This window comes from Periplaneta americana, chromosome 13 (genome assembly GCF_040183065.1).
Source record: "Periplaneta americana isolate PAMFEO1 chromosome 13, P.americana_PAMFEO1_priV1, whole genome shotgun sequence".
Taxonomy (NCBI): domain Eukaryota; kingdom Metazoa; phylum Arthropoda; class Insecta; order Blattodea; family Blattidae; genus Periplaneta; species Periplaneta americana.
In genome coordinates, this window is record NC_091129.1 from 9,533,187 (window position 1) to 9,786,702 (window position 253,516).

General features: G+C 34.8%; 4 protein-coding genes across 6 annotated transcripts; all 4 read right to left on the reverse strand.

The window, feature by feature from the left end:
* Window positions 1-5,765: 5,765 nt before the first annotated feature.
* LOC138711732 (glucose dehydrogenase [FAD, quinone]-like) lies at window positions 5,766-22,931 on the reverse strand. Of its 2 annotated transcripts, none has more exons than XM_069842896.1 (2): window positions 22,754-22,931; window positions 5,766-13,106 (listed from the first exon to the last, which is right to left on the reverse strand). In XM_069842896.1, exon 2 carries the CDS (start codon window positions 13,067-13,069, stop codon window positions 11,120-11,122), a length of 1,950 nt encoding a protein of 649 aa, XP_069698997.1. In that variant the 5' UTR covers window positions 13,070-13,106; window positions 22,754-22,931; the 3' UTR covers window positions 5,766-11,119. The 2 variants fall into 2 exon arrangements, with proteins under 2 accessions (XP_069698997.1, XP_069698998.1); XM_069842897.1 differs by having other exon boundaries at window positions 22,719-22,931.
* Window positions 22,932-43,118: 20,187 nt separating this feature from the next.
* On the reverse strand, window positions 43,119-73,607 carry LOC138711733 (glucose dehydrogenase [FAD, quinone]-like). Its single transcript, XM_069842898.1, has 4 exons — window positions 73,406-73,607; window positions 57,693-57,865; window positions 53,729-53,981; window positions 43,119-51,577 (listed from the first exon to the last, which is right to left on the reverse strand). Exons 1-4 carry the CDS (start codon window positions 73,590-73,592, stop codon window positions 50,070-50,072), a joined length of 2,121 nt encoding a protein of 706 aa, XP_069698999.1. The 5' UTR covers window positions 73,593-73,607; the 3' UTR covers window positions 43,119-50,069.
* Window positions 73,608-104,977: 31,370 nt separating this feature from the next.
* Window positions 104,978-122,976, reverse strand: LOC138712638 (glucose dehydrogenase [FAD, quinone]-like). The gene is made up of 4 exons (XM_069844604.1): window positions 119,961-122,976; window positions 110,578-110,912; window positions 107,044-107,326; window positions 104,978-105,376 (listed from the first exon to the last, which is right to left on the reverse strand). Exons 1-4 carry the CDS (start codon window positions 120,858-120,860, stop codon window positions 104,978-104,980), a joined length of 1,917 nt encoding a protein of 638 aa, XP_069700705.1. The 5' UTR covers window positions 120,861-122,976.
* A 4,376-nt stretch (window positions 122,977-127,352) lies between these two features.
* Window positions 127,353-242,768, reverse strand: LOC138711735 (glucose dehydrogenase [FAD, quinone]-like). 2 transcript variants are annotated; one of them, XM_069842900.1, is made up of 7 exons: window positions 242,530-242,768; window positions 232,878-232,977; window positions 163,328-163,563; window positions 156,904-157,074; window positions 152,165-152,462; window positions 139,623-139,947; window positions 127,353-128,862 (listed from the first exon to the last, which is right to left on the reverse strand). In XM_069842900.1, the coding sequence occupies exons 3-7, from the start codon at window positions 163,533-163,535 to the stop codon at window positions 127,993-127,995; spliced, it is 1,872 nt and encodes a 623-aa protein (XP_069699001.1). In that variant the 5' UTR covers window positions 163,536-163,563; window positions 232,878-232,977; window positions 242,530-242,768; the 3' UTR covers window positions 127,353-127,992. The 2 variants fall into 2 exon arrangements, with proteins under 2 accessions (XP_069699001.1, XP_069699000.1); XM_069842899.1 differs by lacking the exons at window positions 232,878-232,977; window positions 242,530-242,768 and adding an exon at window positions 184,376-184,548 and having other exon boundaries at window positions 127,356-128,862.
* Window positions 242,769-253,516: the final 10,748 nt, after the last annotated feature.

Genomic DNA, 253,516 nt, shown 5'->3' on the forward strand with positions numbered 1-253,516 from the left:
AAAATTATATTACTTATTTCTTGCAGGTATCTTCGAGTTTATGGTGGAATTTAATATACTTCATTAAAATAATAAATTAAGTTTATGCATTTAATATTTCAATAATGGAAGGAAGGTGTTAATTTCTCCAAAAGAACACGACAACGAAAGTGTAACATATTTTGACGTCTGCTAGGAGAGAGATCTGCGATGATGAGGCGATAGTAGCGATCCTAGTGGTGGGCAACTACCCATGTTTGCATTTTTACTACATATTGAGCTTCGCGACTGTATATAGTAGACTGTGATTATATTCCGAATATATATACGTTTCCATTCTTTCATTAACCTTTTCCTCACTAGATGGCTACAGAAGTTAGTGATATTGCTATATCTGGTGGTGTTTTTTGTACTTCTTCCTTGCGAGTGGAATTCTATGCTCATACAGCATTCACACACAGTAGTGAGTAGATGCTAGTTAGTTTTGGCGGTTTCTGTTTGTGTTTAGTGTTTTTTGTGCTGTTTTGTGTAAAGATGGATCAAGTTAGTGATTCCGAAACTTTTGATCAGGAATATATTCCTTTAGAAGATTCGGAAATGAAACATCGGTATCAGAAGACGAAGTTGTAGACCAAGAAACAAATTCAGATCAGTTGATGCCGCGTCTTTTCGACAGCGGTTTGAATAGAAGACATCTGGCACCATTTCTTCTGCACCTCCGAGGTCCCCATTCCCTGGAATTTTAACATTGTTTCTGATAACGACAATTCTCAATTTTTTAAATTATTCTTCAATAATGACCTCATCAACATTATATTCGAGGAGACGATTCGGCATGCTAATAAGTGTTCACAGAATGCTGAAAATTATTCGTGGCGGCCTACTACAGACTCTGAAATACGTGTACTTTTGGGCATAGTGATTCTAGAGAACATTATTCACAGACCTGAAGAACAGATGTACTGGTACAAATATTCAATGACTGTTACACCATTCTTCCCAAAACGCTCTCATATAGGAGAGCAGATACTACTGTCCGGAATGCAATGTACCACTGTGCGTAATACCCTGCTTTCGAGTCTATCACACGACAAGCAACATTTAACGCCTTGATAACAGCACTGGTATTGTACCTCATAAATTAATCCATAAAAAAAAGCATAAGTTGGTAAATAGTTCAGGAGAAAATCAAAGTGGGACAACTACCAGAGCTGGAATCAAGGTGCACGAGATAACTCGGGATAATAATTCAGGTATGAATTTATGTCTACTTCATAGTGATTTTTAGGTATGTAAGAAAATTAGTGATGTACAGTGATTCTGCAATATTAAATGACCTCTTTACGAAAATAAAAAATATGACACTTTTTTTCACAAAACTGGTAATATATATAGCAAGGGAAGAGGTTAAAGGCGATGTACGTAAATCCTTATTTCGTCGTTGCTCTGATAGCTTTAGTATTAGTGTTAGTATTTATTTATTTAACCTGGTAGAGATAAGGCCGTCAGGCCTTCTCTGTCCCTCTACTAGGGGATTACAACTATAACATGAACAATAATATTAAAATTACAATTACAATAAAAATTAAAGTACGACAAGAATACCTGATTAATGAAAGCTAGACATTTTATCATAGAAGTTAAGAACAAAGAATATTTTTGTATTTACTAAATTACAAATTAAACCTACAATAACAAAATTCTATAGTGATGAAATTACCGGATATTGAAATATTTTGTGATAGATTAAGAGAACTATTTACAAGAAACCATGTCTGAACGAGTCTCAATTACTGACCAAGTGCCTAGTAAGTTTGCGTTTGAATTCAGTTTTATTTCGACAGTCACTGATGCTAGCAGGTAACGAATTCCAGAGTCTTGGCAGGGCTATTGTGAAAGAGGATGAGTATGAGGAGGTGCGATTGGATGGTATTGTTAGTATTGTTTCATGACGAGAGCGTGTGTTCAGATTATGGTGGGAAGAAAGGTAAGTGAAGCGAGACGACAGGTACGAAGGAATAGAAGAGTTCAAGATTTCGAAGAGAAGGAGAAGTGAATGTAAATTTCTTTTCTTATCTAGTTTAAGCCAACCTATTGCTTCCAGGGATGGGGTAATATGATCATATTTACGAATATTGCTTACAAAACGTACACACAAGTTATGAGCACGTTGAAGTTTCGTTTTGTTGTCGCTGGAAAGGTCAGTCAGTAAAATGTCAGCATAGTCAAAATAGGGAAATACAAGGGTCTGCACAAGGGACTTTTTTAAGCAAGAGGGAAGATGAACATTTATCCTTTTTAGCACATGGATAATAGAATATATTTTTCTGCAGGTTTCTGTGATTTGCATTTCCCAGTTGAGATTATTATCCATGTGAATGCCAAGATTGTTTACCGAAGAAGTGAAAGGGATATGCACTGTACTTACTTTAACGGGGGAAATAGCTTTGTAACAGGTTACATTTTTAATAAGAACAATACCGTGTCATTGAGTCAACCATCTGGTCCAATTATTTGAACCTGTTCACTGTGGAGAAAGGAGTTGCCAGAAATTTAATACAATGCCAATGCAGGTCATTCTGACATTAATCAATCGAGATATTTATGTGAAAGAATTGGTAGTATGCCGATTTGTGAATTGTTTATAATGACCTTAAGTCTGAACCATACATTTTAAGTCCACACCTGTGTAGTAACGGTTAGCGCGTCTAGCCGGATGGTCTATGTCGAGTCCTCTGCATCAACCCCTTTGATTTGATTACCTGGTTGGGTTTTTCCGAGGTTTTCCCCAACCAAAAGGCAAATGCCGGGTAATATTTTGGCGATTCCTCGGACCTCACCTCATCTCACTGCATCTCGCCAAAATATTGTAAAAAATTGCACAAAATTGTAAAAATTATAGAAAATTACTAAATTGTAAAACTGTAAAAATTTGTAAGAATTGTAATTGTAATATTGTAAAATTTTGACTTGTTCCACATATTAAAGCTTCATTGCTCATGTAAGATCTATGGAATAAAATAAATGAATGAATGAATGACCAGGTGGCCCAGGTTCGATTCCCGGCAAGTTACCTAGTTGATTTTTTTTCCGGGGTTTTCCCTCAACCCAGTACCAGCAAATGCTGGGTAAATTTCGGTGTTGGACCCCTTACTCATTTCACCGACATTATCACCTTCATCTCATTCATCGCTAAATAACCTAAGATGTTGATAAAGCGTCGTAAAATATCGTACTAAAATAAAAAATACATTTTAATGACCAATCAAGGACGTACCCAAGGGAGATTACCGGGTTTGAACCAGAATTTAAGCTAGAAAATAAATCATTATCCGCAAAAATGCACAACTGAAAAATTATATTTGTGCAAAATGCGAAAAGCTTGTGCAATATTCTAAATAATTGTACAAAAAAAAATAAAATTAATAAGGTTTGCAGAAACAAAAATTTATGTAATTTGTTTCTTCGACTTTTATTACTTTCAATCCATATTACAACACTCTATATATGCTTATGTAAATAAAACATGAGACGTAGGTACGTTTACAATCAATTACTGTCGAAATTACTTCACATTAAAATACATTATTTTATGGGCACTCTAAACATTGAAATTCTTTACGATAGGCCCTTTAAGATTTGTTATTAGCAGAGTATACAAAATAGTTACGTATATTCTGTCATCTTCTAGACGCAGCCATAGTGAGTAGTCTTATCGATCACTCCTGTTACTAGATGTATTATTTAAACAACTACATCTTTGTGGCTGATTGAAGGTTCATTGCAGAGGTAAAATGCTTTGGGTAAGACGCTCAAGCGTGTAATATTGCAGGACATAGTTGAGGATATTTGAACTAATATTTTCACTGTCAATATAGACAAATTGTATAAAGTCATTGACAAACAACAAGACGTTTTTGATCTACAGCATGATTTGGACAGACTATAGAGATGGAGTATCGATAATTTTCTTCTGTTAAATCTTAATAAATGTTGCTTTATGACATATTCTAAAAATAAGACAGTTCCTCAAAATTCGTATGAAATTAATGGTGTGAAGTTACCTAGAGTAGAATCATTTAAGAACTTAAGTATTTATTTTACACACAACTTATGTTTTAAAATGCACTTAAATCACGTGGTAATTGATGCATATAGAAAATTAGGATTTACAATCAGAAATACAAAGGAATTAAAAAATATAAATACTATTGATACTCTCTATAAAACTATGGTTAGAAGTAAACTAGAGTATGCGTCTGTAATATGATCACCTCAGTTCCAGTCCTATCAGATGCAAATAGAAAGGATACAGAAAAGATTTTTACGTTATTTATATTTTAAAAAATATCACGTATCGTCTTATGACAAGCAAATTTCATATAATCAGTTACTTTTTGAATTTAATTATAAAACTTTAAAATCTCGACGATTAATAAATAGCCAAATTTTACTCTATAAGACTGTTAATGGTATAGTGAATAACTGTGATTTTCTTAAATTCCTTCAGTTCAATGTAAAAATAACAGAATTACGTCATAGGCAACCTTTTATTATTCCTATTCCTAGAACTGTTTTCTTCGAGAACTCTCCATTGTTTGTTATGTGTAATACTTACAACTCTCTGTCTTTAAACTGTGATTCTCAATTGGATTTCAGTTTAACAATTGAAACATTTCATACAATATTAAAAAGCATTGTATTTCCTTAGATATTTAAATTATGAAGAAGTGTATTATAATGTTTTACTCAAGTTTTTAAATAATTTTGCATCATTATATTGACATTTGGCACTATATTAACTGTAATATTATAATATTCTAGCATCTATTACCATTATGTATTTTCTTTCTTTTGTTTGTGTTGTTTGTTTTGTTTTTTTTCTCTCTCATTGTGTATTTTGTGTATACATCTGTGTAAGGCACCTGTAATTGGAAGCCTGCTTCTGTTGGTGGTGGATTTAAAATAAAAATAAAATAAAACATTACATATAAATTGTGTAAAATAAACGGAAAAGTGACAAAAACAGTGTACTGAAAGACACTACAATACCAAAAGGCACAGAAAGTGTGTTAAACGTAATCCAAACGAACCAGTACCATCACAATCTGAAAAGTACGAGTATTAAGATATTAACTCGACGTTTAGCATGGATTTGTGTAGTCTACCATGATGTTCATTGCCAACATCCCAATAATTAATAAATTAAATAACCTACATTTCAAGGAATTTCTAGAAAAGTAGGCCTACTTCGAAAATTAGTGGTTTTCAGTGATGAGCGACATATGCAATATCCTAATGAAACACGAAAAAATGTCAGACAATAGGAATATCTTGTACTACTGTACATCATGCACCAATAACGTCATGTGCTATTGAAAGAATTTCTTGCAATATAAAATCATTCACTGCAAAAATCACGACGACAATGAACATCACGGCTCAAGCATATGTTTACTAGTATAGCTTCAGAATGTCGGCAGTTGACTGTACTCCACGAACACGCAGCGACGACCTGTTTGTTTATATCCTTATCGATTGCATTACCTGTGTTCGCCGTGCTATATACCCAATGTGTCTTTAACTTCAGTCTTTAGGTAGCTGGAATACGAAGCCTACTCATGACGTTTACACGTATTGTACGCCGAAAATGTGACGGGGGATTTCTTGAAAGCCTACAATTGCGTGAATGTTCCCTGTTGGGTAATGTATTTTAGTTTTTTTAAGAATTGGTTCAATTGTATAAGGATTGTGAATAGGATTGAAAGTGAAATAAATTGAGTGCATTTTATATGTTTTATTATTAATTACTATTTTCCTTTATTTCATTATTGAATATATACCATTATACAGAATATATGTACAAATATTTACAAACTCTTTCCTCATGCTTCCACTCCTCTCTTCCCCAGTTCTGCATCCCTGGTCTAACAGCTCAGCCTTTACAGAGGGGCGAGCAGAAATGGGTGGGGGAAACCGGGATGCTACATACCACTCGGACGGACAGTATTAATGTGAAATTTGGCATCAATTTGAAAAGAAATAAATATGTTTCATTTAACGCAAAATAGTCGGTTGTGTAAATTTCCATACAACTACGTAAAATTGTTACTATTATTATTATTATTATTATTATTATTATTATTATTATTATTATTATTATTTTGTTCGAGGGCTCCGCATTTATTGTTCTTTAGACCCTCAAAGGGCCGCGGTCCCCCAGTTGAAAATCGCTCATTTAAATTATTCTAGGGCATTTTAAAAGTGATGGCAACATAGTTACTGTTTCACACTAAATTTATTTAGGTTACTTTTGGCATTACATACTTCAAATATAGCTGCCGTGTCCACATTACGTTGCAAAATCCTTGGAAGATGAGGGACTCCATTTCTGGATATTTCTCTCACTGACTGATCTAAATCTCTTTGGATGTCAACTCTTGACTGAAAGGGAATGCATCGCTACTACCCATCTAGCAATAGTTCTGTATGGTAGGACTTTCCCATAAGCTTCTTGTACTGCCCTAAAACAGTGGTTCCCAACCTTTTTTGACTGACGACACACTTTACTGAACGCCCACGATATCACGACACACTTATTTGATTTTATTAATATTAATAATAATAATAATAATAATAATAATAACCAATACTTTTCTTCTGGTGAAAAGGCGAATATTTTATAGCGAACGGTGAGATGATTAGTGTTCACTGCTCGGGAATTTTGTCGTTTTTAACCTCCTTTTCGTCCAACTAAGACTTTCAAGATCTAAGATGAATTCAAAGAAGAATTATATTAAAAACGTAGTTATTCACACATTTTTCGGTTCCATGATGAAAAATGCATCAAAAACGTGCCGGAACGCCGTTCTAGCGCGTTCCGCCAAAAAGAAAGCACCGATAACTTCTATAAGTGTCGGACATCCAGTGTTGTAGATAAGTTGATGTTAACACGCAATCGAAAATTTTAAGAGAACAAGCACCAATTCGAGTGGCATTAGAAAAAAAAACAAATGTATGTGTCAAAAATTCCAACTTATCTATGCTGGATGATAATAATAATAATAATGATCCGTGGCGCTACACCCATGAAGGGATAAGACCTACCAGCCGGCTGCTGGTCTCACGGCCACATGCCGAAGCAGAGGTGGCCGATCATCCAACCAGAATGGCGGTATCGTATGATTAGCACGATGAGCCCTCCAGCCGTTATAGCTAGTTTGCGAAACCAGATTTCGCTACCTATCATAGCTCCCCAAGTGCAGCACGATGCTCGGTGGGCACCGGTCCCATACACAGGCCGAAATTTCATGAGAAAATTTCTTCCCCCATGAGGACTCGAACCAGCGCGCATTCCGTAACGCGAGTCCTAGGCAGGATGCCTTAGACCACGACGCCACGGCGCGGGACTTATCTATGCTGGATGTGCGATATAAATTTTTATTATCGTTTCTGAAAACTCGCCTATTTAAATTAATGTGAAGTCTGCGCTTGGTGGGTTGCACAGAGTTTGTCAATACGTGGCCTTATGGAGAAAAACTGAACTGAGCAATGTTTCAGGTGTTCATGTTTCATTGGTACAGTCTCTCTCTCAAAATAAAATGTACCATATCAAAGAATTCGTTGCAAATAAAAAGTGCGTTGTAAAGAGACTTTCTGGGTGGCATACAATTTATTTTTCAATTCCAAAATTTCGCGACACAATCCATGGAGCAGCACGACAAACCCAGATTAACAGTATTCAGTTTGTTGTTGATGGAGATGGAGAATTAGCTGTCAGGTGTCTGTACCCATTCTCTCACTTGGTCCTATGTTGTCTTGTGGTAGTTGGTATTCGTGCCTTATGCCCGCAAATGCTGAACAATCCAAAGGAGAAGGTTTAATAATGATGATAACAGCACAATAGTTGTGATGATAGCAGAGATCTAGCAAAGTCATCGATAATGATGGTGATGGTGGCGACGGTAACAAGCTTGAGGGTGGTGATGGTCATGGTCATGATTGGTGGTTTATCATCTACATCCCCGACATTGGAAATGTTACATTTTCTCTTCACAACTTTATTCCAAACATTATAAGACTTGTTCCAAACCATTGTTAATAGGTCTGCGGAAAAGGGCACATAAGTAAAAAAAAGTCGATTCTTCTGTTGTACCTAAGTAATCACATAAGTCAAGCATTTTTTCTCATTTTTGAAATAATAAAGTTTCTTGTATGCTAAATTGAAAAGGGCCTTACTTTTACCAACATACATGAATTTCATTATTATGCTTATATTTAGTTACTAGCCGTACCCGTGCGCTCCGCTGCACTTGTTAGAAATAAATATAAAGTAATTACTTAACTAAAACACGACATCTGGTCCAGGGAAAATTCGTGTTTGATAGAAGGATAAATCGTTTAATATGTCACTTAATTTGAATTGTATTTAAATAATTAAAATGCGATCATTTTGGTCCAGAGATCACTCATTTAGTGCAATGATAATTCTTTTAACATGTTTCTTAATTGTTATTACATGAAAATAATTAAAATATGATCATTTGGTTCAGAGAACATCCGTTTTTGGTGTAATTTGGTCCCGTCAAAAGTTTGCTTGGAATGAAACGTATCGGAAATCATTTTTAAAGAAACTTTTGTTATGTAACATTTTTCACAAAAATCAATAATAAGCGAGATATTTCGATTTATTTAATTCAGGCCCCCTTATAACCCCCCTTTTAAATAAAGTATTTTGAATGCCATATAGCCTAAAATCTAAGTTACAACGAACTTAATTTATATTCCAATTTTCATATAAATCGGTTCAGCCATTATCGCGTGAAAAGGTAACAAACATCCAGACAGATAGACAGATATACAAACAAAATTAAAAAAAAAAAACGATTTTCGGTTTCAGGGTGGCTAATTATACATGTTAACACCAATTATTTTTGGAAAACCGTAAATTACCAGAAAAATTTTGGCTACAGATTTATTATTAGTATTACCAGAAAAATTTTGGCTACAGATTTATTATTAGTATAGAAGAGTAAATTAAAAATAAAGTCTCTCCTGAAAAATTCATTTTTTTTTACTTACTTGCCTTTTCCCACCGACCAAAGAATTATAAACAAGCTTCAGGAATATTGTTCTTTGACATAGAGGCTGTTTATCCCGTGCATTATTTTCTTGAAATGTGATTATACTGTTCAGAAAATACAGCATGTTAATGAATTCAGTGTTGTTGCGTACATTTCCTCTTCATTACGAGTGAAAATATAAATTCTCCGGTTACTAACACTTATATTTCACTGTTCACTGATCCTATTGTACTCGTAGAACCTGGCATGTAGTTATTTCTCCCACATCGCGGTACATTGAGTTATTTTGAGGTTACCGACACACTTTCTGTTTAATTGCAGTGTTGTAATTCGGAAATATCTTGATTGCTGCTTTATTAATATCTGTCTTCCGTTTCAGGTAAGGGACAGCTTTCAAGTGATTTCTGGTTCCTACAGCTCTACATTCTCGGAGCGAGCGTGTAAGTGTTACTTTACTTTATGTTTATTTAAGTTACAAAGATAATGAGTTTTAAATATTATCATCGTATTCAGCAGAATAGCCTATAATTTTAGCGCAAGTTGACGCTTGAGGGTATATCTACGTGAGCGACCAAAATTAATATCAGAAAATGCAGGCTCTGAATTACTAAAATTTTATAAGGAAATGAACTCACAATTTGACAAAAATTACAAGATACCACAAGACTTGTTAGAACTTAAATATATGATAAAAGTATAAAGAAGGGTACTAATAATATTTTTTAGAATTCACTTTTTCCTTTAAATTAAATTTGTCAAAATTGAAAATTTTCACACATATTTCATAATTCCACAACCATTAGAGATAGAATTCTGAAATTTTGTACACTGGCTTGACATGCATTTATGCAAAAGGCAGACTACAATAATGCCCATTTTTTAAAAATAGAAGTTAGGTCACAAAACATTATGTAAATTTTAATATATTTTGTATAGGACAAATAAGAATTAATTGTATTAAAATAAACAACTCTACATGTCTGAGAGTAGTCTACTTTTCAGAAATAAGTGTTTATTACATGCAGGAAAAATATTAAAGATGTCAGAGAGACCATAACGTTGTTATGGTTACCAATTGATATAACTGCAGATTTCTTTTTTCATACTTTGATAAAACTGGTTTGAAAACTATTATACTTTTATCAGATATTTAAGTTCTTGTAAGTCTTGTTGTGGTACCTTATAATTTTTGTCCAATTGTGAATTCATTTTCTTACATTTTTTTTTTTTTTAATTTAGAGCCTGCATTTTCTGATAAAATTAAATTTGTGGTCGTCCATGTACATATACCCTCAAATTGGTAGAAAATTGGCAGTTGTTTCGTCTTCCTTAAGGAGGTTCGGAACGCCTTACCCCTGAGGGGTTAAATTATATTCATTGCGTTGAAATGAAATCTAAGGAACCATCTACATCATCATCATCATCATCACGATCATTTAGTTGTGCGGGTCTAAACGACACGTGCAACATGATGCTCAGTACAAATATTACTCTAAAGAAATTGAGTGATCTCCATTTTAGAGGTTTTCTTCAGAAATTCTCTGGATACAAAAACTGTTTATGCGACAGGCGAAGACGATTCAGCTTCGACAAATTAGAGAATATATCGTCGTTTACTGCAACGCTGGTAATTACATCAATGATGACGAGGACTGAACTTGCAAGGTATGTACTACAGTACGTTATTTTTCTTTTCCTTCTGACTGTACGGAGATACAGTAGCATGTTGACGTCGTCTGTTTACGTTTAAAACCTGTTGAGCCAATGGTCTGAATGAAAACATGTAACATATACATGTGCACCTGCATTCAACGATAAGTCATCCCTCATCCACTGTCTAGTAATGTGTAATGGGAGCATATATTTTAACAAGAAAATAACACGGATAGTAACAAACGAGCGGTGGAAGAGCGTCGGTATATTGTATAGTATTTTGTGCTACTTACTCCACTTTCCTTTCAAAATATAATCTGAATGAAGTGTCTTTTACATTGTTCAGTACTGGAGGGAGACTTCACACTTATGCGTCGGGAGGTGTTCACATGTTTTGTTTTATTTTATTTTAACCAATCATCTTTAATAAAGTCCGCACCTCTCTCGCCTATCATTACTATCGGCGCATGCGTGTTGCCAGTTACAACTGCGGGCATAATAGAGCCGTCTATTACACGTAACCCTCTAACACCGTGAACTTTCAGAGTAGAATCCACCACAGCGCCGGGATCGCTTCGTGGCCCCATCTTGCACGTTCCCACATGATGGTAAATTGTCGTCGCCACTTTTCTCACAGCACATGACCAGTAGTCATCCGAACCAAATTCCTCGCTTTCACAACCGGGAATTTTTAATGTATTCAACTGTGTTTCAAATCGATCTACCATTGTCTTTGTTTGTCCTACAGATATTGCAACTTTGACTCCTTCGACTAGGGTTTGCACATCCCTGGGATCTGACAGATATCTTGGGTCTATGATTGGCGATTCAAATGGATCAGTACTTCTCAGCTTAATGAAACCACTGCTCTTTGGTCTCTGCAGCACTGTAAGAGGGATGTAAATCTCGGATTTAGAATTTGGAATTCCGAAAACAGCGTCGTATATTTCATCGGTGAATCTTGTTACATGACTAACTCTCTTCGTACCTTCTTTATCATTGAGAGGAAACTTTATATGTTGATACTGCACGTCAGGATAATCTAAGTCTTCCGTTTCTTCTAATTTTGAACCCGGAACATCAAGATGAGCATATTTAGTACTGATGAATCCTTGAAACTGTAGTATGTCTATGCTAGCAAGAGGCCCAGTTCGATGTACAAGATATTCGTATGTGTCGTCTAGAACTTTTTTATTATCCAGTGGGTAGGATCTGGATCTGTTGAACATGAAGGCAGGTCCCACGACTTGCATATGGTCTTGTAAATTCTTCCCCACTTCCAGGTCTTGTATAACTGGTATTCCCAATTCCTCGAGGTGTTCTTTGGGGCCTACACCTGATAACATAAGAAGCTGAGGAGAGTTAACAGTGCCTGCTGATAAAATTACTTCCTTCTCAGCAAGTGCAACAAATTTCTCATTGTTCTTCCGAAATTCAACTCCATAAGCTGTTTTAGTATTTGGATCAATTAAAATTTTCGTCACATGTGCGAATTTCGCTACGTTTAAATTCTTCCTGTCTTTAATCGGAGTCAAAAATGCTTTCGCTGTACTCATCCGAGTACCGTTCACAATCGTTCCGTGTTGAAGTGTAAAACCTGTCTGTTTCTCGCCGTTCACATCTCGGATCGTGTAACCCAGCTCTTGTGCTGCATCTATGAGGCCATCAACGATAGGAGAGCGATACTTGAATTGCTCAAGCAACTGGTAACCGCCTCTGCCATGATATTCCTCGGAATACGTTTCAGCTCCAGGTGTGTCAGACTCGTGGTATTTGAAGTCTTCAGTTTTCTTGAAATATGGCAACACGTCCTCGTAGCTCCAGCCTTTGTTCCCAGCCGCAGCCCAGTTGTCGTAATCACGCCTGTTGCCTCTCACCCAGAGCATAGCGTTCAATATGCTGGAACCTCCCAAAACCTTTCCTCTTGGCCAGTTGCAACGATGTTCTATCATTCCCTGACACCCAAATTCTTGCGGTTCTGTAACGTACTGCCAGTCTACATCTGTTTCCTGTAGGCTGTGGAATATGGGCGGTATTTCTGACGATATCGGGGGGTCGCCGCCCGCTTCCAAGAGAAGAACGTTCCAGTCTGAGATTTCCGAGAGTCTGTTAGCAACTACCGCTCCCGCAGATCCGCTACCGACGACGATGAAGTCGTACTTTTCGGCAAAGGCGTTCGTGTCCTTAGGATAGAGGTCGCTTCCCACGAGCTGTTGTTGTGAAGTCATAATTGCTGATAGGAGGTTTGTAATGAGAAGTGCTCCGAGCCCGGAGACCTCTGGTTGTTGAGTTAGTGAGCACGACGGCATCGTCCACGGCGAATGCGGCATCGGGCTTTGACAGGATGTTTCCATGTTTCAGCTGCTTTACTTCACGTCAGCGGTAGAGAACCTGAAGTAAAACATATTACATTTTTAATAGTACATTATGCAACGAGCCTATAATGATAGTAATTAAGAAGCGAGTATGCATGTTTATGAAACGAGCGCAAGCGAGTTTCATAATTTTCATACGAGCTTCTTAATTATCATTATAGGCGAGTTTCATACGACTTCTTATGCTCGACCATATTTCTAACTTTTATTTGTATCTAACTGACCTTGAGCAATACCTCGTAAATTGTGAGATGTGCGCAGACGCGAAAGTATTGATTTTTTCCGTGGAACAGATGTCCACATTGACCTTGGTAGCCTATAAGAACCTACAGAGCAAACTAAATATTAACTTTGATATAACATTGAAATTAAATTAGAAATTGAAAAACGAGATGACAAATTGAATTTAATAGAATATTACTTACAATTAACGCTAATTTATTATAGTAACAGAACATAACCTTCTGCGACAGTATTGGATTTCCAGCCTCCGTGACTTTTCGCTAATTGTCTGTCGATTGCATATCCGAGAATAATCGATATAACGGTACAAAGATGACTTGTCATTGGCTGAAGACCTGTACTTTAATGAGTAGGTGTACTTTAATGATATGCATTAAAGGACTGCTATCAGGTGTATAATTACTATATTTCGGCATGGTCGAGCATAAAATTGTTTACGTATATATCAATAGTTGTATGTCTGCGTGTAAAGGTGTATACCGAGGCATCTGTGAAATGATAGGTCAGTCATGTCAACTGATGCCCATAGGCGCAAGCGCGCGCTTTAGAGCTCAGAAGAGCGGAAGGGAAAGAGACAGACGAAGGAGATAATACAGGGACATAATTTTATTTTTACTTCAATTTTTATTCTACCTGCGTTACTGAATGTACTTGACTCCCACCCCTTTCACTACATTTAGTTTAACTGACAAAATTCTGGAGGCAGTAAATAAAAAATTACAAGTTGGAGGGAATTTCTGTGATTTATCCAAAGCATTTGACTGTATAAATCATAAAATGCTGCTAGATAAATTAGATTATTATGGAATTAAAGGTGTTGCACACCAATGGTTTCACTCATATCTCATAGATAGGAAACAGAAAGTTGAAAACAATACAACTATGAAATCTACATCGACATGGGGAACTATTAATAATGGAATTCCTCAAGGATCAATATTAGGTCCCCTACTTTTTCTAGTGTTTATAAATGATCTTGCCCCCCTTATAAAAGAGTAGGTCATCCCATATTATTTGCAGATGACACAAGTATAGTAATTACAGCCAATAACTCCAACACATTCCAATCTTCAACAGAGGAAATTCTCTTCAAAATATGTGACTGGTTCTCAGTCAATAAATTAGTATTAAACTGTAACAAAACTAACATAATTCAATTTAAATCCTGTCCAAATTCAGCGTCGCAAACTCCTAGCGCAATAATTAACAAAGATCCCTATTAGAAACAACAACAACCAAATTTCTTGGCTTAAAAATCGATAATGTGTTAAATTGGAAAAATCATATTAAAGAAATTACCCCCAAACTAAATTCAGCTTGTTTTGCCATTAGATCTATGCAAAAGATAGTAAATATCAATACCTTAAAAAGAATATACTTTGCATACTTCCACTCGGTAATGAGTTTTGGAATAATATTCTGGGGAAATTCCACAGATAGTAACAATATATTTCTATTACAAAAAAGAGTAATTAGAATAATAGTAGGTGCGAAATCTAGGGAGTCGTGTAGGACTATTTTCAAAAAACTACAAATAATGCCCATGGCTTGTCAGTATATCTTTTCATTAATAGTCTTCCTCGTATGTAATCGTGAAAACTTTGTAACTAATTCAACAGTTCATAGCATAAATACACGTCAAAAAATGACTTTCATACTCCATCGGCAAGTCTATCGTGCTATCAAAAAGGAGTACGTTATATTTCAGTAAAAATTTTTAATAGCCTCCCTATCGATATAAAAAATGAAATTCAAAACATAAAATTATTTAGGGCCAAATTAAAGAAGTACCTAATTTCTCACGCCTTCTATTCTGTAGGTGAATTCATGACATTCAATAACACTTCATGAAATTGATACTAAAACTTTGTGTTGTACTAGTAGACTATATTGTAAATCTCGTCTGTATATATTTCATCTAGACTGTGACTATAAATTAAGATTTTATAATAGTATTAAGTTTTTTGACTTGTTCCATATTCTAGCTGTAAGCATGTATGAATACCATGGAATGTTAATAAATACAATACAATACTAATGTCCTTGCTAACGTCAGTCACACAAACTTACGGCCGCTGTTGCTAGCAGTGAAGTAAACAGTACAGAGTACAGTGTGTTTCATAAATATGTTGCGTTTTCTATAGAAGAAAGAGCTTATATTATTGAAGTTTATTTTCACACAGGTACGGTGTGTAGCATAATTGAATTTATCTGTGTGGACTGAGCACAAGTGAAGATTAGAGTTACCGAAAGTATGGTACCCTATAATATGGTAGGGTACTTAACAACATTATTTAAACAAGAGTTTTGTTTTACTATTTGTAGGTATGAAGGGCGATTATCGAAACTGGAATTACAATGTAACCGAATGTGAACAACAGTTTTTCTTCGTTTTTTTTTCTTCACAATTTCCTGGTTATATCATTACGGAATATTTTCGTAGAAATGTCATTAATCTGGTAGATAAATTTAGAGCAACAGAGTGTACAGAAAGGAAGAAAAGTGTAAGATGGCCAATAAAAGTGACAGAAGATGCTGTAGAATATGCTAGAGAAAGGATGCAGCGAGATCGTAATAAGTCGGTCAAGAAGTTAGCTGTAGAAATTGGGGTTTCTTACGGAAATGCTCACAAAATTCTCAGGAATAAATTAGGTTAGTAATATGCTGAATAAAGTAGACACTACATAATGTATATAACCGCCTGAAGACTTGAGTTTGTGAAAAAAAAAATTGTTACTATTGTACTGTTTTTTGATAAAATACTGAAAAATAATGACCAAACTGAAAATCGTAATACTATATTTCCCCGTAACAAAAATGTATACTGCTGGGTAACTTTCGGTGCTGGACCCCGGACTCATTTCACCGGCATTATCACCTTCATTTCATTCAGACGCTAAATAACCTAGATGTTGATACAGCGTCGTAAAATAACCCAATAAAGTAAAAAAAATAACAGGATACACTACTTTTCTCTCCTCCTATAGCTAGTAAAATGATTTGTTTACATATTGCACTAGCAACTCCAAACTCCTGTAATGGAAGGGAGGGTAAGTGTGTTTCCGAGTATAGCCAGGTTAATGTTAAAAATGTTAGTAAAAATAAAGTGATGTCCCTGTACATTATACAACGAGCCTATAATGAGAGTAATTAAGAAGCGAATATGGATGTTTATGAAACGAGCGCAAGCTCGTTTCATAATTTTCATACGAGCTTCTTAATTACCATTATAGGCGAGTTTCATACGACTTTTTATGCTCAACCATATTTCTAACTTGAAATTATTCATTTTATTTGTATCTAACTGACCTTGAGCAATACCTCGTAAATTGTGAGATGTGCGCAGACGCGAAACTATTGATTTTTCCGAGGAACAGATGTCCACATTGACCTTGATAGCCTATAAGAACCTACAGAGTAAAATAAATATTAACTTTGATATAACATTGAAATTAAATTAGACATTGAAAAACGAGATGAAAAATTGAATTTATTTGAATATTATTTACAATTAACGCTAATTATTATAGTAACAGAACATAACCTTCTGCGACAGTATTGGATTTCCAGCCTCCGTGACTTTTCGCTAATTGTCTGTCGATTGCATATCCGAGAATAATCGATATAACGGTACAAAGCTGACTTGTCATTGCCTGAAGACCTGTACTTTAATGAGTAGGTGTACTTTAATGACATGCATTAAAGGACTGCTATCAGGTGTATAATTACTACATTTCGGCATGGTCGAGCATAAAATTGTTTACATATATATTAATAGTTGTATGTCTGCGTGTAAAGGTGTATACCGAGGCATCTGTGAAATGATAGGTCAGTCATGTTAACTGATGCCCATAGGCACAAGTGCGCGCTTTAGAGCTCAGAAGAGCGGAAGGGAAAGAGACACGAAAGAGATAGTACAGGGACATCATTTTATTTTTACTTCAATTTTTATTGTACCTGAGTTTTTGAATGTACTTCACTCCACCCCTTCTACTAATGAAGTTCCAACTGTCCTCCACACAGAACCAAAGCGCATATAGTAAACAGTATTGAGTTAGTGAGTATAGTACGTTTCAGAAATATGTTCGCGTTTTCCAGTGACGAAAGAACTTTCAATATTGAATCATATTTCCGTACAGATACTGTCGTCCGTTTGCCTATGTCGCACCCCGATTTCTCCCACCTGCTTCTACTCGTCCCTCTGTAAAGGCTAGTGGCTGGGCTGTCTTAGCTCTTTTCTGAAGACATTAATTTCTGTTAGGAATTGGACGTCTACGTAATATTATACAACTGTTTAAAATAACTTAAATAAAAGGGCCTCGTTAAGTAATTAACGGTCATCTGATTTCCCCCCTTTCTACGATCTTGCGACATAACCACTTGGACGGACAGTAGATAGCATGTCTGAGTAATTTTATCTTTTCGGATCGGGCAGAAGTGAAGATTGAATTTACAGTACGTAAGGTACTCTTTTATAGAGTAGGTACAGAATTATTTCAACATGAGTTAGGCCTACTAGTACGAAGGACGAAACTGGTAATTGGAATTAGATGCAATAGTCAATAGTGCGATAATATGTACAAAAGAACTGAAGCTTATACCGAAATGAACGGCCACCATTTTCAAAAATGTGTTTAAATATCCATATTATGATTATTTTTCAATTTAACTTCATTCTCTATATTGTACGCTGACAGTACAATATTCACTGCATAATGAATACGTTCGAATGGACAGCTCAGTTCGTGAGTAAAAACACTCATTGATAATACAGTACTGTATTTTGATTAAACAAAAACCTAATGAAAATTATCAAACTCAAAATCGCGATATTTCATTGTATACGTAAACGGATGAACTACTTTTCTTCCCTCCTATACCTAGTAAAATGATTTGTTTGTATTTTACGCCAGTATCATCGAACTCCAGTCGTGGAAGGGGGTAGAAAACGGTGTTTCCGCGTCTCAACCGTTAATCCAAAGGTATAGCCAGGTTAATATAATATTTAAAAATGTTAGTAAAAATGAAATGATGTCCCTGTATATGCCGCTTAGTCGAGCTATATTCAGGGATGGCCAGCCCTGATTCAATGGATAATGGGAAGAGAACTTATTAAAACTGTATCCATGTTAATTTTTAGATTTGTCTGAGAAGTTTAAGTGCATTATAAGAATGTAAGTTTTAATTTTAATGCTCATTTTTCACAAGTTTGATTTTTTATTTAAAAGGAATATATTCTCAGATTTTTTAAAGAAAAGTGAAAATTTCAGATTTGTTTATTTAGTAGCCTTACAAGTACTGAGACAATGTTTTCGTAAATCAAATATATCGTAAAAACGTAATATTTATGATAGTATATTGAACATTTTGAAAATACTCAATGGAAAATGTTTGTAAGGAAATGAATTAACAAAGCAAATACTGTTACATCATAAACAAAAGATATGTGCCCATGTCTTGTAATAACGTCATCTCTATAGCTTCAGCAGATTTCGAGATAATTTAATATTCTGATAACAGAAAGTTGCGCACCAATATCACCTAAAAGCATAATGCGGTAAGAGTTTTGTTATGGAATATTAGTTACACTTAAAACATATACCTAGGCAACTTTGCTTTGTACTGTAGGCTAATATTGTTTTGATTAGTTTATTGATTACTTTTATAAGGCTAAAGATACCTCCAATATCAATTCCAACTTACCATGTCATACTCGATCTCTTTCTTTGGGATATCACTTTCTTTATGAATGAAGTGTTTCATCCATTTAGTACAGTACAGTTGTATTACTATGGAATTTATGTGCATATTCCTTCTTAACTCTTTATTATTTTATTAAGATTTAAAACACAACTGCAATATTAAGAAATTAGTGTTAGTACTTTTGCTGTGCAGCCAATATAGAAAATATCACAGAGAAAGAAGCCATATAAAAATAACGACATGAAATTTCACGTTCCGTTTGAAGTTTGTGCACCACTGTTGTCTTAATCCAGGCCTGCATAACTCGTAAGTAGGGGAAATATGACGTCAGCCTCACTCCACTTCTATTGGGGATGCTCGACTTCCGCGTAGAATTGTTTATATTCTTTGGTCGTCAAAGGTTTATGAGTGACGGCATATAATTTTCAAAAAAGGATTGTAATAAATTCATTGTTTTTATAATGAGTTATCTGTTTCAAGGTTTACAATATTATGCTAGATTTCCTGTCGGTAGTTTCTTTGAGATTTCTTTGCACCTAACCTGCTTTAGATTTTCAAAAACTTTCCTCCTATCATCACCTACGGAAACATGAATTTATAGCATTTAAGTAATGAACCTTGAAATTCGCTGTTAATTTTAATTGAAAATGGACACAACGAGTGACGTCCTTAATTTAACAGTATATAAATAAATAAATAAATAATATACAGTTCGTAGTAATGGACTTACCCGAAAGTTTGTGCATTCCACAATTCTTAATATGGGCTTAGTTGAAATGCGGTTCAATATTGAAATGACGAGTAGAAATAAATTGGATGGGACACAGTAAACAAGCAATTCTTTCGTCTTTAACAATAAAATAATCATATTCCCATTTCCTTTGGAAGTAGCATTTCTTCACGGGTTTAGATTTTGCCATGTTCCAGTTCTCTTTAAACTGCAGTGCGTGTATTTATTTATTTATTTTATTTATTTATTTATTTATTTATTTATTTATTTATCCATTCAGCCATTCATCCGTTCATTTGGCTGGAGTGCGTTACAATGTTGAATGACAGCCTTGACATCCGGTCATATAGCAATCACTCACTTATCAACGTACAATTTATTTATCGTCCTATTGCTAGTTAAACCAGTTAAGACCACTAATACAAGTTTTGTGAAAACAGGAATTAAAACTTTATTAATGCACGAAAAATCATAATAAATTCTTCAAATAAAGTAATTGGTTTGTTGCCTGCATGCAACATTTCGGAGTTATTTCATTTTAGCAGAATACAGAGCACGGAAAGACAAGTCGGGGACTGTACTTATTTTACACAAGAAATGGACGTAATCGGATTTACTAGTAATACGATATATACATAGGTAGACCTTCTTACATTATATGCACACATACCCCTTTAAAATTTATTTTACATGTCTTTTAACTTATACACAAACACAACTATCACATGAAATGCTCAATAACTTTTTGTAGCTTTATTCTCTTCAGCTCTAATCAACAATAACAACAATCCAGGTTGCACAGGCGACGATAGAAAACAAAAGATGCGAAAACAAATGAATCAGGTGTATAAACAATTTAATATTCTTTCATATTTTTCAGTTATTAATGAAGTTAATGAGGTTAAATACTTAGGTACAATTATTGATAATCGTTTAAAATGGAATAATCATATTCATTATATAAATTACGTAAAACATCATGTTACTTTGTTATTCTAAGAAATATTTTGTCAATTAACTGTTTACGTATAATTTATTTAGCATTATTTCAATCTATATTTATGTATGGTATTATAGGTTGGGGTGGAACTTATAAATCCAACCTTTATCCGTTAATTTTAATACAGAAAAAAAGTATTAAAAATTTGTTTAAAAAAGCAGAAAGATTACCCAACTGAATTGTTGTTTAAACATTTCAAAGTTTTCAACATTAAACAAATGTATTATTTTATTTTATTAAAATATTTTCATAGAAATTTTATTAACTTTGAAAGGTATATACATAAATATAGAACTAAAAATATGAATTCTCTGCGTATGTCTGGACCAAAATGTAAAACCAATGCAGCTTTTTATCATAGCATGAGTCAAAGTTCCAGATTGTTAAACAAATTTTATTCCAATAATATTTCAACCACGAATCCTCTCCAAATTAATAAAAAAAAATAAATAAATAAATTTGTATTGGATTTATAGTTTGGGTTTTAACATATTGAACACTATTTAATCTGTGTTCACTCTCAATTTTAATTTTATTTTTGTCCGTATTGGAATCCCCTCCTGAGCACGAGTCTTACTCATTCAGGAGTGGGCTAGTTTATCTTACATTGTATTTATTAATTTGTATTCATTTCAAACTTACTAGCAATAAAAATAAATAAATAAATATTTAAGTAAAAAAATATAGGAATTATAGGGGGTGAAATCTAAAATGTAATTAAACCTGGTTTCAGACTTTCCCCTCAATATCTAAATTAACGTGTTTTTTGTTTAAGTTGAATTCAGTTTAAATAATTGGTTATTTAGACTGGGAAGTTTTGAAATGAAAGCCCTGTATAAATAATTATTCTAGCAGTTGAAATCCCGTAGGCTTATAAGGACCAAAATCCGTAAGTTCAGACTCGCGATATCAGCACCATTTAATGATTTCAATGGATAGCAAAATAAGTGCTCGTCCGGAACTCTTATCGAAATTTTAGGCCAATGCGCAAGTTGTTTGAATTATTATTAATTTTCCCACAACCTTGAGTACGTACGCTATCAAATGAAGCTTCCATGTGCTAACAATTTCGTTAAGGGAAGTGGATAGTGATGCCCGTGCGATTAAAAAACTTCAGTACTAAAGTTTAGTTCAATATTTCCAGGCTTTTAGAGCTTAGAGTTGAATAAAAATTTCCATGCTTATACAATCAATAATTCTGAATTCATTGGTATAAAAGACAAGTAATTAGTTTCTTATCCAAGTTCAAAATAAAGATCCTAAATGTTAACCTGTTTTCCCACTTTGCCAAGTCCACCTCATTCTTCACGTGCACATTACTTGCTACAATCTTCACCCATATAGGCTACTTTGTATTTTTTAAGTCATTTAGTAATGTAGATTGTAAATTCTAAAGCAAAATTTAGTTAAGTATTTCACCCCTAGCCAAACAGAAAAAATACTGAACTTTATTTCACATTTTTTGCAACTTTTTTCAGTGTATATATTTTTTTCTCGTGTTATGTGTGAGATATTCTTAAACGCGTAGGTCTACTATGTAGAATATAGGCTACAGAAAATACTGTAAAAATGTCATGTAAATTGATTAAGTGGTTTCGGAGAAAAATGCACTTAAGTTTCAAAACTGTCAACTTCTGGAAACCTGCATTTAAAAAAAGAGGGATGTATGAATTACTCGTACATGCTCCGTCAAATTTAAAGGGCTTTATTGTTTTCAAGAGGAAGGTTTTTACTTTTTTTAAAACACAAAATAAAAACATCGAATTTTTTACCTCTAATCACTACCTGGTTCCCTTAACAGGAATAGGACTGACAGAATTCAATGTATAGATGTTTGTGTTTAGTATAGGCTTACATGGACACCAAATCCTGCACCTAAATTTCTGTAAGAGTCGTGAACAAATTTGAAATGTTTAATCGCGGCTAAAGGTAATTGAAACTTTATTACTTACAATTAAAGTAGGATATTGAACGAAAATCGCATTACCTCTTCTCTTGGCAGTAACGCGGGTCTCGTACTGAGCAGGATGTGCGTCAGTTGCCCTCTGCTAGCGAGGCTGGTCGTTGGTGGCACTGACACGGCGTTGCGAGGTTAAATGATAAACAATTTATGAGTTGAGTTCATCAAATATTTGCATATGTTAATACTGGCTTATGTTTGAATTGAACATTGTAAATCGACACTAATAGCTATAGTTATGCAATGACGCCTAGACTCTAGCTTAGAGAATGGAAAACTTTGAGCAACTGTTAATATAAAAAGCGCTTATCGGCTTTATGCAAAAATCTACCTATATCTCCATTAGTTATACACTGTTGCCGAGACTCTTATCTTCTTAGAGAAATGGAAAACTTTCAGCAACTCTTAATTTAAAACAGCGCTTATCAGCTTTGTGCAAAAATCTACCTTTATCTCCATTAGTTATACACTGTTGCCGACACTCTAGCATCTTAGAGAAATGGAAAACTTTAAGCAATTGTTAATTTAAAAAGCGATTATCAACGTAGTGCAAAAATCTACCTATATCTCGAATAGTTATACATTGTTGCCGAGACTCTAGCTTCTTAGAGAAGTGGAAAAGTTTGAACAACTGTTAATATAAAAAACATTTATCGGCTTTGTGCAAAAATCTACCTATATCTCCAATAGTTATACACTGTTGCCGAGACTCTAGGTTCTTAGAGAAATGGAAAACTTTGAGCAATTGTTAATTAAAAAGCGATTATCGACGTAGTGCAAAAATATACCTATATCTCGAATAGTTATACATTGTTGCCGAGACTCTAGCTTCTTAGAGAAATGGAAAACTTTGAACAACTGTTAATATAAAAAACATTTATCGGCTTTGTGCAAAAATCTACCTTTATCTCCAATAGTTATACATTGTTGCCGAGACTCTAGCTTCTTAGAGAAATGGAAAACTTTAAGCAATTGTTAATATAAAAAGCATTTATCGTCTTTGTGCAAAAATCTACATATATCTCCAATAGTTATACACTGTTGCCGAGACTCTAGCTTCTTAGAGAAGTGGAAAACTTTGAGCAACTGTTAATTTAAAAAGCGCTTATCGGCTTTGTGCAAAAATCTACCTATATCTCCAATAGTTATACACTGTTGCCGAGACTCTAGCTTCTTAGAGAAGTGGAAAACTTTGAGCAACTGTTAATTTAAAAAGCGCTTATCGGCTTTGTGCAAAAATCTACCTATATCTCCAATAGTTATACACTGTTGCCGAGACTCTAGCTTCTTAGAGAAATGGAAAACTTTGAGCAACTGTTAATATAAAAAACATTTATCGGCTTTGTGCGAAAATCTACCTATATCTCCAATAGTTATACACTGTTGCCGAGACTCTAGCTTCTTAGGGAAATGGAAAACTTTGAACAACTGTTAATATAAAAAACATTTATCGGCTTTGTGCAAAAATCTACCTATATCTCCAATAGTTATACACTATTGCCGAGACTCTAGCTTCTTAGAGAAATGGAAAACTTTGAACAACTGTTAATATAAAAAACATTTATCGGCTTTGTGCAAAAATCTACCTATATCTCCAATAGTTATACACTGTTGCCGAGACTCTAGCTTCTTAGAGAAATGGAGAACTTTGAGCAACTGTTAATATAAAAAGCGTTTATCAGCTTTGTGCAAAAATCTACCTATATCTCCAATAGTTATACATTGTTGCCGAGACTCTAGCTTCTTAGACAAATGGAAAACTTTGAGCAATTGTTAGTTTAAAAAGCGCTTATCGGCTTTGTGCAAAAATCTACCTTTATCTCCAATAATTATACACTGTTGCCGAGACTCTAGCTTCTTAGAGAAATGGAAAACTTTGAGCAACTGTTAATTTAAAAAGCGCTTATCGACGTTGTGCAAAATTCTGTGCCTGCAGTCCTCTGTAATCTATATTAGATCACCTTAACCGCCAAGGATCCTACATTCTCTTACGATAGTTTTGTGGCTTTGAACCAAATTCAATTTTTACATAATAATCCACGACCATACCTGGCCCGGATTTCCTGCACTTTCAAACCTTCAAACATGCATGCATTTATCCACTGTTATATGGCTAAACATGGACAATGAAGCGAAAAAACCGTACAAACATTCACTATAAAAATTGAGTTCTACCTTGTTGTTGTTTAGTCAATTCTCCGAAGACAGGTCTGAACCTCACAAGTGACACAAAGAAGGCACACTTATGAGATAACTAAGCCTGGAGATAATGGGGTAGGGAGGCCAGTTCGTTTCCTCAGTATTTTCTTCTAATTTAATGCTCATTTGTTTACCGCAGCGTTCATTTTTGTGTATTCTTTATTCAAATCTCTGTTTATGACTTTATTATGTAAATCGTGTTCATTTAATACTTAATACCAGTATGCATTCCACTACAGATACTCATATATTATTATTATTATTATTATTATTATTATTATTATTATTATTATTATTATTATTATTATTGTGTACATTATATTCCCACGTATTGTGGGTCCCTATCACCACGGCATGGCGCGTCCTCAGGTTGCGGATCGAGGAGACGGCCTCCAGATATGGAGGGTAGCTGCGAATATATTGAATAAGCAGTCGTGGACAGCCGATGAGGGGTGGTCCTCCAGCTTGGGGGTTGGGCGAAGTGCTAACAACCCACCATCGTAAAAAAAACAGCTTGTTACGAATCCTCCAAATAAGCCTCGGAATGGGACTGATTCTCTGGCACGACCACAGCAAAGGAATAAGGTTTTGAGATTTGGTACTTGGAATGTTACAAGTACGAAATGGAAATATAAAAATTGGAAATTTATCTTCTGAAGAGGTAGAGAAGTTCAAATATCTTGGAGCAACAGTAACAAATACAAATGATACGCGGGAGGAAATTAAACACAGAATAAATATGGGAAATGCGTGTTATTATTCGGTTGAGAAGCTTTTATCATCCAGTCTGCTGTCAAAAAGTCTGAAAATTAGAATTTATAAAACAGTTATATTACCGGTTGTTCTTTATGCTTGTGAAACTTGGACTCTCACTTTGAGAGAGGAACATAGTTTAAGGGTGTTTGAGAATAAAGTGCTTAGGAAAATGTTTGGGGCTAAAAGGTATGAAGTTACAGGAGAATGGAGAAAGTTACACAACAGAGAACTGCACGCATTGTATTCCTCACCTGACATAATTAGGAACATTAAATCCAGACGTTTGAGATGGACAGGGCATGTAGCACGTATGGGGGAATCCAGATGTGCATATAGAGTGTTAGTTGGGATGCCGGAGGGAAAAAGACCTTTAATAATAATATATGAGTATCTGTAGTGGAATGCATACTGGTATTAAGTATTAAATGAACACGATTTACATAATAAAGTCATAAACAGAGATTTGAATAAAGAATACACAAAAATGAACGCTGCGGTAAACAAATGAGCATTAAATTAGAAGAAAATACTATTTACATAATAACATTAAAAAGACGATTGAATTAAGTGTGCACTATAAAAATAAGAAACAATCCTTTTAGACACAAGATCTCTTCTTGCAGTTCTAACAGGAGCTATTGCAACACTTCACAATTCACATTTGGAGGACTCAGAATCAAAGGCGACTAACCCACAATTGCAAAATGAGTAAATAAGAGTTTATATTAAGACCATTCTGACAAAAATGATTGGTTTCACAATTTATTTTAATTGGTCTACTTTGAATAAATACAAACAAATATCATGAATCTATAACAAGTATGTATAGTTTTGAAAAAAAAGGCTTAATAATGAGCAATACAAAATTGTGGGTTGGTTGCCTTTGGCTCTGAGCCCTTCATTTATTTCTGTCCGTTTATCTGTCTTTCTTTCCTCTGTTTTCTTCTCTGCGTTTGTCCGTCTATTTGTCTACGTTTCTTTCCTGTCTATTTTCTTCTGATGTTTGTCTATCTGTCTGTTTCGCCTGCATATTTTCTTTGGTGTCTGTCTGTCTGTTTGTTTCTTTCTTGTCTGTTTTATTCTGCTGTTTCTATATCTGTCTGTTTCTTTTCTCGTCTCTTTTCTTCTGATATGTGTATGTTTATCTGTTTCTTTCTTCATCTATTTCTATTTTCTTCTGTATGTTTGTATGTTTATCTGTTTCTTTCTTCATCTATTTCTATTTTCTTCTGTATGTTTGTATGTTTATCTGTTTCTTTCTTCATCTATTTCTATTTTCTTCTGTATGTTTGTATGTTTATCTGTTTCTTTCTTCATCTATTTCTATTTTCTTCTGTATGTTTGTATGTTTTTCTGTCTCTGTTTTTTTCCTCGTCTCCTACCTGTTTCTTTCATCGTATGTTTTCTTCTGCCGTTTGAATTTGTGTTTGTCTCTTTCTACGTCCGGTTTATTCTGCTGTTTGTATGTCTATCAATGTTTTTTTCTTTGTTTTCTTGTGATATTTGCATGTTTGTCTGTTTCTTTCCTCGTCTGTTTTCTTTTGAGTGTTTGTATGTCTGTTTTTTATGTGTCTGTTTTCTTCTATGTGTTTGTGTGTCTATCTGTATCTGCTTTATCCTTCGTCTGTTTTATTCTGTGTATTTGTATTTCTGTCTGTTTCTTTCTTCGTTTATATTCTTCTTTATGTTTCTATTCTATGTCTCTTTTTCTTTCCTCGTCCCTTTTCTTCTGTGTGTTGTCTATCTGTATCTTTTCACGTCTGTTTTCTTCTGTGTGTTTGTATTTCTATGTCTGTTTCTTTCCTCGTCTGTTTTTTTTTCGATGTTTCGATGTTCATCACTGTAGTTCTTGTCTCGTCTATATTCTTTTGATGTTTGCATGTCTGTCTATTTCCTCGTGTATAATCTTGTGTGTGTTTGTATAATTATCTACCTGTCTCTTCTGTTTCTTTCCTCGTTTGCTTTCTTCTGTATGTTTATATTTTATCTCTGTTTCTTTCTTTGTTTTGTCCTATGTGTGTCTGTCTGTCTGGCTTTGTTTCTATCTTCCTCTTTGAGATGAGTTGTCCCTTGGCCCTGTTAGCTGAGCTCACTTGCCAGTATAAAGATGCACAGTCCAAAAACAGTAAACGAAGGTAAAATTATAGTTTTGTGCCTTACATAAAATGAAATATGGCACATCAACATTATAAATAGTTTGTCATATTCTGCCTCTGCCATTCAGATGCATCAAAAATATTTTAGCCTGAATTCCTTTCCAACTCTGAAATGTGTCGCTATCTCGTGGATACTGTTGCAACTGTAGTCCCATTTGTCGACGTTGTAGCTGGAAGAGTCGATATTACAGCACGATAAGCGAAAGTGGCACAGTCAGGGTTGGGCGAGTAAATTACCTATACGTATTTTATGTGTAATTTACATGTAAAATACGTAATGTAAAAAACTTTTTTATACACGGAGTAATAAAGTAACATTTATTGATTTTCACAAGCTAAACATCAAGTACTGCATTCATTTTAAGTCCTGATAAAAATATCTGTTGCAGATTTTTTTTTGTGGTTTTATATTGTACTTTTCACATAGACTACAACATTTGTTTATACTTTCATTCATTCTAATACTTCGAAAAATAGCAATGCTTTGCTTGCTGTCAGTTTGTTTGTTGGAAAAACCCCGTAATATTCTAATTAATTTTGGGGGGGGGGACTTTATATCTACAGGATATACATAATTTGAACTGGTAATGGAAATTACGAGAAAACGGCTGAACGGATTTTAATAAATGACCCCTCATTTTGAAGCTTGGAACCCAAAGTTTTTCAGAAAAATAGTAGTTTTGAGTGAAATGTCAATTTTTCAACATAATTTTCCTATTTTCTAAAATCCATCTGTCGTCACTAACTAATTAAATTTCAGAATAAAACAAAACACACACTACAGTAAACAATATTACACGAAGGCCATGATCTGTACAACTGTGTATTGGATATTAAAAACTATAAAACTTGAGGTGGTTTGATGACATTAACATTAGAAATGAAATATTATTATAGTTAATGCCATGTTGTGATTATTTTTAATTAATTATACTATAAATGCTATGTTGATTATATGAAAGTGAAACGTTTTGGGGTTATATAGGTAGATGTAGAGAATATCTTAAATTAGATCTTGATTTATATAATTTAGTGAGTGGTGGCTATATAGTATATGTTATTGAAAACTATGACACTTACGTAAGATAATATTGTTATAAAAAATAAAATATTTTTGTAGTTATTAATCAAGTGGGGTTGGGTCTTTTTCATATATTTAATGGCGGTGTGGTGTCGATTTATATGCGTGATTCTCTTCAGTATTGGCTCGAGAGAGTGAAAAAATTACAGTTCCTCAGGAAAGATCAAAGGTATTACTTACTGATAAAGTATGAGGCCTACAAGATTTTGTAGTCTCCCGATCATTTCAGCAAGATCTCTTAGCAGGATAATATGATTTTACCCTCTACATTTCAAGGTAGTTCACGAAACATGCAGCAGATATACCAAGATGCTATGTCTATTGTTCGAAAGCATAGCAAACCTCACTTTTTTTTTAACTTCCACCTACAATCCGCAATGATCTGAAATAACTACTGCATTACTCCCACATGAAAAACCGACTGATCGTCCTGACATTATTACTTGCGTTTTCGCGTTCAAATTAAAAAACTGAAGGTGTATAGGTTCAAGAAAAAGTATTTGGCATAAGGAAACCATTCAGAGGGAGTATGTTTCATTACTATGGAAGCAAATAACTTTCAGAATGTCTGATAGGCCTATTCTTCATCTATACTAATAATAAATCTGTAGCCGAAATTTGTCTGGTAATTTTCGATTTTCCAAAAATAATTGATCCTAACATATATAATTAACCACCCTGAATCCGAAGAAAATCGCATTTTTGACATTTTTGTTTATATGTCTGTCTGTATGTTTGTTACCTTTTCACGCGATAATGGCTGAACCGATTTATATGAAAATTGGATTATAAATTAAGTTCGTTGTAACTTAGATTTTAGGCTATATGGCATTCAAAATACTTCATTTAAAAGGGAGGTTATAAGGGGGCCTGAATTAAATAAAACGAAATATCTCGCTTATTATTCATTTTTGTGAAAAATGTTACATAACAAAAGTTTCTTTAAAAATGATTTTCGATAAGCTTTATTGTTTACAAATTTTTGATAGGACTGATATTTAATGAGATAAATGAGTTTTAAAATTAAAATAACGCCATCTAAGAATTAAGAACAAATGATTTCGTCTATAAGGAGCCTTGGACAACAACAATCGAAACAGGGGCCTTGGACAGCAACAATCGAAAGCTATTAAACATAGCCTACAGAGAATGTTTCTGTGTTTGTATGAAGTAATATCAGAAGCTAAATTAACCGATTTGTATAATTAATTATTATTTCACCATTGGACAGATTAGTTTCTCTAGATGGACATAATGCTATAATGTTATTACAGTAACGTCTGAGTAAATCGAGGACAGGTAAGATTAAAATAGCTTCTTATGCACAGAAAATGTGATAGGCTATTTTGTACATTCGTTTTCTGTATTTCTTAAAATAATATTTATGTACACTCATTTTAATCTCAGAGAATTAACGAACAACGAGAGTGTATTGATTTAGTATGCAGTAATAGTACGTTAGCTTAGCAATCCATTATTTTATAATTCAAATTTTAACTATGCTCAATTGAATCGTGTTAAAATACATAAAATATACTGTATATGCAATAAATGTAATGCAAAAAAAAATTGGGTAATGAGCGAAGCAGATTATCTTGCGCTGTTGTAAAAGTTGTTCCCTGGATCAAACGTCCTATTTTAATTATGTAATTACTTTATATTTATTTATAACAGGTGCAGCGGAGCGCACGGGTACGGCTAGTTGAAAATAAATCTGAAAAATGTTTATTTGAACGTCTAATGAACTTAGTTTGCAGCATTTGCTGCACAAGCCACTAATATATTATAAAACTCAACGAATAATTAATAAACCGAACATTTAGCAACTAATATGACTTGTTAAATACATTTTGACAATTAAAATAAAATTAATTAAACTAAATAGTTTTTATTGGTTTCCCGAAAGTTTTGTTTTTATCACTTGTGGGGTTTTAAAAATAAAGGATTCTAGTGATAAAGGCATTTTTATTGTGCAACAGTTTAAGGTAAACATTATGATTTGAACATAACTCATTAAATATTATAATTTTCCAAATTTTATGTGGTTAATGACTAATCATTAACAACTTGGGAAGATGGCTGCATAGACTTTTTGTATGTCAGAACATTACTCAATTTATTTTTTAAATCTTTGCTTCCACTGGCATTACTGCCATGTGTACAGCTCTGTGTAGAAACCTTTCACTTCATCCGGTATGAATTGCAAAATCTTCTTAATGTCTCCATTTTTTAACATTAATTGCTAGCCTGGAGTTACATGCTAGATTTGTTGGCAGTTCAAACGGTAAATTTTCATCACAAACTGAACAAACGAAGACTAAAAATAAAAATTTTTGGAGGTTTTTTACACGTATTTTACATTTATTACGTTAATTACGCATTATTTACGCGTATTTTACTGTAATGTAAATAACTTTTTTTCTACGCGTAAAGTCCCAACCCAAGGCACAGCCTTCACTTGAGACAAATTTAACAATATCTTATTATACGCAGATTTTTTCCATTTTCCTTGCTCTGTCTCGTCATTCTTCTGTTATTGCCATGTTCTGTGTTCCTCTGTCTTCTTACCATCTTAAAATGAGCATTATTGAGCATAATCTTAGAAGTTTGTATCCAGGTTTTTATCAAGAGCTTCCCATACCTCCTTTACACACGTACCTTAACCCATACTTTTCACAACTTTTCAAACTGACTTGCAGTTGGGACTTACCAGATCCATAGCATTGGACAGTGCAACACTATTATTATATTAGGTCCGCTGCTTTTTCTAGTGTTCATAAATGATCTAACCCCCTAATAAAAGATGTAGGTGAATCCATATTATTTGCAGTTGACACAAGTATAGTAATTACAGCCAATAACTCCAACACATTCCAATCTTCAACAGAGGGAATTCCCCTCAAAATATGTGAATGGTTCTCGGTCAAGAAATTGGTATTAAACTGTAACAAAGGTAACTAATTCAATTTAAATCCTGTCCAAATTTAACCTCGCAAATTTCAAGCGCAGTAATTAATAATAGGGTCCTGATAGAAACAACAACAACCAAATTTCTTGGCTTACAAATCGATAATATATTAAATTGGAAAAATTATATTAAAGAAATTACCCCCAAACTAAATTCCGCATGATTTGCTATGCCTATTAGATCTATGCAAGAGATTATAAATATCAATATCTTAAAAGGAATATACTTTGCATACTTCCACTCGGTAATGAGTTTTGGAATAATATTCTAGGGAAATTCCACAGATAGTAAAAGTATATTTCTGCTACAAAAAATAGTAATTAGAATAATAGTAGGTGCCCAATCTAGGGAATCGTGTAGTACCATTTTCAGTAACCTACAAATAATGCCCATGGCTTGTCAGTATATTTTTTCATTAATAAAATCTTCCTCGTATGTAATCGTGAAAACTTTGTAACTAATTCAACAGTTCATTGCATAAATAGGGGAGAGTTGGGTAGTATCTGACATCGGATAATATCGGACAGTGAGTTTCTTTCATCTTCCACCAGATGGTAGAACCTGAATGACATGGTTACGCTTCTGTGATGTCGCATGCAGAAACGTAACCATATCATTCAGGTACTACCATCTGTTGGTATGTATGTATGTATTTATTTACACTGCAAGTGGGCATGCACCCGGTGGCAGTGGTATACACAATATAAACAATACACAATAGATGAAAGAAACACACTGTCCGATATTACTCGATGTCCGATACTACCCATCCCTTCCCTACTCGTCAAAAATGACTTTCATACTCCATCGCCAAGTCTATCATGCTATCAAAAAGGAATGCGTTAAATGGCAATAAAACTAGTTAATAGCCTCCTTATGGATATAAAAAATCAAACTCAAAACGTAAGATTATTTTGGGTCAAATTAAAGAAGTATCTAATTTCTCATGCCTTCTATTCTGTAGGTGAATTTAAGACATTCAGCAATGCTTCATGAATATTTCTGTCTTGCATTAAGTATTGATACTAACGCCTTGTGTACGAATACAAATAAATATAATACAGTCTGAATTGACTAGTGTGCCTAATTTAATATTTAGCTAGTCGGCGATGTATGCAATGGAGGAGGAAAGGAACCGGTCTCCCTACTCTATTATCTCCTGGCCTAGCTGCCTCATAAGTGACGCCTTCTTGGTATCACTTGTGAGATTCACAGATCTGTCTTCGGACATTTGACTAAACAACAATACAATACTAGATCGTAATATAATAGAAGCAATTGGAAATTACCTTAAGAACTATAAAACGTGTGAATTAAACTTTACCCCTGATTCAAAGCGTGTATTTCACTTCTTGTTTCAGATATCGTGTTTGACGATCATTACCTTGTAACTTTCGCCATACTATTTCCCGTACGCATGTTATATATCAGAATTTTCATGTTATTACATTTTTGCATTAAGAATTACAATACTGTATATTTACTGAAGATAGGGCAAAAAGCTGACAATTAGAAGAAATACAACCATACGTATTATCATTTTACACATATTAAATTACCAACACAATAAAAACCAAAATTTCATTTTTTTTTTGTCAAAATTCTGTGTACAGACTTCCCTTAAGGGTGTTCGAGAATATTGTAGGGGACAGTCGGGTAGTATCGGACATCGGGTAATATCGGACAGTGAGTTTCTTTCATCTACCACAGATGATAGTACCTGATTGACATGGTTACGTTTCTGTGATGTCGCATAGACAAACATAACCATGTGTCCGATACTACCCGACTCTCCCCTACGTAAGAAAATATTAGGGGCTAAGAGGAATTAAGTTACAGGAGAAAGGAGGAAGTTACATAACGCAGAACTGCAGGCATTATATTCTTCACCTGACATAATTAGGAACATAAAATCCAGACGTTTGAGATGAGCAGGGCATGTAGCACGTATGGGCGAATCCAGAAATGCATATAGAGTGTTAGTTGGAAGGCCTGAGGGGAAAAGACCTTTTGGGAGGCCGAGACGTAGATGGGAGAATACTATTAAAATGGATTTGTGGGCGGTGGGATATGATGGTAGGGACTGGAATAATCTTGCTCAGGATAGAGACCGATGGCGGGCTTACGTGAGGGCGGCAATGAACTTCCGGATTCCTTAAAGGCCATTTGTAATGAAGTACGTAAATATCTGTTCCATATAGCACGGCCTGAATATTTATTTAAAGGCGGAGGGATAAGATTCCATCTGCCTCGAAGTGTTTAAGAAGAATCGCAGGAAATGAAGGAGTTCCGGAATGCTGAGGTCACGGTCGAACGTCTTCTAAGTACGAGTTGGTGTTATTGGAACATAACCAACCCGTTCTCTAAGTAGGTTGCAAGCCTCGACCACGCATCGATGCCAGACAGCAGGCATGAAAATCGCGAAGTTGAGTCGCTTCAGCATTTGTAAAGTGAGGTTATACACAGCTTAAGACTTGTCACTGTCGATCTCGAGTATCGCGGCACACTACGGATCTTAGGATATAGTCGAACTGCTCGATGCGATCTGTTCTTTGTGTTTCATGTGCTTTATTGACTGGGGACACTTTCAACGACGGTGCTATTCATAGACATTTCGCAGCACGCGCTACGAGCGTACGAAGCTAGCCCCGGCTATCCACTGGTTACTAGTACAGAATTCAAATCATATCCTATCGCTAACACTGGTTTATGAATACGAAAAACGCTGATCATCCACCGGAAGCCCGCGCTAAAAATGTCTATGAATGCGGCCCTTATGGTTTAAAGCTTTTTGTGCCAAAGATGACAATTCATAATTTTTGCCGTTTCAAAGACAGTCTATTGACTTCTTCTTCTTTTCCAGGGCTTAAGACACACTAGGACTGGGTTTTTACAAAAGAAAAAATGACCAAAATATCATTTTTTTCAGTTTTTGCACGAAAATATTCCATGAGATCTTACGAAGTTCATAGTAAACGTTTTTTTTTTTTTTTTTGCCTCCAAGTCTTCTTTGAGCTTCAGGAGTGATACGCATGCACCATAATGCAGTACTGTATCTCTTTCCACAAATTTCTCTTTTTCTCAAAACTACATTTTTTATTTTGCAATTCATTTTGCGTAATTTTCAGAAAAGTCCATGAATATGTTAGAAATTTATTTTTTCAGTCGTTGACTTTACTACTTTATGTATTTTGTTAGGTGTTAACCTTTACGTAGTAAGTTGTGTGATGTATGAACGTTTTCGTTGAGCATTTCAACATCATCAGATACAAACTGTCATTTTACAATATCAATACTCTCAGTTTTATCTACACATACAATATATGTTTACTATCATATGGGGATAAAACCCTTAATTTCTTTCAGCGATCTCAGACATTCGATTTACACCATGTTAAATAAACTTCTACAATATCACTGCTGGATTGAATAATCATCCGTAAGTTTCATTTAATACATTACAAATACTAAAATTAAATCCATCAGTTTCAAAATTAGATTAACTACCTACGACTTTGATTATTTTCAGCGTAACATGAACAACAACAGAACATACGCCCATCATCTAATTAACTATAAACAATTTAAACTCAACATATTGGCATAAATAATAACACCAAGATCTGCAAAATATAGGCAGTTATAACAGGCTAGAATCTTACACCATGATATGGAAAAGTGAATACCTTGTAACAAACATCGTAATTTGCAAATCCTCACATGCATAGTAAAGCATTGAATAGAGTTAGCTCATTTTTATATTTTAATCTCACTTTTAGTCTCATATCATTACATCGCTCATAATATTGTTCACATGTGATGACTTGCAAAAAAATATATCCATGATAATATAAATATATTTTAATTTTTGACATTTGGGGTATCCACAATTGAACATTACAAAACTAATTCATATAATTTTTAATAGGTTTTATCCCCATATGATAGTAAACATGTAATGTATGTGTAGATTGTGTAGATAACACTGAGAGTATTGATACTGTAAAATGACAGTTTGTATCTGATGATGTTGAAATGCTCAACGAAAACATTCATACATCACACAACTTATTATGTAAACGTTAACACCTAACAAAATATATACTGTCATTGCAAGTTATCTTGAACCTTACATCCCCTAAGTCTGTCTTTGGAACTGCTCGGTACGGCATGTACTCATCAACGTAACGATACGGCAAGGAAGCCCCTCCCTCGGGTAACGTGACTCTTTTCAAAAAACGTTGGTTCTTTTACCTTACGGCTCTCTACTGTAAAAGAACTTGGTTCAATACAGACATCATCTTCTCTCGATACTCCGGTTTTGAGAGGAGAACATAGTTTCGTAGCAATTAACCTGTAATGAGTAAGTATTTAAATATAATCGTGTGTACACTCCTCTCTCATCCGGGCTGGGGACCGGCAATGGAGGAGTTACTACAGCTACTTCTATACATTATATAGGCCTGCATGACTTACACCTTCAGGTAATATGTACATATTCTTATAACAATATTTTACAGGCTTATTATTTGAATTTACATTAATTTACAATTATACACAATCCATATCCCTATCATTGCTGCCATCATCGCTTGTTCCAAAATTAATTATTTCGCCAATGGCATCATCCATTCGGAATTATATTCTTAATCGTAGGTACTACTTTCTGAACACGATAGAATTGTAAACATTACATACCTATTCTTTCCCGGAGTAGTGTGAGGTTCATCCGGTTGTAATTTAATATTATTTTTAATTCTCTTCACGGAACTAATACTTTTGTCAGAGTATTTAGCCGCTCTCTCATATTCCTTATCAAGAGGTTCCAACAAATATTTGTTTAATTTTTCCTCCTCGCAACGCTTAATTTTATTATATTTGCGATAATTTCTCTTTCTCGGCTATGGATAACAGCGTTACTTTTTCTCCGCGGTGGTGTGATTTCACCATAATTACTACCCTGTGGTTGCTGCTCCATGTTAACACTACTGGTACGCAGTGAAGGAAATAGCTCTATGTTTCTTGACAAGAGATTATGCTGCGGAGCATGCGCAAACAACTCAGTTGGCTCCACCCGCATTACGCGCTTCCTTCCCTCTGCCCCTGTGTCCCCGCTCAGAAGGTTCAAGATAACTTGCAATAACAGTAAAGTAGTAAAGTCAACGACTGAAAAAATAAATTTCTAACATACATTTTTTATATTGAAAAAACTCCATGCGCATGCAGTTTTCACCAAAGTCAATGAAGATATTCCTACGCGTCAGAAGTGTGGAGAAGGATGGAGCGTGTGAAATGAACAGAGTAAGAAACGAAGCTGTGTTGTAAAGAGTGGATGAAGAAACAATGATGCTGAAACTGATCAGAAAGGGGAAAAGGAATTGTCTGAGCCAACTGGTTGAGAAGAAAGTGCCTACTGCTTTAAGTAGTGTTAGGGAAACTAAAGACTGAAATTGTAGCATTGTGTATTTCAGGCCAAGATACTACTGGACTTTAATGTTTAAGTGAGTGTGTGTGAGAGAAAAAGTAGATAATCGTTCTCTCATCGTCTCGCTCACCATATGAGAAACCTTGAGTCACCCTACACTAGTAGTAGCCCTTTACCCTTCAGGGATTATCTGGGCTCATATCATCATCATACAGTTGTCTAATGAAGTAGTTCCCAACCTTTTTAGACTGACGACACACTTTATTAAACGCCCACGATATCGTGACACACTTATTTGTTTTTATTAATAACAATATAATAACAAGAACAAGTGATTTTCTTGTGGAGAAAAAGGTGGTGAAACTCTGTGCAGAATATTTTATAGCGTCCGGGGAGATGATTACTGGTGACTGCACGGGAATTTTGTCGTTTTTATCCTCCTTTTCGTCCAACTAAGACTTTCAAGTTCTAAGCGGAATTCAAAGAAAAATTAAATTGAAAATATAGTTATTCATACATATTTCGCTTGCATGATGAAAAATGGAAGAAAAAAGTGTCAGAACGCCGTTCCAGCGCGTTCCGCCAGAAGAAAAGCACTGATAACTTCTATGGAATGTCGGACAGTCAGTGTTGCAGATAGGTCGATGTTAACATGCAATCGAAAATTCTAAAAAAAAAAAACAAGCAGCAACTTGAGTGGAATTAGAAAAAAAACAAACGTAGTATGTGTCAAAAATCCCAGTTTGTCTATGCTAGATGTCCTATAAAAGATTTTTATGATCGTTTTTGAAAACTCACCTATTTAAATTAATGTAAAGTCTCCGCTTGGTGGGTTGCACAGAATTTCTCTATACGTGGCCTTATTGTTCACAGGACACGTAAATCGTCTTCAAAATGCAGCATTCTGTTACTTTGTTTAGAGTTCACTATTTTCATGGTAGAAAATGCCGATTCACACAAGTATGACGTTGAAAACGGCAGTTCTAAATGTCGTTTTAGTTTATTCGGCACCATCGACTGATTTGACAAAACATTTCCGCATATGACACTCGTGATTTTGTTTATATTCATCTCCACGCTACATAATACCATATTGCAAGTATTCATCACTATATTTACGAAACGCATAACGTTTTTGTGAACTCTGAAGGGAATTTTCGCTCACATCATTTGAATTAGCACTGTTATTATCTAATTCTAACCCTGAGCTTGATTTCGAATTAAAAATTTGTCCATGATAAAATCTAAATAAAGCACTTTTCATAAAATAGTTGCACTATCACCCATTCATACTGAAACTGATCAATGTGTTCTGACGATTCTAAACTCTAGGGCACGCCTGCACAAGGTTTGCGCTCTCCGAGCCGGCTCACAGCTCATGAGCGGAATGCAGATATTAGCTGCGCTCTGTATAAGGGTGGACTGGAAGAAGGGGTGATCTCGTACAAAATGTACACAAAAGGAAGTACTATTACGAGTGCTTATGAAATGAATTCCCGTTCAGTGTTTGCAAAACTATCTTGGACTATTATTAATTAATAAAGAAATATTTATTTTACAGAAATAATAGAAATTCTGTAGCTACTTAAATGTACAATATCATTTTGTTATATTTTTATTTATCAGTACATCAAAACGAGGTTTTATGCTGTTGGCAGCTGAAAGGAACAGTAGCCTACTGATCGTAATGAAACATCAGTTACAGATGTTCGATATCTGCCTTTGTTAAAGTTGATTACAGAAAACAGCAAAGTTGCTCACAAATATAAATGTTGAGCCAAACATAGCAATCATTTTCACAGCCAGCCTGTGTAGTCGTGGATATTATTGTTAATGTTTAGTCTTGTAAAACTCAACCAGGCTAGTAGTATTGAAAGTCACATTGAAGATCAATAAGTTCGAGCTGTAAATAGTTGAATGTTATGTTCCGTCTTTTAGATTCCTCCATACTGTACTGTAGCAGTAGGTAAGGAACATGAAACAGTTACTGAGAATAGGCCTACACACTGCACTCCACTAGATAGCTGAGTGGTCGTTTCCCTCTCCTCTACCTATAGCAAGTCTATGTCATTCTGACGTATGCTCTAGGGCCAATTTTTACTATAGTCCCGACGCTGTTATTTCCGGCGTGACTCCGCCTCTTTGCTTACGTCTTAGAAAGTGAAGGCTTTATAAAGTCTAGGTAGGTAGTATCGTTCGCCATTTTTGTTCTTAAGTTGCCGAGCTACCATACGAGGGATCTATTTGCCACACCGTTAAACATTATCATGTCGTAGCTCCTATGATAATAAATCAAACGCAATGTAATTCAGCAAATAATTGACCGGCAAATAACGTCTTCGTGTGCTTTCTGCGAACGCCAACGAAAGAGCTAAAGTGACGGGCGATTATATTAAGTATTTATCTAACCTTAAGAAATGAATCAGCGAATCACAAGACGCACACGTTTAAATGTAGCCGACCTGCAACGCAATTGGCTGCCGGAAATTAGAGCGACGGGACTATAAGTGGGAACAGTAAACGAATTACTAATTGTTGCAAGTGATCACGTTTAATTGGTAAAGTCTGTCTCAAAATAAAATGTACTGTATCAAAGACTTCGTTGTAAATAAAAAATACGCTGTAAAGAGACTTTCTGCATGGCATAAAATTTATTTTTCAATTACGAAATTTCGCGACACACTCCATGGGGCTACGCGGCACACCGGTTGTGAACCCCTGGTGTAATGTGAATAGTTAGTAACTGAGGAGGAGGTAGACGATTAGCAAAAGAAGTAGGAGGGACAAGGGAATGGGTAGTATGAAGATTGTACAGGTGGCTGTGTCCAAGATCACCATCATCCATGTATTGTAGGTCTGTGTCGTTTCGACACTACTGCAGTACTATCGATAGCTATATTTATAATTATTTATTTTGTAAGTTGATCTTCTGTAAATAAAACAGTAATAAAATTAAAGTGTTAACTTGCATAAAATGTATAATTTATTCTCTAAAAATGGGCAATGTACATACATTGTTAAAAATAAATCAGTAATAACAGTGTTTATTTTAACAAAAGAGAGTGAAAAATGGGTGCAGGTTATTGTCTACCAAGTAATTGATTTAACAGATGTAATGTTTACCATGAATCGTCTCTGTTTTTTGTCTCGTCTCGTCTCATGTGCCATTACATATTTTTTCTGATTTGTGCTTGGTTAATTCCTTTCACTAGGTGACTTGAAGAGTTCATGTACTGATACAATTTTTTGCTCTAGTATATATGAATGTTATGAATAGTATAGGTAGGATGTTCGTACCAAAACAGTAGATTTCAGTTGTTTACAGCGAGAAGTATAGATGTCACCCGCGCCTCGCCCTGCTCCCAGTCGCTACAGACGACACGCTGTTCACATAAACAACGCATAGTATCATTCTGTGTGGAGCTGTGTACAGTCGTGAAGAGTTTGAAGAATATTGTTAATTTATATTAATATTTTAGGTTCTGAACAAAGTGAGCTATTCTGTTATTATTGCATTATTTATGTATTGTTAATATCATATTTCAGATTTGCTTCAATAGCGTCTTGTGACTTAGAACGATTATTTTCAGAGTACAAATCGTCCTATTACTAGTAAAACCGACTAAGTCTACTTTTTGTGTCAAATAAATTAATTACAATCCCCGACTTGTCTTTCCGTGCTCTGTATTCTAGTAAAATCGAATAGCTCTGAAATATTGTAGGCAACAAACCAATTACTTTATTTAAAGAATTTATTATGATTTTTCGTGCATTAATAAAGTTTTAATTGCTGTTTTTACAAATTTTCACTGGTTTTACTATTAATAGGACGAAATATTGTTTGTTTTTATGATAAAATGAAAATGTTCATTATTATTTGTTATAATGAGGCTAGAATCATAATTATTGTATTTTCTTTATGTTATTTTTTATGTATTTGTGAGTAAATTACTTTAGATTTGGAGTTACGAAGTTTATAATTACAAATTATAGTTTTTTTATGTTATTCGTTTACGACAATTGGAAAACAAGTTTGGTTACTACCCGACTGCACACGTTAGTCGTTCTTGTTCATTGACATTGAGAGCTGCGCTACTACTTTTAATTCGGTGGAGATATAGTCAAAGCTCACACAACTTAACAGTTTCGGTACCAACTTCCTAGCCCTGATTATGAAGCTTACAAAATATGATTCTTCCGTTGTTTAATTTGTGCCTTACCGTAAACTGGGGTTACTTTGAACACGGAGGAAACTTTGAACATTTTTTTCAGAAAATCATATTTAGCTTTCTACATGCTGTACTTGTGTTATAAAAGGGGGTAAATTACCATAAATCATTCTCATACCAAATTTACCTCCATTTATAGTAAGTGCAGCATGTAGAAACCTACATATGATTTTCTGAAAAAATGTTCGAAGTTTCCTCTGTGTTCAAAGTAACCCCAGTTTACGATATTTAAAATATTGATTCCATTTATCTATTTAATTTCATATTAGTGAGTTTTATGTCACAACCATTTTAATTAAAGTGATATTATTAATAAAGAAATAATCATTATTATTATTAATCTAATGAGATGTCGTGTATAATGCATGAACAGTAGGAATTTCAACGTAAACGAACTGAAGAAGCATAATATTACTCAGGAATGTTTATACCCTGCACTAGTGGCCCATTTTGCACTCTCTTTACATTGTAAATAATTATCTTATTGAATAAGCAACCAATACCAGCGGGTAGCGTTTGTGTGCAGAGCATGCTGTACACATGAATAGTTATAACTGGGTATGACTTCTACTGCTCTTACCGCGGCGATGGGTTGTGAGGTATAAATATTTAAATAGCATTCACTACCCTCCCTATGAGAAATAGAATCATGACAACTGATTCACATGTAGGAACAGTGTAAAAATATATACAAAAATACAATATCATAACCATTCTGTGATACACAGGAATGGTATAAGATCTTTAACATTGCACACCCAACGAAGTTTCGATCCAGAAATTGAAGTCTCTTTTTTATCTTCTGGCTTTAAGAAATACATAACCTTGTGTTAATTTCGTAACTATCAGTAACGTTTATACCGACTGATTCCTCAAAGGTATTTTTGAAATACTAGGTGGTGAAAGACAACGTTATTTGGAATAAAGAACGTAAATAAATAAATCCATTATTTGGAATAGTTTTCGAAATAATTACAGTTGAAATACTCTAGCATATGATGTCGATTACCGTGTATAGCAAACTTTCTTTACCTGTCCATACGTCATGTATTAACAAGAGTTACAACTGTTTGAGAACGCTGCCACGTATGCTTAACTTTGGATGGAGGACACTTTGAATAGATCTGACTCTGCAGTACGATAAATGTTGTATACTGCTGGTATGAACGGGTATTTTCTAAGTAACAGTAACATAGTATATTACGATACAAGGTTTACAAAATCCAGGAAATATTTCCTCGTTTTTCAATTTCCGAGATTTTGTAATCCACTTTACAAACGTATATTGTACAAAATATTTTGCACGGTCATATTTTTAAAATTGCAAATACGATATATCGATCGTCTGGTTCAAAAGTGCGACAACTAAAAAAAAAACAAGTTTTGAGATACCTTCAGTTGAAAGTTTCAAATAAATCACTTAGAAAGAACAGAGTTCTGGTTCATAACCACGACAATTAGAAATGAGTCAGTATTCAGGACGAGATTATCACAATCTTCCAGTTCATTATTAATACGTTTCGAAATGTACTAATAATGAATTAGTAAAGTCCATAGTTATAATTACTTCTAAAGCAGTTTATTTAGTTTTTTTTCTTTTTGGTTGTAAATATGACTTACCTCAATACTGAATCGGAAAGATCTCCGATTTCAGTAGTATAAATAACTAAAAAATGGCAATTTTTGAGCTGTCGCACTTTTGAACTGGACGATTGATATTTTGCATTGAAAATTAAGGGAAGTACTATTCCAAAGCCTTCGCAAAACTGCACTGTAATGGTAACTAAGTAACAAAAGTGCACTGTAATGGGTCTATTTCAGTATAGTTTTATATTATAAAGAATGGTTTCCCTAGCAACAAGTTTCTGTGTGGGAATTATAACTTACAAGGCCTATCAACAGTAGTTGTAAATATACCAAAAAACACGATCGTGCAGAAAAGTATTTAGTGATATTTTAACATTGTTCTGATGTTATCAAGTCTTAAATTAATTGCAACCCTACGTATTGGGAATCGTATCTTAATACCACTATGTTTCCAATTGAAGCTCTAACATTCTAAATGTCCTAAGTGCCAGATTTTCAAATTTAATTGTATTCAGTCCAAGGGAGGAACATCCATATGAGAATATCATACTAAATTGTCTTTGTCGTAGCTCAATTGTAAGTGACTCATTCGTGTTGTAGGTATCTCAACTTGCATTTCGCAGTGTGTTTTTCATCAGTGTCTTAGAAAATTGTTTTTGGCACTTAGCACATTTAGGCTCGGTTTCTTCAACCTTTGTTAAATTATAACACTGTGTTATTCCATTTTAACTGTAAACTTAACAGTTGAAGCATTTCTTCAACTACTGTTAGTACTAACAGGCTGTTAAAACATATGTTAATTTAACTGTCCAATTTCATGCAGTTAAATCATTGAACTCTCTGTTAGCATAGAAGTATTCAGTATGGCTGGTGTGTTAGATGCTGAACTTATATATCTGGATTATTTAGAAAATGATATCCATGAATACATAAACAGAGAGGATGATATCTGTGATTTGACAGACCAGAAGTTCATACAAAGGTATAGGCTATTTTCTGCCAAGCCTCACTTTTCGCTTTCAACTTAGATCCGTTTGTTTGTTTATTCTCATTAATTGGTTTATACTGCGAAGTAATTTCCAGCAGAAGGTTTCTTTCGAACGAAGAGAAATTAGTCCCACGATTTCTTTTTGTTCCAGTGTTTTCCATTTCATAACAGCAATACCAATACGCCGCTCCACGCTATTGTGATACAGACGAGGAAAGAAGCAGAAATCAAACCTGAGAGAATAGAAACACTTCTATCCTCTCTGACTCAAATAATGGAAACAAGCGAGAATCGCAATTGTCAGAGTTCAGAAAAAAGAAGTGAGTCTATACTTGGTTATAGGTTATGGTTAAACTCTAGAATCTCTGGTCCTAACAGAGAGTTAACAAACAGAATGTTAAAATGCGAAATGTAAAGTTGAAGAAACGCAATATTTTTAACAGCAATTCATACTTTTAACTTACAGTTAATTAACGCTATGTTAGATGCATTTTAACAAAGGTTGAAGAAACCGGGCAATAGAATGTTAGATACTCAATTGTACTTCAAAATACTGCATATCTGGAACGTTGCCGTATTATTAAAAAAAAAAAAACTTGTGTAGTATATTTTCTGTTTCAAATGGCCATATCTTTCACCACCTCACATTTCACAAAAAAACCTCGTGAATCATCCTTCATTTCGCTTCACATTGAATTATGATGTTGCTGTAATTACTGTTTAACAATCTTGGGGTAGTCAGACCTTTTTACTCTTGTAACTTCCTAATGTCTTACAAAGTTTTCAATATCTGGACCCACGTCCCTTCGTAGAATGGCAACATAGCCTAAGGTTGTAGACGAAGACAAGAATGTACCCAGGGTCAAAATCACTTCGAATTGGGAGGTGCAAACCACTTAACCGGAGTAAGAGCCCAGAGACACAAGCTCGGGAAGGAGAGAAAACTGATATCTTCATGCACACTGTTAACTTCTTCAACAGCTTTACATGGTAAGCCATATGCTTACCACGTTTGGTAAGCACATATACTTACCATGTTCCGTTGAAGAAGTTTACAGTGTGCCTGAAAATTTCAGTCTTCACTCGGTTCACGCGCTTGTGTCTTTGTGTCCTAACTCGGTTTGGTAGTTCGCCAACCTTGTATTTATCTCCATTTTGTTTCTTGACAACCAAGAATTACTTTCCTCCCCTTCTCTTTCCATGCAGATTAATAGGAGTGGTGATTTTTCGTACGAGTGATAAAATATGAAATGACTCTAAAGGGCTGTGCTTTTGTATTTTCATTTTTTACGATTGTGTATCTCTTTTAGGCCCAGTTGTATGATCACAGAATAAATCTTGGAATAGCTATTCATGGAATAGCCTAACTATAGAATAAATGGAGTATCGTGTTGTATGACGTTAGTTTATTCCAAGGTTATCTATTCCATAGTTAGCCGAATTGGAACAGAGATTGGCAATATTTTAGATGGTGTTTTGTTTATAAAGTACATTCAGAATACCAGTAATTGTTGAAATTTATTTTCTGAACATATAATTATTTTGTGTGCAAATTTTGTTATAAAGAAATGAGTAAATCAAAATAATTTAGAAGACAAAATTAGTAGATAGAAGATTACACTTAAGCTAGTTGTGATAGTGAATGACTATAAGAACGTGCTAGAAAGCGAAAACTGACGCCATAACTTTTAAATAAAAGACAAGAGCATGGGAGTCTATAGCTAGGTTATAATAATTCAAAACGTAATACTGATATAATATTGTGCTATGAATTTGCTTAAATTTAATTTTAATTATTTAAAAAATTACAATTTCTTTATAATGATGAAATTGTGAACTATTTTTACCTGTGTGTTATATGTTCCAATAATCATCAATCAATCCCAGCACGCTTTAAGCAGCGTCCAGTTTTAGACGGAATCTGGCCAGAAATTCTTCATTGTTACACTCGTTTAATAGATAAAGTCTGTGCCTTATTTTATTTGTTTTCGCACTCTCAAAATGTAATTCATCATCACTGTCAGAGATTCATGTCTAATACTGCTGCCATTTTGTATTTTATTCTCTAGATATAAATTTAACAACTACCGAAAGCATGGAATAGCTTATTCGGAAGTTATCCTCCAAATAATGCATTATTCCAAGTTCGTACAACACATTTCTCGTATAACCGTGGAATTAATTTTAACAGGACTTTATTCCGTGTTCGTACAACTGGACCTTAATGAACTTTGAATATGCTGTAAAATGCGAAATTTACTCAAAATGCGAAATGTGAACTAAAATATTATACAGGACGATTCATTATTACGTGTAAATACTTTGTGTGTGTATTGTAGAGGTGAAACTAAGACTAAGGGTTGTATTCATAAACGAGATTTTGGCTGAAGGCTTCCCAAAGTCGACTTTCATAGTAAAGTTTAACTTTGTTAAAAGTCCTGTTCATAGACAATACTTCTGAGAATTTGACTTTCACTTTGGTAAGTCGAGATTTGACGATCTTGTTCTAATGTTGGCAATCACAATCATAGCCTTCTAAACGAATTAAATTAATGAATAGCTGAAGTAGAGTAGGCATTGCCACAATAAAAGACATCTTTTGAGTCTCAAATCAGTGAAACAATTGAACATCGGCAGACGTTAAGCGATTGTTGCAGGAGTATATAATATTATTTCAATGTAAAATCATTGTGAATACGTGAAAGATAAGATGCCACCAATGACAGATTATGAAAGAGACATGCTACTAGAACTGGTGAAGACGTATGAAGAATACAATTAAATATACAAAATCAATAGTAAACCATTAATCCTTATACCCATAGAGCAATATCGAAGTGAAATAAGAGTATTATTAATGGAACAGGTAATCCTTTTTTATTATTCTATTATTCATCAGTGCATGTTGAAGCGGATGTTATTTAATACGGTCTATTTTTCAAATCTGTATCTTGATTTGAATTCATTATCTCTATAAAATTCAACAGAGTTTTGCACATGTCTAATAATACGCCGAGAAACATGAGCAGCTTCAATAATTTCCTGGATGTTATCAATCTTCTCGGCAAATATAACAATTCCCCAAATATCAGCCATTTTTCTTATATCCAGGAATGAAAGTCAAAGTCAAAGTCTAGATTTTTGGCGACTTCGAAGTAAAGTCACGATCGAAGTTTACTTTCGTCAAAGTGTCGACTGTGAATAGGAAGATGGGAACTTTATACTTTCCAAAGTCAACTTAGGTCCAAAGTATCGTCTATGAATACGACCCTAAAACGTTCTATACAACTTTTTCTCAAAACCTTTAATTCCAGAGTTCCAGTAGATGGCACCTACGTCATAGTAACTGCATGGGCATTACTGTTCTCCCACACATTTGGAGCGGTATTGTGGGGAATCAGTTACTCGGACCTCGAGTTCACCTCTGCGGTTGACTGGGGAAGTCTACCGCGCATTCTTGGAATGCGAATTGCATGGTCTGCTACATGATATCCCTTTTCCAACGCGAGTGAACTTATGGTTTATGCACAATGGTGCTCCTGCGCATTTCTGCCGCAACGTAAGGGCGTATCTCGATGCTGCTTATCCAGGTCAATGGATAGACCGTGCAGGGCCAGCTCCTTGGCCAGCCAGATCACCGGACATGAACCCTCTGGACTTCAAGTTGAGGGACAGCACTTTGAACATGCATTACAATAAGAAATGTGCAAATGTGTAAAGTCTAGAAGAAATTGCTTTACATTCTTTACTGTGTTTGGTTTTAGTTCACAAAACGTGCATAAGTGGACTGCCGAGGATATGGGCTTAGTGACTTCGGTTGTTTTTGTATTGAAGTCCAAATGCACTGTACGAAAGTGATAATTAGGTTAAATTTGGCGTGTTACCCTTTCTTTGTTTGGGACCGCAAGTTCCACGCAAAATGGCGTTAACTCTGGAATTAAAGGTTTTGAGAAAAAGTTGTATAGAACGTTTTGGTCTTAGTTTCACCTCAACATTACGCACACAAAGTATTTACACGTAATAATGAATCACCCTGTATTAACCTAGAGTTCACGTTTTCCTTTAAACCGCTGAATGATGAATGTATAAATTCTATAAAATGGTAAATCTTAATATCAAATTGGTATATTTATAATTTCAGACAGCTAAAAATCACCACCCCTATTAATAAGTAAGTGGATACAGTTCTGAAATGTCGTCCATAACCTATATTGCTACCCGTTCTGGGATTTTTTAAACATATGTGTATGTAGACTATATGATTGTCATATTATTTATTGAAATAGTTTAATCAATATTCTTTGTTATGAAAAATGAATAAGCTTACTTGTACTTCAGAGTTATCGATTAGTATTGTAAATCAGACGTAACTCCTTAATTAAATTTTATTGGCACATATTGATTGTACCTTTACGATAACGTAAAGCTGTTAATGACAATAAAATCGGATTTCATTAAATTCCATTGCTTTATCATATTCCATATCCGTGAGTGACTTGTTTCCCTCCCCCGTATACCTCATTATTAAAAGGTATGGAATATTCTATGGTGTCCATAACTATAATTAAGTTCTTTTATCTCTGACTAATCTTAATTTTCAATCAATGTATTAAAGAAATAGGGTAAACGCGGGCGAATCGGATTGGAGGATGAATCGGATCAGTTAATATAAATTGCTGGTCCTAGAGTGCGCTAGTGAGTTCTTGCTGATACCATCCTCTGAAGTCAAAGAATGCTAGTATTTGAGTTCGATGACCATAAGAAGTTGGCGTGTGTATGACCTGCTGGTGATAAATAGACTACTTTTTATAAGTTTGAGGTACGAGATGCTCTGAATTTGCCATTTTGTTATTTTTTAGCTCTGGATTAAACAATTTTTTGAACACACATTATTAAAAGTTACGCAACAAGTTATGTAGTAGGAAAGAACAGTCTGTCTTGATTATATAACCTCACCTGATGTTCTCATTTATTTGCTGCCAGTGCTGCCAATTTGCAAATATGTATTTCTGTGCATGTGCGGGCGAAACGGATCAGTGAATGGCGGGTAGTTTGAATTGCTTATTTTATATAGAAATGGCAATATTGTATTTTTTTTTAATTCCGGATGGGTAGACTTCAGCACGAGGGAGACCCAGACAAATTGCTTGTCTTCTCACTTCAGCAGAGAATATAGCACAAATGAAGAAAAAGCAAGAATTAAAAAACGAGAAGATAAATAGTAAGAAAGGATGCAGAATGAACAGAAAAAATGTGCAAAGAGAAAGTGAGGACATGATTGAGATTAACGATAGTGATGATGATGATGATGATGATGATGATGATGAGGAGGAGGAGGAGGAGGAGTATGAGGATGTGGTTGTAGAAATAGACAATGAAGGGAGTGATATTAGCCAATTGTGTATGTTGAAATATTCTGATCTCAAATCTGTGAAGAAAGGAGAATGGATCCAGTGTCAACGTAAGGGTGAATGGTACCACGAGGTGTGTGTGGGAGCTAAGGGAAGAAAGACATTTATCTGTGGAAAATGTGTTTGAAAACAGAGAAACTAAGAAATGTGATTTTGCTATTACTGAGCTTCTAATTTTATATCTTACAGCATGAATAATAAGTTTCCACTGCTTTTTCTTTCAGTCCGATTCACCCGCAATACCAATCCTATTCACCCGACACTGGAGGATGATTCGGATCAATTTTAACAACCAATTAAATTGAAGAAAAATAAAACATAATAACTATTTCTGACAGACTGTTGCTTCAGACTTAAAGTTAATGAAATTATCTTTCAGCGGACAGTAAGAGACGCAAGAATTAACAGCGTATTACCACTTTTATTTATAATTATTTTAAAAATGATCCGATTCACCCGCGTTTACCCTATTTAAAATGATTTCAAAGAACTCTGAGATGTGAAGTGATTATGTAGTGGTGTTTCGCATTGTGTCTGAACGTGTTAATGAACCACCGAGTGGGAAGGTTTTTGTTTTAAATTCAGTTCGCATTCCCGAGAAGTGCTGGACTTCTTACATGTACTAGCTCTATATCCTGGTTGCCAATCGTTCTTTATCAAATCGGACCCTTTTTCTGCTAGCATGACAATTGAGGATATAGGATTGCTGTTCGGAACGTACGGGAAACTTGATGCATCTATAACCCGCAAGTTGGGAATTCCGTGAACTCTCAGCTGAGGATCTATGACGGCAGTAGCATCTCCCGCAGGTCCCATCTTGCATGTTCCAGCCTGATGGTTTTCTGGTCCGGTGTGTCTCTGCACGAGGCATTTCCAGTACTCGTCAGATCCAAATGGTGGCCCTTCGCATCCCTCAGCAGGCGTGGTGATTAGCTCGAAACCCCACCGTTGCAGAGCTTGTGTTTGAGTTAATTCTATTATCAGTTTAATTCCGTCGACCAATACGTCCACATCGTGCTCATCGGAGAAGTAGTTGGCGTAGATGAGTGGATAGTCCAGGGGATCTTTGCTCTTAAGGGTGAGATATCCTTTACTTCTCGGTAGTATGTTTGTGGGTCGTGCGTTGATGTAACGTTTTCCGCAGTTATCTGGGCCTAATTGGCCATTCGTGCATTCGTCGTCCAAGCCTGTCCTACTGCATCCTGCCAAAAACCCATCAAAGAAGACTTGAAGATCCGGGACGCCGTCTGTTGCGTATTTGGACAGAAGAAATCCTGTGGTCTGCGTGAGTCCAGTCCCAGACATGGGTCCCGTGTGCGTTTCTAAGAAATCGCTCAGTGTTTCTAAGGTAAGCATCTCATAACTCGTGTCGTTGATTAAGAATCCCAAGCCTGCTGATACGTGGTTATGGAGATTCTGCCCTACGGGAAGATCCTGGATCACCTCGATGCCAAGTGCCTCCAGATCCGCAGTCGGGCCTACGCCGGAAAGGAGGAGGAGCTGTGGAGAACCTATGGCACCAGCAGATAAAATGACCTCTTTTTTCGCATACACTGTCTTCTTAGCCCCATTCTTGTCTATGAATTCCAGTCCTGTGGCTAATTTCGTGTTCTGATCGATAATGATTTTGGTAACGTGAGAGTCGATGGCCACGTCCAGATTTTCTCGCTGATTTGCCTTCCGCAGGTACATTCTTGAGGTGCTGCCTCTCAAACCGTCTTCGACCATCATCTGAGCTATAGCCACCCCCGTCTGATTCAACCCGTTCAAATCTCCTGTTCTATAGCCTAATTCTACGCCGGCTTCAGCTATCGCTTCAGCCAGAAGGGGATGATGTGGAAAATACTGGACTACAAGAGGGCCTTCAAACCCGTGGTAACCTTCCTCGAGCTCGCCGGAGTCCTTATTATTTTCTGCTTTGATGAAGTAAGGCAGAACATCTTCGTAGCTCCACCCCTCATTACCTGCTTGGGCCCAGTCATTGTATATTTTCTGGTTCCCTCTGGTGTACATCATGCCTTGCATCCCTCCCGTTCCTGAGACCATTTTTCCTGTGGAAGAATACATCAAGTTTATAAAGTAACAATGCCTTCGAGTAACTCTTCTTCCTCTAATTATGTTGCAAAAACGTATAATCAAAATTTGTTTGAAAAGGCGACTGGATTATCCAACAAATTTGATCCATTCCGAATTGAATGTTTTTAGAATTGACCAAATTTATAAATACTCTTTAATGAAATGATCATAATACAAGACGAAATGAAATTCTTAATTTAGTTGAACCTAAATGTTTCACATCTGCTGCTTTACTACACAGTACAAATTATGGTCCACGTCTATATAATTCGATAATAAAATTTCATCCAGAATTGACTACTTTAAGCAATGAAATTTTCAGATCTAGAATTAAAAAAATTATATGACAGACTTCTCTGTATTATATTATGTACCATGTATTGTAAAACAAGTTCATTTCTATACTAAGTATATTTTCTCTATCTTATCTTGGTTACTATATCAACATGACCTGTACTAATTATACTACTAATAATAATTTAATATTAATCCACCAATCTCAACATCGTCCCTTTTTTCACTCAGTTATTACTAGTATTATTATTACGTACATTATTATTATTATTATTATTATTATTATCATCATCATCATCATCATCATCATCATCTTTATGTGACTTTTTTCTGAAGTATTTTGTCTACAAAGTATGTATATCTATGTAACGGAACTGTCCCCGAACACGAGCTTTGCTCTTTCGGGATACTTTAATGTAACGTTTTTATGTATATGTTATTATTAAATAAATCTAAATATGAACAGGGTCAGAAGCAAAGGGGTACAAGTGACATTTCTAAGAACATGAGTTAAGTGCATCCAGGGTAAACTAAAGCATTCGAAATTGTAATGGCAAAGGAATACATGTTTTAATCATATCACACACTAAAAGATTTCACGGAACTTAAGAAAGCATAAGTAAGTAGGCCTACATGTTTATCGTTCTGGTTCATTGACAATAACTACTTTTCATTCGGTAGAGATATAGTGCAAACTCACACATCTTAACAGTTTTGGTACCAATTTCCTAGCTCTGGTACTAATGCTAAATAAATGTAATAATTATGTCATCGTTCTTGTTACTTGTGAGCCTTGTTATGCGTAACATGGATCAGTTGTATCTCCACACACATATTGGAAATTGTACACATGTTTATAGGAACTTTTTGTTCAGAATACTCTACCACTCTCTAAAATATTTACTTTTCCTCGCGATCACCCTGTATGAATAGCGAATGACGTAATAGATCAGTTTTTAGTTGGGAAGTAAACAGCCTAAAGGCTGGTTCACAATAAACCGGGAAAGGAAACGACAACGGAAACGAGAACGGAAATAATGTTAAAATAAATGTATTCAAGTGCGAGCATTCACAATTAACTACTGGGTGTTCATTTCAAAGTGTGTCATGACGTCACTGTTGTTGGGTCACCGATATGAAGCGAGTTTCAGCTTCTATGTTAGAGAAGTTTCCTATTATTTAAGGCGTTCTTCAATCTGAACTTGAGAACGTGTACGGTATAACTTGAACGTCGTAGCAACAGATGGCGGTCTGTACGGTCTGTGTGCTACCATAACCTCTTTCGAACTGTGTTTTGCGCCGGCAAGTCGTACGCAGGGTATTTGTTATCATCGGTTGCGTACGGTAACATTCCACAACACAAAGCAAATGCTCCGTGTCCATGTTGACCGTCCAAGTTAATGTCAACAAAACGTAAGTGATCGTCTTAACCCTCTCCCCATATCCCGACAGTACGTATTTCCAAACAGTTCACATTCCTGCCACTACCGGCGTTACCGTACGTATCGGCACGTACTCTTCAGAATGAACGCCGTCCTTGCTAGGCAACTTCTCTGCCTCTTAGGTTATACACCTCTGCGGAAGTGTAGGAAGATTGAATTCTCTAAGCTCATCGGCTAGCCACATGACGGCATACAGCGAGCCATGACACATTTTGAACTGAACACCCAGTATTGTGAATGCTCACATTTAAAGACATTTATGTTAACAATATTTCCGTTCTCGATCTCGTTATCGTTTCCTTTTCCGGTTTATTGTGAATCAGCCTTTAGAAATTACTAGTGACATAGGACGAACACTCGTGTGGTGTGAAGACATCGTGCGCGTCTCACCTCTGGGCCAGTTGCAGATTCCTCCTTTGGCAAGGCAGGCGAAGTTCTCCGGCTCTGTCTTGTACTTCCAGTCGAGCTGTGTCCCCACGGCAGCCACGGCGAAGGCAGGAGGTAGCGTGCCGGTGGGCTCCTCCGGGCCGGCCTCCAGCAGCAGCACCTTCCAGTCCGGGTTCTCGCTCAGTCTCGTTGCCACCACTGGCCCTGCCACTCCGGCACCAACCACCAGAAAGTCGTACTCAGCGTTGTCTATTCCCTGCATTCAAACAAGCGTTGTCTATTTTTACGGGCAATTTATTCCACTCAGATGTGCTGGCAGGGCTTCGAGGGCCATGTGCCCTATAAACCGTGTCCGGGCTGAAGGTACTTATAAATAGGGACCGGATTTTTATGTAATTACATAGTATATTCCTTTCAACCTAACCGTATATAAATAACAAGTTTTTTTTTTATAATACGGCAATGTTCTAGAGATGCAGTATTTTGAAGTACAATTGAGTATACTGGGGACAGAACATCTAGAAGCTTGGAGACGGTTACTTTTACTGTCCGACCACCCCCTCCTCCCGCACTAGCAGGTACGGTACCATTCAGCTGCAAAACATTTTCTGAACAGACGTTATTGTATTGTGAGAGCGCGGCTGGATCAGTGAAATTAGATGGTCAACGTTTTCAGTTTGTAGTGCAACGAACAATTCTGCTGTGTGTGGGTTCTTCTGTAGTGACGTCACTGAAGTCTCTAGTTGTTCTGTCCCCGGTGTACCTAACATTCTACATGTGCTAAGTGCCAAAACCGATTTTTTAAAACTCATAAAGTGCTTCAAGGGGGGGGGGTAAATATGTAAAAATATGTAGTATCGAATTTTTATTTTAAAATTGAGTTCACTGTGGAGTGATGAAGCGTTTCCCAAATAACTAAAAAACCATCCAACATTCTGTGATGAAATTTTTTGTGTGTCTTTATGCATGTCATATCTAAAATACGATGCAAGATCACTTCTCTACCTTTGATAGATTGTCTGATAAAAAATAAATTCATTTAAAAAGTGGTCAAATATCAGTACAAAACAAAAAAAGTATATTATTTATTAAGGAATGCAGTTGAAGGAGCATGATATTGTAAACATGAGTTTAAGTAATGAAATAAAAGAGAGAGAACATGAAAAAATTAACAAATTTATGAGTTATGAGGGAAACTCTTCATCACTGCTCAGTAAACTGTCACCATTTTGAATTTTGAAAAAAAAAATAAATAAATAAATAATTTTTTTAAATCGTAAAATATTTTTTTTCATGAAGGACAGTGTTTCACACATACTAATTTTCATTATTGTACAAGATACAGTAATGGAGGAAAAAAATGTTGAATATTTGCAAAAATTTCACTGCTGTAAACTGTACCTAACCCCTTAAATAACTGTTCGTATTAGTTCTTCTTGGCATGGCAGAATTGCAGAATGTTTGAAGTGCTGTTTGCAGACTTAATGAACTGATTATGAAATTAATGGTTTTCAAGTATTTTCAAGGATAATGGGAGGACTTATTTAATTAATTGCAATTGATTAAATTTTTTTTATAAGGCCACGTTTTCTTGGTCGGCTACGGGCACTCATTATGAAAGAAGCCACTTTTCAACGTAATAAGAATCACAAAAGCCTTATCTTCACCAATAACATTCTTACACGACTCATTTCATTTAAAGTTTTCTGTCAAACGAAGGCAACAATCTCAAACGTATATCCCGTGAAACAAACGAAAGAAGAAAAAAACCCAAAAAGAAAAAAAAATATATATATATATGCCTATAACTTAACATCCAAATTTTAACCATCACGACGTTGATAGCTTTCCATTGTGACATCACACAATCTCATAGGTTTTATAAATTTCTCAAAATTTTCATGCGAAATTCAAATTAAATATATAGATGATGTAGAAATGTAGACCTACTTTCATTTGTTCATATTTAAATACACAATAGCAATACAACGTTTGACTTCGAAATTCTACATACGCCCAGCTTAAACATTCTTGCATTCTTGTATTCATTCGTGAGAAATTAAATATGTCGTATCATTTTCATAAATTTAACAGATTATAGTGTTTCCTTCTGAATTTCGTTAACAACATTGCACTAAGTATTCAGTATTGAACATATTAATACAATTTATATGCAGGGAATTTTAAAAAGAAATTAAACAAGTTCCTATTATACAGGGTGATTCACGAGGATTTACCGTCACTTACGGAGCTTATTTCCGAACACATTCTGAGCAAAAAATGTCATATAAACATGTTTCCTAATCTCAATATGTTAGACTAATTTGAATTTGTTTGTAAAATAAGTTTTTTCTTTAATTTTAAGGGCAAAAAAATATTACAGATAAAGAGAGAACTATTCAGGAGTATCATTTCTTTAATTATTTAGTATTTTGAAGCTAAAAATATGTTGTGATTTCCATAGTTGCTTCCTACAGAATTTTTTTATTTTATTTTTAACTACAAAATTACATTTTTCTTACGATTTATCACAAAAATTGTTACCAATCACACCATTCTTGTCAATTCTTCGAGACTGTACATTAAGATGTATAATTAATCAAGTTACTAAAGTCGTATGATTTGTAACAATTTTTGTGATAAGTGCGTAAGAATGATGTAATTTTTAGTTAAAAATTGAAAAACAAAATCTGTACAAAGCAACTGACATCACATTTTTAGCTTCAGAACACTAGCCAATTAAAGATATGATACTTCTGAATAGTTCATTCTCTATTTGTAATATTCTTTTACCCTTAAAACTAAAGAAGTAAGGTATTTTAATAACAACTTCAAATTAGTGTAACCCTGAAAATATTGAGGTTAGGTCAAATGTTTATATGAAATTTTTTGCTCAGAATGTCTTCGGAAATAAGCTCCGTAAGGGACGGTAAATCCTCTTGAATCACCCTGTATAATGCATTATATCTTTAATCTGAACACTTAGCCGTGAATTCATATACTTGGGTTGGATAAAAAGTAAAGGAAACAGTTCGATATTTCTGACATTGCTTTATTCACAGGAGTACAACATTTACGTACCTTCTATATAGTCGCCCCCCTTATTTATTACCTTTTGACAAATGTTTGGAAGGCATCGTACACCATCAGCGCGTCCATCTTTGTTGATGTTCCGTATTGACCGCCCTAAAACTCGGATAAGTTCATCTCTGGTATTGTACCGGGTCCCTCGCAGTGGTTCTTTCACTTTGGTGAAAAGGTCGTAATCGCATGAATCATATCGGGTGAGTACGGAGGATGTTCCAGAATCTCCCATTGCCAGCGACGCAAGAGGTCCTTGACAGCAGCAGCGGTGTGACTCCTTGCATTATCATGAAGAATGATGGGGTTCTGTACCACCAAGTGTCGTCGTTTTCTCCTGAGGGCTGGACGAAGGTGGTGCTGCAGGAACCTGCAGTAGTAGTCCGCGTTTGCCGTCTGCCTTGGAGGTACAGCGTGGTGCAGTATTACCCCATCAATGGCACACGCCACAATGAACATCACCTTCACAGCACTTCCAACAAGGCCTTCCCGAAACGCTTTAACCCATCGTGCAACTGTGCGATATGGCAACGCTGCATCGCCACATGCTTCACGCAGTCCCTGAAAACATTCTTGTGCACTACGACCTCGTGCCACTTCAATTCTGATCCAGGAACGTTGCTCTAGTTCTGTAAACATGATCTTAGGGCGCTCGCACTATCCCTATGAAAGTCAACGTTCTACACACTGCAGTAGATTGACAGAGTACTGTCGCTGCCGGCTACACTAACTCATCTAACAGTCCTTGTTCATGTCCATACAGCTGGCAACTCTCAAACGCACCATCGTCACGTGACAGCACTGTTACCATTACTTTTTATCCAACCTATGTATTTTTTCAGAAGTTAAAGCTATGCGTTGTAAGTTATAACGAAGTAACACTTACGTCAATGAATTCTTGGCCCGCACGGTTACAGGGGTCTGCGATGCTGGTTTGCGACCTGAGCAGGAATTCCACCAGCCCCATGAAGACAGTAAATGTTGCGCCACATGTCCCCGACAGGAACTCCGTGTCTTGGAATGTGCAGTTGCAGCACGACCCCGACATTGTCGCTGTCACTGTGTGTCAGACATTTTGAAAATCGTCACATTTTCATTGTTAATTAAAATACAACGTAGTATTCATAAAATTTTCAAATTTACCAAAGTCAGAAGCAATACCAGTAAGAAACAAATATAAATGAAGAAAATCATCATCCAAGAAATACAGGGTGATCCACGATTATTTGCCGTCACGTACGGAGCTTATTTCCGAAGACATATAAACATTTGTCCTGATCTCAATATTTTCAAAGTTACATTAATTTGAAGTTGTTAGTAAAAAACTTTTTTCTTTAGTTTTAGGGTGAAAAATATTACAAATAAAGAGTGAACTATTCATTAGTGAAGTTTCTTTAATTGGCTAGTGTTCTGAACCTAAAAATGTGTTATTAGTTGCTTTTTATAGATTTATTTTTCAATTTTCAACTAAAAATGACATCATTCTTACGAACTTAATCATAAAAAATTGTTACAAATCATAGGACTTTAGGAACTTGATTGTTTACACTTTAATTATGCATTCTAATGTACAGTCTTAAATAATTTAAAAGAGTGGCGTCATTTGTAACAATTGTTGTGATAAATGTGTAAGAAAATGTAATTTTGTAGTTAAAAATTGAAAAGAAAAATTTATACGAAACAACTACGGAATGCACAACACATTTTTAGCTTCAGAATACTAGCTAATTAAAGAAATGATAATCCTGAATAGTTCTTTTACTCTTAAAGCTCAAGAAGATTTTGCAAACAACTTCAAATTAGTGTAATTCTAAAAACATTGAGATTAGGATAAATGTTTATATGACTATTTTGCTCAAAATTTCTTCGGAAATAAGCTCCGTGAGGGACGGTAAATCCTCGTGAATCACTTTGTATAACTACATGAGTTAAGATGGTAAGTACAAATCATGCGAAAACGGGATAAGGAAACAATTACGGAAATATATATCTGAAACAGACACCAATGAACGTCGACCTGGTTGGCAAGTTGGTATAGCGCTGGCCTTCTATGCCCAAGGTTGCGGGTTCGATCCCGGGCCAGGTCGATGGCATTTAAGTGTGCTTAAATGTGACAGGCTCATGTCAGTAGATTTACTGGCATGTAAAAGAACTCCTGCGGGACAAAATTCCGGCACATCCGGCGACGCTGATATAACCTCTGCAGTTGCGAGCGTCGTTAAATAAAACATAACATAAGACACCAATGAATGTAATCTTCATGAAGTGCTTTCATATTGGAGGAATTTGAGAACGTGCTCTGAATGAAGACAATGTTTTGTATTGCTACCTATAGAGAAAACTAGAACAACGGTTGAGAATACGTATACTTCACAGAAGTATTGCAAATATATCGCATACTGTATAATCATACTTACTTACAAATGGCTTTTAAGGAACCCGAAGGTTCATTACCGCCCTCACATAAGCCCGCCATTGATCCCTATCCTGAGCAAGATTAATCCAGTCTCTATTATCATATCCCACCTCCCTCAAATCCATTTTAATATTATCTTCCCATCTAAGTCTCGGCCTCCCTAAAGGTCTTTTTCCCTCCGGCCTCCCAACTAACACACTATATTCTGGATTCGCTCATACGTGCTATATGCCCTGCCCATCTCAAACGTCTGGATTTAATGCTCCTAATTATGTCAGGTGAATAATACAATGCGTGCAGTTCTGTGTTGTGTAACTTTCTCCATTCTAATGTAACTTTATCCCTCTTAGTCCCAAATATTTTCCTAAGCACCTTATTCTCAAACACCCTTAATGTATGTTCCTCTCTCAAAGTGAGAGTCCAAGTTTCACAACCATAAAGAACAACCGGTAATATAATTGTTTTATAAATTCTAACTTTCAGATTTTTTGACAGCAGACTGGATGATAAAAGCTTCTCAACCGAATAATAACAGGCATTTCCCATATTTATTCTGTGTTTAATTTCCTCCCGAGTATCATTTATATTTGTTACTGTTGCTCCAAGATATTTGAATTTTTCCACCTCTTCAAATGATAAATTTCCAATTTTTGTATTTCCATTTCATTTAGAAGAGAGACTATGAGAGAAAAACTCAATATTCTTGATTTAAACAATAAAATACAACAGAATTTGGTAGACCATATATCAAGGATGTCCGATGAAAGACTAATAAAACAAAACTTTGATGATGATGATGATGATGATGATGATGATGATGACGATGACGATGACGATGACGATGACGATGACGATGACGATGACGATGACGACCACGGCGACGACAAGTTTGCTGTGAAATTTCTATTATAGATCAACTTTATCAACGAGTAGAGTAAGTACATGATACTTACGCGTATTATGTTGAGTCATTTATTGCACTTGAAACATTTGTATTCTAATTAGATTTATCCATTCTTTCACTTTCGAACACATAGATTTTAATTAATAATGCTTATATAATCACATATTAATGAGTGGTGTTAAATATTTGAAGCAACTCCGAAAGTAGCTGAAAACTCTAAAGGGGTCGCTACCGAAATGACTCCTTCTGAACCTTTGGATTGCCATTTGGTCTGATTGCGTGGAACTGCATAAGTAGATGTGTGACATAAATACTAGCAGCTGTACAGAATATTCAGTCGCATGACTTCTCTCCCTACTGCCTCAATAATTTGACGTCACCCACCTCTGAATGAGGTTGATTAATTTTCGCCACGGTTTGTGTAAGAGTTAGGCTTAAATCATTCACTATGTCAAATATATGTTAATACTCGTTAACTTAGGGTGTAAGTCTGCTATAAGTGGTAACATGAAGTCAGGAGAAGGATAGCAGTGGCTGAGGAAGAGACTGGTGAAGTGCTTTGTGTCGAGTGTAGCATTGTATGGGCCAGAAGCGTGGACATTACGACGAAGTGAAGACAAGAGACTAGAAGCATTTGAAATGTGGATATGGAGAAGGATGGAGCGTGTGAAATGGACGGACAGAATAAGAATTGAAGCTGTGCTAGAAAGAGTAGGTAAAGAAATAATAGAGGACATTCTGTGTTAAAATCAATGTTAGTTATTAAACAAAATGTGGTTTTAAAGGAGTTTGCTAAACTAAAAACTTTTCTGAAAAGAAAGTCGGACTGGTGTAGATTTAAAAAGAGAAAGACTTTTATGAGACAAGAGGTAAGCAAATTTTTACTAGCGCCTGACAGCACATTTATAATGATGACAGTTGTTTCGATAATAGTTTTAACAGAAGCTTGCCGAGATGAACTGATGGACGTGAGAACTGATGATATGATATAAAATATAAAGAATCTTACTTGATAATGAAAGTATCAGACTCAAAAACACGCAGAAATTTGCAGAAAGTGCACATCACTTGTTTCTTGTTTATATAATAATAATAATAATAATAATAATAATAATAATAATAATAATAATAAGAAGAAGAATAATAATAATTTATTTTAGCTGGCAGAGTTAAGGCCGTAAGGCCTTCTCTTCCACTCAATCAGCAGAAAAGTATACATACATATGTATGAACTTACAAAGAATTCAACAATTTGATTTAGATAAGACTTACATGTATACAAGAGTTTTACGAATTAAATAACAAAATACTATGAACTATTAATTAAACACTGAAATACAAACTGTGTAGCAGAATTAAGCTAAAATACATAGAATGTTAATATATTTCAAATAATGTTAGATAATAGGAAGATATTATTATGAGACAATTTTGAAAATACAGCACTATCAGGATGCATGTCTAAAGGAAGGAGTAACAATGTAGACAGTGATAGTTTAAGTCGGTATGATTGGAGTGAAATGCTAAAAAGGTTAGCTTTTAAGCTGTTTTTAAAAGTATTTATTGTCTTGCAGCCCCTAATACATTGTGACAGGGAATTCCATTGTCGCGTGTGGATACTGTAAAAGATAATGAATAACGAGATGTTATATGAAGAGGTATACTTAACGCGCCACAGATAAGTGATCTGGTATTTAAGTAGTGGTTAGAGTATAGATAAGAGAAACGAGACGAAAGGTAATTTGGTGTTGAAGTGTGCAGAATTCGAAAGAGTAAATACAAAGAATGTAAAGTTCTGCGTTCTTTAAGTCGGAGCCATGAAAGACTTGCGAAGGACGGTGATATGTGATCATATCGTCGGATGTTGCACACGTATCTGACGCACATATTCTGAACTTGCTGTAACTTGACTGACAGTTCAGAACTTAAGTCACTTAAAAAACGTCACAATAATCGAAGTGCGGCATTACTAGGGTTTGTACTAGGGTAAGTTTTAGTTGTTGGGGCAAGAAGTTTCTTAAGCGACTCAAACAGTGAATGGAGGAACAGATTTTTTTTATCGTTTCTTTAACTTGAAAATTCCAATTTAGATTATTATCGAAAAAGAAGCCAACTGTCTGAAGATAGTTTGAAACTCATATGTGACACCAATAAGGCATCTCTGAATATCACTTGTACCTATAAGTTTAGAACATAGACGATTCTTCATTCAATGTAGAAATGAAATATGCATTGTTAATTAGAATTAACTAGTTTACTAAATTCCAAGTTTAATAGCTGAATATTTGGAAATACCTCGTCTAGAAAGTTACAAGACTCGTATCTCGAGGAGGCTTCAGCTACTGTGTTGGTTGGTTCCGAGACAGATAATAGTCTAATAAGACTGAAACGGCTCAGAGGCTAGAAGTCGTCATGCGTGTCCGGAGGTTACGTAGAAGAAAAAATTGATAATGCTAATCAAATTATGGTAGGAAAGAAAAATGAATGTCCAGACTATATGTATCAAATATATCACATCCTGATTTGTTACCTTCAATTTATTGTGGGTATAAGTATTATTAATGTCTCTCATAATACCATAAATATTATAATTTAGTGTAAACACCGGCAATAAATGAATTGTGTACATTTTTGTTCTTCAATAAAAATTTTACAGCAGTTCTAAAGTGATATAAACATGAATTTCATTCACTTTACTGCACGGGATTTACATATGTTTTTATATTCATATGACTGGGTTCAGGTGTGCTTCACTGTGAAGTAACGGCTAGCACGTCTAACCATGAAACGAGCGGGTCCGAATTGAAATCCTGGTCGGGATAATTGAGGTTTTTTTCCGGGGTTTTTTCTCAACCCACTAAGATCAAATGCTGGGCAAATTTCGGCGCTGGACCCTGGACTCATTTCGCTGGCATTATCACCTTCATTTTACTCAGATGCTATACAACTATAGGAGTTGATAAAACGTCGTAAAATAAGCCAATTAAAGAAAAACAGGCTTCAGGAAAGACCTCTTTTACGCATTCTCATCTGTTTGAAGAAAGTCCACTTTGCGTTATGGTATTATAAAAAAAAAGTTTGCATCTTTTAAGAAAAGTATACATTAAACCCAGGGTTTGAAAAAATGAAAAATGTGTGCTCCATTCTCCAGGGAGAAAGCTTCACTGTCAGTTGCCGTGGGTACCTGCTGCAGTGGCAGCGATGAAATTTGAACCTATGACGTCATGTGCTGTTAAAACAACCTTTTCGTTCTTCAAATGTATTTTGAACGACAATAGAAAAATGTTCTCAGTCGAGAATCTTGAATAGTATTTGGTCATATCGTCGCCTGAATGCAAGAACTAGGTAACTTGATTTTTCATATTTTGTGACATCGCCTATTTACTTATTTATTGCACTAAGGAAAATGTCTCGTTTTTTTTACCTATTTGTTATATTGGAAAATAGATGTCGCTGGTATTGTTCGATCAGTTACCTAGATCCTGGATTACATTTTGTGCGATTTTTGCTATGCTATAAAAGCGGTAACTAAAAAACTCAAATTTCGAGTTACCTAGTTCTTGCATTCAGGCGACGATATATTGCAACCAGGAACAGTACCAGTAAATAATGTCTTTTTGTTTGTTTGTTTGTTTGTTTGTTACTTTATAAAATAATGTTGATCAATTTTGAACAAATTTAATTCAAAAGTTGCATGTGTACTGTACCTATTATCTATTGAAAATTGAAATTTATGTAGTTATATCAAGGCAAGTTATATTGATACTACAAATAGTGTTAAAGGGGAAGGAGCAAAAATTTGGAATTTTATAAATTTTGATAAATAGTTTGGTTCTTGAAAAGGTCAGTCTCGTGGTCCATGTTGCCGTAATAAATATATATTTTATTTTTAAGATTAACTGTAAGGATACATTTTTAATGATCTGGCAGTTTTTGCGACTCCTTTCACAGTTTGGACATAAAACCTAAAAAAAAACCTGTTTCATCTATTTCAAAAACCTAAAAATCCGGTCCCTAATAATTACCATATAATATTGTATTCGTTACCCCATGATACAGTTGGTGCAAGTGACGTATACTGTATGTTTTACGTTCATGAATGTCTTTCAAAATAATCCACAGAAAATAACTAAAATCATGATTATTGACACGATTAGAACAACGGACGTAACATGATCGACACACAAAATTATCGTTCACTTTGAGGTAAAGTGAAGGCCCGATATATTTTTTCTACTTCCTGAGAAATATACTATTTTGGAAATAACCGGTTTTGTTCGCAGCCTCCACATTTGTTCCTTTCGTAATGCCATGGTATGGGGAAGTTCTACCAGTTACGTTTTCATTTCTCAGAGACAATAAGTAGAGGTGACTGTCTTTCTTAATCACTCTTCGCTGCCTACTTTAGCGAATACGTTTTTATTTAGTAACGCTATGTGTGAATGTGTTCTGATACACTTGCAGAGTATCTGACATGATATCACATTGCTCTTTTTTTTTTTCGCTGTTCAATAGAAGTGCAATGTAAAACCTGCTTCTTGAAAATGAATATGCTCAAACGAGTTCAGTCACAGTCACTCTTGGCCACGATGCAAAACACGCTGTTCTTCCAAGAGTGTTACATATCGTTCTGTAACTTCTCGACCTGCGAAGGAATTTTACAATGTTACATTTGTTCGGATATAATGTCTGCACATTTAAACAACAATACGAAAACTCTTTCAATCATCTATCATAACGCATTGAACTTTTTTGGTTGAAATATAAAAAAATAATAAGTCCTTGACATTACTTGTATATATAATTTGAACTGGTAATGGAAATTACGGGAAAACGACTGAACGGGTTTTAATAAATGACCCCTCATTTTGAAGCTTGGAACCCAAAGTTTTTCAGAAAAATAGTACTTTTCAGTGAAATGTCCATTTTCCTACATCATTTTTCTATTTTCCAAAATCCAGCTGTCGTCAGTTTTGAGGAATAATGTTTTTTCAGAATAAAACAAAACACAAATACACTACAAAAACAATAGGCCTTGACCTGCAGGATTACTGACATATTTGGAGTCCATATTCGATTGGTTATTAAAAACTTCAAGACTTACTAAATGTAATTTACAGGTCTGACCTGCAGGATTACTGACATATTTGGAGTCCATATTCAATTGGTTATTAAAAACTTCAAGACTTACTAAATGTAATTTACAGGTCTGATTCTGCGGTGTGTAATTTTCTGAGTACAGCTGTGTATTGGATATTAAAATCTACAAAACTGGAGGTGGTTTGATGACATTTTTACCATTAGAAATGAAATATTATTATAGTTAATGCCATGATGTTTATATATATATATATATATATAACTATAAAACTTGCGTAAGATAATATTGCTATTAAAATCAAACTTTTTATATTTATTAATTAAGTGGGATTGGGTCTTATTCATATACTTAATAGCGGTGTGGTGTAGATACTTAAATGCGTCATTTTCTTCAGTATTCTCTCGAGAGAGAGCGCAAAAATTACAGTTCCTAAGGAAAGACGGTATTACCACAGTCTAGTATATACAGTCACCAAGCCCAGTGCGTAGTAAATATGTATCCATAGATAGTTGCTAACCACTAGGAACGCTACTATCGTCTCATCACAGACAATGCGAAATAGTACCTGCACAGTCTATTGTTCCTAGTACCCTCATCAACTGAAGCTTCGTGACTGTATATACTGGACTGTGGTATTACTTTCTGATATAATAAGAGGTCTACAAAATTTTGTAGTCTCCCGATCATTTCAGCAAGATCTCTTAGCAGGATAAAATGATTTTACCCTCTACATTTCAAGCTCTACATGCAGCAACTATACCAAGATGCTATGTCTATTGTTCGAAAGCACAGCAAATCTGACTTTTTTTAACTTTCACCTACAATCCACAATGACTTGAAGTAGCTATTGCTTTACTCCCACATGAAAAACCCTCTGATCATCCTGACATTGTTACTTGCGTTTTCGCGTTGAAACTCAAAAACTGAAGGTGGATAGGTTCAAGAAAAAGTATTTGGCGTTAAAAGAACAATTCAGAGGGAGTATGTTTCATTATTATGGGAACAGATAACTTTCAAAAGTCTGGTATTTTTCATTAAAAATAAATCTGAAAAAAAAATTTTTTTTGAAAGTCTAATGAACCTAGTTTGCTGCAGCATTTGCTGCACAAGCCACTAGTGTGTGTGCCTATAATTATAATTATAGTGTCTTATAAAGTTTGAGAATTTGTAACTGCATTGCCATGGTTGTAACATTATAACGGGAGTGGCAGTCAGGATCTTCTAGACTTCTAGAGGAAGTGAAATGTAAGTTAGATCATAACTAGCTGTAATTCGCTTTTGCACTTAAACTGCTATTTTATTGTTACTGCACTTGTGGCGCCAGTAGGATGGTATTTAGATCAGCAACTTAGTAGGTGAAATTTAATTTTTAGATTAGTAACATTTGAAAAGCCCTGGTATCTCCATATGTTATGAAAATACGAAGTCCTAGCAAATTGTATGTAATTTAGTAAGCGTTAATTTTATAAACAACGATATTAGAAAGCACTTCATTTTCTTCAGAAATGTTACGTGAACAGTACGTTCAAATTGTTATATTCTTGTAGTTTACAATGTAGATTTAGTAGTTTTTCCAAATATTAATTTCATAAATAACCCAATATTATTTAGATTGAAATGTTGCTAAAATTCTTAACAGGGAAACATACAGGGTGATCCGTTTGGGTACGGAAAAATAAAAACGCCGTAAAGCATTTACTACTGAACTTTATTTGTTGAAACTTTGTGCATATAACACTGAAAGATGGGAGATCCCTCAGAGCTCAACATGACCCCCATTGCACACCCTGCACAACTCATAACGGTGATGCAATTCAGCCCATGTCCGTTGTAACATAAGAGGGGTGATTTGTTGAAAATCTTGAGTAATTTTTACTTTCAGATCATCAATGTTCCTGGGTTTCTGTGAATAGACAATGTCTTTAACAAAACCCCACACGAAGAAGTCAGGAGAGGTTAGATCTGGGGAGTTTGGGGACCAAGCCAAGAGACAGCTGCTTCTCGTACTGGTTTCGCCTGCGAACTCCTGCATGTTTTTTTTTTAACACAGGACCTGTTTCTACAAATGTTCGATACCACATTATGGAATCGTATTTAGGTACATTACGCACACCATACTCACGTCGAAATTCCCTTTGAACTCTTTTAACACTCTCAAATTTAGCATACCAAAGAATACATTGTGATCGCTGTTTATTTGTCGTAGCCATTTTAATCATCTACGATTTTTATTTGTCCTTTCAGATTATGCATTGTTCATTGTCATATAAATATGTACATACTAGCCGTACCCGTGCGCTCCGCTGCACCAGGATAGAAATAAATATAAAGTAATTACATAATTAAAATTGTACATTTGATCCAGGGAACATTCGTGTTTGATATAAGGATAAATCGTTTATTATGTTACTTAATTTAAATTGTATTTGCATAATTAAAATGCGATCATTTTGATCCAGAGATCACTCATTTGGTCATTAAAATTATTTTATGCTCGACCATGCCGAAATGTAGTAATTATACACCTGGTAGCAGACCTTTAATGCATGTCATTAAAGTACACCTACTCATTAAAGGTCAGGTCTTTCAGCCAATGACGACTCAGGTTACAACTGTTCAGCCAATGACAGGTCAGCTTTCCACCGTTATAAAACCGCAAGTATCGATTATTCTCGGATATGCAATCGAAAGAGAATTAGCGAAAAGTCACGGAGGCTGGAAATCCAATACTGTCGCAGAAGGTTATGTTCTGTTACTATAATAATTAGCGTTGATTGTAAATAATATTCAAATAAATTCAATTTGTCATCTCGTTTTTCAATGTCTAATTTAATTTCAATGTTATATCAAAGTTAATATTTAGTTTACTCTGTAGGTTCTTATAGGCTATCAAGGTCAATTTGGACATCTGTTCCTCGGAAAAAATCAATACTTTCGCGTCTGCGCACATCTCACAATTTACGAGGTATTGCTCAAGGTCAGTTAGATATAAATAAAATGAATAATTTCAAGTTAGAAATATGGTCGGGCATAAAAAGTCTTATGAAACTCGCCAATAATGGTAATTAAGAAGCTCGTATGAAAATTATGAAACTCGCTTGCGCTCGTTTCATAAATATACATACTCACTTCTTAATTGCCTTCATTATAGGCTCGTTGCATAATGTACTATTAGGAAATACAGGAAACGAATGTACAGAATAGCCTATCAAGTTTTCTGTGCATAAGAAGCCATTTTAATCTTACCTGTCCTCGATTCACTCAGAAGTTACTGTAATAATATTATAGCATTATGTCCATCTAGAGAAACTACACTTTCCAATGGTGAATTAATAATTAATTATACAAATCGGTTAATTTAGCTTCCTATATTACTTCATACAAACACAGAAACATTATCTGTAGGCTATCTTTCATAGCTTTCGATTGTTGCTGTCCAAGGCCCCTTATAGACGAAGTCATTTGTTTTTTAATTCATTACACGGCCTTAGATGGCAGTTATTTTAATTTTAAAACTCATTTATCTGATTAAATATCAGTCCTATCAAAATTTTTCAAGGAATAAAACTTATCGAAAATTATTTTTAAAGAAACTTTTGTTATGTAACATTTTTCACAAAAATCAATAATAAGCGAGATATTTCGATTTATTTAGTTCAGGCCCCATTATAATCCCCCTTTTAAATAACGTATTTTGAATGCCATATAGCCTAAAATCTAAGTTACAACGAACTTAATTTATATTCCAATTTTCATCGAAATCCGTTCAGCCATTATCGCGTGAAAAGGTAACAAACATCCGGACAGGCAGACAGATAGACAGACAGACAGACAGACAGACAGACAGACAGACATACAAACAAAAATTAAAAAAAAAAAGCGATTTTCGGTTTCAGGATGGTTACCTAATTATACATGTTAACACCAATTATTTTTGGAAAATCGAAAATTACCAGAAAAATTTTGGCTACGTATTTATTATTAGTACTAGCCGTACCCGTGCGCTCCGCTGCACCTGTTGGAAATGAATATAAAGTAATTACATAATTAAAATGGGATATTTGATGCAGGGAAGATTCGTGTTTGATTGAAGGATAAATCGTTTAATATGTTACTTAATTTAATTGTATTTAAATAATTAAAATGCGATCATTTTGGTCCAGAGAGCACTCATTTGGTGCAATGACAATTCCTTTAACATGTTTCTTAATTTTTATTACATGCAACCATAGTTTAATGAAGATTGACATATTATTTAGATTTAATGTGTATACTTTATTTTACTTGCTATATGTTTCCATTGAAGTATGATAATAATAGTGAGATTTGTTTAATTATCACAGCATACTAAAAGCAGTTACAAACATGTATTAATAATAGCGCGTCCTACTTGCAGGACACGAGGGTATTACCAGCAGGGCGCAAAACTAGTGTGCTGTCGGTAGAAATACTTCCTTCTGGCAGGACAGCGAATGGAAAGTAATTTTTAAGAATCCGTTCTACCTTCTACATAGAAACTACAAGCTGCACATGGTGTTATATTTAATTAATACTTACTGGCTTTAAGGAATCCGGAGGTTCATTGCCGCCCTCACATAATCCCGCCATTGGTCCCTATCCTGAGCAAGATTAATCCAGTCTCTATCATCATATCCCACCTCCATCAAATCCATTTTAATATTATCTTCCCATCTACGTTTCGGCCTCCCCAAAGGTCTTTTTCTCTCTGGCCTCCCAACTAACACTCTATATGTATTTCTAGATTCGTCCATACGTGCTACATGCCCTGCCCATCTCAAACGTCTGGATTTAATGTTCCTAATTATGCCAGGTGAAGAATGCAATGCGTGCAGTTCTGCGTTGTGTAACTTTCTCCATTCTCCTGTAACTTCATCCCTCTTAGCCCCAAATATTTTCCTAAGCACCTTATTCTCATACAGCCTTAACCTATGTTCCTCTCTCAAAGTGAGAGTCCAAGTTTCACAACCATAAAGAACAACCGGTAATATAACTGTTTTATAAATTCTAACTTTCAGATTTTTTGACAGCAGACTGGATGATAAAAGCTTCTCAACCGAATAATAACAGGAATTTCCCGTATTTATTCTGTGTTTAATTTCCTCCCGAGTATCATTTATATTTGTTACTGTTGCTCCAAGATATTTGAATTTTTCCACCTCTTCAAAAGATAAATTTCCAATGTTTATATTTCCATTCCGTACAATATTTTCGTCACGAGTCATAATCATATACTTTGTCTTTTCGGGATTTACTTCCAAACCTGTCTCTTTACTTGCTTCAAGTAAAATATCCGTGTTTTCCCTAATCGTTTGTGGATTTTCTCCTAACATATTCACGTCATCCGCATAGACAAGCAACTGATGTAACCCGTTCAATTCTAAACCCTATCTGTTATCCTAGACTTTCCTAATGGCATACTCTAGAGCAAAGTTAAAAAGTAAAGGTGATAGTGCTTCTCCTTGCTTTAGCCCGCAATGAATTTGAAACGCATCTGACAGAAACTGACGTATACGGACTCTGCTGGACGTTTCACTGAGACACATTTTAATTAACCGAACTAGTTTCTTGGGAATACCAAATTCAATAAGAATATCATATAAAACTTCTCTTTAACCGAGTCATATCCCTTTTTGAAATCTATGAATAACTGATGTACTGTACCCTTATACTTTCATTTTTTCTCCATTATCTGTCGAATACAAAATATCTGGTCAGTAGTTGATCTATTACGCCTAAAACCGCACTGATGATCCCCAATAATTTCGTGAATAAAATAAACGTAACAAAAAAAAAAAGATGCACAGTAATGTTAACATAAAAATTATCTTCGTACACAATCAACTCTATTAATTTGGAGTGATTTATTAAAGGATGCTTTCAAGACTAATTTAGAAAAATGCTAAACGAATTATCCTTGCACCAAAAACGGATATTCAATGAACCAAATGATCATATTTTAATTATTTGAATGTGATAGCAATTAAGAAACATGTTAAAGGAATTATCATTGCACCAAATGAGTGCTCTTTGGACCAAAATGATCGCATTTTAATTATTTAAATACAATTTAAATTAAGTAACATATTAGCTGAGGGAATTTCGATGAAAATTGGAATATAAATTGAGTTCGTTGTAACTTAGATTTTGGACTATATTACATTCAAAACACTTTATTTAAAAAGGGGGAATATAAGGGGGCCTGAATTAAAAAATCGAAATATCTCGCTTATTATTGATTTTTTGTGAAAAAGTTACATAACCAAAGTTTCTTTAACAATTATTTCCGATAAGTTCTATTCCAAGCAAAATTTTGATAGGACTGATATTTAAGGATATACAAGAGTTTTAAAATAACAATGCAATACATTTTCACCGCCGCCTCAGATTATAGCGTCGTTGTTCCGTAACTCCTATGTACAAAATATAAATTTTTTCAGTAGGAAGAAAAAACATATTTATTCATACTATGACAGTGGTACATAGGAGATCGTGAATTCTTACATTTTCGAAAGAAAGAAATATAATTACATACAGGAGATTGTATTATTTGCTGTATCACTATTTAAGTTATTTAATAGAGCAAAAATCTGAAAATCTATATGTCGCGTAGGAGTTATTGCAGGAACGACGTCTATGGCTCTATAATGAAATAAAAACAAAACACTCCGTCTATTTAAGGCGACCTTGACGTTTATCGATATTAATATACAGAGCATATTTCTGTGTTTGTATGAAGTAATCTCAGAAGCTAATTTGGATAATTCCTTCACTATTTGAAATTATTTGTAGGTTCTCCAGATGGATGTAATACTACATATGAGGACTGAGGTAAGATGAAAATAGATCGTTACGCACAGAAAACTTGATATTCTGTCGAATTATTGGGTAACTTGATTATTGCAACTTTATTTGGTCCACATTAAATACTCTTAATTTTTATACACTTAAATTTCTTTTTGTTCAGAGAACATAATAGTTAAAAAGATTTGTCGTAAAGATGAGTATTTTTACTGGACCATACATTTTACCATAGAGCTCACTGGAGCTGAGTTATTTTAAAAGATGTTACGAAATGAAGTTCCTGCGCTCATAATTTACCCATATTCGTTTCCTGTGTTTCTTAAAATAATATTTATGTAGGGTACCTCATTTTTTATTTGCATCAACAATGATATGCAACCGAGCGAGTTGGCTCAGACGGTAGCGTTTGAGACATGTATTTGGGAGGTCCCGGGTACAAACCCCGTGGCCGACCAATCTGACTGGGGTTTTTTATGGTTTCCCTTAGTCATAAAGGCAAATTCCGGATTGGAAAGATACATGCTATGATTCATCACCGCCTCAATTACCAATACCAAAAACATTAATCAAAGTCTATAATCAGTTACATGAACACAAGCCATCTACAACACACAACAGTAACAGGAACTCAAGAAGATTATAAACGGCCTACTCATATACCCACACATTCTAAACGCGCGACATGACCACAGATGTTAAGGCGTGAATAAAATAGACTTAACAACAATAAAAAAGATGCACAGTAAGGTTAACATAAAAATTATCTTCGTACACAATCAACTCTATTAATTTGGAGTCATTTATTAAAGGATGCATTCAAGACTAATTTAGAAAAAAATGTTAAACGAATTATCCTTGCACCAAAAACGGATATTCTCTGAACCAAATTATCATATTTTAATTATTTGCATGTAATAACAATTAAGAAACATGTTAAAGGAATTGTCATTGCACCAAATGATTGCTCTCTGGACGAAAATGAACGCATTTTAATTATTTAAATACAATTTAAATTAAGTAACATATTAAACGATTTATCCTTCTATCAAACACGAATGTTTTTCCTTGGACCAGATGTCCTATTTGAATAAAGTAATTCTTTTATACTTATTTCTAACAAGTGCAGCGGAGCGCATGGGTACGGCTAGTTAATAATATGTTAAATATTTGTTATAACTTCATAAGCAACCTTCACTTCGTACTTCCACTTCACGATATGAATTACATTACACTTGACATTGTCTTGCATTGTTATGTACTGCAATTATTTCTTTAAAAATTAATGACAGTAATGATAAGTAATTTATTTTCGACTTGTATTAATGTCAGTGTGGAGTTGAGAGAAACCTGATTTACCTGAATTAATTGGCGAAGTCACTGCTACCAGTTTTCCTGCCTGTGCACTCTCGTAAATGTAGGTGTCTCTGACGCGGACGATCTCGTAGTGCCAGCCAATCAGAGTGAGGAGTGAGCGCCAAACACCCAGGTAAGCGTACTCATCACCACTTCTGGTCTTTCTGACGATGTTGTCTTTTTGGCTCATCCGAGCCGATTTATATACAATCTCAGACCTCTACTCCCTTGCCACTTGTATTTGTGTGCATTTTTTTCTGTACATCTTGAGATAGACTTTACGCTATCACGATGATGTCAAATAAACCCTGGCTTGGCCTACGTGTCAACACACAAGTTAACACCAAAAAACGCCAGGTGTAAGATAAAGGGAGATGCTAATAGTATGGTCCGAAAATAAGAATACATCTTATTTGTTGAGGCTGTTACATAATAAAATTACTGTTATCATATGAGGGACAAGATATAAGGACTTAACTCACAGTCAGTTTTTCTCATATCAATCTTAATGTTAATCACTGTTTTCACAGATTAGACTTCCATGGTCGTACTTTATGACAAAAATTTAAGAGGTACAGGTCCAAAGTATTAAGAAATATATTTTCCTGCATTTTTTTGTGTTTTCCTGAATCCACTCGACATGTTTCTACTGCTTCTGTAGATAGATATTAGTTTGCATATGTTAATCACTGTTTTCACAGATTAGACTTCCATGGTCGTACTTTATGACAAAAATTTAAGAGGTACAGGTCCAAAGTATTAAAAAATATATTTTCCTGCATTTTTTTGTGTTTTCCTGAATCCACTCGACATGTTTCTACTGCTTCCGTAGATAGGTATTAGTTTACATATGTTTAAAAGTCGCAATTTATTATACAACTAGCTGTACCCGTGCGCTCCGCTGCACCCGTTAGAAATAAATATAAACTAATTACATAATTAAAATAGGACGTTTGATCCAGGGAACATTCGTGTTTGGTAGAAGGATAAATCGTTTAATATGTCACTTAAATTAAATTGTATTTAAATAATTAAAATGCGATCATTTTGGTCCAGAGAGCACTCGTTTGGTGCAATCACAATTCCTTTAACATGTTTCTTATTTGTTACTAGCCGTACCCGTGCGCTCCGCTGCACCCGTTAGAAATAAATATAAAGTAATTACATAATTAAAATATTACATTTGATCCAGGGAACATTCGTGTTTCGTAGAAGGATAAATCGTTTAATATGTTACTTAATTTAAATTGTATTTAAATAATTAAAATGCGATCAGTTTGGTTCAGATACTACTCGTTTGGTGCAATGACAATTCCTTTAACATGTTTCTTATTTGTTACTAGCCGTACCCGTGCGCTCCGCTGCACCTGTTAGAAATAAATATAAATTAATTACATATTTAAAATAGGACATTTGATCCAGGGAACATTCGTGTTTCGTAGAAGGATAAATAGTTTAATATGTTACTTAACTTAAATTGTATTTAAATAATAAAAATGCGGTCATTTTGGTCCAGACAGCAATCATTTGGTGCAATGACAATTCCTTTAACATGTTTTTTAATTGTTATTACATGCAACCATAGTTTAATGAAGATTGACATATCATTTAGTTTTAATGTGTATACTTTATATTACTTGCTATATGTTTCAGAAGTTACTGTAATAACATTGTAGAATTATGTCCATCTAGAGAAACTACACTTCCCAATGGTGAAATAATAATTAAACAATTAATTAGCTTCCAATATTACTTCATACAAACACAGAAACATTCTCTTAGGCTATGTTTAATAGCTTTCGATTGTTGTTGTCCAAGGCCCTTTATAGACGAAGTCATTTGTTTTTATTTCAGTACAGCGCCTTAGATGGCGTTATTGTAATTTTAAAACTCATTTATCTCATTAAATATCAGTCCTATCAAAATTTTGTATTGAATAAAACTTATCGAAAATTATTTTTAAAGTAACTTTTGTTATGTAATATTGTTCATGAAAATCAATAATAAGCGAGATATTTCGATTTATTTAATCCAGGCCTCGTTATAACCCCTCTTTTAAGTAAAGTATTTTGAATGCCATATAGCCTAAAATCTAAGTTACAATGAACTTAATTTATATTCTAATTTTCATATAAATCGGTTCAGCCATTATCGCGTGAAAAGATAACAAACATCGAGACAGACAGACAGATAGACAGACAGACATAGAAACAAAAATGTCAAAGCGATTTTCAGTTTCAGGATGGCTAATTATACATGTTAACACCAATCATTTTTGGAAAATCGAAAATTACCAGAAAAATTTCGGCTGCAGATTTATTATTAGTATTGACGTATCTTTTAGTTTTAATGTGTATACTTCATATTACTTGCTATATGTTTCCATTGAATTATGGTAGTAACTTAATTTTAACCCTTGTTTTCTATGTCTTCAGTAAATGGCGCTTGGCCCACTATGGTTCTGAACCCTTCAAATAACTTAAATAGTGATAAAGCATATATAGTGATATGTAATTATATTTCTTTCTTTCGAAAATGTAAGACTTCACGATCTCCTATGTACCATTGCCATGGAATGAATAAATGTGTTTTTCTTCCTACTCAAAAATTTTATATTTTGCACATAGGAGTTACTGCAGGAACAACAATGCTATAATCTGAGGCGGCGGTGAAAATGTGTTGTATTATTATTTTGAAAGTCTTTTATGTCCTTAAATATCAGTCCTGTCAGAATTTTGCATAGAATAAAACTTATCGGAAATCATTTTTAAAGAAACTTTTGTTATGTAACATTTAAAAAAAAAAAGCAATAATAAGCGAGATATTTCGATTTATTTAATTCAGGCCCCTTTATAACCCCCCTTTCAATTAACATATTTTGAAAGCAATATAGCCTAAAATCTAAGTTACAACAAACTTAATTTATATTCCAATTTTCATCATTATCGCGTGAAAAGGTAACAAACATCCAGACAGACTGACATAGAAACAAAAATTTCAGAAAAGCGATTTTCGGTTTCAGGATGGTTAATTATACATGTTAACACCAGTTATTTTTGGAAAATCGAAAATTACCAGAAAAATTTTGGCTACAGATTTATTATTAGTATAGATTCAGATTTCATGCATTATTTTATCATATTATATATATTAACATTCCATGGTATTCATACATTGCTTCACAACTAGAATATTGAACAAGTAAAAAAATGTAATACTGCTATAAAGTCTTAATTTACAGTCACAGTCTAGTTGAAATACAATAATAGTACAACACAAAGTTTTAGTATCAATTTCATGAAGCGTTGTTCAATGTCATGAATTCATCTACAGAATAGAAGGCGTGAGAAATTAGGTACTTCTTTAATTTGGCCCTAAATAATCTTATGTTTTGAGTTTCATTTTTTTATATCGATAGGGAGACTATTAAAAAATATTACTACCATATAACGCTCTCCTTTTTTATAGCACGATAGACTTGCCGATGGAGTATGAAAGTCATTTTTGACGCGTATTTATGCAATAAACTGTTGAATTAGTTACAAAGTTTCCACGATTACATATGAGCCATTCAGAGCAGAAGTGGTGTAAGGCAAAATTGGGTAATGAGATTTAAAGTAAAAATTCTGTGAAATACAACACAAAGTAGCAATTAATGTGTCCTTCGTGCTATCCAATGACTACTAACAGTTTAAATAAATTGAATATTAATTGCTGTATTTACAGAATGTTTACTTTAACCCTCATTACCCATTTTTGACTTACACCACTTCTGCTCTGAACGGCTCATATGAGGAAGATTATTAATGAAAAAAAATACTGACAAGCCATGGGCATTATTTCTACTTTTTGAAAATAGTCCTACACGATTCCCTAGATTTGGCACCTACTATTATTCTAATTACTCTTTTTTGTAATAGAAATATATTGTTACTACCTGTGGAATTTCCCCAGAATATTATTCCAAAACTCATTACCGAGTGGAAGTATGCGAAGTATATTGTTTTTAAGGTATTGATATTTACTGTCTTTTCTATAGATCTAATAGCAAAACATGTTGAATTTAGTTTGGCGATAATTTCTTTAATATGATTTTTCCAATTTAACACATTATCAATTTTTAAGCCAAGAAATTTGGTTGTTGTTGTTGTTGTTTCTAATAGGGATCTATTGTTAATTATTGCGCTAGATATTTGCGAGGTTGAATTTGGACAGGATTTAAATTGAATTATGTTAGTTTTGTTACAATTTAATACTAATTATTTATTCACTGAGAACCAATCATATATTTTGAAGAGAATTTCGTCTGTTGAAGATAGGAATGTGTTGGAGTTATTGCCTGTAATTATTATACTTGTGTCATCTGCAAATGATATGGAATGACCTACATCTTTTATTAGGGGAGCAAGATCATTTATGAACACTAGAAAAGGTAGGGGACCTTATATTCATCCTTGAGGAATTCCAATGTCTAACGTGGTCGTTTTTAATTAAACATTTCCAAAATGAAATAGTCAGAATATTTCAGAAATTTCACATTCGGATCCTCGCTTTTTGTCTACACTTATTGTGGCTTTTCATAAAGATCCATAAGGGGCTTCTAATTTTAAGGAGAGAGGATGGTATTTTTTGGTGAAAAATGAGTAAATTAAAAAAAAAATTCTTTAAAATACTCTGTGATATGTGTGGAATTCATAGCATAAAATTTTGTGGATATTTGTGCCCTTATCAGATGTTGAGACGACACTTTTAAACTTCCTGCGCTATGGATTTTTAAATCACACGCCCACTTTTATCGGTTTGCAGTAACTTCAGTTTTTTTGCTACATTGCCAGACAAAAATGGATATCATTTCTGAACTATTAAAGATACATGCATTAAATTTAGAACACACATTCTTTAGACTATTTCGAAACTTTTCTCTGTAACAGAATATTGTTAATTGATTTCATTTTGAAAATACGTCCGTTTGTTTGCAAGAAAGGAAATCAGAAAGTTATCATTAAATGTAATTGTTTAGTTTACAAACGTAGGGACTAATATTAAAATTCTGTTACAGACAGTTTGTAGAACATCCTTTTACAAATACATTACAAAAAACTGTTTGAATCTATCTTTAAAAACGGTTTAGATATATCGGTTTTAGTACAATCCTACATTGGGTACATTTCTTTCAAATTTGGGCCCCCAAATATTTTTTTAAATATTTTTATTTGATTGAGTTGCCACAGCTATGAGCTCTCTACATACAAAAAATTAATATTTTACACCAAATAGGAAAAAAGTTTTAAAAAATAACATCCTCTCCCCTTAAGATTTTTTATGGTTTATTATTATGACTTTTTTTACATAATCAGAATATTATAAACCTCATAAACTAATAATTCGACATCTAACTTATGGACATTTAATTTGAATAAAATCTGTACAGCAATAAAGGGACATAGTATGACGATCACTGTCTGTGACTCAAGTGTTAACGTCTTGCTCTTCCATCCAGGAGTCCCGAGTTTGATCCCCGGCCAGCTCTTGTTGGGTTTTATGTGGACAAATCACACGTTGCAAAGGGGTTGCCCGGGAGAGGTTGGGTTGGGGTAATTTGAGTATAAAACCAGTCTTTTTTCTACGATAGTGCGTGAAGTGCCTTTTCAACACCTCGTTTCTCAAACCTACATTCCTGTCAAAATACTATCCACTTCACGAACTCATATCATAAATTATTATTTTAAGTTTACAGACCCCTAGCCTGTTACCATGACTATTACACTTTTACTAAGTCATACTTCTTTTGAGCAATAAAACGGTACGAAAGGACGTTTTTCAACTAATTATGACTCTTTATCGCTACAATTTATCATTTCCCTAGCATTAGTTTGTTCTTATCACTTCCGTAGCATTTGTTTGTTTTTATCACTTCCCTAGCATTTGTTTCTTTGTTTGCAACATTTCGTGAACCTCGTGTTGTCATTCTCTTCGTGGTAATCCTTGGTCTAATTCGACTTAAAAACCAATATTAAATGATCAGCCCTCTAGTGAGGATGACCACATTAATACTGAATGCAGAACACTTATGATTTCAAGTCTGTTAATTAAAAAAATACTAAATTTTGGATTTGGGATTCGCTTGATGCCAAAATGTCATACTGATAAAATTACCTTTATTGAAAATATAAATGACTAGTGGCTTGTGCAGCAAATGCTGCAAACTAAGTTCATTAGACTTTCAAATAAACATTTTTCAGATTTATTTTCAATGAAGAATACCAGACATTTTGAAAGTTATTTGCTTCCATAATAATGAAAGATACTCTCTCTCGAGCCAATACTGAAGAGAACCAAGCATATAAATATCTACACCACACCGCCATTAAATATATGAAAAAGACCCAACCCCACTTCATTAATAACTATAAAAATATTTGATTTTTAATAATATTATTATCTTACGTAAGTTTTATGGCTTTCAGTAACATATACTATATATACTATATAGCCGCCACTCAGTAAAATATAGAAATCAAAATCTAATATAAGTTATTCTCTATATCTACTTATATAACTCCAAAACGTTTCACTTTCATATCATCAATATAGCATTAATATGTATTATTAATGAAAAATAGTGACATCACGGCATTAACTACAATAATATTTCATTTCTAATGGTAATAATGTCATCAAACCACCTCAAGTTTTGTAGTTTTTAATATCCAATACACAGCTGTACCCAGAAAATTACACACCACAGAATCGAACCTGTAAATTATTTTTAGTAAGTTAAGTTTTTAATAACCAATTTAATTTGAGTTCTAAATATGTCAGCATTCTTGCAGATCATGGCCTTCGTGTTTTATTGTTTATTGTAGTATGTGTTTTGTTTTATTCTAAAATGCAATTAGCTAGTTCTCAAAACTGACGAGAGATGCATTTTGGAAAATAGGAGAATTATGTTGAAAAATTGACATTTCACTGAAAACTACTATTTTTCTGATAAACTTTGAGTTCCAAGCTTCAAAATGAGGGGTCATTTATTAAAATCCGTTTGGCCGTTTTCCCGTAATTTCCATTACCAGTTCAAATTATATATTGAATGATAAGAAAAAAGTCCCTAAGAATTTGTAATAAGATGTTTTGTATTTGAAAGTTTTGCAATTTAAATTTCATTAATAGTTGGTAGGTAGACTGTGGAAGGGAACCTCTCGCTCCAAATAACATACCTTTGACGACCCACTGATTAATAGGTATGTTATATTTAGAAGAAAGGAAAGGTAGGCCTGGTTCATATATTTCTTGTTTTTCCTTGTTCACCTCGTCCGCTTGTGAGAGGTTTTTCTCAAAGCGGATGGTTGGCTCTATTACCATGGCCTTACCCTTAACCCTATCGATGGCTATGATGTCCACGCGCTTGTTGGAATCTGCGGCCGAAATGCATGATCCTCCCAACCAAGGTGTCTTAGGATTTTTGCAATACTTGTCCTCACTCTATGATGTCTGTTATTCCGCAGCATGTCGCTTTTCCCGCAGAACCCCAATACGTGACCAATAGTTTGTCTCGTTGCAGTCAGTACTTCTACAACGGGTTGTATTAAAGGATCTGTCAGGAACGAATCTTACAGGAATAAGGTTACAAAAAAATATGACATTTATGCCATCTCAGTAAAACTGAAAATGTGAAATAAGTTATAATGACGTTAGGATAAATTGTGGAAAATGAATTTCAGGGATCTGTGTCCACATGCGTAGAGTACATGCCTCATGTATTTACATACGGGCTATTCCATCTCAAATCGACCGAAATAAAGAGAAAATTGACCTTGCAATTTTTAAATACAATGAAACTTTTTTTCTGTCCGTTGACAACTGTGATACAATGCTTTGTGCAAAGTTTGAGGCATCAGAACTTCATAGTGTTTAAATTAAAAATATTTAAATTTATCCTATTTTCATAAAATTATCAACTTTAAACTGTTGTGGCTCCGAAACCCTTTCACCCAATGATCAAAATCGTGGTTTATTTTGATGCTGAGAAATTAAAGTTTATATTGACATGTAAACAGTTTTTCTTACTTTTTATGGAAATGGAGAAATTTGGATTTTTCTTCATTAAGACGCCTTTGACCACGAAAAATATTTAAAAAATACATGGTTAGATTTCGCATTGAAAGTACAAATAAACACACATTTTCTACTGGTGCACCGTTGACAAGAAAGTATTGAAAATATAAAATAAAGAAAATAGTATGTGCGTGAACTAACCAGCTGACTGTGAGGCGGGAGCTAGCAAGGCCAGGAAACAAACACGTGATGTTTCGTTTAGTAGCGCATAGCTGGGCTAGCTTTATCACAAGTTTTAATAAACACAGTAGTAAAATGACGCCCAACGCTTGCTTATCTTCAGCTCTCGGCCAGTGCGTGCGGTTCAAGTCTAGGCGTGTGTAAATAATGTATTTAATACCCTCGAAACTTATTGCCGAGGCACTAAGCAAACAATGCCGAATACCTCTTAAGAATGCAAGGTTTTTTCTCAATATTTTTTACACTTTTACAAATGGGCAAAAAGCCTAAAAGTAAGTAAAATCAGATTGTCTGTCTCTCTGTATACAATAAAAATAAGGATTACTTCTTATCATAACCTACCAAATGTCAGCTTGAAAATGAACTCCGTTCGAAGTTCTGCAGTAAATGGTTCCAGAGTTCTGAGCGCTGAAAGAGGCTTGTTTTTATAAAATACGCTAAATTTGTCGCTCAATAGTACGAAAACCGTTTGACTGTCGATAGTATATTTTTGCAAATGCACTCTCCTCAGCACCTTGTACAAATAGGGAAAAAATTAGAGTATTAAAAAATGCGAGGTTTTTTACTGATCGATTTCATATGGAATAGCCCGTACGTACGTATTAAATACATACATGCATAACTTACTTCTGTAACAAATCTGAATATGTCTACGTGCATACGTGCGAAAAAGTCGATTCTCTTCAACAAATATTTCCAAAGTCATGTTAGTTCTCACGTGATAACTTCAGCATGTGTTGGCTAACCGTGTTGGAAGAAAGAGTGCACTGACTGATTGCTGTTCTTTATGTTTACTATCATGGTCTATATTGTGTGTGCTTAACAAGTTTCGTGAGAACCTAGGTCAGGGATTCAATGATACTTCTGAAAGTAAGTGGTAACAGTTGAGTTTCGTTTAATGACGCGTTCGACTTCTGAGGTTAATCAGCGTCGAAACTCAACGTAGATCGGAAATGGCCGACAGAGTCTCTTTGGGTCACTTTATCAGAATCAGGGTAATGCCGTAATTGTACGACACGGAACCCAGCACGATTTTACTTCTGTTCCGAGCGCAATAGCTGAATAGAATTTTAAATTATTAAGCGCCATATTCATAGACATTCTTAGCGCGGGCTTCCAGTGGATGATCAGCGAACTAATGTTTTTCGTATTCATAAACCAGTGTTGGCGACAGGATATGATTTGAATCCTGTACAAGTAACCAGTCGATAGCCGGGGCTAGTTTAATACACTCGTAGCGCGGGCTAGCGAAATGTCTATGAATAGCACCCTTACCTTCTTACTACAGCTGAATATAATAATAATTATTATTTATTTATTTAATCTGGCAGAGCTAAGGCCAGTAGGCCTTCTCTTCCGCCCAGCCAGACTCTAATTCCAATTAAATACATTTGCTTACATAGTTATTACATTAATATCTAGATCATAAAACAACATGAAAGTAAATACCTTAATGAAAATTGGATAACTAATGTTAGTGTGACAATAATAAACACTGGTAAGAAATAGTTATAACAATAATGATGATGATGATAATAATAATAATAGTAATAATAATAATAATAATAATAATGAGATAATTTAGATATTTATCTGTGATATATATATATATATATATATATATATATATATATATATATATATATATATAACCATTAAACATTGAGAAACCTGAAACAGCTATTACTGTTGACAATAATTGTTAGAAAAATATCTCGTTAGCCTATTCTTAAATTGATTTTATGTCTGACAGTCCCTGACATTACTCGGTAGGGAATTCCAAAGTCGAGAAACAGCCACAGTGAAAGAAGATGAATATGAGAATGTTCGGTGGGAGGGAATGGATAATATTGAGGAATATAGGGTAACTGGTAATTGAATCCTGAATTTCAGAAACTCCACAAGTCACAATTTTTCTCAAATTCAGTTTTTTTAATATAAATTATAATATTCATACATAGGTCTTTGAAGTGGTGCAGAAATCCCACACGTCCAATGCTAGTGTACATTTCACAGCAGCAAGAAATTACAGTGAATCGCAGGAAATTGTAGAAGCACCACAAATTCAGGTCATTTTATTTTTTGTGTAGGATTAAATTAATTTGAGGGATTAAATGTGCTAACCTCACGTAATTATTATATTTCTATATGTTTGTGTACTTTCTATATCTTGGCTTAAGTGGACATTTAATAGTACAATATGCAACGAGCCTATAATGGTAGTTATTAAGACGCAAGTATGATCCTTTATTTTCTTATTTTTTTCATTTTAGTAGCTTATTTTACGACGCTTTATCAACATCTAAGGTTATTTAGCGTCTGAATGAGATGAAGGTGATAATGCCGGTGAAATGAGTCCGGGGTCCAACACCGAAAGTTATCCAGCATTTGCTCATATTGGGTTGAGGGAAAACCCCGGAAAAAAACCTCAACCAGGTAACTTGCCCCGACCGTGAATCGAACCCGGGCCATCTGGTTTCGCAGCCAGACGCGCTGACCGTTACTCCACAGGTGTGGACTGATTGTTTATGAAACGAGCGCAAGCGAGTGTTTATAATTTTCATACGAGCGTCTTAATTACATTATAGGCAAGTTTCATACGACTTTTTATGCTCGACCATATTTCTAACTTGAAAGTATTGAAAATTAGGTCTTTTTTATGGTTATGTGCGAACTGACCTGAATTGTGAGATGTGCGCAGACGCGAAAGTATTGATTTTTTCCGAGGCCGAATGTAATTGACCTTGGCACAGAATAAGAATGAACATTAGTCTGATATAACCTGGAAAACGATTTAGAATTGAAAAACGAGATGACAAATTGAATTTATTTGAATATGATTTACAATTAACGCTAATTATTATAGTAACAGAACATAACCTTCTGCGACAGTATTGGATTTCCAGCCTCCGTGACTTTTCGCTAATTGTCTGTCGATTGCATATCCGAGAATAATCGATATAATGGTACAAAGCTGACTTGTGATTGGCTGAAGACCTGTACTTTAATGAGTAGGTGTACTTTAATGACATGCATTAAAGGACTGCTACCAGGTGTATAATTACTACATTTCGGCATGGTCGAGCATAATAGTACATTATGCAACGAGCCTATAATGATAGTAATTAAGAAGCGAGTATGGATGTTCATGAAACTCGCTTGCGCTCGTTTCATAATTTTCATACGAGCTTCTTAATTACCATTATAGGCGAGTTTCATACGACTTTTTGTGCTCGACCATATTTCTAATATATTCAGATGTATACATTTTATTTGTATCTCACAAGATCGGAAGTGACCTTGTTCTAGGTCGTGAATTGTGAGATGTGCGCAGACGCGAAAGTATTGATTTTTTCCGAGGAACAATAATGTCATTGACCTTGATATTATAACCTTGATTATTGAATTCGACATTGAAAACGAGATGACAAATTGAATTTATTTGAATATTATTTACAATTAACGCTAATTATTATAGTAACAGAACATAACCTTCTCCGACAGTATTGGATTTCCAGCCTCCGTGACTTTTCGCTAATTCTCTTTCGATTGCATATCCGAGAATAATCGATACTTGCGGATTTATAATGGTACAAAGCTGACTTGTCATTGGCTGAACACATGTAAGCTGAGTTATCATTGGCTGAAGACCTGTAGTTTAATGAGTAGGTGTACTTTAATGACATGCATTAAAGGACTGCTACCAGGTTTATAATTAGTAATTTCGGCATGGTCGAGCATAAAGTTCTTTATAAGATTAAATGCTCTGGAATATGTCATTAGGAAAGTTCAGGATAACAGACAGGCTTGGAATTGAACGGGTTACATCAGCTTCTTGTCTATGCGTGAATATGTTAGGAGAAAATCCACAAACGATTAGGGAAAACACGGGAATTTTACTTGAAGCAAGTAAAGAGATAGATTTGGAAAAGACGAAGTATATGATTATGCCTCGTGACCAGAATATTGTACGAAATGGAAACATAAAAAATTGGAGATTTATCCTACGAAGAAGTGGAAAAATTCAAATATCTTGGAGCAACAGTAACAAATATAAATGCCACTCCGACGGACTTTATCAAAAGGAAAGGACTTTCCTATGTGAATGTGAAGGCTATGATTGAAACATAGAATATGGTGCGCACGCACGTTAATCGCCATACTTACATAATAATGGTGTGGATGTGGCAGTTTACAATGTTCCAATAAAGGTTAAGAGCACATAAAAATTTCATATGGAAAGTATGTTTCTAAAGTATTTTTGCTTTCTGTCATACATAATAACCATCGCAAAAACGTTGTTTTCTCTTGAAGTTGTTTTTTTTTTTTTGTTTAATTGTTATGCACTTATTTTTCTACGTATTTCAATTTACTTGTCACATAGAAAACATTTTTTTACGTGTCATTGCAAATCCTGGCTACAACAGCGAGGATGTTGGTCTGTTTTTCTCGTTATACTCTCGCTTACTCTCCGCTATTGTGTATGTTCTTTAAATTGTACAGTAATCAATCACCAGAGCAGAAATAAACTGAAAATTCGCATTATGTTTCAACTCAAACGTCTCTGAATTTTATGTCGTAGAGTAGGCATAAACAATTGAGATTTGCATATTGCAGACAATTATATATCGCAGTATCGCAGTAATTCTTGAACCACTTTATTATCCCCTCACTTTTGTACGAAATACTGACTCTCAGTCAATTCCTTTAAGTACGAAACTATTAGCCTACATTCTGGAAATTCTACCTCCCTGCACTTCTTTGTACAAGGTGAGCCAATGAACGGGCGATTTTAAAACTTTAATAATTGTTACGAATCCTTCAAATAAGCCTCGGAATGGGACTGATTCTCTGGCACGACAACAGCAAAGGAACTAACTCCTTTACTTTTTAACTTTGCTCTAGAGTATGCCATTAGGAAAGTCCAAGATAACAGAGAGGGTTTGGAATAGAACGGGTTACATCAGCTGCTTGTCTATGCGGATGACGTGAATATATTAGGAGAAAATCCACAAACGATTAGGGAAAACACGGAAATTTTACTTGAAGCAAGTAAAGCGATAGGTTTGGAAGTAAATCCCGAAAAGACAAAGTATATGATTATGTCTCGTAACCAGAATATTGTACGAAATGGAAACATAAAAATTTGAGATTTATCCTTTGAAGAGGTGGAAAAATTCGAATATCTTGGAGCAACAGTAACAAATATAAATGACACTCGAGAGGAAATTAAACGCAGAATATATATGGGAAATGCCTGTTATTATTCGGTTGAGAGACTTCTATCATCCAGTCTGCTGTCAAAAATCTGAAAGTTAGAATTTATAAAACAGTTATATTACCGGTTGTTCTTTATGGTTGTGAAACTTGGACTCTCACTTTGAGAGAGGAATATAGGTTAAGGGTGTTTGAGAATAAGGTGCTTAGGAAAATATTTGGGGCTAAGAGGGATGAAGTTACAGGAGAATGGAGAAAGTTGCACAACACAGAACTGCACGCATTGTATTCTTCACCTGACATAATTAGGAATATTAAATCCAGACGTTTGAGATGGGCAGGGCATGTAGTACGTATGGGCGAATCCAGAAATGCATATAGAGTGTTAGTTGGGAGGCCGGAGGGAAAAAGACCTTTAGGGAGGCCGAGACGTAGATGGGAAGTTAATATTAAAATGGATTTGAGGGAGGTGAGATATGATAATAGAGACTGGATTAATCTTGCTCAGGATAGGGACCAATGGCGGGCTTATGTGAGGGCGGCAATGAACCTCCGGGTTCCTTAAAAGCCAGTAAGTAAATAAGTAAGGAATAATTATTGCACCGATTACTTTGAAACGAAACTTTCACTTTACATTCAAAGTGTACAGAATAGCATTTACCTGTACATCATGAAATTTTTATTTTCTGAACACTACATACCGCAGGTGGGACCCATTTCGTTTCACACATTCTTCAATTTTAAGTCTAGCCGTGTGACTGGTACCACCGTCCTGTTGAAACCACATGTCTCTAATGATAAGAGGATAATTGGCAATTTGTGGAGACAAAATTTCTTGAATCATTCGGACATATCGCTGTGATGTTACAGTAACAGATGTCCCATTATCGTTCTCAAAGAAATAAGGACCGATGATTCTAAATAACGCTACTGCAAACCAAACTGTAATTTTGACACTGTGTAATGGTTCCTCGTGCATTTCATAAGGGTTAGTTGGTGACCAGTATCGAAAGTTTTGTTTATTGAAGTATCCAAAGAGGCGAAAATGAGCTTCAGCTCTCATCAGCATATTATGGACAATGTCTTCGTTAACATTTGGATCCAAGAATTGTCGGTAAAAAGTCATACGGTTTATTTTATCAGCATCTTTTAATGTCGGCACTACTTGAATTTTGTATGGATGCATGTGTAAGTTCTTATGAAGAATTCTTCGTATACTAGTGTATAACAAGCCAAGTGAAATAAATTGCATGACGACGGGCAGAACGTTTAGGACTACGGATCATAGCAACTCTTACGGCAGGGCCGGGCATGAGAGCGGCTCCATTTAGTCGGCCAGAGCTGCTCTCGCTCCGCAAGGCACTTCAATTCCAAGCCGGAGCAGAACGCTCACGCAGTGGCGGACTCGCATTACAGCTACCTTCCCTGCATTAATGTAACAAGAGCCACGGTTGTTCTAGTCATTCAGTCTGTCAGTACATAATAGTTTATAAGGATATTACACCAATCCATTGTACAGTACAGACTTTATAACACTCGTATTAATTTAATTAAATAAACTTCGCTCTATGCACACACACAAATCATTAGGCTTATTTACATAACCCATACACACAGACTGCAATCTCCTCACCACGGTTCTACGAGACAGGCGTATGGCTTCCACTTCCCCTACTTGCTGTGGACAGAGTTCATCTGCCAATATAATTAAACATCGCTTGATGAATTCATCTTCGTTGAGTGTTTTCAATTCCTTTGCAATTTCGTGGCAAATTTTGTAGCTAATTCTCAAAGCCGATTTACTAAGTGCATTATTGTCATCCTTTTAATACATAATATAATATGATATGAAGTGATATGATATATGATATGGTCTGATATGATATGATATGATATGATATGATATGATATGATATGATATGATATGATATGATATGATATGATATGATATGATATATGATGTATCGTAAACTGTAATATACTATACTATGATATAACATAATACTTGTATAATTTAAAATTATATATTACTAAGGGCGGAATTCATAGTCGTCACTTATAAATGAGTGAACCCTTAAGTGTTTACTTATATTCATTTCTAAGTCATAGTTGTCCCTCATTCACATAATGAGTGATTACCTAAGTGAGCTGATCTGTACCCTTAAGTGACCACTCATTTTCAAAATGGATACTGAGACGATTCTTCCGACGCCGGGGTGGAATCCGGTGTGGCTTAGTTGATAAAGCGTCAGCACGTAGAGCTGAAAACCCGGGTTCAAATCCCGGTGCCGGAGAGAATTTTTCTCCGTTCCATTACTCTTTCATCGTATGATTTTGAGGATTTTGTTGAATGAAATGAGGAAAATATACGTGTCCCAAAAAGGTACATTAGAGACATGGAGAATTCTCTGGAAATATATAGTGAACTGGAATTTAAGAAGCGATATCGTTTTCAGATCAATTCGAAGTTGTTTCTCTAGCCAAATTGATCGTTATATATTTACTTATTTATTTACTTACTTACCGGTACTTATTTATTTATTCATTCATTCATTCATTCATTCATTCATTCATTCATTTCTATAACAGGGCAAAGCCCCAATTACAATAGACAGTGCAGATATTTGTTAAAGAAACATAGAATTGCATATAACACGAAAAAAGAGATAAAAAGATACAAGTGTAATTACAAATTAAAAATAAAAAAAAAACAAATAGATACTACCTAAATAAAAAACGCAGATCTAGATATAAATGAAAAATACCAAATAAAAATATTTTAAAAAGAGTTAAGTATAGATAACATACCCAAAAATGTAAAATGTAGCTGTAATTGGCAAATTACAGAGTGGATATAACACTATGTTAATACATTCAATATACATTATTATATACTAGGCCTAATAGGCTTAATTAATTTATTTAAGAAATTCACTACTACAGAACACGTGTTCCAATTAGTAGGATATCTGATTATAACTATGACTGACATGCAACTAGAATTTAACATATCATGAAACTATTGCTGCATATAACTTATTCAGTACAATAATATTGATAACTGGTTGTCATAGCAACTCCACATGCAGAGCTGCTTTCGATTAGTTCAATGAGAGTCAGCTTTTGTTATGACGTCATGTCCGGCAGCTGTAAGTGAGCACTCATTACGTGAAAATAAGTGTTGTCTATGAATTCGGAACTGACTTAAGGGTTCCCTTATTATTAGCAAACACTTATTACTTAAGGGTTCACTCATTTTATAAGTGACGACTATGAATTCCACCCTAAATGTATAATAACTTATAATCCAATGTAAATATCAAATAGATACTCTAATATAATGTACCTGAGAAACATTTTCTTTAAGTTGTATTAATTTATGGCGTTCATTACCAACATATTTGTCATATTCAGTAGCAGGTTGTGAAGAATAATGTCGTTGGATATTGAACTTCTTAATCAGTTGGAGTGTTTTATGCCAAATTAAACACGTTGCTAATCCACTGCTCTCTACCAAAAAGAACTCCTCCTCCCATGATACATTAAAAGCATTGGGAGTAGCGGGCCGCTTTAATGTGTGAGCGGAAGCTCCGTCTTCAAAGTTCGCCATCATACTGCAAAGTCACCACTGCACCGACACTGAATGACGTATAGTATGCATACGTTACAGCGCTCGGAAGAACCGCTCTTTAAAGCACACAGCGCTAATTTCTCAGAATCACGTAATGTGCCCAGCCCTGTCTTACAGCGTTGATGTTTTCCGGGGTGTGTACAGATCTTTCCTTACCTAGGGACTATTTCTTTAACGCAGAATCACTTACTTCAAAGTTCTGAATCCAGATATTTATTGCATGGGCTGATGGTATCGGATCATTGCGATGGATATTGTAATGACGTCGAAATAGCCGTTGTGCAGGAATGAAACTATCATTATTTTTGTAATATGCTTTAATAGCAAAGCACGTTGTTCACCCGTCCAACGATCCATTATAAACAAAAGATATCGAATGAAGAATAGATTGTTGCATGTAACAATTAAAACACCCGACAACATATATATTATCGGTCCTAGTAATAAAAACTCTATATACACACGTTTAACTGTCTTATACTTATACAATGAGTAGCTCGTTTATAAGTCGTGTGTAAATTCCTTACTAATAATCACTACATACGTCGTGTATAACAGTACAACTATTACACAGCTACGTCATAGTTTCGTCATTACTTCGTTACGAAAAGTAATAGAATGTCTGAGGTTCTCTATTGCATCCGATAGAGCGCTCTAGTGTTGCATGTTAAGTATCGATAGTACAACTGGCTCTAATCGATTACCACACTACATTTTGGTCAGAGAGTACAAGCTACAGCAATATTATTCTAATAATTCTATGATCTTTGGTTTGTTCTTCTTTGATTACAAGGCATCCATCATCATAAAATGACAGTCGATACGAACAGCTGTTAGAGGGGCGGCCATTTTTTCTCTATATACAACGCTTAAGCAAGGGGTTTCGTGTATATAACTACTGCAAAGTAATTCCCATTGTATAGTTACAGCCTGTTTATACGTCCATAGCTTATTCACGGTTTATTAGTAACGTTTTCTGTCTCAACTCTGCATAAGTCTCGTATAAAAACTATACACGGTTTATTAGTAAGACTGTATATATATATATATATATATATATATATATATATATATATATAATATACATGATATGCGTAAATCACTTCGTGATTTAAGACGGCGCTTATTCCGTCGGATCCCGGCCAACTAGTCACTCATTACGAGTGCACCTCAGCACATGTGTGGACTTCGGTCCTAGGTTCATAGATATCTATGACGTAGTGCAGAGGGCGGCCACTAGAGGGAACCCAAGAGTTGGAACTTAAAACTGAGACGATTCTTCCGACGCCGGGGTGGAATCCGGTGTGGCTTAGTGGATAAATCGTCAGCACGTAGAGCTGAAAACCCGGGTTCAAATCCCGGCGCCGGAGAGAATTTTTCTCCGTTCCATTACTCTTTCACCCGACAACAACCAAAAAGAGATGAATCTGAAAATCACCCATTTCATTGGCTCACCTTGTACACATGTGAATGGTGGAAGAAAATTGCGATCTCTTTTTATAAATGTCGTAAAACTATTTGAGTGGGCTGCATGTTTGCTTAAAATAGAATTGCAAACTTTAATTTTTTCAATATCCTTTCATGAAGAATTTGTGAAATGTATCTGTTGGTAATTTGTTTAACATATCCGTTGATATGTGCCTCAGCGTACAATGCAGCTACTGTTTGCACAGCTTTATCATGGGAGCAGATAAGAGTGTTTCTGTTCTGTACATTATTATCCTGTTAGGCCCGCAATCTCTCCGTTCTTCCGCACCCTAGACAACCAAAGACCGATCTGCACCTACTTCGTCTGGGAACTAACCAAATATTTTCATAGACTACTTATCGCGCACATAAAAAGCGTATTTGAGAGATTTGTCACAGAAAGAATCTATGGAGTTCTCGTATTTGAGTTAGGAAGTCTCCCCTCCCCTTATTCAATCTCTTCACTTAACTTCCTATAATCTTTTTTGATCGTTTCTCTGTACAGGGTGTCTGACTTAAGCCGTTCATTTTTTACGATGAAAGAGTAATGGAACGGAGAAAAATTCTCTCCGGCGCCGGGATTTGAACCCGGGTTTTCAGCTCTACGTGCTGATGCTTTATCCACTAAGCCACACCGGATAGAACCGCGGCGACAGATAGAATCGTCTCAGATTAAGCTCCAACTCTTGGGTTCCCTCTAGTGGCCGCCCTCTGCACTACGTCATAGATGTCGATGAGCACAGGACCGAAGTCCACACATGTGCTGAGGTGCACTCATTATGAGTGACTAGCTGGCCGGGATCCGACGGAATAAGCGCCGTCTTAAATCACGCATATCATATATATAATTATAATGTACCGAAGTACATATGATATTTCCATGCTGATATTCTGCGTCATCATACGATGAAAGAGTAATGGAACGGAGAAAAATTCTCTTCGGCGCCGGGATTTGAACCCGGGTTTTCAGCTCTACGTGCTGATGCTTTATCCACTAAGCCACACCGGATAGAACCCCGGCGTCGGATAGAATCGTCTCAGATTAAGATCCAACTCTTGAGTTCCCTCTAGTGGCCGCCCTCTGCACTACGTCATAGATGTCTATGAACACAGGACCGAAGTGCACACATGTGCTGAGGTGCACTTGTTATGAGTGACTAGTTGGCCGGGATCCGACGGAATAAGCGCCGTCTTAAATCACGAAGTGATTTACGCATATCATATATATTATTTTATTTTAATGTACCGAAGTACATATGATATTTCCATGCAGATATTCTGCGTCATCATACGATGAAAGAGTAATGGAACGGAGAGAAATTCTCTCCTGCGCCGGGATTTGAACCCGGGTTTTCAGCTCTACGTGCTGATGCTTTATACACTAAGCCACACCGGATACAACCCCTGCGTCGGATAGAATCGTCTCAGATTCGTTTTTTGTTCAGGCAGCCCAAATAGCAATCTAAAGTATATAATGGTTTCGCAGGCGGAATCAAATGTGGGTATAACGTCCACTGAAATCTTCACGTGAATGTTACGAATGTCTTCGTGTGATTTTCTTTATTTTAGTAGGTTATTTTACGACGCTTTATCAACATCTTAGGTTATTTAGCGTCTGAATGAGATGAAGGTGATAATGCCGGTGAAATGAGTCCGGGGTCCAGCACTGAAAGTTACCCAGGATTTGCTCATATTGGGTTGAGGGAAAACCCCGGAAAAAACCTCAACCAGGTAACTTGCCCCGACCGGGAATCGAACCCAGGCCACCTGGTTTCGCGGCCAGACGCGCTATCCGTTACTCCACAGGTGTGGACTTGCGTGTGATAATTCTACGGGGACATCATTTTATTTTTACTTCAATTTTTATTGTACCTGAGTTTTTTAATGTACTTCACTCACACCCCTTCTACTAATGAAGTTCAATCTTCCTCCATACAGATCCAAGACTGCATATACAGTCATAGTAAACAGTACGTTCCAAAAATATGTTCGCGTTTTCTAGTGACGAAAGAGCTTTCAATATTGAATCATTTTCGCACAGGTACTGTCGTCCATTTGCCTACGTCGTATCCCGGTTTCCCCCCACCAGCTTTTATTCGCCAGCTAGTGGCTGGGCTGTCTTTTCTGAGAACATTAATTTCTGTTAGGAATTGGACGTCTACGTAATATTATACAACTGTTTAAAATCACTTAAATAAAAGGGCCTCGTTAAGTAATTAATTGTCACGTGATTTCCTCCCTTTCTACGACGCTACGACATAACCACTTGGACGGACAGTAGATAGTATGTCTGAGTAATTTTATCTTTTCGGATCGGGCAGAAGTGAAGATTGAATTTACAGTACGTAAGGTACTCTTTTATAGAGTAGGTACAGAATTATTTCAACACGCGTTACTAGTACGAAGGACGAAACTGGTAATTGGAATTAGGTACAATAGTCTATAGTGCAATAATGTGCACATTAGAACTGAAGCCTGTATCGAAATGAACGGCCACCATTTTCAAAAATGTGTTTAAATATCCGTATTATGATTATTTTTAAATTTAACTTCATTCTCTATATTGTACGCTAATGTCTGTAGAAAGTATAATATACACTGCATAATGAATACGTCCACATGGACAGCTCAGTTCGTGAGTAAAAACACTCATTGTTAATACTGTACTGTATTTTGAATTAAACAAAAACCTAATGAAAATGATCAAACTCAAAATCGCGATATTTCCTAGTTTACGTAAATCGATTAAGTACTTTTCTTCCCTCCTATACCTAGTAAAGTGATTTGTTTGTATATTACGCCAGTATCATCGAATTCCAGTCGTGGAAAGGGATAACAAAGGGCGTTGATCCAAAGGTATAGCCAGGTTAATATTAAAAATGTTAGTAAAAATAAAATGATGTCCCTGTATGTTAAACATATTATGCAGTCAATCGGTTTTGTTAATTATTTATTTTCTTTCGGCTTTCCAATATTTCTTCTAGGCATGTTCATCGTTGGATAGTCTTTTTATCGAGTTATAGTTCATATAATATCTGTCATATCTTTTAAATGAGTTATTTTTCTAGGTTAAACCCTGAGCACCCTGCAACACTGAAGGTGTTTCTGGAGAATTTTATGGATACTTCCCTGGTTGATATTCAGTTACTAAGTACACTTGCTGTTATTCTCCTATTCTCTCGGAAAAAGTGCTTCAACATGTTCACTTAAATTTGTCGTGATAGCCTTGAGTGATTGCCCGTTGATCCAGCTTCTTCTTTTTTTTCTTTTTGTTTAATTTTGAGTGTTGGTGAATAGCTCATTTTACACTAATTTAGATTTTGTCTTATCTTGTAATCGGTACACGTGCTGATTCATGATGCTAGTCACGCAACCTTTCCTGCCTGCTATTCTGTAGGTCATGTTATCTATTAAATTGCTATGTTTGTCTCTGCAAATAGAATCCTTGAGATTAGACTACTTGCAATTGACGTAAATCAATAATAGTCACGTAGCAAATTGTGAAACCAAATGAAACTAGCTCTGATCCGTGTCACGTAGACATAGATTTATGGTCATAACTACACTATAATTAAATTTTAAAACTCTCCAGGTTATAATATTAAGCTCAATATCTTTTACGAACTTGATAATGACCATGATCTACAGGAAGGTGTTGTTGAATCAATGAATTACAAGTTTCTCTGTACAGTGAGTGACTTTGCATAATAAATAAATTGCGTATGATAAATTTATCCTTTGAAGAGGTGGAAAAATTTAAATACTTGGGAGCAACAGTAACAAATATAAATGGCACTCGGGAGGAAATTAAACACAGAATAAATATGGAAAATGCCTGGTATTATTCGGTTGAGAAGCTTTTATCATCCAGTCTGCTGTCAAAAAATCTGAAAGTTAGAATTTATAAAACATTTATATTACCGGTTGTTCTTTATGGTTGTGAAACTAGGACTCTCACTTTTAGAGAGGAACAGAGATTAAAGGTATTTGAGGATAAGCTGCTTGGGAATATATTTGGGGCTAAGAGGAATGAAGTTACAGGAGAATGGAGAAAGTTACACAACACAGAGCTGCACGCATTGTATTCTTCACCTGACAATTAGTAACATTAAATCCAGACGTTTGAGATGGGCAGGGCATGTAGCACGTATGGGCGAATCCAGAATGCATATAGAATGTTAGTTGGGAGGCCGGTGGGAAAAGACCTTTGGGGAGACCGAGACGTAGATGAGAAGATAATATTAAAATGGAATTGAGGGAGGTGGGATATGATGGCAGAGACTGGATTAATCTTGCTCAGGATAGGGACCAGTGGCGGGCTTATGTGAGGGCGGCACTGAACCTCCGGGTTCCTTAAAAGCCAGTAAGTAAGTAAGTAAATAAATAACACAATACATTCAGAAGTCGTCTTGCATATAAAACGCAATTTCATTGAAACTTTATACTGTTGACTACGTAAGTAAAAGGTATGGAACAATGCTTCCAATTTTTCTGTCTTTAATTCTATGAAGAAATTATATGCAGAAAAAGATTGTTTGGAGCATTTTTTTTTCCAAAACCTTTATTTTTTATTTATAAAAAGAGCGTAAAATAGTCTATTTTAACACTAGAACGACGAAGGTATCAAAGGGGTCATTTTGACCCCTTTTCCATATATATGAGCATATTACTCCTATACTACATATCATATCCAATTGTGGCTCTATGAAATTTCTTAATTTTTCCAAGATACTGTTCACCTGAAATTTGGTCGTTGAAACTTTTATATAGGTAGAGATAATAAAAGGAATACCTAGAAAGACTAAGGGGTCAAATGATCCAAACTTTAGTGATGCCCCACTTTGATTATTGCGATTCTCTATTCACGAATCTAAATACTGATCTTGCCCATAGACTACAGCGTGTTCACAATATCTGCGTTCGTTTCGTTTGTAACATTAGAAAATTCGATCATGTAACACCGTCACTAGAATTGTTGCCTTGGAATCCACTTAAAGAAAGAAGATTCTGAACTCCCTCTTATTACTATTTAAAATCATCCACACCTCCACACCCTCTTACCTAGCATCTTGTTTTGTTTACATTTCACTACCTGGAACCCGGAACATGTACCTTCTCTCTATTCCTCTGCACAGAACATCCTTCTACTCATCATCTTTCAGCATATCTATTCCACGCCTCTGGAATTCTCTCCCTGACCATGTCAGAGACTGTCGGACAATATCAAAATTCAAATTTAAATTAAAAAATCACATTCTAGTTCTTGGAATTGCTTGTTGAACTCATGTCAGGTTGCGCAACTTCGGCTTAACCCATGAATAGTAAATATTGTGTGTATGCTGTTGTAAAATTGACAATTAGTACGTAATGTATTTATTATTATTATTATTATTATTATTATTATTATTATTATTATTATTACTTACTTACTGGCTTTTAAGGAACCCGGAGGTTCATTGCCGCCTTCACATAAGCCCGCCATTGGTCCCTATCCTGAGCAAGATTAATCCATTCTCTATCATCATGTCCCACCTCCCTCAAATCCATTTTAATATTATCTTCCCATCTACGTCTCGGCCTTCCTAAAGGTCTTTTTCCCTCCGGCCTCCCAACTAACACTCTATATGCATTTCTGGATTCGCCCATATGTGCTACATGCCCTGCTCATCTCAAACGTTTGGATTTAATGTTCCTAATTATGTCAGGTGAAGAATACAATGCGTGCAGTTCTGTGTTGTCTAACTTTCTCCATTCTCCTGTAACTTTATCCCTCTTAGCCCCAGATATTTTCCTAAGCACCTTATTCTCAAAGACCCTTAACCTATGTTCCTCTCTCAAAGTGAGAGTCCAAGTTCCACAACCATACAGAACAACCAGTAATATAACTGTTTTATAAATTCTAACTTTCAGATTTTTGGACAACAGACTGGACGATAAAAGCTTCTCAACCGAATAATAACAGGCATTTACCATATTTATTATTATTATTATTATTATTATTATTATTATCATCATCATCATCATCATCATCAGTTATGACTATCATCATTGCTATCTTTGTTTTCCTTTCCTTTTTTTCTTGTATTAGCTCGATGAGAGCTCTATAGTGTACTTTTGACCCTGTTAACCCTCCATAGGGCTTTAATTTAATTTGTATTATTTTCAACAGTGTTTGCACTTCTTTTTTGTATTTATATGTGCTACCTGGTAGGATGGAATAGAAGGAATTATTGCCTTAATCCTGTCAGATTAAATAAATAAATAAATAAATAATAAAATGAATAAAGTCAGCAGCCCGAAGACTGATCTGAACCTCACAAGTGACACCAATAAGGCATCACTCATGATGCAACTAAGCCAGGGGATAACGGGGTATGGTGGCCAGTTCCTTCACCCCTCCATTGCATACATTGCTGACTAGATATATAGTACATTAATCAGACTTGAGATGTAATTATCAGTAATGAAGTGTAATGTTATTGAATTAGTGACTATTTGGACTCAGTCCTATGCTTTCATAAGTAAAATACATAAAATGAGAAAATTGCTGTGTTTGAGAATCATGGAGTAGCCACACATTCGTAAACACGCCGCCGATACAACCCAAACTAACATCTTTGAATGCGGCGTATTGTGTTGCAATAACAAGAAATAGAACTATCAACCTAACAGATGTTTTATTATTATTATTATTATTATTATTATTATTATTATTATTATTAACGGAAATATTACTTACTAAAAATACAATAACTTTAATCTATAACACTATAATATTTTAAATCTTACTGTTTTATGCTCTCACTCTGAGAGAGGAACATAGGTTAAGGGTGTTTGAGAATAAGGTGCTTAGGAAAATATTTGGGGCTAAGAGGGATGAAGTTACAGGAGAATGGAGAAAGTTACACAACACAGAACTGCACGCATTGTATTCTTCACCTGACATTATTAGGAACATTAAATCCAGACGTTTGCGATGGGCAGGGCATGTAGCACGTATGGGCGAATCCAGGAATGCATATAGTGTGTTAGTTGGGAGACCGGAGGAAAAAAGACCTTTAGGGAGGCCGAGACGTAGATGGGAGGATAATATTAAAATGGATTTGAGGGAGGTGGGATATGATGATAGAGACTGGATTAATCTAGCACAGGATAGGGACCGATGGCAGGCTTATGCGAGGGCGGCAATGAACCTTCGGGTTCCTTAAAAGCCATTTGTAAGTAAGTAAGTATTGCATTATATTACATATTACACAACCAAATCATTTTTCTGTGCATATAAAGGCAATATAAAACATGGAGTGAAAATGACCCCCTCAGTCATTCTAGGTACATCACCATATCCAGTCTTCCTAGTGTTAAATGACACCTTGTATTTATTTTTACATTTTTGGATTCTTATGTCTTACTCACTAATTTTGGTTAATAGCAACTCTGGTAAAAATTTCCTCAAATGTCTCTTTCTCTCTTATACCGAATTTTACACAACTCTATCCTCTATTACTTATCTGTCCGATTCCACAATCTTTCTCGCTATCATAACTTAAATACTCGGTCACAACACGATAACACGCTAGAAATCCCACTCCACACATCATCTCTGCATTCTTCGTCTTTCACTGTTGCTACTTCTCGTCATTGGAATTCTCTGCCGCCTGAAGTCAATGACTGCCGAACTTTGATTTCTTTTAAATATAAATTAGAAGAAAATCTTACGATGAGTTGCCAGACCTAATGCGTTCCAAATACTTAATGCAATGTATTCCACTGTGTTCATTTTTTATTTTTTTGTTTCTTATATTCCCATTGAAACGTAATTAAGTATTTTCCTTTTTTTTGTTGCATATTTTCCCGAATTTTAGCTTATAAGAAATAAATATCTTCCCGCTTTTATAACACCTAAAAATCTCAGCCCTACTCATAACTTCAAACCAAACAATATAAGAGACTGCACTTGTCGTTGGCGCTGAAGTGTAAGATTGCAATAATTAACAGCTTAACGAGCAGAGAGATGATAAGAAATGATGCAAGGCCTTAATTGAGGAGTTCTATGTAAGAGTGGCCTATCTGAGAATATTTATTTATTTATTTATTTATTTATTTATTTATTTATTTATTTATTTATTTATTTGTTGATTCTGGTGTAGTTAAGGCCATCAGGCCTTCTCTTCCACAACACCAGGAATATAAATACAATAATATGGAAAAACAGAGAAAAAAATACACTATATACAAAATAAAGCTACACAAAAAATAAAGAGAGAGAGAAAAAACACTATAAACAAAGAAAACCCACACAATAGTAATATACGTTACAAGAGCGGTATGTTGACGTTTTCATGTTCGAGGAAAAGATTGAAAAAGCGAAACGTAGTTGAGCTTTTTTAATTTCCGAGAACATGAAAACAAACATACCGCTCGTGTATCGTACATTATTTTGTGCGAAGATCGTTTATTACATACCTGAAAGAGGAAATTCTAATTAGTTGCAATGAAATCTCCATGTTGGTTTCTGTTTAATGACGGCAACTTCGGAAAACCAAAATATCTTTCTTCAATATTGTTGCTATAAAATGTTTTCTGTGTTTACTATACTGCAGCAGGCCGTGATATACGTCTGTCTTCCCTCCCCCCAGTCTATAAATGCGAACTTAAAACAAACGGTAAGGTTATGTAATGATTTATTTTTCATTTTAATATTTTAACAATATTATTTATATAACATATTGCAGTAATAACATCGGCATCTGGAATCTTGTTGATTTCTTTCACGGCTTCCTTAATGTTACTTGTATCAGGAATGCAATAAGTTTCGTGGAGTAGTAGACTTTACTTAATTTTTGAAAATATTTAAAAACAATAATTAACATTGCAATTTAGGTGAAATTGCAGTGGTAAGTTTCCAATTTATAATTATTATTATGTTAAACGTCTCTAAAAATAATATGTTAAAAGCCTAAAGCAGTAAAATGAATGTCGCGCTTAAGCGGTAAGAAGAGGGAAATTGTTATGTGTGTTACGTTGGGAATACTGAATGTGGTATTTCACACTTACCGCGTATTGGTTTTGTGCGGAAAACAAGCAAATAAGCACGATCTCGCACAAAAATATACACAGGTTGCAGTCACACGAACTTTAAATGAGTGATTAAGTATATTAATTAATTGTATCCTAACTAATTAACTAACATAAACAAGAAACTTGCAATTTTAATCTAGATTAAAAAAGAAAAGAAAAAAAACACAAATCAAAACTTCTAGCAATACCTAAAAACATTAACTAAGAGAAAATTTTCGAATTTAATTTTGAATTGTGATAAAGTCCGGCAGTCCCTGACGTCATTAGGTAACGAATTCCAGAGGCGAGGTATTTCTACAGTATAGAAAGATGAGTATAAAGACGTTCTATAATGAGGGATAGAAAGAAGTGCTTGATGTCGGTTTCGAAGAGTTGTAAGAAATTGAAAGCGCGATAAGAGATAATTCGGAGTAGAAGTATGCATGATTCTAAACAGAAGAGATAGTGAATGTATTGTTCTTCGTTCCTTCAGACGCCCCATGAAAGTAACTGGAGGCAAGGTGTTATATGGTCAAATTTACGAGTATTGCAGATGATTCGTATGCACACATTATGAACACGTTGTAGTCCCTCAGCTAAGAGTGAACTTACATTAGTTAGCAAGGAATCGCAATAATCAAAATGGGGCATTACAAGCGTCTGAATAAGATTCTTCTTTAGACTAAGTGGTAGAAATTCTTTCATGTGGAACAAGGAGTGAAGTTGAGAAAATATTTTTTTGCAAATGTGTGTTACTTGAGTGTTCCAATTTAGATCGCTAGCCATAAAAATGCCAGGATTTTTAACTGTTTCACTGTATTTATTTTGAGAAAATAAGGATTGGAAAATTTAATTTGGGACCCCGCTTCACATTTTGTCACTATGACGCTGAATATCATCGACAATATTAATGCACTTCTGATTTGTTGCATTAACACATTCAGCAGTGCAGAAGTATGCTTGGAGTCACAATAATAATTATAAAACTTCATAGAAAGCCCTTCTTGCATATATGAACTAATTATATGAAATTTTTACACTTTTATCTTTGTTTTGGAAATTGTAATACATCACGTACACCAATATGTACAGCTTATAGCTCATGCAGGAACAAACTTGCGTCTGTTCTAGTCCAAAACAAACACACACAACAGTTGATATATTTGCCTACAGTTCTCTCTGTAATGAATACTAGTGGCTTGTGCAGCAATTGCTGCAAACTAAGTCCATAAAAAGTTAAAAAAAAAATTGTTCAGATTTATTTTCAATGAAGAATACCAGACATGTTGATAGTTATTTGCTTCCATAGTAATGAAACATATCCCTCTGAATGTTTTTTTGCCAAATACTTTTCCTTGAACCTATCCGTCTTCAGTTCTTGAGTTTCAATGCGAAATCGCTAGTAACAATGTCAGGATGATCAGTGGGTTTTTCATGTGGGAGTAATGCAGTAGCTATTTCGGGTCATTGCTGATTGTATGTGAAAGTTAAGAAAATGTAAGGTTTGTCATGCTTTGAACAAAAGACTTAGCATTATGGTATAGCTGCTGCATGTTTCGCGGGCAGAATTACTTTTTCCCACTGAGAGATCTTGCTGAGGTGATCAAGAGACTACAAAATCTTGTAGGCCTCTTATTTTATAAGTAAGTAATACCTTTTGGTCTTTTCTTAGGAATTGTAATTTTTTGCGCTTCTTCCAGACAATACTGATCTATCAAATACTGATGGATTAATTTGTGTAACAATGAATGTTATTTCGTATATTTTATGTAATATAGGCTGTTGTGAGGAATTTATTGCTGAGATGTGGAAAATGAGGCGAATGATATGTCAGAGTTGTAGAATCTTATATGCGCCCTAAATAAAATTGTCCATCATAAATCGTTAGCATCTTCAGTGTTTCATTTGTTGCTGGTTGCGGAAAATAAACTTGCTTGTCACGGTAGCAAGAAGTGAAATGGCATGCTATTTTCCCTACAACAAAATATGCTTGGCAGCGATCACAAATCTAATCAATTAAACCAAAGGAATATGAAATTAATTTTGATGTAGTTTACGACGCAGCTAAAATAGGAAGCAAGACTCAATTACTACCAAGGAAAGTTAGAGAATCAGATATATAAATATCTATATCACACTGCCATTACATACCTATATGAAAAGGACCCACACCACTTGATTAATAATTGTAAAAGTATCTCATTTTTAATGACAATATTGTTACCTTACGTAAGTTTTATAGTTTTCAGTAACATAAGTTTACTGAGTAACGGCTATAGCCCTATATAAACTATAGAAATGAAGATCTAATATAAAATATTCTTTCTCTGCGTCTATTTACATAAAGCCCCAAATGGTTTCACTTTCATATATCAGTATAGCATTATGTGTTGCATTATAGTAATATGCGTTACAAGAGCGGTATGTTGACGTTTTCATGTTCGAGGAAAAGATTGAAAAAGCGAAACGTAGTTGAGCTTTTTTAATTTCCGAGAACATGAAAACAAACATACCGCTCGTGTATCGTACATTATTTTGTGCGAAGATCGTTTATTACGTACCTGAAAGACGAATTTCTAATAGTTGCAATGAAATCTCCATCTTGGTTTCTGTTCAATGACGGCAATTTTGGAAAACAAAAATATCTCTCTTCAACATTGTTGCTATAAAATGTTTTCTGTGTTTACTGTACTCCAGCAGGCCGTGATATACGTCTGTCTTTTTTTTCCCCCAGTCTATAAATGCGAACTTAAAACAAACGGTAAGATTATGTAATGATTTATTTTTTATTTTAATATTTTAACAATATTATTTATATAACATATTGCAGTAATAACATCGGCATCTGGAATCTTGTTGATTTTTTCACGGCTTCCTTAATGTTACTTGCATCACGAATGCAATAAGTTTCGTGGAGTAGTAGAGTTTACTTAATGTTTGCAAATATTTAAAAACAATAATTAACATTGCAATTTAGGTGAAATTGCATTGGTAAGTTTCCAATTTATAATTATTACTATGTTAAATGTCTCTAAAAATAATAAGTTAAAAGCATAAAGCAGTAAAATGAATGTTGCGCTTAAGCGGTAAGAAGAGGGAAATTGTTATGTGTGTTACGTTGGGAATACTGAATGTGGTATTTCACACTTACCGCGTATTGGTTTTGTGCGGAAAACAAGCAAATACGCACAATCTCGCACAAATTATTTTTTATACGTTATCAAAAAATTGCACAAATGAAGATCGACATATTGGCATTATGATGGGAAAGAATCTGAGCCGTCTGAACTCTATGTCAGCAATCCTGTAGGCCATGGCCTTCGTGTAATAGCCTATTGTTTATTGTAGTGTGTGTTTTGTTTTATTCTGAAATGCAACACGGCCGACTTGATGCTCGCTTCGCTCAAGGAAGCGAACATCAAGTCGGCCGTGAATGCAATTAATTAGTTCTCAAAACTGACGAAAGATGGATTTTGGAAAAAAGGAAAATGATGTAGGAAAATTGACATTTCACTGAAAACTACTATTTTTCCGAAAAACTTTGGGTTCCAAGCTTCAAAATGAGGGGTCATTTATTAAAATCCGTTCAGCCCTTTTCCCGTAATTTCCATTACCAGTTCAAATTATATATATAGATATCGAAACCAAAATTTTCAGTCACCAACAAATGTGTGGCGGATAAAAAATGCAATCCCCCTAAAAAGGGTAGATTCAGGGTAGATTGGAGAATGCTCGGTTTGCAATAAAAGACCTGCTCTTTAGCAAAAATTATAAATAAAACAAAAGAAGTGAAGTGTAATAATTAATTTTTGCAATAGAGCAAGAAAATCCTCCATGCAAACCTTCAGTTTATAATCTGTCTCTAAATGATGGCAGACAGCTAGTTATCATTGCATAATCTTCGTCAACTAGCCATAGCGAGGATAACGCTCTTGTTCACAATAAGGCAGCCAGTCTTCTTTGATCATGTCTGCGGCCTTTTCGGCTATCATGATGGTCGGGGCATTCGTGTTGCCGGACACGATGTGAGGCATGATGGACGCGTCCACCACCCGCAGGCCGCCGATGCCGTACACTCGGAGTCTGGGGTCCACCACGGCGTTCGGGTCGGTCGGAGGCCCCATCTTGCACGTTCCCACCGGGTGGTAGATGGTCATGGTGTAATGGCGTGCCGCACATTTCCAGTACTCGTCCGACAGGAAGTCCAAGTTCTTGCATCCAGCGATTTTCAGATGATTAATGCGAGCAGACAGTCTCTGCATTCTCCTGGTCTTGCTCAAAGCGAAGCCGAACTTAGCTCCTTCGATCTGTGAAGAAAAATTTAATATCTGCTTCTTTAAAAAGTAATTACTTTCCATCTCTTGCTTTATTTACAAGTAGACCTTGGAATTTAGTCACTTAAAAACTAACTTTTAGGCACCTACATGCTACATGCCCTGCCCATCTCAAACATCTGGATTTAATGTTCCTAATTATGTCAGGTGAAGAATACAATGCGTACAGTTCTGTGTTGTGTAACTTTCTCCATTCTCCTGTAACTTCATCCCTCTTAGGCCCAAATATTTTCCTAAGAACCTTATTCTCAAAGACCCTTAATCTCTGTTACTCTCTCAAAGTAATAGTCCAAGTTTCACAACCATACATAACAACCGGTAATATAACTGTTTTATAAATTCCAACTTTCAGATTTTTTGACAGCAGACTAAATGACAAAAGCTTTTCAACCGAATAATAACAGGCATTTCCCATATTTATTCTGTGTTTAATTTCCTCCCGAGTATCATTTATATTTGTAAAATTTATAATAATAATAATAATAATAATAATAATAAACCAAATTTAAAATACAGATAATGTAAATTGTAAACAATTTTAATAATGACCATCCCTTGACAAACTTCTGCGTACGCCACTGAATGTAATAATAATTGTTCAGAAACTTATTTTGTCATTTTAGAACCTATTTTGCATCGGAATAAAGCCAATGGAAGAAGAAATGTGGGCATATGGGTGTTTTGGTTGGTGACAAATATATATATATATATATATATATATACTCTACAATTTGCTGATGATCAAATTGTACTAGTAGAAGACTATGATGATATTGAATACATGAGCAGGAAACTCATTGAAGAATATGAAAATTCTGGATTAAAATTTAATTTTGAAAAATCTCATCATATGGTCATTGGGGAAAAGAAACAAAATCTCATACTTGAAAATAAAGGTGTTATTAAATATAGTAATAAATACAAATATTTAGGTGTTACAATCACAGATGATGGAAGAAACCATGTAGAAATTAAAGAACGTTTGAAAAAAAGAAAATATGCAATATCCACTCTTAGTCAAGTATTATGGGACAATAAAATCAGAATTGAAACTAAACATAAAATTTATGAATCAGTTGTGAGAAGTACAATTTTATATGGGGCAGAAACTTGGTAATTGCAAAACGCATTCAAAAATGAATTTTTGGCCTTAGAAATGGATTATTGGAGACGATCAGCAGGTATTTCAAGAAGAGATAAAATTAGAAACGATATAATCAGAGAGAAAATGCAAGTTAAGAATGATATTGTAGAGGATATTTTCACAAAACAACTAATATGGTATGAGGATATCTTGCGAGTGAATACGGAAAGATTACCAAGGTTGGCATTTCATTGGACCCCATCAAGAAGAAGAAAAAGAGGAAGACCTATGACAACATGGAAAAACGGCGTTCTGGAAGCTATGGAAAGAAGACAATTAGGAGAAGACCTATGAAGGGATAGAGGGGAGTGGTATCTTGCAGTGCGATACATTTATCAGTGACTGTAAATTAATATTTGGCTGTCAGAAAATGTCAAAAGGCATTGTAAACTGACTATAAGTTATAAACAAATTTTACCAAGTGCCGAAGTAAGATTTTTTGAACCTAAAAATCCCAGGTCTACTGTCGTTAAGATATCAAATATGATACACTTACTAGTACAGCTAAGTCCTGAGGATGGTGGAAGTAGTTGGGGTAGATTAGGGGAGGTTCCTGGGGATCCCTGCTCTTCAGACGAATCCTTCCTCGACTTCTGGGTCTGAGAAGCAGTGGTATGACGGAGTATGCGTCCTCGTATAGAATTGGTTCATACATGGCGGCGTAATACTCATCGGTCAGGCCGTTGTCTCTCTTGCCGAATATTCCGCCGTCTGTATTATCGGCATACGACGCCAGGAGCAGCTGTACGTCCGGCCAGTCTTCGGTCTCGTTCGCGTACCTGCGGAATACAGGAAGAATGGAGGAGTGGTCCCAGTGATATTGTACGCACTTGTTAATTTGTGCGTATAATTTTGGAAGGAACCAGGATTTGCAGATAAATGAAACGCAATCGTCGTACCAACTTATGAAAAATGTCGTACTTTAGCATAAAATTGCCGTACATTCATCATTTTACTATTTTATAGATAATGCGTACAAATATATTTCACTTAACACCCCCAAAAAAAGTGGTCCATAGGCCTATAAATTTATATTCATTCATTGTGTTCTGTCCAAGGGCAATTCTTTCACTGCAAACCCAGCATTCTCCAGCATTTCCTATCCATTTCTCCAATCAATCAAGAATTTTAGTACTTATAGTTGATATCCACAATGGCATTTAGCATTCAAATTACCATTTCTTCATCAACACTGTCATTTTCGGTAAAGCATGCACGATGACGCTTGGTCGGAAACAACAGCCAGCAGAAACTTTATCTTTGGCCGGCGCAACAGCAGATATTTAATATCAATCAGTGCGGCAGCTGATGATTACATCAAATTTATCCACCTGCAGTCGACTCAAATCCGACACCGCAAAAATGTCAGCGCGTCTAGATTTCTTAATCCTAGCGCGGTACTATTTCATTAATAAAAAAATACTTCCATTGCTGAACATACAGTGAAGCTAGCAGAGCTCTGAACTCGTGTTACTTTGGTATAACCGTACCGTACATGAAACCTGGAGCTCAAGATGACGAATTTATGATTTGCATGGCAAGTGTAGTCACCATATTTATTTTCAAAGCATCTTTTATCCCTTTAAAGCATATATATGTGTGATCAGGGATATTAATCAATGACATACTGAATGAAGAAAAGTTGTCTAGAAAAGGGGCAAATTAACTTATTTTTTTATTATAGTCCGACTTTGTCAGTTCCAAAATAATTTTGTCCCTTCAGTAAATTAGTCAGTAAAATAGTCGTACAAAATTGCGTACGACTTAAAGTTCGGTCGTACCTCGTACAATTAGTCAAAATAGTCGTAAGCGTACGATGGATATGAGATATGAGATTGACGACTGATGACCAATACAGAAACTAATATTAATAATAATAATAATAATAATAATAATAATAATAATAATAATAATAATAATAAAAATGGGAGTATAAGGGTACAGTGCATCAGTTATTCATAGATTTCAAAAACGCGTATGACTCAGTTAAGAGAGAAGTTTTATGATATTCTTATTGAATTTGGTATTCCCAAGAAACTAGTTCGATTAATTAAAATGTGTCTCAGTGAAACGTACAGCAGAGTCCGTATAGGTGAGTTTCTGTCTGATGCGTTTCCAATTCACTGCGGGCTAAAGCAAGGAGATGCACTATCACCTTTACTTTTTAACTTTGCTCTAGAGTATGCCGTTATGAAAGTCCAGGATAACAGGCAGGGTTTGGAATTGAATGGGTTACATCAGCTTCTTGTCTATGCTGATGATGTGAATATGTTAAGAAAAAGTCCACAAACGATTAGGGAAAACACGGGAATTTTACTTAAAGCAAGTAAAGAGATAGGTTTGGAAGTAAATCCCGAAAAGACCAAGTATATGATTATGTCTCGTGACGAGAATATTGTACGAAATAGAAATATATAAATTGGAAATTTATCTTTTGAAGAGGAGGAAAAATTCAAATACCTGGGACCAACAGTAACAAATATAAATGATACTCGGGAGGAAATTAAACACAGAATAAATATGGGAAATGCCTGTTATTATCCGGTTGAGAAGCTTTTATCATCCAGTCTGCTGTCAAAAAATCTGAAAGTTAGAATTTCTTGTTGTTCTTTATGGTTGTGAAACTTGGACTCTCACTTTGAGAGAGGAACATAGGTTAAAGGTGTTTGAGAATAAGGTGCTTAGTAAATTTTTTGGGCTAAGAGAGGTTGAAGTTACAGGAGAATGAAGAAAGTTACACAGCACAGATCTGCACGCATTGTATTCTTCACCTGACATAATTAGCAACATTCAATCCAGACGTTTGAGATGGGCAGGGCATTTAGCACGTATGGGCGAATCCTGAAATGCATATAGAGTGTTAGTTGGGAGGCCGGAGGGAAAAAGACCTTTAGGGAGGCCGAGACGTAAATGGGAAGATAATATTAAAATGGATTTGAGGGAGGTGGGATATGATGATGGAGACTGGATTAATCTTGCTCAGGATAGGGACCGATGGCGGGCTTATGTGAGGGCGGCAATGAACCTCTGTAAAATAAATAAATAAATACAGACGTGGACAAATTATTAACAAAATTGACGATTTTTATGATAATTCTGTTTACAAAATTTCTTTTCAATTCAGACTACAGTTGACAATTTTGCATATTTCTATCATTACAATAGATAGAAATTGCAAAAATGTCAACTGTAGTTTAAATTGAAGAGTCAAATTTTGTAAAAAATATGTAATAAAAATCTTCATATTTTGCTAATTATTTGTAAATATGCAAAAAAGTCAACTGCTGTTTAAATTGAAGAGTCAAATTTTGTAAAAATATAAAATTAAAATCTTCAGTTTTGCTAATAATTTGGAAATATGCAAAAATTCCAACTATAGTTTAATTTGAAGAGTCAAATTTTGTAAAAATATATAATAAAATCTTCATATTTTGCTAATAATTTGTAAATATGCAAAAATGTTTACTACAGTTTAAATTGAAGAGTAAAATTTTGTAAAAATATATAATAAAAATCTTTATATTTTGCTAATAATTTGTAAATATGCAAAAATGTCAACTACAGTTTAAGTTGAAGAGTCAAATTTTGTAAAAATATAACATAAAAATCTTCAGTTTTGCTAATAATTTGGAAATATCCCAAATGTCAACTGCAGCTTAAATTTAAGAGTAAAATTTTTTAAAATACATAATAAAAATCTTCAATTTTGCTAATAATTTGGAAATATGCAAAAATGCCAACTGTAGTCTAAACTGAAGAATCATATTTTGTAAAAATATGTAATAAAAATCTTCAATTTTGCTAATAATTTGGAAATATGCAAAAATGCCAACTGTAGTCTAAACTGAAGAATCATATTTTGTAAAAATAACTTATAAAAATCTTCAATTTTGCTAATAATTTGTCCACGTCTGTAAATAAGTAAATATATAAATAGGCTTCTTTCCTTTTGTCGAGGACCAAATTAAAATGTTTATTGATCTTATAAGACGCATGCTTTAGGAAACACTGCACTGCCAATTTCACTCACTTGGAGTTAATGAAAGCCATGACCTCTGCTTCGGGTAGAGCGTAGAGAGGTCCTCGTCTGTGCAGGGCGAAGTCGTATATAGAGGTCAACGTCAGCGCTTTCGGGAGAACGAAGCTGGCTCCCGTGTAGCCCATGTAAGCTGGACTGTCGATAAGATAGACGGTTCCTCCTATCGCGACGTGATCCTGTAAATTCTCGCCCACCGCTGGCACGTCCAAGATTGGAAGAATGCCCATTTCCTGTAGATGGCCACTTGGTCCCACTCCAGAGACCATCAGAAGTTGAGGGGACTGGATTGATCCTGCCGACAGGATGATTTCCTTGTTAGCGAACACCTGCAACATCGTGGTCTGGTGGTATTCACTCCGTGCACCGCTGTGGTAATGCAACATCAGCACTTCTACCAAATACCTTACTGTAATAATAATATACTATAGTCCCGTCGCTCTTATTTCCGGCAGCCAATCACGTTGTAGGTCGGCTACATTTAAACGTGTGCGTCTTGTGATTCGCTGCTGATTACGTAATTCACTTCCTAAGGCTCGATAAATTTTTGATACTAGCCGTACCCGTGCGCTCCGCTGCACCCGTTAGAAATTAATTACATAAAGTAATTACATAATTAAAATAAGACATTTGATCCAGGGAACATTCGTGTTTGATATAAGGATAAATCTTTTATTATGTTACTTAATTTAAATTGTATTTGCATAATTAAAATGCGATCATTTTGATCCCGAGATCACTCATTTGGTCATAAAAATTATTTTAGGAAATACAGGAAACGAATGTACAGAATAGCCTATCAAGTTTTCTGTGCATAAGAAGCTATTTTAATCTTGCCTGTCCTCGATTCACTCAGAAGTTACTGTAATAACATTATAGCATTATGTCCATCTAGAGAAACTACACTTTCCAATGGTGAATTAATAATTAATTATACAAATCGGTTAATTTAGCTTCTGATATTACTTCATACAAACACAGAAACATTATCTGTAGGCTATCTTTCATAGCTTTCGATTGTTGCTGTCCAAGGCCCCTTATAGACGAAGTCATTTGTTTTTTAATTCATTACACGGCCTTAGATGGCAGTTATTTTTATTTTAAAACTCATTTATCTCATTAAATATCAGTCCTATAAAAATTTTTCAAGGAACAAAACTTATCGCAAATTATTTTCAAAGTAACTTTTGTTATGTAACATTTTTCACAAAAATCAATAATAAGCGAGATATTTCGATCTATTTAATTCAGGCCCCCTTATAACCCCCCTTTTAAATAATGTATTTTGAATGCCATATAGCCTAAAATCTAAGTTACAACGAACTTAATTTATATTCCAATTTTCATCGAAATTCGTTCAGCCATTATCGCGTGAAAAGGTAACATACAGACAGACAGACATACAAACAAAAATGTCAAAAAAGCGATTTTCGGTTTCAGGGTGGTTAATTGTATATGTTAGGACCAATTATTTTTGGAAAATCGAAAATTACCAGAAAAATTTCGGCTACAGATTTATTATTAGTATAGACATCCGCCCGCCATTTTCACTCTTTCGTTGGCGTTCGCAGAAAGCACACTAGGACGTTATTTGCCGCTCAATTATTTGCTCAGTTACAATGTGTTTGATTTATTACCATAGGAGCTACGACATGATAAGGTTTAACAATGCGGCAAATAGATTGAGGATAGATAGATATTTATTTGTCATCAACATTAATATTAGTTATGGTGTACCACAACTTATGTATACGGGTTTCACCATAACTTTCTATTAATATAACTACAATTATCATGCAATCCCGACAGCTGTTAAACTCATAACTCATCTACTCTCGCTATTAACCCAACTCCAAACAGTCAATTTCTTCTTAATGATCTTAAATGTCCACCATCTGTTTGCTTACACACTTACGTTCCTTTCAGCATTCTAATCTTTCTAACTAAATTTATACATAATTCCGTCTTTCTACATTACATCTAACTCGTAACACTCCACCCGGTTATACTCATTGGGATCTTTTTTCTACCTAATGCACGACATTATAATCTTATTAAATCTTGACATGAGTATCTAGTTCACTTTAGATTGATCATTAATTTCTTAACCACAATCAACACTCAGAAAAAATAAACGATAGAAAATTGTAAATACTATCACTAAGATCATCTTTCATAACTTCACTACATCACTTTACAGTGCGGCAAATAGATTCCTCGTCTGGTAGCTCGGCAACGAAAGAACAAAAATGGCGAACGATACTACCTACCTAGAGTTTATAGAGCCTTCACTTCCTAAGGCGTAAGCAAAGAGGAGGAGTCACGCCGGGAATAACAGCGTCGTGACTATAGCAGCATTGGCGTGAGTGCGAAATATCGCGGACCTGACATCTAGCGGAGAGGGATGGAATTACGTCCACATATACAAATATTAACATAGCGATATTCGGACTATTGTTTAAAACGTGAGTTACTAATGTGGAATTATGTATGAAACACTTAAGAAATGTTGAATAATATTTAATGTAAAATTATTATCTTATATCAAAGGTGCATATTATGAGAAATATTGCATTACTTTCCGTAATTAATTGTTACATATTTCTTCTTTGGTTTACCGAGACAAAATCAATCTGATATTAGGAATGAATTTACAATAATGCTTTATATACGCATTGCTGACAACTGCAAATATAAAATTGTTAGCAATCTGATGCTTGTAATAATTAGTAAAGGCATGTGGACAACAATAAAACTTAATTTGATAAAACCTTAAAATCCAATACATTTTAACTCCTATTCATTTATTAGGTCTAAATAAAATTAACTAATTTGTATTTTTCTATCAACACAAAGACGAAGGAATTAGGTCTGCTAAAGAAGAATGTTGTTGACTTACGTTTTATGAACTGTCGGAAATCGAAAGTACGATTTGGAGCAATTTGTAATGCTGCAATTGTCACAATTCTAAACAGTACATATACACCCTGACATTTTAACACAGCACTGATTAATAAAACTACTAACTAGCCCAGCAACAATATACATTGCAGTTGATTACAGCTTGTTTCGCGAGTATCTCCACACCGGCAGGTAGGTAGCAGCACCAGCGTCGTTCGCACGCAAAACTGCTAGCTGTCCGGTATTATTATAGTAAGGTATTTGCTTCTATGAGACGATATTTCAAAAATAATTCTTAAGTAAAATGCTTCCCATGATGGCAGTCTTCAAAAGAGATTGTGGAAGCGAAACAGATAATAGTGTTAAAATGCGTCTTCTGAGTTCAGTACTGAAACTAAAAGAAAATTAAGTACACGAAAACACTTTAAAACAGTCATCCTAAACTACGAACAAGCTCTTGTAGATATCACTCTTCTTTTTTACCATAATACCTACATGACTGAGAAAGCATTTTAATGCACCAGACTTTAGTGCTTTATAGATTTAAACAAAATACTTCATAACAAACGTCACAATACTTGAGATACTACAGATCAAAATATTGTACGTTTGCAATGGTGTTGTCACATTTATATCAGACGCCTATTTTGAAAACGATTTCAAATATTGAAATTGTGAGCCAAGAGAAAATGTAACTACAGGTAAAGGAATCAGACATTAGGATTCAATGAAGTAATAAAGGATTTTACCGTAAAACGGTTTACAATAAACAATTTTGAAACGGTAAAATAAATTGCTTATGAAGCAACAAAGAAATCTTAGTAAGTTCTTACGAATACAACGCAACAGAATGTGGTGATAATTTTTATTTATTTTTTTTTTTCAAAAAGTTGAAACATTAACTGAGTGAAGTTCACAACGTATAGAAAATATATTAAAAACTGAGTGGACAAATGAAAATCAAGGTTACAATTTATTACTGGTAAGACATTTTGGGTATGTAGACCTATGATACAATGTACAGCTATGGCAATTAAAAAGAACGTTACATTAGAGTACCCCGAAAGAGCAAAGCTCGTGTTCGGGGACAGTTACGTTACATAATAGTAATATGCGTTATAAGAGCGGTATGTTGATGTTTTCATGTTCGAGGAAAGGATTGAAAAAGCGAAAAGTAATTTCCGAGAACATGAAAACAAACATACCGCTCGTGTATCGTACATTATTTTGTGCGAAGATCGTTTATTACATACCTGAAAGAGGAATTTCTAATTAGTTGCAATGAAATCTCCATCTTGGTTTCTGTTCAATGACGGCAACTTTTAAAAACAAAAATATCTATCTTCAACATTGTTGCTATAAAATGTTTTCTGTGTTTACTATATTCCAGCAGGCCGTGATATACGTCTGTCTTTTTTTTCCCCCCAGTCTATAAATGCGAACTTAAAACAAACGGTATGGTTATGTAATGATTTATTTTTCATTTTAATACTTTAAGAAAATTATTTATATAACATATTGCACTAATAACATCGGCATCTGGAATCTTGTTGATTTTTTTTCACGGCTTCCTTAATGTTACTTGCATTACAAATTCAGTAATTTTTGTGGTGTTGTAGAGTTTACTTAATTTTTGCAAATATTTAAAAACAATAATTAACAGTGCAATTTAGGTGAAATTGCAGTGGTAAGTTTCCAATTTATAATTATTACTATGTTAAACGTCTCTAAAATAATATGTTAAAAGTCTAAAGCAGTAAAATGAATATGGCGCTTAAGCGGTAAGAAGAGAGAAATTGTTATGTGTGTTACGTTGGGAATACTGAATGTGGTATTTCACACTTACCGCGTATTGGTTTTGTGCGGAAAGCAAGCAAATACGCACGATCTCGCACAAATATACATACTTTGTAGACAAAATACTTAAGAAAAAAGGTCACATAAAGATGATAATAAAATTAGTAAATAATAATAGTAGTAATAACTGAGTGAAAAAAGAGACGATGCTGAGATTGGGATTAATATTAAATTATTATTAGTAGTATAATTAGTACAGGTCATGTTGATATAGTAACCAAGATAATATAGAAAAAATATACTTAGGATAGATATAAACTTGTTTTACAATACATGGTACTTAATACTGTGTAAATATAGGGAAATCTGTCATATAATTTTTTTAATTCTGGATCTGAAAATTTCGTTGCTTAAAGTAGTCAATTCTTGATGAAATTTTATTATCGAATTATATAGACGTGGACCATAATTTGTATTGTGTAGTAAAGCAGCAGATGTGAAATATTTAGGTTTAACTAAATTAAGAATTTCATTTCGTCTTGTATTATGATCATGTGCTGAGCTACAAATTTCATTCTATTTTTATGATAGAATTTCATTAAAGAGTATTTACAAATTTGGTCAATTCTAAAAACATTCAATTCGGAATGGATAAAATTTGTAGGATAATCCAGTCGCCTTTTCAAACAAATTTTGATTATACTTTTTTGCAACATAATTAGAGGAAGAAGAGCAGTTCTTGTAATGCCTCCCCATCCAGTTATACCATATTGGATAAGAGATTCAACTATAGCCAAATAAACCAAACGTAATACATGAGTAGGCAAGTAATGGCGGAGGTTTACAAATTTTTAAATTGTTTTACGGATCCTGTTACATAAAAAGGTGATTTGTCTACCCCTTTTCAAGTGCTGATCAACAATAATTCCCAGGTATTTCACATCTACAGATTCTTTCAGGCAAGGGCATTTACAGGTTGTAGAGCGTTTACAAAATGAGTTGTGGATTATTAATTTTAAATGAGAAAGTGATTTCAATTTGTTCAATCCAGAGACTGTTAAAGAAAATGGCACCAAAGTAGTTTTAGTTATATTTAGAGATAGCAAATTTGCATCAAGCCAGTTTTTTATCAAATTTATACCTACATTAGCATGTTTATAAGTGTCCTTCCAAGTTAAACCACTGAAAATCACCACCGTACCATCAGCGTAAGAATAACAGGAGCCATTATGTACTTTCAAATCAATAAAATTGTTTCAATACTTTCATTCAGCATCAACTTTCGGACACCACCACGCTATCTGTTTGATCACAGTTCGAGTCTTTCAAAACACGAGTGGTACAATACTGATCAGCCGCAAGTCTGTAGTCTAAATAGCAAGCAAAGTACCAATTCGTTACAAATTGTAATTAGAAGAAATAATCGTATAATTAAAATAGTGATCTTTTCAAATATCGACGAGTAGGTGGTGAAATTACGAGTTATGGGTTTTTAATAAGAGGTGAATTAATAGGTAAACAAGTAAGTTTTTGTTTAATTTCTTAGCGCCTATATGTAGAGTGAATTATAAATACCGGTAATGTCATTAATTTAATTTTTTTTTTAGATATTTAAAATAAAAAAGTTTGATACAATTTGCTTGTTTTTGTTTCCTTTTCTAGAAATAGTAATAATAATAATAATAATAATAATAATAGTATCGGTTAATAATAATGTTGTGAAACTTGGACCCTCACTTTGAGAGAGGAACAGAGATTAAGAATGTTTGAGAATAAGGTTCTTAGGAAAATATTTGGGGCTAAAAGGGATGAAGTTACATGAGAATGCAGAAAGTTACACAATGCAGAACTGTACGCATTGTATTCTTCATCTGACATAATTAGAAACATTAAATCCAGACGTTTGAGATGGTCAGGACATGTAGCACGTATGGGCAAATCCAGAAATGCATATAGAGTGTTAGTTGGGAGGCCGGAGGGAAAAAGATCTTTGGGGAGGTCGAGACGTAGATGGGAGGATAATATCAAAATAAATTTGATGATAGAGACTGGGTTAATCTTTCACAGGATAGGGACGAATGGCGGGCTTACGTGAGGGCGCCAATGAACCTGCGGGTTCCATAAGGGTATATGTACGTAAACGACCACAAATATTATCATAAAATGCAAGCTCTAAATTTCTAAAATTTTATAAGAAAATAAACTCATAATTGGACAAAAATTACAAGGTACCATAACAAGACTTATTAGAATTTAAATATCTGATTAAAGTATAAAAAGGGTTATTAATAGTATTTTTCAAACCATTTTTATCAAAGTATAAAAAAAGAAAAATATTCTGCAGTTACATCGTTTGGTAACCATAACGTTGTTATGGTCTCTCTGGCATCTTTAATATTTTTTCTGCATGTCATAAACACTTATTTCTGAAAAGTAGACTACTCTCAGACATGTAGAGTTGTTTAATACAATTAATATTTTTATTTGTCCTATATACAATATATTTAAATTTACATAATGTTTTATGACCTATTTTTTTATTTTCAAAGAAATGGGCATTAATGTAGTCTACCTTTTGCATAAATGCATGTTAAATAAGCGTACACAATTTCAGATTTGTATCTCTAACAGTTGTGGAGTTGTGAAATAATATGTGTGAAAATTTTCAAATATTGGAAAATTTAATTTAAAGTAAAATGTGAATTCTAAAAAATATAAGAAGTAACCTTTTTCAGACTTTTATCAGATATTAAAGTTCAATAAGTCTTTTTGTGGTACCTTGTAATTTTTGTCCAATTGTGAGTTAATTTCCTTATAAAATTTTAGAAATTTAGAGCCTGCATTTTCTGACAATATTTATGGTCGTTCACGTACATATACCCTTAGAAGCCATTTCTAAATAGTAATAATAATGGTTTATTTAACCTGGCAGAGTTAAGGCCATACGGCCTTCTCTAACACTCAACCAGGGCAAAAATATTTTATATGAACCATAACGTGTTTTGGGAAAGTCATTGATTTAATTCCCGATATGCTCAGTGAATTTAAGAGTGTAGCAATAAAAATGATGGGGATGGTATTGAATACCATGTAGTTTATAAAGAAATAAATATATAAGTAGAATTTGAATATAATGAACGTTTTAAATCAAGTGCTATAGAGGTGAAAGAACAGAATATTGTTGCTACCGTAATCTGTCAACTAAGATTGGTATTACCACTGAAGCCAAAAACTTGAATCGCTTTGGGAAGAAGCTGTGCTCACACTATATTAACAAAAATACATTAAAAACTATCAGAATTGCAAGATATTGTGATAACAAGGTTTAGAAAAATATTTTAGTAACATTAATTTTTCCACAGCTTCTTAAATACGATAATAATATAAATGAGAGAGATGACATAACCTTACTATAGACGTAAGGTGTAAATGCAAACACCCTGTAGGTATATACTCGTACGTCATCATTAGTAGGACATCACTTGTACATATTTACTAATGTATGGTGTCATACATAATTTTGTGAAACAGGCAGCTGCATCTCCATAACTTTGTTGCAATTTATATTGTATCATACTATACGTTTTTGGAATAAGGCCCTGGTAGTAGGGGAGAAGTGGGTACAGTGACAAGGAGAATAGTGAGACATTTTTATTAGATGGTAAATTTTGATGTTGAGATGTTGGTAACGGTGGAGTTGTATGTTTCATGAGTAAAGTAACAGTATTTTCATACTTGATTCTAGTTATAAAGGTGAGTGATGAAAAAATAATTCGTAATTTTTCACTCTAGAAGTAAAATTTTGGCTTGTGTTTAATGAAGGTTATATTGGATATACAAATTAAATAGAAATATGAATGTTTTGTTACCTAATACTATGGGATTTGAGGTTATGTTTGGCAAAGTTTCGTCTTTCTTGTTTTGATTTTGAAGTGATGGCGCCATTTTTAAACGAACTATTCGTAAAGGGAACAGTGAGACATGCCGTTGAAGCGTACACTGAGACGTCTCACTGTTCCCATGTACCAATGATTTGCAAAAACAAACTGTAATTATATTACATTTACCAATAACTAACATTAAAAATGAACGTACAAGTAACCAATTTAGGAACTATAGCTTAAAATAATAGATACATTACATTTTAATGATTTCTTAAATAAAAAATTATTAACAAAATTTAAGAATATGTTAAAAAATAAGAAAGAATTAAATTAAATTCTTATAGTTATAAGCTTTGTTGTCACCAAAAATTCATTTCATTTTTTCGCAAAAATTTGAAATGTCATGGAAAATTCACTTTTCCAAATGTTCCAGATTTTTCAATGGTTTCGAAGTCAGACATCAAAATTACTCTAAGGCTAAGCCTATAAAGAGACAGCAAGTTTTTGTTTTCTTTTGAAATAAATGTAAATAATTTCAATGTCCGTTAATAGACATTGTGGTGTCTCACTGTACCCTCCTGAATGGGAACAGTGAGACATTTGCATTTTTTGACAAACAGGTATTGTATATTATGTTCTTTATTAATATTTTTGTTTATGTATTATTGTACTCTATGTTTTAATGTATATTTCTATTGCACTTGATTTTAAAAATACTTGAATTATCACTTGCATACATATGTCTTAATATTTTGTGTCTCACTGTACCCACTACTCGCCTGTACAGTTACTTACCACTCTGGGTCCATCTCTGTTTTTCTTGAATATGACGCCTTGAGCTTGCCTCGTCCAGGGGTTGATGACAATCTTGGTCACGTGAGATCGCACGCTGACATGAAGATTGTCTCTCTTCGACGCTGGCCGTAGGAATGCTTTTGCGGTGCTACATCGTAGTCCTTGTCTTAAAGTCCCATGTGACATCATAAACCCGGTCTGCTTCTCTCCATTCACGTCTCTAACCTCGTAACCCATCTCCTTTCCGGCTGCCAGGAAAGCCTTGGAAATGGGAGTCTTATAGGCGAATTCTTCTACAGTTAGAGGCCCCCCCAGACCGTGGAAAGGGGAGTCAATATGTTCGTCTATCCTCATATCCTCCGACTTAATAAAATATGGAAGAACCTCGTCGAAACTCCACCCATAATTTCCAAGAGCGGCCCAACGGTCGTAATCCTTAGCGTTCCCTCGAATATATAACATCGCGTTCAAGACGCTAGAGCCTCCGAGAACTTTTCCACGTGGCCAGTTACAGCGACCTTCTGTCATGCCGAGGCAGAAGGCACCCGACGCCTCTGTCTTAAATTGCCAGTCCATGGAGGACAGCTGAAGAGCTGGCATGAACAGGGGTATGTCGGAGAGCAGCGGTTCGTCTTCTCCGGCTTCCAGCAGGAGGACGGTCCAGTTGGCTATTTCGGACAGGCGGCTAGCCACTACAGCACCGGCACTTCCTGCTCCGATGACGATGAAGTCGTAATGACTGTACATGGCGTTAATGGTGCGGTCTTTTGGGCGCATCTCCTTGTCTACTATGTCTGGTCGCATGAGCTGAATGAACAGTCGAGCAAGGAGAATGAACGTGAAACCGACGCCGTATGTCAAGGCGATGCGACCCGCAGATATCAGGCCCATTATGGTCATTACAGTGCTACAGTACAACTAATCTTATCCACTTATATACCTAAGCTCCGTGTACTTTATAACATTTTGAATAAAAGCCTTCATTTTTAAGGATTTTAAATGTTGTCGTATTGCCTAGTGTCGTCACTTTCATTTCCGTCTTCCGCACTTCAAGGCATGCGCCCCGGCTTTCTGTTTTGAGTGCTTTTCCATAGAATCGTTATATCCGTGTTTTCATGTGGCACTATCACATATTGCACATCATGTTATGTCCACAATATTAATTATAATGTATCTATTATAACATCATGTCTCCAGTAGAATGTTACAACTTTAACTCATGAAATATTGCACAGAGAGTTTTGTAAACATACAGTACTTTGGTTTTTTATTTACTATGTCTTTACAAAATGAGAATTTTCTATTGAAAACAAAAATCGTAATATAAATATGTAGTTAGAAAGACAAACTAGATTGCGTTAAAGAAATGTTTCTGTTCACTAGAATTTTTATCATCACGAAAGTGAGTTTTACGGAGTATTAATGTAAACTGGTTTATTTCCATATCAGAAACTTAGTTTTAAGGAGTATTAATATAACCTAGTTTATTTGCAGATCAGAAAGTTAGTTTTACGGAGTATTAATGTAAACTAATTTATTTACAGATCAGAAAGTTAGTTTTACGGAGTATTAATGTAAACTAGTTTATTTACAGATCAGAAAGTTAGTTTTACAGAGTATTAATGTAAACTAGTTTATTTACAGATCAGAAAGTTAGTTTTACGGAGTATTAATGTAAACTAGTTTATTTACAGATCAGAAAGTTAGTTTTACGGACTATTAATGTATACTAGTTTATTTACAGATCAGAAAGTTAGTTTTACGGAGTATTAATGTAAACTAATTTATTTACAGATCAGAAAGTTAGTTTTACGGAGTATTAATGTATACTAGTTTATTTACAGATCAGAAAGTTAGTTTTACGGACTATTAATGTATACTAGTTTATTTACAGATCAGAAAGTTAGTTTTACGGAGTATTAATGTAAACTAGTTTATTTACAGATCAGAAAGTTAGTTTTACGGACTATTAATGTATACTAGTTTATTTACAGATCAGAAAGTTAGTTTTACGGAGTATTAATGTATACTAATTTATTTACAGATCAGAAAGTTAGTTTTACGGAGTACTAGTGTAAACTAGTTTATGTACAGATCACATTTAGTCATTTCAAGTGGCTTTATTTTTTCATGTCGATTACAATCGACAAGAACTAATACCCTATATGGTACACTTTCTCTTTATAACACGGTATTAAAATATCACTTAGATCGTTTTCGCATTCAAATGACACAGTTATTTAAAGAAAATCGTAAAATGTTAGTCAAATTTATATTAAAGCAGTGAATGTCTGTCGTCCTTTCGATTCATTGTTAGAGAAATATGGCACTTTTAAATCTAGCCAGCACTCCGATAGAAATACACACAGATCATCAAAATTCTTCGCCACATAACGAGATTCAAACACACGAAATAAATGCCACAAATTCGCTTATCAACATCGGTTTACATTACTGAAACAGCTGGACATTTGAAAAGCTTTTAACTTGATGTCTGAAGCAAATTGGAACACTGCACAATACGTTGTCGATAATTTTACCCCACACGGTCACACGTCCTGTATGTCACACTCGATACAAAAAAACAGTATCCTGTTGAAGTAAAGTACTTAGCTTCCTTGCTTCAGCTTGTCTACAATAGCGAGAAGGCAGACTGCTTGAAAAATTTGCCGACGTCAGTTTTAAAACTCTGAGCTTGCAAAAAGATAGGAGCAATATGCAGACCAAGACACCGTACTGAACCTGCTGAAGGTGGTTTAATTGGAGTTCACGCCTAACATTACTGAAGTAGAAGGTGTAAAGTTCTTTGGCTCCAAGGTATAATATGATATTCAGTTCTTGCAGATTTTCTGGAGCGAACATTTAAAGTTTGAACACCTGAAGGGTTAAAAGATTAAGAAGAGGGACAAGACTAACTGTAGTAACTTTCGAGGAATATCACTTTTGTTGACGCCGTACAAAATTTTGTCCAATATTCTTTTGAGAAGATTAACTCCATATATAGATGAAATTATTGGGGATCATCAGTGTAGTTTTAGGCGTAATAGATCAACTATTGATCAGATATTTTGTATTCAACAGATAATGGAGAAAAAATGGGAGTATAAGGGTACAGTGCATCAGTTATTCATAGATTTCAAAAAGGCATATGACTCGGTTAAGAGAGAAGTTTTATATGATATTCTTATTGAATTTGGTATTCCCAAGAAACTAGTTCGATTAATTAAAATGTGTCTCAGTGAAACGTACAGCAGAGTTCGTATAGGTCAGTTTCTGTCAGATGCGTTTCCAATTCACTGTGGGCTAAAGCAAGGAGATGCACTATCACCTTTACTTTTTAACTTTGCTCTAGAGTGTGCCATTAGGAAAGTCCAGGATAACAGAGAGGGTTTGGAATTGAACGGGTTACATCAGCTTCTTGTCTATGCGGATGACGTGAATATGTTGTTGTTGTCGTCAAAGCTATAAGACTGAGCAATCTGTTATGTACTGATCAGGGCTTATACATTGAATTCATGTCCTGTCTAGTTTATAGTGAAATTTCTTATTAAAAATATGCTATTAGAAAAGGCTTTATTTGTACTTCTAGTCCTCTTCTGAAATTTATTTTCACTCTTATTATTGATCGAAAAAATATTATACTTCGTAAATGATACTGTGGTAGTTAATAAAAACACATTCATCACGTATTCTCACTTTTACATTCTAAATATTTAAATGTAGAAAATTATAACGTATGCATAATACTGGGTGTTCAGTTCAAAATGTGTCATGGCTCGCTGTATGTCGTCATGTGGCTAGCCGATGAGCCTAGAGAATTCAATCTTCCTACACTTCCGCAGAGGCGTATTACCTAAATGCGAGAGAAGTTGCCTAGCAAGTACGGCGTTCATTCTGAAGATTACTTACCGATACGTACGGTAACGCCAGTAGTGGCAAGAATATGAACTGTTTGGAAACACGTACTGAAGTGAGTTTTTTTTTCTTACTGTCGAGATATGGAGAGAGGGTTAAAACGATTACTTACGTATTTGTTGACATTAACTTGGACGGTCAACATGGACACGGAGCATTTGATTTGTGTTGTGGAATGTTGCCGTACGCAATCGATGATAACAAATACCCTGCGTACGACTTGCCCGCACAGAACACAGTTCGAAAGAGGTTATGGTAGCACACAGACTTTACAGACCGCCATCTGTTGCTACGACATTCAAGTTATACCGTACACGTTCTCAAGTTCAGATTGAAGAACGCCTTGATTAATAGGCAACTTCTCTGACATAAAAGCTGAAACTCGCTTCAAATCGCTGACTCACAACAGTGACGTCATGACACACTTTGAAATAAACACCCAGTATTACAAACGATATCAATGTTGTATAGCCATTTTAAACTTCTCATTATATTCATTGCATTGTTTACCGACTATTTGTAACACGATAATGTAGATTGCTGTTGATGAAACGTGAATAAATCACAGTTTTAAAAATTCAAGTCCACAGAAACAGGAAAGGTGCGAGTATCTCTCCTCTACTCTAACTTTACGGAAAAATGTACTAATAGCAGGCCTTTTAATGCATTTTCTCCTTTCACAGAGAGTAGACCTACATATTTGCAGAACAAAGTATTAAGAATAATTCGCGAACGTTTTGTATATGATTCTACAGTATGGTAAAGTAAATACAACTGCAAACAAGAAACTCTTATTTTTCCATTATTTTGTACGGTTTTGCTATGTAAGTGTTAAGGCTCATTCACAATGAAAATTAAACATAACGTAAACATTAACATAAACACATAAACATATGCCACAAACTTAAGTAGCCAAGGCCCATTCACAGTGAAAATTAAACATAACGTAAACATAACACGTGTGTGGAAACAAACATACCGAATCAACAAAACTACAGAATCTATTACATAAAAATGGAGAATTGCACAATGACTGACGATGTAGCTATTCGATTTATGTTTCTAATAACTACAATGGAATCAGTATATGGCTTTCAATACTTGAAATCAAAGAAACGGAGATGTAAAATAATCAATTTTTCGTCATATGATTCCATGTTGCGCGCCTAGCTATCATCACGGCCAATAGATCAAAATATTGCCTGTAGGCAAAGCCCATGAGATGTTAAACAAAAAGTGAAAACACGCTTTCCGCTTGTGTACTGTTTCCAAATCGCATAAACATAAGCATGAAAGTTTGGAGTTTGCAAACTTTCATGTTAACGTCTTATGATTAAGATTAAGTTTATGCTTATGTAATTCATTGTCAATGCTTTCATTAAATAACATGGACACAAGGTTTTATGCTTACGTTATGTGTATGTTTAATTTTCATTGTGAATGGGCCTTTAGAGTGATTATTTGAAAATATTAAGGTTATGAGATATGATCTTTTCTGTACAGAAAATGCGTGTATTTCGTAAGTTTTACTATATGTTTGTGAATGTGAAAACATTATTTTTTTTCAGAAATCATTTGTTTTGCAATTTAAGTACATGCTTGTTTGTTTTAGATATACAATATCAAAAATAGTAGAGAAAGAATTATTTACTTGATCTTAAAGCTATTTTTCTTTCCAGATAGTTCCGAGAAGTTTTCATAATTTATGTCTAGAATGAATTATATCTCATAAACCAGCTCAAGTGTTCTTGGCACATTTAAAATCATTCTAAAAAGAATTGCACTCGCAATTAACGGCTTGACGAAGTTATGGCATGTCCAATAATTCTTTCTCTTCGGTGTAAGAAGGAAGTAAGCTTGTGGTTTGATTAATCATTCTTCGTGCTGCTTGGCAGTTGTACACAGTTCACATAACGGTGCGTATTACACAGTCAAGTGCACGACTTGCGGCGATTGTGATTTGGGTAATAGGTGTCGCTATGCAGTCATGCTCAGGAAATTGCTGTTTGAAGAGAGAGGGAGTAAAAGAGAGAAAAGACATTTATTTATTTAATTAATTATTTATTTAATTATTTATTTAATTATTTATTTATTTAATTATTTATTTATTTAATTCTTTATTTATTTATTTAATTATTTATTTATTTAATTATTTATTCATTTAATTATGTATTTATTTAATTATTTATTTGTTTATTTAATTATTTATTTATTTATTTAATTATTTATTTATTTAATTATTTAATTATTTGTTTATTTATTTTATTAATTATTTATTTGTTTATTTAATTATTTATTTATTTATTTAATTATTTATTTATTTATTTTAATTTAATTTATTTTGATTTTATTTGATCTTATTTTATTTATTCAAATTTACTTATTTATTCAAATTTATTTATTCATTCAAATTTATTTATTTATTTTAATTTAATTTATTTTAATTTTATTTAATCATATTTTATTTAATCCTATTTTATTTTATCTTATCTTATTTTATTTATTTATTTATTTAAATTTATTTGTTCAAATTTACTTATTTATTCAAATTTATTTATTCATTCAAATTTATTTATTTGTTCAAATTTATTTACTCATTCAAATTTATTTATTTATTTATTTTAATTTTATTTAATCTTATTTTATTTCATCTTTTATTTTATCTTATTTCATTTATTTATTTATTCAAATTTATTTATTTATCCAAATTTATTTATTTATTTATTCAAATTTATTGGTTAATTCAAATGTACTTATTTATTTATTTCAATTTTATTTATTCTTATTTTATTTTATCTTATTTTATTTATTTATTTATTGAAATTTATCTGTTTATTCAAATTTACTTATTTATTGAAATTTATTTATTTATTGAAATGTATTTATCCATTCAAATTTATTTATTTGTTCAAATTTAATTATCTATTCAAATTTATTTATTTATTTTAATTTATTTTATTTTAATTTTATTTTTCTTATATTATTTTACCTTATTTTATTGCATCCTATTCTATTTATTTATTCGTTCATTCAAATTTATTTATTTATTTTAATTTATTTTATTTTAATTTTATTTTATCGTATTTTATTTTATCTTATTTTATTGTATCGTATTTTATTTATTTATTTATTCAAATTTATTCATTTATTCAAATTTACTTATTTATTCAAATTTGTTCATTCATTCGAATTTATTTATTTATTTTAATTTTATTTAATCTTATTTAATTTTATCTTATTTTATTTATTTATTTATTCAAAATATTTATTTATTTAAATTTACTTATTTATTCAAATTTATTTATTCATTCAAATTTATTTATTTATTCAAATTTATTTCTTCATTTAAATTTATTTATTCCTTCAAATTTATTTATTTATTTAATCTTCTTTTATTTTATCTTATTTTATTTATTTATTTATTCAAATGTATTTATTTATTCATTCAAATTAATTAATTTATTCAAATTTATTTATTCATTCAAATTTATTTATTTCTTTATTTACTTATTTTAGAGAGGTTCATTGCCGCCCTTACTTAAGCCCGCCATCGGTCCCTATCCTGAGCATTATTTATCTTGTCTCTAGCATCATATCCCACCTCCCTCGAAGCCATTTTAATATTATCCTCCCATCTACGTTTCGGCCTTCCCAAAAGTCTTTTTCCCTCCAGCCTTTCAACTAACACTCTATATGCATTTCTGGATTCGCCCATACGTGCTACATGCCCAGCCCATCTCAAACGTCTGGATTTAATGTTCCTAATTATGTCAGGTGAAGAATACAATGCGTGCAGTTCTGCGTTGTGTAACTTTCTCCATTCTCCTGTAACTTCATCCCTCTTAGCCTTATTCTCAAACATCCTTAACCTCTGCTTCTCTCTCAAAGTGAGAGTCCAAGTTTCTTAACCACACAGAACAAAACTCGGTTTGACATAGTTCAACACTGATTTGTTGTTATTCTACAACATTTATTAAAAGAAACGTTTTGCATATTGAGCATCAGTCGATTTGGGTTTGTTGATAGAACACATATTTTGCGTCAGTGTTTTTTTTACAGAAAAACTCTACAAAATATTTGTACAGATCTTAATACTTAAGCAAATGCAATATATTTATCAAGTCTTTTTCATCCAGTACTCCTTTATTAAATCTGAGCCTTTTTCGGCAACCATGATGACGGGAGCGTTCGTGTTACCACTCACGAGGGTTGGCATTATTGAAGCGTCCACCACTCGCAGTCCCTGAACGCCATAAACTTTAAGTTCTGGATCAACCACAGCGTCTGCGTCCCAGTAGGGTCCCATTTTACACGTCCCTACAGGATGGTATATCGTCACGGAATATGTCCTGATCATGCATTCCCAGTAATCGTCGGTCCACATGCGGATATGGCTGCAGCCAGGGAAGGGCACCTCGTGCAGCTTGCTGCCGAACCTCTGAAAAGATCGAGTCCTACTCATCGCTATGGCGATCTTGACGCCTTCTACAAGCACATTCATGTCTTGGGGATCGAGAAAGTAGTTCGGATAAATTAGGGGATAGTCGAAAGGGTTCTTGCTTCTGAGCTTGATGACCCCGCGACTCTTCGGGCGCAAAAGCACTGGAATCACGCTCCACGTGTCCATGTTGTTGATGGGGTTGAACACTTTCTTGTAGAAGGCTTCTGTGATGCCATGAGCTTTACGAATCTGACGTCCGCCGTCGGAGTTGGTAGACCCCGAGATGAAATGGAATTCGATGTCCGGGAAATCTTCCGATGCGTTGACGTATTTTGTTCCCACGAAAGCCAGTCCCTCCACGCCCCCGAGGACGGTGAGCGGACCGTCTCCGAACATGGCGTATTTGAGGACGGAAGGCACGTTCTCGTATCTGCTCTGCACCAGCGACACTGGCTGGTTGATCATGAAGGTGAACCCGCCCAGGCCGATGTGATCCTGCAGGTTGTGTCCGACTTTCAGGTCTTGGATTACTGGAATCCTCAGCTCCTGAAATAGATCGGATAAAAATAACTAAGTTATACAGTGCGTTTCAAAAGTCACGCATGTTTTCTGCTACAGCTAAATGGAAATATCTATTCGAAAAATGTTAAATAACGGACAGTTTCAGAAATTACAAAATACTAGTAGAAATTGAGCAAACATTAGTTGAAAAAAAGAAAGAAAAATATCGGTACGAAAAATGTTAAATAGCGGACAGTTTCAGAAATTAAAAAATACGAGTAGAAATTGAGCAAACATTAGTTGAAAAAAAGAGAAAATATCTATACGAAAAATGTTAAATAATGAACACTTTCAGAAATTAAAAAATACGAGTAGAAATTGAGCAAACATTAGTTGAAAAAAAAAGAGAAAATACCTATACGATAAATGTTAAATAACGGACAGTTTCAGAAAAAAAAACATGAGTAGAAATTGAGCAAACATTAGTTGAAAAAAACAAAGAGAAAATATCTAAACGAAAAATGTTAAATAACGGACAGTTTCAGAAATTAAAAAATACAAGTACAAATTGAGCAAACATTATTTGAAAAACGAAAGAAAAAATATCTGTACGAAAAAAATTAAATAACGGACAGTTTCAGAAATTAAAAAAATACGAGTACAAATTGAGCAAACACTAGTTGAAAAAAAAGAAAGAAAAAATATCTGTACGAAAATGTTAAATAACGGACAGTTTCAGAAATTAAAAAATACGAGTAGAAATTGAGCAAACATTAGTTGAAAAACGAAAGAAAAAATATCTGTACGAAAAATGTTAAATAACGGACAGTTTCAGAAATTAAAAAATACAAGTACAAATTCAGCAAACATTAGTTGAAAAAAAAAAGAAAGAAAAAATATCTGTACGAAAAATGTTAAATAACGGACAGTTTCAGAAATTAAAAAATATGAGTAGAAATTGAGCAAACATTAGTTGAAAAAAAGAGAAAATATCTATACGAAAAATGTTAAATAATGAACACTTTCAGAAATTAAAAAATACGAGTAGAAATTGAGCAAACATTAGTTGAAAAAAAAAGAGAAAATACCTATACGATAAATGTTAAATAACGGACAGTTTCAGAAAAAAAAATATGAGTAGAAATTGAGCAAACATTAGTTGAAAAAAACAAAGAGAAAATATCTAAACGAAAAATGTTAAATAACGGACAGTTTCAGAAATTAAAAAATACAAGTACAAATTGAGCAAACATTATTTGAAAAACGAAAGAAAAAATATCTGTACGAAAAAAATTAAATAACGGACAGTTTCAGAAATTAAAAAAATACGAGTACAAATTGAGCAAACACTAGTTGAAAAAAAAGAAAGAAAAAATATCTGTACGAAAATGTTAAATAACGGACAGTTTCAGAAATTAAAAAATACGAGTAGAAATTGAGCAAACATTAGTTGAAAAACGAAAGAAAAAATATCTGTACGAAAAATGTTAAATAACGGACAGTTTCAGAAATTAAAAAATACAAGTACAAATTCAGCAAACATTAGTTGAAAAAAAAAAGAAAGAAAAAATATCTGTACGAAAAATGTTAAATAACGGACAGTTTCAGAAATTAAAAAATATGAGTAGAAATTGAGCAAACATTAGTTGAAAAAAAGAGAAAATATCTATACGAAAAACGTTAAATAAGGAACAGTTTCAGAAATTAAAAAATACGAGTAGAAATTGAGCAAACATTAGTTGAAAAAAGAGAAAATACCTATACGATAAATGTTAAATAACGGACAGTTTCAGAAATTAAAAAAAATATGAGTAGGAATTGAGCAAACATTAGTTGAAAAAAAAAAGAGAAAATATCTAAACGAAAAATGTTAAATATCGGACAGATTCAGAAATTAAAAAATACGAGTAGAAATTGAGCAAACATTAGTTGAAAAACGAAAGAAAAAATATCTGTACGAAAAATGTTAAACGACGGACAGTTTCAGAAATTAAAAAATACGAGTAGAAATTGAGCAAACATTAGTTAAAAAAAAGAGAAAATATCTCTACGAAAAATGTTAAATAAGCAATAGTTTCAGAAATTAAAAAATACGAGTAGAAATTGAGGAAACATTAGTTGAAAAAAAGAGAAAATACCTATACGATAAATGTTAAATAACGGACAGTTTCAGAAATAAAAAAAAAATATGAGTAGAAATTGAGCAAACATTAGTTGAAAAAAACAAAGAGAAAATATCTAAACGAAAAATGTTAAATAACGGACAGTTTCAGAAATTAAAAAATACGAGTACAAATTGAGCAAACATTAGTTGAAAAACGAAAGAAAAAATATCTGTACGAAAAATGTTAAATAACGGACAGTTTCAGAAATTAAAAAATACGAGTACAAATTGAGCAAACATTAGTTGAAGAAAAAGAAAGAAAAATATCTGTACGAAAAATGTTAAATAACGGACAGTTTCAGAAATTAAAAAATATGAGTAGAAATTGAGCAAACATTAGTTGAAAAAAGGAGAAAATATCTATACGAAAAATGTAAAATAAGCAATAGTTTCAGAAATTAAAAAATACGAGTAGAAATTGAGCAAACATTAGTTGAAAAAAAGAGAAAATACCTATACGATGAATGTTAAATAACGGACAGTTTCATAAATAAAAAAAGTATGAGCAGAAATTGAGCAAACATTAGTTGAAAAAAACAAAGACAAAATATCTAAACGAAAAATGTTAAATAACGGACAGTTTCAGAAATTAAAAAATACGAGTAGAAATTGAGCAAACATTATTTGAAAAACGAAAGAAAAAATATATGTACGAAAAATGTTGAATAACGGACAGTTTCAGAAATTAAAAAATACGAGTAGAAATTGAGCAAACATTAGTTGAAAAACGAAAGAAAAAATATCTGTACGAAAAACCTTAAATAACTGCAGTTTCAGTTTAAAGAAACATAATATTTAATTCCGTTGCTGAAAATAACTTATTATTGAAGTTACTTAATTCTGGATTTATTTTGATAACTTGATTGTATAATCTTCGTCCCTAATATGGAGAATTAATTTTCCCAGATTTAGTGTTTTATTTGGTTCCAGTAAAAGAGGTAACATATTTCGCGTAGTATTATGAAATCTTTCTACATAGATTTTTATGAAAGAAAGTTCGAGTTAAATTGCACGTTAATGTTAAATGTTATTAACACAAAAATAAAAAAAATGCACACCCACAGAGTGGGTCAATGGTGAGTATTAATTCCATCACTTTCCACTGTTGCAACGTTTCAGCGTGGGCTAGGGAGCGACAATTCTCGGGCTTTTCTAGCAGCTGAATCCGCAGTCATTGATCTCATCCTTACAACTAGTGAAGCGAATCAAATATGCACTTTCACTTCAAACGACAGACTGGTGGTTCCTTAGTCCATATACTGAGTTTTCAGGTTGTACACTGAAAGAAAACTCCCATCTTTTATTCGTAATATAACCAGCAAGAAATTTTTCCTACTGTCATAATAGCTTTATAATAATAAATTAATATTATCCATACCCAAACTGATGAGACTGTATTATATTATTATGTTATATTACATCACATTACATTATATTATAATATTACATCACATTACATTATATTATAATATTACATCACATTGTGTTGTGTTATAATGTGCATATTTATTTCTTTTCAGGTAAACACGTACAGACTTTCAATATAGCAGCGTCTCCGTAGCGGGAAAAGAGAAGTTACTGTTGACAAGATCGGCGTGCCCTAACTCATGTTGGTATGTCATAATTATTAATACACGAATAGTTTGAGGGCAAGTGGAAACCATATATACATTTTTTTGCAATGTCAGATAAAAATAAAACAATTAGGTTCGGAGAAATAAATAGTGACGGTATAGGATTACTATAATGCTCAAAATTATCTATAGTAATGTCACAAGATGTCTGAGATTTGCCGATATTTGGGAAATATCAGACCTCGAGTGACATTTATTAGGACTATTTCGTGAATAAAATAAAAATGTAAATAATATATCCCTAAAATTCGCTCACAAAATGTTAATAATATTGTATATTTGTGAATTCTTAACCTATTCAGACATTGTGAAGTCGAAATAGATGGATAACGATTAGGTATTGCAATAATGAAATTGAATGTTATTCAGTAATGCCAATTGAGAAAAGCGAAATACAGGTTTAAAATTGTTAATTACATGTACTGCACTTTTCTATTGTTATTACAACAGAAATACGTTTTCATTATCTGCTGAAATCATAATTTAATTTAAACATTATAATTACAAATAACCTGATTAATACATTAATTAAATGAACAATTCTTATGAAGGAGTGTCATTTTCTTTAGATACAATGGACATGGAATTAGAAGATGAAGATGTAGATGTGGAAGTAGGATTTCGCACTTTATTTAGTACAATGGATTCATGCTAATCGATTTACGTGGAAACAGTTAGCAACACTGACTAAAAAAAGAATGACCATGGGATAAATTGATAGTGATAAATCGAGCTGCAGAAATTATCGCGATGTATGACTGTGATTTGTTTGAATTCAAAATTTCATTACACTTCATTGGCCGAATGACGTCATATAAACGAAATAGTCAAATAAAATATTATTATATTGACATATCTTTGTACATACGAGTAATTCAATACTGTTCGTTAAAATTTCTCTCATTTGAAATCATGCCACTTATAACTTCTACTGATGGAGTAAAATTTAGTGCTACATCATTGTTCTATTTCAAAGACCTCTCTGACTTTACTTAAGTATGAAGCGTGAATCATTTCCAACCTGCATTGAAGTTTACTGATTTAATTCAGTATAAGTCTGTTAAATAATAACCTGAGACTTATTGAAAATCATTACTGTACAAGACCAACCATCCACTGATTGGCTTCGAATGAGGGGATTCGAGGTTTGAGACCGATTTATTAGTGAAGTACAAGGTAATACTGAAGTAGGCTTGCAGAATACCTATGAAGGAAAACGTCATCTATTTCAAGGGCTATTTCCTAAATATCCTGCCGATTCTAAGGAAACTCGCTTCGTCCCTCCATATTGCACGGCCACAATAAGGCCTGTAACACACTTGCAGAGTTTTCGCTAGCGAGAAATGTGTTGCGAGAAAATTAAAAAATTGATAACATGGATTCAAATGGACGTCCACACACTGGAAGAGATTCTCTTTCGAGGCAAAAACCTTGCGCGAGTTTCTCACTGGAATCGGTAGCTCAGCGAATTTTCTTGACACATTTATCAAAGATGTTTGACATTTATACTCTTTATGACGATTGAATGTAGAAAAAGAAAAAGAAGTAATATCACAGGTGGCGATGAATTGTATTGTTTTTATTTGAAAATGAGGAAAGATGGCTGATAATTGCAGTCAGAAACTTATCGAACTTGTACGATGTCACCCGTAAGCCTATTTATGTGATACACGGGATGAAAACTTTAAAAACACGAAACTTAAAGACGAAATCTGGAGAAAAATATCAGATTATCTGAAAATAAATAGGGTTATTTTTTATTTTGATGAGATTTAATAGTAATGATTAAACATTTGAAATAATGTATCCATATGTGTTAACAGTTTACATAATTTTAATCAGAACATAGCAAAGAATCCTCTATCATATCATGGATTGCAAAAAACTGTGGTCCATTCAACCTGAAATAACGCCTAAACGTATCATCATTCAAATCGAAACCAGTGTCCAAAACTCGCCCTGTGATTTTCAGATATTTCTGGTTTTAATTTTAGGCCTACTTTTTCTTTTCATTAACAAAATATGTTCATGTAACTCCATTTCCTCATCATCTGAATACTCAGATTCAACATAGCGTTCGTACGTAATTTGTAAAGTACGACAATATACTTACAGGTTATATATTTAAGTACGACAATATACGTAAATACATAACCTATAATATTTCCCCCAACGAGTCATTACTATAATCATGAAGGCGGTGCATAGATGATCATAGCGAGGTGTGACCTGTGATAGCGAGAACTCGCCTAGTGTGTGGAGGAAGGCTCTTCGCCTCTTTCTCGCAACACATTTCTCGCTAGCAAAAACACTTCAAGTGTGTTACGGGGCTTAATATCTGGTTTTTCACCAGGCCATTCTGCGTTTCCTATGAATCGAAAACCCGCTATCGTGCATGAGTTTTTCCTTTTGCCTTCTTATAGCATGGTCCTTTATCATGCAGAACACAAACCTCTTGAGGATCAAAGGTGTTATCAGAATCTCTAAAAAGCGGAAACACTTTGTTTTATTAAATTACATTCTTAGTGCACCTTCTTTTTTTTATAATCCACACAAGATTGCGTACTGTCCGGGAGGCAAACGGTGGGGACAGAAATATTATTGATGTGGAATATGTGTAAAAGTGGATAATTAAAGATGTTGTTTATGTGGATTTGCTTTCACGTTGGAATCCAGGCAAAATTTGTGAGAAATTCTGTACTGTACATGTACAGTAGCGTGCAAATTAATCCGAACACGACATATTTTTACATTTTCTGTCATTGTTGGCCTCACAGCTGCTCATACCGCTTTAAATGACATCTGTAGTACGTGTAATTCCATTGTTGAAGGTCTGTCGTTATTATTTTTTTTATAATATGTGACAGTTTGCCTGTCGTTTTGTACTTACAAGCATTTCAGTTGTGTTGAAGACTTAATACTGCAATCCTGTGTACATTCTGTCGTCTTCACAATTAATGGATACAACTCCACGAAAACGGTCTAAAATTATAACATTTGCAGAGCATTCTTCTATGACACAGAGGCAAATTGCTGCAGAATGTCACATCGTTTTGGCTACTGTTAATTCGATCATAAAACGATACAGGGAGACTGGATCCATCACACCCCAGAAAAAAAAAAGGAAAATGTGGCTGGAAAATGAAGACTTCATCTGCAGATGATCGTTTAATTGTCAGGAAAAGTAAATTAAATCCTAGACTAACTGCTGTCGACTTAACCCGCGAGTTAATGGCTACCACTGGGGCGAATATTCACGTCACAACAGTGCGGCGTAGGCTTTTGGAAGCTGGACGAAGGGCTCGTAAGCCTATTAAGAAGCAACTGTTAACCCCTGTTATGTGCAAAAACCGCTTAATGTGGGCAAAATTACATCAACACTGGACAGTGAATGACTGGAAGAATGTACTTTTTTCCGATGAGTCTCATTTCGAGGTCCACGGCCACCGTGTTTCTTACGTACGGAAAGGATCCGAAAAAGTAACAGCAGCTCATCTCCAACAAGCACCCAAATACCCCCCTAAAGTAATGTTTTGGGGTTGTTTTACACATGAAGGGCCTGGAGCATTAATACCTATCAAGGGAATGATGAATTCCGACAAATATATTCACTTATTGGAAACCAGAATCGTACCCCAGCTGCAAAAATCATTTCCGGATGGCAGAGGTGTGTTCCAACAAGACCTGGCACCATGCCATACGTCTCGAAAAACTACAGAATTCTTCAACAAGAAGAATATTCAGGTACTCCCCTGGCCAGACAACTCACCCGACATCAAGCCCATTGAGAACTTGTGATCAATTTGCAAAAGAAGAATGCAAAAAATGGATTGTTCTACAAAGGAGAAGATGATTTCTGCCCTCATTGGTGTATGGTTTCGCGATGAAGAAATGAAGAATATTTGTGGGAAATTAGTGGAATCCATGCCAAATCGTCTCAGAGCTGTTATTAGGAACAAGGGAGGCCACATAGATTACTGAGGTATGTATTAGATCCTTTTTTTTATCCCGTTTGAGTGTTTTTGCATAAGTAATTACGTTGTTCGGATTAATTTGCACGCTACTGTATAACTGAATTTGCCATGATCAGTCGCAAATTGTGTGAATGTATGAAGCTTCATATCTCAACAGCAGCGTTTTTCAACCATTTTCAACATGCGACACACTAAAGTGTTAGTTGGGAGACCTGAGGGAAAAGTACCTTTTTTGAGGCCGAGACGTAGCCTAGATGGGAGGATAATATTAAAATGGATTTGAGGGAGGTGGGATATGATGGCAGAGACTGGATTAATCTTGCTCAGAATAGGGACCGATTGTGGGCTTATGTGAGGGCGGCAATGAACCTCAATGTTTTCTAAAAGTCATTTGTTGTTGTTTGTTGATGTCATACTAAAGCTGTAATTTAAAATCTCGCGGCACACTCATATAACCAAAAGCTGTGGTTTTCAACCAGGGGGAAATTTTGGGGATTTTATGAGGGGATGAGGACTGTAAAATACATAAATGAGATAAATGTATGTGCATTATTATACAGGGCTTTCATTTCAAAACCTCCCAGTCTAAATAACTATTTAAATTGAATTCAATTTAAACAAAAAACACGTCAATTTAGATATTGAGGGGGAAGTCTGAAACCAGGCTTAATTGCATTTTATATTTCACCCCCCACCCTTCAGCCGCCCCCTTTAGAAATTTAAAATGCCACCCGTATATTTTTATACTTAAATACGAACATTTCTTGTATTATTATTATTATTATTATTATTATTATTATTATTATTTATTAATATTATTATTATTATAGATTTTATTAATTTCTCATACAGAATAATATATTTAATATTGATAATTAATATTTGAGGAGAAAAATTCGCTCCGGCGCCGGGGATCGGACCCGGGTCCTTGGTTCTACGTACCAAGCGCTCTGACCGCTGAGCTACGCCGAATTCAATCCACAGCACCGGATCGAATTCTCCTTCTTCAGTGTTTCCCTTTGTGGCCTCACTCCAAGTTAGACATATATGTTGACGTATATGTCCAATGTCAACTGCCATTATACAAGGAGCGCACTCAGTTGAGTGACTTGTTTGGCCGGGATTCCGCAGTCAAGTGCACAGTAATCTGTACAGACATATGCGCTGCAGCTATGAGAATATTATAGATTTTATTAATTTGACATACTGAATAATATCTATAATATTGACAATTAATATTTGAGGAGAAAAATTCGCTCCGGCGCTTGGTACGTAGAACCAAGGACCCGGGTTCGACCCCCGGCGCCAGAGCGAATTTTTCTCCTGAAGTATTAATTTCTTGTAATAGTTGTGTTCTTGTAAGTAGGCCTAATTATAATTTGATTACTAAATAAATTCAATAAAAGAATAACATCATTCCATTTTCATAATTAGTTCATTACATTTCTTACTTGAATAAATTTATGAGAAAATTGTGAATTTAATTGAAAATCAACACTTTTTTTTTTGGTGCATATTTTTCACTCTTTAGAGCAGTCTTGCGATGGTGACTAGTAATTTCGAGCGAGAGCTCTTTTATGCCCGCTGCGAGCGCGGAGCTCTTTTACCTGTAAACATTGCCAAAGGATGTACAGATCTTAGAACACAGCGCATCATGACGGAACGGAAGCGCTTAAAGCTTTCGAGGAAGAGTGGAAGATACAATATTTATGCTTCGAACATGGTGATGAAGTCCAGTGTTTGTTGTGCATAAAAAATATCATTTGCAAAAAAAAGCAACATGAAACGGCATTATGAGACGCAACATGAAAAAAAATAGGCATTATTAAGGAGAAGAGAGAGATAAATTGATTTCGGAATTGACATCGAAGGTAAATTAATTTACATTTGGGTCAGTAGATTGTATCTAGATTTCTTTTATTTCTTTATTTTAAATGTATTATTGATGTTTTATTTTTGCTTGTTTGTAGATATTTACTTTTATTAGACTACGCGTTTCTTTAATTTAGAAATAATATTTTATCTTTGATTGCACTTTAACTTATGCTATTACTAAGCTCAAAAAGCTAATTCACTTTTATTCCAATAACTATTTTCAAGATTTTGAGCAAATGTGAACTATACATTTGGAAAACTTTGATGCAAGGACCTTTTTTTAGTAACGTCATTATAAAATATACTTAAAAATATAATTTCAAAACTATTAGACCTAATTGCACCAAATTTTGTACAGATGATATTATAGATCTGTTTATATAGTTTAAATTTCACAAATTTTGGCCCAAAATTGTGGAAGTTTTAAAAATCATACACATCCCCTTAAATGACTGACCCCAAAAATTACGATGGCTCTCAATATCTTAATTTAATCAATTTGTTTTTTCGTGTTACGTGCATCTCACAAATCACTCTAAGAAAACTCATTACATAATCACGACTGGAGAGTAATGACTACATTTTCACTATCACACAATCAATATACTCTATTTCAATCAATATTGCCATCATTATTTTTTCAACAAATACTCAAAAGTACTTAGAGATCACACACGTCGAGCAGGTAGACCCTATTAGTTTCTCCTAGCCAATGAAGTGAATTATTTACACAATAAATAATTGCTTTCAACAATAAAATGGTTTACATACAATTAACTTTTCCTATTTCTCTTTTTGTTCCTAAAAAACCCTTCCCTTTGCGATTTGTTTATATATGTACATGTATATTAAACAACTGAATAATTTGCCAGAAATTTAGTAACGCAAGTTGTTGTAATAATTGTTGCCTTTATTCGCTGAATGTGCATGTAAATCCCTGTGTCTACGTTGGGACGCTATGTAGTGGATGCGCTATGCGCTCGTGATCAAGGTCGAGCGAGCTCTTCTACCATGATTGGGAGCTAATATCGTCTCATCCCTGCTTTAGAGCATATTTCCAACGTTTTTACTGCATAAATGCATGCATATATTCACTAGTTTTAGTGCCTATAAATCCGTTGTCTAGTAATAACTGTGAAGACGTAAACTGGGACGAACCTGCAAGTGCTCTCGCGGTCCTATGCCCGACAGCATGAGCAGCTGCGGGGAGTTGACCGCCCCTCCGCTCACGATGACCTCTTTCCTGGCGCGGATGACGTGCATCTTGCTGTCGCGCCGGAACTCCACTCCGAACGCCCGCTTGGTGGCCGGGTCGATGAGAATCCTCGTCACGTGGGACTCCATCGCCACGTGCAGGTTCTTCCTGAGCCGCGCCGGTCTTAGGAAGGCCTTGCCCGTGCTGCAGCGGGAGCCTCGCCGCGTGGTTCCCTGCGCGATCATGAAGCCCGTCTGGTACTCTCCGTTGATGTCCCTGTTGTCGTACCTGCGCACATACAGATGGAATGTTAGGCTTAGTCTTTAGAACTCCTACGATGAAAGAGTAATGGAAGGAAGAAAAATTCTCTCCGGCACCGAGATTTGAACCCGGATTTTCAGCTCTACGTGCTAATGATTTATCCACTAAGCCACACCGGATACCCATCCCGGTGTCGGACAGAATCGTCTCAGTTTAAGTTCCAACTCTTGGGTTCCTTCTAGTGGCCGCCCTCTGCACTACGTCATAGATATCTATGAACGTAGGACGTAAGTCCACAAATGTGCTGAGGTGCACTCGTTATGAGTGACTAGTTGGCCGGGATCCGACGGAATAAGCGCCGTCTTAAATCAGGAAGTGATTTACGCATATCATATATATTATTTTAATGTACCGAAGTACATATGATATTTTCATGCAGATATTCTGCGTCATCATACGATGAAAGAGTAATGGAACGGAGAAAAATTCTCTCCGGCACCGGGATTTGAACCCGGCCACTAGAGGGAACCCAAGAGTTGAAACTTAAACTGAGACGATTCTGTCCGACACCGGGATGGGTATCCGGTGTGGCTTAGTGGATAAAGCATCAGCATGTAGAGCTGAAAACTCGGGTTCAAATCCCGGTGCCGGAGAGAATTTTTCTCCGTTCCATTAGTCTTTCATCGTATGATGACGCAGAATATCTGCATGGAAATATCATATGTACTTCGGTACACTAAAATAATATTTAGAACTCCTGCAAAGAAATTATAATCGAGACAGAGACTATATTTTTGTCTCATTTAATTTAATCTATGAAGGTGATTTCATAAATAATGCACAGGTTGGCAGAACTGTGAAGTGGATGACACAACACCAATAAAAATTACGTCAGTTGGAATTGAAAAATTGAGGAAGAAGCACGTGTATTCGTTTCGTCCATAGTATACTCTGTGTTTAGGTAACGAGAGCTAGAAATGGAGCCTACACGTGTCTCGGGTACCTGCTGTGACTATTGAAGACCAAAGACCGAATCTTTACGTAGCAACTCCCCACACCCCACAGAAATCTACTCTTCCACAGTGCTTTGAGAGGGGATATACAGGTTTAAGGGTAAAAAATCTTTTGTTTTCAATTTATTTTAATATAAAAAATTGAACATTTATATTTATGCCAGCGAAGGAATTTTTACGATATGTGCAATATTTTGGTAGATATGATCATAAACGTCCGAGCGTGCGTTTATTTAGCTCTACACATATAAAATATGTTTAACGCTCATTTCCCACAACTTGTATTTTTCAAAACCGTTTTTGTGATAACTCGGTATGTTTTTAAGATATCGCAGTAAAATCTTGTGAACAAGGTGAACTACAATTATTGATGTAACATATTTGTAGTATATTTTTAAATAATTGCTTTTTACATAAAAAAACCATTAACAATTTTACATCTCATATGATATTTAAAAAAAAATACTTCTATTATAGACGTTTCAAACATTGTAGTTCATATTGTTCATTTAACATTCAGGAATAAATAGAAAAACCAATGGCTCTCAAATATTCATATTTTGTCAACATTATCATAAAAACGGCATATCAGTGCACAAAAACGGCCACATTTTTGTAATGATAATTACTCATAAAGCGAAACATTTAGTAACTCTGAAAATCTATATATATATAATTTGAACTGGTAATGGAAATTACGGGAAAACGGCTGAACGGATTTTAATGAGTGACCCCTCATTTTCATGCCTGGCATCCAAAGTTTTTCGGAAAAGTAGTAGTTTTAGTGAAATGTCAATTTTCCTACATAATTTTCCTATTTTCCAAAATCCATCTGTTGTCAGTTTTGAGAACTAATTTTATCGAATCACGGCCGACTTGATTGAATTTCATAACAAAACACACACTACAATAAACAATAGGCTATTACACGAAGGCCATGACCTGCAGGATTGCCGACATATTCAGACCTCAATTCAATTTGTTATTAAAAACTGATTCTGCAGTGTATAATAATTTTCTGAGTACAGCTGTGTATTGGATATTCAAATCTACGAAACTTGAGGTGGTTTGATGACATTATTACCATTGGAAATTAAATATTATTATAGTTAATATCATGATTCATCTATTTTTCATTAATTGTACATAATATTGATGATATATTGATGACATGAAAGTGAAACGTTTTGAGGTTATGTAAGTAAATGTAGAGAATATCTTAATTTAGATCTTCATTTCTATAATTTACTGAGTGGCTGCTATATAAAACTACAAAACTTAAGATAATAATATTGTTATTAAAAATCAAATATTTTTATACTTATTAACCCAGTGGGGTTGGGTCTTTTTCATATACTTAATGGCGGTGTAGTGTAGATATTGATATGTGTCATTGTCTTCAGTATTGGCTCGAGAGAGCGCAAAAATTACAGTTCCTAAGGAAAGATCAAAAGGTATTACTTACTGATAAAATAAGAGGCCTAGAAAATTTTGTAGTCTCCAGATCATTTCAGCAAGATCTCTTAGTAGCATAAAATGATTTTACGCTCTACATTTCAAGTTCTACATGCAGCAGCTATACGAAAATGCTATTGTTCGAAAACTTAGTAAACCTGACATTTTTTTAACTTTCGCCTACAATCCACAATGACCTGAAATAGCTACTGCTATCGTCCTGACATTGAAACTTGCATTTTCACGTTGAAACTCAAAAACTGAAGTTGGATAGGTTCAAGAAAAAGTATTTGGCCTAAAAAAATCCATTCAGAGGGAGTATGTTTCATTATTATGGAAGCAAATAACTATCAAAAAGACATTGAAAATAAATCTGAAAAATTTTTATTTGAACGTCTAACGAACTTAGTTTGCAGCAGCACTTGCTGCACAAGCCACTAGTAGTCTTATAATTGCAGAAAGAGTGAATACTGAGCATGTCAGATTTAAAGAAGAGTCATTAGTTGCTGAGAAAAAATATCGAATTTTCCTCATTTTTTAGTGCTCAAACCTATATATCCCCATTGAGTGGAGTTTGAACTTACAGTGGACCGTAATACAGTTACTCGTTTTCGTGATGGTCCTGTCAGTAAGTTTGCAATCTCCAAGCATTTCTGCTTCTGTTCGGCAGTTAAGTAGTGAGGGACCAATCGCGCAGGAATTTTTGTTTTCAAATTCTTTTTCAAAATACAGAATACTGAATTTGGTGAAATCCCTGTAGCTTCTGAAAATTCTTCACATGTCGCTCAATGATCTTCTTGAAGAGCATCCGCCACAAGTTTCACACTTCGTTCTTGTGTTAATATTTTCGGCCTTCTTGGTCTACACCATGGTCTAAGCTGACACGAAAAACAGTAGCCCACGAGAAACTGTTCTGTAAGCTGATCACGAACTCCGCTCCGCTGTGGATTTGTGTATGTTTTTCCACATACATATTTGAGCTTTGAGCTTCAATCGTCACAGTACCCGTGACACGTGTAGGCTCCAATTCTAGCTCTCGTTACCTAAACACAGAGTACGCTAAGGACGAAACGAACATACGTGTTTCTTCCTCAATCCTTCAACTGCAACTGACGTAATTATCATTGATGTTGCGTCATCCACTTTATAGTTATATCAACCTATTCATTATTTATGAAATAACCCTCGTATTTAACGACTTTGTATCAACTACTAGGTTATTTAGACTCCGGTAGAATTGAAGACATCCACGGAATAAAGATGTAACCAACAAAACTGTAATCCATGTTTCAGGATAAAGGGAAATAATTTCAGGGATATATTTCATTAGGCCAATGTTTACTAGTAGAACCATATTTTGATTAATCGAGGATACAGGTATATTCAGCCATTCAGTGTAATGATTTATTATTATAAATGAATACTTCAATAGTAATATACGTTACAAGAGCGGTATGTTGACGTTTTCATGGTGGAGGAAAAGATTGAAAAAGCGAAACGTAGTTGAGCTTTTTTAATTTCCGAGAACATGAAAACAAACATACCGCTCGTGTATCGTACATTATTTTGTGCGAAGATCGTTTATTACATACCTGAAAGACGAATTTCTAATTAGTTGCAATGAAATCTCCATGTTGGTTTCTGTTTAATGACGGCAACTTCGGAACACCAAAATATCTTTCTTCAACATTGTTGCTATAAAATGTTTTCTGTGTTTACTATACTCCAGCAGGCCGTGATATACGTCTGTCTTTTTTTCCCCCAGTCTATAAATGCGAACTTAAAACAAACGGTAAGGTTATGTAATGATTTATTTTTCATTTTAATATTTTAACAATATTATTTATATAACATATTGCAGTAATAACATCCGCATCTGGAATCGTGTTGATTTTTTCACGGCTTCCTTAATGTTACTTGTATCAGGAATGCAATAAGTTTCGTGGAGTAGTAGACTTTACTTAATTTTTGCAAATATTTAAAAACAATAATTAACATTGCAATTTAGGTGAAATTGCAGTGGTAAGTTTCCAATTTATAATTATTACTATGTTAAACGTCTCTAAAAATAATATGTTAAAAGCCTAAAGCAGTAAAATGAATGTCGCGCTTAAGCGGTAAGAAGAGGGAAATTGTTATGTGTGTTACGTTGGGAATACTGAATGTGGTATTTTGACACTTACCGCGTATTGGTTCTGTGCGGAAAACAAGCAAATACGCACGATCTCGCACAAAATTGTTTTTACCACCTAGTCACACATTTCAATAATTTGTTATATTGTACTTTCGTGAAATAATTCCCATGTAATCAGGCGAAGGGTGGATCAGACCGCAACCCTGATCAGCAGGCAAACGCGCTATCGTCGGATCTACGCTGGTGGCTCCAGACTATGTTGAATTTATTTTTAACACTAGTTTCCCTGGTATAAATACAAGAACACAAAGCTTCCGTCCATTTCGCTAATCAAAGGACCATACTCCTACCCTTTCAGAGCGACTGACTATGGACTGAAAATATACTGTCTGCAGGTCAGTAGAACACCCTCAGAAAGAGTGCGACCATACAGCTGCCCGTTTCCTTCGAATCTATCCGTGCCTCAGAGCCAGAGTTGGCAAGGTAAAATTTACTCGTTACATTTTTACGTAAATGACACGTATTTTTTTTTACACAGAAGTAGAAAAATTAATTTTCTTTCCTGTATTAATAATATAAAAACTACTGTAATTACATTACATTTTAAAGTTTAATTTTTTATACACAAAGTGATTCACGAGGATTTACCGTCCTTTGCGGAGCTTATTTCCGAAGACATTCTGAGCAAAAAATGTCATATAAACATTTTTCCTAATCTCAATATTTTCAGAATTACACTAATTTGAAGTTGTTTGTAAAATAGTATTAATCTTTAGTTTTAAAGGTAAAAATAATATTAGGCCTACATATAAAAATGAACTATTCAGGAGTATCATTTTTTTAATTAGCTAATATTCTGAAGTTAAAAATGTGTTGTGAATTTTTAATTACAAAATTACATTTTCTTACGCATTTATTACAACAATTGTTACAAATCACGCCACTCCTGTAAATTCTTTAAGACTGTACATTAGGAGGCATAATTAAACTGTAGAAATTCCTAAAGTCGTATGATCTGTAACAATTTTTGTCTTAAGTGCGTAAGAATAATGTCATTTTTAGTTAAAAATTGAAAATCAAAATCTGTACAAAGCAATTAACAACACATTTTTAGCTTCAGAACACTAGCCAATTAAAGAAATGACACTTCTGAATAGTTCATTCTCTATTTGTAATATTCTTTTACCCTTGAAACTAAAGAAAAAAGATAGTTTACTAACAACTTCAAATTAATGTAATTCTGAAAATATTGAGATTAGAACAAATGTTTATATGACATTTTTCGCTCTGAATATCTTCGGAAATAAGCTCCGTAGGTGACGGTAAATCCTCGTGAATCACCCTGTATTTCAACATGAAATCTTTGTTGTTTAAAGAATATTTATACAGACACTTATTAACAGATTAAGAACAGTATACCTGTTCTTTCACGTTTTTGTAAATTGACAAAACAGATTATGTCTACTTCTTGCAATGGTATTTAGGAGTATACACGTGAACCGTAAGTAATGTCATTAACTTCAAAAGGTTATTATTATTATTATTATTATTTTTTTTTTAGATATTACAAACAAAAAAGTTAAATACGAGTACAATTTTGCTCGTGTTTGCTTCTTTTTCGAGAAAAAAATGTTTTGTGTGAAATATTTCATAGCATGTTTAGGGAAAGCCATTGATTTAATTCCCAATATGCTCAGTCAGTTTAAGACAGCAGTGTATTATGATAATAAATTATTGAAAGAATTTTAGCTTTATCCTTTAAATGTGTAGAAAGTTCATCCGAACAAATATAACATTTTAAAATTCCTTTGCAGAACGAAAAGTTACATACCAATTTTTCACTTCACAGACATTGTAGTTAATATTCCCACGAAGAAATGACGCAACATTTTCGCTTGCAACAGTTTTCTTATCTTAACTGTTACCAAAAATTGTACACTTGATCCGTTTGGGTCATTGGATCAACAGGATTTATGAATCATGAGCTGATTGCAAGTCATTTCTGTACAAAGAACGATGCGGCACAGTACAAAGCTTGACATTTATAAGAGCAGTGATTGTCACTTCAAATCTCAGAGTCCTTGAGTGCTCGCCGTAGAGCTTTTTATTGTATAAAAAAGAAAATAAACGGAAAATGTGGGGATTTATCTTGCTGCCTGTTTGATTTGTTATTCACATAACGCGTTTATTGGTATGCGTGTCAATATTTATTCCGTTTAAAGACTTCTGCAAACTCTTTTATCGTTCAGCAGTTCCTGCTGCCGAACGTCACATAGTTATGACCTGCGTTTTTCGTTTTATTTTTGATGAAAATCGATGTTAATCTTTTAATAATTTAATAATTTCTAATAATTCAGCCTTATTTTCAATGTCTTAGGCTTTTTGTATGACGTCTGTGTTATTTTTACTGCTATTCGGTGATAACATGGTATATTTAAAGGAATTTGGGGTTTTTAGAGTCTTTTTCTGTTAGATTTTGTGTTGAAATATCTTCTTGCATGTAAATCCATTATCGAAAGACAATATTGAATAATAAGTTAAAGAAAACAAAAGAATAGGCCTAATGTATATAGCTAAAATACGTATAGTATAGTCAAAAAGAAACAATTGCCAGAGGAGAACGTTACCATGGTGTTTACATTATCTTCTTTCATATTACAACGTAAATCTCTCAAGACTTTTGAGTAGAAAGAAAAAAAACGTTCACTGTCAACATTAGCTCACGGAAACCAAGTTGACCGAAGATCTCTGCTACTAAATTCACGGCGACTGTCACACAAACTAGTTAGAACTTTAACAATGTTTATTTTTCTATTTAGCAACATAATTTGCTCTTGAAATTCTCTGTACGCTTTTATGATCACTGAATACTTCTGACTTCTAAAGAACGCTAAAGTCTTCACCTTTCCCACTAGTGTCGATGTATACACACACTGCTTACAAATAATTTTAAGGAACTGTGAGGTTCATTGCCGCCCTCACATAAGCCCGCCATCGGTCTCTGTCTTGAGCAATATCAAACCAGTCTCTACCATCGTATTCCACGTCCCTCTAATCCATTTTAATATTATCCTCTCATCTGCGCCTTGGCCTCCCTAAAGATATTTTCCCTCAGGTCTTCCAACTAACACTCTATATGCATTTCTGGATTCACCCATACGTGCTACATGCCCTGCCCATCTCAAACGTCTGGATTTCATGTTCCTTATTATGTTAGATGAAGAAAACAATGCGTGCAGTTCTGCATTATGTAACTTTCTCCATTCTCCTGTAACTTCATTCATCTCAGCTCCTAATATTTTTCTAAGCACCTTATTCTCGAACATCCTTAACATCTTCTCTCAAAGTGAGAGTCCAAGTTTCACAATGATACAGAACAACCGGTAATATAACTTAACTGTTTTATAAATTCTAACTTTAAGCTTTTTCTAGAGCAAACGGGATGATAAAATCTTGTCCACCGAATTTCCTCACTAGTGTCATTTATATTTGTTTTTAGTAGGTTATTTTAAGACGCTTTATCAACATCTTCGGTTATTTAGCGTCTGAATGAGATGAAGGTGATAATGCCGGCGAAATAAGTCCGGGGTCCAGCACCGAAAGTTACCCTGCATTTGCTCATATTGGGTTGAGGAAAAACCCCGGAAAAAACCTCAACCAGCTAAGTTGTCCCGACCGGGAATTGAACCCGAGCCACCTGATTTCGCGGCCAGATGCGCTGACAATTTCTATACAGGTGTGGACTATATTTTCTGCTGTTGCTACTAGGTACTTGATTTTTATTTTTTATATTGATAGGTTATTTTACGACGCTTTATCAACATCTTAGGTTATTTAGCGTCTGAATGAGATGAAATAGATAATGCCAGTGAAATGAGTCCGGGGTCCAACACCGAAAGTTACCCAGTATTTGCTCATATTGGGTTGAGGAAAAACCCCGGAAAAAAAACTCAACCAGGTAACTTGCGCCGACCGGGAATCAAGACCGGGCCACCTGGTTTCGCGGCTAGACGCGCTAACTGTTACTCCACAGGGTTGGTCTAGGTACTTGAATTTTTGCAGCTTTTCAAAGCATAAATTTCTTATTTTTTTTATTTTCATCTCTTACTATGTTCTGGTTACGAGACATAATCATATAATTGTTTTTTTTTCGGGGTTTACTTTCAAACCTATCTCCTTACGTGGTTCAAATAAAATCCCTAATCGTTTGTGGATATTATCCCAATTACTGTTAATGTAGAATCCTCGTCTGAGCACTTCAAGTGTTGAATACAACTTGTTAGTAGCCGGCTAATGATTCAGTGTTCTGCATGGCTACTCTGATATTTCCGTGAAGATCTGAATTGTTTATGCAATTTAGCCTCCTGTCTGTTTAGAAGTACAAATTCCCTTATTTTGCTATTCACAATTTGTCATTTCCTGAGATCAGTATGAAAAGTCGGACGACGAAGGAAAGATTCTTCTGTTAGTGATTTGTTCATTAAATTCTTGATCTAAGAAGACGTGTGGTAGCTTTCTTTTCGGGGGGGGAGGGTTTGCCTGCCTGGAGAGAAATAAAAAATAGGTTGCAGCCGCCAAATTACTCTTCAAGGAACGACCACTCATATAAATTGAGGGAAAGAAGGCAGAGGACGGACACTGGAAAGTTTTCTTTTCTCAATCGTACTATGAGGGACTGGAATGCTTTACCTGCAGACTTACTAAAGGCTTTACCAACAACCAAAAATGTATTTAAAAATAGGCTTAAGGACCTTACTAATAGACGGTAATTATACACAGTATTTAAAGGGTGTAAATGATATGTTGTTATTGAAGTGTTGTATCAGTGAAGAATTATGTTGTGTCAGTGAAGTGTGTTGTATCAGTGAAGAAGTATGTCGTGTCAGTGAAGTGTGCTGTGTAAGTGAAACGTGTTCCTGTCAGTGAAGCTTTATAGTTTATAGTGGCAGTGCAAAGTATTTGAACTGTGAAATGTTTTTGAAGTGTTAGTGAAATCAGGATAGAATCAGTGAAATGTGTCGTAGTTCCATTGCAGTGAGTTGACAGCGAAATGAGTGTAATTTGAAAGGTACTTGTGCAGATATGAACATATCATACTCGTGGGTTTTAGTTCGATCTTAGTTTTAAGATACAAATTAGATTTATTTCAAATGTTATTTTAAGTGATCGTTTCATTTATTTTAGTATATTCCCTGTTGTTGTTGTTGTTGTTGTTGTTGTTATTAGTATTAGTATTAATTATTAGTATTATTATTAATTGTATTTTAATTAATAAGTTTATTATTGTCATTATTGAGTGTAATTAGTTACCACTGCCACCGGGTATATACCCACTGCAGTGTGAATAAATATACATACATACATATTGTTTACACTTGGAGGTGGAAAAACCTTTGAATAATCAAAAAAAAAAAAAAAAAAAAATCAAACTTTGTGATTTCGCGCTGTTATTCACTTAAAGTTGATAATTTTGATAAATTCTCGTTATTGTTGGATTTCGCGGACACAATACACCAAAAGGGACACTAGGACAGAGTTTTGATAGTTTTACAATTTCATTCCGGTTTATTTCATGTTTGAACTGTTTGTTAGATGCATTAAGAATAAGGAGTATGCAAATTTTCAGCTCAATCGGATGCTAGTTTCGAAGTTCATTATTTTAACATTCAAATTACATTTCCTCTTCCTGATCAGTTTCAGAATTTTTCTTTCTCCACCAACTCTTTCTATTATAACTTCATTTCTTATTTTGTCTGTTCACTTTACACGCTCCATTCTTCTCCATATCTACATTTCAAATGCTTCCAGTCATTTATCTTCACTTTTTCGTAATACCCATGTTTCTGCCCCATACAGTACCATATTCCACATAAAGCACTTCACTAATTTCTTCCTTACTTGTTTTTTCGAAGGTCCACAGAAAATGCTCCTTTTTCTATTGTAAGCTTCCTTTGCTATTGCTATCCTCCTTTTGACTTCCTGGCAGCAGCTCATGTTACTGCTTATAGTAATGTACACCCCAAATATTTGAAGCTGTCCACTTGCTCTACTGCCTCATTTCAAATTCGCACTTTTATTTCTTTTATTTTTCTTCTAATAGTCATGGTCTTTATCTTCACCCCATACTTCTCACAACTATCATTTATCTCTGCCATATCATCAGCAAATCTTATGCATTTTACTCTTCTTCCTCTTAGTATCATTCCTTCCACGTTCTGAAAACAGTTCTTCACTCAGTCCTCCAAGTAGATATTGAACAGGGTACGTGTTAAAGAACATTTTTGTTGTAGTCCACATTCCTCTGACATATCTTCTTCTATCCTGACTTTTACTCTCCTTTTCATATTGCTTAACTGATGAATTGTGTATGGTGTAAATTAAATTAATCTGTTTGCTCAAAAAGATTACTTAATAGCCTCCCCTCTTTCCAGTCCACACCAATTTTTTTCAGCATCTTCATAAGTTTATTCCAGTCCACTATGTTGTCGAAAGCCTTTCCCAGGACCACAAATACCACATGCACTTCTTTATATATTTTATGCTCGACCATGCCGAAATGTAGTAATTATACACCTGGTAGCATCCCTTTAATGGACCTCATTAAAGTACACCTATTCATTAAAGTTCAGGTGTTCCACCAATCAGAAAACACCACTGTGGCAATATGAAAGCGCAAGTATCGATTATTCTCGGATATGCAATCGAAAGACAATAGCGAAACGTCACGGAGGCTGGAAATTCAATACTGTCGCAGAAGGTTATGTTCTGTTGCTATAATAATTAACGTTAATTGTAAATAATGTTCAAATAAATTCAATTTGTCATCTCGTTTTTCAATGTCTAAATCATTTTCAAGGTTATATCAAGATTAATCTTTATTTTACTCTCTAGATTATATCAAGGTCAATGACATTTGTTTCTAGGAAAAAATTGATACTTTCGCGTCTGCGCACATCTCACAATTTACGAGATATTGCACAAGGTCAGTTCTTCTCCCCAGTCAGATAAGAATAACATGAATACTTATGAATAATTTCAAGTTAGAAATTTGGTCGAGCATAAAAAGTCGTATGAAACTTGCCTATAATGGCCTGCGCTCGTTTCATAAACATACTCGCGTCTTAATTACTACCATTATAGGCTCGTTGCATAATGTACTATTACACATTAGAGATATAACAACATTAAGTAGGACTGGTGTTAGATATATCGCAGGCAATAAGATATTTGTGTGTTCAAAGACACTGCGTACAAGGCAACGTTCTTTGTTGCATGAACAACAGAAATCGTGATTTTCGCATTCCAGGAATCAAACAAGAAATAGCAAATTACAGTCACGCGTATCAGAAACAAACCATCCAAATTCATTAGCAGTGAATTTATTGAACAACAGTATTCTCCACCTAAACAGGCTTAATAGATATTCTGTTTAAGATTTAATCTACAGGCTCAAACACTAATTTTAATTTTAGAAGCGGTCTATATGCCGATGAGCTATATTTTGTTATTTAATACTGACATTGTTCAACAGATTGTAACTTTGGTAACAAGTTAATAAAAAGAAAAAGCTAATTACATAAAATAATGCACGTTTCCCGCAACATTCGAATAGACAGAGAATAATTTCTTAATAGGTATGTACCCCATTTCGACGCCAGCCTGAACGAAAGCTGCTGCCAGGGGCGTGTGCCACGGAGCCTCCTGCACGGTGAGGTACCCTCCAGTGGAGTGGTATGGGGTCCTCGCCAGATAGGGGTTGCGGTTGTCTTCAGACTTCTTGAAGTAGTAGAGCGCCTCCTCCGACCCCCAGCCCGGGTTGCCCAGCGACTCCCAGATGTCGTAGTCCTTCTTGTTGCCCCTCACATACAGCATGTAGTTGAGGACGCTGGAACCCCCGATCACCTTGCCTCTGGGCCAGTTGCATCTCTGGTTCTTCATACCTGATTCAAACAGGACATTTTATGAGTTTACGATATATTCTGTCTTATAATTTTTTTATTTAGAAGAAGGTACCGGTATATGCGTCCACTGCTTTGGAGAAATTTACCATTATACAGGGCGTTTAAAAAAAGTGTCGCATATTCTTACTGTATTGTGACCTATGATCGTCATTCGTTTAAAAACACAAAACAGTGGTGCATGTTTTGAGAATGGATAGCATCCCTCAACAGAATTAAACAGAGAATATAGTAGTAAACAAAGATCCAGGATACTACAAAGTCTGTCACTTTATTTGTATATTATTTTAATGTACCGAAGTACATATGATATTTCCATGCAGATATTCTGCGTAATCATACGGTGAAAGAGTAATGGAACGGAGAAAAATTCTCCCCGGCACCGGGATTTGAATCCGGGTTTTCAGCTCTACGTGCTGAAGCTTTATCCACTAAGCCACACCGGATATCCATCTCGGTGTAGGACAGAATCGTCTCAGTTTAAGTTCCAACTCTTGGGTTCCCTCTAGTGGCCGCCCTCTGCACTACGTCATAGATGTCTGTGAACGTAAGACTGAAGTCCACACACATGTGTTGAGGTGCACTCGTTATGAGTGACTACTTGGCCGGGATCCGACGGAATAAACGCCGTCTTAAATCAGAAAGTGATTTACGCATATCATATATATATATATATATATATATATTATTTTAATGTACCGAAGTACATATGATATTTCCATGCAGATATTCTGCGTCTTCATACGATGAAAGTGTTAGTAAGTACCTACATTTTTCAGTAGTGTAGGCTGTCTTTCTGTTTATGCACGACGGGGCACCACCCCATTTTCTACGCCTGGTGCGACAATACCTAACTCGGCGATTTAATGGGCGATGGATTGATCGAGGAGGTCCAGTAGCATGACCTCCCCGATCACCTGACCTAAATCCTTTGGATTTCTGGCTATGGGGATATTTAAAGACATTGGTGTATGCCACACCCATCAACAATATACAAACGCTACAGGAGCGTGTATCCAATGCATGTGAGCAAATTAAACAACAGCCATGTGTGGTCGCAAGAGTTCGTGATTCACTGAGAAGAAGGGCTCAAGCATGTGTAACAAAGCGTGGTAACCACATAGAGCACCTTCTGTAGTGTCTACGTAACAGACAGGTGGGTGTCGTATGCCACAATACAGCATAGTCAAACACATATTTGTTTCTGGACACACGTTTATAGGGACTTTTTTTTCTAGTTTCGACCATTGCTACTTCCTGTAAAAATGTGCGACACTTTTTTAAACACCCTGTATATGGATCATTCGAAAAGTAGTGGAAACAATTTCATTAAGAGCGAAAAACCTATTTATTCAAAACTGACATAATTACAGATATTAAAAGTAATCTCTCCCTGTATTACGTAACTGTCGCCACACCTTTGGAAGGTGACATATGCCATCCACAGAGACACTTAGCTCCAAGCTTCTGAGTGCTCTACAGCTTTTATAATGGCCTGCCTGTTTTCAATATCGTAACTCTATCAATGGTTCTTCATGTTAGGGAAAAGTACGTAGTCGCAGGAACTCATAGCCGCAGAATTACCACCTAATTAAGTAAATTAACCACTTGGGTAGCCACATCGTGGGATCAACAAAGACGAGCAGACGTCTATCACGAACTGGTTCCGATCCCAAACGCCACACTTCTACGATACAGGGATAGAAATGTTGATCTCACGGAATGACAAATGCCGCAATTACGGTGGGTAATATTGTGACAGCCGGGAAACGATCTCACGACCGGCAGAAGGAGGGCAAGGTCGGCCTTGGGCTCGGCGCAGCAAATGAATTTGCGCGCGCATCTGCTTCCTGGGGCATGTGCTGTGGCGTAGAGAGGAGAGACGGCGACCGCGTCAGTGAGGGGAGAAATCCAGAGAATTCGAGAGGTGCCATCTTCTATTTATCTGAAGATTGTTCGCGAAATCGTACGTTCCGGAAACTATGGTTTAGTTATAAACACGACACGCGAGTGAACTTTAGTTTAGTTTAGTTGTTGGTCAGCCAGTCAATGTAGCAGTGAAGCCAGCTTCGAGACCGGAGTTCGACTTGTGGAGTGTGTCCGCAAATGTGTGAGTACAGTGGACCGCAGTTGGGGGACCTGAGTTCGAAGTTCAGTGGACTGTCTCTGAAGGTCTGGGGTTGGAGATACTGTGAACTCGAGTGACTGAGCTGGGAGAACTAGCCAAGGCAAACGAACTGTGAAGTGATAACTGACAGTTCTGATTTGTAAATAGTGCTTTGTGAACATTAGTTAAAATTAGCAGTACATTGTTGTCCTCAATAATCCCAATAAATTGTCATTGTCGTCTGTGGAGTGCAATAATGAACACTGTGTTGCTGTGTGGAGTGGAAATCCCATTGTTGACGGGAGTGTTTACATTCAATTATAGAAAGTGACTATTGTTGTTTTGAATAAAATTGCATTATAATTTGAAGTAAAAAGTTACAATATGTTGAAAACGAGTTCAACAAATCCGATATCTTTTAGAATAAATCTTTTCATAAAAATTGTGGTTTCTTTCTGTAAACGGTCCCAGGGAAACTTACCTTCTGGACTGCTCTCGTAATTGCTCTCGGGTGGCCAAAATTTGTATGAGCATTTGTTTTGACATTATTAACATGGTGGATATTATTAACATCAGAAGAAATTTGACATGTTCTTGTCGCCCCGGGTAGCGCAGTCGGTATAGCGCTGGCCTTCTGTGCTCGAGGTTGTGGGTTCGATCCCGGCCCAGATTGATGGCATTTAAGTGTTTTTAAATGCGACAGACACATGTCAGTAGATTTACTAGCATGTAAAAGAACTCCTGCGGGACAAAATTCCGGCACACCGGCGACGCTAATATAACCTCGGCAGTTGCGAGCGTCGTTAAATAAACCATAATTTAATCATTTTTGATATGTCCTTTAGCTGAACCTAAATATTACACAGTCACTGGAATAAATCATAGCCAGAGTTACGGGCCAAGTTTATACAACTCTGTTTTGATAATGAATCCTGATATAGGTTATTTTTGGTTTAATAAATGTAAGAAACAAATTAAGTATAATCATGTCCTCTTACCCTTTTTTCTTTTCCTTAATTTCAATATACTACGTATTCATTCCAACTTATATTCTGTTCTAGACTTGATTCTCCTCTTTTTTCTTCGTAATTATCCCTGTTTTGTAATAACTGTATAGGTTTTGTAATTTTATTGAATCTTTGTTATGTTCTTCAGTACAAAATAGTTATTTATAGAAACCACCCCCGAACACGAGCTTGCTCAAAAGGGTGTGTACTAAGTCACTGATATGTGTTTATTTTGTATTTTATGTAGCAATAAATACATTACTTACTTACTGGCTTTTAAGGAACCCGGAAGTTCATTGCCGCCCTCACAGAAGCCCGCCATTGGTCCCTATCCTGAGCAAGATTAATCCAGTCTCCACCATCATATCCCACCTCCCTCAAATCCATTTTAATATTATCTTCCCATCTACGTCTTAGCCTCCCCAAAGGTCTTTTTCCCTCCGGCCTCCCAACTAACACTCTATATACATTTCTGGATTCGCCCATACGTGCTACATGCCCTGCCCATCTCAAACGTCTGGATTTAATGTTCGTAATTATGTCAGGTGAAGCTCTGCGTTGTGTAACTTTCTTCATTTTTCTGTAACTTCATCCCACTTAGTCCCAAATATTTTCCTAAGAACCTTATTCTCAAACACCCTTAATCTCTGTTCCTCTCTCAAAGTGAGAGTCCAAGTTTCACAGCCACACAGATCAACCGGTAATATAACTGTTTTATAAATTCTAACTTTCAGATTTTTTGACAGCAGACTAGATGACAAAAGCTTCTCAACCGAATAGTAAGAGGCATTTCCTATATTTATTCTGCGTTTAATTTCCTCCCGAGTGACATTTATGTTTTTTACTGTTGCTCCAAAATATTTGAATTTTTCCACCTCTTCGAAGGATAAATCTCCAATTTTTATATTTCCATTTCGTACAATATTCTGGTCACGAGACATAATCATATACTTGGTCTTTTCGAGATTTACTCTTAACCCTATCGCTTTACTTGCTTCAAGTAAAATTCCCGTGTTTTCCCTAATCGTTTGTTGATTTTCACCTAACATATTCACGTTATCCACATAGACAAGCAGCTGATGTAACCCGTTCAATTCCAAACCCTCTCTGTTATCCTGAACTTTCCTAATGGCATATTCTAGAGCGAAGTTAAAAAGTGAAGGTGATAGTGCATCTTCCTGCTTTAGCCCGCAGTGAATTGGAAAAGCATCAGATAAATAATAAATACAAAATATATATAGTTCATTCCCAGATGTTCATTTATAAAAATCTGAAATCTTAAATGGCCATCAATAGCAGTGTTACTAACCAAGACATGCTGTTCCTTGTGGCTCCGTCTTGTACTTCCAGTCTAATTTGCTGAGTTGCAAATAAGCTGCTAGCACGGGAACGTCTGATATTTCTGTCTCGTCACCACCGGCTTCGAGTAGCAGCACCGTCCAGTCGTCTACTTCAGTTAATCTGTTGGCCAGCACCGCACCTAAATGTATTAATATGTTAGCAGTTATTACTCTTACTGTTCCTACTAGATAATTGAACATATATTCACTCATATCTCATACATAGGAAACAGAAAGTTGAAATCAATACAACTATGAAATCAAACTCGACATGGGGAACTATTAATAATGGAATTCCTCAAGGATCAATATTAGGTCCCCTACTTTTTCTAGTGTTTATAAGTGATCTTGGCCCCCCCTAATAAAAGATGTAGGTCATCCCATATTATTTGCAGATGACACAAGTATAGTAATTACAGCCAATCACTCCAACGCATTCCAATCTTCAACAGAGGAAATTCTCTTCAAAATATGTGACTGGTTCTCAGTCAATAAATTAGTATTAAATTGTAACAAAACTAACATAATTCAATTTAAATCCTGTCCAAATTCAACCTCGCAAATTTATAGCGCAATAATTAACAACATATCCCCATTAGAAATAACAACAACATTCAAATTTCTTGGCTTAAAAATCGATAATGTGTTAAATTGGAAAAATCATATTAAAGAAATTATCCCCTAACTAAATTCAGCTTGTTTTGCTATTAGATCTATGCAAAAGATAGTAAATATCAATACCTTAAAAACAATATACTTTGCATACTTCCATTCGGTAATGAGTTTTGTAATAATATTCTGGGGAAACTCCACAGATAGTAACAGTATATTTCTAATACAAAAATGAGTAATTAGAATAATAGTAGGTGACAAATCTTGGGAATCGTGTAGGACTATTTTCGAAAAACTACAGATAATGCCCATGGCTTGTCAGTATATCTTTTCATTAATAATCTTCCTCGTATGGAAACTTTGTAACTAATTCAACAGTTCATATCATAAATACACGTCAAAAAATGACTTTCATACTCCATCGGCAAGTCTATCGTGCTATCAAAAAGGAGTGCGTTATATGGCAGTAAAATTTGTAATGGTATCCTCCCTATCGATATAAAAAATGAAACTCAAAACATAAAATTATTTAGGGCCAAATTAAAGAAGTATCTAATTTCTCACGCCTTCTATTCTGTAGGTGAATTCACGAAATTCAGTAAGACTTCATGAAAATGATACTAAAACTTTGTGTTGTACTAGTAGACTATATTGTAAATCTCTTCTGTATATATTTCATCTAGACTGTGACTATAAATTAAGACTTTATAATAGTATTAAGTTTTTAGACTTGTTCCATATTCTAGCTGTGAAGCAATGTATGAATACTATGGGATGTTAATAAATACAATACATACGTCACAATATATTACAAACTTATCACCAAGAAGCTACAAAAGTAATTATTTATTTAAAATATGATATACTCATGTATTTGTCAAAAGACACAAAATAGTTTACAATGAATAGCAATGGGTGAATTTATCAAAAGTTGAAAATACTGCTGGTGAAATGTCTTTTGGGTGAAAGTTCCGGGGTGAACTGGCCTATAATCATTTATTGCTCTATGCAAAGTTTATCTTTTTGCTGAACATATCATCTCTGTACGGACATGTCACATTTTAAGGAACGGAATTTTTTGTACAATTTGGACTGTGGTTTAAAATCTTCTATTTAAAAGATAATATTAATTTTTTTCTTTCTAATAGATTCGTATGACGGTGTACCTGTTAGAAATGCATCTCACAGTTCTCAGAGATTGTATTTCAGCCACCTTCATTTACTTCGATCAATTCTCTTCAGTACTCTGTTCTAATAACCGTATAAAATATTAGATCCGTTATTTTTATGCATAATTTTATTTGCATGCACTTTTACTTCCCAATACCTCACACAGTTTATTGTTGTAAATGCCAGCCTTAATTATATTACATTGCTCCAAAGTTATGCGGCATGTTCTCGCATGGTGCCATAAGGATAATAAAACGCATTGTGATGTGAGTGATAAGGTTACGTAGGTTTCCAGGCGTGGTTTATTTTATGTGGCTTCATGAAGATCAAAGAAAGTAGAGACTATCTCATAACTGCTATAAATTCAATTAAAGTGGTCTGAATGTCTTTCCACATAGTTAACAGTGCGCAAGAACAGAACAGAATTATTATTATTATTATTATTATTATTATTATTATTATTATTATTATTATTATTATTATTATTATTATTATTATTATTATATATTTTGCGGTCGATAATGTTCACAAATATGTAAAATTCACTTTTTTCCCAGAAACTTAACAATGATTTGCGAAATAACCCGCTGTAATAGAACGGAAATAGCTTCCATATAATTTTCACTGCTAAATTAATTTTGTGTAGTTTAAGTAACGTAAATTTATTTATTTATTTATGTATTTATTTTCTAATAATTGTAGCATAAAATATAAAATATACAGAGAAACTTAAGCTCGCCCCTGAAAGAGTAGAACTCGTGCTCATGGGCGGATTCCTGAATTGAAATTAATAATTATACAATACAATTATAATTAATAATTATACAATACAATTTTCAATTATAGTATATAAATTTAAATTTACAATTTTTCAATTTTTATAAAATCCATACATAACTTTTTAAATTCAATACTAGAACTATTCGAATTGACAAGATTAGGATATTTAAATATAAATTTGTTATATATTCTTGGGCCTAAATTACTACTATGATTAAATACTGTAACAGTGTTGAATTTTGGTTCAAACAATCTTAAATAATTCATACCTTTTGTTTCATAACTATGAGAATACAATTCAAAATTATTTCGATTTTTATGTATGGATTTTATTAATACAATATAATAAATTTGTCTTACTTACATTTCATGAGATGTTTCTTGTATTCTTGGTTGGTATGAGAAACAATAATTTTACTTATGACATCTTAATATTATTATTATTATTATTATTATTATTATTAAATTAATTAAATTGTTAACTGCCTCCCATTGGAGGTAGCCCAGAAGGACTCAGTACACTTTCCTACATGAATTTTACAATATTAAATCTTTACATAAATTTGTTGACAGAAATTAAAATAAACATATATGAATTATAAAATGAAGAAAGAGAAATTAAACAGAGTGAATATGATGACTCAGAATTTGGCAAGAGCGTTTCAAAACTGAAGTTATGATGTCAGCAGTAAGTGTCTGTGGTAGTTCAAAAGTCTTCCTGAAGCTTTCAAAGAACTTGGGAATCACACCACGAGCTCCAATAAGAAGACCAATCACCTCAATGTTGTCAAGCTTTGAAGTAATCAACTGTTGGCAGATAAATGTTGATCTTTTCTTGATTGACATCCTCCGGCTAGCTACTCCCCGTTTCAATCCTTATGGTAGGATCAATTATATATCCTTTCTTGGTAGTCTGGGAAAACGCTATGATGTCAATACGTCTAGAGGAGCCATTAGTAGCAAGGCAAAAAACTTCCTCGTCCACTATCCAAGACTTTTTTCTTAAAGCAGTTGCAATTAAGGATCGAACATGATGGTGTCTGGCATTTCGGAGGAGTAAACCTCTGTTATACTGACCTTGGACGTGGGCAAGGGTTTCAGTCTCCGGGCAGCCATGTCTGCACCGGGATCCGTCCAAAGAGCAACCAGGTACTCCTCTAGCTGCTGCTAAATTGGCATTCATTTTGAGGCAGGTTACCCATTCAGATGTAGATAGTCCAGACTTATTAAAAATCCTGGCATTGACATTATTATTATTATTATTATTATTATTATTATTATTATTATTATTATTATTATTACTACTACTACTATTACTATTATTATTATTTACTATTATTATTTTACTACTACTATTATTATTATTATTATTATTATTATTATTATTATTATTATTATTATTTACACCATCTGTTGTTTGCAGATGATCAGGTAGTGATCGCACAGGATATGGATGATGCATCGTACATGATAAGAAAACAGATTGCAGAATATGGGAAGTTGGGATTGCAGATACATTTGGAGAAAAACTGAATGTTTGACATTAGGTATGGATGAACAGTTAATATGTGACACAGAAAAAATAAAAAAAATGTTGAAAGTTTTAAATAGCTTGTCTCAATTTTAGAGAAAAACACAACTGTAGGCGATGCCACAGTGAGGTTGAAACTTTGGCTCATGTCTTGGGTTCATGCCCATTTGGCGAAACTCTTCGTAACAGCAGACATCGCAAGATCAGGTCTGTAATCGCAACATGCCTTTAATCCAATGGCTACACTACCTAAGAAGAAGTCCATGGAATAGCGGATACCGGAAGTCATCGGCGTATTGATATTATAACATTTAAACCTGGAGAGACAAAAGGTTATATTCTCGATCCGACCATCAGATTCGAGACGCATCAGAATCAACCCGAGGAGGTTAATCTAGAGAAAAGGACAATTTATGAACCAACTAGCCCTTATTACAAAACATCATATAAATTCAGGGATATAGAAGTCATCGGATTAATGGTAGGCGCTAGAGAGACCATAACAAAACAATTCTTATCATTCTGTCATAAATTTGGAGTCCCAACAATAAAAATGAAGGAAATTTCTACGATAACTTTCAAGGGTTCTCTGCAGGTTTTATGGCGACACTTGTATTTCAATTCAAATTAGTTGAATTTTCTCATTTTATTTTTTTATCTGTATTTTTTATTTTACTGCAAATTTTCATTATATGACATATTATCTACTGAAAAATTTTAGTTTATTGTATACAAATTCCTTGTAAGACTTTTTACTGTCATCTTAAATGTTACTGTTTAACATTCTTTGTCTTTGGCAACCTCACCAAGTTGAGGAAGAGTAAATATTTTTATTTCATTGGGTTATTTTACGACGCTGTATCAACATTTAGGTTATTTAGCGTCTGAATGATATGAAGGTGATAATGCCGGTGAAATGAGTCTGGGGTCCAGCACCGAAAATTACCCAGCATTTGCTCGTATTGTGTTGAGGGAAAACCCCGGAAAAAACCTCAACCAGGTAACTTGCCCCGACCGGGATTCGAATAAATCTATCTATCTATCTATCTATCTATCTATCTATCTATCTATCTATCTATCTATGTATCTATCTATCTATTTATCTATCTATCTATCTATCTATCTATCTATCTATCTATCTATCTATCTATCTGTCTATCTGTGTGTCTGTCTATCTATCTATCTGTCTGTCTATCTATCTATCTATCTATCTATCTATCTATCTGTCTGTCTGTCTGTCTGTCTGTCTGTCTGTCTATCTATCTATCTATCTATCTATCTATCTGTCTGTCTATCTATCTATCTATCTATCTATCTATCTGTCTGTCTGTCTGTCTGTCTCCCTGTCTGTCTGTCTATCTATCTGTCTGTCTGTCTATCTATCTATCTGCCTGTCTGTCTATCTATCTATCTGTCTGTTTGTCTGTCTATCTATCTGTCTGTCTGTCTATCTATCTATCTATCTGTCTGTTTGTCTGTCTGTCTGTCTATCTATCTATCTATCTGTCTGTCTGTCTGTCTGTATGTCTGTCTATCTGTCTATCTATCTATCTATCTATCTGTCTGTTTGTCTGTCTGTCTGCCTATCTGTCTATCTATCTGTCTGTCTGTCTATCTATCTATCTGTCTGTCTGTCTATCTATCTATCTTTCTGTCTATCTGTCTGTCTATCTGTCTCTCTGTCTGTCTATCTGTCTCTCTATCTGTCTATCTATCTATCTGTCTGTCTATCTATCTATCTGTCTGTCTGTCTGTCTGTCTGCCTATCTGCATATCTGTCTGTCTATCTATCTATCTATCTATCTATCTATCTGTCTGTCTGTCTATCTATATATCTATCTGTCTGTCTGTCTATCTATCTATCTATGTATCTATCTATCTATCTATCTATCTATCTATCTATCTATCTATCTATTTATCTATCTATATATCTATCTATCTATCTATCTATCTATCTATCTTTCTGTCTATCTGTCTGTCTGTCTATCTATCTATCTATCTATCTATCTATCTATCTGTCTCTCTGTCTGTCTATCTATCTATCTATCTATCTGTCTGTCTATCTATCTATCTATATATCTATCTATCTATCTATCTATCTATCTATCTATCTATCTATCTATCTATCTATCTATCTATCTATCTATCCGTCCGTCCGTCTGTCTGTCTGTGACTTATAATTATCTGGGCGACTAAGCTTTTTTCTAAGACTGTACACCGATGTAGGATAAATAGAATCTATCTCTTAATAGAAGAGGGATGTAAAAGTTGGTAACTGCATTAACTGGTAGGCTACGTACCAGCGGAGCCGGCCCCCACTACGATGAAGTCATATTCTGGATGCAGAAGTTCAGTGGCGACGTCGATGGGGCGAGACTCCGGGTCGAGGAGTTCGTAGTGGAAGTATGCGATGGCGGCGACCAGCATGGGGAAGAACCACGCTACGTTGGAGGCTGCGTTAACCGCATACCCGGCCAGAGCAAGGGGTAGAGCGGCCACACTGCTCATCGCTGATGCAGAACCGCGTGATTCGGGGCTGTGGAGCAGAAGAACACCGTGTGAGTGCAACAAGGACTTGTGTGCAGCACCCCTCGAAAAAAAAATAAAATTCTTCACCATTCACATAGTATGGAATTAGTATACGAGTAAATGTCAACGTGAATCAGTGTAGCTACAATGATGAAATTAGTTGTCAAAGTTATTATTATTATTATTATTATTATTATTATTATTATTATTATTATTATTATTATTATTATTATTGGCTTTTAAGGAACCCGTCCCCACATAAGCCCGCCATCGGCCCCTATCCTGAGCAAGATTAATCCAGTTTCTATCATCATATCCCACCTCCCTCAAATACATTTTAATATTATCTTCCCATCTACGTCTCGGCCTCCCCAAAGGTATTTTTCCCTCCGGTCTCCCAATTAATACTCTATATGCATTTCTGGATTCGCCCATACGTGCTGCATGCTTAGGAGTGAATTTTTATGACTAACTGTATTTGATCTAGGAATATAGAAAAGTACTTTTTTATGTTACTCAACAAATGGGGCATAAAAGGGAATTCATTTCAATATATCTGAAGAATCGATTTTGTTTGAGTATTCTCCTTAGAAATAAAATTGTGCAAAGTGATCTATGTTCGAGAGATTTCATATTAAGGATTGATCTTAGCTGTAGTGTTGGTGTCCGAATTGGGCAAAAATGTTTAAACCATTTAAAATACATATATCTTATAACTTTATTCTGAATAGGCCTAATTTGAACTACATGTTGTTGATCCATATTATTATTATTATTATTATTATTATTATTATTATTATTATTATTATTATTATTATTATTATTATTATTGGCTTTTAAGGAACCCGTCCCCACATAAGCCCGCCATCGGCCCCTATTCTGAGCAAGATTAATCCAGTTTCTATCATCATATCCCACCTCCCTCAAATACATTTTAATATTATCTTCCCATCTACGTCTCGGCCTCCCCAAAGGTATTTTTCCCTCCGGTCTCCCAATTAATACTCTATATGCATTTCTGGATTCGCCCATACGTGCTGCATGCTTAGGAGTGAATTTTTATGACTAACTGTATTTGATCTAGGAATATAGAAAAGTACTTTTTTATGTTACTCAACAAATGGGGCATAAAAGGGAATTCATTTCAATATATCTGAAGAATCGATTTTGTTTGAGTATTCTCCTTAGAAATAAAATTGTGCAAAGTGATCTATGTTCGAGAGATTTCATATTAAGGATTGATCTTAGCTGTAGTGTTGGTGTCCGAATTGGGCAAAAATGTGTAAACCATTTAAAATACATATATCTTATAACTTTATTCTGAATAGGCCTAATTTGAACTACATGTTGTTGATCCATATTATTATTATTATTATTATTATTATTATTTTTATTATTATTATTATTATTATTATTATTATTATTATTATTATTATTATTATTATTGGCTTTTAAGGAACCCGTCCCCACATAAGCCCGCCATCGGCCCCTATTCTGAGCAAGATTAATCCAGTTTCTATCATCATATCCCACCTCCCTCAAATACATTTTAATATTATCTTCCCATCTACGTCTCGGCCTCCCCAAAGGTATTTTTCCCTCCGGTCTCCCAATTAATACTCTATATGCATTTCTGGATTCGCCCATACGTGCTACATGCTTAGGAGTGAATTTTTATGACTAACTGTATTTAATCTAGGAATATAGAAAAGTACTTTTTTATGTTACTCAACAAATGGGGCATAAAAGGGAATTCATTTCAATATATCTGAAGAATCGATTTTGTTTGAGTATTCTCCTTAGAAATAAAATTGTGCAAAGTGATCTATGTTCGAGAGATTTCATATTAAGGATTGATCTTAGCTGTAGTGTTGGTGTCCGAATTGGGCAAAAATGTTTAAACCATTTAAAATACATATATCTTATAACTTTATTCTGAATAGGCGTAATTTGAACTACATGTTGTTGATCCATATTACTATTATTATTATTATTATTATTATTATTATTATTATTATTATTATTATTATTATTATTATTGGCGCGGACTAGCGAAATGTCTATGAATAACACCCCAAATGTTTACATTAGCTACTGAAAAGCTTTACTTCTGCGTTAGTTTTGCAGTTAGATTGAATGTTATTAATTTGATCAATGACATAAAACTAATACATCTTTCCACATGTACTATGAATTTCAAAACTAGAAAAAAAAATCTGTCAGCTAACGTAGCACTTTAAGCAACACAAAAAAGAGCCGAAGAAAGAGAGAGAGATTAACATAAAAGAGAGATTAAACAACAAATTAGAACTTATTTTAAAAGATACGCGGACGTCAGCGGACTCGAATCACTACCTGATCCGATTAAAGGAATGCTCAGCGGAAAGTGTATGTCTGCGCCGCAGCACATATACAACCTGCGCGGCATCAACCGGAGGTCTCCGATTGAAAGCGCGCAAACAACCGCTCCGGAGAAAACCTGATGATAAGCACACTAAGAACGCCTGAAAACACTGCAAACCCCCAACACAACTACGACAGAGAAGTTGCCGAACAATCTGGGGTACGATACATTACAAAACATTCAAAGAACGCCTGGGAACACTGAACACCCCCAGCTACGACAGAGAATTTGCCGAAGAAACTGTGGTGCGATATGGTATTTATTTACAAAATGTTAAACACAAGGTCATTGAAAGCAAATAAGAGAGTAAGGTTTTGTAAACAAAGTGTATTTTTATAACACACATCAAAATATGATTAATTATTTATTCCGTCATTATGGCTTAAGCATTAAATTACATATGACAGAAAAACATATGTATTGTAAGTTGTAAGTAAACACCCAAGCCTACAGCTACACACGGTTCTATTGTTCTGTACAGTAAAATGAATACAAACAACTTGTCATCGGATTGCAGTTTATTCCATTAGACTGTTTACGGGCAAAAAACACATCCCTTCTGTTCAACAACCCGTGTATGATGATTAGACTCGCATGATGTTATACGAGAGCATTGAACATTTAACGAGAATTCCAATCGCTCCATGAAATTAGTTATACATGCTTTATGACTCCACATTTAATAATATTAGGTTTTAATTCTGTATATTTTTAGTATTTTTATTAACCTTATTGGCAACAACACAATATATTTGAGATGCCATACAAGGGGATCTACTTTGCATTGCTATGCAAATTCACATTGTTTTAAATTAAATTTGTTTTTAATATTTTGACAGGACATTTAATGTTGGTATGGATAATATTGTCACTATGTCATATTTCATTCTAGTCATGGCATTTTCTAATGTAAAACTTGTATTGTAATTGATTTTAGATGATACTTCTATCTTGTACCTGAAGATGCCCCATTAGGGGCGAAAACGTTAGTATCAAGATTAAATAGGATGTAACACATCAATATTTTCTTTCATATGTTTTTCTTTCATATGTAATTCATTGCTTAAACCCTATTGACGGAATAAATAATTAATCATATTTTGATATATGTTATTAACACGAGGCTTAGCTGAAAATTTTCCAACATGAATTGTAAAGAAGTGTATTTTGTAATACAACATGAACTATTATTGTAATAATATATTGCAGTTTCTCTGGAAGTTTATAGATTCCATTTTTGTGATTTTGTGGCTGATGAACTGTTCCAAGGAAGTGACGCGTTCGTCATTAAGGACATTATGCGGGGAACTGAATAGACAAAATTCTGAAGGGTCAATGTCCGGAGAATAGGACGACTGGAGTAACACATCCCAGTCGAAATTCCGCAACTTTTGACGGTTCGTAATAGGGGTAGCCTATGTGGTCTGGCGTTGTCGTGATGAAAGACGACTCCTCTACTGTTTGCCAATTCTGGTCTTTCCTCTTCAGTAACTACCTTCAGACGACCTAATTGAGAACAGTATTTCTCTGAATTGATGGTATCACCAGCAGAAAAACTTCGTAATACAGAATTCCTTTCCAGTCCCACCAAATGCATAGTATAACCTTCCTTGGATGAAGCCCTGGTTTAGGAACTGATAGTGGTGACTCCCTTTTCTTGCGTCATGATTTTCTCTTTCTGGCGTTGTCGTACACAATCCACTTTTCATCTCTGTCACCAGTCGTATCAGAAAAGGATTTGATTACATATCATTAAATAGTCACAGATGGAAACGTGCTGAACCAAATTCTCTTCACTCAGTTCGTGCGGAAGACATATATATCGCGAAAATTTACGTAACCAAGTTTCTGTAATTGCCTGGCCACCTTATGCCATTTCCCGAGTCGTCATCTGTGGATAGTTTGAAAAAATATTCTCTATTCTTTCCACGTCCGTAGCCATAGACTGTCCAGCGCGAGATTTGTCTTTCAGGAATAAATTTCCATCTGAAATCGAGAAAACCACTTTTTACATGCCGGATTCGTCACTGCATCTGCTCCATAAACACTACAAATTTTCCGTTGGGTTTGTGAGGCGGTTTCACCTTCACGATAAAGTAACAGCATAAGATGCCGACAATGTATCTCTTTTGCCTTCCATGTTATTTTTACAAACAAGCACAAGTCCACGCTGCTGTATCCAACGTCTGTCACAAACTCGTACTGACGAATCCAAATAGCGGGGCTAGTTGTTCAACACTATGTCGCAGGAGTGTTTCGGCAACTATGATGATTTATCTGTACGGAGGATAGAGTGTCTTCAGGCGGAATAGATTAAACTTAACAAAAAATAGAACAAACTTACGAGATAACCCCAATACCTCAATTGGTCTTAGTGACTTATTTGGCATTAGTTGGGTTTTGTTGTATTTCATTGAAAAGGCTAACGTCTTTGCTATGCTTGCGTGATTCTGAAAACATTAAAATAGACTAAACTTATCTAAAAGTGTATGCAGTGTTATGAATAAATTTTTAATCCAAGGGAAAGAAATTAAGTCCTAGTCAAATTTGAACCCTTTTGGACTCAGTATATCCTCAAAACTAATGGAATATTACTCATATCTTCTTAAATTTTTAATTTCACATATACAAAAGCTGTTGGAGATAAACCATACAATATGAGACCAGTTTTCGAGAAAATTTAGGTATTCGCACATACAGGCTGTGATAGTGAACTTCATTTTTTTAAATGGCACCCTATATTAAGGGAACGCACAGGTGAAATTACTAAATCTTATAGTTTTCATTTTTTTTTCTCAAAGACCAAGGACACCAGAATAAAATTATGTGACACGTTTTCTTATTAAGATGCAATAAAGGGCAGGAATTTTTTTCAACGTAATTTTCTTTAATTTTCGACGTGTGGAATCATTTATATATAAATTAATTAAATTAATATATAAATAGTTCCACACGTCGAAAATTAAAGAAAATCACGTTGAAAAAAATTCCTGCCCTTTATTGCATCTTAATAAGGAAACGTGTCACATAATTTTATTCTAGGTCCTTGGTCTTTGAGAAAAAAAAAATGAAAACTGTAAGATTTAGTAATTTCACCTGTGCGTTCCCTTAAAATTTACATATTCCGATTTTGCGGTAAATTTTATGTATGAATATGTAGAAATTTTACCCATTCACCCGTTTCGTGTCTTTTAACTACCGGTATTCATTAAACTTGTTTCGTGGACTTCAAACTTGAAACAAATAAGTATGTAAAATCATGTTTAGAGTAGGCCATAAAACATAAACAAAACGCTATTATTAACTAAACTTTACAACAGATGCTTAAAACGAGAACCATTCACAGTCAAAAAATGTTCCAGTCTATTACGGGAACAGTCCATTGCCTTTCTCACAGTTACATGACTCATCTGTTCCATCTCATGTAAAAAATGGACTCATCACCGGTGATGACTGATTCCAGAAATGTGAGGCGATCCTCAAGGGCCTGCGTCAGGTGTTCGAGGACTGGAATAAACTCTATAACAAGTGCATTCAAGTAGAAGGACATAGATTTTAGTAGGTTATTTTACGACGCTTTATCAACATCTTAGGTTATTTAGCGTCTGAATGAGATGAAGGTGATAATGCCGGTGAAATGAGTCCGGGGTCCAACACCGAAAGTTACCCAGCATTTGCTCATATTGGGTTGAGGGAAACCCCCGGAAAAAACCTCAACCAGGTAATTTGTCCCAACCGGGAATCGAACCCGGGCCACGTGTTTTCGCGGCAAGACGCGCTAACCGTTACTCCAGAGGTGTGGACAGGACATACATACATACATACATACATACATACATACATACATACATACATACATACATACAGGGACATCACTTTATTTTTACCAACATTTTTAACATTAACCTGGCTATACTCGGAAACACTGTTGCCCCCTTCCATTACAGGAGTTTGATGTTACTAGTGCAATATGTAAATAAATCATTTTACTAGGTGTAGGAGGAGAGAAAAGTAGTGTATCCATTTATGTTGTAGGGAAATACGATATTACGATTTTCAGTTTGATTAACACTTTTACGGAATTTATCAAAATACAGTAGAGTAGTAACATTTTTTTTTTCAAAAACTCAACTTTTCAGGCGGCTATGTTCGTTATGTAATGTCTACTTTATTTAGCATATTAATTATTGGTGTTAACATACAATATAGAGAGTGCATTTAAATTGAGAGGCTCATAAGTAAAGGGCTGTAAGTGCACTTAAGTTACTTTTGAGAAAATGGGGTTTAAATATTTAAGCTTTCGTAAAACCGGTGAAATTTTTATTTAAATTTTAATGTGTAATGCGATTAAAATATCCCTTTGCCACTAAAATTTTAGATACTTTAGCTTACACTGGATGCACTTAACTCATGTTATTACAAATGTCACTAGCATCCCTTTGCTTCTAGCCACCTCAATTCAAAATAAGCTAATCTGAATTTTTAAACAAGTTGCTGAAAATGGTTGCCGTTCATTACAATGCAGGCTTCAATTCTTAATAATAATAATAATAATAATAATAATAATAATAATAATAATAATAATAATTTCATAATTTATTTATTTAATCTGGCAGAGCTAAGGCCAGTAGGCCTTCTCTTCCGCCCAGCCAGACTCTAATTCTAATTAAATACATTTGCTTACATAGTTATTACATTAATAACTAGATCATAAAACAACATGAAAGAAATAATGAAAATTGGATAACTAATGTTCGCATATTATTAAAAACATTTTGAAGCATATTCTCTGAAATTTAATTTATCGTTTCTTCAGTATAATTTTTTAGTACGATATTATTAATATAGGTTCTTTCTTCTATAGAAAACGCAACCATAATTCTGAAACACACTATACACTGCAGTGTTTACTTCACTGCTTGAAGACTTCGAATGCAACAGCGGCCGTAAGTTTGTGTGTCTGACGGGAGCAAGGACATTAGTAAAGGGGTGAGAGTGAAGTACATTCAAAAATGCAGTACAATAAAATACAAGTAAAAATAAAATGATGTCCCTGTACATACATACATACATACATACATACATACATACAAGAGCCGCTGATGTACGATAAGGTGGGTGAGTATCAAATTTTCTCCAAGTTTTCGGCGTGCAAGAGACTGAAGTTATATCTTATTGTCAGTTTGGTCCACGTGGAATAAACATTTTTGTAGAGACTTCATATAGCTAATGTTATGAAACTGTCTCCAGACTCGTTCCGAAACCAGTAGATGTTATTTTGCATCCTCCTTTCATCTCGTTTTCGCCATAGCAACCTTTTGTCCGACATTCTTTTAAAAACGTATTAATATTGAATGCGTGTACCGTTGACTTGGCAGTCACTTTCTTTGGAATCGTCAGTATCCTCTCCTCGTTCTTGTCATGTATATTTCATGAGCTGTGAGCTTTTTCAATAGAATTCTTTTCTTAGGTGATATTCTGCGAAAGCTATACTTCGCCAGAATGCACTTCAGTTGAAAATTTTGTTAGAATCATCTCATGCCTCTCTTAACAGATAGTTATCGCTTTCTTTACACTGTATGAAGAAAGTTAGGTTGAAAGTACTATCGGATGATTAAAAATGATTCAATGCTTCTTACTTCTCTGTGGTCTTTGTGAATTAAATTACCCTGAGTGATTTTCATTCATATAAACATGGCAGTTAACGTTGAGCGGATGGAGACCATATGGAGATAATGACATATTTTCACTCTTGGTTTTAAAAATAGTTTTACGTGTAAGTAATAGGTACGCCTTTATGAAGATTTGATACGCAGGTACTTCTACGAACTATAGCAATTTCTAAACTACAAGTAATAGTAGAAAGATTAATAAACGGGCATTGCTGGTAGTAAAACCTACATACTTACTTATTTACTGGCTTTTAAGGAACCCGGAGGTTCATTGCCGCCCTCACATAAGCCCGCCATCGGTCCCTATCCTGTGCAAGATTAATCCAGTCTCTATAATCATATCCCATCTCCGTCAAATCCACTTTAATATTATCCTCCCATCTACGTCTCGGCCTCCATAAAGGTCTTTTTCCCTCCGGCCTCCCAACTAACACTCTATATACATTTCTGGATTCGCCCATACGTGCTACATGCCCTGCCCATCTAAAACGTCTGGATTTTATGTTCCTAATTATGTCAGGTGAAGAATACAATGCGTGCAGCTCTGCGTTGTGTAACTTTCTCCATTCTCCTGTAACTTCATCCCTCTTAGCCCGAAATATTTTCCTAAGAACCTTATTCTCAAACACCCTTAATCTCTGTTCCTCTCTCAAAGTGAGAGTCCAAGTTTCACAACCATACAGAACAACCGGTAATATAACTGTTTTATAAATTCTAACTTTCAGATTTTTTGACAGCAGACTAGATGATAAAAGCTTCTCAACCGAATAATAATACGCATTTCCCATATTTATTCTGCGTTTAATTTCCTCCCGAGTGTCATTTATATTTGTTACTGTTGCTTCAAGATATTTGAATTTTTCCACCCCTTCGAAGGATAAATCTCGAATTTATAAATTTCCATTTCGTACAATATTCTGGTCACGAGACATAATCATATACTTTGTCTTTTCAGGATTTACTTCCAAACAGATCGCTTTACTTGCTTCAAGTAAAATTCCCGTGTTTTCCCTAATCATTTGCTGGTTTTCTCCTAACATATTCACGTCATCCGCATAGACAAGAAGCTGATGTAACTCTTTCTCCATATTACATTGCTATAATTTTAATTTCATAAATTATAAAGCTCTTCACACTGTTGGACTTAATAAAATAAGTTTCGCGTCATCCATTTCATTATACCTCAATATTAGCCTCAATTTGAGTTCTTGCAATCGGTATATTTGTCATGACATTCTTTATTTTGATCTTGGACCGTACGGAAATCCGTTTAGAATTCTCTGGCCAGAATTCTGGACGGAATCCGGTCATGCGGACAGAGGCGTTACAGCCAAGTGGGCGATGTTTATTTTAAAATAATGCAAAGAATAAAAATCCGAACGGACCGAATGGATCCGTTCCGGTAAGTGAGTGCCTACCTTTACAGTGCACTTATTGTTATTTAATTACCAGTACATTGCAGTTTTGCGATGGATTTGGAATAATATTGCTCTAAATTTTCAGTGCTAAATATGTTGTATTTGCAATTTTAAAAATATGATCGCAAAAAAAATGTTGTACAATACATGTTTGTGAAATGCATTACAAAATCTCGGAAATTGAAAAACTCGCTCTCGTCGTTTTTCAAACTATTTATCGATTTTGTAAAAGCACTTCCCAATCTTTTATCGTTAATTAATTAATTACAATTACAAACTGCCCCCCGTTGAGGGTAACCCATACGGATTCAGTATATCCTCAAAAAAATAAATATATAGTAAAGGTTGGTAAAATTGTAATACAAGTGAAATTGTGATAGCTCTTTTGAGAATGTATTACAATTTTACTGAGCGAGAGAAGGGCCGGTTTTGTGCAGCAGCTTGTCCACGAACATTCCCTTAATACGTTGACGCAAAAAAAACCGATCTTCCTCTCGGTCAGTAAAATTATAATAAATTCTCAAAAAGAACTATCACAATATTACTCATATCAGAATATTACCAACCTTTACCCTACATATGTAAACATAACTAATTGAATTTAAAAAAAAATAAAAGGAACAAAAAAGGGCATGAAACATTACAATTGCTATTAATATGGCACCATGTGATTAATTAGGATTTGACAGGATTTTTTAACACAGTTATGACAATGTCATCTCTCTTAGATGTTGGCAGAGCAAATTGCCATCGAAATTCTTCGAAAAAAGCTGGTATAGTCCCTCGAGCACCTATGAGCAAGCCGAATACCTCAACGTGAATTAAGGCATATTTCAGCTTGAAATAGTTGACTGTAGGCTCATAGATCGACTTCTTCTCATGGTGGACCTCGGCTGACTTACGACATCCTACTTCAAAACGTATCGTGGGGTCCACAATGATGCCCTGTTTAGTGTCAGCATTGTACTCTAAAATATCTACTCGTCTCGTTGACCCATTTTCAGCTAGACAAGAGATTTCTTCTTCTACTATCCAGCCCTTATTTCTTAATGCGGCAGCAATTTTGGATTCTACAAGATGATGTCTAGAGTTCCTCAAGAGCAATCTCTGTTTACAGAATCCCAAGACGTGTGTTGAAGTTTCAATCTCCGGGCAGCCATGATTGCACCGGGTACCGTCGAGAGATCTGCCGGGAACGGAACGAACAGCTGCTAAATTTGCTGTCATTTTCAGGCTAGATATCCATTCACTAGACGAAAGTCCTTTCCTGTTAGCAATCCAACTGTTGGCGGCTGTAATTGCGCTGAACTTCTCAACACTTTTACCCCGTCCTGAAAGGGTCTTCCACGACTCATATTCACGACCCCGCACTATTACGAGCACACCGCGTATCTCGGTTGTAATAGACTTCTGTTTAATTTCTGTAGGTTTGTTTTAAATGTTACTCCACGTTATGTTGTAACCATAATCAATTCTGCACGGTGTTCGTCTCTGTGTTGCAGGTAACCAACCGCAAAGACCCGTCACCTTTAATATTCTGCTTTGTGGCCGTCGTAACGTTCACGTTTTAATAAATGAGCATAAAATGGTTAGTACGGTAGTTTGAAGAGGAAGTCAAACTGTTATGCACCATATATTTGGTGGTTACAGCTTTTCGACGTGGTTAAAGCAAATCAAACCTTGCTGTAATCAGCGTAAGCATTTGCAACTGACCAGAAATGTCTAACCATTATTTCTGTCTAACAGGATTTACGAGTTTCCTCAACTTCTAGAATATGATAAAAACTATACATCCCTCAATAAAAATCAGTGGCGTAAGGTCAATGTAAGCTAAAAACCTCAGCTTCCCCAGTTAATAATAATAATTTCATAATAAACCTGCAATCTATGAACAAAATTATTTATTAATTTTAATAAAGTTTAGATAAGGCTTATGACTCGGTTAAGAGGGAAGTATTATATGATATTCTTATTGAATTTGGTATTCCCAAGAAACTAGTTCGATTAATTAAAATGTGTCTCAGTGAAACATACAGCAGAGTCCGTATAGGTCAGTTTCTATCTGATGCGTTTCCAATTCACTGCGGGCTAAGGCAGGGAGATGCACTATCACCTTTACTTTTTAACTTTGCTCTTGAGTATGCCATTAGGAAAGTTCAGGATTTCAGAGAGGGTTTGGAATTGAACAGGTTACATCAGCTTCTTGTCTATGCGGATGACGTGAATATGTTAGGAGAAAATCCACAAACGATTAGGGAAAACACGGAAATTTTACTTGAAGCAAGTAAAGCGATCGGTTTGGAAGTAAATCCCGAAAAGACAAAGTATATGATTATGTCTCGTGACCAGAATATTGTACGAAATGGAAATATAAAAATTGGATATTTATCCTTCGAAGGGGTGGAAAAATTCAAATATCTTGGAGCAACAGTAACAAATATAAATGACACTCGGGAGGAAATTAAACGCAGAATAAATATGGGAAATGCGTGTTATTATTCGGTTGAGAAGCTCTTATCATCCAGTCTGCTGTCAAGAAATCTGAAAGTTAGAATTTATAAAACAGTTATATTACTGGTTCTTCTGTATGGTTGTGAAACTTGGACTCTCACTCTGAGAGAGGAACATAGGTTCAGGGTGTTTGAGAATAAGGTGCTAAGGAAAATATTTGGGGCTAAGCAGGATGAAGTTACAGGAGAATGGAGAAAGTTACACAACACAGAACTGCACGCATTGTATTCTTCACCTGACATAATTAGGAACATTAAATCCAGACGTTTGAGATGGGCAGGGCATGTAGCACGTATGGGCGAATCCAGAAATGCATATAGAGTGTTAGTTGGGAGACCGGAGGGAAAAAGACCTTTAGGGAGGCCGAGACGTAGATGGGAGGATAATATTAAAATGGATTTGAGGGAGGTGGGGTATGATGATAGAGACTGGATTAATCTTGCACAGGATAGGGACCGCTGGCGGGCTTATGTGAGGGCGGCAATGAACCTTCGGGTTCCTTAAAAGCCATTTGTAAGTAAGTAATAAAGTTTAGATTTACGCGTTAAATATTGTGATGCGGCAGCTCAGGATGATTTGTGATGCAGCAGTAAACAAGAAGCCTGCACACACCAGCTTCCAAGCAGACTGGTTTCTTACACTCATTCTTTTGTGTAACCCACCCCGCAGATTTTCCATCTCTTTCTAACTAAACTACCCTGGTCGCAAGGCTCGCAGGAAGCTAGCTTTAATATTTAAAATAAGTAGTTTCCGAGTTATCCCTTTTCGTCAGTTGTGTTCAGTTGAAGTGTTAGTGTGCATTGTGGCTGATATAATAAATAATGAGTGAAATATTGATATTGATATTTATTTGTCATTCAACTTTACAATTCACAGTTATGGTGGACCTTCACATTTGTGTTTTTCGATCCACCATCCCTTTATACATATAACTCTTTTCTATTAATGTATTCTTTGCCGAGAATTTCTTGATTGCTTTCTAATGTTCTGTTATGACTGAATTGCTATATGTCCTTCCCCCTCTATCCTCTTCTATTCTCTCCCTCCTACCTAGGCTGTTTCCCTTCCATTCCTAAACTTCCTATTTTATTACCCCTATCCATATATTTATTTCGATAATACTCCTACAGTTGTAGTACCCCTGCTACTACTCCCAATCCAAAACATTGAAAAACATCAAATATCTAATTCACTTAAATTACACTTCCAATTTCTCTCTCATTCCACTTCACATTTGTTCAGATATATATACAGTACACACACACACACACACACACACACACACACATATATATATATATATATATATATATATATATATATATATATTAATGAGTGAAATAACAGTTCCTGACACCAATTTACTTGAATTTTTTAGGACAATTCTATTATGAAGACTGACTTACGAACAAAAGTGTGATTTAAAAAACAAATGACCGACTCCCTTGCTGTCAATGAAGGATACAACCAAAAGACAGATGCATACTTACGTAATGATACTAATATTGTGATTTCTCTAAGTATGACGGGGAGTGAGCTAATGTTATACGTATACGTGTCTATCTGTTAAGAGATATGTGTAAACCGTGAAATCATATTTTACTACGTATCATTTGAGGTCATGCCTTATTGGTGTTACTTACGATGTTCCAACCAATCTTCGACTGCTGACTTGACATTGACAACTATTTATTTTAAGACTGTATTTTTGTAATACATTTTCTCATATTGCATGAAAGACAACTTGAATTAGCTTCCCCTGCTCAAAATTTCATGCTACGCCACTGATAAAAATACTCCAGGAAAATAATTCTCTATATTTATCGTCTTTGCCTATATATAGCTTTTCTTAGTCTCTTTTTCCTTTAGCCGCCTATCATGGATAATAAGTTACGTTTTCCGAGGCTCCTCGCGAACAGAACATAGTTCTGGAAGACCTTAGTGAACTACTGTGTATTATGAAGAGGTGTTGAATTACGTAGACCAGGCGTCCATTTAATGAATTGTGATGCAAACGTGAGCTGCGAGCATCGAGCTCTGTAGAACGTAATGTTTTCTCCCTCAACCCCTTTCACTGCTCCCTGCATGACAGAGGACCTACGGTATCAGCGCCGCTTGTACCTTCGCAATGTCTGGATCGAAGTCGCGTTATTCCATGTTGGTTGTGAAGAAAAGAAACTTTCATTCGCATTGGGAGGAGAAATTTTAGTTTCGGACTATGAAGTAAAAATTAAATGCATCATTTGCTGCAAGATTTTGCTTGGCTTTTCACAACCAATATAAAATGCCATTGTGCTACGTTCCATTCCCAATATTTTGATTTAAAGGCTGTACCTACTTTATTATTATTATTATTATTATTATTGTTATTATTAATAGATTACAACAAAATTCTTCTTTCAAGACTGTTTATGTTCATTTTTATTTTATCATTATTGTTATTTTTATTTATATGCATCCATTGATTGAAATTAAAATTTAATTCACTTACTTCTTTCAATTTTATTATTATTATTATTATTATTATTATTATTATTATTATTATTATTATTAATAGATTACAGGAAAATTCTTCGTTCAAGATTGTTTATGTTCATTTTTATTTTATCATTATTGTTATTTTTATTTATATGCATCCATTGATTGAAATTAAAATTTAATTCACTTACTTCTTTCAATTTTATTATTATTATTATTATTATTATTATTATTATTATTATTATTATTATTGTTATTATTATTATTATTATTATTATTATTATTATTATTATTATTATTATTATTATTATTATTATTATTAATAGATTACAGGAAAATTCTTCGTTCAAGATTGTATATGTTCATTTTTATTTTATCATTATTGTTATTTTTATTTATATGCATCCATTGATTGAAATTAAAATTTAATTCACTTACTTCTTTCAATTTTATTATTATTATTATTATTATTATTATTATTATTATTATTATTATTGTTATTATTATTATTATTATTATTATTATTATTATTATTATTAATAGATTACAGGAAAATTCTTCGTTCAAGATTGTATATGTTCATTTTTATTTTATCATTATTGTTATTTTTATTTATATGCATCCATTGATTGAAATTAAAATTTAATTCACTTACTTCTTTCAATTTTATTATTATTATTATTATTATTATTATTATTATTATTATTATTATTATTATTATTATTAATAGATTACAGGAAAATTCTTCGTTCAAGATTGTATATGTTCATTTTTATTTTATCATTATTGTTATTTTTATTTATATGCATCCATTGATTGAAATTAAAATTTAATTCACTTACTTCTTTCAATTTTATTATTATTATTATTATTATTATTATTATTATTATTATTATTATTATTATTATTATTATTATTATTATTATTATTATTATTATTATTAATAGATTACAGGAAAATTCTTCGTTCAACATTGTTTATGTTCATTTTTATTTTATCATTATTGTTATTTTTATTTATATTCATCCATTGATTGAAATTAAAATTTAATTCACTTACTTCTTTCAATTTTATTATTATTATTACTATTATTGTTATTATTATTATTATTATTATTATTATTATTATTATTATTATTAATAGATTACAGGACAATTCTTCGTTCAACATTGTTTATGTTCATTTTTATTTTATCATTATTGTTATTTTTATTTATATGCATCCATTGATTGAAATTAAAATTTAATTCACTTACTTCTTTCAATTTTATTATTATTATTACTATTATTGTTATTATTATTATTATTATTATTATTATTATTATTATTATTATTATTATTATTATTATTAATAGATTACAGGACAATTCTTCGTTCAACATTGTTTATGTTCATTTTTATTTTATCATTATTGTTATTTTTATTTATATGCATCCATTGATTGAAATTAAAATTTAATTCACTTACTTCTTTCAATTTTATTATTATTATTATTATTATTATTATTATTATTATTATTATTATTATTATTATTATTATTAGATTACAGGAAAATTCTTCGTTCAGGATTGTTTATGTTCATTTTTATTTTATCATTATTGTTATTTTTATTTATATGCATCCATTGATTGAAATTAAAATTTAATTCACTTACTTCTTTCAATTTTATTATTATTATTATTATTATTATTATTATTATTATTATTAATAGATTACAGGAAAATTCTTCGTTCAAGATTGTTTATGTTCATTTTTATTTTATCATTATTGTTATTTTTATTTATATTCATCCACTGATTGAAATTAAAATTTAATTCACTTACTTCTTTCAATTTTATTATTATTATTACTATTATTGTTATTATTATTATTATTATTATTATTATTATTATTATTATTATTATTATTATTATTATTAATAGATTACAGGACAATTCTTCGTTCAACATTGTTTATGTTCATTTTTATTTTATCATTATTGTTATTTTTATTTATATGCATCCATTGATTGAAATTAAAATTTAATTCACTTACTTATTTCAATTTTATTATTATTATTATTATTATTATTATTATTATTATTATTATTATTATTATTATTATTATTAGATTACAGGAAAATTCTTCGTTCAGGATTGTTTATGTTCATTTTTATTTTATCATTATTGTTATTTTTATTTATATGCATCCATTGATTGAAATTAAAATTTAATTCACTTACTTCTTTCAATTTTATTATTATTATTATTATTATTATTATTATTATTATTATTGTTATCATTATCATTATCATTATCATCAGAGTTCCTTTGCTTTTCCATATAATCTATGTATGCGTCAACCTATAAGTGTGATGAACATTGTGAAATCAAAATACTGGATACGTATATTGGAAAAGAAATTTTGGAAGAATTACGTGTAGCTGTATCAGATATAGCATCAGATTTTCAAGTTGCTTTTGCTCGAGACGATGAAGACGATTAGGTAACAGTAATGGTTAAAATAAATATTACTTATTATTAAAAGTATATAAACCAAGTTCTTCACATCGAATTATGTATTGAATTCATATTAGAAATATGTAATTAAAAATTAATTAATAACAAGTCATTACTATATCAAATGCTACATAAGAAGCTACATTGGCTCACTGAAGAGAATAACATGCATTGTATTCATTCTTAAACAAATGTCGATTTTGTTATATTTAAAAATGTAATTGTAGGGAAATATTCCATGGAAAAATTTTGTGTAAACATATTTTTTTAAGTTGGTAATTCGATAAATAAACAGCCATACATAACAGCTAAATGATATAATTAACTACTCCCAAACTTTGTGAATTGTATCAGCTACCTCTCCATCCCCACTCCTCAAACGTAGACTGAAGTCTTGCAGGCTGAATTCAGCAGTGATTCGGCGCTACCTGTTGCTTTGGACACGCCTGACTTAGACACAGGGCCCGACCTTGCCCTTAGCAAGGTTTGAACTCGCGAGCTCTAAGCGCTGTACTTTGTAACATTGTTTGTGTAGACCACACAGGAGACTGAGATGCACATTGTCCAGTTATTGTGTAATTTTTTTTTTTATAAGTCGTTTTGAACGGTTCTCATCTCTCTGTAGTACTGTAGATTTTCACGTCTTCCACGACGTTTGCTGCCATGGACTCGGATTTCTACGTAAGGAGAAATAGGACGCCTCGTTCACAATAGAGAAACATCGATGCGCTAGACGTGATTTGCCTTGGCCTCAACACAATCTTTGCTCACATCGCTGCAGGAAAGTTCCCATCTATTATGGTGTTGCCTACTCGCCATGATTATGACCAGGGGCCTGTTTCACAATGTTTACAAGCTTTGTAAATTGTGAACTTTGCTTGTAAATTGTAAACTTCTGTTTCACAATCTTTGTTTGTAATGTTGAACTTTACAAAGGAAATCAAATCTTTACAAATTAAATTTTGCTCACTTTACAAGTATTCTGTTTCACAATGAAGGGTAATTTTACAAACGTGTAAACTTTACTCGTAACATTAGCACATTTTCTATAATATCTCTGAGATGTGTAAAGTTTGATATTGCAACAAATTATGAATAAATACAATAAAGATATACTTATTAAATTAATTTTTGAGTAACTGGATAATATTAAGAATTAAACTAACGCAGTTTTGATGTTATTAATGAGTTCTAATGACTCAGACAAAGATATTGAATTTAGGCCTAATCAAACAAAGGCGTATACGTAAAATTCTCCGGGCGAGAATTAATAACACGTTCGTATCATTGTATAAATTTAATGAAAAGTTTCGAATGAGTCCCGCGCTATACTTCGGAATACCGTGTATTTATTTTATATACGAACACTGTATTTAATAAATACTCACACTTAAAAAAGAAGTTCCCTACACCAAAAATAAATAATTCAATAATGCAATAACGACACTACTTATGCGGTATTCTGAAGTCGTTTCGAGTCCCGTTTCGCTAGAATCTCTCTTACAAGATATGGGACATCATATCCAACATCCAAAAGCGAAAAGTGATGCCCTAACCTCAAAGCGAGAACTGTACTATTTTGCATTGGTTGCATAGTAGCTGTCAGTTCCGTGCGTTAGCAGATAAGCACAGAATTTCTAAGATATCAGTGTGCAAAAGTGCCCACAGGGTAGTTGATGTTGTTAAGAGTTAAATTCGAGGCAGGTTTTTGATCCCCAAAATGTTATTTACTATAGCACAGAATTTTTATGCTGCTGATGGGATCAGTCACTAATGTTTGTGAGGTTATGGATGTAACATTAATAAATACTGATGGATAACACAAAAAATGAACCTGATTTTGTAGTTAGACATCGTAATTATTTTATCAGTTGCATATTTGTACGTGGACTAAATCTGTTATTTACTTATTTGACTGAATTTGCTGCTAACTTTGGTCATTTAAGTAATAGACGTATTGATATACTCGACCAATCACATCACATGAAACTCCATTGTCGCCAATATATAAAAATCTAACTACTTTTAATTTTCTTTAACAATACTTTATATTTTCTGTTGGTGAAATATGAATCAGCAAGCTCAGAATAATCTATTTTAATACAAAATATAAACATATGTATCGATAGTAGTAAAAATACAGCAACTTCAACTCTGCTCCTTAGCGATTTTTCTAAACTGTCGGCGATATTGTGTAACCAATAATGCGTATTTGTAAATTACTTGAGCTGATTTTGTAAAGTTCGTCAGACTTTACAAACTAATAAAATAGCATTGTGAAACATAATTTACAAGCATTTGTAATCTTTTACTTGTTATTTGTAAATTGTTAATTTGTAAGGATTGTGAAACGGGCCCCTGGACGCAGATTTTGATGACCTAAAGAAACTCTAAAAAATGGCCTCCAAAATGATCCAAAAATGTTAGAAAATGACCTAAAAATAAACAATTCTATGCATAGGTAGTAAAAATCCCATATTAAATTAAAAGCTCTCCTCTCCATTGCAATAGATGACAGTGTACATACGAAGATTCTGGAACGTGAAGGACCGGCGGTTGTCGACGAGGACATTTTTATACATTGAGAAGATTATTTCCACACCTCAGGAGCATACTTGAAGATTGACACATAAGCCCGCCATCGGTCCCTATCCTGAGCAAGATTAATCCAGTCTCTATTACATCCCACCTCCCTCAAATCCATTTTAATATTATCCTCCCATCTACGTTTCGGCCTCTCCAAAGATCTTATTCCCTCCGGCCTCCCATCTAACTACCTATGTGCATTTCTGGATTCGCCCATACGTGCTACATGCCCTGCCCATTTCAAAGGTCTGGATCTAATGTTCCTAATTATGTCAGGTGAAGAATAAAATGCATGGAGTTCTGTGTTGTGTAACTTTCTCCATTCTCCTGTAACTTCATCCCTCTTAGCCCCAAAGATTTTCCTAAGAACCTTATTCTCAAACACTCTTAACCTCGGTTCTTCTCTCAAAGTGAGAGTCCAAGTTTCACAACCATACAGAACAACCGGTAATATAATTGTTTTATAAATTCTAACTTATAGCTTTTTTGACAACAGACTGAATGATAAAAGCTTCTCAACCGAATAATGACACGCATTTTTCATATTTATCTTGCGTTTAATTTCCTCCCGAATATCATTTATAGGCCTATTTATTACTGTTGTTCCAAGATATTTGAATTTTTTCACCTCTTCGAAGGATAAATTTCTAATTGTTTATATTTTCATTTCTTACAATATTCTGGTTATAAGACATAATCATATACTTTGTCTTTCGGGATTTACTTTCAAACTTACTTGCTTCAAGTAAAATTGCCGTGTTTTCCCTAATCGTTTGTGTATTTTCTCCTAACATATTCACGTCATCCGCATAGACAAGCAGCTGATGTAACCCGTTCAATTCCAAACCCTCTCTGTTATCCTGGACTTTCCTAATGGCATATTCTAGGGCGAAGTTAGAAAGTAAAGGTGATAGTGCATCTCCTTGCTTTAGCCCGCAGTGAATTGGAAACGCATGTGACAGAAACTGACCTATACGACTCTGCTGTACGTTTCACTGAGACACATTTTAATTAATCGAACCAGTTTCTTGGGAATACGAAATTCAATAAGAATATAAAACTTCTCTCTTAACCAAGTCATATGGCTTTTTGAAATCTATGAATAATTGATGTACTGTACCATTATACTACAATTTTTTCTCCAATATCTGTGGAATACAAAAAATCTGATGAATAATCGATCTATAATAGAAGATAATAATTAAACTAAATAAAATTCTTCACACGCAACAATGTAGACTGTCAAGGATTACCTCTGTAGCTGCTTGCGTCCTGGCCGTCGGCAACATGAAGGCAGGCTAACATCCGTTCACGCACGCACGCACACGCACTCTGTTTTCCGCTGCTTGTCCTGAATGAATGTCCGAAGCGCACTGGCCGCGATGATTAAGAGTTGATAGTCAGTCCCAACCTAACGGCTCATTGCAAGTGCACGCACATAAGGTGACATCTAACCTCACTTTCTAACGGGCGTCTCCCCTTCTTCTTCCAAGTATTACACCTCCCCTCTCTACTCTAGAACAATGTAGCTCTACCATATTCCTTCACTGTTCTTTGTGCAAGGCGATACTTAATGCATCAATGATTGATTTAGGCACTTTGTCATCCGATAGCTAGTCACTACTGCCTCGGTTCTTCACTCTGGACAACAAAGCTCAAATTCTGTTGAGTCCAAGCGGAATGCAAAGTGATTTAGGAGGAATACTGTAATAAATATTTTTATGGGTAGTAGTATAGAATGCCATGTATTGTGGGTCCCTATCACCACGAGTGGCGCGTCCTCAGGTTGCGGATAGAGGAGACGGCCTCAGATATGGAGGGTAGCTGCGAATATATTGAATAAGCAGTCGTGGACAGTCGATAACGGGTGGTCCTTCAGCTTGGGAGTTGGGCGAAGGGCTAACAACCCATCACCGTAAAAAACAGCTTGTTACGAAGCCCAACAGTAAGCCTCTGGGACTGATTCTCCGGCACGACCACAGCAAAGGAAAAAGTTATAATATTTGGTACATGGGACGTAACTAGTCTTTATAGAACAGGAGGGGTAACATTAGTAGCAAAAGAACTAGCTAGATATAGAATTGACTTCGTAGGAGTACAAGAGGTTAGGTTAGATGGGAACGGCATATCACAAATAGGAGATTACTTGTTGTATTATGGGGAAGGAAACAATAATCACCAATTAGGAACAGGATTCTTTGTTCATAAAAGAATAAAATCAGCAGTAAAAAAGGTCGAATTTATCAGTGACAGGTTATCGTATTTAGTACTTAAGGGTAGATGGTGCGATATCGTAGTTATAAATGCTCACGCCCCTACAGAAGAGAAAGACGACCATATAAAGGATAGCTTCTATGAGGAATTGGAACACACTTTTGATCAATTACCTAGATATCACATGAAAGTTTTATTGGGGGATTTCAATGCTAAAGTAGTACGGGAGGATATTTTTAAACCAACAATTGGGAAAGAGAGCCTACACGTAAGTAGTAATGACAATGGAGTTAGGTTAGTCAACTTTGCCACATCAAAAAATTTAATTGTCAAGAGTACAACATCCCCCATAAGGATATACATAAATATACTAGGACTTCTCCAGACGGAATGACACATAACCAGATAGATCACATCTTGATACATAAAAGAAGGCACACTAGTATAGCAGACAATCGAACTTTCAGGGGGGCAGACTGTAATTCTGACCATTATTTGGTAATTGGAGAATTAAGAGAAAGACTATCAGTAGCTAAGCGAGTAGAGCAACAAGCTAATATTAGTAGATTCAATATTTTGAAATTAAAGGACGAGGAAACTTAGCAACGTTATCAGGTTGAAATTTGAAGTAGGTTTGCTGCTTTAGCAACTTCCGACGAAGGTAAGGAAGAGTTAGATGTTAATAGCGTGTGGCACAATATCCGAGATAATATCAAAATTGCAGCTGAGCAGAGCATAGGCTATCATGAAACTAAGAAAAAGAAACCATGGTTTGATGAAGATTGTTCCATTGTAGTAGATAGAAGGAAACAGGCAAAATTGAAATACTTACAGGATCCAATTGAGGAGAATAGAGATAATTATTTCAATGAAAGACGGGAAGCAAGTCGTACACTTATGAATAAAAAGAGAGATTACTTGAAGGAAAAACTGAATGAGGTAGAAACAAATAGTAAGAATAAAAACATTACAGATTTATATAAGGGCATAAAGGAATCCAAGAATGGATATCAGGCAAGGGTAAACGCATCAAGGATGAGAATGGTGACTTGCTTGCAGACGCTCATTCATTCCTGAACAGATGGAAAAACTATTTTGGGCAACTACTAAATATACATAGGCCAAATAGAAATGGTTGGGATAAAATTGAAATACAAACTGCTGAGTCATTTATACCCGAACCCACACTTTCTGAAGTCGAAATTGCGATAGAAAATCTGAAAAATTTTAAGTCTCCAGGTATCGACCAATTTCCAGCAGAATTAATACAAGAGGGTGGAAGCGCATTATCTAACGAAATTTATAAGCTGGTACTTGCTATTTGGGAAAAGGAAATTGTACCAGAACAATGGAAGGAGTCTATAATCGTACCTATCTTTAAGAAGGAGGACAAGACTAACTGTAGTAACTTTCGAGGAATATCACTTTTGTTGACGTCGTACAAAATTTTGTCCAATATTGTTTTGAGAAGATTAACTCCATATGTAGATGAAATTATTGGGGATCATCAGTGTGGTTTTAGGCGTAATAAATCAACTATTGACCAGATATTTTGTATTCGACAGATAATGGAGAAAAAATGGAAGTATAAGGGTACAGTGCATCAGTTATTCATAGATTTCAAAAAGGCATATGACTCGGTTAAGAGAGAAGTTTTATATGATATTCTTATTGAATTTGGTATTCCCAAGAAACTAGTTCGATTAATTAAAATGTGTCTCAGTGAAACGTACAGCAGAGTTCGTATAGGTCAGTTTCTGTCAGATACGTTTCCAATTCACTGTGGGCTGAAGCAAGGAGATGCACTATCACCTTTACTTTTTAACTTTGCTCTAGAGTGTGCCATTAGGAAATTCCAGGATAACAGAGAGGGTTTGGAATTGAACGGGTTACATCAGCTGCTTGTCTATGCGGATGACGTGAATATATTAGGAGAAAATCCACAAACGATTAGAGAAAACACGGGAATTTTACTGGAAGCAAGTAAAGATACAGGTTGGGAAGTAAGTCCCGGAAAGACAAAGTATATGATTATGTCTCGTGACGAGAATATTGTACGAAATGGAAACATGAAAATTGGAGATTTATTTTTCTTGAAGCAATAGTAACAATTATAAATGACACCCTGGATAAAATTAAACGCAGAATGAATATGGGAAATGCGTGTTATTATTCGGTTGAGAAGCTTTTATCATCCAGTCTGCTGTCAAAAAATATGAAAGTTAGAATTTGTAAAACAGTTGTTCTTTATGGTTGTGAAACTTGGACTCTCACTTTGAGAGAGGAGCAGAGATTAAGGGTGTTTGAAAATAAGGTTCTTTGATGATGTTACAAGAGAATGGAGAAAGTTACACAACTCAGAACTGCACGCATATTTAACCTTTTCGTCTTCTGACCACTTCGTTCTGCTGATTAAATGCGAACGTTGGATTTCTGTATTTGTTCCACACCTCTCCTGAACTGGGTATCCTTACACCAGGGGAGAATTCTTTAAGTCTATCGCCATGTGATAAATTCAGTAGTGGGGAATAATATCTTGCTAAAACTACAAGAATCCATACGATGAAAGAGTAAAGGAACGGAGAAAAATTCTCTCCGGCGCCGGGATTTGAACCCGGGTTTTCAGCTCTACGTGCTGATGTTTTATCCATTAAGCCACATCGGATACCCACCCTGGCGTCGGACAGAATCGTCTCAGTTTAAGTTCCAGCTCTTGGGTTTCCTCTAGTGGCAATCCTATGCACTACGTCATAGATGTCTATGAACGTAGGACTGACGTCCACACATGTGCTGAGGTGCACTCGTAATGAGTGACTAGTTGGCCGGGATCCGACGGAATAAGCGCCGTCTTAAATCACGAAGTGATTTACGCATATCATATGTATTATTTTAATGTACCGAAGTACATATGATATTTCCATGCAGATACTCTGCGTTATCATACGATGAAAGAGTAATGGAACGGAGAAAAATTCTCTCCGGCGCCGAGATTTGAACCCGGGTTTTCAGCTCTACGTGCTGATGTTTTATCCATTAAGCCACACCGGATACCCCCCTGGCGTCGGACAGAATCGTCTCAGTTTAAGTTCCAGCTCTTGGCTTCCCTCTAGTGGCCTCCCTCTGCACTACGTCATAGATGTCTATGAACGTAGGACTGACGTCCACACATGTGCTGAGGTGCACTCGTTATGAGTGACTAGTTGGCCGGGATCCGACGGAATAAGCGCCGTCTTAAATCACGAAGTGATTTACGCATATCATATGTATTATTTTAATGTACCGAAGTACATATGATATTTCCATGCAGATACTCTGCGTTATCATACGATGAAAGAGTAATGGAACGGAGAAAAATTCTCTCCGGCGCCGGGATTTGAACCCGGGTTTTCAGCTCTACGTGCTGATGTTTTATCCATTAAGCTACACCGGATACCCACCCTGGCGTCGGACAGAATCGTCTCAGTTTAAGTTCCAGCTCTTGGGTTCCCTCTAGTGGCCGCCCTCTGCACTACGTCATAGATGTCTATGAACGTAGGACTGACGTCCACACATGTGCTGAGGTGCACTCGTTATGAGTGACTAGTTGGCCGGGATCCGACGGAATAAGCGCCGTCTTAAATCACGAAGTGATTTACGCATATCATATGTATTATTTTAATGTACCGAAGAACATATGATATTTCCATGCAGATACTCTGCGTTATCATACGATGAAAGAGTAATGGAACGGAGAAAAATTCTCTCCGGCGCCGGGATTTGAACCCGGGTTTTCAGCTCTACGTGCTGATGCTTTATCCACCCGGCATCGGACAGAATCGTCTCAGTTTTAAGTTCAAACTCTTGGGTTCCCTCTAGTGGCGGCCCACTGCGCCGGAGAGAATTTTTCTCCGTTCCATTACTCTTTCATCGTATGATGACGCAGAATATCTGCATGGAAATATCATATGTACTTCGGTATATTAAAATAATATACAAGAATCCAAGTAAACATAACACTGGAATGACTGCTGTCAGGTGATTCTTGCTGCGTATGCATGAATGCAGACATTAGGAAATAAAAGACAATCTTTATGTGGTCCGTTACTCAACAAGATCGTGAACGTTTTCTATTTCGGCGTTACATGTTGTGGCGTTGATAGCTGGAAGTGCTCGTTTCTTTTCTGTTACACGCAATACATCTCTTGTGTTGGCGTAGATAAGAACCTCTCCTCTCATTGTTTTCTTGTAGGCAGAAGTCGAAAATGATTGCTTAAAGTGTGCGTCAGAATCTTAATGACGCCTCGTATTGGTGCAATTTGTGTCAACGCATTGCCTAGAGGAGTTAATACTGTGGTTAGCAAACGTATAAAAGTGATGCCCTATTATAAACCAGGAAAAGGAATGTGTTATTATGAAATTGATTTTACCTTTCGTTAAACATTCCAGCTTACACCGGTTCGGCTCAGAGTATGCTAAGCGAAATATTACGGTATAAATTTAAAAATTATTGTGAAACTGTTGATTACTGTTATCAACTGTCATTTAGTGTGACTGTTTTCTATATATGTGACGTCACGTTCCAGGTTTGTTCTCTTCCGGAATGTAGAAGGTGCGGCAAAGGAGTTGGACGGTTTTCATGGAAATAACACAGTGGTTATGTACTGTATAACAGAATAAATTTATTAATGGCGAAAAATCTGGCTGTGTGTGCCATTTAGATCAGGCCTGCAGACCTCGTAAGAAGGGGAAATATGACGTCAACCTCACTCCACTTCTATTGGGGATGATAAATAAATATACAGTTCGTAATAATGAACTTACCCGAAAGTTTGTGCATTCCATAATTCTTAATATGGACTTTGTTCAAATGTAGTTTAACATTGAAATGACGAGTGGATATAAATTGGATGGGACACAGTAAACAAGCAATTCTTTCGTCTTCAACAACAAAATGATCATATTACTATTTCCTTTGGAAGTAGTATTCCTTCACGGGTTTAGATTTTGCCATGTTCCAGTTCTCTTCAAACTGCAGTACGCGTGTTATTTGTTTGTTTGTTTGTTTGTTTACTTATTTTCTTATTTACTTATTTATTTATTTATTTAGGCCTACTTATTTACTTAATTATTTATTTATATATTTACTTATTACCCCTTCCAATGTGCTCCTTTAAAAGATCTTAAAGTGAAATTTCTATCTGATATTGACAAATTAATTCGCAACGCTGTTAAGGAAATATTTAACATTCCTACTGACACCCCGGATGCTACGTTGTATGCACCAAGAAGATTGCGAGGTTTAGGAGTATTTAAAGCCCGGTGGGAAGCTTACCTTCAGCACTTAAATATTTGTCAAAGACTTTTACACGTTGACAACCCTCATGTAGCAGCCACTCGAAATCTTCCAAACGAAATTGAACATTGCATCAAACAATTACCAATTACCTTCGATTGCTCTGAACGTATTTCTTCTCAAAAACTAAGAATAGCATTGCGTGAAGATTCTTTTCATCAATGGAGCAAATTGAAAAGTAAAGGTTTGGGAGTTGTTTTCTATTCTCACTGGAAGAAAGGTAATTCGTGGATCTGAACCAAAAAGGGACTTTCGAGCAGTCAGTGGACGCAAGCCATTAAGATGAACTGTAATACAATACCTGTACGTACTCTCCCTGGTAGAACTCTTGACTCAACCCGTTGCAGAAGATGCGACGAGCAAGAAACGCTTCCTCACGTCTTGGATTTCTGCCATCATGGAGAATTGCTCCGAATCAACAGACATAATACGGTTCGTTCTCTCATCGCAGCTTCAATCCGTCAGAATGCTTCCTATGAGGTTTATGAGGAGGTTGGTTGCGTCTCTTCTGATGGCTCTACTAGACGGGCTGATATCATCATAATTGATCGGCAGAAGGATAAGGGTGTCATTCTTGATCCCACAATCCGTTTTGAGATGCATGAGCAACAGCCACAAGAGGTGTGTCGTAAAAAACAAGTCATATATGAGCCTTGTTGTCAGCATCTCGGAGCACAATACCACATCACACATTGGACAGTTTTTGGGCTCATGTTCGGTGGCCGTGGCACGATCCCACGTGAAACTTTAAATCAACTTAAACAATATAAAATTTCTGATGCAACGATTGATGCCATAGGATCTCACGTGTTAAAATCATCCTTAGCTAAATCATTTGTACCTAACAAAATTTTTATTGTAAATGATTTCCTACGTTTTCTTATCTTAATGTTTTTTCTTTTTCTTTCCAAGTGTCACAAAATTGTTTTGTTTACTTATTATTCTTTATGAATTGATTAGTAGGCCGATCTATCGAACCCTTATTTAGGGCGGCTTTTGTTTATACAAATTATCTTATGTATTTATTTACTTCTTTACTTATTTATTTATTTCCTTATTTATTTATTTATTTACTTATTTACTTATTTATTTATTGATTTATTTATTTATTTATTCATTCATTCATTCAGTCATTTATTTATTTACTTATTTATTTATTTACTCTGATGAAGTTACGGCCATCAGGCCTTCTCTTCTACACCAATGAAAATGCAATACAACTACAAAAAACCAATAATTATACATCAATGCAGTCAATCTGCAGTAATAACGAGTGACAGAATGAATATGACATAAAAACGACTGAACTTACAAGTAGAAATTTAAAATAATAAAAATTAATCTAACGTATTAAATGACGCAAAAAAAGAAGAAAAAAAGTGAAAACATATACAACAAATACAGACACCTACTCGGCCTCGGTAGCGTAGTCGGTATAGCGCTGACCTTCTGTGCTCTAGGTTGCGAGTTCGATCCCGATCCAGGTCGATGGCATTTAAGTGTGCTTAAATGCGACAGGCTCATGTCAGTAGAACTCGTGAGGAACAAAATTCCGGCACACCGGCGACGCTGATATAACCTTTGCAGTTGCGAGTGTCGTTAAATAAACCATAATTATTTTTTTTAAACAGACAGAAAATGATAGTGACACTCAGCATAATAAAATTGTTATTAACAAAGGGACAATAAGCTGTTCTAGTATCCTGGCACAAAGACAAAAGAAAGGGTTAATCTAAAAAAAGGAAATTATTGTCAAAATATTAAAGATAAAAACTTCGGTATAAATCTAGCAATTTTTCAGAAACGGATTTCGTGTGGTAAAACATACTTTTGTAGTTTACTTTTGATCTGTGACAGTATCCGGAAGTCCCTGACGTCATTAGGTAACGAATTCCAGAGTTGAGGCAATGATACAGTACAGGAGGATGAGTATAGGGAGGTTCTGTGACGAGGAATAAAAAGGAGAGATTGATGCTGATTTCGTGAATTAGTTAGGAACTGAAAGCGTTAAGACAAGTAATTTGGAGAAGAGTTATCTAAAATTTTGAATAGAAGTGAAAGGACAGTCCAGGATAACAGAGAGGGTTTGAAATTGAACGAGTTACATCAGCTGCTTGTGTATGCGGATGACGTGAATATGTTAGGAGAAAATCCACAAACGATTAGGGAAAACAGGGAAATTTTACTGGAAGCAAGTAAAGAGATAGGTTGGGAAGTAAATCCCGAAAATACTAAGTATATGATTATGTCTCGTGACGAGAATATTGTACGAAATGGAAATATAAAAATTGGAAATTTATCTTTCGAAGAGGTGGGGAAGTTCAAATATCTTGGAGCAACAGTAACAAATATAAATGATACTCGGGAGGAAATTAAATCCAGAATAAATATGAGAAATGCCTGTTATTATTCGGTTGAGAAGCTTTTATCATCCAGTCTGCTGTCAAGAAATCTGAAAGTTAGAATTTATAAAACAGTTATATTACCGGTTGTTCTTTATGGTTGTGAAACTTGGACTCTCACTTTGAGAGAGGAACATAGGTTAAAGGTGTTTGAGAATAAGATGCTTAGTAAAATATTTGGGGCTAAGAGGGATGAAGTTACAGGAGAATGGAGAAAGTTACACAACACAGAACTGCACGCATTGTATTCTTCACCCGACATAATTAGGAACATTAAATCCAGACGTTTGAGACGGGCAGGGCATGTAGCACGTATGGGCGAATCCAGAAATGCATATAGAGTGTTAGTTGGGAGGCCGGAGGGAAAAAGACCTGTAGGGAGGCCGAGACGTAGATGGGAAGATAATATTGAAATGGATTTGAGGGAGGTTGGATACGATGATAGAGACTGGATTAATCTTGCTCAGGATAGGGACCAATGGCGGGCTTATGTGAGGGCGGCAATGAACCTCCGGGTTCCTTAAAAGCCAGTGAGTAAGTGAAAGAGCGTGTATGATTCTCGGTTCCTTCAGACGAGCCCACGAGAGCAGTTCAAGAGACGGTGTTACATGGTCAAATTTCTGAATATTACAGACGAATCTTATACATACATTATGAATACGTTGCAATGTCTCATTTAAGTTAGAACTTAACTTTGTTAAAAAGGAATCATACTAATCGAGATGGGGCATCACGAGTGTCTATATAAGATAATTATTATTAATTCTGTAATCAGTATGCTGTTCTAGTAATACTACTTTAATTTTTAATTAATTTTATTTATCACAAACTTGAGTTTTATATGAGGAACGTAGCAGGTTTTGTCAGGCTGAGAATAACTGGAAGGAAACCTACAAGGAAATTATTAAAACAACGTAGAACAATGATGTCAACTTATGCCCATAGGCGCAAGCGCGCGCGTTAGAGCCCAGAAGAGTCTGAGCGCTTTACAACGGAAAGGAAAGAGACAGTATATGCCGCTTGGTCGAGCTATATATACAGGGATGGCCAGCACTGATTCAATAGATAAAGGGAATATAACTTATTAAAACTGTATTCATGTTAATTTTAGATTTGTCTGAGAAGTATAAGTGCATTATAACAATGTAAATTTTAATTTTAATGCTCATTTTCCACAAGTTTGCTTCTTTATTCAAAATTTTTTCTCAACTTAATTTTTACAGAAAAGTGAAATTTTCAGATTTATTTATTTAGTAACCTTACAGTACTGAAACAATGTTTTCGTAAATATAATATATCGTAAATACGTAATATTGAAGATAGTGTATTGAAAATTTTGAAAATATAGGCATGCAAAATGTTTGTAAGGAAATACATTAACAAAGCAACCACTGTTACATCATAAACAAAAGATACGTGCCCATGTGCTGTAAAAATGTCAGTTCTATAGCTTCAGCTGATTTCGAGAAAATAATTTAATATTCTGGCGATAGAAAGTTGCGCACAAATATCACCTTAAAAGCATAATGCGATAAGACTTTTTTAGGGAATATTAGTTACAGTTAAAAAACATATACCTATGTACCTTTGCTTTGTACTATAATATTGTTTTGATTAGTTTATAGATTATCTTTATAAGGCTAAAGATACCATGAATATCAATTCCAACTTTCTTTGGAATATCACTTTATTTATGAATGATGTGTTTCATTCACTTAGTACAGTATAGTTGTACTACTATGGAATTTATATGAATATTCCTCCTTAACTCTTTATTAAGTTATTAACATTTAAAACACAACTGCAATATTAAGAAATCAGTGTTAGTACTTTTGTTTTACAGACAATAAATAAAATATCAAACAGAAAGAAGCCACATAAAAATAACGACATAAAATTTCACGTTCCGTTTGAAGTTTGTGCACCACTGTTTTCTTAATCCAACAGGCTGCTTATTCATATTCATAATTTTTCCTCCTTCCATACCTAGCGCTTGATACCCGCGCACGACGTCAAGGTCAGAAAAATGCGCTTGCTTTGACATTACTGACAGGAGGTAAGGGAATCTGTGATAATGTAAGTGAATTTCACAAGAAAGGAAATCAAAATAGAGAAGTGTATAGAAACACAGCTGCCAAAATCTATAACTAGAAAAAATGATAATTTGTAAACCAAGTCTGGCGTATGCCCATTTTCAGATTGGCGTGCTTAAAATTGACTACAGTTAGACACAAACTGAGATTGCGAGCATCTACTCGAAACAACGAAAGTTATCGTACTGACAACGCAAGAACGCGTGCAGACAGATATGATTGTTATATAAACGATGTACTTAAATGACCACTTATATTGTTATTATCTTTGTATGAATGTAGCTCTTCACACAGAAGAAATAATATCCTGAGTACTTTCTTAGTATTGAGGAAGTATGAACGTTCAAAGAGCAACATTGTTTTGAAGTAGTGCACAACAGGTGCAGGCAAATGAAGCCTATTGCTGAGTAACGGCTGAACGAGCTATTCAGGCTGTTCAAAATCCCATGCCCAAACTGCTAGGATTGATGGAGGAGATCAAAACAATTAGTTTAGATCGAAACCCATATTAGAGTGAGTGAAGGTGAAATACGAGAGTGAAGGATAAAACCAAAACAAATAATTCTGTTCAAAAATCATGACAGAAAATCCTGATTTGATGTACGTATTACGTTATGATGTCATACTCTTAGACATTACGTACTTTTCGATTGCAGCGATATTTTACTACTTAATTAACTTATTATTCCCAGAACATGAATTTTACCAGCAATCGAAAAGTATTGGGAATAAATTTGAATAAGGAACTAAAAACAAGTTTTCTTCCCAGGCAGGATTCAAACCACAAAAGTCTTAGTTACCAGTCTGTCGTGCTCTGGAGTGAACAAGGCTCTGAAATCAGCTACAAGGGTCGGTCCGGTTTTTTTGCCACTACTGTACATTACGCACACCATACTCACGTCGAAATTTCCTTTTAACCTTTTAACACACTTAAATTTATCATACCAAAGAACACATTGTGCCCGCTGTTGATTTGTAGTAGTGTTTTAATCATCTACGATTTTAATTTGTCCTTTCAGATTATGGATTATTTATTGTCATGTATGGAAACTCTCGTATTTTTGTCATAATATAACCTGCAATAAATTTTTCCTACTATCATAATAGCTTTATAATAATAAATTAATATTATCCATACCCAAATGGATCAGACTGTATAATGCCCACACTACGGCTGGAAGAAAACTACTGTGAATGTGGAATGTTGGTATAAGGCAGCCTTGGCGAAAATGTGACTCACGAGCACATTGTGACTCGCAATGATAGCTGTACATTTCTCTTGCTTCCTACTCCCCCATCCCCCACCCTCTCACTCACTGTCGTCGCAATGTCTCTCTCGAAACCATGTATCTCTACAAAATGGAAAGTTTCAAGTAGGATGGGAGGACGCATTTTTTTGCTGCCAATATGATGAGAACAGAGGTCTCCAAAAAGCGTATCGTCATTCGTGCTCTCGATGCTGCCCGCCGAACACAGTGTGCTGTAAGGCTAGAGAAGGGGGAGAGACTCGTACCTCGACAGATGGGAGCGATCAGTGGGGGATCGCGGCAACGGTCTGCTTATGTTTACAAATAATAACATCAAGAATAAGAAATATCATACGTTTGTATATTATTTTGACATACTATGAAGCTGGAGCCCCGTCTGTTGCTATGAACACAAGCCATTGCAAATCCAACCTCTTCTGTTCTATGGTGCCTTCTAGTGCCTGGAAAAGATCTGCTCCAGTTGTATTTTGTAATTACATCTAGAAGACATTCAGACACAGTGAAATGTTCATTAACTCCTCGGATGAAAATAGCTAGGTGAGCTTTGCCATTTCTATGTGTGCTTTCGTCCAATGCAAGTGAGTAAGCTACAAACTGGTTAATTGTGGTTTCGACTTCAGATTCAATTACATTTACAATCTTGAAATTCCTTCTCTGAACTGTAATTGGAAACAATTTAATTTTCTTAAACTTTGTCTTTGTTCTGGACACAGTATTTTAGTAACGTCCTGTATACACGATTTCACAAATGATGCTTCTGTAAAGGGCTTCATTGATTTTCCAATATTCCAAGCTAGAACATAGCTAGCAAGAAGTTTTTTTTTGTTTAAGACTGAGGACACGTGTGTGATTTGTGTTTGTATTTTCTTGTTTTATATTTATCAAAATATTTGTAGGCCTACGCATTTCACCTAAAATTAAACGAAAAACTATATGTTTGTCATGCGGAACTGAGTGTAAACGTATTATGATACAATGATTATTATGTATAACCAACAATTATACACATGCCCCAAAATAAATTATTTTTACATGTCCAACATGCCTGAAATTGTATGATATTCTTTGTGAAGAGTCGTGTATTGTCGTCGCATGTTGAATTTTAACACATCCTTAAGAATTTTCGAACAAATTGAACATTTCACATTCTCCCCACTAACACAAAAAAAAAGCCTCTTCCTATTCATCCTTGAATGTACTACGTCCATGATTAGAAGACATTGTGAAACGGTGATAATGGCAGTCAACCACTGCTCTTCGTTTGCGCATAAACATTGAGTATAGTACAGGTGGGGATGGGTGAGGCGGAGCGCGGTTATTACGTACTGGCTTCGGTTCCGTTCAGGGGCTTACTCACGAGTACGCTTTTGGAGACGTCTGGATGAGAATATTAAATACATGATTTGTTCACAAGTATTACGAGGAAACGGTTGTATAACATAAAACGGCATTATACTAAATGTCACTCATGAAACATTAAAAGGTTAAATGTTATTATAATTATTATTATTATTATTATTATCATCATCATCATCATCTCTGTACGTCAATCCTTTTACAGCAGATGTACGAATAATGCGGTTAGATCTTCAACTTAAACTCGCAGATTTATAATGTGACGTTAAATGAAAGCTAGATGTAAGGACTTGACAAATGTTGAACTTTCAAATCTTTGCCAAAAAATAAATATCCCAAGTTACGTTCTTTCGCTTGCTCTGTTGAAGACATGTTCTCTACAACTTACTTTTGTAAAAAATTACTTTCAACAATGAAAATAGTAAAAACCAAATTTAGATCACGACTGACAGACAAATACCTTCGTTATCAACTACGACTGGCAGTAAGTGACATAATTCCTAATTTTGAAACTCTGTCGCAAAGACATTCTGAAGACAGTTAATTTTAGGTTGTGATATTGTTCATTTATTGTTCATTTCTTTCTTCGTTACACTTACTAAACATTAGTTTGTAACCTTATACTGTATAAAATTATATTTAAGTGCTTGACGTAAGGAAAATGAAAATCCGTTAATAAGTCACACAGTTGCTTAGCTTCCACTTCCGATGTCCGCCTCCCTCCATAGGTGCTATGCACGTTGCAGGTTACACAGTGGCTCGGGCACGTTCACATTTTCGTCACGTCTGGTATAAGGCATCGTTAGCTCTGTATTAAGAGGTCGTCATGTATTGTAATGTAAGACAAGCTCAATGACGTTGACTTCAGACTGTAGGATACATGCTACTACGGTATTTACAGGCCTATTTGTAGATGGTAAGGTATGTGAGTTATTCCTCTCATAACGTAGCATGTAAAAATTTCATTGTGGTTGTAAAAACAGTGTACTGTACGCTCTATGAATAACACAGTACGTGTGCATCACTCGCATAGGTATTGTTTGTAACAGTCTACGCGCATGCTGGTTGTTAAACGATGCTGCTCATTACGTAACTTGTGTCTATCACACATTGGTTACGTTTTGCCTGAGAGCCGAAGTTGACCCAAGGACAAATGTCTAATTGTTCATTCTGTAGGGGAGCCAGACATAGGTGTCTCTGGAATAGTGAAGTTGGCAAGACAACTTTGCTGCTTTCTCTAATAAGTTAGGAAAGAGGAACAGTGAACAATCTAAGTGATGTAAGTTTAGTAGACTATGTGATAAAAAGGGTAAGGCGCGCTGGGGGCGTGGAGTTAGAGCTCTACACTTTCATGAATTGATATTGGAATGAGGCGTGTTGTCGTCACCATCCTTTGGCCTTTACTTTCGAGAAATATCTGGGCGTTATTTCATAAACGTATGATATAATACAGCGTTTCTCAAACTATTTTGAAGTGGGGACCGTTTTTTAAGTAAGAACAGTTCCGCGGACCACCTTAGTCTCGTTGCCTTCGAAAGCAAATTTAATGAATTTCTGTAGCATATTTTAATATCAGTATACTTATATTTTAAAATACAATTAACTAAAATTAATTAAATTAAATTAAATTAATTTTATATCAGTATTAACGAAGTAAGCTAATATTAATAGAAGAAAATTCATTTTTGTTTCTTTAATAATTCAAGGCTATAGAGTTTGGATAATCTTTAACTTATTAACTAAAAAAAAATAAGTTAATGAGAAGGATGAGCCTGCCAATTCCTGCACAGTTGTTCTATATTTGGACGTATGCTGGTAAGCTTAAGTCGGAGATCGTCACATGGATCGAGTCGATTTCGTTAGACTACTTTGTTTTTATTAGAGTTAGTGATGAAAACCCTTACTCACACAGATACGTAGAAGCAAACTGAATTATAATCTGTAAAGAACCATTGTACAGTTCACTATATTCTCTTTTCACTTGTGATGAGGTCCAGAAATTAACCATACCTTCCGGTTGGAATTTCATTTTAAGTCCGGTGTCATTCGAGAGTTCAATTAACTGTTCTCTTTCACTCAATGAAAGTTTGTTATTTTCAGTATCGCAATGAAAGGGATCACGAACCCATGAAAATTCGTCATATTTACTTGGAAAATAAGTTTCAAATTGTGACCTCAGAGTTGTATTATTGGTGTACGACGTACAGTACGTGACCATTTCAATGTGCAGATTGGGTGTCGACAAAAGTATGAAGAGTCATAAATACATGAAAAGGTTGGGTCCTCTGTTATGAATTCGGGTGGTCCCTGGCTGGATTACAGGCGCGGCGCCAGATGTGCAGGGAAAAGATGGAGAGAAACACTATATTCATACTGCTTTAAATCGCTCTTCTGTTGTTGAGAGCAGAGTGGGAAGTCGGTAGACGGATAGGGTAATAAATTTCATAAAATGTCAGTACTGGAAGAAAAAAGTGAAAGGAGATTGACACGTGTAGTTTCCAAACTCTTAGATTTTCAGCTATAGAGTGATACTCAGTTCGTTTGAATTTTATTTTTTCTTCCGCCTTTTTTAAAGGACCACAAGGGCAGACCTCAAGCTTTCAAGTATAAGCCCTGTAAAGTTGATTTGAATAATTTCGAAGGAAAAATTGTTCCGGGGCCGGGTATCGAACCCGGGACCTTTGGTTAAACGTATCAACGATACCCGGCCCCGGAACAATTTTTCCTTCGAAATTATTCAAATCAACTATACAGGGCTTATACATGAAAGCTTGATTTGCTTAATACACGTCACTGTTCGTTAACAGAAAACCACAATTTAAGTCACACAGAGTTAGTGTGCACTCGAAGTAGGTTGCTTGACGATCGTCAGCCCACTTTGAAGTCTATGGATATATGCCTACTCATGTATTACGTTTGGTTTATTTAGCTATAGTTGAATCTGTTATCCAATACGGTATAACTGGATGGGGAGGCATTACAAAAACTGCTCTTCTTCCTCTAATTATGTTGCAAAAACGTATAATCAAAATTTGTTTGAAAAGGCGACTGGATTATCTAACAAATTTGATCCATTCCGAATTGAATGTTTTTAGAATTGACCAAATTTATAAATACTCTTTAATTAAATTCTATTATAAAATTAGAATGATCATAATACAAGACGAAATGAAATTCTTAAATTAGTTGAACCTAAATGTTTCACATCTGCTGCTTTACTACACAGTACAAATTATGCTCCACGTCTGTATAATTCGATAATAAAATTTCATCCAGAATTGACTACTTTAAGCAATGAAATTTTCAGATCCAGAATTAAAAAATTTATATGACAGACTTCCCTGTATTTATATTATGTACCATGTATTGTAAAACAAAATTATTTCTATCCTAAGTGTATTTTTCTATTTTATCTTGGTTACTATATCAACATGACCTGTACTAATTATACTACTAATAATAATTTAATATTAATCCATCAATCTCAACATCGTCTCTTTTTTCACTCAGTTATTACTAGTATTATTATTTACTAATTTTATTATCATCTTTATGTGAGCTTTCTTATTAAGTATTTTGTCTACAAATTATGTGTATCTATGTAACGGAACTGTCCCCGAACACGAGCTTTGCTCTTTCGGGGTATTTTAATGTAACGTTTTCATGTATATGTTATTATTAAATAATATATATATATAGGGAAAAATTGGAGGGTGTCGGGTAGAGTTCCCGGGTAGCTCAGTTGATAGAGCGTTGGTACGTTTAACCAAAGGTCCCGGGTTCGATACCCGGTCCCGGAACAGTTTTTCCTTCGAAATTATAAAAACAGCTGTTTATAAAAATTCAGCTCTGCTGGCTATACAGTTTATCATCTAAATATGATTCAGGTGTTGCCAAGAAAATTTATTTTTTATTTGTTTTTCAAACTTAAAAAATAAATTTTTACGAAGTTGAAAATGTCCCCTAAACGTAGAATCACCCATAATGGGTATATTTCTATTGCCCTACAACTGTTACACCATGCTTTGTCATGTTAATTTGAATGTAAGAACAGTTTATGTAAAATATACGTGCATGGAGACCATTTCCCATTCTCCTTAGGCCTACTAACTATAACTACTTTTAAGTTGCTTGCACCATTCAGGTCATCCAGTCAATAGCGATCTCATCTCCGTGTTTTACCATTTCCTCCCTTCACTGATTATGCCTATATGTGAGTCTGCGTACTTTCTTCTGGCCATAATAGTTGCACTTCTCAGTGGATGTAATGACTCCCGGAACACGGTTATGGCACAGCCGATTGTTGCTACACTCCTACAGGGTCACAACGATTAGCACGCCTCGCTTGCGTTCAAAATGCAGGTCTAGCCTTTCAACTGCAGGAAGAAACATTATTACCCCGAGGCTTTTCTTCATTCAAGGCGTCAACTTTGTCTGATGTAGACCTACTATTTCATGTAATTTCACAACAATCCTTTTCGACGTGTCTTCATGCTGTTGGGTCGTAAAGCAAATGACTACAACGACGGTTCTTACGGCTCAAATTCCTATGTGCCCAGGTGAGTTTGTGATGGACAAAAATGTTTTTAGGCTGGTTTTTCGGGTAGGTCTGTTTCCCTTCCCTCTATTTTACCACATCGATAATTCACATTTATCTTACCGTCAGCGCAGGAAAAAAGAAAGTTACTTCACAGTAGAGATGGTGATAAAATAACGTAATTGTTATTTAGGAACAGTTCCAAAAAGTAACAGCACCTTGGAATACTACGTCCCTAATAACAGTTATTGTGAGCTAGTTCAAAATACTTTATTGATTGATTTTTTAACAAAAAAAAAGCCGCCCTAAATAAGGGCTCGAATAGATCGGCCTACTAATCAATTCATAAAGAATAATCATTAAAGCCAATTGTGTGACAATTAGAAAGAAAAAAAAACAGTAAGATAAATGATACGAAAACATAGGAAATCATTTACAATAAAAGTTTGTTGGGTACAAATGATTACTAATTATAACTAAGGATGATTTTAACACATTAGATCCTATGGCATCAATCGTTGCATCAGAAATTTTAAATTCTTTAAGTTGATTTAAAGTTTCTCGTGGGATCGTGCCACGGGCACCGAACATGAGCCCAAAAACTGTCCAATGTGTGATGTGGTATTGTGCTCCAAGATGCTGACAACAAGGCTCATATATGACTTGTTTTTCACGACACACCTCTTGTGGCGTTGCTCATGCATCTCGAAACGGATTGTGGGATCAAGAATGACACCCTTATCCTTCTGCCGATCAATTATGATGATATCAGCCCGTCTAGTAGAGCCATCAGAAGAGACGTAACCAACCTCCTCATAAACCTCATAGGAAGCATTCTGACGGATTGAAGATGCGATGAGAGAACGAACCGTATTATGTCTGTTCATTCGGAGCAATTCTCCATGATGGCAGAAACCCAAGACGTGAGGAAGCGTTTCTTGCTTGTCGCATCTTCTGCAACGGGTTGAGTCAAGAGTTCTACCAGGGAGAGTACGTACAGGTATTGTATTACAGTTCATCTTAATGGCTTGCGTCCACTGACTGGTTACGAAACAGTTAATGTTAGTTTCGCTTTGGAACTACATTTTATGAACACCTGTTCCACAGAATGGAACACCTTTGGCACTATCGACAGCAGAAGTGGGAATCCTCTCGTCACAATGAAAGAATTGTTATAAACTAAAGTAGCAGATAAATAGTAAGGATACTAAGAACGTCTTTGAGAAAATTGACAAATTATCTTGAAACATGTTACTGATTATGGGATTTTAACAAGCATTTCGTGAACGGAGTATAAATAAACAAAGGTTGTAAGACAAGTCACAGTTTTATAATACTAACAATATAAAATTGACTAAAACATCAAGTAAAAAACAATATTAAACATACATTATGCTAAAACATTTCCAACACCATTATTATCTTAAGGACATGGTAAGATGGCCTCCAGATATGGAGGGTAGCTGCGAATATATTGAATAAGCAGTTGTGGACAGCCGATAAGGGGTGGTCCTCCAGCTTGGGGGTTGGGCGAAGGGCTAACAACCCATCACCGTAAAAAACAGCTTGTTACGAATCCCTACAATAAGCCTCGGAATAGGACTGTCCGTATAGGTCAGTTTCTATCTGATGCTTTTCCAATTCACTGCGGGCTAAAGCAAGGAGATGCACTATCACCTTTACTTTTTAACTTCGCTTTAGAATATGCCATTAGGAAAGTTCAGGATAACAGGCAGGGTTTGGAATTGAACAGGTTACATCAGCTTCTTGTCTATGCGGATGACGTGAATATGTTAGGAGAAAATACACAAACGATTAGGGAAAACACGGAAATTTTACTTGAAGCAAGTAAAGCGATCGGTTTGGAAGTAAATCCCGAAAAGACAAAGTATATGATTATGTCTCGTGACCAGAATATTGTACGAAATGGAAATATAAAAATTGGAGATTTATCCTTCGAAGAGGTGGAAAAATTCAAATATCTTGGAGCAACAGTAACAAATATAAATGACACTCGGGAGGAAATTAAACGCAGAATAAATATGGGAAATGCGTGTTATTATTCGGTTGAGAAGCTCTTATCATCCAATCTGCCGTCCAAAAATCTGAAAGTTAGAATTTATAAAACAGTTATATTACCGGTTCTTCTGTATGGTTGTGAAACTTGGACTCTCACTCTGAGAGAGGAGCATAGGTTAAGGGTGTTTGAGAATAAGGTGCTTAGGAAAATATTTGGGACTAAGCGGGATGAAGTTACAGGAGAATGGAGAAAGTTACACAACACAAAACTGCACGCATTGTATTCTTCACCTGACATAATTAGGAACATTAAATCCAGACGTTTGAGATGGGCAGGACATGTAGCACGTATGGGTGAAATGCATATAGAGTGTTAGTTGGGAGACCGGAGGGAAAAAGACCTTTAGGGAAGCCGAGACGTAGATGGGAGAATAATATTAAAATGGATTTGAGGGAGGTGGGATATAATGATAGAGACTGGATTAATCTTGCACAGGATGGGGACCGATGGCGGGCTTATGTGAGGGCGGCAATGAACCTTCGGATTCCTTAAAAGCCATTTGTAAGTAAGTAAGGACATGGTAAGATTTAGAATTAATGTTACAGTCCCATAACTCAAAAACCTGATGTGCTATAATAAATCTGATTATAGATCGGGAATCAGCGCATCAATTTCAGTATAAAACACTTTAAATTTCCTCAATAGCAGACAAAAGTTGCATTATGTTCTGTTTGAAAGACACCGATTTATTGTTAAGAACTAATCCGTTCGTAATATTTTGTTGTTAGAATGGATAGAAATGCTCATCTTTCCTAGAATAACCTAATTGCTGCATTCTTATTAATTGTTAGTGTTCATTAACGCCGCAATGTTAACTTGGCCTCCTTGCTGCGTCTGAAGGAAAGGGGGTCAGGACGCGCCATGCCGCTTGCAGCCTTCGTCACGTTATTGAATACCATCAGCTTCGCGTCCAGTCAGAATACTTCATAATGCTCGCATTAGCTTCATTCGCAATAATCTGTGGAAAGACTACAATGACGCGCGTGATGTTTCTAAATTATAAGAAACCTATGCTAACATTTAAATGATTTTAATATGCATTGTCAACGTCACGTCCACTTACGCGAGTATGAGGTTTTGAACGAACACTAGACATTCACAAATATCATAACGTCCTTATAATGCAGGCAGTACTACGCAAGACCTCCACTTACAACGCATAAAACACAAAACATACCCCTATACACAATATCCCTTTATAACAGTGATGTCAAAACAATTGCGCATTTTTCTGACCTTGACGTCGTGCGCGGTCAGCAAGCGCTAAGTATGGAAAGAGGAAGGGTTGTGTATATGAATAAGCAGCCCGATAGATTAAGAAAGCAGTGGTGCACAAACTTCAAACGTAACGTGAAATTTTATGTCGTTATTTTTATATGGCTTCTTTCTGTTTAATATTATCTATATTGTCTGTAAAACAAAAGTACTAACACTGATTTCTTAATATTGCACTTGTGTTTTAAATCTTAATAACATAATAGAGAGTTAGAAGGAATATCCACTTAAATTCCATAGTAGTATAATATTATACTGTATTAAGTGGATGAAACACATCATTCATAAAGAAAATGATATTCCAAAGAAAGAGATTCAGTATGACATGATAAGTTGGAATTTATATTGATGGTATCTTTAGCCTTACAAAAGTAATCAATAAACTAATCAAAACAATATTACAGTACAAAGCAAAGTTACCAAGGTACTCTATCTATTTTAAGTGTAACTAATATTACATAACAAAACTCTTATCGCATTATGCTTTTAAGGTGATATTTGTGAGCAACTTCCTATCATCAGAATATTAAATTATTTTCTCGAAATGTGCTGAAGCTATAGAGCTGACATTTTTACAACACATGGGCACGTATGTTTTGCTTATGATGTAACAGTAGTTGCTTTGTTAATTCATTTCCTTACAAACAATTTCCATGCGAATATTTTCAATACACTATCATCAGTAATACGATATACGGTATATCAGATTTACGAAAACATTCTGTAAGGCTACTAAATAAATAGGCCTATACCTGAAAATTTCACTTTTCTATAAATAAAAGTTGAGAAAATATTTCTTTTGAATAAAAAACTCAAACTTGTGAAAAATGAGCATTAAAATTAAAAGTTACATTCTTGTAATGCAATTATACTTCTCAGGCAAATCTAAAAATTACCATGGATACAGTTTTAATAAGTGCTCTTCTCTTTATCTATTGAATCAGTGCTGGCCATCCCTGAATATAGCTCGACCAAGCGGCATATACCACCTCTTTCGTCTGTCTCTTTCCTTTCCGCTGTAAAGCGCTAAGGCTCTCCTGGGCTCTAAAGCGCGCGCTTGCTCCTGTGGGCATCAATTGACATGCCTGTCGTATCTGTATCATACCGTATCATATCGGTGGTGTTCGGGTAAAGGGAGTTAAGTTTTTTTTTTTTTTTTTTTTTTTTCCTCCAAGTGAATGCACAAGTTAAATTCCACATGTTAGTGTACAAAAAACAAAACAAAAACAAAAAAATAATACTAGCATTTTATATGCTTTATGTGTGGAGAAAGTGATTTGGAATAAGAGCTCGAAGATCAATATCCATTTATCTGAAATCTAATTTTTATTACTTATCTTTTTACCCAAACACCATCGATATGGGTATAGTATCATATCCTTCAGTTTGTTTAAAATATTATATACTGGAAGACAATTTTGTGGTGGTAAAATATGAATATGACATACGCCTAATAAATGTACCTAACCAAGAAAACTGCTGTTCCCTTCGTCATCTTTTCGTCACATCATTATCACGGCCCAGGTTTCATATCTGATCATCCACTTAAAATTAAAACAGATTAACCGAAAAAGAAAGGGCAAGGAAGGAATTCGTAATTTGCACGTCCAGTAAGTTATATTCGTGATATGATGAAAAACACCTCAACTAAGGTAGGTGTCCCTGATATGGCCATACTAAGGTTTGAGAATTTTTCTAGCCGCCATTTAAAAAAAAAAAATGTAAACCACTTTTTTCTTACTCGTTCTCAGTGTAATGGACTTTCTTGAAACAATTTCCTTTCCCCATAAAAATAGCTTTAATTGTCCAAAAACTCCCAAATTCCAAAAGTCTACCTAGTGGCCATTTCAGGAACATGTGCACATGATATGGCCACCCTTAGTCCATGTTCTACAAATCGTGATTGTTTTCAGTTTGATAGCGCAGTTGTGTTAAATTTAAATAATTTTGGTGTAAAATGAATAAAAATGACACTGAATAATCTTTTTTATAATTTAAAAGTGAAGTCAAAACAGGTTTTTCCATTAAAAAAAGTTGTTTTTGTTAAAATACACAATTTTGCGTAATCCCAGCTATAAGGCATGTAAATTTGTCAGGTGAAAAAATAAAAGTGAAATGAACTTGATATGGCCATGGTGCATTTGATATGGCCATATCAGGAGCAGGTAAGCTTTCACGAAAATCGTTTGATTATGAACAACTCGTAAAAGATACGCCATCAACGACAACACCAATCAACAGAACATTAAAAACTGAATGGAGTACGATGGTTTTCATGAAACAAGTCTTTGAAAAACATGCATAAAACAAAGGAGACTTACCAGAGAAAAATAAGAAGAGATCACATGAAAACCGCAAAACAGGCAACTGACGCCATATTGCTCAACCTGACTGGATGGAAAACGATCAAGTGACATACCAGGATGCCCTTTCATTGGATACTGCTGCAATTTAGCGGATTTTTTGGTTAACTAACTCACAATAGGGGGTGGCCATATCAGGAACATGGCCATAACAGGAGCACCCACCTTACAAGTAAATTCGAGGATATAAACGTTGTTTTATAATATCAGTATGAACACAGAGTTCACACAGTTTACTTCTATCCTCTGAGACTTGTTTTTCAGTGTTAACCATCGCCACAGTTTGCAACTCTGAAAGTTGTTGAATAATCAAATTAAACTTCATAAACTCTCTTCCTCATCATCGCGTGAGGTGGCACGTGGGGTGCTCACACGTGTGGTTGCGTGGCTCTAACGTTAAAGAATCGTTGACATTTACCATTTCTCTGAAACATTTTGACACAACCGAAAACTGACGTCATAGATAGATGCCTTTGCCCATAAGTGTATTGTTATGTAAGACGATTTATGATTATATTATGTGCTGTTATATAATTCACCTTGTCCTCATATCAAATCGTTCTAGGAGAGACAAATAGTTAAGTGTGTAAATGCTTTAACATTGCATAAGCATTAGATTAACACCTGTGAGGCGTGTTATCACTGATTGCCGGAACGCCGACTGAAGGATTAATAGTAATATTAGTTTTATTCGCCATATTATGTAAGAATACAACACGTTTCATCAGAGATAATGCCCTAACATATTATTACCGATACATTCTTAAAAACCGATCACAAATTTGACAAGCATTATCTTCAAAATATTATTATTTCATTCAGATGCTAAATAACCTGAGACATTGATACAGCGTCGTAAAATAACCAACCAAAAAGAAAGAAACTAATGGAAACAACAAATTGAAGGACACTAACTTATATTGACAAGCGATGAATGGCAGTTCTAGGAAAGTGTAGATACATGAATCCTACTGCCGGCATGGTCACTCCAAGATACTTTCATCTGTTTATCTTGTTCCAAGGTGACAGGTGTTTTTGTCAATACTCGTGTAAACAAGTTCATGGACTTCAAATGAGAACATTTCTTGTGATCTCGTTATTTTCACATGAATTTAAGCATTCCGCGTAAACAACTAACATCCTGTTCCTTATATTATAGAGAAAAACGCAGTTGAAATCGAAGATCAGATATTCGTTAGTACAAACATGTCAACTGAAGAAACTTAAGATATTGTTAGATATCGATCAATTTTCGCCATCAAAAATACTTGTAACAACACTTTCTATTTATTTTGGAGAAGGGCAATGGTTTCGGATATTTCTGGAATGTTTAACGTAAAAAATTACGGTGTAATTTTTTTATTATAATACAAATGACGTTTGTTTTAATAATAACCTGTGAAACTCGTATCTGGACACTTGATATCCGTGACATGAAGCCAGCAGGATTTAAGACAATAGAAGGCATCACTTCGACGGCGGAAAAATCCTTATTCTTTATTAAGGAAAGAAAAATGTTATACAATATTTAATAAGAAAGGGAGAAATGAAAGGGAGACAGTCTAGGTATGAGAGAGAATAGAGGAGGATAGATAGCAATTCAGTTAAAACAAAAGAATAGAAAACATTCAGGAAATAGGCCTACTTGGTAAATGAATATATTAACATAAAAGTGTGGTATATATTAAAGCAGTCATGTCAATTGATGCCCATAGGAGCAAGCGCGCGCTTTAGAGCTCAGGAGAGTCTGAGCGCTTTACAGCGGAAAGGAAAGAGACAGACGAAAGAGGTGGTATATGCTGCTTGGTCGAGCTATATTCAGGGATGGCCAGCACTGATTCCATAGATAAAGGGATGAGAACTAATTAAAACTCTATCCATGTTAATTTTTAGATTTGTCTAACAAGTATAAGTGCATTATAAGAATGTAAGTTTTAATTTTAATGCTCATTTTTCACAAGTTTGAGTTTTTTTATTCAAAAGAAATATTTTCTCAACTTTTCGTATATAAAATTGTTATTAACGTTTGTATCCCTAATTTTTAATTGCGAGAGTTGGCAATCCTAGTAACTGTAGCAGGAGCAAAGCATTTAACCTGGTAATAATGAACAGTTTGACTCGTAGACATTTTGTTTTTCAGCATTAACTTACCATGACTGTATGAGAAGATTCGAAGAGAACGGCAATTACGTAGACTACCAATAATGCATAACAGAATATCAATACGGCGGTTGCTGTCATCTGCGATACAACGAACTTTTCTGTTGATTTTCGAGTTCATCATTTTTTTCCCTGGTTAATATTGTGACAGCTGCACCGGGGTTCGATCACGTGTCCGACAGGGCGCGCGTCAGACGAAACGCTGGTACGGGGAGCATCTGCATGCTTAGAGGGCAAAGGGGGTGTATTACGGCAACGCGGCGAGGGGAGGTTGCGCGCGCATCTGCTACTTGCCGAGTGAGGATGGAAGTAAACTGCTACGTGCGGAGTGAAGGGGGGACGGACCCTCCCGAATCGTCCAGAAGTCCGTCAAAGTGGAGATATCCAGATAATTCGAGAGAGCTATCTCTGGACACCCGTAGAAATTTCTCGTAACTATGGTTTAGTTATAAAAGAAGAAACGCGAGTGAACTTGAGCAATTTATTCAGCCAGTCAGTAAGCCAGCGTTGTTACAGTCAGTGAACAGAGCAAGCCAGCCAGTCTTGTGTACCGGAGTTCGACTTGAGTGTGCGTCCGCAACTGTGTCAGCATCCGAAGGCCTGACTTCAAGTGCAGTGGACCGCAGTTGGAGGGACCTGAGTTCGAGTACAGTGGACTGTCTCTGAAGGTCTGGGGTTCGAGATTCTGTGAACGCGAGTGACTGAGCTAGAAGAACTAGCCAAGACAGACGAGCTGTGAACTGAGAACTGACAGTTCTGTGTTGTAAATAGTGCCTTGTGAATATTAGTTAAGATTAACAGTTCATTGTTGTTCGTAATAGTCCAAGTAAAATTGTCATTGTCGTCTGTGGAGTGCACTAACGGATACTGTGTTACTGTGTGAAGAGCAAATCCTATTGTTGAGATAATAAAATTACATTGTTGTTGAGTTGAAATAAATTTACAATATGCTTATTTAAGTTGTGTTAACTCTCGCTAAGTGGTTTTATATTTTATTTTATCCGTCTTAGTATTTATTTTATTATTGTTAATATTTTTGTTTTATTATTATTATTATTATTATTATTATTATTATTATTATTGTTATTCATTCATTCATTAATTTGTATTACTATCTTTGTATCATCTCCGTCACGGTTATTATTGTTTCTATTATTATTTTCTATCATCAACATTATTATTGATATCTGTAAAATTTATGTAGACTACTGGACTGTACCCGAGCACGAGCATATGCTCATTTCGGGTATCTATTCATATGTACCATTTCAAATGTAAATTGTGAATAAATTTGAATTTTTTTTTGAAAGTTTATTTAACGATTTCAACTGCTGGGGTTTATTCGGCATGGTGAGAAATTACTAACAAATTTTGCTTGGAGTTCTCTATCTTGGACAAGATTCTTATGTCTCATAAATCTATTAAACGTGCCTTTTAACTTTACTGCCCTATATGAATATCTGTGTGTGTGGTTTTTTTCGTATTTAACCTATCTGTTGCTGTTAGAGTTTGTTTTTGGGTAATACCTGATTGAGAATTGCATATACACGGACTGTCATCTACTCGTACAGCGTCTATCAGTCTTATTCGTACAGGTGAAAATATGTAACAACTTTGGTGATAAAAGACACATGAAATGAAAGCATTATATTTCTCTTTGAAAATTCTGTTCAGTAGCATTATGAATACAAATAAAACAAAAATAAATTCCATATATACCATAAACACGTAAATAAACGAAATTTAACAAAATATATAATTTCTCTACCTGTCATTTATATTCGTACAGTTAGTAACAAAATTAAATAACTATACATAAATAACACAAACAATTACGTTCTAATACCTGGTTGCATATCCTCTGGCTTTGATCACTCCCTGACACCTTCTCTGCATGGAATTTACCAACGTTTTACATTGCTGCGGAGTGAAATTTCGCCATTCTTCCAGCACAACAGTTTTGAGGTGTTCTTTGGACGAAATTGTATTTTTATGTATATTTTCCTTAAGTTTGGACCACAAATGCTTGATGGGATTCAGATCGGATGATTGAGGAGGAGTATGGAGTTGTTTCGGGACGTTCCATATCAACCAGTGTTTGTTCATTTCGGCCGTATGTTTGCTGTCGTTGTCTTGTTGGAAAATGTAAACAGACGGCAAATTCATTTTATTGCACTTTCCTTGACATTATTTTTCAAGATGTTGTTATAGACTACATTGTCCATAATTTCATCAATTAAGTCGATGTTACTCACGCCATTCGAAGACTTATAGCACCAAATCATTATGACGCCACCTCCATGTTTCACAATAGGAAGATTGTTATCCACTTTATGGGGCTCATTCTTCTTTTTCCACACTCTATGGGCACCATCGGATGCGAAAAGATTAATCTTGATCTCATCACTGTCCCAACATTCTTGCTCCTAATTTACATGAACTTTAGGCAATTTAATTGTTAAAGCTCGATTTTTTCTACTTCCAAAGGGCCTTTTTCTATCATTCTACCATGAAATCCATATTTATATAGGACACGTCGCACCGTTGTTACACTAACAATCTTCCTTGTGGTTTTTGTCATGAGAGAACGTGGTTTCGGCACACTTAACCGTGGATTTGATTTTATCTGTCTTATTTTAAATCTTTTTTCCCTCTCATTTAGTGTTTTTTCTTTTGGTTTTCTCTTCTGATTTGCAGTAAATGCACGGTATTTGAATTTATTAACCACGTATTGTATCGTGGAATGACTTTTGTTTACTATATTGCCTATTTTTCGTAAAGAATAACCTTTAAGAGCCAGTCTAACCATCGTCTTCTTCAGCTCGGCACAGAGTTCCTTCGACTTGCCCATTTTGAACAGAACTGACTGCTGAAGCAAAACAAACCCTAGAGTACGCGGCAATGCACACTCGCTGTTACAATTAAGGCACGGCACCCCCGAATAAGTCAAAATTACTCAAGTGTACGAATATAAATGACATACAGTTTTACTTTCAAAGTAATGTGTTTATTAATATTTTTGTTAATTAGAGCTTAAAATAAAAACTGGTTGTAAATTAACGTTCTAAGAAATGGTTTCAAAGCATGGTACACTACTATTAGCATATGAGTATAATTATTTTGTACATAATGTTGTCTTATTAGTTTAAATTAGATATGTATGTACGAATAAGGATGATAGGCACTGTTACGCTATAGCGTTCAAAGCGCTCGGTCAGTTCCAGTTGTGATTCGGACAGACATCCCTTGCCTACCTGACACCTAGCATGCATACTCCGGTGGCTTGGCACTCTTCGTAGTATTCATCGTGACCTACAAATTCCGTAACCCACAAATGACGCCGGTTTCGCAGTATTGTGTCTGTCGCAACTCTGTCACATTGTTTCTGTTCAACACATCGGTTGTCTGCATGGACGGTTTAGCCATGGGGCATATAAAATGAATGTTACACGCATCTGTAATAACTTTCATCTCGCGTTATAACTTTTCGTTATGCAAAGCAATTTTACAATGTTACATTTGTTCGGATCAAATTTCTGCACATTTAAAGCACAAAACTATTCTTTTTTCAATCCTATATTATCATAATACACTGCTCTCTTAGCTTACAGCTTACAGCAGTAAAATTTTTGGAAATATTCATCATTTTTTCCTCCATTACTGTATTTTTTTCTCAAAATTCAAAACGGTGGCACTTCACTGTGCACTTATAAAGCGTTTCTCTCATAACTCATAAACTTTTTAAATTTTTCATGCTCTCTTTCTTTTATTTTATTGCTGAAACTCATGTTTACAATATCATGCCCTTTCAGCTACATTCCTTAATTAACAATTTTTTTTTTATTTTGTGTTAGAAGAAAATACTGATATTTGACCATTTTTAAAATGAATTTATTTTTTATCAGACAATCTATCAAAGATACAGAAGCGATTTTGCATCATATTGTAGATATGACATGCATAAATACACACGAAAAAATTTCATCACAGAATGTTGGATAGTTTTTGAGTTTTGAGGAAAACGCTTCATCACTGCACAGTGAAATGCCACCATTTTGAATTTTGAAAAAAAAAAAAAATTAATCGTAAAAATATTTTTATCATATAGCACAGTGATGTCAAAGCAAGCGCATTTTTCTGACCTTGTTGTCGTGCGCGGGCAGCAAGCGCTAAGTATGGAAAGAGGAAGAGTTGTGTATATGAATAAGCAGCCTGTTGGATTAAGAAAACAGTGGTGCACAAACTTCAAACGGAACGTAAAATTTTATGTCTTTCTGTTTAATATTGTCTATATTGTCTGTAAAACAAAAGTACTAACACTGATTTCTTAATATTGCACTTGTGTTTTAAATCTTAATAACATAATAGAGAGTTAAGAAGGAATATTCATTAAATTCCATAGTAGTATAATATTATACTGTATTAAGTGTATAATAATAATAATAATAATAATAATATTTATTAATATTATACACTTGAGCTACATTAGGCATTGCAGCCCGAAAGAGCAGAAGCTCGTGCTCGGGCGCAGTTCAGATCAGTTATACAAAATATATCACAAAATTACGAGAGTTCATTGAGCACAATCACATTAATAAATGGTAAAATACGTACAGAATGTAATAACAGGGTCTATATACAAATAGAAAATACACAAGTACATGAATATTAGAGTAACAATTTTAACTCAATTAGCTTAAACAATTAAATAATTAATCTGATTTGTTTCTTAAATCTATGTGTGTTAAGTGTACTTAGCTCAGGGTAAGCTCTAATTAATGTATTATATATTTTGGGTCCAAAATTTCTGCTGTGTTTTAATCCAGCAGTTGTGTGGCATTTGGGAGTATTTAGAAAGAAACTGTAGTTTTGTCTCGTCTGGTATTCATGAGGATCATATTTAAATTTATTGTGGTTTTTATGGAAGTAAATCAGCAATTTTTGTTTATAAATTTGTTCTAGATTTGATACGCCAAATTCCTGAAAAATTAATTTTGTTGGGTAATCAAAAGGTTTATATAGACAAATTTTGATAATTCTTTTTTGGAGCAGATTTAAAGGACGGAGAGTCGATTTTGCCATTCCTCCCCAACCTAAAATACCATACTGAATTATTGATTGAAACAGAGCTAAGTACACAGTACGCAGAACATAAACAGGTAAATAAGAGCGTAGAATGGAAAATTTGTGGATTGTTTTACGCAATCTGTTACACAGGAAGGAGATATGCTTGTCCCATTTTAAATGTTGGTCAATAATAATGCCTAAATATTTAACTTGTGAGGATATACTCAAAGGTTACAATCATGTATAGTTATACTTATATTATTATTTATTTCTAGTTGCTCAAGACCATGTGATGTTAATGAAAATGGTATTAATTTTGTTTTAGAAACGTTCAAAGAAAGTAAGTGAGCATCCAGCCATTCTTTAATAATGTTAATACCACTGTTAGAATTTTGATAAGTTTCATTCCAACTCGAACCGCTAAATATAACCACAGCATCATCAGCATAAGAATACAGAGTACCAGAATATTTCTCAATGTCAATTTTAAGTAAATCGTTGATATATATTAAAAACAAAACAGGACCTAAAATCGTCCCCTGAGGTACACCTATATCAATGTTACGTGATTTACTAAGGTGATCATTTATTTTAGTTGCTTGAGTTCTGTTACTTAAGTAAGATTTAAATAATTTTAAAGCAACTCCATTAATTCCTAATCTATCCATTTTATTCAAAAGTATACTGTGATTGACCGTATTGAAAGCTTTTTGTAAGTTTAGAAAAATTCCTAGACATTTATTTCCTACATCTAATTGTTGAATTATTGTGTTATGAAACACATCATTCATAAAGAAAGTGATATTCCAAAGAAAGAGATTGAGTATGACATGATAAGTTGGAATTTATATTGATGGTATCTTTAGCCTTACAAAAGTAATCAATAAACTAATCAAAACAATATTACAGTACAAAGCAAAGTTACCTAGGTACTGTATCTGTTTTAAGTGTAACTAATATTACATAATAAAACTCTTATCGCATTATGCTTTTAAGGTGATATTGGTGAGCAACTTCCTATCATCAGAATATTAAATTATTTTCTCTATATCTGCTGAAGCTATAAAGCTGACATTTTTACAACACATGGGCACGTATCTTTTGCTTATGATGTAACAGTAGTTGCTTTGTTAATTCATTTCCTTACAAACAATTTCCATGCAAATATTTTCAAAATTTTCAATACACTATCTTCAGTAATACGTATATACGGTATATTAGATTTACTGTAAGGTTACTAAATAAATATGCCTATACCTGAAAATTTCACTTTTCTATAGGAAAAGTTGAGAAAAAAATTCTTTTGAATAAAAATATCAAACTTGTGAAAAATGAGCATTAAACTTAAAACTTACATTCTTATAATGCACTTGTACTTCTCAGACAGATCTAAAAATTAACATGGATACAGTTTTAATAAGTTCTCTTCCCTTTATCTATTGAATCAGTGCTGGCCATCCCTGAATATAGCTCGACCAAGCGGTATATACCACCTCTTTCGTCTGTCTCTTTCCTTTCCGCTGTAAAGCGCTCAGGCTCTCCTGAGCTCTAAAGCGCGCCCTTGCTCCTGTGGGCATCAATTGACATGCCTGGTATAGCAGAAGGACAGTGTTTTACAGATACCAATTTTCATTATTGTGTAAGATACAGTAATGGAGGAAAAAAGTATTGAATATTTCCAAAATTTTACTGCTGTAAGCTGTACCTAACTCGTCAATTTGACTGAGCTTATTGGGAATTAAATGGATGGCTTTCCCAAGACACGTATTAAATATTTCATATAAAATTATTTTAATCTTGAAAATGAAGGGGTTTAGGTTCGACGGCGCCCGCAGCCGACTCTGCATTGAAGCAAGCCCGAAATATGGAAAAGAAATAGAGATGATGAAAAAAGAAAAGTGTAATTATGATGACGACGTGAATCCGAGGTCCATCACCGAAAGTTCTGCACTGTTTGTTTCAGGGTAAAAGCTAGGAAAAACCTCAACCTGGTACCTTGTCCCAACCAGGCTTGCACGGTCACACATGCTAACCGTTGCTCCAAGCAGGACACTGAGAAGTACATTAAAACAATAACATTCTAAATTGACTGATTTTTTTATAAAGAGTCATCAAATCTGTCTTTAAATCACTTCAGTTTAATTGTATTATTATTATAGCTAGAGACCTTACTTTGTCCCAGGAGGCTACAAGGTTAAGTACCACTGGAGTTTTTAAGTGGACGACGCATGTGCGTCTAGTAAGCTAAGTACTTGACTCACGATTCATAAGAATCTTGGTTCGAAAATTGGGGCAAAACAAAACATGGACCACTTTAACAATTACACTAACATTTACAATTTACATTATTTACACTATGTACGAGTACTGTTGAATTCTTGCTATTTTTACTATTCACACTACAATAAAGAATATAGGCCTACGTTGAGCAAACATCATTTACACTTTTAAACTTATGTACAGACCGATTATTTAGTCCTGACAGCTCAGCGACGCGAAAGAGGGGAGTTGGGAGAGTTCCGTAGTAGAGCTAGGGCGAGAGGTCGGTAAAGGCAAGCGAGAGATAAATTATGAACTCAGCGTCAAATATTTGGGTATTCATTTAGATAGAAGGCTCACGTTTAAACAGCATATAGACACGATTGTAGCCAAATCGCATGTTAAACTTTTGAGACTTTATCCCCTATACCGTAGCTCTAAACTTTCACTCAAAATAAAGAAAATCTTTTACTACTCACTCATCAGATCCGCCATCTTGTACGCCTGCGAGGCTTGGGGTTTTGCTGCCAAGACTCATCTATTAAAAATCCAACGGGTACAAAACAGAGCAGCAAGAATGATTACCAATTCACCACGTGGACTTCGCATCGCCCAACTTCATGAGGACCTGGGTCTCGAAACCATCCAAAGCATTATAATCCGACGCATCACTCATCTCTACGGCAGATATCTACAAGAGCATCCAAATCCACTTCTCAACGCTCTTGGAAATTATAACATCATAGGCCCACACAGACGTCCAAAAGCTTTACTAGCCAATTGATCAAATAATTTCTGTTGTGTATATGTAACTTTTTGTTCAAATGATTTTGTATTATTGGAGGCTGGCCTCCTCATGTTTCTTATGAAATCCAGACAAGGCAAACACCTAAAGAAGGTGTGTTACTTGAAACAAATTGCATAACTAAAGTTATGCGTCACGTCATGTGATTGGTTGGTTGGTTGGTTGGTTGCAAGCGAGAGAATAACCCAAACACCCCTTGGCGTAACTAAATGGACTCGCCTGTCCCACGCGCACATCTCCGGCGACTGTCAGGACTAAATAATCGTACTGTACAGTATTGTGTATTGTGTAGTGTAATGCAAGATATTTTATATTTACTATGACCTACTTTTTTTTGAAAATTGTATACAGTAGTGTAATTAAAGTTTAATCAATGTAAACCTTCATTCTTTATGATAGTGTAAATAGTGAAAATAGCGTATTTTAGTGTACAAAGTGAAAAGGTCTATAAGATATTGACTAGTTTAAAAAGCCGATTGTCACAAAGACTGCTTTTCGTCTCTAAATTATGATCCTTCTTCAAATATTACTGTAGTAAAAATATTTGTTTTTAATATATCAGTCTTCCTTCATCATGCTAATCATTTCTTCGATCCAAATTGTATTATTTAATACTAAATTGTAATTGTTTACCAATTCTTGGAATTTCATGTAACGAAACATCTGCATTTTGCTCTTAAGTAAGTACTATTATTATTATTATTATTATTATTATTATATTACTCCCTACGTGTCCATTAATTTTATAGATAGGCCTACTATACGTTGGTTAGATCCAAGCTTGAATATGCATCTGTTGTACGGAACTCCATTACTTCCACTGACTCTACTGAATTGGAGAATATTCAAAGAAAATTTATTTCCTTGTGTTCTTATAGGTTTTTACCTAATTCCGATTATAAATATGAGATTAACTGCACATATTTTAATTGCTGTAGTTTATTTGCCAGACGTCAAGATCTTGATTATTCATTTTTTGTAAATTATTAAGGGTGATATTGATTGTGAATTCTTCCTTTTAAGATTTCATAAAAATTTTTATAATATAAATTCTAAATCTCTCTCTCTCCGGTCTGCAGATGTATAAAATATGCTAATTTGCATGGATTGAACTTGGATCCATTTAATGTGTAGTATATACTTTTTGGAGTTTTATATCAGTTGTTATTAATTTGTATTTTGTTTAGATATGTATTATAATATTATTGTCGTCATCTTTTATATTATTTGTATTATATTAATTTATATGATTCCATTCTTTCAATTTCAATTATAATTATATTTAATTGTCATTATATTAATAACTATTCCTATGTACTTTTATTGTTATGTATGTCATTGTTAATGTTTTTGTTAAATTTTCTTGTGCTGAGCTGTAATTGGCCCCCTAGCTATTAAATATTAGTAAATAAATAAATAATAATAATAATAATTATTATTATTATTATTGTTATTATTATTGTTATTCCATTGTTTTGATGTTATTTATATTTGCTATATATTTTTATATTGGTTGAATGGAAGAGAAGGCCGTATGGCCTTAACTCAAGCAATAGCAGTAAAAATAAATCAAATAAACAAATTAACAAATAATTTAAATTATAGGAAAGGTCATCGTAATATCAATCTTTATCAATAGAATGCATTTTCAATAGTCTTCGAGGTCTAGTTTTGAATCATCAATAGAATGTCAACTTCAGTACGAACAAGATGCAAGTGTTCCCTGATAGTATCTGTGCCACGTGTCAAATAATGACGTCACGCCAATATAGTCTACGAATTATAACTATAAGTATTGAGTTTTTTTTTTCGTCCGAGGTTTCGATTGTATTCTCAAGCATTTGGCTAATTTTGTCTCCTAACTCCTCCACCTTCACTGAAATATGGATTGAAACTAAAAGCCTTACGGGTTTTGTAGTCATATGGTCAACAATAAAAGTGATTAACACTCCAAAATTAACTTCCATTACTCTCGTTGTGGTGTGAATCCGGTGCAAATAATGTTGGCGTTGTAGCATTCATTCATCGATGTCTATGACGATAAGTCGTGCGTTAGGAATTAGACATCTCTGACCGCCATAAGAAAGGATTATTTTAATAACGGAACGATAGTTCCACAACATTTTATTGCGTAACATGTTGACCAAGCATTTTTCGGCAGCTGTTCCCGAGAATAAACCTTCCCTCCCCTCGGTTAGTAATCATAAAAGAGAACTATCCTCTGGTAATATTTCGCCAGCTGAATATGGATTTTCATCACAGCCTGTGATGTAAGATTCGATGGCAAAATTAGATTAAATCGACATCGCTGCGTACCCGGAAACCGTAGTCATTCATGTCATGTTACATTGCACTGATCATTTTAAAAAGCACCCAAATGAGTAGCATTATACACCTCACAAAATAGAAGTATTGCGTTTCATAGTTATGAAATTATAAATATCTGTCCTACTTCAGAATCTATCTCCATCTTCTGTCTTCCCTGCAGGCAGTAAAGTGAGCCTTTTAACTTCATACATAGAAGAAGGATGTAGACACATTTATCACACACGTCTGAGAGACTAGGAAGAGAGCTGTACATCATTTCAGATGGGAACAAATTTTTCACCGCCTCCCTTTAGATTACGACCATTTCACGCTACATAAATACAAATACTAATTTATCAGAAATGCTTCTTTTTGCTTTATGTATTTAAATTATATTATGTCTGATATTTTTTTTTCATTGTATATCATTACCAGAGCTAGGAAGTTCGTACCAAAGCAGTACATTTCAGTTAAGTACAGCGAGGAGTATAGATATCACCCGCGCCTCACCCTGCTACCGGGGATCCGAAATTTTCGTCACCGATTTTTCGTCACCCGGTGATTTTGTCATGTACAGTAAAACCTCTATTATCCGTGGTAATGAAGGGGGTGGAATGAACGTTTAATCGAAAAAATCGGATAATCCGTACCATAAAAGTTTTCATAAACTAAGTAGCTACATAATAGTTTCGTAATTTCCTCCATGATCTCTTTTAATACGATAACTAGTGGATCAGAAGTTCACTAATTTAAATCTTTTTTTAACAATACAAGTTTGATTTTCCGATGTCAGTTATTAAAACATTATTTATTGCACTTAAGTCTGGTTTTCAACGACGGGTTTTTAATGCCCAAGGACACTCCATATGACTACTGTCTGTGGAAAGATAGAAATAGTAGAGGTCTCATGTTGTAGATTTACAAATTTTATACACTTTATATTTTGTTTTTCATTAACCTAAATCACGCACAGTTGTAATTCCTATCTTGTATTGTGATGTGAGATGAACCACATTTTCTCTTTTCCCAAAGCACTCAATTACTTGCACTTATAGCCTACTAAAAAAACCTGCTTGCACTTTTTTCCGTAGTAAAACATATTTTCTTTTGACACTTGTAGAAGACATTTTGCAAAGAAGTTACACAGTAAGTTACGGCCACTCTAAGAGTAGACCATAATGCGTAAGGGTAAAGGTTTGTAAAACACATTCTGTAGAAAAAATTCGTGCTAATATAATGTACAGTTCTTCATATTTTTTTTCTGCGAGAGAGAAAGACAGTCGGATAATCCACCAATCGGTTAATAGGGTGACGGATAATCGGGGTTTTACTGTATTACATTTTGCCACTGCAACATTTTGTCACCGATTCACTTTTGTCACCATCATATTTTGTCACCAATTTTATTTCCTCATCACTAGACTTCGTTGAATTGCTACACGCAGCGTGCAATCAGGTTGCCGATGTACGGTAGTATAGAGGAGGTGAGCGACTGCCCGGTCTCGTAGTATAAGCAGTTCATGTTAAGAGTTGTGACCGGTCCAAATAGATGGAGCAGCTACAGCTAATGTATATCTAAGTAAGCACTTGTTTTTGCATTGCTGTGGTTGGAATAGTCAAAGCTTAACATATTTTGTTCAGTGCAGACAAGAATTCAATCAAACATACTACAATGAGAGTGTTGCTGTTACAAATAATTGCCCCGGGAATACCCTTACCCCCGCAGCCAGTCTTGACCCGTTGGGGAACGTGGTTGGATGCTGTTAATTATTATGCACAACATTACGGCAAAATAATGGAGGTAATTGGATAGCACAGACAGGAACTGTTGCTGCTGTAAAATCATGGGCTTCTGAACAGCTATTGGAAGATATTCTGTTCATTGATTCTAATTTTAAAATCGTGTCCAAAAGCATCTTCCTGTTAGAATCGCCTACAACTCTCAGAAGCCCTTAATATAGTGGATAAAGTATCACAAACCGTTATCCAAAATAACAATTCACTAATTTCAGAAAAAATGAAATGTAAGTTGAGAAACATTATTGCTAAAAATTGTGCCTATTCACAACTTCGTTTTATAAATTATGTACTATCGGGTCACGACAAGGCATCTGTAGTGACTTTCCGTTCTTCAAATATGTACGTATTGCATCGTGTGATGTTGAACGTACATTTTTCCCAAAATAAAAACTGTTTAAGTGACCGTCGGAGGAGGTTACTTTGCAGTCGCTGAAAATGTACGTAACTCTTCACTGCAATGCACATATTCAAGGATGATGTGAGTATCTTATATTCAATTTTGAGAATTAATATATCTCACTATAAAATAATTGTGTATTTACATGTTTAGACATTTCCTATTTCAATGATCATTCATTACATTTCTTAAATGCAGGATACAAGTTTTATTGTAACCGCAGTATACTGCTCAGTGTTTACATCAGAGGCATACTCAATTCGTTCCACGCCCCCTTCTCATACAGTCTATACCGCGTGCGCAGTAAACCTTGCGATTCTCGTGGCAATTTCACGAAGTCTAACTCATCACTATTCGCCACCACAATTTTCTCCCCTTCTTGTCGCTACCCTTGCTAATACCTATACAAAATGATACGTATTCAAACAGAGGGAGTATCAGGAGAATATCTTGAAGAAGAAAACACCGAACTAAGAAGCCAGTTTCATTCCTTGGTTTCATTGGCCTTTGTACCAGAGAATGATGTAGTTCATACCTTCGATATTCTCCAAGAAAATCTTAATCTTAGAATACTTTGAGGATAATTTTGTCATGGGTCGTAGACGTGACAGAGGTAGGCTGCAGCCCATGTTCCCTCCAAATATATGGAATTGTTACATTCGTACCAAGGAAAACCTGTCCAGAACAACAAATACAGGGTCATCATTTTATTTTTACTTCAGTTTTTATTATACCTGAGTTTTTTTAATGTACTTGACTCCCACCCTTCTACTAATGAAGTTCAACCTTCCTCCACACAGATCCAAGACCGCATATACAGTCATAGTAGCCTTACGGTCATAGTAAACAGTACGTTCCAAAAATATGTTCTCGTTTTCCAGTGACGAAAGAGCTTTCAATATTGAATCATTTTCGCACAGGTACTGTCGTCCATTTGCCTACGTCGTATCCCGGATTCCCCCACCAGCTTTTATTCGCCAGCTAGTGGCTGGGCTGTCTTAGCTCTTTTCTGAGAACATTAATTTCTGTTAGGAATTGGACGTCTACGTAATATTATACAACTGTTTAAAATAATTTAAATGAAAAGGCCTCGTTATGTAATTAACTGTCACGTGATTTAAACTCACAGATTTACTATGTGATGTTAAATGAAAGCTAGATGTAAGGACTTGACAAATGTTGAACTTTCAAATCTTTGCCAAAAATAAATATCCGAAGCTTCGTTCTTTCGCTTGCTCTGTTGAAGCCATGTTCGCTACAACTTACGTTTGTGAAAAATTATTTTCAACAATGAAAATAGTAAAAATCAAATTTAGATCACGACTGACAGACAAATACCTTCGTGATCAACTACGACTGTCAGTAAGTGACATAATTCCTGATTTTGAAACTCTGTCGCAGAGACATTCTGAAAACAGTTAATTTTAGGTTGCGATAATGTGTCCTATGTTTTCTTGTTCAATTCTTTCTTCGTTACACGTACTAAATATTAGTTTGTATCCTTATACTGTATAAAATTATATTTAAGTGCTTGACGTAAGAAAAATGAAAATCCGTTAACAAGTCAGATAGTTTCTTTACTTCCCCTTCGGGTGTCCGCCTCCCTCCATAGGTGCTATTCACGTTGCAGGTTGCACAGTGGCTCGGCGCACGATTACATTTTCGCCACGGCTGCAGTAAAGTATCTTAAACCAAGACTAGAACGAGCTGTAGCAGCAAACAGTTGAAAGTGTTGTACTGGTATCGAAAGCTGCTTTGAAATACGAGAACTGTAGTTGATTAAATGTAGGTCTCGAGTGCGTAAGAAGTTTGGTGAACTTGACCTTGTCCGCTGCATGAAGGTCGAACCACTGCTTTAACGACTTCACAATGAAGTTGCTCCTCGCATCACGAGACACAGCTGTAATCCCACTTAAGGCAGGCAAGGAACGCAGTCTTCTAGAAACGTGTGTATAAAACGCCATCGAAGTTATGAAAGTGTTATAAAAGTAGTGCTCGTAAATCGATATCCGGTGAAGATCTGTATATTCAAACGGGCTTTCACTTTGCTTTGTTTTGTGAAAACAAAATGTTTTTATAATTGCTAAACTATTTTCTTGTGGCGTCCTTGCTCACTGAAGGCTTTGCCCTTGGTATACTTGCAGTACTGTTTAGAAAACAACAATTTGTGCTTATTAAGGGAATTACTGTAGATCCACATCTTGCATAATAGTTCTTTATGCCTTCTAACTGTTCACTTTCACCGCTTATCAAATTAAATTATGTTAGATAAGTTGTTTCATGATTCTGTTTTATTATAGGGTAAAGGTTGGTAATATTGTGATATGAGTAATATTGTGATATTTCTTTTTGAGAGGAAGATCGGTTTTTTGCGTCAACTTATTAAGAGATTGTTCGTGGACAATTTGCTGCACAAAACCAGTTCTTCTCTAGCTCAGTAAAATTGTAATAAATTCTAAAAAAGAACTATTACAATATTACTCGTATCACAGTATTACCAACCTTTACCCTGCATCATTAAAAAACTAACATATTCACGTGTTAGAAGTTCCTGAAACACAATTTTAATTCAGTGCCATTAGGTGGAAATGTTATTTTAAAAAACAGAGGCAATATAAATTCGGTAATGCTATAATAACGAAATGGCCGATTCACAATCACAAACAGAACCTACCACAGAACCTCTGTATGCACTAGAATATCACAAGATCCGCTGGATTTCATTAGAGTTTTTGTGTGGTTCCAGAACTTTTCAGAAATTATTGGTGCCACAACGTATAACAAATGGGCGAAAAAGTATCATAAAAAGGGTACCACTTGTTTATAGCCCAAACAACAAGTATATGTACGTAAATCTGTACAAGAAACAATGGATGAAGCTTCATCAGACCGAAGGGTCAACAACGTGGAATATTACTACACTTTTTCCAGTTGCATTTCAGAAAATATCAATTGTATTTCAGATTTGTCATTTGTATTTCAGATTAGTCAATTGAATTTGAGATAGTATCAATTGTATTTGAGATCTTGTCAATTTAATTTAAGATAGTATCATGTTTATTTCAGATTAGTCAATTCAATTTCAGATAGTAGCAATTGTATTTCAGAAAACATCAATAACAGTGCTACTTATTTCAATTATGAAGGAAGTGACGTGAAGCCTATATGCCGAAAAACTTGATCACCGTCACGAAAAGAGTCGTTGTCTCTTAGGACTATCTCATTGGCCCCATAAATGTGGACAGATCAGAGCTCCAAACTGTAGAAATTGTCATATTTGTACCTTACTTATCTCTTATGCAATAACAATTTGGCGGAGATTTTTAGATGAAGACTTCAGAAATCAATAGACAGTGATGTTTATGCAATATTCATCAACACAACTTTCTATTCCAAACCTGTCTATCATGTTCTTTCATTCCTCTATTCAAATGACATGACAGAAAACATTAATTAATGAGTCTGACACATTTCACGCGTGTGACATTTGAACATACTCATAACTTCTTCCTTGAGGTCGAGTCAACTCCCTATTTGTAAAACGAAAATCGAAAGTTCGGTTTTGCCGACGACCAAACTGTGCTTTCCCCAGTACTAAAAGAGACAATAGTATACAATATACAGTATAGAGGTTGGAAGGTAACCTCTGCACCAAAATGAAACTGGTAATAGATCATGAGGAGAGATTTGAAAAAAATCTAAATAATTTTTTCCTCTAACATTCACCGTTTTAGAAGAAATCGTTAAGTTTCTATGTAGCATTTGGCAACATCACGGCTACTGCAATAACTCTATCAAGCGAGACCTACACTGCTTACCTTCCAGAGGTCTGCATCGGACGTTTTCGCTCGAGCGCCAAGTAGTTCATAGCATAATCCGATAGGTAGCGCACATGCATGATGGGTAAAATTGTCGCGAGCGATAAATCCTCGAACGGTATAAGCCGAGCGTTAGACATTCGTTCTTGTTACAGTGATGAACTGTGTAGTAACATCATAGACGTTTATCATTTCAAAACTTTGCAGTGTTTAACTAACCTCTCCATAGTACAACTACTACAAAACTTGCTTTAAAATGTAATATAAATGTGTAGGTAAATGTCCCCCCCCCCACACACAGGAGTGATTTTGTTTTTGCCACATCTGATAGATGTTATTGGATGTAAATGTAATTATTATAAACGGAAAACACAATCACGATAATGCAAGAACTGTATCAAGTTTTCTTTTAATAATAATAATAATAATAATAATAACAATAATAATAATAATAATAATAATAATTAGTGAATCAATCTTTGCGTCTGTAACAGTTGTGCAGCATGATTATTCGTTTTATTATATTTTCTGTGACGTTATCTCTGTACCAATATTGTTATTAATCTACTGCTATATCAATAATATTTTGTAAAACGTTTCTACATTGTCGCAGTATATAGGCGGAACACTATATATGGACCTATCATATTATACTTACACTTACTTACAAATGGCTTTTAAGGAACCCGAAGGTTCATTGCCGCCCTCACATAAGCCCGCCATCGGTCCCTATCCTGTGCAAGATTAATCCAGTCTCTATCATCATACCCCACCTCCCTCAAATCCATTTTAATATTATCCTCCCATCTACGTCTCGGCCTCTCTAAAGGTCTTTTTCCCTCCGGTCTCCCAACTAACACTACATGCATTTCTGGATTCGCCCATACGTGCTACATGCCCTGCCCATCTCAAACGTCTGGATTTAATGTTCCTAATTATGTCAGGTGAACAATACAATGCGTGCAGTTCTGTGTTGTGTAACTTTCTCCATTCTCCTGTAACTTCATCCCGCTTAGCCCCAAATATTTTCCTAAGCACCTTATTCTCAAACACCCTTAACCTATGTTCCTCTCTCAGAGTGAGAGTCCAAGTTCCACAGCCATACAGAAGAACCGGTAATATAACTGTTTTATAAATTCTAACTTTCAGATTTCTGGACAGCAGACTGGATGATAAGAGCTTCTCAACCGAATAATAACAGGCATTTCCCATATTTATTCTGCGTTTAATTTCCTCCCGAGTGTCATTTATATTTGTTACTGTTGCTCCAAGATATTTGAATTTTTCCACCTCTTCCTATCATATTATATATGTGGTAAATCAAATATTGAATAATTATTAATTAGCAATAATAACTGTATATTGAAGTTTTTCATACTATTTTATTTATAACTTCATGTTCCTGTTTTGGTCCGTTCCATTGACTGTTCCATTAAACGTTTGTCATAAACGCAGAAAATAAAGCCTTATTTTTACCGTGTGAGCAAAACATATGTGTATCTTATCTGTCGCCTTCCATACAAGATACGACATGTCGGTGAGATGACCTTGTACTGTGCTTCTATTTATTACGAGCGTATCACGACCGATCTTATCTCACTCGAGGGTGCGACACTCGACCGAGTTCAAGCGAGCGATTTAACTCCACTCTGTTACCTTCCCTTCCCCCTCTGCCGTACTCATTCTGTGACACGTTACAGTGCATTGCGTTGCAAGATTTATTTTAACGATTTTCGGAATTTTTCAATTTAAATTCATGGCTAAACGGTTTAATTTGCAAAAAAAAAAAAAAATCAAGACATTAACTGTTCAGATTATTTTTACTTACGTGCCTGTATAGGAGTCAGTCATTTCTCTCTGGCCGTTATCGCAATAGATCGCTGCAAACATTGGGCAAAAACTATTTTTTTTCCTGTTTAACGGTGCTTCATCGAAGAAAAAGTGTAATAAAATTTTTGGTATATTTAACATGTAGGTGCATCGGTTCCCTTACACCCTGTATAGTCTTTTGTACAGACCCAGAAAAAAAATGGGCTGCCTAATTTTACGAACTTCCAGATACAACGCATTGCGCATGTGCTGTAAACAAGAGCGCCTAAATGTATGCTACTTGTGGACAGTCTTGAGAAGCTAGTTGCCTACATTCAGAGGACCGCTACCAAAACTCGACCCGTATTATATTTCCGTATCTCTACACTACACTTCCCACCACTAAAAAAAAACGGTAGTAACTATATGGGCCTTACTTGGACTCTAATTTTATCGCTATTTTTGAAGACGTGTTTTATAATTGAAAATATTGGCTTGTCTAGGGAGGTACCACGTTTCATTTATTCACTGCACAAAAAACTTGAAGGAGTGGCTAATCACATGCACACATGCTTTCAAATTTGGCTTAGAATTTTGTCAAACCGTGATGATTTCTTGTCTTTTTTAATATTACCATTTTATTTATTCCCTTTCAATTGTAGAAGTAATAATGAAACTAGACAATCTCTTTTTAACATTTTTGTTTAATATACCGATTTCTTCTGCTTTCTCACCGAAGTTTATATTTAAATTTTTAAAAACGTTTAATGAAAGTCCTGATTCACGAGCAATTTTTGCAAGATAATTTATTTGTTTATTTAATGCACTCCAGATTTCTGTCTTAAGACTTTTCATGCTTGTATTAGATATTTTACAAATTACGTTTTATACTGTTTTAATCTTGTATTCATAAACTGAAGTTTAATGTTTTTCATAGCTGTTATTTTACTTCAAGCTGTACAGTCAACCCTTATAGTGACTTATAAGTTATTACTAGAGCCCGGATTTTATGTAATTAGTTAATTACATATTCTGTTCCTATATATGTAACTGTAAGAAAAGCTAAAATGTCGGCGAATCACACCAAAGGTATCATTATTCCGAAGTTTTAAGTTACATAGGTTTACATATTTTAGTGCATAAAAATTTTTGACATATATTACATATTTTACATATTTTGAAAGATATTGCATATTTTGAAAGAATGCACTTTTTTCACCAATTTTCCCTCAACTCATAAGTTACACGTTTTAAAATTGTTTATAAATCTTATCTCTCCGTCTCTAATTCATAAAAATAATTTAATAATAGAAAATAATAACATTCTGTCAAAGAAATGGACATCCCTTTACCATGCTAACATTTTGTGTACCCCTTAAGAAGTAACGGTAAAGTAGAAACAAATACCGATGCGAAGGATCGGTCATTGTACTGCTACCGCGGTGAATGAAAGAGTGGAAATTACCCTATGAGTATAACCGTTTGGCACAAACACCTCTAATCAATTGCTCTGAAAGAAAAACAATAGTTTTTCTGTTTTCTTGAGAAGCTTTTCTGACATCAGATGATACAGCTAGCTAGTCTACTGTTATGACGATGCCTTTACTAGTGACGGCAAAATCGCTCTCAGCAAAGTATGTAGCAAACGCATTTAAAAATTTAACTTCATGTCACAAATAAAAGACGTGCTCCGTCGAAAAAACAAGTTCTTCTTACACAAGTGGTGCTGGAACCTTCTTCGTCTTCCACCAGTGAATTTAATAAAGATTTGTGTATGGCAGTGGTTGTTGCCAACGTGTTGTATAAACGTGGAGTGCCAAAGTTTCAAGTATTCTTATGCAAATACTGCAACTTTAATATTCCGGATGAATCAACAATCCGGAAAAATTATTTGAACTGCTACACTGACACAATAGAAACGATTAGAGTTTAATTTGGCGATTCGTACTTATGGTTTGCCGTTGACAAGATAATCAATGAACGCAGAAAATATGGAAAAATATTTAGTTATTAATTGCGCTTCCAAACAATAATTAAATGAGATTGAATCCCATGTCCACCTGTAATTTTTTATCAGTGTACAAAAATAATAGTAAAGCTTAGATTTTAAGTTGCATACATTTTATTTATGACATAAATTCTGTGGTGTTTGGGTAAAGGGAGATAAGTTATAAAAATGAGTTCGCAGATATATGAAAATTAAACTTGGAACCCTTATTACAAATAATTTTCTACACAAATAAAATACATCAACTGCTTGTATTCTATGATTTTTGCACACCCTCTTGTATAATTTAACTTGTGTGTTCATCTGGGGAACAAAATTCCACCTGGACAAAAAAATGACTTATACCCCTTTACCCGAACACCACAGAATTAATCCACGTATTTTGCCATTTTTAGCTACATATTTCTTATTTTCAAATTACATAAAATCCGGGCTCTAGTTATTACCTACACTATACCGTATTTTCTCGAATACACCGCGCATTTTTTTTTCGAAATATACAAGTAAAGAATACATATGCGCGGCTTATTCGAAATGAAGTTGACAACATTGCCTAATTTTCTTCCTGTTCAACTTCTAAGCTGGTAGTGCATGCCATTAACTTCCTGCTCGGGTATTCAATTGTTAATATCGTTAAATGGCGTTTGGATTAGCAGTACGTGTCAGAATGAAGTTCAAAGTGTGACTGATGATACGTGTATAATTTGTGCGTCTTATATTTTCAATTCTGAAAATCAGTACCACTGAAGGTAGACTGTGAGATTAAGGTTATTTACTTCCTACAGAGAGAGAGAAAAAAAACTTAATAAATATGTGGAGGAACGTGGAAATCGTGACGCATGCTATTAATATTGCTGGATATCGGGTAAACGAGTGATTGTCCGTCTCCTTGGTCTTGAGATAGCGTGCTGGACTCCTGATCAAGGTGGTCCGGGTTCGATTCCCGATCGTGAAGTCAGGGGGATGTAATTCGGACATCTTCACGGGGACTGGTTGTTTGTCCATTGTCCCAGTGTATGTGATGTCTCGCAGTGCCCCCGGGTACCCTGACCCAGTAAACGGGGGAGTCCTGCAGTGTGTGCGTGTGTTCAGTAGAGTTGTGGGTCTAGGCACAATAAGTCTCCGGCAGCGGTGCCGAAAATTAGTAAAAAAAACGGGTGATTAAGTACCGCAACTGATGGTGTTTGAAGTGCATTCTGTTCCAGCATAAAATGTATATTTATTTATTTATTTATTTATAACTCAGCTGTATTAAGTGTTTAATTGTTTTTATGCTCGACCATGCCGAAATGTAGTAATTATACACCTGGTAGTAGCCCTTTAATGCACCTCATTAAAGTACACCTATTCATTATAATTCAGTTGTTCAGCCAATGAGAAATCACCATTGTACCATTATAAAACCGCAAGTATCGATTATTCTCGGATATGCAATAAAAAGACAATTAGCGAAAAGTCACGAAGGCTGGAAATCCAATACTGTCGCAGAAGGTTATGTTCTGTTACTATAATAATTAGCGTTAATGGTAAATAATATTCAAATAAATTCAATATGACATCTCGTTTTCCAATTCTAAATCAATTTCCAGGTCATATCAAGACTAATGTTCATGTTATTCTCTAGATTATATCAAGATCAATGACATTCGTGCCTCGGAAAAAATCAATACTTTCGCGTCTGCGCACATCTCACAATTCAGGTGAGTTCCACTCCTCACTTACATAACCATAGCATGAATACTTATGAATAATTTCAAGTTAGAAATATGGTCGCGCATAAAAAGTCGTATGAAACTTGCCTATAATGGTAATTAAGACGCTCGTATGAAAATTATGAAACTCGCTTGCGCTCGTTTCATAAACAAACATACTCGCGTCTTAATTACTACCATTATAGGCTCGTTGCATAATGTACTTTTAATTTGGCCTGAATATATTTTCTGAAAGTTTTATTTTTGTAATTTGTGTGCTATGGAATGATGACGAAAAGGGAGAAATATTGACGGAATGATGTAGATTCCTAATATGGGAAAAACGGGAGAACCCCGAGAAAAACCCCAACTGCGAACTTGTTCGTCACAAGTGTCACTATGCAAAATGCCAGATCTGACCGGGACTCGAACTCTGCCGTCTGCGTGATAGACCGGAGGTCTGACCACTCAGCTACCGCAGGGGCATGTTTTTGTGTTAATATTTAATAAACAGCAACAGAAATAGTATGTTCCGGCCCTCTAATATAGGCTACAGTCTTTTCATTTATATGTATTTAAAAAACTACATGAAGAGGCTTATGTCCCTACCTAAGATTTGCATACCTCTGATTCACGCCAGTAATAATTAAGTTCTGTTTCTTACAGTATAGGATTTCATTTCAACAACTGTACAAAAGTCAGTGTATTACTCACCCCTTTGTATTTCAGTGGTTCCACTGTTGCACTGTGAAGAACTTCGCCTTCTTCTGTCTTCTATGCCGCATTGCTGAGCAAACCACTACGCCCTTTAAACCTGTTGAAGATAGATAACATTATGTAAGGACTTTCAATGCCGTGCTAGCGCTGGTCTTCCATCCAGTTGGTCCGGGTTCGATATCCGGCCAGGGATGTCGCGCCCGCTGAGGGAACGAAAAATCGAAAGAGAATTGGGAGGACAAATTAAAAAGGTACGCAAAACGCGTCCTTGCAAGGGGTTGGGGGCTGTACAAAGCTAAGTATTTGAGCTCCAAGCCTGTTGGCCACTAGTCTCACTCCGGGTTACGCTGCTCCACTGAAGGAGCTCTAGAAAATTTTGAAGGGGAAGCCGGAATTGGACGTAACCTCTTAGGTACCACATATGCGAGGGGGACTGAGATTTGATCAAGTGATCACGGAACGGGGCGAGGAGGAGATGGCTGGCGAGACGCTGTCATCTGTTGTTCGATGACAAAGCATGTGAAGGCTGTCGGAAGAAGCGCCGTGAAATCTAAATCTGCAATTTGAGAGATCCCTGTCCTTTCAATTGCGACTATTTGAGTGACCTCGTATATTTAATAGACAATTTATAGGTTCTGAACTAGGGCATACGTCGTTTATAATAAAGGGGAATATATATGGGGAAGGGCATATAGGTCCGTGGCCCAATTCTTATAGGGCTCATCCCGACATTTGTCTTACGCCTTAGGAAAACCACGGAATACCTTAGGCAGGATGAGTTGTCTCATATATAAGAGACTAGCCAATTTGGCTATTATGTAGGAGGTGATTGTTGTCATAAGCCTTGTTGAATCGTCTCATTTTTAGACAAGCCATTTGGCTATATGATGGCTCAATTACGAAGAGGGGGGAGAGATGTAATTGTTAATTAATTTAGGGTAATTAGGGAGATTCATGGGGATATGAGTGCAGGTCCGTGGCCCATTTCTTTTAGGGCTCATCCCGACATTTGTCTTAGCGCCTTAGGAAAACCACGGAATACCTTAGGCAGGATGAGTTGTCGCATATATAAGAGACTAGCCAATTTGGCTATTATGTAGGAGGTGATTGTTGTCATGAGCCTTGTTGAATCGTCTCATTTTTTAGACAAGCCATTTGGCTATATGATGGCTCAATTACGAAGAGGGGGGAGAGATGTAATTGTTAATTAATTTAGAGTAATTAGGGAGATTCATGGGGATATGAGTGCAGGTCCGTGGCCCATTTCTTTTAGGGCTCATCCCGACATTTGTCTTAGCGCCTTAGGAAAACCACAAAGTACAAAGTCTTGTACAAAATGTTCCCAATGAGAACGCATCTCTATAAAATTCGAGCCATTGCCATTAAATGCGTTGAAGATATACAAATCTAGCTTTCTGGTAAAGCTTCCTGTGAAGCATATTTGAATAATTTCAAGGGAAAAATTATTCTGGGGCCGGGTATCGATCCCCGGAACAAATTTTTTCTTGAAATTATTCAAGTCTGTTTCACAGAGAGCTTTACCCGAAAGCTAGATTTGCATAATACACAGCGTCCGCCAAAAAATGTATACACTCTTTGTCAGACTGTATCGGGGTATTGATATTGACAATTGATCTGAATTACGAGTATGATGTAGTATAACATAGCAAGTAACCATGTGCTTAGCTGAAGACAGTACTGCATGTGTGATCAGTATTTAAATGTAAAACAAATACATGATAAATAGTTTTCGTTCCTTAAAGAGTATATAGGCCTACAGTTTTTGACGTACTCTATATAAGTTACTGTAGGTTTTCCCTTTGACATCGACTAATTAACATTAAATTTCATTTCTTATTAATTAGTTACTTATACAGGGACATCATTTTATTTTTACTAACATTTCTAATATTAACCTGGCTATACCTTTGGATCAACGATTAAGAACCGGAAACACCGTTTGCTACCCCCTTCCACGACTGGAGTTCGATGATACTGGCGTAACACACAAACAAATCACTTTACTAGGTATAGGAGGGAAGAAAAGTAGTTCATACATTTACGTAAACTAGGAAATATCACGCTTTTGAGTTTGCTAATTTTCATTAGGTTTTTGTTTAATTGAAATACAGTACTGTATTAACAATGAGTGTTTTTACTCACAAACTGAGCTTTCCATGCGAACGTATTTATTATGCAGTGTATATTATACTGTCTACAACACATTAGCGTACAATATAGAGAATGAAGTTAAATTGAAAAATAATCATAATGTGGATATTTAAACACATATTTGAAAATGTTGGCCGTTCATTTCGATACAGGCTTCAGTTCTAATGTGCATTTTATCGCACTATAGACTATTGTACCTAATTCCAATTACCAGTTTCGTCCTTCGTACTAGTAACTCATGTTGAAATAATTCTGTACCTACTCTATAAAAGAGTATCTTACGTACTGTAAATTCAATCTTCACTTCTGCCCGATCCGAAAAGATAAAATTACTCAGACATGCTATCTACTGTCCGTCCAAGTGGTTACGTCGCAGCGTCGTAGAAAGGGGGGAAATCACATGACAGTTAATTACTTAACGAGGCCCTTTTATTTAAGTTATTTTAAACAATTGTATGAGTATAATATTACGTAGACGTCCAATTCCTAACATAAATTAATGTTCCCAAAAAACAACTAAGACAATCCAGCCACTAGCATTTACAGAGAGACGAATAGAAGCAGGTGGGGGAAACCGGGATGCGACGTAGGCAAATGGAAAATGATGCAATATTGAAAGCTCTTTCGTCACTGGAAAACGCGAACATATTTTGGAACGTACTGTTTACTATGACCGTAAGGCTACTGTGACTGTACATGCGGTCTTGGATCTGTGTGGAGGACGGTTGAACTTCATTAGTAGAAGGGGTGGGAGTGAAGTACATTCTAAAACTCAGGTACAATAAAAATTGAAGTAAAAATAAAATGTCTCTGTACAATTACAGAATAATAATGAATTAGTGACTTTTATATGACAGGCTCAGACAGTTGACTGAACAAAAACGACAAGGTTACAGTGGGCATTCATTTTGTTCTTGATTAATACAGGTTATGTTTCAAATTCCCATGAATAGACGTATAGTACAGGGACATCATTTTATTTTTACTTCAATATTTATTCTACCTGAGTTTTTGAATGTACTTCACTCCCACTTCCTCTACTAGTAAACTTCCAACCGTCCTCCACACAGAACAAAGGACGCGTATGCAATCAAAGTCGCCTTACGGTCATAGTAAACAGTGCGTTCCAGAAGTATGCTCACGTTTTCCAGTGACGAAAGAGCTTTCAATATTGAATCATATTTTCGCACAGGTATAGTTGTCCGTTTGCCTACGTCGCATCCCTGTTTCTACCACCCGCTTCTGCTCGCCCCTCTGTAAAGGCTAGTGGCTGGGCTGTCTTTGCTCTTTTCAGAAAACATTAATTTCTGTTAGGAATTGAACGTCTACGTAATATTATACAACTGTTTAAATTAGGCTAACTTAAATAAAAGGGCCTCGTTAAGTAATTAACTGTCACGTGATTTCCCCCTTTCTACGACCCGGCGACAAAACTACTTGGACGGACAATAGATAGCATGTCTGAGTAATTTTATCTTTTCGGATCGGGCAGAAGTGAAGATTGAATTTACAGTACGTAAGGTACTCTTTTATAGAGTAGGTACAGAATTATTTCAACATGAGTTACTAGTACGAAGGACGAAACTGGTGATTGGAATTAGGTACAATAGTATATAGTGCGATAATATGCGATAATATGCACAAAAGAACTGAAGCCTGTATCGAAATGAACGTCCACCATTTTCAAAACTGTGTTTAAATGTCCATATTATGATTATTTTTAAATTTAACTTCATTCTCTATATTGTACGCTAATGTGCTATAGGCAGTATAATATAGGCCCTACACTGTATAATGAATACGTCCGAATGGATGGCTCAGTTCGTGAGTAAAAACACTTATTGTTAATACAGTAATGTATTTTGATTAAACAAAAACCTAATGAAAATTATCAAACTCAAAATCGCGATATTTTCTAGCTTACGTAAATGTATGAACTACTTTTCTTCCCTCCTGCACCTAGTAAAGTGATTTCTTTGTATTTTACGCCAGTATCATCGAACTCCAGTTGTGGAAGGAGGTAGCAAACGGTGTTTCCGGTTCTCAACTCTTAATCAAAAGGTATGGCTAGGTTAATATTAGAAATGTTAATAAAAATAAAATGATATCCCTGTACAAATGATGTGATGTACTGACTCATACTCCAATTTAAATTGTTTGTCTTTTATCATTGATCGTAATCAGATGCTTTTGTTTTCCAATATCCTGCACTCGTAAGTGTTGTTTACAGTATTTCAAGTGAGTGTCGCTTGAAGAGGAAAGTAGGTACTATTTAATATATTTGTGGCCTGACGAAACCGTGAACTTACACAAGGAAAGTGCATTCTGAATTACATATCGAACTTGAGTGATAAAGACAATCTTCGAGATAATTATACAAATTAAAATTAAAGATTGAAGATATTTGTCATAAACAAAGGCAACAAGATCGTAATAAAGCTACAGGGTGTTAAAAACATTCCCGTTGGCTGTCGGAGAATTTTGAATTCCTTAAATGGAAACCTTGTGCTTCTGCAGAGTGTACAAGACGCGAGCCAGATCGTCTACACTTTTTTTAAAGAGAAATGAGAAAGGTCGAAGTGTAGAACATCGTCAAATTTATACATCTTGATTACACATCTTTTAACACTGTATCACTTCGGAATATGTAAGATAAGACTTTCCTGTGTTTACACGTTTCGACCTATTTATGGGTCATCTTCAGAACTGGTCGTTGCTGGTCTTGGCGCCTCTTGTTCTGTTTCCTGTGAGGGTGCGTTCGTGTGGTGTAGTGTAGAGTCAAAGAGTGTGTGTGTTTTGAAGTTGAGTTGTGTGTTGAGAATTTCGTTGGGGTGTGTTTTCGTGTGTCTGTATATTTCATATTGTTCTAGTGTGTTTAGTTTCTGGATTTTTGGTTGGATGTGTAGTATTTCCATGTCTGTGTTGATGTCTCTGTGGGTGTGGTTAGCATTTGTGATGTGTTCTGCATATGTGAAGGTGTTTTGTAATTTTGTTATGGCTGTGATGTGTTCTTTGTAACGTGTTTGAAACGATCTGCCTGTCACACAAAATTGCAACCTCATTCAAGAAATTAAATTACAACATCGCATACAGAACAAATAACACTCTACAAAAACATCTCAACACACAAACAACACAAACACAAATACAACCACACAGGCATATACAAACTCAAATGTAACACCTGCAACAACTTCTACATAGGACAGACAGGCAGATTGGATATTACGTATTCACTACCATTCCGGCTGCTTTTCGTCCCTTGGAAAAGACCCGGTACTAATTTTAAAGCAGGGTGGGTGGACCCCCACAAGTTCTTCAAACACGTTATTTTCTCGATAAGACGCTGTGGTATCTGTAGAGTATTGATTTTCTATTCGTTACTGAACGAGTTGACTGAAGAGTCCGGAAGTCAAGTCCTCATTTTCTCTAAAGAAAACTTGATCACATATTTATCTCCCACTTTCCCCATATGTACGGTATATAGCTTTCTGTGTTTACTTTTCATGCCAGAAGAGTTGAATTTATCTTTTACCTTCTACGATTGTGTATTTTGCTTTTCGACTCTGTTAGAGGTCCTTGACATTTCTTAGTGTGATAGTAGGTCAAACTCATTTTGGAACAGTCTCGTAATTCTTACATTTCACGACATTGACCGTACCATTGAAGTCATTGTCATCTTGATGTGTGTACATTAAAACGTAAAGGATGTGTTCATAAAACGTTAACATTTTGATATCTTTTAAAGGCCATATAGCAGTAAAATTATTAACTATTTAACTGACAGGATGAATTTGCGATATTGGACAATAACGTTTCAGAACCGCCTTAAAATCAACTATCTTATCTGATAAGACACCTCGTACAATACTGGACATGTAATCCCACTGCTACTCAGTGTTGCCAACTCAGAATTCCATTTACCGCTGCACAAGCTTAAAAAAACCGCTAAACTGTACTTGAAAAACTTCAGATTTTTCTTAATACATCATTTCCAAATTTGGAACACAAACTATACAGTTTTAGGAACTGGAGAATTTTATAAAAATGTAGACTAAATTATGGAAAGTGTGTATCACTTCGTAGGCTCTATGTTCTATGCAAAATCGTATGGACAATTAAATCCGAATATTTTGCATTCAATATCACCTTACATCATTTACATCGAGCTTTCGAACTATCACCGGCAACTTCTTCCACCCAATCTTTCAACACATAATAATAATAATAATAATAATAATAATAATAATAATAATAATAATAATAATAATAATAATGGTTTATTTTAACTGGCAGAGTTAAGGCCATTCGGCCTTCTCTTCCACTCAACCAGTGCGATACGAAAATACAAAATTGTTATATTGCTAAGGAGCAAAACATAATACAATACAATACATAACAATTCTTTTACCTTCCCAACACTCCAATGAAATAATTATGTACTAATAATAACATTAATAATAATAATCATACCTAAATATAATTAAATCATTAAAGTCGATTATGATTATAATTACAACTTCAATTTGTCTGCGTCAGTAAGAAATTGTTTAGCTTTGTCTTGAAAGTAGTTATTGTCTGGCAGCCCCTAATCTTCTGAGGTAGAGAATTTCATTCACGAGGGACGGAGACAGTGAAAGAGGATGAATAGTGGGATGTTCTATGGGCAGGAATTGCTAGGATTTGGCTCTCTTGTGGCCTGGTGTTTAGATTGTGATTGCAGGGTAAGTAGTTAAACCGGGAACGAAGATAATTTGGAGTAGAAGCGTGGAGAACTCGAAACAGAAGAGAAAGCGAATGAAGTGATCTACGGTTATTGAGTCGCAGCCAGGATAAATATCTGAACGAAGGTGTAATATGGTCAAATTTGCGAGGATTGCTGATGAATCTGACACACATATTGTGCACACGCTGTAGCTTGTTCGAAAGTTCAGTTGTCAAATCTGTAAGTATTATGTCGCAACAGTCAAACAGTGGTACTACGAGGGTTTGCACTAAAGTCTGTTTTAATTTTGTTTTTATTTTCTTTACGTATGGAGTTTTACGCGGCATATTTCTTCAAAATTGAATGCAGTAGATCAAGAATAATATACTGGACACTTCGGAAACAATCACACTCACAATCACACCAGTCCGTTCGAAATTTGATTTCACACTGAATTGGAGACGTGCCTGCCAATAGTGAGTTTGGTTACATAAACTACAATGCGGAATGATAAATTAAATGATATTTAATATAAGACGACATTAAGATATATGGATCATATGAGGAGACAAAGAGGAAGGCAGAAAGTAGGAAAGGTTGGAGAATGCTGGATTTGCTGTGAAAGACCTGCCCATGGGCAGAACACTATGAATGAATGAATCATAATATAAGTTATCATAAATGAAAATAATAATTCAGTTCATTATCTACTCTTTATGATTAAACGTATCAATCCATTTACAAAAAACAATGCCTATATGATTAGACTAACAGTTTAACGAAAGTGGCATACCTTATTTGTACAATAATGGATGAGGCAGGAAATGGACATGGTTGTACGAAATCGAGTTATCATAAAACATTGATATTTTATACTCGCATAATGAAAAGTTGTGATAATACCATATTAATCTCTGGTTTATGATTAACTAATGTTGTCCGCAAGTAGGTACATATAGAAACAATTAACATCTTTATAGAAAAAAAAATAAAAATATCGTCTGTCTTTGCCGGAATCATCAAAAAACGCCAAATAAATAGCTAGCCGCTGACGGTAAAATTCTGTAGCTGACCATAGTCCTGAAAACACCAGATTTAGCTACAAAACCGCTGACTTGGCAACACTGCTGCTACTCCCTCCTTCAGCTCAGTCCAGCCCACTTCAGTGTCAATCACAGAAAATCAAGAAATGCCAACAAAATTTAACTTTGAAAACTGCTTTTTCAACAACTGTAACTTCAAGTATTAAATAAATATCTGTAAAAACCTTTCGTGTTTTTATTCTGTTAATGTAACATTTCAGCTGATCTTACTTTTGAGGTTAAGTATTGTTGTTTCATATTTCCGCTCTGAGTAGTTGACAATAGTATTTAGTATGCCGTGATAGCAGTTTCTTTTTTAACTTCTTTACAAGGAAACATAATAATGTCTTATTGCTGTGTTTTATAATAATTGTTATAATTCTAAAACTACGGTTGTACCATTTTCGTTAACATCTGTTGGTATGAAATCTCCTGATTCGCTGTTGTGTTTAAAAATTCATACATCCAATTGGTCTTCTAATAGTTGTAACTGTCCTATTCTAAATGAATATCCTCAAGTTAAATATCTCGGAATGATAAAATCGACCAACATTTACGTTCTTTTTCTGTGCAATAGATTAGAAAAACTATTCGCTATTTTTGTCATCTTACGAAATTACTTGACTGTCCATACTTTACGACTGATTTAGTACAAGCTATATTACAATACGGCATTATAGGATGTGGTAGTGCCTATAGTACCTCCCTCATGCCAGTAACTCTGCTACAGAAAACAACAATAAAAAATGCCTTAATGAACCTCTTGATTATCCTTTAGAGCTGCTGTATTCAGAATTTAAAGTATTTGACTTCCATCAAATTTATAACAATGTATTACTGAATTTCGTACATAAAAACTGAAGTATATTTAATTTATATTCACATAAATATAAAACCAAACGATCAGACAACATAAGTTATGCTTGACAGTTCCTAAATGTACTACAACTGTAGCATATAATCACAGTAGCAACTTCGGCACAAGGCTTTATAACATGATAATAGATAAATTCCCAACATACAATTTGCTAATGCTCCTTATTAAAAAAAATCAATTAAAATGGCTGTTTACAGAGAACATTTAAAGTTCATTTATTGTGATATCTGTGTTTTTTTTTTTTTTAACATTATGTGGAATGCCTCCTGACCATGAGTATGTAAGTTTCTCTTTCTGGGGGTGCTAGAGTGTTTTTATATTAAAAATCAATATATATCTTTGTTCTGGCAATAACATATTATTATTATTATTATTATTATTATTATTATTATTATTATTATTATTATTATTATTATTTACGTAATTCAGTTCTTTGCAAGTTCTTTAATGTTATTCGTTGAATAATCTTATTAAATTGCACTAGTGGTTTCATCTTACTAGCATAATTTCACTCGACCTTCGAGCTTGTGAAACTATCAATAAGATAAAACAGCACTTGTGAAATTACTACAGAAAAGATCATCCAGTATCTCCATCGTTATTTATACCATGATTCAGCCGCCACATAAATTGCTGATAATTGTACTGTTATTATATTATCTGGCCTGTTGCATGATGGGTCACAGTAACCGAAGGAGACTTTCCATGCATCATGTTTAATGACTTAAATGTATGCTGTTACCACAAACTATAAATGTATTATGACAATTTATTTGACTGTTCCTGAACATCTTGTTTCTGTTATATAATTACCTTTTCTACTATCACTTCTTGTAGGCTTATCGACTCAGTCTAAACACATTCACTTCACTTGTAATTTACACTTGTATTAATAAATTGTAAACACTTGTGAATCACCGCCGATAATTGAATTTGATTAATCACTCTGAACAATACGTCAGTTTAACAAGTCTAGCCGGCCTTATCTCGTGGTTGGATCTTCCTATCTGCAAGCAGAGCTGCGTGAGTCACCGAGTTTTATATTGTGAATGGCTGTGAGCTAGATACGAAGATCACTGCTCACTGTCAGCCAAGTTCACTCTCTTGGGTGTACCTGAGAAACCGCACGTTGTCTGTGTAACGGAAGAAAGGTAACGGTACCACGGTTACAGCTGTTCAGGGGGGAGTTGTCGCTAACCGTATCGACGCCCACAAGAATGAATGAAATGTACATCCTCATATATCCCGTATTTCCTGCGCATACCGCGTGAATGTGACGTTAGGTGAAGAGCAACACATCCTGAAGGTATTGTAACGAAGGTGTAAGAGGTGAATTACCATGGATGAGCAACTCGTGCTCACAAAGTGCTAAAAAACCTTGAAAGAGAGAAAGACAGACGGAGCCAGCCGCAGCAGTTACAAATTGTTTGTAGTTTCGCTGCAAAAGCAGTTCACTGCCACTGTACGCTCTGGCGGCTCATGCAGGTGGTCGTGATGTCTACTCCATGATTTGAATTTCAGAATGACGCATGGTACAATAATTATAGTATTTTACAAACTGTACCTAAACACACATAATAAAATTATATTATTTCCTAGCTTTGTAAATTAGTTTGGAACTGGAAACACAAACTGAATACAACCTCTTCAAGAGACAACAAATATGGCTGCAACACTTATTTATTATTACACTATTTGTTAATATTTCTTATTATATGTCTTATTTGAAACATAGAACGCGATAATTTACAAGTCTTTGTACATTAAAGAGTATTCCTCTGTTCTCAGAAAGGTAATAGTCTGTATTCGCAAACAATCACAAATTCAAGGAATTATTTTTCACATGTCACGGCAGATGAAATAATAGTACATTATGCAACGAGCCTATAATGATAGTAATTAAGACGCAAGTATGTTTGTTTATGAAACGAGTGCAAGCGAGTTTCATAATTTTCATACGAGCGTCTTAATTACCATTATAGGCAAGTTTCATACGACTTTTTATGCTCGACCATATTTCTAACTTGAAATTATTCAGAAGTATCATTTTATTTGTATGTGACTCAGGATCGGACATGACCTTGTGTATAGCTTGTGTGAGATGTGCGCAGACGCGAAAGTATTGATTTTTTCCGAGGAGCAATAATGTCATTGACCTTGATGTAGAGAATAACATGAACTAATTTTGGTATAACCTGGAAATTGATTTAGAATTGAAAAACGAGATGACAAATTGAATTTATTTGAGTATTATTTACAATTAACGCCAATTATTATAGTAACAGAACATAACCTTCTGCGACAGTATTGGATTTCCAGCCTCCGTGACGTTTCTCTCGTTATCTTTCGATTGCATATCCGAGAATAATCGAAAACCTGAACTTTAATAAATAGGTGTACTTTAGTGACATGGATTAAAGTACTGCTACCAGGTGTATAATTACTACATTTCGACATGGTCGAGCATAAACTTATTTCTAAGCTGTTTCTGTACATTAAGAGATTTTACACTTCTTTCCTGTATTAAACTCTGACTCGAGCACATACAGTATACTGTATATGAAAACAAAGAGTATATTTGGAAATTCTGACATAGGCAACATTACGAACAGTTCGATCCCAGATTTCACCGGAATCTGAGTGCCGTGCTCTTCTGTAGATTTATCAATTCAAGGTATAAACTTTCAGGATCTTCTATCGGCTGTAAGCCAAAAGTATTTCAGAAAAATCTAGATTCCTTGTCACTGTCACTGTTTCTCCAAACTTACCAATAAATTCTGCTGTAGATCTTGAAGTAGAATCTTATATTAAATATATTGTGTGTTCTGAAATTGATCTGTGTGTTGAGAATTTGATTAGGGTGTGTTTTAGTGTGTCTGTATATTTCAAAAACTCAACACACTAGAACAAATGAAATATAAAGACACAATAAAACACACCCTAATCAAATTCTCAACACACAGATCAATTTCAGAACACACACACACTATTTGACTCCACTTTTCAACACGCAAACGCACTCCTACAACCGGCAGCGATGTCGAGATGACGCCGAGATCTAGTAGGCTCTGATGATGGTGTACAGTATACACCGAAACAGCTGTAAGCCACATGTGCTTATATAATTAACACTAGTAAGTTTGCCATTTAATCAATCATTTATATAAAATTTTGTTTAAAATAAGAAAATGTTCTTCCTACGTCACATGACGTTACAGGGACAAAATAACAATAACAAAAATCAATATACAAATTATCAATATTTACATTTTACACAGTATACACAAATAATTCGTTTATCAAAACCTATCCCATTCCAGTGAACGAAAACATATATTCTGAAGATATAAAATGCAAATCTTTTACGAACATAATAATAATAATAATAATAATAATAATAATAATTTATTTAACCTGGCAGAGTTAAGGCAATACGGCCTTCTCTAACACTCAACCAGGAGTAAAACTGCGTTACAAAAAACACTACAAATTTACAAAGTACACTACAATTTTACACACAAAACTGAATAAGATAATAATAATAAAATGTAAACAACAAGTAAGTAGAAATCAGACATAATATATAACATACAGAAAGAAATAAAAAAGCATAATAAAATGTGAACAGCAGGTCAAAATAAATGAGACGTATAAAGTATAACAAAATAAGACAATTATTGATTATAATAATAATAATAATAATAATAATAATAATAATAGTGATAAAAAATAAGAATAGTAATAATAAAATAGTGCAGTACAAAGCATACAATGAATACAATATTTTTAGGTACACACAGTAAGGAAAATTATGATTATATATAGCTCAACTTATCACATTATAGATATGCCATTATCGGAAAATATGAAAACAAAAATATAAAATAAGTTAAATATCACTAGAGCATAAAAAAAATGTGAATACGTGGAAACATGCAATACAACACTTGTCATATACATCACATAAAATTTGTTTAAACTAAGAGAATGTTCTTTCTACGTCATATGACGTTACAGGGGCATATTTATAATACATTACATCATTATTATTTAATGACTCCAAGCGTACCTGCTTGCAATAATTCTATCTTGCTCATGAATCCACGTGACGTAATAGATGTAGCTACCAGAAGAAGCTACTCGATCCCCTGTACGTTTGGGAACAAAAACGCTCTGCCTGGTCATTATAAGTGTTCGAAGTTTATATAGAACAATAAAGGGGAAAAAACTGTTTCCTTGTTGTGTACATTCTCAGCAAGTTCTGTTACCAGGACTACCTCAGAGATTTTGTTCTTGCATTAGGTTAGGTTGGGGTTCAGTTCTTCTTTGATATTGCGTAGACCAGGGATGAGACGATATTAGCTCCCATTCATGGTAGAAGAGCTCGACCTTGATCACGAGCGCATAGCCCATCCACTACACAGCGTCGTAACGTAGACATCAGGGATGTACATGCACATGCAGCGAATAAATGCAGCAATTATTACAATAACTTGCGTTACTAAATTTCTGGCTATGTAATAGGGCTAATTACTCAGTTATTTAATATACATGTACAGTTACCCTGAAAAAGAATGAGACGATTCTTGGTCGTCGGAAGTTAAAGTTCTACAGCGCGGTTCACTCGATATCGACGTCACGATATATAACATGACAAATAGTACAAGAATTGTTACAAGGACAAGGACCACAATAAGGATCACGAATAGACTGCCATTTAAGGCCAGGATTTTACAACATAGCTCGAGTCACAAAATAGCATTGCTTCACTGTACCGAACGGCAAATGCCTGCTAAGGGATCTACATTCTGGACTGCTGCTGTCACTGTCTTGTCTCGTTAGCTCATATAGTAGCGTGTCGGTTCCACTGTATGACCGAAACATCTCGTGTTCGATCCCGGTTAAAACGTTTTTTTTATTGAGGTGTAATTAATTTGTTCAGAGTTCCTCGACTGTCTAATTTGTCGAAAAATATGGAATAATTTATGCCCAATTTCTGGGTCTTACAAGTGGGCTGAACCTCGTCAAAAAATAAATAAATCTTACTTGGAAGTTAAAAGTATTCTTCCTCAAACAAAAATCATAAGAAACAAAAAGAGACATGTTAACTTAAAATCTTGTCCACATGCCATCAGCTAAGTCGATCCGGCATGGATGTCACGAGATTGTTTAATAAGTTCTGATCCCCGGCGAGATCTTCCCAGGTGTCAACAACTTGATCCCACAATTCGTCTCGATTTCGAGGGCGTCGGTGGGCATAGGTGGCTATCCCTCTCTTTTTCAATTCCGCCCATAAATTTTCGATGACATTCAAATCGGGTGACTTCGGAGGCCAATTAATGATTTCGATCTCGGGTCTCCTTTGAAACCATCTTTGAATGCTTGCAGCATAGTGCACGGGATGGTTATCTTGCTGGAACAGCAATGTTCCTTCGGGAAAACGTTCTCGAGCGGAGGGAAGGAATATATTTTCCAGAATGTGCTCGTAAGTTCCCACATTAAACCGGTCATCGATGCGTTCTATAACGCCAGGTCCATAGTAAGACATCCACCCCTAACACGATATGCTAAAGCGCCCCGATCTTTCACGTCGGTGCACATAGCGCTGATCATGTCGAAGACCATCCTCACGATAGACACGGACAGGACCTTCGTAATCACTCGAGATGGTTGTTTCGTCGGAGAAAATTACATTTCTCCAATCGAAATCCACTCGATTGGTAGCGAAGGCAAGATGGTCGACAGCTTGTGCTTCCCCCAACATTTCCATTTGCGCAGCCCTCCGGCTCCTAATACCGCGGTTCCTCAACCTGCTGATCACAGTCTGTGAAGAGCCGGGAAAGTTAGATGCTGCTCTTATTTCGTTAGCAGTTAGAAAGGGGTCCTGTCGAACTGTCTTGAATAAAAGAGCATCCTCTTCCAATGAAGATATCCGCGAACGCCCAGGAATAGGGCGATTTTCGACCTCCCCTAAATTTTGGTAACGATGAACCCACCTCGCGGCTGTACTTCCAGGAACACCGACCAAACGGCCAGCAGATCTAGCCCCATATCCAGCCTCAACTAGAGCTATAACTCGCTGTCTCGTGTCACGTCGGTTCGCCATTACGATGAGAAATGAGGGATGACGATAATACTTTAGTGTAGACAATGACTATTTAACGTGATATAGAATTATTGAAATAACAGGCATCTTGCATAGTAACAGTTAATAAATCAACCCTAAATTAAATATCTAAATAACAGGATATAAAAGGAAGTCCAATTGTTGCGAAACTAATCAAATTAAATCTAATTACATTAAGTAAACAAACCCCAAGTTATGACACCACATTACTACAGCTGTTAATAAAATATTGTAATAATTACTTAACAAATGACTTAACCTAAGGACTCTAAACCTTTGTAAAAGTTTGTCCATTATTACATATATTTTTTAATTTCATTTTAATTGTTAGTTTTTAATATATATGCATTTACATTGTATATGTGTGTATAAATGCATTCATTAGATTAACGTTTATAATATTATAACTTGTAATTTTGTATTGTTTGCGATCATTAACACTTAATCTCAGGACTTTGTAAAACTCTATTTCAACGTTACTTAGCTATATCAACGTTATTTAGACCAAAAAAAATCGTTGTGTAGACTAAGGATCGAACTCACACTTTTCTACACAACACGCAGAAGTCTTACCGTCTGAGCTATTGAAACGACATGAAAGCGTTCCTTTCTGTGCGGAGTGTCGATCTAGTCATGAAGGTCCATTGTCGATTTAACTACATGATTTATGTATATATTTATCTTTTATTTACGTAATATTATCATATTTTTTGCAGTTTTTGAAGTGAATTTCGGAACGATGCTAGTAACAAACCAAATAGCCTGAATTTAAGTAACTCAATATTCGTTATCTTGTGTATCAGTGCTCTGGTCTCCGATCATGCGCAGTGTCTTACATCTGAGACTTAGGAATATTCAATCGTCTCATCCTTTTCCAGGAAAACTGTACATATATAAACAAATCGCAAAAGAAGGATTTTTAGGAACAAAAAGAGAAATAGGAAAAGTTAATTGTATGTAAACCATTTTCATGTTAAAAACAATTATTTATTATGTAAATACTTCACTTCATTGGTTAGGAGAAACTAATAGGGTCTACCTGCTCGACGTGTGTGATCTCTAAGTACTTTTGAGTATTTGTTGAAAAAATAATAATGACAATATTGATTGAAATAGAGTATAGTGATTGTGTCGTGATTATGTAATGAGTTTTCTTAGAGCGATTTGTGAGACGCACGTAACACGAAAAAACAATTGATTAAATTAATATATTGAGAGCCATTGTAATTTTTGGGGTCAATCGTTTAAGGGGATATGTATGACTTTTAAAACTTCCCCAATTTCGGCCAAAATTTGTGAAATTTAAACTATATAAACAGATCTATAATAATATCACCTGTACAAAATTTGGTGCAATTAGGTCTAATAGTTTTGAAATTATATTTTTAAGCATATTTTATATCGACGTTACTAAAAAAGCTCCTTGCATCAAAGTTTTCAAAATGTTTAGTTCATATTTGCTCAAAATCCTGAAAATTGGAATAAAAGTGAATTAGCTTTTTGAGCTTAGTAATAGTATAAGTTAAAGTGCAATCAGAGATAAAATACTATTTCTAAATTAAAGAAACGCGTAGTCTAATAAAAGTAAATACCCAGAAACAAGCAACAAATAAAACATCAACAATACATTTAAAATAAAGAAATAAAAGGAATCTAGATACAATCTACTGACCCAAATGTAAATTAATTTACCTTCGATGTCAATTCCGAAATCAGTTTATTTCTCTCTTCTCCTGAATATTGCTTATATATTTTTTTAATGTTGCGTCTCATAATGCCGTTTTATGTTGCTTTTTTTGCAAATGATATATTTTTTTACACAACAAACACTGGACTTCATCACCATGTTCGAAGCATAAATATTGTATCTTCCACTCTTCCTTGAAAGCTTTAAGCGCTTCCTTTCCGTCATGATGCGCTGTGTTCTAAGATCTGTACATCCTTTAGCAATGTTTACAGGTAAAAGAGCTCCGCGCACGCGCAGCGGGCATAAAAGAGCTCTCGCCCGAAATTATTAGTCACCATCGCAAGACTGGCGTAGAAGATCATGGATTCGTGTCCTGTTTCCGTCATGGATCTTGCTTCGTTGCCAGTGGTGTGATGCCGTGTCTATCTTAAATATAGATCCTGTGTGATTATGCTGCCACATTACGGGAGTTAGTAAGCTTATAATTGTCTGGGAGACAACGGTAAAATTAAATAGAGGATGAATTTAACTTCGTATCGCCTGTACCTACTATAAACGCAGACTTTCTCCACGATTGACCCCTCATCCGTTATGTTTTAATTAACACTGAACTTGGAAATGGCGCAACTTCCTACATCTGTGCACTCGCTGAAATGGGTAGAGTGCAAGGAGTCCAACAAAATATGCTCCGTCGTGCAGAAGGGATAGGGAGACAGCATACCCGCCAGCAGTTACGGATGCACGCTGGTGCTGTAAGAGAGCTGCGGGTAATAGACGCTAGCCCGAGAGTGCAGTGTGCTGATGACCGCTATTATTAACACGAGTAGTGTGATAAGCGCGTTATTACAGACTCGAGGAAAAGTTTTAAAAAAGAAGAAAAAAGGGAGAGAGAGAGATGAAGTCGAGTTTTTTTCTATTTCCGAGATTCTCTTAATGAAGTTGACACATAATTATGTATTGCATACTATTTTTGGACGATCGTCATTTAAAATAATCTATACTATTAATAAATTTGTAACCAAACTTTTTCTGGCAATTTTCGATTTTTCAAGAATAATTGATCTTAACATATATAATTAACTATCCTGAGACCAAATATCGAGTTTTTGAAAGTTCGTTTGCATGTCTGTCTGTTTGGATGTTTGTTGCCTTTTCACGCGATATTGACAACCGATTTCTATGAAAATTGGAATATAAATTAAGTTCGTTCTAACTTGGATTTTAGCCTATATGACATTCAAAATATTTTATTTAAAAGTGGGGTTATAATGGGACCTGAATTAAATAAATCGAAATATCTCGCTTATATATCGGATTTATAAAATAAAACCATCTGTCCTTCAATAAGGGTGACCCCAAGGATCCAGAAAACAAATACATATATAAAAGTTTACAATGAAAATAGATACAATAAATTTCAAAATAAAATTAAAGTGAATCATACTACTTGAAATAGAGATGAAATTGCAAAATTTGAATTGAGTCCTTTAGAATTAACCTTGATGCAAAAATCAATATTCACAATGCTGTTTCAATGGGATATATTCAGTTTCTTTGAAAAATAAATTTACATCTAGTTAAATGTCAGATACATCTACCATAATCGATTTAAAACACAGTTTCGTAATTTTTGGACATGTTCAGTTTTGAAAAGTGGTATACTTGTCACAGGTTAACCAAACAGTAAAGCAGGAAGAGTTAATTACCAAAATTGCATAAGAACACCTTCTCCAAAGTCTCCTTAGTACTGTACCATGTTACAAAATATCTGTAAATGCAGTAACTAATGTTTGTATCATTATTACAGTTATCTTTAAATAACCTGAAAACGATTGGAGATACCTCAAAACGGATTGCACCATTGTTTTTCTCAGAAAATTTAGATTGATTTCTAGTACCTACATGACCCCCTTTCCTTTTAAAATTTCTAAGTTACATTCAAAATGGCGGCTTTTGAGATAGCTGAGGGCTAGAATCGAATGAGTCACTGTTAGAAAATTTGGTCTTACAAATACTGGTAACACCTATAGTAATCGAAAATCAAGTATATGGAAGATATTTATATGGTTCCAGACTTTTGATTCAGCCTGTAAATTAATGCTTTTTCCCAGAATTTGTAATTTGTTGGGCGGGTGCAAGAAATTGGAACATTTGGCACATTAAGTAAACAAAAAAATACAGTTTGGTACAGTTTTCTGTGAGATCTGGTAATTTCATTTTTCATCGGTGGCAACACTGCGTGCATACTCTTTCGAGATTTTACATCATAACATGGAGATTTTACATCATAACATGGAAATTTGAATCCATAGCCCATGGGTTTCCTATCTCAAGTTGCTTGTTTAGGACCCCTCTATACTTGTGGAAAATATTTCGGTGTTGTTCGTTAACACCCTGTGTATATGCTTCAATTCACTATACTCTATAACTTTATGTAGAGAGACGCAGCAGTTTCACAGAGGAAATTTCAAAGTAACTTTCGTTGAGTACTGCAACTGTCGGAAGAAATGTAGATTCATTGACATGATGCCTGTCTTATTGGCAGTTTTGCCCTCAATTCATCCGTTTAAGCTTTTTGGGCTTGATATTAGACGGACATGTGGCTGGACTCACGTAACGTATGACCTGTACAAATACAAATACAGGACATGTGTTTACAATGGAAAATGCTCATGCCTTAGGTGACCGCGACCTTCACACAACATCAAAGCCTCGTTCAATTGCAATTTGATTCATTGTGATTGCGTATTTGTACTGCATACTTCAATCAATTTCTGTGCATACTTCAAGGCTGCAGTGATGATAATATTGCATCTCTCTGGATCGCACTTGTCCTCGATTCTCCCCAGCTGGGATGTAGGAAAGGTGAACTCAATGAAGGTTTGCTTTGAGGTCGTTGTACTGTGTATTTCCATGATTGCTTGGCCTCGATTTTTTGACACGTCGTACACATCGTTTGCAATGAACTCGAGCTCTGGATGTGAGAAAGTTATTGTTATCCACAGCTTTTCCTTCTCACTCTTCCCTTTTGGCTTGTCTTCTTTTTCTCCAGATAATTACAATATGCTGCTTCTACTGCAGACATCTGAAGTCTGAATATGAATCGTATTTACTAGGGTAGCCAATTCATACAAAAACTCGCTTAAAAGTTCCTTAAAAATCTCCACTTTCAAGCTAAAATTCCTTAAGAGAGTTAGGTACAGCATACAGCAATAAAATTTTGGAAATATTAGACAGTATTTTTCTCCATTACTGTATCTTGTACAATAATGAAAACTATTATGTGTTAAAGACTGTCCTTCTGCTATATGAAAAAAATATATTTTTTGTGCGAGATCGTACGTGTTTGCTTGGTTTCCGCACAAAACCAATCCGCGGAAAGTCTAAATTCCACATTCAGTATTCCCAACAATTTCCCTCTTCTTACCGCTTAAGTGACATACTGATTTTACTGCTTTAGGCTTTTAATATATTATTTTTAGAAACATTCAATATAGTAATAATTATAAATTGGAAACTTACCACTGCAATTTCACCTAAATTGCACTGTTAATTATTGTTTTTAATATTTGCAAAAATTAAGTAAACTCTACAACTCCACTAAAGTTACTGCATTCGTGATGCAAGTAACATTAAGTTTCACAGTAGAAAAAACTGGTGGTGGTGCTCCAATGACTCTGAATAACTGCACAAATATAACAATTAATTTCAATGTGCAGAATTAGATGTCAAAGATATTTTCCATTTCTAAACATCTCCTTGACCAGCAAAATTAAACTTGCCGATGTTATTACTGCAATATGTTAAATAAATAATATTGTTACTTACTTACTTACAAATGGCTTTTAAGGAACCCGAAGGTTCATTGCCGCCGTCACATAAGCCCGCCAGCTGTCCCTATCCTGTGCAAGATTAATCCAGTCTCTATCATCATACCCCACCTCCCTCAAATCCATCTTAATATTATCCTCCCATCTACGTCTCGG

Bases quoted from the DNA above. Each gene is read 5' to 3' on its own strand.
- LOC138711732 (XM_069842896.1), bottom strand. From the start codon at position 13,069: ATGGAAACATCCTGTCAAAGCCCGATGCCGCATTCGCCGTGGACGATG.
- LOC138712638 (XM_069844604.1), bottom strand. From the start codon at position 120,860: ATGACCATAATGGGCCTGATATCTGCGGGTCGCATCGCCTTGACATAC. The intron at 110,913-119,960 runs GTAAGTAACTGT...ACGATGTTGCAG, and splicing joins ACAGAGATGGACCCAGAGTG to GTGTTCGCTAACAAGGAAAT. The intron at 107,327-110,577 runs GTGAGTGAAATT...TGTATTCCGCAG, and splicing joins ATGGCTTTCATTAACTCCAA to GTACGCGAACGAGACCGAAG.
- LOC138711735 (XM_069842900.1), bottom strand. From the start codon at position 163,535: ATGAGCAGTGTGGCCGCTCTACCCCTTGCTCTGGCCGGGTATGCGGTT. The intron at 139,948-152,164 runs GTACATACCTAT...GTATGTGCGCAG, and splicing joins CAGGCTGGCGTCGAAATGGG to GTACGACAACAGGGACATCA. The intron at 128,863-139,622 runs GTTCGTCCCAGT...GATCTATTTCAG, and splicing joins GACCGCGAGAGCACTTGCAG to GAGCTGAGGATTCCAGTAAT.
- LOC138711733 (XM_069842898.1), bottom strand. From the start codon at position 73,592: ATGAGCCAAAAAGACAACATCGTCAGAAAGACCAGAAGTGGTGATGAG. The intron at 57,866-73,405 runs GTAAATCAGGTT...TCTGACACACAG, and splicing joins GACTTCGCCAATTAATTCAG to TGACAGCGACAATGTCGGGG. The intron at 51,578-53,728 runs GTGAGACGCGCA...ATTCTTCCACAG, and splicing joins AATCTGCAACTGGCCCAGAG to GAAAAATGGTCTCAGGAACG.